Below are 219761 nucleotides of genomic sequence, written 5' to 3'. Positions count from 1 at the left end.
GGTATAGCAAGCTTGATATCACTTAGTTCTTTTTAAATCTAGTATCAAGCAGTAGACTTACTGTACATAGGCTGCTTTGGCAGAATGGACCACTTATTGCTTAGCTAGATGGATTTTTCGTGGCAAAATATATATAATGCAGGACATTGTAACAGCTTATGGCTTATACACCTATTATTCACACTTTGCTGAGTTTAGTGCTGGTATTTATGGTTTTGTCTTTTTAGTGGAGTATGATACTGGTCCAAGTTTTGTGTGCTGTGCAAAACTTATAGGAAGGATAATTTTGCTTATGCATGCAGGGCACATGTATTAATGACGTCAGACACCCAGATGCTACCCTAAAGGATGTCGAGAGGGCCGCCATGACGTAGTTCAGCCATGCTGCGGAGCGGCTTGCTGCGCAACGAACATAATTTTTGCTTATTTTCACTGTCGAATATGATCGTTCTGAAAGTCAGTTTTCTTGGTGCAGATTTTTTGCATTGCCTGTATGAACATTTATTCTACCAGTATTTCGTTCTTTTCTTTTTTTGTGTGTGTGTTTAATGTTACTGTTTGCCACATTCAGTGCCATCATTTTTTATGTATTGTTTCTTGTGCTTAAGTGATTTTTTTCCCCTGAAAGTAATTTCTTTATTGGTGTACACAGCCTGCACTGCCTCCTTAACTCTCTTCTAGTAATGTGCAGTTAAGAGTTAAGAGACCAGAATGAAGAGCGATGTCTTTTCCGATGCTATTCCTTCTTGCACTTCGTCACTTGTCAGAGGGACGGCCCTAGCTCCCACGTTATCAATTGGATCAGCTGGTCGTGAACGGTAGGCGATAAAAAATTGGAGGCTTATCAAGGTTAAGCCCAGTGGATGCGAAGCATGTATCACGTGATGCAGCGATGGTGGCGCCGCCGCCGCGTCGCGCGCGACGGCGCGAACCGATGCGTGGAGGCCTCCGCCATGCGACGTCCGACGGCGCGACATGAGGCCCCATCTGCAGCCGGTGTGACGTCATCACGTGACGTCACATCATGTGATCTCACTTCAGGGCCAATGGTGGCCACCGCCGGGAGGCGACCGACGGCGCGATATGAGGCTCCATCTGCAGCCGGTGTGACGTCATCACGTGACGTCATGTCACGTGACCCCACTTCAGGGTCAATGGTGGCCACCGCCGGGCGTCGCGCGAAGGCCCGAAACCTACGTTAATATGCTTCGCATAATAGTGGCATATAGAGCCGAGCGGAAGGTACCGTTACAAGATCGCGGCCCAGTGCTCAAGAGTCACTCAAGAGCGATGGACTCGTTGACAAATTCACTGCGTGGCACACTCTTATCAACAGTCGATGCGCGCCGTGCATCGACAAGGCACACGTCATGCGTCGACCATGCGACTGCAACGAATATGCGAATGATACTGCTTTCGCTAACGTAGCACGTGGTATCGTTACTTCATCGATAACAAAACCACGACCCCGCCGGAGCCTTAAATGACTGAATGAGAAATAGACGAAATTCGCAGCACAATAGACCTGTGTTTAGATACGCATTTGGAACGTTGACTTCAGTGGTCGTGTTGTACCGTCACTATGGAGCACTATAGTGCATACATAGTATCATAAAATAGAATACTCAAACAGACCGCATCCATACAAAGTAAGACACAAATGATGATGATGCTAATAATAATAATGATAATAATAATAATAATAATAATAATAATAATAATAATAATAATAATAATAATAATAATAATAATAATAATAATAATAATAATAATTTATCGTGACAATGGAACTGCACTGACGTCCGAGTGCTGGTGCAAGGAGAAACAAAAAAGGTAGAAATTTAAAATAACTATGACCAAACATTATGGGATGAAAGCATAATAGTCGTGCAGTATAGACGGGGATAGAGAAATAGGAATATAGGACAAGTAATAAAGATGTGACAAGAAAATAGATAGACAGAAACATGAATTAATAGATAGGAAGGGCAGTATTATACGATGATCACTGTATAAGAGCACTTTGATCTTAGCCAAAAGGCCCAGAAGCGAAAAAGATAATTTATATAGGTAGACGAAAATTGTGACGCATTACTGTCGCCCAAGTGGTCCGCGAGTAGAAGTAGTGATTGCTTGTTGGTTCGTTGCTGACGGGGTCCTCCCAGGTGGGAGGACCCCGTCAGGTGTTACTGCTTTTTGTGCTCTTTTCCTAAGTGTGATCATGCACACTTGAATAAAGTCACTTCAATTCAAAAATTCACTTCAGTTCAACACTTAACAGAGATAAATAGTAAATACAAAGGAATGGAAGAAAAGCAGCCGGCAAGAAAGAAGAAGAAGAAGCAGATGGGTACGGTAGCTAGCTCGTCGTGAGTGTAGCAGGCCTCAGAATAATTTTTTTTGATGGCAACGGAGGGTATCAAGGGTTACCAGCGCATGATATTCGCGACCCTGTTCTTCGGTTACGCCTGCTACGGCTACAACCGCAAGAGCATCACGTTCGTGCTGCCCGCACTGCTCGCCGACGGACTGCGCAAAGAGGAAGCCGGTAACTGCTCCGTCCCTTCCTTCTATTCGCTATACAGAGTCATGCCAAAGCTGCGACACCACCGTTATAGCGAATTTCCGTCCTGTTTTAGCGCACTGGCGGCGCGTCCATTAATATCGAGTGGTGACCTCACTCAACACCACCTAGATAGCGCAAGGCCTTTTCACTCCGATCTATTACGTCATGTTACATGGCCCGACCGCCGTAGAATCTAATGGGGATGCTCGCGAGTCGGCAGCAGTGATTTTGACGTCACCGCTTTCATCACGCCAGCCTTGTCAGTGGAAATTTGGGGCCAGGTAGCGTGACGTCATGGATCGGAGTAAAGAGGCCCTGTGCCAGGTGGTGTTGCCTCACTCCGAACTGCGGTCCATGCACACGTTCTACGAGGTTGTACACCGCAGTGGTCAAACGTGTGCGTGGCGCGCCTCTCTATTCCATCGGCTTCAGCTGCAACCACGTGGTTATCGTACCCGGGGCGTATTATTGTCGTAGTCATCGCGGTAGTGTAGCGAGACGGTTGCGTCGTTTTAAAGATGCACTTTAGAGCAGCAGCTGAGTTATTTATACCGGTAGACTATTCTTCAAAATCCTGATATTCACTCATCTGGCTGAGAAAAGATAGTTATTATTGGATATCATAAACACCAAACTGCCATTTTTCTTGAATTCCGGGCCCAAACCTTATCGCCGTAACGCCAGTGACATCATATATTTTAAAGTATTTTTGTTGTGTTTGGTCCATCTTGGCACGAGTAACGTACGTTCTTGAAGCTTGCTATAGATTTGAGCCCTGTAGATTATTTTAGACTGCAATGTAACCGATCTTTACCGGTAATCAAGTCTAGTAGAGTCGAATAAACGCTGTCAAAGTCCATGTCGTCGTGGCGAGTTTTGGAAACTTGAGTGCGGCGTCGCCCCTCGTCCTTGGTCTTGCGTTTTTTGTGGCTTACCAAGACAGAATTGCAGAAGCGGAAGTTACTAATTATCTCTTTAGTGTCCCTTTTAAGGTGCACTCAGGAAACGCGTTCAACTTGAGCGCTGCTTTTCGAATTCATGTGCACGAAGTACTCTACAAGACCATTAAATTATATTCTGGAGCTCTACGCGCCAAACTTATGATATGATTATGAGGCACGCTGTAGTGGAAGTCTTGATTAACTTCGGCTGCCTGGGGTTCTTTAACGTGCACTCAGCAAGGTACTACAATACGATACGAACCAGTGCAAATACTACAAGTATAACTTGATATTGCAAGAAAAATTTTGCCTGACTGCATCTTGAAGGCACGCATGACGCGCAAGAGGCTTTCACAGATCAGTGTAAACCGCAGGAGTATACCTTGCTGTTCTAAGTTCTCCGGAATTACACCTCTCGGAGGCATATATTACAAGAGGCTTCAGGCAAAGCGCATTCATGAACCACTGCAAGCACTTAAGAATAACTTGCCTTGGCACGTTAGGTTTCGCGTGACTACACGTCTCGGAGGCGCATATGACACGCAATAGGCTTCACACAAGGGATCGTCCCGAACCAGTGCAAACGCTCAGTGTAACTCGCTCTCGCAAAAGTTGAGGTTACCGTGTTCAGAGTGCATGTACAAGCTTTTCAACACTCTTGGTCCTCTTGCTCGCGAGTATATAGAGCGAACGCTGTGACGTCCACGCTGGCAGGCGCGATCCTGAGCAGCCAGAACCTGGCGTACGCCGGCAGCAAGTTCCTGTTCGGCGTGCTGTCGGACCGCGTCAGCTCCCGCCTGATGTTCGCCACCGGCCTGCTGCTGTCGGCCGTGTTCACCATCGTGCTGGCCGCGGTGGCCTCCGTGTCCGCCGAAGTGTTTGCGGTGCTCTGGTTCCTCAACGGATGCGTGCAGGGCTGCGGCTGGCCCTCGCTCATCAAGGTCCTCCAGCAGGTCAGCATTCTTTGATCCGCACTGCGGCAGCGGTGTACTAGCGGCCCCGGAAAGCTTCCGGTATAGCGCATTTTTGACACCCAAGTTTGCCAGGATAAGTGAAGTATTTCGACACGTGTAATCAACTGTAGCCAACTATTCCGAATGTGTTCAATTATAATTAACACGCAGTGTACGTTGAGTTCTCGTATATACAGTTTCTTGGGAGTTTATCTATCACCGTCCTAACTGCGTAGCGAAGTCAGTGCTGGCTGGAGTGTCCTGCATATTTGCAGGCCATTGTAAATTATGTTTTGCTATTTACGCGCTTATCTTAGCGTGATTTTCCAGGGGGTGAAACTGGAAGGTGCTTCTGGGGAAATCTGCTAGTTGGAGGAAGTGGAAGCTTCGCACTCGAAAAAAGAAAAATTAGTCCCGGTCCGCAGACCAAGCCGCCATTGCCGCCCGGCTTCTTTACCGAATGGAGACACCTACGTTCCCCGGAAGTGAACAATTAGAAAGTTAATTAGTGACAATTTCGTTAATTAGCTAACATGGCACTGCGACATGTTGGGAAAGTAATGTCGGCCTATTATAGTAACACAACTGATGGGCTATTGACCGAGGCAACTTCTAATAATTCTGCTCACCCGAAAAAAAAAAAAATCATCATACGCGTCTCGAATAAACTACACTTTCAGAAAAGCTTGCATCCTTTGGGGTTTATCTTGTTTCCGAACAATGATCGCGATCCATCTTGCGTGCCTTCCTTTTTTTTTCTTTTTGACGTTGGAACTGATATTTCCAGGTCACAAGGGCACGCGGTTTATCAGCGTGATACAACATTCTTGACAGTAAGGGAGGGAACGCAAAGTTTTCAAAAATATTGGGCGTAAACCATCGACGATAATTGTCAATGTAAGCGAATAGAACGAACGAACGAAAGAAAGAAAGAAAGAGTGAACGAACGAAAGAAAGAAAGAAAGAGCGAACGAGCGAACGAAAGAAAGAAAGAGCGAACGAACGAACGAAAGAAAGAAAGAAAGAGCGAACGAACGAACGAACGAACGTTTTCCTTGCCGAGTCTGATCATGGACCGTCACACACACATTCGAAAAACCACTGAAACAGCTGAAAGAGCCACTGAAGGTTATTTTATCTTAAAGGAAATGCAAGCAAGACAGATTATTTGTTGTTTGAGAACAGGATATGCCTCAAAGGGTGTAGTTTTTTTTTCGGACTGTATACGTCATGTCACAAACTCTGTGCAGTGCAGCTAAATCTATATGGGTCGCGTCAGCCAACCAGAAAAGAGAATCAGAAGGCTGGATTTTCAAGTGGCCGCCTTTGATCGCCTAAACAATGCTACACCGACTGGATGGAAGCTCCACGGAAGGATTATTAGCGTACAATTAATGGGCGATTGCTCTAGCCCTTGCTCAAAACGCGCAGTTGGCTCTCGTTACTGACTGGCTGACACGAACCCTAGCCTGCGCTGCACTTCACCGAATTGGTCTCACTTTTGTTTCTTGCTGCGTACTCGACCCTGTAGCGTTAAATATGTCCCTTAGCGATAATGTCATTTTTTTTTCCTCGCAGTGGTTTTTACAAGCACAGTTTGGAACCTTGTACGGTGTGCTGTCAGCTTCAGCCAACATTTCGCTGAGTGTAGCCCCGTTCCTGTCTTCGTATCTGATGCTCACTTACAACTGGCGAGTAAGCGTCGGGTTCACGGGTGAGCGTGACATTTGTATTCACAACTGGATGCGGCTGGCCTCCTGTCGCTGCGCGTGTGTATAGGCGCACTTATTTCGACGAATACCGTAGTTTCCCGGCTACAGTTCCCGTCCGGCGTGTGTACACCATGGTATTGAAGTCTTCTTGCGCTCGCGCGGCAGAACCGGCGGGAAATCTGCCGCGCAATGTACAGCTGCATTTTAATGCGAACAGCATTCTTGGCGTTATGAGACCAGTTTTCTTTCCGGCGATCTCTCGAACCAAAAATGTGGGTCGATCCCGAAGGTAGTGCTGTCTAAAAATGTGAATCATTCCCGTGGGTACGTGATGCTTGGTATGTACCTCAGGGTATGGGCCACTTGGCATGTTTCACAGGGTATGTGCCTATCTTCGATGAATTCCTTTGACGCCAACATAAGTCAGCGGGTATGTGTCATTGGGTATGCGCGAACTTCGCGGCGGCGCCGCCAGATGGCGCCGCGTGTCCAGAGAGGAGCCGGCTCGAGTACGAGTTCTATGACGGCGCCGTCACGCGTTTCGACTATTCGCATACTTGGATAGTCATCGTATAGATGAGTTCTGTCCGAATTTCTCGTTCTAACAAGATTGTAGATGGGATCTTTTCCTGTTTCGCTTAGCGCTGCTTTGCCATATCGCTCAGATTTCGCAGCGAGATGGCATTTTTACGATGAGCTGCAATATCTGTGTCGTCGTGACGGAGAAATGCAGCACGAAGCATGCTTACTAAAATTTTTCGCTTTCTCACGACAACTTATGAGTCAATATTTACCCAGACAGGTGCTATAAGACCAAAGCTTCTGACACAGGGTTGTACTTTGGGTCTGCTGGCTGACTTCAATTCGGCAATTAAGGAAGCGTATACTAGTGAAATTTCGCAAATAATCGTGTACTGACGTTCGCCGCTGCTATGAAGCTTTGCCATCAAAAAATCGTCATTTTGATTGATTGATTGATTGATTGATTGATTGATTGATTGATTGATTGATTGATTCATTCATTCGTTCAACAAATCAACCAATGATTGATTCATTCGAATCTCTCAGTTTGCACCGATAAGCTTTGCGCACTCACAGTCGGTGTATACTGTTAATTTTTTTCTTAAAAACATAAACAGGAAAAGTGTCGTAATTTTTGTAACATATTTTTCTCTGTTTTTCTGTTTTCTGTTAGCTTGTTCTTCTTTGATTTCACCGAAACAAGCTGTTCGTTATCTTTCTATAATATTACAAAAAAAGAACTGCAGCTTTCATGAAGTACGAAAGAGTCAAATGTCAGGATGTGGCTGTAACACGTTATACGTGTACAGATAAGTGGGCCATGCAGAATATGTGAGATGTCATGACCACCTGACTAGACATCTGGCGCCACACACCCGGCACTACACGAAGAGACCCAGAATGTAAAAATTATTGTGGATTCCTCCAATGCAGTGTACCTCATAACACATTGCAATCTAAGAACATTAATTAATACCCGTTTCTTTTATTTAATCACTGAAACACACGCTTCAAACTGATCTAATGTTGCTGTTCAGTCTTCCTTTTAGATGCAGTACTCGCGTCCATGCGCTCGTGCTGTCTTTTCGTTTTACGTCTCGAACTGGTCGGGCCGTACCACAAACTCGCAAACCATAATTTTTTCCCTTCAAACTATAATTTCATCTTTCCGGATCACAATGACAACTGGGCACCGGCTGAGTGCGCCATCTCTCGGCCCCGCAGGCGTGATATGCGCTATTATGGGCATCCTGTCTCTGTTCACCATCGTCAACAAGCCAAGCGACGTCGGCCTCACTGTGAACGAAAAAAGCGCGAGATCGAGTCTGAAGGCTCCGGACGCCGCATTACCTGCCGGAAAAGGTGAGACGATATGTACAGTCTTCATCAGTACGAAAGGGAACATCTCGATAATTTTTTTTTTTTCAGACGTCCTTACGGGGCTAAGCACGCATGCCGTTCGTAAAAGCGTTCAGTGATACTAAATGTTCAGCAGGAAAAACTTACTGTTGTGTTTTAAGTTCCTAAATTTGAAACCATGGACCACAAGTGGTTGTCGTTTAAAGGAAAAAATTCGCCGTTCCCTTTCATATTGATGCCGACTGTACGTACCACGATTTTGCTTAGAATAAGTACCCGGCTAAAAACATTCTATTGCGATAGCAATTACACTGACGCTCTATGCGCGTTGGCGCCGCCGTCGCCGCCGTGCTGTTCTGGTATCGACGCGCATGCGCGGGCCGCGAGTCGCTAGGTAAACCGCTGGCGGCGCTTGTCACCCAGCCGGGGATTCTTAGGCGCCTTCAGTGCAGCACTAAACCTCGCTATAGCTTTCACTTTCTCGTCTTCGGGCGAAACGACAACATGCTTCGAATGAAACTGACGCATTCCAACGTGGTTGTAACATATATGCGCTTTAGGGGAGGACACTCGCGAGACGCGATGGACCAGATGAAGTAGATGAAGATGCGTATGGGCTTGACGACGCAAACGTTGCTATAGCAACCGGCGTTTCGCGGCATACCCGAACTGATTGTGTGACGCGCGTAAATAACGTCACCGTGGTGAGGGTGAGGGTCACGTGTTGGGAGGACACTCTTGGCTTGAATCGCCGTTGCGCGGTGCTCATTCCTATCTTTTTCCTTCCACTTACGATTATACCACACATGGACACTAGTATGGACTGTCCATGCGTACATGCGTTGCATCCTCAGTTCCGAATTTCGCGAAAGCTGGCTTCTGAACATTAACGGTATGAATGTGGAGAAGCTTGCTTCGCAGTTACTTATTTGCGCAACCTTGCGTCACCGTGGTTACTGTAAACAATTTGCATTTGATATGGGATTATACATTCAGTTGAACAAAGAGATACATTGGGGAATTTGACAGTCATCATTCGAGACACTTTGCACTGATATTTGATTCAATTCAATTCGGTATACGACTTTATGCACACTTCACCTTCCAGTATGCATTCACGCCAATGCTCAGTTTTACAGGCATAATTCGATCCCTCTATACTGTTGGACCCACGCTCTGTTATTCTGTTATTAGATCCAGTGCGAGAGGCCTTTTCGCCAGTTTTCATCCCGCATTCTCGTAAGCTCCTTGTTATAAATGAGTGGCGTATCTCTCAATCGCGGCTATATATTCTATTCGATACCCAATCCGGTATTCAATCGAATGGGCGATTCTATTGCTAACAGTGCTTGAATCGGAGCGTATAAACGAGCCAGATTGACTCCTTGCGGTTGGGTCAAATTGCTGATGGAATCGAATCATCTGATTGAATTCAGTGATTTGATCCGACATGTGTCTCATCTGGCACTCGGCCGGATTCACAATTTTCAAGAATGCGAAAAAAAAAAAACATAAGACTTGGCGTCCTATCTGAACATACTGCTTGACGAATGTCAACGTTCCCTTCCACGTTGGACAGGTTGCTAGACGCCCGTATTTCCCTCGCAACCACCTCGTCTTCAGCGACCGGTTTCTTCTCCCACCAATCGCAGAGGCCGCGCTGAAAAGCACAACGACCAGGGAGCAGCAGGAAGAGGAACTCACCAGCTCCGCGGCGACCCCCGTGAACCTGCTGAGCAGCCCATTTATATGGCTGCTGTCGGTGTCGTACCTGACCTTGTTCTTCGCTCGCACTGGTGCCGCCGACTGGGGTCAGATCTACATCATCGAGGACCTCAAGCAGACCCAGTTTGCCGGTACGCAGCTCCGCTAGCAGCGCTCCGCGTGTTCAAGAATTCGACGAAAATTTGTCTGATCAGTTAGCGTGTGTTAGACAACAAGCCCGACCGTGCGTGCGTGTTTCCTAATCTACGCCTCAGTGACGGTTGCCTCTGAGTAAGAGAAGAAGATCTCGAAGGCTAGGCTTTATGCGGGCCGCAAGTGCCGGAAGTCATTTCAGAGCCGGAAATGCGTCGCAGCCGCTACGTTTTAGACACCACTAATTTATTGCTGCTCATCTCTCACCATCTGTCCTTTCCTTTTCCTTTCTTGGCTAAGTGCTCCAACGTTAACCAGTAATAAACGTTCTTTCTTGTTTGCTATGTACTTGCTGTAAGTAAACGTAGTCGTTTCAGCGCTAACAACCACTGAGCTTTACCGCTTGAGCAAGTCGCTCGAAATTGTGTGCCCCACGCCTACTCCGTGCATTTCGGAGGCGAGAGTAGGGCGGACCTTGTCGACCGTGAACATGGTGAGGTGTTGCTGAGAAGATGGCAGGGTACGCTGCGAGAGCCTGCTGCTGTCGCACTGAATAAGTTCTCAGCCGAAGAATTCGTTGAAATCGGATCCTTTGCTTGTTTGTTCTGTTTCTGCGTGGTTTCATTTCAGCGCTCATGCGCCCAAGACACATGGCCACATTCGTTAATGATAAAAGGATGCTTCTGTTCTATAGTTGCTTTGTCGCCGCCTTTGCCAAAAAGGGGGAGGGACCATGTGGGCAGTCACGCTGTTGAGTTACGGCTTTTACGCTCGCTAGCTCTTTGATATGTTTTTGTAATGTGAACCAAAGATTGAATGAATGAATGAATGAATGAATGAATGAATGAATGAATGAATGAATGAATGAATGAATGAATGAATGAATGAATGAATGAATGAATGAATGAATGAATGATCTCCTATGTACGAACTCGCAGCCAATTCCTTCATGAGCTGCATCGAAGGTGGCGGTTTCCTGGGTGGCATCCTGGCCGGCTACATAACGGACTGGATGATCGTCTGGCGCACCAACAAGGTCGGTCACCTTTGCGATGTGCGGCTGGCGTGGGAACGATGTGCGGCTGGCGCCCAATGGACAGAAGCAAGAAGGAACGCTTGTGACTGTCACAAGCGTGCTTGTCTCAAATGAGAGTTAACGCGTGAGTGACAGACGCGGGAGCATGTGCCTGCCTATCGCTTGCGACTGTCACCCACTTCCCTCTTGTTTCCGTTCTCCCCTTAGTGGTCTTATTACGCGACAGTGCACCGACCGCAGTCCAAGCTTATATCTAGTTTGTTGCATATATTACGGGCTCTTGACGATTGTAAACTTCCCCACAGTTGTCTTCGTATGTATATCTGGCGTAGTAAGTTCAATGCGCCAATATACATAAGCGAGAAGGATAAAAACAAGAGGGGCTCGATTTTTCGTAATCACGACCATATAATGCCAACAGGCTATGGAGAGGCCTTATATATATAGTTAGAAAGGCGACAATCCTATTTTTTTTTATTCCGACAAGTCAGTGTGATGTCATGGATTTCGTTCTTTCTTTTATTTTTTCTGGTGTTCAGACCGATGTGGCTCGTTAAGAGTTTTCAAAGCTTGCGAACTTCCGCTTTTAGCTCTTATAGAATCCGGTGTAGTGAACTTTTGCTGATAAAAGGTTAACTGCGCTTGAGTAGACGCCGTACATACGACGTGTCTACGAGTTGGTGCGAGGACTTCACGGTGGCGTCGCCACCCGTTTTTCGTTTTTGAAATTCTTTTTCTGGCTTACCAGCCCCCCCCCCCCCCCTCCCCCTTTCGCGTTAAGAGTGACTTTTCGGGAACTGTGGAAGGGTACTTCACTAATGAAGCTCAAACTATTGTTGCTCTTAGTGTCCTTTTAGCAGAAGTCGGAACACTGCGCCTATGTAATGCTGACATACATGCACCACCGAACTAGCCGCAAAAGCATGGCCTCCAAGATCGGCTTCCTAATCTCGGAGGCCATGCGCAAGGAGACGCGTTTTGTTCGTGCAATCGCAGGGTGGAACTTGCGGAGCGAACCCCAGGGTTCCCGTGTCGGTGGCTCTAACGGCTGGCGCTGCGGTGGCCTTTCACGTGTTCAGCTACGGCATCACGGAACACTCGTCGGAGGTATGCGCGCACATTTAGGAACAACAGACCGATTCCGTGACAGGTCTCATTACTCCAGCGCTGCCGCAAAGCATGCCTGTTGTAGCACTTCGACTCCTTAGCGAACTGAAGGGCAACCACAGTAAGAAGCGTGTTGCGTTTACACCATTACAAACCCGCTTGGAGCTCAAGATAAAAAAGCCCAGAGAGGTGAGAATAATGATAAAAAGGATTCTACAATCGGAGTGAGGTTGAGAAGGCTGGTTTTCCCCAACCTCCCTCTAAAATTTACTGGAGAAATCTACAATGACATTGTTGATCACGATGGTGATGGTGGTACTGCCCTTTATATCGGGTCGTCATAGTTGATCGTGTCCAAACCGGCGTCGCCACAAGAAAGACGAAATAAAAATCCCATGGAAATGTCTTTACGTAAACTTCAAGAACGTTCGCATAGTAATCGGTGCAACGCCCCTTGCTGCCACCAAAATTAGGGGCGTCTCTTGGTCACCTCAGCGGCCGCGACCTCCTTGACATCTTTCGTCTTGAACCCAAGAGTAAAACCCCTTAAACTTCGTAAAGTAGTGCCACGCTTTGAAGAATGCCGCCTGCTCCTCGCGCGCTCTGGCTGAGGCCGACGCCGCGTCGCTATTGGCCTAATAGCATCACGTGGGCCCTCGCGCCCTGCTTCAGCGCCATTTTCGCTCGAAAAGCGTCTACGGAGTGGCGAGGAGCTCATGTTGGTGCCTCTGTTTCGCTCGAGCGGTGTAGGCGGCGCCACGGTCGAGGAGGGAGCGTGAGAGAGAGGAGAAACTAGTGAAGGCGGAAGAGGAGAGTGTCGCTACTTTACGAAGCGAAGTTGCTTTACCAAAGAGCGGTAGGCAGCGTCGACGTGCGGGTTGGTGGAGAGATGCCACCGCACTCCAGTACCACGTGACTCAGTGTCTTGTCCGACCTCCCTCACAGGGCCATTCAAACAACGGTACTTTTTCCTTCGGCAAATCATTTTTAACGAAAGCGAAGATTAGTACACCGAGATAATAGCTGGGTAACGAATTATTGACTAAAGTTCGCTTAAACAAGTGTGTATTTACTCCGAATCACATGTTGCGATTTAGTCAGTGTTTAAGTCTTGAGAGAAACATTTAGCTCGGGCCCAACTCCGATGCCGCTTATTCAAATACATGTAAAACGCAGAAACGCTTTTCTGAGATAACTGCTGGGCCGATTTTGCCGAAATTTGTTGCATTTGAGAAAGAATGTTGAATTCTAGTCACTCCTGGAAGCGGAATTCTCATTCACGACCCGAATTATTTAAAAGGAACTTTCAAAAACTGATAACTTCGAAAACAAATGGAAGCACGAAGTTTACAAATTCGTAGCTCTGCACCAAGAAATATCGCAGTTCTGTAAACTGCATCCGTTAGAGCGTCCAAAGCGGACAAACTTGATTTATCAATTTACACCTTACGTGAATTTTTCATATTGTTTGCAAGGGCTTTGCGAAATTCCTACTCGCATATTAGCGGTGTATTTCATAGCCATATAGAATACAACACTTCTGTCCGCTTTAGATGAACTATTAGATACAATTTACAGAATTGTGATATCATTTTCGTTGTTGAGTTACAGAGTTGTAAACTTCATAGTTTCGTTTTCTGGGAATTTGCGATTTTCAACGTTTGTAAAAAAATTGACGGTCTAAATAAAAAATCCTTTTTAGCAACAGTCACTAGATTTTCGCTGTCTCTTTAAACAAACTTAATCAAATTTGATGCAGTGGTTGCCGAGAAAAACGATTTCTGCTTTCCAATGTATTTAGATGGGGGCCCCCGAGCTAAATAAATCTCTTTTTTTATTTTTTACATAGGGGTCGTTTAGCTTATCCTTGTTTTTTTTATGCGAAGCATATTACGAGGGCTCAACCCAGCTCCTCAGGCGCGGCGGTGTCGCCTTGAAACCACGTGACACCGTGACGTCACGACAGAGGAGAAGTGGCTTTGGCTCAACTCTTGCAAGACGGGCTGGGTGGGAATCGAACCAGGGTCTCCGGAGTGTGGGACGGAGACGCTACCACTGAGCCACGAGTACAACGCTTCAAAGCGGTACAAAAGCGCCTCTAGTGAATGCGGTGTTGCCTTAGAAACGCGCTGTTTCTAAGGCGTGCGTCTCTTGCTCAGGCGCACATTTCGTTGCCGCGCCGAACGCTGCTTTGCTCGACGCTCACCGCGTCCAATGCGGGGCGCGTAGTCGCTGCCCTGTAGCCCATTGTCTTACACCCCTTGGCGGGTCGACGGGAACGCTGTCGCGTTCCACTCTTGAAGGCGAAGAAGTAATGCATGAGTTGTTTCTTCGTCTAGCCGAACCAAATATAGCCAAGCAACAGCAGTTCACCAGGCTAAACAGTGGTTCAACAACTAAAATAAAGGCTAGTATGCTTCGCATCCTGGGCTTAACCTTACCTAAGCTACAGCCATTTTTTTCAGATTTAACTGAAAAATCGCTTGTGGTAGATAGCACATTGTTACTCCTTGAACTGGATTACTCGAAGAGGTGGACATTACTTGCACGAGAAATCGAAATTCACAATCGACTAATTAACTACTTTTCGCTAACTAAGTGTATAACGAATTACGTTCGGGTGTGTATATTGCACTTTGCAAATTCTAGCTAGTGAGTTCACGAGACATTTCCACTCGGAATTGATTATTAGGAACGACATCAATTTCCAGACATGCGCTCCCAATAACGCAAATAAATATATTGGAGTTCCGGTTGATTTTATTGTGCGAATAAAAAGCAGCGTGTCTGAACGAAACCAAAATAAAAATGAAAAAAAATATTTTTGGCCGGAACGATAACGTATAACCGAAACGTTACTATTTTGTTTTGGAGTGAAAACGAAATATTTTTTTATCGGTTTTCAGTTCAAGGGCAAAGTCGGCAGTCCGACGTCAGACAACGTCAGCGTTTGCACTTGTCTCAAGGGTCCGATAAACGCGTATCTCAGGCAGGCAGGCAGAGTGCGAGCGACAGCCAGTCGAGCGCTCCTCTAATCTAAGCCAGTGCGTACATGGCGTACGCACTGTATAGTGTGTTTTTGTTTCCTTGTATTTACTTACTTACAAGGCGCGTCGATTGTAACCATTGTCTTTTTTTAGTTTGCTGCAAACCCCTGTATGACAAAGCACTACGCCTGTACTGTTTGTATGTCCACACTCCCGCATGAGCCTTTCAAAGCTTACAGTATTGATAAATAAATAAAATAAATAAATAAAACTCCTGCCGCTCGGCGCTCTATAGCGAAGAAAAACACAGGGCTTGCGCACTAAGAACGTATCGTTTCGTTTGCTACGGATACAACGCTTTGTTACCGAAGTTTCATCGTTCGTTTATGTTCGTTTTAACGGAACAGCGGTCATGCATTACGGCGAGTACACTCGATGGCGAGCTGCTTCTGATATGATGCTGAGTGTTTTGATTCATGGCACTGAGCATGATCTGAGAATTCGAAATTCACTTGTTGAGAAAAATAAATGCTATGTTTTATCGTTACTTTACTTCGAAAATTTTTGCACGCGAACCATAAGCGTTATGAACCGTAACGGATAACGTTTTTTTTTCGTTCAGGAGCAGGGGCCTTATAACGTAAAACTATTCCAATCTGTTTTTAGTCTAATCTCCTGACATCAAATTTACGTAATCACCGACGTAAGCATCGGGCGATAACCCGCAGCGTTGTTTGAAAAGCCCAATCAAACGCGCTCCTCGTTTATAGGAGGTCCCTTTTTTTCTTTCAAAGCGACTAGCGTTGCCTACATTGAGCAGATTTTCTTATAAAATTGGCTGAAAGGCGGCAAGGAGCACGCTGAAGTGGAGAGGGGTTCGATAAGGCCGAGCCAGCACAGTGAAAGTAGACAACCGAATGAAGAGGGTGGTGCCGGCGTCTGCGATTGGTCCGGTTCCCCTTACTTAGCTTCCGGTGGGTGGTCGAAAATCGCGGTGGTGTGCAGCGGAACGTTAATAAAGATGTCGCCAGAACGGGTCCTTAGCAAAGAAGAGTTGGGAAAGTGATGTCGTATGCGTGCCGAAAGGGCTCGATAAGGTTACACTGCCACGGAAAAAAATGTTTATTATGCGCAAATAAATCCATGCTTCCCGGCCGCTCCGAGTAGCTAGTGCCAGAGCAATCGGCGGGCGGCCATTTTCTATTCCTTTCGGAACGGGGCAGTCTCCGGCTGTTCAGAAAAAAAAAATCAGTTTTGTTGGGCATAGTAATGGGTCTTTAACGCGCACACGTCACTTTGACGCTATGAGTTTTCGCGGTTTTGAGACGTCGCCTGACAGACAGGCGAAGTGGGCGCAGCCTGAAAACGTTTGATCAGTGGCAGAGTATTGTGGCGAAAAAGGCGTCGAATCAGAAATAATTGTTTTTTTCTTTCATTCGGTGTAATCATGCATAATAGATGCGCATACATAGTATCGGATGGGGCGTTTTCGCGGTTTTCGTGACGTAGCATGAGACAGGTGAAGTGGGGGTGGACAGAAAATTTTTTGAATCATCACGGCGGACTGATTGCAGAATTGGGGCGCTGTAACGTAAAGCTTTTCAAACCTTCGTATTCCAATTCTGCAATCAGCCCTCCACATTTGCAAACAAATTTTCGAGTCACCACCCACTGCGGGGGGGGGGGGGGGGGGTGGAGGGAGGGGTGCGGAGACTTGGAGACTGACAAAGAAGCTTGAGAACACGTTAAGGACCGCGCAAAGAGCGATGGTATAGACGATATTCTGATTGACATCAAGAGGAAAAATTGGAGCTGGGCAGGTCATGTAATGCGCCGGTTAGATAAGCGTTGGACCATTAGGGTTACATAATGGGTACGAAGAGAAGGGAAACGCAGTCGAGGACGGCAGAAGACTAGGTGGAGTGATGAAATTAGAAAATTCGGGGGCGCCAGTTGGAATCGGTTGGCGCAGGACAGGGGTAATTGGAGATCACAGGGAGAGGCATTCGTCCTGCAGTGGGCATAAAACAGGATGATGATGATGATGATGATGTAGCGTGCACTACTGGGTGCGCGCTAAAGAAACCCATATAGTAAAGAAAATTATGCCGGAGTCTTGCACTAAAGGCGTGCCTCGCAATCAGATGATGGTTCTGGCACGTCAAACCCGGGACTTTAATTTATTTTTTGATGATGATGCATTGCGAGTAACGCCATCCGGCTCAATGTGGCGCCACGGGTGCTCGACCTCTCCCACCATCCCATCTCCCTCCGCGCAGCTGCTGGTCGGCGTCATCGATCTCGCCTTGTGCGGCTGCCCGTACTTTGATAACGATGCATTGCGAGTAACCCTATTCTGCTCAATGTCACCCCACCGGTGATCAACCTTTCCCTCTCCCCCTTTATTCCTTCCCTTCCCCCTCCGCGCAGCTGCTGATCGGCGTCATCGGTCTCGCCTTGTGCGGCTGCCTGTACTTTGATGATGACGCATTGCGAGTAACCCTATTCTGCTCAATGTCACCCCACTGGTGATCAACCTTTCCCTCTCCACCCTTTATTCCTTCCCATCTCCCTCCGTGCAGCTGCTGATCAGCGTCATCGGTCTCGCCCTGGGCGGCTGCCTGTACGGAGCCATGGCCATCTTCGGCGTGGTGGCCTCCGAATGCGTGCCTGCGCACCTGTCGGGCACGTCGCACGCCATCGTGGCCTTCGGCGGAAGCCGTGAGTGACGTGCAGCGTGGGGCAGGGAAACGCGTACCCAGAGAGAAGAAGAAAAAAAGGAAAGAAAAAGAGGGAGAAATAGTAAAACGCGTCGCTGGGCATGTTGGTGCATATTTTCTTTCTTTTTCTTTGCCAGAATTGTGGCGCACAAAATACCAGGGACGACAGCACCCACTTGGACAGCCGCACACCTTCATTTCCGGATGAACACAAGATGTACATGTACAGGTGTACAGGGTGTTTCACGTAACATGAGCCAAGGATTTAAAACAAGTGGTTAACCGCAACTGAATGAAACCAACGAAATATGGTTTGCCGTCCTGTGGCGCTCCTTAGGGTGTTTTTATATTGCGCTTAATTAGGTAACTAAGATCAATTACGCAAAAATTTTAATGTTCACTTTAGGGCCAAACGCGCTTCGTTACGTTGTAGAGGGCATTCCAAAACGACCGATCCAATTTTCGTGGCAACGTACATGCTGCGTGGTGACTTTTTCCGGCGTCTAAAGGAAGCCCGTGAAATATGAAATAAAACCACGTGACTGCGCTCGTGCGCTGTCGTATAACGTTTTTCGTTTCTATTTTACTAATTGATTAATACATTGCACTCGGATGCACGAGCCTGTTCGTATGCTCGGGGCTGCAGCATCGACAAGGCGTAGACAAGCTCTTTCCCGCTCTGCTCGCGAGGTGTTGATCGAAAGCTGCCTGCTCCTCAGAACGTTTGGCCTACCCATTTCGGGGCCGGAGAGAAACTGCTGCGCGCGCGCTCGGCTGCGACGGAGAGCAACGGCGCCACTACTGCAGATTCAGCCAATCGCGCGCCTCTTTCTCTTTTTTCGCGCATGCGCATGGACTTGCGCCGGAGGAGTTTTCGGCGTACAGGCGACAGAATGACGGACGGGCGAATCGGCTAGTCATCTACAGCTCCGCTGTGAAAGACTCACGACCGGCTCTACACTATGTGGCACCGCGAAATTCCATCTTTAATTATGGCTATGATCAGTGCGAGATTAAACCTACTATTGGTTGGGGGGCAAAATAATGCTTTCGCACGAGAATTTGACGCTGCCTTAGCAAGCCGCTTCACTGCTCCGGAATCATGATGTGCCAATGCAGTTTAATGTTCTGTTCCTTTTTCTTTTTTAATGCTTTTTGGCATTGTTTATTCAGTTTGAACGCCATCTTGCCGGCGCGCAGTGGGCGGCGTCATATCGGGTTTCCCGCTCAGCCTGGTAGCCGAGCACTTCAGCTGGTCGGCCGTGTTCCTGCTCCTGGAGATCATCAGCTTCCTCACGGCGTTCGCGCTGTTCGCCGGCATGAACTTTGACTCGAGGGTGAGGGCGCCCGCCGCGAAGAAGGACGTCGCCGTTGCCGTCGCCGTGCCGGTCCCCCCACCCGTGGACGCCGATAAGCCCGACGCTCTGGAACCGGCGGAGAAACAACCGTCCGCACTAGACGAGCCGTCTTAAATTCCGGGAGGAGACTTATTTCGATTTCTTTATCACTCAGTTGTTTCTTCACTTCATAGCGCGCAACCGTAAGACGGAAATTTAGTGTCTCAATGGAAAAATAAATATTTAAATGCGATGAAAAAAAGTAATAATCAGCCTTGATTTGTAAGTGATGAGCCAGTATTAAGTAAGTAATCAGCCTAGACTTCTCAGAAAGTGGTTTCGGTAAAACGCCGTAATTTTTTAAGCCTAGACTTCGTACGAAAGGCGAAGTACCGATTGTGATAGCCAATTAGTAGACAACTATGCTAAGTAAGCATAGTAAAAATTTAAATTAAATTATGGGGTTTAACGTGCCAAAACCAATTTCTGATTATGAGGCACGCCGTAGTGGAGGAGTCCGGAAATTTCGACCACCTGGGGATCTTTAACGTGCACCTAAATCTAAGCACACGGGTGTTTTCGCATTTCGCCCCCATCGAAATGCGGCCGCCGTGGCCGGGATTCGATCCCGCGACCTCGTGCTCAGCAGCCCAACACCATAGCCACTGAGCAACCACGGCGGCTTAGTAATAAGTAAGTAATCAGCCTAGACTTCTCAGAAAGCGGTTTCGGCACGTAAAACGCCATAATTTTCTTAAGCCTAGACTTCGCACAAAAGGCGAAGTACCGATTGTGATAGCCAATTAGTAGACAGCTATGCTAAGTAAGCATGGTAGTCTTATTGGCCGTATTCTGTCGGTTTACACATTTTATCATGGATTCAAACCAACTGGCCCGCCGACGTGAACACATCTCGCGCGATGAGCGCGGAAACTCGCTGTCAAAATGTGAGCAATCGTGGCAGCAGCGGGGACCGAATTGACCTTCGCGCATCTCTCGCTTCAACGCGAACCAAACGTCGAAAGCACAGCGCATACGAAGCTGCCGGCACTACGCGCATGCACTCTGCAAACATAGCAGACCGCTTTTACTGGGCTCGGCCGGGGCCCACCAAAGACCGCTTGACCTGGCCCGAAAGCCCGGGCCTGGTAAATCGATATTTAGTGGACCTGGACTGGGCTCGCGGCTTGAAGCTGACCGGGCCGTGCAGTGCTCTAACCAAGAGTTCAACACAAATCCAAACATTCGAAGTCCTTTATTTGCAATAAAAACATCGTCCAGAATATATACACTTGTCGAGAAGAGGCGTCAATAGATGTATGGCTAACTATCTTAGCCTGCAATGATCTACGCACACGCTAGCAACTTTCGGGCATGTCATGGTTGGCTGCCCAAAGTTCTTGAGGAAAATCCGCTGTTCGCAGCAAGTTCGCGCTACCGTTACGCGCACACATTACACACACATTACAGTTTACACAATACCGAATACACACGGGAGCATTGTTGACATCTTTGCGACACTGCGTTGGGTAGTAAAACACAAATATTGTAATTAGCCAATATGTGCTACTCCAGCTTCTGGCTTCAAGACTCCTACATAGCACAGCAAGTTCGTAAGGCTGCTTGTCTGATGCTTCTTGTGCGTCATACGTTTAACCGCGTGTGTGAAGCCTCTTGTGTTCCATACCCGGAGATTCCAAAGCGCCATTCTCCTATGGAAACGTGTCTGAGGGAAAATGTAACGCCGAAAATGCACGGATCAACCGAGGAATCCTGGGTGATAGTTCTCGGTGACACATGCAGCAGGTGCGCGGCGCTAAGCCCGGGGTGCATGCTGTTCCGAGGCCTTCAAGGGCACCAATTCACGTGCTCTGAAAAATAAAGGGAGAGAATTGTGCAAGCGCACAAAGCAAATTGCGGCGCGGGAATCGCCCGCTAAGCTGTTCCCATCAGAATGACAGTCACACATCCAGTCAGGGATTTCTTCCACACAATCCTGCTTTTATAAAAAACCGGTAGCGAGGGATCCGTGCATGCAATAAGGAATAAAGTAAAAAAAAGATTCAGTGGCGATTCAGTGGTAAATGCGAGAGAAATGAGTCAGCATTATGTTGCACCTCTTTGAGGCCCCGGGCCCATGATTTAAGCAATGTTCACCACATTGCAAACTGTTCAGGAGCTCACTCGACACAGGTCCTGCCTCTTCGAGGAACGAAGAAAAATCACTTTCCAAGCCCTCAGTATAGATGGTTAACCAGCGAAACTGCAACATGCGGCCCCGGTTTTTATTACTGTGTTAATCCCGACAGTTATTAAATGACTGCTTGGTATGCTGCCGGATCCTCGGTACGCAGTTGCTGCTTGCGCTCGTCTGCACGAGCCTGTTCTTGTGCCTGGGCTGCACCGTCAACACGGCGTAGACGAGCTCGTTCCCGGTCCTGCTCGCGGCGTTGCTGATCGGAAGCTGCCTGCTCCTAAGGAGCACGTGTGACGCGTAGCCCACCCATTTCGGAGCCGGAGAGAAAGTGGTGCGTGCGCTCTCGGCTGCGACGGAGAGCGACGACGTCACTACTGGTCCATGACGTCACTTTTCCTGGCCCAACTGCCATAGAATCTGATGGGGATGCTCCCGAGTAGGCAACAGTGATTTTCACGTCACCGCTTTCATCACGCGTCTTGTCAAAGGAAATTTCGAGCCAGATAGCGTGACGTCATGGATCGGAGTAAACAGGCCTTGTGCTATCTAAGTGGTGTTGGCTAATCGCGCGCCCCTTTCCTTTATTTTGTGGCGCATGCGCATGGGGTTGCGCCAGAGGAGTTTTCGGCGTACGGGCGACCGACATATGGATGGACGGATGGACGGACGAATCGGCTAGCCATATACAGCTTCGCTGTAATATATGAGCACATATGCGAGGTAATGTAAAAAAAAGTAGCAGAAATGGTTGCAAATACTGGATAGCTACGGGACCTGGCTATTTCGGGCGGTTGTTGGTGGGGCCTCGCGGATAACAAGCAAATGACATTCGAATATGGAAACTGCCTTGTGTGCTCCTCGTCGTTTAGGACGCTGACATTCCATGCGGTCGACGCCTGCGCTTTGAAGTTGAATGAATTGCAAGGGTGGGCACCCTCAGGACAACTTCGCACTGTGAGAGCAGTGTTAATTGCAACCTTAGCGAAATTTCCCGATAGATCTGTCCGATTTTATGCTTGTTTGGCGACTAAGAGAGTTCGGGAATTTTCGGGAGGATTTTGAGCGAAATTTCAGCGCGATCAAGGAAAGAGGCAGCAATGCGTATTGAACTTTACATAACAGCTCGCAGATCACGGCTCTGGCGTCTTCCACGGAAAAAATACGCAAGCAAAATCAAAACGACGCAGAGTGTCTTAATTTTCCGGCATGACGACGGATTGCACGAAGCGACGCCCGGTGCGACGAGGAGTACGCTTCTGATAGAACATCGGCCGAACAACAGGTATTTGTGGAGAATCTTTCGACGAGGGGGACCTTGTTTTCTACACACATATAGCCCCGTATACAAGTCCTCTCGTCAAAAAAAAAAAGGAAACGCTATCTCCCGGTACATCCTTATAGTTCGACCGTTGTTGAGCGCCACGCATTCGTCTTGTTTAGAATTTGATGGAAAGTTGATGCATGCGACAGTTCCGTCGTCATACCGGATCGGACTGTCGCCAAATCGTGTCATGCGTCTAAAAACGTTTAGGCCGCGTATCTCAGACGTATGTATACACACACACGCACTTACCTCTGGCGACGCGTCACACCATTTGCGCGGGCACGTCCACGTCGCCTCGACACCGTCTCCACGCGGCCACGCCCAGCTCGATCGCGGCGACCACGGTGCCGACCAGGTTGCTCGCGAACAGCGGCACGTCCCGGCCGAGCGCCCCGTACGCGGCCCAGAGACCGCAGGCGGAGAGCGTCCACGCAGCAATCTCCGGCAGCGGGACCGTCCTGATGCGGGCGACCGGCGCCACGTTGCAGGCCACGGTGGCGACGAACGCGAGGTTGCCCAGCCACGCCACGCTCATCGCGGGCGACGCGACCTCCATGGCCACGAGCGTCGCCAGCAGGGCCATGCCGGGCCATTGGTCCCGAGAGTAGAGGCGGTGCACGAACACGTTGACCAGCATGAAGACGAGACCGCAGGTGTTCACCCACATCACGTTGGGGTCGCCGGTGGCTCTCCCGTAGATGACCCAGGCGTGTAGGCAGATGGCGGCCGCGGCCAGGGGCAAGAAGGCGACGCCGAATGTGCTTCCGGATCGCCACACCCGCCAGGACATGGACAGGCTGCCGACGAAGCTGGCCATGGTCACGATGCCCGCGAAGCGACCGACCCATTCTCGAGCTGCGTCTTCCATAGTGGCTGCGCTTGTGGCGAAAGTGCTCGGTGCGACCGATTCCTTTTGCGTTACATTCATTTCATTCTTTCTTAATAAAGGTGTTGGTTGCTTCGTTTGTAAGCCGGCAGCATCAATCGCAGTTCACGACGAGACGCACTACGGCAGTGTATACGTCTCCTATCGTGCACGTGGCATAGGCAAATCAGTGTTGCTCTTGATTATACATAGATATCACAGCGATGCGCAGAGGGCAGTGGCAACCTCTGGGTGTGCACTTTCGCTGCTGAGCAATGCAGCGCCCTACGCGACGTCACGACACGAAATCCTGCACGTCACTGGCTTAGCCAATCAACGTCCTCATAAGGTGATATACGCGCGAAAGCAATCTACGCAGAACGCACACCACGAATGGAAAGTGTTGAAGTCGCGCGCCGCTGGGGCAAGCATGTCTAATTTCAGCACAGGTCAAACGGCATCGTCATGAAACAGACAAAAGTGACACATCGAAGGCTGTCGTGTACTGGCTCACATGCGAAATGAACCTATGAAGATGGATGTCAATACTCATGGGCGCCGCCATATGTGCTCACGTGACAGCTTCCGCCATTGGGCGCCTTCTCATCGGTGTTTTCTCGGTTCTTTACAATGTTCACGCAGCCGCAGGCACGGCTCAGACAGCCGTTATTTCGGCCACCGCGATGGGCTGTGAATGGGTAGACGACACAAAATTTTGGTTAAAGCTGCGGAGGAAGCCTGGAGCGATCATGTCGGCTATTGGCGGTGAGCTCCACCACTGGAAAAGCTGGCGCCACCGTCGGCGTGACGTGGCATTAGAGATCACGTGGGCACAGCGACCGCGTAGGCTGCTTCGGAAGCGCCGAAGCGAGCTGAAAACGAAAGTTTAAGTCCCACCTGCGCCGCGGTTCTGATTAAGTGGTAAGGCTTTACCACCTTGGGTGTCTGCTGGACAACATTTGAAAGTACTATAATAGGTAGTGGCTGCCTTTGGAGGCGTGCAGCATGGTAGGCTACTGCCCGGTGCCGCAGTGCCGGACGTACGCAACGGAGCCCGGTGTCGGCCTTATTCACACGTAGCCGCAGGGCAAGGAGCTGCGTGAAGCTTGGCTGGTGAAATTTAGAACCGGCAGACAGCCATCGGCTACAACTCGGGTATGCAGCAAGCACACACGCGAGGAAGATTTCTGCTATACGGCGCCGGGTCTGCGATGTTCGTTAACAGAAAACGCGCACTGAGACGCTCGCTCGGGTCCACTGCCCGGCTAATGTCAGGACGGTTTGGTCTATGAACTTGTTGATGCTGGATACTGGCAAGTTCACTGGAACGGAAAGGGAGCGGTAAGACGCACATTAAAGAAAGGCATGGCATATGGTCATGTTTGTGTTAAGAATTAATGCACTGAATTACAAAAAAGAAGCAGAGGGAAATCGCACACTGGGAAGACCGATAAACATGCAGTGCGACGCAACTTGAGAAATAATATTGAAATGTCCATGAATTTAGAAGACAAAAAAAGATTGAATAGTCGCGATGGCACATCACAGTCGCCGTAGGCGTCGAAGTATATAACGAAATTATTTTTGAACAGTTCTGATAGCGTCCATGGAACAATGGTTGCTAGTGTACTGTCAGATGGCGGTGGTGGTACAAACTTTATTTAGTGAAGGCCAAAAAAAAATGAAAAGAAAATTAAGATGCCGCCGTTCCGTCAGTGGCCTTCAGGCTGCCGGTCGTAGATGCTCATATGCTGCGGCCTCACGGCACGGCGCGAAAACGCTCTCGCAGCGAAAGCAAAACATTGTGCGGGGACATGCATGCATGCAGACGCGCAGTCGATCGCTGCGAACCCGCGCGATCGCTGGATTGAGGCTCCATTTTGTTATGCCCCATTTGGTGATACAGACAGCCCACTATAAGAACATATTTCACATAGTTTACTTGCAGCATTTACCTACCTTTCACACAAAAAGCCGGTTCAGGAGACTCCATCGCGGCTACCGCGCGTATATATAGGGGCGTTCGCTGTACGTATTCGGTATGGCGATTTTGTCCCGTTTTGAAGGAACGAACTCGTGGCTGAGTGGTAGCGTCTCCGTCTCACACTCCGGAGACCCTGGTTCGATTCCCACCAGCCCATCTTGCAAGATGTTTTTTTATCTATGAAGTGCCTTCTGGGATTTATCGCTCACGGCCAACGACGCGGACACCGACGCCGACGACACCGGGTTTTCTGCGACACAAGCTCCTTAACGCTTTCGCGTTAAAAGTTCCCTCGTTTTGAGAGTACCTATATAAATGTGCAGGACCGCCGCGTGGTGTTTTTATCGGGCGCCGTAAGCGAAACCTATGAGGAGCGCGCCGCGTGATTACGCTAGGGAGGCGCTTCCGACAGATGGCGACTCGGTAACTCCTCGCCCCCAATATGGCCGTGCGAAATGCGGCGTGAGCTTCGATTGCAATAATCGCGCCGGGAAGGTGTTTCCATTCTTGAGAAGTACTGGGAATAAAGGACTCGCGATGGGCTCTACGCTACGTAGCACCGCAAAATGCCAACCTTACGGCGATGATCAGTGCGAGATGAAGCATATGCTGTAGGTTGGCGGTGAAATAACACTTTCGCACAATATAGAATTTGACGCTGTTTTAGCAAGCCGCTTGTCTGCTATAGAAGCACGATATGCCAATGCAGTTTAATATAATGGTCCTTTTTTTTTCTCTAAATGTTCGTTAGGAATATATATTCAGATTGAACGCCATCTTGCCGGCGCGCAGTGGGCGGCGTCAAATCGGTCTTCGAACCCGCTCAGCCTGGTGGCCGAGCACCACAGCTGGTCGGCGGTGTTCCTGCTGCTGGAGATAATCAGCTTCCTCACGGCGTTCGCCGGCATGAGCTTTGACTCGAGATGGGGGCGAAATGCGAAAACACCCGTGTACTTAGATTTAGGTGCACATTAAAGAACCCCAGGTAATCCAAATTGTCGGAGTCCTCCACTACGGCGTGCCTCATAATCAGAAAGTGGTTTATTTGGCACGTCATCATCATCAGCCTGGTTACACCCACTGCAGGGCAAAGGCCTCTCCCATATTTCTCCAACCCCGGTCATGTACTAATTGTGGCCATGCCGTCTCTGCAAACTTCTTAATCTCATCCGCCCACATAACTTTCTGCCGTCCCCTGCAACGCTTCCCTTCCCTTGGAATCCAGTCCGTAACCCTTGATGACCATCGGTTATCATCCCTCCTCATTACATGTCCTGCCCATGCCCATTTCTTTTTCTTGATTTCAACTACGATGTCATCAACTCGCGTTTGCTCCCTCACCCAATCTGCTCTTTTCTTATCCCTTAACGTTACACCTATCATTCTTCGTAAGACCCCATAATTTTTTTTTTAAACTTTGACTCGAGGTATGAGGGCGCCCGCCGCCAAGAAGGAGATCGCCGTCGTCGTCGCCGTGCCGGTTCCCGCACTCGTGGACGCCGACAGGCCCGACACACTGGAACCGACCGAGAAGCAACCGTCCGCACTAGACGAGCCTTCTTAAATTCCGGGAAGGGACTTATGTCGATTTCTTTATCATTCAATTGTTTTTTCACTTCATAGCGCGCAACCGTGAGAGGGGAAATGTAGTGTCTCAATGGAAAAAATAATTATTTAAATGCGACGAAAAAGTAATAATCAGCCTTGATTGGTAAGTACGTAATCAGCCTTGGTTTGTAAGTAATCAGCCTTGATTTTGCTCAAAAGGTGAAGTACCGATTGGGATAGCCAATTAGTAGACAGCTATACGAAGTAAGCGTAGTAGTGTTATCGGCCGTATTCCATCGGTTTAGACATTCTGTCACGAATTCAAACCAACTAGCACGCCAACATGAACACATCTCGCTCGATGAGCGCGGAAACTCGCTGTCAAAATGTGAGGAATCGCGGCAGGAGCAGCGACCCGAATTGACCTTCGTGCATCTCTCGCTTCAACGCGAGGCGAAACGTCGAAAGCACAGCGCATACTAAGCTACTGGCATTATGCGCACTCTGCAAACATCGCAGACCGCTTTTAGTGGGCTCGGCCGGGGCCCACTGAAGATCGCTTGACCTGGCCCGGACCTGGTAAAGCGATATTCAGTGGACCTGGGCTTGCGGCGTGAAGCAGCCCGGGTCCGTGCAGTGCTCTAACCGAGAACTCGACACAAAGGAAACATTCGAAGTCATTTATTTACAATAAAACCATCGCCCAGAATACACACACTTGTCGAGAATAGGCGTCGATAGATGTATGGCTAACTATATTCGCATGCAAGCGTCTACGCACACGCTGGAAACTTTCGGCCATGTCAGGTTGGCTGACCAAAGTTCTTGAGGAAAATCCGCTATTCGCAGCAACTTCGCGCTACCGTAACACACACACACACACAAAAGGCATTTCAGAGAGTTTCAGCTATGTACGGATTACAGTTTACACAATGCCGAAGACACACGGGAGCAAGGAATATACTGTTGACATCTTTGCGACACTGCGTTGTGTAGTAAAACACACAAATATTATTGTAATTAGCCAATATGCTCTACTTCAGCTTCAAGACTCCTGCATAGTACAGCAAGTTCGTGAGGCTGCTTGTCTGATGCTTCTTGTGCGTCATACGTTTAACCGTTTGTGTCAAGACTCTTGTGTGTCATATCCGGAGATTCCAAAGCGCCATTCTCCTATGTAAACGCGTCCGATCGAGGGCAAATGCGACGCTGAAAGTGCACGGTTCAACCGAGGAATCCTGGCTGAAGTATATAGTTCTCGGAGACACATACAGTAGGTGCGTGCTGCAAAGGCCGGGATGCATGCTGTTCTGGCGCCTTCAAGAGCACCAAGTCACGTGCTCTGAAACAGAACAAAAGGATAGAATTCCGCAAGCGCACAAAGCAATTTTCGGCACTGGAATCGCCCGCTATAAGCTATTCGCATCAGGATGACAGTCACACATCCAGTCAGGGTTATCACCAACACAATCCTGCTTTTATCAAAAACCGGTAGCGAGAATAGGATGTAAATTAAGATCTGTCACTGCGACGCGTTTTTCACGTGTTTGCATTACATTGATCCGTGCATGCGCCCAGGAATAAAGTTTTAAAAAAATACATACAGTGTTGATTTAGGGGTAAATGCGAGATAAGTGAGTCGGCGTTTTGTCGCACCTCTTTGAGGCCCCGCATCCATGATTGAAAATTGTTGTTCAGGAGCTCACGCGACAGGTCCTGCCTCTTCGAGGAACGAAGTGTTGTCTTTGACACTTTTAATGCTTTAAATCAGTAAAAATAAAGGAGGAAATCACTTCCCAAGCACTCCGTACAGATGGTTAACCAGCGTAGCTGAAACGTGCGGCCCCGCTGTTTATCACTGGGTTGATCCCGAAGGTTCATTAAACGACAGCTTGGTAGGCTGTCGGATCCTCGGTACGCAGTTGCTGCTTGCGCTCGGTTGCACAAGCCTGCTTTTGTGCCCGAGCTGCAGCGTCGGCACGGTGTAGACGAGCTCGTTCACGGTTCTGCTCGCGGCGTTGCTGATCGTAGGCTGCCTGCTCCTAAGGAGTACGTGTGACGCGTAGCCTGCCCATTTCGGAGCAAGAGAGAAACTGCACTCTCGGCTGCGACGGAGAGCAACGACGTCACTACTGGCGCAGCTAATGCAACACCATCTAAATATAACACAAGGCCTTCTCACTCCGCTCCATGACGTCATGTTTCCCGGCCCGTGAACTATAGAATATAATGGGGATGCTCCAGAGTAGGCCACAGTGATTTTGCCGTCGCCGCTTTCATCACGCCAGTCTTGTCAATGGAAATTTAGGGCCAGATAGCGTGACGTCATGATCAGAGTAAGCAGCTGGCCTTGTGCTATCTAGGTGTACAGGTTTCGGTGTACAGGCGACCTACAGATGAACGGACGGACGAATCGACTAGCCATGTACAGCTTCGCTGTAATATATATGCACATATGCGAGGTATTGTAAAAAAAAGGAGCAGAACTGATTGCAAATACTGGTACCTGCGTGACCTGCCGATTGTTCGACCATTGTTGAGCACCACGCATTTCTCTTGTTTAGATAGTGATGGAAGGTTGATGCATGCGACAGTTACGTTGTTGTACACATCGGAATGGCGCCTAACCGTGTCGTCCGTCTAAGAACGCTTGAACCATGTATCTCGGACGTACACACACACGCACTTACCTCGGGCAACGCGTCACACCACTTGCGCGGGCACGTCCACGTCGCCTCGGCACCGTCTCCACGCGGCCACGCCCAGCTCGATCGCGGCGAACACGGTGCCGACCAGGTTGCTCGCGAACAGCGGCGCGTCCCGGGCGAGCGCCCCGTACGCGGTCCAGAGACCGCAGGCGGTCAGCGTCCAAGCGGCGATCTCCGGCAGCGGGACCGTCCTGATGCGGGCGATCGGCGCCGCGTTGCAGGCCACGGTGGTGACGAACGCGAGGTTGCCCAACCACGTCACGCTCATCATGGGCGACGCGATCTGCATCGCCGCGAGAGTCGCCAGCAGGGCCACGCCGGGCCCTCGGTCCCGGGAGTAGAGGCGGTGCACGAACGCGTTGACCAGCATGAGGACGAGACCGCAGGTGTTCACCCACACCACGTTGGGGTCGCCGATGGCTCTTCCGTAGAGGAGCCAGGCGTGCAGGCAGATGGCGGCCGCGGCCAGGGGCGAGAAGGCGACGCCGACCGTGTTTCCGGATCGCCAGACCCGCCAGGACATCGACAGGCTGCCGACGAAGCTGGCCATGGTCACGATGCCCGCGACGCGACCGACCCATTCTCGAGCTGCATCTTCCATAGTGGCTGCGCTTGTTGTGAAAGCAGTCGGTGCGACTGATTCGTTTGACGTTATATTCATTCCGTTCTCACTTAAGTAAAGATGTTGGTTGCTTCGCTTGTAAGCCGGTAGCACGACGAGACACACTGTGGCAGTGTGTACGTCTCTTATCGGTGCACGTGGCATAGGCAAATCAGTGTTGCTCTTGATTATACATAGATATCGCAGCGATGCGCAGAGGGTATTGGAAACCTCTGGGTGTGCATTTTCGCTGCTGAGTAATGTGGCACCTTACGCCGCGCCTCGACAGGAAATCCTGCACGTCACTGGCTTAGCCAATCAACGTCCTCATAAGGTGATATAAGCGCGAAAGCAATCTACGCAGAACGCACACCACGAATGGAAAGCGTTGAAGTCGCGCGCAGCTGTCGGAAGCATGTCTAATTCTACCACAGGTCAAACGGCATCGTCGTGAAACGAACAAAAAAGAATGCATCGAATGCTGTCATTTACTGGCTCACATGCGCGATGAACCCATGAAAAGGCTGTGAATACTTATGGGCGCCGCCATATATGCTCACGTGACAGCGTCCGCCATTGAGTGCCTTCTGATCGGTGTCTCCTCAGTTTACAATGTTCGCGGCAGCCGCAGGCACGGCTTAGCCGCTATTTCGGCCACCACGATGGGCAGTGAATGGGTAGAGGAGACAAAATTTTCGTTAACGCTGCAGAGGAAGTGCAAGTATACATTTCATTTATTTGCTCTGTCTGCGCCGCAAGCATAACGGATGTGGAAGTTTACCGGCTGAAGGCGACGAATGTATAGCAGCCTGATAGTCTGCATTATACCCTTCATATGCTAGTCTTTACAGCGTTAGACCTGTATGGCTGTTACGGCCGCAAGCCTGTTGTATAGTAGTAAATTGTACGTGCAACAACTTCGTGCGGAAGTAGGCGTGTATGCGCGCGCAGGAAATGCCTGTTTACGGCCGGCTCTGACCGTGGTGGTTGGCTCGGACCGCGTAGTTCTTGTCTCCAGCGCCGGTTCTTGGGCGTTATACTTTCTGATTACTTAAAGCCCAGATCGAAACGTAATCGCGTACAAGTGTGTTCAGAAGTGCAAGTGGCCTACAGCGATCGCCGTCGCCTATGCTGTTCGATTCCCGGCGCAAAAAGAAAACTCGCGGTGCACGCGACTGTGATCCCGAGTTTGACTTCGCTGTTGTGGAAAGTGAAGCTGCTCGAGCATGTCAGTCGCGCTTGCTTTGCATGCTTGTTCGAAGTTGGACATTCCGTGATGTTTTGTGCCAGGGGTGGCTGGCAACGCTGCGTTGTTACGCGCATGCGGTGTTAGCCGGGAAGTCATGTGCCACGGCAATTGCGTATATCGCGCGCTGGCGGTAGAGCTTGTCGTGCTCGCCTTGCGGAAAAGGTGAGCATGACGAACGGTCGTAAGTACAGGTACACACCTTGTGCAGTCGAGGAGTCGGATGAAGCTCGCAAGCAGTTTCATCCCACACCGCATTCAAGTCTGCGTCACCGTTTTCGCCGTTCATGACAGAGCACGTCTTCCCTTCGCTCTTCGGCATTTTACATATCAGTGGTACGGCGCATGCCTGCTTGCTCACGATTCAAAAGGCGTTCAATGGTGGTGGGCCTGTGGCGACACCTAGTGCGCGGTGCATACATAACATCTACTGTGGCGTTGACAAACGTCTGCCCTGAGTCAAAAGGGATCAGGACCACTAACTTACTACTTACTCTCTGTTCGCTCTAAAAGATATACCATCTATACACGATACGAGGCTGTGCATTGAGAAAATGACCAACTGGAAAAAAAAAAGAAAGAGAAAACGTAAGGAAATCCAAGCTTAAACAAACGTGCCTAAGTGTTTTATTATTACTTTTTTTATTTCTGCGATTACACCCTCAATCATATCGGGATAGAGAAACTTCAGGTGTTATCTTTTCTGCTTCTGAGTAAGAAGAGCAATACAGGTATTCGTACCTTAACGCACCAACAGAACAAACACCCAGATAGCGCGCGAATTGCCATGTCTTTACGGTGCACCTTTCATGCCGTGGTGTGTTTGTGTGCGCGCTGCATGCCCAAGAACGGAAACAACTTTTGTGGCATGCTCCAGCAGTTGTCGGAGTTCACGCGTGCCGAGAAATTGAATATGTGCACGATGCATTGAACATGACCGGAGTTCACTTCTGCATCACCATTGCGCCGATCGATGGAGTTACACGCCCGTGGCTTGGTCGCGCCGGCATTAAAATTAAATTATAGGGTTTTACGTGCCAAAACCACTTTCTGATTATGAGGCACGCCGTAGTGGAGGACTTCGAAAACTTCGACCACCTGGGGTTCTTTAACGTGCACCTAAATCTAAGTACACGGATGTTTTCGCCCCCATCGAAATGCGGCCGCCGTGGCCGGGATTCGATCCCGCGACCTCGTGCTCAGCAGCCCAACACCATAGCCACTGAGCAACCACGGCGGGTAAAATTAGAGGGTTTTACGTGCCAAAACCACTATGTGATTACGAGGCACGCCGTAGTGGACGGGACTCCGGAATAATTTCGAACACCTGGGGTTTTCTAACGTGAACCTAAATTTGAGTAGACGGGCCGCTATGGCCGGGATTCGATCTCGCGACCTCGTGCATCCATGGCAGCCCAACACCATAGCCGCTAAACAACGGCCGCGCGGCATTAGTGAAGCAGGAACGATTACTTATGCCTTCAACTTCCATCTCTTGACCAGTGTTGAAAAATTACCAAGCTTATTGAGCTGCTGCCGCTATTCAATATTGTAGGGGACGTATTGGTTAAAGTTGTGTACACGTCGTACTTGTGCTGCGGCTGTGCGGCGCTATATTTTGTATACTTCTGCGCAGTGCCGATGGGAGTCCGTGGTCGCCAACAGAGACAACACGAATTTGCAGCAGACATATTGTGGGAAGCTGGAATACAGACTTTAGCCAACACGCATTGTATGTGCCGACGATTTTTTCGGCGGCGCATATACGATGTCGTCTCCGATTAACTGCTCCGCGTTCACCTGCATGGCTAAGCAGCCGCCGCCCTTTCGTCGCATTGCAGCCACGAAAAACATAGCTGTCAACTGCACACAACTTCTTAAAGGCAGATCGAAACGTGCGCATCGTGCACGTGTCCTTCGAATGAAACGTCCACTCACACGGCGCGCGCGGTACGAAGCCTGCAGGCCATAGGGTTTCATACAGTTATTGTAAGAAACTCTATGCAGCAGGCAACTTGCAAGGCTATGTGAAGGAGACACTGGAGAGATGTACACAACCTCTCGTCGAAATTTTACCCAGCATGTGGCGCCCCCACGCTTGGTGGCGTGACCTACCGCCCCGTTCCAAAGGGGACGCTCTTAACATCCATCCATCCGGCAGTGCTGCTCGGCGGTGCCGTTGTTGTTTGTACTGTAGTGGGCATATACGCTACAAAGTGGAGAGCCCGTCTTGTGCGCTTGCGTAAGTTGCGGTCCTGCAGCGCGTGGCATGCGCCCTGGCGCGCGATGCATAATGACACGAAAAGAAGCCACTAGTAATGCACTTCACTACTAAGACTATGCCTTCACGACAGAAATGAACCACCGTAGAGCTTTTAACAGAGCATTTATTGCACAGCCCAGAGAAAACAACTCTCAACAGGAAATGTCGTTATATAGGGCCATCCAGGCTTGCCCCAAGCGAAGTGTAACGTCGACTAAAGCTTTGTATGTATATATACATTTTTCTTTTGAACTATATATAGGTATTGCACGTGATGATCTGAAATACTGTCTTTTCTTTGCTGCTCGAAGGGCACATTTGCTGTGGCCATATGTCCAAACGCAGCACGCGTATTGCTTGACGGTGTTGCACATTTCGCATTCGCGTAGGCACCCCGCAGTCCTCGCAAAATATCGCAGAGCCATGCTCGGACCGCCAACACTGTTTTGTACCCTGTCTGGGCAGGAGCCTGTTTGGGCCACGCCGCTGGCCGACGTAGACGGCGTCACATCGTAGACAGCGATTCGAGGCTTCCTGCAACACCCTGTCCCGCCCTGAAAGAGCAAAAATGAAAAAAAAAATGTTTTTCGCACACCAAAAGCACGTTGTCTGTGTGTGTATATATATATATATATTGTTTTGCGAAGATGAGGAGCGGGAGGAGGGGTTGAACACGCTTTAAGTCATTGAACAGACATCGAACAGACACCAGAAAACCTGCGAGCCCGGGTGTTCGAAGCTTTTGAGCCAGGTCCAAATTGAATATACAAAGACCCGAGCGCCATTGTAGATGGAGCGCTGATCAAAATGTTGGTCATACTTGGCTGTTGAGGCAATCGGGAATGGTGCAGCCGACCTGTACTCGAGCTTACTTATTGCCTAATCCATTGGGGAAGGAAATCTTTACGGGGTGATCCGAGCTGGCAAGATGGCGAGTTTGGCAACACGGTGTGATTAGACACTGTCCGAAGAATTTAGCACCTCCGAGCCTATCATGGCCGCACACATAGAAGAGAGCCTTAAAATAAGGAGTTGAGTGAGATTGCTGGATTACACTTACGGGAAATGCTTATCGGTCTATCTTTTTGTTTGGGGTGTCTCGGTAAGCTGAACGCAAAGAAAAAAGAGGAAGTAAAGATAAGTGGCGACCCTACCTTGGAGTCTCCGCACAAGGGTCCCAATTCACCAAACGTTCTTATACGCTAAAAGCATTCGTGTCAGCCAATAGTGATGTCGGACATATTATTAGCGAAGGCGACCAGCCAGTGAAAAACAGCACTTACGAACGGAAAGCTTTGTGAATTTGGCCTCGGATCACCGCAATATCATAGACTGTGGCAGCCGTTTGTACAGCGCTATAGTTGATTGTACCTTATATAAAACCGATTACATCACACTTCAATGCAAGCAACGACTGAGCCAGGCAACTTGTGTAAGTGATCACTGAATGAAAACAGAACCTAATATACCCGATAGTGCCACCGAATCACTGACGTCACAATGACGTGTTGATGGGAGCCGCAGTCTGGGCGCCAAATTTAAGTTTGAAAAAAAAAAAACGAAATCTGACCTTCATTTTATACCAATGATCTCTTTTACCGATAATTTTCAAAGGTTTACTTTTAACGCAACAACCTATACCGGCAATTACTGATTAAGTGGTTGTCTGCAGATTTCTTTTAAATTTGTGCTAACCTGAAAACTACAAATAGATTTTGAGGACGCCCTTTTCTTTCTTTCCTTATTTTTTTGCACAAATGTGACTGAGGATTTTTAAGCCCTTTTTACATTCTGTCGTTGTCCGAAAGCTTACGCGAGCGCTTAGGTAAATTAACCGCGTCCCCGGATTCTGGGTCACTCTGACCCCAATTCGCAGTTCCGGACCGTACACGCCCACCGCCTGACCTGATTGGTATGAGTGCAGGTTGCAGCAGCACAGCCGCAAAGCAAAGTAAGATCGATACCTGCTGGGGGGTAGCTTAGAACACGTCGAGCATGGACGAAACCTCTGGTCTCTATGCCAGAGGTCGTTTTCCTACCCGTGTAACAAAATTGCCTCGGCGCTGCTGAACAAAATCTTTTGTTAACTGTTTGCGCATTCTGGTATCACAAACTAATTAACATAACCGTGCGTGTTCACTGACTATAGGGGTATGCGGTGTACGCACGAGCGGCGGCGACCGGGCAGCGCGCCATATTGGTGCACTCCGTATCGGGGAGAAGCAGGAGAAGCACGCGCGACATTTTGGTGCACTCCGTATCGGGGAGAAGCACGCACGCCATCTTGGTGCACTCCGTATGGGGGAGAAGCACGCGCGCCATCTTGGTGCACTCCGTATCGGCGAGAAGCAGGCGAAGCACGCGCGCCATTTTGGTGCACTCCGTATCGGGGAGAAGCAGGCGAAGCACGCGCGACATTTTGGTGCACTCCGTATCGGGGAGAAGCAGGAGAAGCAGGCGCGCCATTTTGGTGCACTCCGTATCGGGGAGAAGCAGGAGAAGCACACGCGCCATTTTGGTGCACTCCGTATCGGGGAGAAGCACGCACGCCATCTTGGTGCACTCCGTATGGGGGAGAAGCACGCGCGCCATCTTGGTGCACTCCGTATCGGCGAGAAGCAGGCGAAGCACGCGCGCCATTTTGGTGCACTCCGTATCGGGGAGAAGCAGGAGAAGCACGTGCGCCATTTTGGTGCACTCCGTATCGGGGAGAAGCACGCACGCCATCTTGGTGCACTCCGTATGGGGGAGAAGCACGCGCGCCATCTTGGTGCACTCCGTATCGGCGAGAAGCAGGCGAAGCACGCGCGCCATTTTGGTGCACTCCGTATCGGGGAGAAGCAGGCGAAGCACGCGCGCCATTTTGGTGCACTCCGTATCGGGGAGAAGCAGGCGCGTACTGCCACAAGTCGAATAAATGGTGTGATGCGCTGTCGTGTGTCGTAGCAGTCGCTCCAAAGCAGTAAATACGGAATATATACGGAAGCACTAAATACAGATGATAATACGGAAGATGTGCGCACACGCGTGCGATAAAAAAAAACATAGGGAACTTTCCAAACAGCGACGACGCGATGGATCTCCCGTAAATCAACACGCGTGGATCAACTCGCTGTGAATCCTTACACATACAGGGTTTCTTTTCGGCATCTTTTTTTTGCATGTAGGTGAATCATCGGTTGTTAGACTATACGCGTGTCAGTCCCGTGCAAGCGGATGGGATCGCGGTCATGCCATTTTCTTTTTTCATTGTTGGTTTTCCAAGCGGGACCGTATATGCATGCACAAATGTAGCATCTTGTTTGCATAAATCGACTCTGATATCACTTCTAGCTTGCGCGTGTCGCTGCAGACTTTTAATTTCTGCATTTCCATGTTGTAGGCCACCCCGACTGAACTCCGTCACAACACACATATAGGGTATATGCGCCTGATGCATCCGCCGTGGAGCGCTCAACAAATATTTGGAATTGGTTAACCTGAACTGGAAAAAAAATGACGCGTAGTCGGAAGGATATATGTAGACAGCAGCACTCGTTTACGCCAGCGCTGACGACATATGTTACGACGATCCCAGTCGAAGTTGCAGTCAAGAGTTCCGACCGGTGGCCTACAGTACGAAAACGTAGTAAAGTGTAGCCCTCGTTCACATGCCGCGTTTCCAGATTGAAGACTATGCAGTCACACGTGCAAGCTAGAAACGATTTTACGTAAACAAGGAGCTACATCTGCAGATACGGCGCCGCTTGGAAAACCACAGCGAAAGATGTGCACGACCACGATCCATACCGCTTGCACGGGACAGGTATATGCATGCATAGCGTAACTACCTACGGTTCGCGTACCTGCTAGGAAGTGCAGAAAACAAACTCTGTGTTTGTAAGTATTCACAGCGAGTTCATCCGTCGCATTGCCACTGTTCACAAAGTTCCCCATTTCTATCGCACATGCGCACCTTGGAAAACGCTAAGAAGAACAAGAAAAGGAAGAATAAAGGCAAATTTCCATCACCTCGCCTTTAGCTTATCTTATTTTACTCTGGAACGGTTGCTGCAACACGCTACTGCGCATCACAGCGTTTATCCGACGCACACTTAAGGCAGTACGCGCGTGCTTCTCCCCGATACGGAGTGCACCAAAATGGCGCGCTGCCCGTGCATGCACGACTGCGGGTTAATTTTGACCAGCTGCGAAGTGATCAGTTTTAACCTACAACCACCCCAGAGGCATGTATGTACAGGGTCGTCCACTCTTAGGGTGGACACGGCTCAGCGTGGCATAGTAGTGTTCCTATTGAGCATATACAGGAACACTATGGCATAGCTCCACGGAGCGCCAGTGTGTCCAGCGCGGCCACGCATCGAAGCGAAGCGGCGCAGGCGCACTGGGTCTTTTAGGGGACGTGCTTCGTGTCGTCATAGTGCGCCGCTCTGTTAGTGAACTAGAATAGTATTCTAGTACACTAGCTCTGGCTTTGCTACGAGTACACGTCACCAAACGCAAGCGATCGAGGTGGCTTCGCGGGGAAGCGCGCTTCCCTCACTGGAGCATTTTCCGGCTGGTTTTGTCTACAGCCTGCGAACAGCTTGCTTAGGCAATGTGCATGAACAGAAACAAGCTTCTCAGCGCATAAACGACTTCGCATTTTTTTTTCTTCTAAGTCATGAGGTTAAAAGAACGAAGCTATTTTTTGCGCGCTCTTTATTAGGCTGGGGTCACGGGTACTGTTTTACTGCCACAGCTGTCGGTGCAGTGCATCCGGAGAAACGCATCAGGCGCACTTTCATGTTTGGGGTGATGACGTGATGAGCCTAGCGCGCCGTTTCGCGCATCTCTTGATAGTGGCCGGCACTACTTGGGTGATTTTACATGAAGTATGACAAAGTAATTTGAGTTGCATCTTTTCATTGGATCTAGAAAGACGTGGCGCGTAAAATTACTGCCAAATCAGTTGCTGTGCCGGAGAGAGCAGTTTTCTACATCACGTAAAGCAATACATACGCAATTACGAGCGGCATTAACACGGCAATAAGAGATTCATGGAGCAGCGGATGTCACTCCTTAGCTACTGTCGAAGTACTCTTTTTTTTGCCCTTCTTAATGGTAGAATCGATGACAGACATTATGAAGCATATATGCACGATTGAACAATCCCTCTCTAACTTTCTGTGAAATTTATGACGGGCGTCGGCCATTTTCTCGTCGTGACCCCGAACATGAAAAGCGCGCCTGATGCGTTCCTCCGGATGCACTGCGCCAACAGCTGTGGCAGTAAAACAGTATATGTCCACAGTCTAATAAAGACCGCGCAAAACTAACTTCGTTCGTTTTACCTCATCACTTAGAAGAAAAAAAAAATGCGAAGTCGTTTATGCGCTGAGAAGCTTGTTTCTTTTCATGCAGATTGCCTAAGCAGGCTGTTCGCAAGCTGTAGGCAAAACCAGCCGGAAAATGCTCCAGTGAGGGAAGCGCGCTTTCCCGCTAAGCCAGCTCGATGACCTGCGTTTGGTGGAGCGATGCCACGTTGAGCCGTGTTCACCCTGTGGTTCACCCTAAATGTGGACGACCCTGCATGTACACGTGTAGTTCGCCGCCTTCATAGAAAGCGTCCATCGCGAGCCCGGGAATCGAACCAGACTTCGCGAGCAGCGGCACACAGCCTTCCGCTGCACCACAACCAGATCCAAAAGCGGGATATTAGACGATAAGCCAGTGCTATAAATGTATGATCACTTGCTTATATAACCGGCGCACAAACTAAGCGAAAAAAAAAACCGTCCTTGTGATATAACCATTCCTCATGAATCGTATACATCGCACTCACCTCGTGTAATATATCACAGACATGTGATATGTGCTATTCCTGCTTGCGCCTCCGCCTGTTCAAAGCGGCCGCGGTCAACTCGGCCACCGCCACCAGGGCCCCGAGCAGGTTGCACGCGCAGAGCGGCACGTCTCCTCCGAGGGCCCCGTACGTCGACCAGAGCCCGCACACTACCAGCGCCCAGGCGGCGAGCTCGGGCAGCGGGCCCGTCCGGATTCGGGAGGCCGGCGCCGCGTTGCAGGCCACCGTGTAGAGGGACGCGACGCGGCCCAGCCACACCACGCTCATCATCGGCGCCGCCAACTGCAGCGCGCCGAGCGCCGCGAGCAACACCCAACCGGGTCCACTGTCCCGCGCGTACGCGCGGTGCACGACGACGTTGACGAGCACCAGGGGCAAGCCGCACGCGTTGACCCACACCACCGCGGGCTCGTCGGCGCCGCGCCCGTAGAGGAGCCAGGAGTGGCAACAGGCCGCGGCCGCGGCCACGGGGGCGAACGCGACGCCCGCCGAGGTGCCCGCTCGCCGGACGCGCCAGGCGAGCGACAGGCCGCCGACGAAGCTGGCCAGGGTCACGACGCCGGCGACGGTGCCGACCCACTCTCGTGTCGCCTCCATGACTCCCACAGCTAAACGCGCGCGTGTGGACGCGACCGCTTATCGACGACGATTTTATCCCGGGACGATGCGGCGCACGGTCCCCGGGAAAGTGCGCGGGGGCCCCCCCGCGCTCCAAGGTCGCGACTCCGAGAAGCCTAGCTGCGCGGCGCGGTCGACGCCGCGGCCGTCCCACGCCCTCGAGCGCAGCTGCAGCGGAGGTGCAGCGACTCCGCGCGTGGTTCCGTGGCTCTGAGGAAGGATTTGCGCGCGGCAGCATGCTTCACGCATCTTTCATCGCGGAAAGGTGCAGAGCTATCAGGGATGAAATTACGACCAGCGGCCCCGAATACCTCTAGCGGGCGATTGCATTTCACCACGGTCTCAACAGTAACTACAGCTACAGCTGCTACTGTAGGAACGCTGCAACGCTGCCGTATCAGCAATTGAAGTGTGAAGCGAATAACGGGTGAAACTGGAGCATCGGGCCACGTGATTCTTTTCCTCCACTGCGTCGTCTGCTCGAAAAACGCGTGCGCCACAGCCGCTCCAATCGACGCGGTTGCAAAGCGAGCTAAAGCTAGGCAAGCGTGCCAACTTTGTCTCCGCTAGTAAAGCTTAAACGAATTCTCCGAGCACACGTTTATTTCTAATGAATTTTTTTTTTAGTAGACGTGCAGTCTTGACGCGCGTTTCTGAGAGCGAGCGCTGATACTACGATGTCTGGTAATTAAATGTGATTGTATGGTGGTGTCTGTGCGAATGTTATGTGCACATACGTGAAACGGTGTTGTTTACCATTGGTCTTTTGGTAGCACTAGAGTGTACTATAGTAACACTAACAGCGCCCCAATCTTGTGTGCCAGCTGTAGGCATGGCCGTAGGGCACTTCGTGATCACAACTTTTAGTGAACCGAAACTCAATAAAAATTGAGCTAGCGCCCTCTTTAAGACGCGAGGAGAAAGAAAGTAACGCAAAAATAAAACTGCTAGAAATGTAGCTTGCCAGATAGTAACCGTTTACACTAATATATAGCGCATAGAAATTGTTACAGATTTAGTACAAAGGCAGTACAGTATGGATTCATAAAGTTGGATCGGTAGAGGACAACAGCCGTACGTAGCCAGGTCGATCCACCGGCGACCATGCCATGCGTCGATCGTGCGCGCGCTCCTTGTTATTCAAAACAACCCCTTGGTTGAAGATAGACAAGCTACCATAAGTTCAAAATTCGTTCATTATCTGGGTCTGTATAAAGCATGGGGTTTGTGGGATGGGTGCCGAGTTATTGCTGCGTCTTGGTGCTGTTGCTGAGCGTAACGGAAGAGGCAAGGCTGAACGTGCCGCGACTTTTGCTTCCGCACCTTGTCGAAGTCGCCTCAAATTACACCCTTCACCTAGTGAATGTGGATGAGCGCAGCTGCTATGAGTGGTATGTGTGCTTGTGCAACACGCATCATCGCAAGCGCTTTCTTTTTTTCTCCAGGGGCGTCGGCCGTGCTGCGCTACGCAGCCTGCTGTGTTATTGGCGAAACACCGGCGTTCTTGGGTAGCGTATTTTTAGAACGTCATTGCGAGCTGGGGGCTTGTGTTCGAACCTAGGCGAAGTGTAGATCGAGCGAGCACGTGGGTGTGTAGGTTCCAAATTGCGGCGCTTTCAATCTTTCAGTGTGTGGGGTATTGCTAGGCGCTTAGGTCGGCACCACTCAATCGTGCTTCCTCTCGCCAACAGTCACTCGTTTTCATTACGCATCCCACACTCGCGTCTGCTCACGTTCGCCGACATTCATTGGAACTCGCTGTCACTAACTTGATACTCGCGTTAATTGGCACTCGCTGTTCCTCATACTCTCGTCCACTCAAATTCACAGGCACTTAACCCGTTCCTACTCGCATCTAGTCACGCCTTTCGTCTCGATTCATGTTACTAGCGCTGACATGAGTAAAATATATCGCAACCAACGAGCCTGTTAACTGCACGCCTTTTGGCACTCACTCGCAACCCACAAAAAGAAGCACAGATTGATGACTAGTATTAATAGCATTCTGTCCTGTTTTGCTTTGTCCTGTGTTGTGTTGTTTAATGCTGTTATTTAACAAGATTTACCGACCAGCCCAGATAAACGCTGTTAATTCCATTCCACGTCTGTGAAAGTGCCTAGCTATTGTGAGTCGCTGTGCTCATGAGTGAATAAGCTGATCTATGGACCCTATAGGCGCCTTGAAAAAACAAAAACGAAGTGAAATATTGTAGTTCGGCTACTTCTTTTACACTGCTTTTTTCACCTTTTGCTAGAGCTGTCTGGTTGGTTGGTTAAGGTGTTTGCTGCGGGTGGGGCAAGCCTGGAAGTTTGGGCCATCAGGTGCACCGACTGCATCTTTTTCTGTATGTTTACCTTGCCACATGTGCCCAGATTGTTAGAAGAGCACACTGTGGTTGATGCTTAGTAACATGAATGATGGAGGAGGAATAAGACTGCAACAGTGGGGAAAAAATGCATTGGCCGCGTTTCTGTGTGCTTTGCTGCAAATTGTGTCTAAGCGCTGCTTCGTCCTTACATGGCATAGATTTAGGTGGTGGCCTCATAGCAATGCTATAGTGGTGTAGTTTTGATTATGTGCTGCGGGATGTTACATTGGCAGACTCAGTATGACAAATTTATGTTCCTAAATGAACATAATTTGAAAACGAGATGAATGGATGAATTTTGTTTAGGAAGAGATGGCTAGGTGGGTTATGATGGTGTGTGTGTGAGGGGGGGGAGGGGGATGAGAAGTGTAATAGTCTCACTAGGGCTGAATGTTTTGCTTAGATGTTGTAAACTTGACTCATTCATTTTATAAACATGGTGACAGAAATTCAACATTCTCAACTTGGCGGATGCTTAACATGCGCAGTCGTCTAGTACAACACATAGCTTCATATGGCTAATCTGCGTTGTTGTTCTTGTGCAGGAAAACTAGATCTTTGATCATTAAGTTCCTTCCATAGTTTTTGCGAATGTTGTGTGACCCCCTGTCTGCAAAACTTGGGCAACCAATGAAAAAGGGGCTTACAAAATCACAATGGTCATCCGACTCCAACTTCCCTCAATATATTTGCTATACTTGCAGCTGCTTGTGCAAGACAGCTAAAGAAATCATAGGTCCATTCGATTCACCTGCACTTTCTGAACTGGTTCAGCAGATGTTGCATTTTTGTTTTTCACCGGTTCAACATAGTGGCTTCTGCATGTTGTGATTTGTTCCATGCAGTGCAAGCTTTGTGCAGGATGAGTTAACAGCATTCTCCTGCACTCATCAGAGAGGTAGTGCAGGGCTCATGCTGGCAGTGCCGTGCAACTCCTTTATCAGGAAGGACTGGCAATGAAGTAGCGGGAACTAGTTCATACACTGCAAGGCGATCTGAAGAGGGGCCTCATATTCTTTCTTTTTTTGGCGATCCCATCGTTTTGGCGGAATACAATTGTGGCGTAGCTTTTTTTCTCACTGACCTGTCAGTAACTTGGAATTTCAGTCAGTGGTGAGTTGATTGGTTGAAGAAGTGATGTCACTTGCTCGATCTGTGGTGGCGCCTTTCGCGACTGGTAAAATAAAGCCACATAGTTTAGAGCTGTGTCTTAGGTGTTGCACATGAACTCGTGGAGGATATGCAAATACATGCTTGCATGCTTCAAAGAAAATAAACTGACCATATTGAGTTTGCCATGCATTTTAAGTGCCAGGCAGATCGCGACATGGGAAAGAGTGTCCAGTGTCTTTGTCTAAACAAGACACAGGGGTTTGGAGGAAATGGCGGGATGAGTTAACATTGGGCATATATTGAGCAGTGGCTCAGTGGGTATGGTGTTCAGCTGCTAAACACAGCCATGTATTTGATTCCCTGCCGGGGTCGCTGCTTTCCAACAGGGGCAAAGATTCTGTATCGGGCTTTTGGTGCCTGTTAAAGGAATCCTGGTGGTAAAAGCGAATGTGAAGAATTTCACAACAGTGTCCCTCATAACCCACTGTGCATTTTCGGTGCATTAAACTTCACAATTTAATTTTTAGTGGCATGAGCATCAAGTGACACTCTTGTTTCTTGTGCAGTACTTCCGGTTTACCTCCTGAGATGACCGGGGAGCAAATTCAAGATAAATTAGAAAAAGAAAGTACAGTACAAAATTCGCGGGTTTCATATATGAGAGCGTAAGCTTATTTACAAGCTAACTTAACAAAGTTTCTGGATTAACAAGAATTAATTAGCAATGAGTGAGACAGATCTCTACAAAAAAAAAATAATGCCTGCACATCTGTGATGTAATACTGACATACACGTTCTGGGATTCCCCCACAAATTAAAAAAAAAGATTAAACTCTAATTTTTGGTTTTCTTACCATGAAATTACCAAATACAGTCTTTCAAATACTTCAGTGTTAACTGATTTACTCTTTCTCTTTAGTGTTCCTTTAAGAACAGTCCACCATTCTTTTTTCCCAGGAAATGGCAGTGCCGTTTCAGTGAGCATTTTGGTGTCACTTTTGTGTGTGCAGGCACTCAAGCCGACCTGAGGTGGCCACCGTGGCCACGCAGGGCAACTGCTCGCAGCATGCGACAGTATCAGCGGTATGGGGCCAGCCTAGGCGACAGACGGCCACAGTGTTGGCACGTGAAATGAGTGAGTAAACCCCACTCTCTCGATGTTGTTCCACCTGCAGGAAGGATCAGTGCAGCAGGATAAACACACACCCACCGCCTTTTTATCCTGCGCGTACAGCTTCTGACAAAAAAAAAAAAAAGCATTTTTCCTTCCTCCACGACAACAAGACAGGTCCACTTTCACAGAACTTTTGCATATGAGCCCTCTGCAATCAGCTGTCACCAAATTGTCATTATCACACCATTTGCTATTAAAGTAGTGGACAGCCAAACTGTAGCTACTCAAGAAACTCTTACCAGAGAGTTTTTAAAATATAGGCCATGCGCCTGTGTGTGTGCATGTGTGGTCATCTAATTATTTGGTTGCTAGCTACTTTATTGGAGTAGTAGGCAGTAGGAAGCACTGTCTGCCGCAAGGTTTTTTTTTGCTGCCTCTTGCTGCCACATGATAGTTTTTGTGCATTAATAATGGTAACAGTGCGAACAAAACACAAAGGGACACAGGATGAGTGCCTTTCACTCTTTCGTCGTTTCGTTCGTGCTGTTACCATTATGGTTGCATACCAACTTGCCTAACTTACCACTTTTTACTTTTTGTGCATGCGCTCAAAAAGTGGGAAAAGTGCACAAAATTGTTTTCTCTTCATAGCACACCTAAATGGAAAAGTTATTTGAGATATATTTGACATGTAATAAATTCATAAATTCATAAATTCTGCCGGAAAATGGGTAAATACAAGAACCATTTGATTTATGCCGTGCGTTGTTGCCACTGTGGTACCATGTACCAAGAGCTATTGCGTTTTGTGCCTTGCCCCCATGGTGGCAAGAAAGAGAACTTACTGCAGCGAAAAAGTTTAATATCTTAGATGCCGTTATTTTCATCGGTGCTTTTGCTTTTTATGCACTATCATGGCATGCACATGGGTATGTAGTGCTCAAAGGGGTCATCTGTTTTCAATTAGCTACCTTGATGCGTATTGTTCACAACATTATTGAAGTTAGCCTGCATGTAGTAATACATTTATAATGGCCATATTTTTGCCTTTTTCATTTCAGTTGCTGGTATTTTGTGCTTTATACTATGGTCAATGCAAATTTCAGGAATAGTGCTACTGTGCTGGGAGCTGAAATACGGGCGCATATTGTAATTTTCTGCTGAAGAGCATGTTTGCTGGATCTCAAACTAAAGCAAAAAAAGAACTACAAAATTTCTGAAAGCTGCCCGATAAGTAGCCAGCCTTTGAATATAATTGAAAAATGTAGCCAAGTTGTGAAATAATCATCTTTACTGTGTCTATATCTTGTGATAATCAATGTTGGCCTCAAATTCAACTTCAGCGGTTTGTTTGAGTGTGTGGACATATATTGCACATTAATAAATTGTGCTGCTAATGCTTTTCTTGGCACCAGAGGCGTAAATATCTGGTATAGTTTATTGCACAGAATTTGTGCTGTAGATAATGACTCTTTATGCAAGACCCAGTGCTGCTGGTAATGTTACGGTGCTTGATGTTGCCCAATTTATCCAGAGACCGGGCCGATTAGCAGACACACCAAAATTCTTGTGGCCAAGGGGCCCCTAAAGTAACAAAATTAGCAGGAAGGAATCAAACCTAGTAACCTTTCTGGCAAGCGTCCATTCTCTTTTGACTTCTTTGCATATGCATGCAGGCACTGGTGAGACGCTGCGCTGCGATGTTATCATCGACCAGGTGGCCTCGCTGAAGATGTTGACCACGACACGAGTGCTGCTGCTTGAGGACTCGCCCGAGCTTCTTGAAGTGCAGGGCTTAACCCACCAAGGTGCTGCCAGTGTGCAAGTCATTTAAAGCGAATAACTTTCTTCGGTTCCTTTGCCTGTTTTTGTGGTGTGTAGACTTTCACTGTTGACACAAAGCTGCAAAAGCAAAGGGTTTGTGCTCTCACGCAATGAAGTAGCGGGGTTAGTTTGTCGGCAAATGCCAATTAGTTAAGCCTCAATCTAACGGAATTGGTAAAATTGGCAGTTTGCTTTGTTGTATTGAAATTTGACCTTTTATGCAAATAAGTACAGTTGCTTATGACTTTATTTTACACGGAAAGGGGCCGCGGAATTTTTCGGATTATTGGACAACAGGAAAAGCAAATTTGAATGAGAAAACAATTTGTTTCGATAAATTTGGGAGAAGACAACGAATGACACGGTTTCATGGCACGTACGACGACAATATCTTCACGTCGGCAGTACGAATTAAGTGAAGCCAGCCATGCTTTCGCATGCACTGCGCCCCCACAGCTGATAGCTTCGCCCGCACTGGGACGGCGCTACCAGGAATAGTGCTGGCAGGGAGGGAGCGAATGATTTGTCTGCCTTTCGCTCCAACGGCTCACTGGAACTCGAGATTATGCAACCTCCAATACTAAATGCGCAGGAACACAGCTTACATGGTGCCATGCTGTCTCAGCCAGGCCACTCTTTGCACAAGCAGCAAATTACTTCTCGAGGGGGGGGGGTGTGACTCTTGATTGCGCTCTTGATTGATTGCTTGATCATGCACGCTTGATTGCGTTACCGTGAGCTTGCTCCCTTTCCCCTCATTCACTTTGCTTGTATGGGAAGTTGTCACTCATGAAGTCACCATCTTTCTTGTTTCATCCTCGCACACTTTCACTCGCACCTAAAGCACACAGTGCGCGGGGCGTGATAGGATCATATCGCACTTGGACTTTATACAGAACATGATGTGGCGCCACTTCGGTAGTATCATTTGGCCATCTGCATCCATAGAATTTTCCGTTTATTGTCTCGGCATTCCTTTGCCGTGGCAGTGAAATTTCGTTATATTGAACTCGTATACAAGCATACTTGGGTACATTGAGATTCTAAATACATGGTGTTCTATGGATGAGAGGTTGTGAAAAGTTAAATACTTCGTTATATCGAGAATTTTGTTATATTGAACTTAGTTACATCGAGATTTAACTGTATTACAGCTGTTTGAGACATACAAGCTGCTACGCTGCAAGTTTGGGACAATGGAAGGTTTAAGTGCTGTGGTTGAGCACTCAGAAAAGGCAGCCCTTCTCTTCTCCTGCCACCCTCTTCCTTTTGTGGAGACTGTGGAAGAGGACTCTAGCAGTGGGAAAGGAGGATGGCAGCCGCCTTCCATGCCGGCACTTACGCTGTTAGAAACACACATATGATGAATCGGCTCATGTGGATAGCCACTGATGCTATGGCTACAAATGTGTTTAAGGGCTCTGTCCTCGACAGTGTTACCCAGTGAACCAACAAACGTTACCTAGATATTCTCACTGTAACAAATAAACACTTATAAGCAAATCATTCCTATAATAATGCAAATAGCTTTCTAAAAGTGTTCAGCTGTTTGCTTTCATTAACAGCCATCATCAATGGTTTCTGAACATTCGTTTTTCTTGGTGTATTGTGGTGACGCTTTCCTTGCTGCTTTGCAGGGGACACCTTCTCCTCCATAGAGGGCATGTCCTTTGACTGGAGCCTGCAGCAGCAAGAACCTGTGCTCAGGTGAGAGCATGACAAGTGGGCATTTGAATGAAAAATAGGGTTTGGATGATAGGACCGAAAGAGCTCATTTCCGAGCTCATTGCTTCTCACACTTAATTCTTTAAGGCTGTACTAGCATCACACTATAAAATGCTAATATTTACCCGTCAAAGGGCATGCATTGGTCCTATTTTCAGTGCTGTTGGGATGTAATGTCCTGCAGGACTTTATTTAACCAACCAGCATAACAGCCAATTCTTCTATGCTAAGCCTGCTAGTAACTGGTTGGTTGCTCATTGACTGTGAGCCAAGCTCAGCCAGCCACTAGTAAAGATTCGTCTGAAAGCATGTGGCTTTCTCATGTAACCTCCAGTTCACTAAAACTGATTAATGGCTGCTTTGACTTGGTGAATTTGAGAATGTACTTGATGATGGTGCCACAGGGATGAGTGAGGCTGAAGTGCGTGCCCTCAAAAACTTGCCAATGGAGGCTTTGGTAACCTCACCCATTTTAAATGTGTCCATGAAGGACTTAAGAGAATTCAGAAGGCAGGAATAGGAAGACAGAAGTAAAAACAAAGCATGACCAAGTAGCCCATAAGGCAGTTTTGCCATAATACACTTCTCATGTGCCCCGCAATGTTCTTTGTGTATCAATGTCCCCATCTCCTGAACAAATGCATGACAGTGGTAGCATGTGCAGACATAACCTCTATATATTTTCATGTCCGCCCATTAGTCCGAAAAGCGCAGGGTGCCAGCTGTTGTGCATAGTGCCACAGTTTGCCGCCAATCAGCAGTGTCAGTGCAGAATAGCTGATGCTATAGCGTGGTGCCCGCTAGAGCTAACTTTTTTTCTGTGCAGCTTCTATCGCTTTACCGAATCTAAGCACCAGTAACATTTGCACTGGCAAGAACAGTGTACTGCAAATTACAAGAAATGAACGAGCATAGGAGGTTGCTCTAGAGGACATTCCCATTACCAACATCACAGATGAAAGTGCCTTTTTGCTTTCTTTATCCTAAGCCTCTACTTTATCCAGCCAAAAAGCTTTGTCAGATTTTAGTAGGCCCCCAGATGTACAAATGGGCCTTTTTTGCACACTCACCATGGCTCACAAATGGTTTAATATCTCCTCTAGAGAGGGCACTGTCAGCCCAGAATAAAAATGCGAGAATGCAAGGAAAGGAGGTTCAACAGCGTGAATGGAGTGATTGCACGAGCACAGAAAACATATGCTGGCCATTGGCATAGGCTGCATTACTAAGTCTGTTGTGCATTCATTCTTTTTAGCCCGCAATTAGTGCTGTGCCCTGTTGAATTCTTTACGACCTTCTGTTCGTTCTGTGCCATATTCAGCGTATCAACTAAGGCAACTTTCTTTCTTAGTTGTTTGTGTTATACCAGCCATATTAGCTCAGTGGATATGGTGTTCTGCTGCTGTGCGCAAGGATATGGGTTTGAATGCCAGCCATGGTACTTGTGTTCTGGTGGAGGCAGGACAGCACGTTAAAGAATCCTAGGGGTTCTAATTTGGTCTGGGCACCTTGCCGTAATGGAATCTCATAGCTGATGCATTGATTTGGGACCATAACTCCCTTACTTTGTTCACTGAATGTGCTTTTGGTGTCAGTTTCGCTTTCATTTCCATTGTCACTACACCCTTTATCCCATACAATGGAATGACCATTGATATTTGGTGAGTGTGGTGTATGCCACAATGTGCATGGTATGTCAAGAATTTCAAGTGTTTGCACAGCCCAGGGGACAAGTCTACTCACAGAATTAAAACAGCAGCTAATTTTCATATATTACTTATTATGACCTCCTTTCCTTTATTTTAGGTCATATTCACTACTCACTTTTTCTGATGCATGCGATTAACTTTGAAATGTTCCATACATCTTGCATTATATATGTCAACTAGTCTACTGCTACCCGCCGTGATTGCTTAGTGGCTATGGTGTTCGGCTGCTGAGCACGAGGTCGCGGGATCGAATCCCAGCCACGACGGCCTTATTTCGATGGGGGCGAAATGTGAGAACACCCCTGTACTTAGATTTAGGTGCATGTTAAAGAACCCCAGGTGGTCCAAATTTCTGGAGTACCCCACTACGGCGTGCCTCATAATCAGAAAGTGGTTTTAGCACGTAAAACCCCATAATTTAACTAGTCTGCTGCTAGGAATCTAAATGCAACTTTATCACACGTGTTCACTACATGTTCAGTCATCTATTGACGGGAATCTTGTAGTGATGAGAGTTTCACTTCATTCAGGTTTGTGCCCGTGTCCGAGTGGCCATACGAACTGCCGAGCCCCGGACTTCTCTTGTGGGAGTCGAGGGGCTACCGTGGCTGGGCGGTGCTGCTGGAGGGCAGGGCAGCGGGCACTGCACGACTGTCAGTGCGCCCCCTGCACACAGCATACAAGCACTTGGCAACCCAAGATCTTGAGCTCCGGGTGGTGGACAGCGTGCAGCTCGACCCCTTGGCTGTGTACCTGCTCCCTGGCTGCCAGGCCTGCTTCCGGCTGCAGCGACTCATGCAGGGGCGCCCACCAAGCCGTCAGTGCCAAAATAGTTTTATGTTATGGCTACGATGAAAAACCAACCACTGCCAGAACTATGAGTTGAGAATGTAACCCTTTACGGTTAAGCCTACTTGGTACAAGAAGTAGGCTTCAAAACATTCAAAACATATAAGTACAGTCGACTCTCGTTATAACGAACCTTGACAATCCAACAAAAAGGGCCCCTTTCATCCAAAGTCCATAATATCCGAAACACCTCACTTATGAAACTTTGGTCATAATGTGTAACAAAGTTATTGCAAAGAGTGAGTGACAAACGTCCAAAGTTAAGAGAGAACGAAAAAAAAGAAGAGTAACAGTTTTACTCAAGAGGCGAAGCATCGATTGCGATAGCAAATTAGTAGACAGTTACGTGAAGTAAGGATAGTAGTTTTATCGGTCCTATTAAGTTGTAAACATTCGCTTAATAACTAAATTAATGAGCACGGTGTCACATGTGCGCAGGTAAACATAAACACATCTCTCTCGATGACCGCGGAAAGTTGCTGTCAAAACGTTAAGAGTGAAGAAGCGCAGTAGCAACAGCGAGCGAATTGACCTTCGTGCTGTCTCTCACGTCACCGTGAACATCGAAAGCACAGCCTATATGAAGCTACCGCCACTGGGTGCACTTTGTCCACATTGCAGATTGCTTCCAAGATATTACGCCCGCGTGGCCACGCCGTAAGCAGCAGCCGCCGGAGTAGAACCCCCCTCCCTCCCCTCCTTCATGTCTCGCACGTGAAAAGAAGACTGAGCGCTTCCGCCTCTCCTTCCTCCCTATCGCGATCGTTGGCTGACCCTATGAAGTCAGTTGTCAGCCCGTGTAGACACGGCAAAAGTCCGTTTTATACGCCAGATTTTGACAAAAATTGTCGATAATTTTGTCTGCTGTAGCCGATAGTCCCTTGTGGTGTGGCCCGTTAAAAACGAACTTCGTTGCATTAATAATATAGATAGAGCAAACTAAAGTTGAAGTATGGTCCGTTAGATCTGAAAGTCTGTTGTACGCGGGTCTGTTGTAATGAGCATAGACTGTATAAAGGTTAAAATTTAGTTATAACGAGTCCCTGACAATGTCTTCATAGAGCCTGATATGCTGATCACTGAAGGTGTAGTGGTGTGTAGAGTCTAGTTAGTGTATACCATGATCACTATTTGTTGTGCAATTGCAGTTTCCTGTTAGTGGTGTACAGTAGAACTAGTTGATATATTTTTCAGGGGACTGCAGAAAAGCTGTAACAGCTGGGAAAACCTAACAATGAGGAAGGGCACGTATCACCACAGTAACATCAGAAACAGCTCTGTACCAACACAATTATTAGATGTCTTGGCGCTCTTACTGTGACCAGGGATGGCGCATGCATGCGTATACCTAAGGGTCACGTACAATGTTCCTTGACAGTGGCGCCTTCCCAATTTTAGTATGCTTCACTGCAATGTTTCGTGAATCCTTCACCGCATAACATAGCTCTGTTGCTATGAAGCTAACTAAAGAGAACCGTCGATTATGCAGTGCAAATGAGACCCTTCCAGGCCCTAAAATAAATGTAACCAGGCGCTTGGCAGATTTGCCGCAATGTGGGATGTTCCCGGTGGGTTTTAGCAGATGCACACTTTTTTCAGGTGCTCTGCCAGCTGCTCTGTGCACATTTTCTCCTGATGCTTTTTGCAGCCCCAGGCTTGTTGCAACATACTTGTCACTTGTTGCAACATATGGGTCGCTTGTTGCAAAGCACCAGCCGCTTGTTACACCATACCGGTTACTTCTTGCAATGTACTGGTCACTGGTAACATGAGAGAGCAAATTTCTTTCTGCACCACTAAATTTATGTGACCACTGTGCTCAAACGCAATGTCAGATGTGGGACCATTACAGAATGATAACATATCAAATGGGAACATAACACCTGGTAGTCAGTGGGATTTAGGTTGGAACAGCAAGAGCGCAGTGTAGCAGCCAGGAAAATGCAACAGCGAGGAATGTATCAATGGGTTTCCACTGTACTGCCGTTTAGTGTGTACTTACGCTGCGTTCCCGCAGGGTACATAGTAAAGAGGTTTGTTCCACTTTATTTAGTGAACTTGCACCCTGAAAGTCGAGAAATACTTAAACCACAACGATACTGACGAGACCAGCCGTCAATTGTCGAATCTGAACTCACAGGCCAAGTTGATCCACTATGTACCTATGCATCACCATACTTTCAAGAGTATAATTACTGGTGCTTGCATATGTTCGAGAAGGTACAACACTATTCACATTGCGCGCAATCTGATTGAACAAGTCTCGTTCGCTAGAATGAGCGATAGCGTTCAAGAAATATTGCATACAGTAGGTGTGTGTTGTAGTGAGTGATAACTGGATAACAGTGGTAATCCAGTGAAAAAGCTACTGACATAAAGACAAAGTAAAAGAATGTGCACATAACATTAGCATAAAAAAAAAAGAATTATGTTTTTTGCAATAAATGTGACATTGAAATGACCTATTTTTGAGTCGATCGTTGCTGTGCCTGCTGTAATAATGAATGGAACATGTGTGCATGTTTGCAGCTGTGGCCCCATCGGACCGATACACCCAACGTATCGAGGACAGCCGGGTAGCACGACTTACAGGTCTGTGCGTGTTGGCCCAAAGACTGGGTCAAACACAGCTGCTGCTGACCAATGCACGTATCCTTCGCTGCTAAAATGCTGCACTCTCTTCTTTGGGAATGAGCTAGAGCACCCTCCTCGGGAATGAGCTAGAGCGGCTCCTGTCGTGGCGTCTGCTGCCGGGGCTGTTGGTCCATGTTGACCCTTGTGCGATTCGGTGCTGCCCGACCGCTCCCTGGACCGACTCGGGTGATTGTCCGCCATAGCTTTCTGCGGTTGATGTTCATTCCGTTGTTGTTGTTGTTGTTTCCACTGCCTCTTTCTAAGAAGATATGGGGTCTTGAATCATTCACGCCACTTTTTGTCTCCCTTTTTGTCTCCTCACAAAAGGTGCCGTTCACGGCACTTTTTGTGAGGTTTTCCTTTCTACACATGAAGCATCTTGGCCCGCACTGATCATCGGTCTCTTAGAAACATATAAATATCATTATAAAAAATATTATGCTGGAATTATTACAATAGAAACAGGAAACAATGCTAAATAGCGGATGGCCGGAGGGCATTGTACATCGCTGCTGCGAAGTGCTGTTGCAAATTAATGCGAAAGGGCGAGTGCTGACATATTTATCTCATCAAGAAAAAAAAAAAGAAAAAGCTGTGGTATATTCGTGTTATAAACCCAAATACACCATGAGGCACGTTCTGAGACCATGAATTTAGAAATAAATCCCGTGTCATACTCGTGTAGATATGGTAACTCTGTGTGGTGCAGATAGTTCTTCGTGTGCCATGCGCAGGGCTGCAGTGATCTCATTTCTGCTTGTTTTTCTTTGAGAAAGATATTTCGTTATTTATTTGAAGTAGCTGGGTCAATTTCCTGCGCCTCAACACTATTATGTTGTCTTGACCGCAGATGTCAGCCTTCGTGTAGTGCAAATTTCCTCTATGTCTAGTAAAAAGGAAATTGCTTGTTAGCGCTGTTTCAAGCAGCTGACAGTTTTATCTGGCAAGTTGTATCTCCTCACCCCTTCCTCCGACCTTCCACAACTTTCTCGGCCAGTCGTGGCTCCTTAACAGCAGCTTCCAGACCTGTCCGTGGATGGCCGTCAGCCGTCTGCTGAGGTGCACGTCGTCAAACCAAGCTACTTGCGTGAGGAAACTTGCTTGTTCCTGTCAAAATGGGCAGTTTTAGAAACAAGAAATAGCATTGATGCCACTGGGGCGTTTGTGTCGTGAAGCCTATTGTTTTTAGCAGCGGGGCCATGATGACTTGGCGACTGTAGCATACTGCTGAGCATGAGGTTGCATGTGTGATTGCAGGCCATCATGGCCGCATTTCAATGAAGACAGAATGTAAAAAAAAAAACCTTGTGTAGTGTTCTTTAGGTAACATAATAAATGATTATGCATGTCGGTGATTCATATTGAAGTGAACAGTGCAAGCAGAGGGTGAATGAGACAAGAAGAAGCGCTGGCTTTCAATAAGATTGTAATGAAATGTGTGAATATATATACAATCTAACACAGCTTGCACATGCGTAGTGGTCAGGCATCACAAGGCACACAGTGGATGAAAAACAAATGATTGCAAAAAGAAATTTATAGCAAAAACTAAGTGCATGTGACATAGAGGAGGCATGAAAGAACCGCATGTCAGAGTAGATGGGCCATAGTATGCATGTAATTAGTAAAGAAATAGTGCAAACAGCCAGTGCGGCTTGGAATGACATTGCACAGTTTAGTGTGTTTAGCATAATAGTGAGCTTAGCAAAATAGCGGGATCATAATGTGCGTGCACAGAACGCGAAACGACCCATAACGCATAGAGTATGCACGCCATTTTTGAGATTTAACGTTACCGGCTCTGTGTAGTTCCCATAAGTAGCTTGGAAACATAGCGGTGGTCCTGGCCGCCCGCTTTGAATGATCATTGGTGTAGAATTCAATTTGCTTGTGCAATTTAGTCTAGAATGCCTTCCGCATAGTAGCAGGCCGCTTTAACGACAAAGTATTATGGATAATTTTGTGAAGTTTTTAGATTGCTTCTCATTTTGAACGCTTCTAAGCCTAACAAGAGAAACTTCTTGGATGGTAGTGCCACCTATCGGTGAGGTTGAGAGCTAGGTGCGACAACACAGGGCCTCCAAGAGGGGTGATCTTGGAGGCCATGGATGGGAGGCTTGTACTGATTTTGTCGTGGATCGGCAGGCATGGAAAGTACAAATGTGGCACGCTCCTGGCTGTCAATGCACTGTTTCTTAGGATTTTTGCATGCATGCACATACAATGCTAGGGGAATAGATAAATATCACTAATGTGCACCATGTATGCAAAAGTTAGCGTAATTGAATAGCATTTCCGAGGGGTAAACAATGCTGTCACTCTATGCCAAAACTCCCTTTCCGCAAAGTTTGTTTGCAGAATGGTAATGCCACTTGCCTCGCTTTTAGGGTAACGTTAAACTAAAACTATTTATTGCCGGACTAGGGGCTGCAATAGATTATGTAGTACAATATGAATGCAGGCTCGCAGCATCATCGCCGTGGCATGTGCATTTGACTCCATTCTTTCTTCAGCATTTGGTTTTTGAAGATACTTCTGAATAGATTCAACAAAATATTCTTGGAAAGCACTAGAAAGTTAGTTTATATCAAAAGCAGTTATAGCTGTACTACTGCCGTGTAGTGCATTGGGTTGCATGTATACTACATGTTTCATTACTGTAAGCTTCTTTGCAAGTTGCATTTCCAAATGCCCCTTCCACTAGGGCCCACCTTAAGGTGAGGCTTACAGTAAACAACTTAACAAAGTGGTTCCTTTTGTATTAGTCTGTCGTGTTTGTGGCGCAAATATTGAACTGTTAGGCATTTCTCTTTAGTTTGGGGTGAACAGGCTTGAAATTAAAACACTGCAGACGGCAACCATTAAAACCACGCAAGCTTGTGTTGCAAGCTGCACCTTGTTGTACTCAATGTTGGGCAACAGTTGGCCCATCCAGGACGTTGCAAGCACCTCTTACCCTCCACACACCTGTACTATACTTTGCAGGCTTCTCTGTGACCCCAGGAGATGCCTGGATGCTTGAGCGTCATGCCTGGTACTGGGTGCAGGTGCAGCTTTTTGATGAGCAGCATCATCAGATCCATGCCAGTGAGGTAGGCTGCCACAACTGGTCCCTGCTGGCTCTACTGTGCCCGATAATCATATCGTAGTTTTGGCACATAAAATGGCAGAACTTAACTTTCTTTTTTTTAGTCTGTAGCTTGACTAGTCTACGGAGGTGTTTTATTTAGAAGGAGCGCCAAGAGGAGATTAATGCTACAAAGTAGGCTGTCTCGCTTTCACGGCAAAGCATTGAAAGAAAAAAGTTAGCCTTGGAACATTGGAAAAACATTTGAACAAACATTAAAACCGATGTAAAGTGTACATCTCTGCTTTGATCTCCTTATTCTCATTTGATGAATGAGAATAAAGAGATCCAAAGGGCCTGATTTTTTTCTTTCTTTTTGGTTGCAGCAATACAAGAGTCAGACAACGAAGCCAGAAAAACCATAGGAAAAATTATGTTTAATGTTCAACCCTTTATTGACGAGTGTTGCCTGCTGGCAACACACGTACCAGAAGAAGTGTTTTTTCTTGCTGAGTTTTGGTATTGAGTACATGGTTTATGGCTGAATGTCTTCAGCCAATGTTGAAGGACAGGCAGCAGGCATTATTTGTTGCTCTAGAGCAGGAACACAGCACAAGGAAGAAGTTTGGCACGCAGCTCGCTTTCTTTCGAGATCATGGCCAGAGGAGACAGACCAGTGCAAGATCTCCGGCTGCAGTGGCGTCACACATGTGACACACAAATTAAATGTGCACCTATGAGTTAGACCTGATGAGAGCTGTCTACAAATTTCAAGTGAAGCTGTAGGTGGCTTGGGGTGAAACCTACTTCCAGTTCTCTGCCTGGTGGCTCCCCCATATTTCAGAAAAAGTTTCTGCAAGACATCTTGATTTTCGTTGATCGTGCTTATTCTCAATGTGTTTTGCATATTCAGGTAGAAATAAAATGTCTGGGGGTATTTATACAGGCCGTCAGTAAAGGTTTAATGGGAATGTGCTATGAACCGGGGTGTCGGAACGAAATGTTTTTCGTTCTGGTTTTAGTTTCGTTCCACTGGGAAACTTCGCATTCAGGTTCAGCACATTTGTGGTGCAGCTTGTTATGTGCCGAGTTGGGCAGGACTGAAAAACTGGCAGCCGGCACTGCGAGGGAAGAACCAGCTCTGCTGCTGGAAAATTGGCCAGATGACAGCACAATTTAAGTGCTGAGTAGCCTACGTGCATATACACTTGTGAATGGCACGATACCAGATGACAAGCTGCTCGTCCTGAATGTGGTGCGGTCGTCACCCAGCAGGGAGTGCTGCAGTTGCATGACAGCTGTGAAAGTGTGCCCAACACCACACAAATGAGGAACGATGATTGGCTGGGGTGCGACAAACAGATGCGAACGCATGTCTGCTCATTCTGTGATGGGACAGACGGGCAACAGGGATTATCTTGCCGATGAATACCGGCTTCCTCCGAAGGGCATTTGTCCTGTCATTCTTGACCTGTCGCCAGTTTCGATTGTAATCACTGAAACATCTTTCTTTTTGCTTTTCTCGCAGGGTCTCAATGTAGATGTGCATTTCTCGCCAGACTATTTCAAGGTGGAAGACTCCACGGAAAACGGCACACTTCACTTCGTGCGCACCCTTCTGTCCGGCCGCACCGTGATTCGGGCAGAGCTGGTGGGTTGCCGGCTACCGGTGAGTTGTGCAGGGCGGAAGAGGAACTTGAACAGGGTGCCTTATTTTCTCTCTGAAATTTTGTAATGCTGCTGGCATACCCACAGAAATTGGTGCTTTGGTTCCAAACTTGAACCTGCTGCTGCTACTCGATAACGATGGCACCCTGCTGCTCACCACGACCCGCCACTGGAGCTCAGTGGCTAGCGCGTTGCATTGTAGAGCTTGAGATCACGACTTCGATCCCAGTCATGGCAGCCACGTTCTGATGAGGGTGGAATTCAAAAATTGCTTGTCTAACATGCACTGGGCGTGTAATAAAAAGCTCTAGTTCCGAATGAATCCAAGGTGTCTCTGCACATTAAAGAATACGAGGTGGTCAAAATTAATCCGGAGCCCTCTTACTATGGTGTCCTTCATAGCTCGTATATTGCTTTGGGATGTTTACCCCTTTCAGGAATTTCGACGTTCATTTACGGTGCCAATCTCATGTTTGATATTTCAGCCATATTCGGCACCACTGGTTGTTAAGAGGTGCTGCCATCTTTATAGAGTCGCCTATAGTCATTTGAAATTGGGTTTCTCCTCACTTCTGCGCTCAACTCGCGCTTGTTTACCTCCAAGTGCTTGATCGCATGGTTGTGCGGGCGTCGTCTGCTACCTTTAAGGCTTGCATGAAGGCGATGGTATGGCTTTTTACTACCGCCAATATTACGTTTCCACTAGCACAATGAATGTTTTCTTCTTTGCCTTGAGTTGCTGTTCCCCTGTCAGTTGCTGTTCGTATATTCCTATACACTGGGGTGTCTGCAGTTGTGATTTTGGTATGGCCACATGCGGTTGTTTATTTCTCCTACTCATTTCTGATAAGTTTCTTCTGGTGAAATGTGTTTTTGTGACAACACCTCAATAGCCATTAATTTTACTAGCCATTCTTCTCAATCTCTTACTGTACAGCATTTGCGTGTGTACTATTGGTGCAAGTAAAGCATTTCTCAGACCAAAATATTGCTTGCAATAAATTTTTGCTGTATTCATAAATTTCCAATCATCTCCCATTACTGAAATTTGAAAAATTGGCCCCAGGGCCACAGTTATCGCGGAAAAAATTCGACCCTCAAAGGGTTAACCTTATAATTCTGACTCCCAGGACGGGTCGCTGTCACCAGCCACGGCATCGGGAGAGCAGTCAGTGTCCATCCAAGACCGGCTGGTAGTACAACCCGACGAAGTTTGGCTGCTCTGGGAGCCCGAGGAGCAGCCAGTGTACACTGTAGAAGCACACGCCTACGAAGGCACCGGAGCTCCCGTGCGATGGCAGCTCGACCAAGAAGCACCAGCATGGGCCACCATCGAGGGTTCCGCTTTGGGACCATCGGCCACAGTGATAACTCGGGGAGGTCCTGGCCAGGTACACCTTGTGGCACGCGACAGCCACTTCACCCCTGCTACTGTGCGGATATTAATCGTCCCTGTCGTCGAGCTGGAGGCCCATGGTGCTCCTGCGCTCGAGGCGGAGCTACCCGCCGGCGACCTGAAGGTGGCCATTGCTATGCATGGTCGTGATCGTGAGTGTGAACTTATTTATTCGTTTATTGTAGAACCTGGTTGGTACGACCCAGTTTTGTACGATTTACAGGCGCTAACGTTTGCCAACCTGAACGCGAGAAAACAACCCAATACAGCTTTGCTTCTTTTTTACCAGTCAGTACCTTTTCAGAAAACAATAGTTCGGCACCGGTTTTGTACATCACCAAATTGCGATCGTATGATACATTTTCCAGCTGCTAGATCCCACGTGAACAAGAAAAGACGTGAGGCACATGTGATCAAGAGCAGTAGGTACCCATCACTGCAGCTTCCCGCAGTACTCATCCAGCTGTGTCACACGGATATGGCGGCATGCACTCAGTTTCCTTGTCCAGTGCCAGCGAATCTCCTCGCGGGTCATTGCATGTCGCATTCACAGCTAGCGCCGCCAACCCTATTACAGTAAGCATCTCCACCTATGTTTTACAGTGCATCTGGCGTAGTGCCGTTGGATGCGTACTGTACGCGATAGGTGATAACTCAAATGCACTACGAAGGTAGCTCTGGTGACATTGTATTCTCTAATGGATTTGTATCACTCTGCTGGCATCATATTCCAGCCTTGCCCACCTGTTCAATTTCATTTTGGTTTCCTGCCACTGTGTTGAAACAATAGGCAAAAAGAAAATGACAACGTACGCCTGGGGGCTGCTCGAGCTCCAATCGGCTTGGCATGTCTGTGTCTCATGCTGCAACGATTTGCGCGATGCTTCGTATTACATAGATGTCAACAACATTTGAGTCTGTGGAATCTTTTTGTCACTTTGGCTTGTACGTTCTCACGGTTAGTACTACATCTTTTCCGGAGGTTTTTTTTTTTCCAAAATGTATGAACGAGGTTTTCTTGCATAGTCTGAGGTTCTTACAATGAACACCTTCTCAATGAAGTGACCTGTTAATGAAGGGTTGATTATGTTCCGGCCGAATTCTCACCCTTCATACACATTGTGCACAGCTGTACAACGAAGACCACTACAACGAATCAACTTAGATAGCTTGATGCCTGATCTGTTGCTTTACAACGAATTCCATGCAGCAGTGTTACCCCTGAGCTGTGCTCTGCTCGGTGGCACTAATGGCAGCGCTAACGATGCACTTGATGAATGTACTGATGTCAGCGGTTGTAAAGTCCTGCTACACTGCTCCAGGAATTGCTCAACTCGCACGTTTCTTGTTGTAACACAGCTGTGGGTGCAACAGCTGATGGCACCGTAGTTATGACGACGTGATGGCGTAATCACAACTGACGACCAATGACATCTTTAAAACATAATTACTACAGTGCAAACAACGAAGATGGAGAGACACGAAATGACAGGACCAAGTGCCGACTGTCAACTGACGTTTCTTTTCTTTATAGGAAGCAAGTGTTTTATAGAAAAGCCAAGTTTCTCATGCATACTTGCCATAAATGCATGCCATCATTCCAATATCTATTTTGATGCAGGTGTGTTTTGTTGTATAGTGAGGTGATGGTGTGTAATTACGGCGAGCCTGCGCAAGAAGTTTGGTGTCTTTATAAAACTCTTTTTGGCATTAAAAAAAATGTCAGTTAATACTCAGTATGAGGAGGAAGGAACAGTCCTGTTGTTTCGTGTCTCCCCCTTGTTTTTGTTTTTTGAATTGTGAAGCAATACCAACTATCCAAATTCAGTTACTCTAAATCTTTAAAGCTATCTAGGGTGAAAGAAGACTCGAGTGCCTATGGAAGCAGCAGTGGTAAAGAGCTTGAAAATGAACCGAGAATTTTTATGGCAAAGGATGCAATAGCAGCATCTGACGATCTTCAGCGTTGACCTTTCATCGCTGCCATAGTCTGCCGTGAAACACGCCATGAACCTCGGTGCACTAAAGTCAGTTGCAGTAGCAAATTTTGTCAAACGTAGCGTGCACAAAAAATTGCAATTTATTTCACTAAATCGCTCTTGAATACATGTTAAATAAACATTTTCTTGTATTTTGACGTGCTAAGTTTGGTCCATTGTGAGTGGTACAATGTGTAATCTTTGCAATGAAGGGACCTGTATAACAACGGATTTTGAAGGTCCAAGCACTTCGGTGTAAAGGCATTTGACTGTATTTGTGTTTAATTTAACATATCTTACAGGCACCATTCAGTGCAATCAATAAGGGAGGCATTACGAAAACAGTATCAGTGAAAATCAAACAACCAAGAAAGCGTATCAGGACAAGGGCAGAACAAACTGCTGACCACATTATTCGCTTTAGCTGTACAAGGCTGTGCCTCATTCACTGACATGGAAGTGGAAGTCTACTCATGCTACCATTGCATCAGTGAGAGGAACAGCATGCTTTTGAATCTGTAATGTGCTAGGCCGTGAATGTATCATAGTTGCATTTAGAATGCGATTTTGTACATGGCACGTAGCCAGTCATGAGCCCCTTTTTTGTGCTCAGAAGAATAGGAGTTGTGGGATGCTTAGAAAAGTTAGAAGAAGGGGAGTGTGAGGAGTTGGTTGGGCCATCTGTGGAATTATGACTCCTATGCTTGACCTAAAGCTCGTGCCAGGCGTTAGGCTTTGTACATGGCACATAGCCTGCTGACTGCACATTGGCATGTTTGGGCAAGTTGAGCTAGAGATAGCTGAGGTCAGAACGAATTAGTGAGGAAGGGAGATGAACAATCACGGGCCTGGCCATGCGGATCACTGCCGACTGTTCTACAGATTTGCAGGTTTAAACATTTAAACTTGCAGACTCGAACATTTCAGCTTGTTAGTTCCTATTTGCAAGTTTGAACAGGACCAGTAACATGTTTGAGAGTACGAAATTGAGCTTGCTGGCTTGTAATTAGCTCGGTGAACAGCGCAGACAGGCAGCACAAAGGTTTGCCTTTTTTGTTCTTTTGTCTGCGATGTTCACCATGCAGCGATGCACTCCTTTAGGCCTGCAGACTGCACGTTGCGCATTGGCTGCATGTTTGAGACCCCTGCCTGCACCAGGCCGTGAAGTAGTAGTGTAAGGTCGGTTGGTCATGACCCTGCTTCCTGTACGACATTGCCCGCGTGACCATTTTCAATGCAGCCGAGAACCAAAAGCTGAGGCTGTTCGACAACTGCAGCCAGGTGCCACTCGCCATTGAAGTTCTGGACAAGGGAGTTCTCAAACCTGTGCCAGGTAGGCTGCCGCTGGCACCCGTGGTTTCATTCGTTTGGTTAGGAGTGAGGCACCAGCTGTTTGCATTGCTTGCATTGCTTCTCTTTGCTCCTCTTTGCTGTGTGCAGTTTTCTTAGTATGCTTAACGGACAATGAAGAAGAATATTAGTAAGTTTCACTTATTCACTAGGCAATTGGTCGCTCTTACCGCGAGAGCGAGCTTGGTAAACCAGAGAAGATTCAAAAACAGAAGAGAGGTGGCAATGCTGCCCTGAATTTATTTTACTGGTTTACCCTAATATCATGGATTTTGGCAGTGTCTAGACAGGTTTGATGTCTTACTGTGCGAACACAGTCTGTGCATATGTCATTATTCTGTACTATAATATACTGCAGAATGCATGCAGAGGTTCCAGCATCAGTGCAAGGTACATGATTAGGCCAACTTGCTTACAGAGGGAAGCTGATCAGGCACAATAATTCAGCAAAAGAAGGTTAGTGAATGTTCTCAAATCGGACAGTCATTGCTTCAAGAGCCTAAAGAAAGCAAAAATGAAGAAACCAAGCGCTAGCTGCAAGGGGTCAAAAAACAAATGCTCCCTGCACCATAGGTGCAAACCCTTTGTCACACCTGTGAAGCCTTGGCTTGCCCATGCAGTATGGGCATCAATATGGATAAAATTGAAGCCATCAAATCTGTTTAATTTTTTCTTGGAACAGTCTATCTTACAGACGTTGCAAGCCAGGAGCAAGGCACATATTTTTTTTTTAATTTTAGATTCCTTTATTTTTCCTCTAGGTACTTTTAGTAAAAATTGCATCTTTTCAATTTGTTTTTTTGGGGCGCTCTCTTGGTAATTGTTTCTGATTTACCTCCACGACTTTTCTTCAACACACAACGGTGCCGGGTGTTTGTCACAGTAGTATTGTAGGAAGTCGTCTCGCCAGATGCTGACTGTTGTGCTCGTTTGGTGGTGCAGACGTGGTGCGAGGAGGTCCACCTGTAGGGCGTGGCTGCACGAGTGTTCGGGTGCAGTGCCAGGCCGCTGGGCACGCGCGCCTGAAACTGAGCTACGGCACATTGCAATCCACCTTGCTGCTTGGCTGCTACGAGCCCCTGCAGGTCAGTATCGGTGGCCTCGAGGCTCTAACACAGTTCATTGCACTGTTGACAATAAAGGATGTGAATTGAAAGAGTGCATCCCAGAAAAGGAAACAGCAGCACCGTAGTGCAGACTTGCAAAAATGGCATTTAGTGCCCTTTGGGTACATCAATTCCAACCGGCAAGATACAGTCGAATCCCATTAATATGACCTCTGTTAATTAGGCTTTTCACTTAATCCGAACCCACTGGAAAGTCCCAGCAACAAAAGCACCCATTGCTACGGAAGGCAAACTTGTTTCGTTTGAATGCATGTCACTTCGGTTAATTCGGCCCCCACCAGCATCGCCTCAGCGAAGCCAGCCACACTTCTCACGTCCAGTTTGCCTCTACGACTGATAGTGTTGCCTGCAGTAGCACGACCCTATCATGAAAAGTGCCAGCAAAAGTGCCTCACAAAACTTGCTGAGTATTCTGGAGTTACAGTCCACCGAGCTGGATTTCGTGCAGTCTCGAGTGCTGTGTGCCATGTCCTTGACCTGGCAGCAGTTTTTGATCTGCCACGTAAGCAGTCGTTTTGACAGGAGCAGCAAAAAGTGCTTCATAAGGGCTCTGAACCTGTCATGAAAGCAGCCATCAATCTTTGACTTCCCCATGTTTTGTTTTAAGCATATGATTTGCTGTCCTCCCATGCAGGCTGTGCACCCAGTGAAGAGTGTTGCAGTTGCCTATGGGTCCTACAAGGAGGTGGCCTTTGAGGGGGGCCCCCGGCCCTGGCCCTTGCTGCCTACAGGCCACCGCGTGCAATGTAAGTGGCTGCAGCTTTTGTCTAACTGCTACACCTCCACACGACTTTAAAAAATCTGCATTTTCCGTGCTGAACAGTGCATAACATGACTACATGAATAGATGCAATCCTTACGTGGACGGTATATGTCGAGCTTTTTCTCGCATCCAGATACTAATGGCTCAGTGCGGGATTTAGCCTAGAATGCTTTCTCAGCTTGTCAACATATGTGGTCCTTTTATCAAGGAAACAAATACTGATCCAATTTGGACAACACGATAGCCATAGTGGCCGACCATCATCCTTCCCCATGGTGAAGGGGTGCATAGAACAGTAATTTGCAGTTCAAGGAAGAATTCTGAAGCCCGAACAAATCTGAAGAAACATGAAGCCAGCAAACTTTTATCTTCACAGAGTGAAAATTTATTTACACTCCACTGTTCCATTGGATGCTCCATTGACCATTGGCACCCCTTTTGGACGCCATTTTATTTCTGTCTGTAAATCACATGCCCTCCCTCCGTACAGTCCATTGCATGGTGGGCATTCTGCATTTCTCAAGTAACTCCCTAGCATTTGCAAACTGGATGGTGACCCATGCCTTGACTAAACACTTCTCTAGTTAATCCTGCTGTGCAAGCAATTCTCCTGAATGCCAAAATCATACGACGGGACCTGTTGCTAATAGCTTAGCACATTAAATACAACTTATCTTTTAAACGATCTTTTGTAATCAAACTGAAAGTGAAGCATCATTTCTGAAAACTTGTGCACTCATGGGTACAGCGTAGCCGTGCTCCATCAAACATATGGGTGATCGCTAATGATTGTGCTCTCATATCACGCAGTGTCACCGAGCGCTGCTGACCCAGTGACCATCATGCGCCTCATGGATCCTTTCCACAAAAACAGTGAGTAATCTTTCTGTGGTGGCATGCGAAAATGGTATTGTGTGAAGGGAAGGGGTGCGCAAATTCTGTTGCGTAAACCCTAGCTGTGTTGCTTAAGGCAAGCAAGTGAACCCATACATTTTAATACCAAAATTGCTACAACAAATGTAGCGCTACTGTGTCTGCATGCAGGGCTGGCATGGTAGTTGAACTAATGTGGTAAGGATGGGGCTGTATGTGGATTTGTCTCAACTTTCTTATTTCTGGCTCCATACATCCCTATGTCATTCTATACAGACCCACCTCACTATAATGAAGTCACATCCAACACTTAAATACCTTTGTTATGTCTGATATTCATTGTGAAAGTAGCATTCTTATAATGAAGTAATTTGCATCCATCTCTGTGTTAAAGAAGTGCAAGCATGATTCTGCAGATTGGCACTGCACAGTAAAGGTGGCTATTTTACTATTGAGAAGAGTGCGATTTACTAATGCAGCTTAACTTAGTAGCAGTTCTTGTGGTTGTTGACCAATGCAGGATGGGTGGATGCAGTATTAGGGTGGTTTCGAGATTGCTGGCTTCTGACGTTTTTCAGTTGAAAAAAAAAATAAGAATATTCAATTTGATGTGCAGGGTCATCCGCTCTTAAGGGAAACACTCGAGCTCAAAGCCACGCTCCGCGGTGCGCCACGTGCGGCTGCCAGAAGAAATACTTGCGCAGGCGCTTTGAGAACCAGAGGCAGCATCTACAGCATGTCGTCTGCTACTCGGCCAGCGTACGCAAGGCTTTGCCTGATACTGGCAATGTAGCTTTGCTTGAATCGCGGTGCCCGAACGCCTGTCTTTTATGTAAACTTTCGTAAAATGCTGAGTGTATTATGGCACGCGGCACAACAAACTTCTTGAATTGGCAAACAAGTACAGTTGAACCTCAATATAACGAAGTCGGTAAAATTGGCAATTTGTTTCGTTATGTAGAAATTCTGTTCTATTGAAATTTGACCTTTTATGCAAATAAGTACGGTTGCTGATCAATTTTTCTTCCACAAAGGGGCTGCAGAATTTTCCGAGTTATCGGGTAATCTAAAGAAAAGCAAACTTGAACGAGAAAATTCATTTTGATAAATTTGGGAGTCAGTGACGGATGATACGGTTTCATGCCACGTATGCCGACGATATGTTCTCGGCGGTACAAATTAAGCGAAGCCAGCCACGCTTTTGCGTGTACTCCGCCCCCGCAGCTGATAACGTCGTCCAGACTGGGACGGTGCTATCAGGAAAAGTACTGGCAGTGGCAAGCAAAGGCTTCATGTGCTTCTCGCTCCAATAGGTCACTGAAACTCGAGACTACATAGCCTCCAATAGCGAACACACTGTAAGACAGCTTACATGGTGCCATGCCATCTTGGCATGGCATTATGCCTTTGCCTTGTGCTTTCAGCATGCATGTACCAGGAGTTCGTCCAGCAGCTGCATGTGGGGCTCCGCAAGCTTGCACGTTCCTCCTACGAGTGGACGACCCTGTACATAACCGCCAGCTGTCTCGAATTTTTGTGAAGTGCGAATTTTTGTTAAGTACGAATTTGTGCTTGTTTGAGGATTTTACAATTTTGCGTTCTTATGGGCAAATCTGTTGGCAAAATGTTTTGCTCCTTTGTCTATGACTATACCCCCCTGGAAGTCTCCTGATGAGGAAAGCACAGCGAAGGGGTGCCTGCTATGAGCAATTCTATGAGCAACAGCAAAATAAAAAAAAAAAGTCGCTGATCTAAAACAATGTGTCAGTTCTCTGCCGATCCAGGTTTGCTGCTGCTTCTGAGCTACGTCTAAAGGTAAATGATTGTTAATAAAGCGCGTATGTATCCCAGAAAATGTGTGCACTCAGAGCAAGCTTTAAAAAAAGTGCATGCCATTCCTCCCTCCTCGTATTGAGTCTGAGCTTCTTTTTTTTTTCTTTTTCTTTGAATTTTAAAGTTCAGTAGGTGGCAGATGTGGATGCACATTCTCATATCTACGAGTCGTTTTGTATAATCAAATTTCAGGTTCACCATGAGTGCCGCACTTTGTTTAGGACTGACTTTTCGCAGGCTACATAAGCAGCACAAAATCCATTGTCACTGCTTAACGCAAAAATAGGATTTTGATCAGCGATGATGAACAGTTTTTGTCCATTATTTCTCAGCACTTTGAAATCTTGTGCTCCGAGCTTTGAGTGTGCAATAAAATAACCACAACCTTCCACTACAGAGTCCTTTTAACCCCAGAGTTTTTTTTTTGTGTGTGTTAAATCCCATAAATGAATATTTTCAGATGAATTCAGCCATCTCTCCAAAATATGTATTAAGATGTAACATGCAACTTACAACATACGTGTAAGATATAACAAGCTATACTTTCAGTACGAACCTTAGATTTGAACATTCTGCTTGTTTTGGGCACCTTTAGGTGAAGGCTCATTTGATTATTTGGGTTATGAGGGTCACCTGCTTAGTGTAGTTATCTGATGTATGGGGCTGGCAAAAGGGAGGTTCTCATGCAAGCATTCTTCTTCCTTCGCAGAAGACCTACACGTCTTTCGGGTGCTGTGTCGGGGACTCGGTGAAACGGTGAGTGGATTACGGCAGGGGAAAGGGAGAATGACAATATGCAGTGCAAACAAAGACAGGAGGAAAATATTGCAAATTCAGGCAGCTCTTTCTTCCAGCTAATCATTGCTCAGACATGAGACAAGGTGTCTAGCACTAAGAATGAAGATGTAGAAAAAAAAAGAAATGCTTGAATTGCTGGGGAACTTGGCATTTCTGGAATTTTCTACCACCGTGCTTGTATCGGCATGTAGTCTGCATTCCTCCTTGAAAACGAACTGCTCTTCCTACGTAAACCTCTGAGTGTATGCCTTTTGTAACATGCTGTATCATAGTTTATTTTGCATATATGTTTTGTTTGCTTTTACAGCATTTTCACTGTGAGTATTCAACAGTTGGCTGTACTTAGTGATTATATTTCGAATAAAACTCAGATTGGAAGTTGATGTTCGTCCAGTCATATGTGTTCTATGTACACATCTTTTAAGCCCCCTTGGATTCCTAAATTGTAGTTTAGATGCAGATTAAGTGTTTTCTAGCTTTTCTTATATGTATATATTGGTTGAAAGTGTCATACTATTGTTATCTTTTTTTATTTATTTACATTTGGCCGTGCTCTATGTTGTTTGTGCTGCATATCACCTCTAAATTGAGAACGGCTTGTGCCCTGGATTTTTGTTTTTTTAATGGTGCAGGACCTGAAGCTCATAGTGGGCAACAATGCGTCGGCCACCTTGCTACGCCCAGCCACCAGCCAGAATTCCATCAGGCAAGAGCTGCTTTGTAGTTTTGCTGTCCATAAGTCATTGTCATATCGCAAACCGCCAAAGTGGCTCAGTGGTTATGGAGGTGGGCTGCTTAGCACAAGGTTGCTGTTTGACTCGTGGCGGCAGATGCAAGAACACTTGTGTACTGTGCTCTACGTGCAGGTTAAAGAACCCCAGAGGGTCAAAATTAATTCATAGCCCTCCACAACATCATCTATCATAGCGTACTGTGCACCTTTTGCATGTTAAGTCCCTCTGTTTAATAAATCATAATAAGTAAATAATCGTCACCTTGAGCTTCCCTGTCATAGCTTGAAATTAGCCACACAAGGCTTTGCAACAATTAATCGGGACACAACAGTCCACACCTGCAGACTCCTAGAATTTTTCGTAATGTTTACGAATTTGGCCGTGTTCTTGATTTTATTTTAAGATTTTATAGAAGAAATTCTGTGTGCAAAGAATCTCGTTTTGAAAGATGGGGTGGCACGCCATTGCAAAACAAATATGCTAGCTATAAACAGATTGCAATGGTACCTCTGCTGCCCTATGCCGAAGCGGTGCTAGCTTTGAGCACGCTTATTCAGACAAGTTCCTGAAGCAGGTGAAATGGGCTGCAGCAAAGTCAATAAGTCACTGTGATCTAAGAAACATTACCTGTCAGCCTCTGCTGTGCCAAGTTATCTTCTGTTTCTGGGCTGCATTTATAGATAAATCATCATTAATAAAGTGGGTATATATCTAACCAAAGGCATGTGTTCAAGACAAAGATTTAAAAAGTACGTGTCATGGACCTCTCCACCCCTTTGTCATGTGCACTTGATATGTATTAATTGTAAAGTTCGCAGGTTGGCAGGTATGACAGTGCAGGTTTACCAGCTGATGCTAGTAAAGCCATGTGGCAGGTTGCAAGAGGGCAATAACAAATTTGATCCATGTATTTGGTTAGATAAGAGAATGTTGTGGGAGAAGTACTAGAAGCTTATTTCTAGAGCACATTACGAAGCCAAAAGATTTGTGGCATTTTTTGTACTGTAAAACCTCGTTAATTTGAATTTCACAGGACCAAAAAAAGAAAGTAAGAATTAGCCAAATATCCTAATTATCGAGAGTATCAAGAACAAACATATGCTTTCTACGTCAACACGCCTTTATTTAGGGAATGAATGAGTAAATCCTGTTTCTATTTTGTTCAAAAGCAGTGCAGAAGCTGCAGTTTATCTCATGGCTGATTGGCTTGCAGGGGCGATGGCCACGCGATTTCCTTCGCAGCACGCCCACAGCAAGCGCCTTCAATTGAGATGCTTTTCACTACAATGCATACATCCAGATTATTTTTTCACCAGTGGGCTGATTGCCAACAGACCGTCCGTTCATCACAATGTAGCCGGTGCTCTTAACCCTCAATAGCTTTGCACTGCGTCAAAACGAAGCTACAATTTGCCGCAACGACTGCAGACGATACCGCAGCTGCTATCGATGCAGTCATGGACTGTGACTACGCAGTTTTGAAGGAACGTGGCCAACATGGTGTTATGTGCGGCGGTAAACACAAGAATAGAGGCTTTAAAGGCACAAATAGGCACGAAGCGTTCTAGCATTGCTGTCATTCAGGTTCAATTTCCGTAGATGACTATGGTGATGTGGACTCTGCTGCTTCGTTTCAGTTAGACGGTAGTGCTGTTTTAGCTCTTTTGCCTCGCACATTTGCAGCACTCGCCAAGCTGCTAGAGTTGTCCAAATTAACCGATGTGCGTCCAAGTGTGTCCGAATTAATGACAGTTTGATTGCATTAAATAATGCATGCGCCTGCTGGGACAGAGGATGAGCCCGAATTATCAATTTTCCGAATTAAGGGAGTCGAATTAACGAGGTTTTTCTGTATGTTCAAAGGTAGGAATAGAGCTTGCAGCCTTGTTTATATTGTAACCCGCCGTGTGATATTGTAACGGACTTACTGCGACAGTATGTAAAAGTTCAGAAACTGGCTTTATAAAATGGGTTTGCTATATACATTTGTCCATTCATCATTCATCATCATTTATTATTCCCTTAAGGGCCCCATGTGGGGTATTACATAAGGGGGGGAGGGCAAAACCACAATACAAACATTGAAGGAATGGTCATGTACAAAGCAAAAAAAGGCAACAACTGAAAAGACACTAAAAAGAACAGGTTTTTGCATAATTAGTTGCAAATATGGGAGGTTAATAACTCTCGAAATTTTGAAGGGTTTCGCTCTACAACAAAGGTTTCCGGGAGCGAGTTCCATTGTTCTATTGCAACGTGAAGGAAGGATTTGTTAAAAGCATTTGTAGAACCATGAAGATGTTGGATACATAAATAATTGAATAGACGATGTGATGAGCGCATGGGTGGAATTAAAAGCGAGGAACGAAGGTCAGGAAAGTTATAGTACAATTTATGGAATAGGCAGAGTTGCAAAATTATACGTCTTGATGCTAAAAGGGGTAGACCAATAGATAACTTCAAGTTAGTAACGCTGATAGTGTCGTCATAATTCGATCAGATAAAATGGGAGGCACGATTTTGAGTAGCTTCTGAAGTGTCAATCAAGTACTTCTGATGCGGATTCGAAATTGTAGATGCATATTCTAATTTGGTACGGATGAAAATTTCACATGCTAGTTTACGAATTGACGGAGGAGACAAGGTTAGGGATCTTTTAATATATAATTAAGGGATCTTGAGTCATTGACTGTTATTTGTAGAATGTGGTTTGACCAATTTAGTTTGTTAGTGATGATAACGCCAAAGTAGCGGTAACTGTCAACTTCAGATAAATTCACAGAGCCCGAAGAGTATAGAAATTTGGATATAGAGCGTTCACGTGATACATGCATTAACTTGCATTTGGAGACATTTAGTTCCATCATCCAGCGTGAGCACCACTTGTCAATAGAATTTAGGTCATTTTGCAGAATGGATTGGTCAGTGTTAGCAGTGACACGATGGTAAATAACGCAGTCATCGGCAAATAGACGTATTGTGGATGATACGTCTGTTCGGAGGTCGTTAATGTATATTAGAAAAAGGAATGGGCTGAGGATCGATCCCTTCATTCCATTTTTCATTCTTTACGATTCACTAGTCCCCTTCCACTGCCTGCTGGGTCATCCGCAACACATGCACATATGCCACCACTCTCTCTGCATAATGTGCTACAAAACCTGGCACAAGTTGCTAGGCACCAACGCTGAGCGACAGTGCAGTGGTTAGGGTGCCCGGCCTCAAGTGAAGGCCCAAGTTACATTTGTTGAACTTTGCGCCGAAACTCAGCGCAAGTATGTCATTGTGACGTCGTTGATTTCAAGATATTTTCTCCTCTTTGAGTTATTGTGGTGCAGTTGTAGTTTTTGCTAAGTTCAGTCAGTGGCTCCTTTAGAATAAAATGCAGCCCTTCTTTACCAGTGAAAATTGAACAGTGCTACCTGAGATGCCATCAAACTTCATGACGTCACGGGGAGCTGGTACGAGAACTTGAAGGTGACGTCGCTACCAGTGTATCGTTGAGAAACATTTTAGATTTACTTAGTTATGTTCAGTTAATTCATTATGCCAAGGTTCAACTGTACAACACTGAACTGGGAAGCAAAGAGTTGGAATTTCTTGAAGGCCAAGTTTGAATTACCTAAGCGATCTCAGAGTGGACCAAAGGTAAGGCAGGTTAGTGAAAATTGTTTTATCTGTCTGAATTAATCACGACTACAGATTATCTGTGCCTGTCATCATGGTCTGGCAATGTGGGAAGTTACCTCATTAAAAGAACAGATTCCCTTTTCTCAGTAGTGGGACTCGTCCTGTATTTTCACGGCGCTGTTTGGGTTGTGCACTTTACAGTTATGTTCCACCCCTGCTTCTATGACTGAGTGCCTGTGGTGTTCTGTTGCTGACCTTCGAGGTTACGAGTTTGGTACCCTGCTGCCATGGTTTCATTTCAAGGGGGGCAAAGTGCACAAAAGCTCATTTTCCTTTTGTATGCATCGAGCCCAGTCAATCGACCATCATCGTGTTTCACTCCTTGAATTGCAACGTCAACTGTAAGGAGCTCAGCCATGTGCTTCCTTGTGCAGGTTTGCATGTTCCGTACCTGCATCTGTGGAACTTCGGCTGAGTTCGTCGGCGTCATGCCCAGAGAACAAGGTAAGTGTGGCTAGAGGTGCGATAACTGGCAGGCGAAGGTTTTGTTACATCTCCGGGGCAGTTGCCTAGAGCTAGTGCATTTATGCAGGCTGCTCACATTTATTGTTATTTTTATGTCTAGCAGTGCTTCATGGGGCATTCCCGTCATACCAAGCAATAGGTGTGCACCAGGGCGGAAGGCAATGACCCCCAGAACAAGGTAGATAGAGAATTTCTGAGGAAGAGAAAAAAAGATGTGGAGATGTATACAAAAATGCTATAAAGAAAAGCATGTGTAACATACCTGGTTAGCTCAAGCAGCCTACTTCACTATTTGTCACTGCCCCGTTTCAAAAGGGATGCCACTAAATCATCATCATCATCATCACCGCCACCACCACCATTTGCCTCGTGGCATCTGGTCTCCCCAGAACTGACTCTGAATACAGGTCATCAGAACAGTGTCGCGCATCAGGGCACCAAGCTGCGAGGGAAATTTTCCCATTCCTTCACTTACATTGCAAGGGAACTGTTTGTTTTCTTCTGTTTCATATTTATATATTAATTTCTTGTTTGTGTGTCCCCGTGTGTGCGGTACATATTTTTTTTGCACTGGTCACAGTCATCTTGCGTGAAGTGAAGATGGCAGTGGACGCAAGCTTGCCATTTTGTGCTTTTTATTTCATGACCCTCTGCATATCTGTGTTGTTATGAAAGTGACCTTGACAGGCATTGCAGAAGCTCTCATTCCAAGGACGAGAAAGCACAGAATGGGTGCCGCTAGCATGTCGCTGCAGGAGGGTGCCTCCTCGTGACATGCTGCTAAAGGAACAGTGTCTTCGTGTCTGCGCGACATACTCTCGCGGTGGCCATTAGACCAGCTAGGGCAACCTGTATGATTTTGAGGAGCCTCCTACAAGTGCGTCCTGGCGTAGTGTGACCATGCACGAGCACAGGGCACCGCTCTTCGGCCTATCATTCAGAAGAGGGGCAAAGCAAGTTACGTGTGCGCCATAGCTGCAAGGCACCACAGACAAGCTCAAGTCCGAGCAGTGCCCATACAAAGGGTCTGGTGGTTGGGAGAAAAATTTGTATGCATCCTGTGCGGTCCCTGAGCGGCCTCTGTTTGCTCGCTTTCCCAGTCATGCCAGTTGCGCATTCATGGCCAGCAGTGTGAAGCGCTGTCTTGCCAACTGGCCAGTGGAAAATCACTGACCGGCCTTTCCAGGGTAGAGCGACAGGTCACTGATAGCTAGGCCGTCGCTCTGTCCCGTCGCAGGTGAAAAAGGGAGAGTAGACAAACCCTCGCACACAGGTGACGGGCCGTGCCCTGATCCCCACAAGGTGTACAAATTTGGTTGATTGAGAACATGGCCTGCGACTAAATAGGTTTATATCAAGCAGGTAACATCTATGCTAATATATAGTAAGCCTGCCCATTCAAAATTTTGCTTCAAGCCCAAATGCAACGTCGGGGAAATTAGGACTGTTCAATATTCTTCTAATGCTCATGTTTTTCTGGCAGGTGCCAAGCATTGGTGGTCCCCTAGAGGTGGAGCTTGTTGTGCGGGATGTTGATGGCCGGCAACTAGCCAACATATCATCTCTGGACGTGCTGTGGGAACTGTCGAACCACACTCTGGCCAAGTTGGCCAACGGCTGGGACGTGACGAGCCACTTGGACAGCTCAGCTGGTTACCGTCATGTTGTCCGGGGTGGGTGCATTCGTGACATCAGGGGAATTCCTCTGGGAGCTTGGGGTGCAAACAGAGCATGGACCTAACATCAATGTAATTTGTATGGCCTACAACATGCGGGCACTGTAACAATTGGTATCTAGAGACTGTACCGAAAGCTAGAAGGGTGCTGTTACTGCTTTGGCCAGTTCGAATGCATCAGAATAGTCATAAGGGCTTGCTTGATATCGCATGAGTGTGTATGGAAGGTTCTATGGGAATTTCAATGAGAATGGTGATCACTTCACCATTATTATTATTATTGTTATTTTCAATGCCAATGCTCTCAAGTGAGAGCATAGCATGAGGGCAATACTAAAAGTCAATACAAAAATAGGGAAGTGCTACAAATAAGTAAATATACAATTAATTCAAGTATAATGAATGTAGAAACAAAGAGGAAGGGGTTACAGTAACAAAAATGCAAGAGTGGTTGCATAAATATAGGCAGTGCATTTTGCACTATTGTAAAATGGAAGAAATAAGGGAAAGAACTCTGTAAAAAGAAGATAAAATAATAAATAAAAGACAAATAAGTAGTAAAATAAAAATAAAAGATAAGCAATAACAGTTCCCCGAAGAGGCAACCAACAATGATTCTGAAGTAGGGGTGGCATAGCATGTGGTTAGGGCAACTTTAGTCCTTTAGTACCTTCAATTGTACTAGTCAATTTAGAAAGTAATTTGGTGTTTGTGTTAGATGGGTGCAAATGATTCCATTCTCGTATAGCTAGTGGAAAAAAAGAATGTTTGAATGTTATATTGTTGTAGGAACATTCAGTTAGTTTGTTTGGATGGTTTTGACGTGTAGTTCAAGCTTTGGAAAACGATATGTATTTGGACGTGTATATTTTAAAGTTGTTATGAAGAAGCTGGAAGAGAAAGTTTAGGTGTGCTCATTAGTTCATTATAACCTGCTTCTTTATGAGGAGTCTCTGACTATGAGAACACAAGAACGTTTGGCAAGTTGCCACTGCTGTTCGTACTGTGGTACTAAAGATCCATGGAGGACTACATTTCTTTTTTCCTGCTTTCTGTTGCATCCTCATCACGTTATACTTACTGATCAGAACAATGTGGCTTACAGTAAAGAAATTTTAGTCCATAATGTTTCGTGCTAGTTAGTCGTGTTGAAAACTTGAACGCTCCTCTTGTCTGGCTGGTTGGCCAGACTTTCAGGTTCTGCAGCCGCAAGGGAAGACTGGATTGCTCACGTTGACGGCAACAGTGCTTGGCTTCAACGCCCAGGTGCTGCAACAGGAAGGCTTGCACCAACACAAGGTGGGTTGTTACAGCGGTCGCCTGCGCTATCATGGTGTTTATAGAGTGCTAATCTGGGCTGGTTGATACGCACTTGGATGCAGACATGGTGCTTTTGAACAGAACAAGAGTGCTTGTGTGCGTCATCTCCTCTTGTTCTGTTCTTGTTCTTCTCGTGTTCTGGGTTCTTCACCCACCCATTGTGTTTTGCATAGTGTAGATGAAAGAGAAGTAGCCTTTTGGTTGCAAAGAAAAGGATTTGTAGGGGACCAAACCTTTATCCTGGGTTGAAATGAGTCCCATCAGCCCTATTGATTTATTTCTATACCTAAGAAGCTAGGGATTCTTGTAGAGATGGTAATAGGGATTTTTGAAGCTGTTGCGAATGATTATGGTACCCCATAGAACAATGGTAGTGCTGAAATGTGTCCATATCAAATAGTTTTCGACGCTAGTGGAACCGTGGGTATGATTGCACTCCAGAGGAGCAGTATTGAGAGGACCCTTTTGCTCAAGCGTTGAATCACTTGCACAGAGTGATGTGTCATGAGAAAGTCGTGGACTTTGCCGTCTGGCCAGGTCCGAGATAGGTCCAATCCTCAACACTGTGTCGGTCTGCTGTTCACGCAGATGCAGACTGTGAGCGGCTCGTTGCAACTAGAGCTGGTGGAAGCTGCCCGCCTGTCGAGCAGCAGCGTGCGGATGCTTGCACACCCATCCCATCAGGTGAGGGATCCCAGCTGTTTTGAAATGGTACTGTGCAGTACTGGTTCTAGTTTTTAGAATACTACTCCAAGGAACACTCGTGGAGAGGTAGAGGAAATGGTGGACCTAAGTGCATTGTATCAGAGGACCTAAGTGAACCTAAGTGAAATAGAGGGCCTACCAAGGGAACTAGTATTGCAACAGTAGAAGATACTACTAGCTGGGTTCATATCCTTGTCACGTAGGAGGACTTGTGCAGCTGTGACTTACCTACTAGGTGCTCAGGCAGCTCTACAAAGTTCATGTAAACCAGCCGAAGGTTTACTATGCAAGTTAGCCGACTCCAATGTGCGTAATGTCTGGTTTCAGTTTCTAGGCCACTTCAGTGATTTTCCGTCCAGTTTATAACCAGTCGTTATATAAAGGCACGAAGTTCCTTAATTCCCTGTTGGGTATATAGACAATTATGACCGGTTAAACCATGCTTCTTGGTTATCATCCTCCAGTCTCTTACAAAGGGAATGGGATTTGAATGCATGCGACACATAACAAGGCATGATTATTGTGGTTAGAGGCCGTTTATCTCCTGAAAATTGCTACAAAGCTGCGAAATGCTAATTTCTCTTATCTTCAAGGCCTTCTGAAACAGTCGTCTTGCTCTTACTATTCAAGGGTTCTTTCTTGGTCTGACCTTTTTTTTTATTATTATTATTCTACCTTTCCAATATTGCATAGGAAGTATTCACTTCACTGGTAAAAGCAAAGCAGTGTGTGTGAAAAAGTTGGGTGATGTCAGCTTTTCTCTTTGCCTCTGCAGGTGAATGTGAGCATACTGGATGGCTCGGGCCACTTTGCACTGGACGGTGCAGACGGCATTCCCGTGGCAGGACTAACAGTATCGCATAGACAGCTGCAGCTGCACGGCTTGAGGGAGGGTCATGTTGAGGTCCACGTGCGTGACCTCTGCCTGCCTCGGGCCCCTGCATTGCCGCTGCACGTGTCGGTCGTGTGGCCCGGCCAACTGAGGCTCGTGCTGTCCTCCCCTCACGTGCAAGTTGGCGCTGAAGTGGAAATCACGGTGCACCTGGAGGACACGGAGGGCAAGCCGTTGTCTGCTTCGCTGGCCCTTGTCGACCAGACCGTGGGCCCTTTGTCCCTGCGGCCCCTGGAGGAGGGCCGCAACTGCCGCCGCTTTGCTGTTCGCGGCAAAGCCCTGGGCAGCGGCACCGTGCAGTTCATGGCCAAGGCCTTCCCTGAACAGCTGGTCAGCGCCCCGGCCACCATCCACGTGTTCGCCCCACTTCGCCTGGAGCCCCGCAATCTGACCCTGCCTGTGGGCTCTGAATTCCAGGTGAAAACCAGGCCACTGGCTGCAAGGCTGGCAGCAGCCATGTCAATTGGTTCAGGCCAGTTCTTGTGGCATAGTTCTCGTGCACTCTTCATGTGGGCTTGCCATGAGCCTAGGGCTCATGCCAACAAAGTCTTAGTATTGGCCACTGTGGTTCCCCATCTCTCTTGGATACTGCAGGACGAAGTTTAAGCAAATTTATGTATTGCCTATCACATGAGTCATGCTGGCTGAACTGCCTTCAGCTCCCATGGGCACAAGTGCCAGAGTTCCCTCTGCAGTCACTGCATTCGGCACTTCCGTGTTGATAGAGCAAACGCAGAAAATGGGAAGACGGACAGTGCACTAACCTAAGCCAAAGGAAGCATTGCCTAAGCACACGTACTGCAGCACGTCGAGGAAGCTACGGCAGCTAGGCTCAAAGTGTGTGCGAGGCGGCCATCTTGAAATGCCGACGGTGATGTGGTAACGCAGATGCAGAGTTGTACTCGATTTTAACGTGCAGGCAATTTTTGGGACCGCTTCATCGGCAAAAAAGTGCGCATTAGGTTCGAGTAAATACGGTAACTCGAATTCAGTGGGCGTCCCTGTGAAACTTGAATTAACCAACTTTTATATCATTATAATGCTGGTGTGGCGGCCGCATTGGCGCTGCACTCAGACAGCAGCATTGGATTTGCCTCTTAAATGCCATGTCAAAGGTAGGAGTGTAAAGTGATGCGAGCTGTGGGTGTGCACATGCGCAGCTGGTCTGGTCTGGAGGCCCCATCAACATGGCCGTCAGGTTTGACCTGGTTGAAGACGTGCCGTGCCTGTCTGTGTCGCCAAGTGGACTGGTGCAGGCACGGGGCCCACCGTGCCAGGGCCGCGTGCAGGCCGTGGCAGTGGCTTCCGGTGGCAGAGACGAGACTCTGGTGCATGTAGTGGCCATCAAGGAGCTGCAACTGCACTGCCCCTTGCGTGAGATCATCCAGGGCACAGAGGTGTGTGTGTGTATTTGTGTGCATACATGGTCATACGAATGGGTGCCCGTGTGATGTTATTATACAGTAGAATCTGGGTGATGCAATCACACCCAATACAAATTTTGGGATGGTACGAATTTTCCAATAATCCTGGCCCAAGTCAATTAGCTTACAATGTGCAAAATTTCTGATGTTGCGAACTGCTTTTTGTACGGTGGCTGCTGATGAGAACAGCGTGTTAAACGGCGGAGCCAGTGAGGAGGTCCCCGCACGCCAGTAGCACCAGACACTAGCTGTTGTCAGGCTGGCAGAAGGGCCATGCTGAGGCGCCGGTCACATTCCTGTTGCTAGGGTAACCGACGTCAGCCCACCTTGACCTCATTGGTGTGCATCCCCTCTCAGGAAGAGGGGAAAAAAATTTGCTTTGTGCGGTATTATGCAACTTGTCGGCCATTTTCACACACCTTGCAACTTCATCATGAAGCCGGGGACCACATGTGACCCTGTTTTACTGTGCCACCAAGATTGGTGGCATTCGCTTCCATGGGTAGCCTTATCTCTGCATTCCACGCCTTCCATCATCTTCGGCGCCCAATGACAATTCAATACTTTTCTAACTTTGCACCGTCAGGTCACGTGATACAAAGTAGTGTCGCCGCTGCAACGAAAACAGAGCCCTTTATCTTGCGCAAATCATGTCCTTATCATCATCGGGCAGCAGCTAGGATGCAGCAACGAAAGAAACTTGAGGTAACCAGGCAGTTATTGAAATGCCAGCCTCGAAACGCACAAAGTGCGCAGCTCACTGCTGCCACAGTGTGCGCGAAACAAGCGCACCAATGATAGTGATTCAAATTCACGTTAGCCAATACGAGCGCTCTCTGCACGCCACATGACTCGCTGTAATGAATCGCGCTAGTTTTCCCTTCTCAGGCTTGCTTTTATTACTTTCATTTCTGCATGGAGAAATACAGCGCTGTAGCTATCTGAATCTCTGATCTGTCATGTTTACGGTAATACGAAGATGGCACTGCCGTCAACAGAAAGCCGCACTTGCACGATGACCTATTTTCTTCCCGATTTCAAAGACAACTCACTAAAAAGGTGAATTAAAAAAATGGCTGTGGCTTAGTTAAGGTTAAGCCCAGGATGCGAAGCATACTAGCCTTTATTTTAGTTGTTGAACCACTGTTTAGCCTGGTGAACTGCTGTTGCTTGGCTATATTTGGTTCGGCTAGACGAAGAAACAACTCATGTATTACTGCTTCGCCTTCAAGAGTGGAACGCGACAGCGTTCCCGTCGACCCGCCAAGGGGTGTAAGACAATGGGCTACAGGGCAGCGACTACGCGCCCCGCATTGGACGCGGTGAGCGTCGAGCAAAGCAGCGTTCGGCGCGGCAACGAAATGTGCGCCTGAGCAAGAGACGCACGCCTTAGAAACAGCTCGTTTCTAAGGCAACACCGCATTCACTAGAGGCGCTTTTGTACCGCTTTGAAGCATCGTACTCGTGGCTCAGTGGTAGCGTCTCCGTCCCACACTCCGGAGACCCTGGTTCGATTCCCACCCAGCCCGTCTTGCAAGAGTTGAGCCAAAGCCACTTCTCCTCTGTCGTGACGTCACGGTGTCACGTGGTTTCATGGCGACACCGCCGCGCCTGAGGAGCTGGGTTGAGCTCTCGTAATATGCTTCGCATAAAAAAAAAAATTCCTCTGCGTATTTGTTTCAAATGTTTCGCTGTGAGGTCATAGGTGTGTGGGAAAATACGCATTTCTTCTAAATATTTTACCATGGGATAAAGGAAAGTCTTAGGATTGCAGGAAAATAAAATGTAAAAATTAGGGAATCTTGAGTGGAAGTTTTGCCATGTCCCACCTTAATTCCCCAATTCCTTTACCTTTTGGGTGATCGAAACTTTTGCACCGTCCCAAGAGATTTGTGTCATCGAGATTCTGCTGTATTAGCTCAAGCCTTGCATGTGTGCCAAGATATGCATCACACCGCATGAATTTTTGGTTCTGACGTTGGTACCATGAGATTGCAATTCTCAGTGCGTAGTCTCTTGTTAGACTGTGTACGTGCAAGCTCTCATTGCAGGAGTGACGTGACGTACATACGCTGCCGTAATTTACGCAACAACTCACTTGGTAAAGCTTTGCGCTTTCTCTGCTCGGCCTTGCTCTAAATGGCACTGTTAGAAGCACAGATTGTTACCACCTTGTCCAATTCCCAATCTTAGCGAGTTTGAAAAGGTGCAACTGAAAAGCATACTGAAGTCAAGGTCGTCGTTCCTGCAGGTGGCTGTGCATGTGGAGGCCTTGGGTGGCCTGGGTCCCGAGGTGGTGTGCCTGTCGGCCGAGCTGACCCGCTCCATGCGCTGGGTGGCTTCAGAGCACGGCCTGGTGTCCCTAGTGGCACCCCTGACAAAAGATGCGCCTCCCGACAGATTGTGCGTGGCCCACGTACGCGCCCTCCTGCCGGGGCATCTGGAGCTGCGCCTTCAGTGGCGAAACCGCACCGCTGCAGTTTTGCCCCTCGAGGTGCGTCTGCAAGCTGCGCCTACAATCCGGTTGGGGTGTTCTTTTCGTAGTTTCCTGCAGCGAAATTTGGCAATTTTCCCAAAGGGTGATGCACTGGCAGTGACAGAGGTTTAGCATTGCATTTAATCTCTTCAAGTGGTGTTTCAACTATACATGGGTATAGCATTTCCTTAGTAGCGTTCCTATATACATGAGTATAGTATGCATGGATATAGTATTTCCTCAGAAGCGTTTTTGTGCCTACGTAGCTCACTCTTTCCCAACCTCATTGGGGGAAGGGATAAGCCACGTGGGCCAAGTAAGCAAAGGTCATTTCTTTTTATACCACTGGTGAAATCTGTTAGTACATTGTCTCTGTCGTGGCAGTGTTGAGCATAGTAATGCCCTTGTTACAGTCTCTACTTATTTGCTCCAGGTCTTCAGACCGTACGCTAGGGATACACTGGTAACACACTGATGCATTAATACAGGATGCATCTTTTGCAGTGCCTACTCATTTGTTCGAGGTCCTCAAGTAATTAATTGATGGACCTCCCCTTTCTGCAGGTGGTCCCACATGCAAAACTTCTAGTGCCAGCTCTGGCCCAGCCTGAGTCTCTGGTTTTGGGTCCTGGAGCCCAGCTGGCCCTCGAAGTGTCTGGGTAAGGGGAATGATATTAGATCAGTTTTGATCACGACACTTCGACTAATTTTCATGGAGTCAGTGGCACGTGCCATCATGTTTACATGCTATTGTGGCTATCGTGTTGTACTGCTCAGAACAGGTAAGGAATTCAGTTCCGTCCACCATGTTCAGAAGTGAATGGAAGGCAAAAATGCTCATGTACCATAAGTTGGGTGCACATTAAAGAGCTCCAGGCGGCTAAAATTAATGTGAAATCCTGCCCAAGTACGTTGTGGCTCGTAATCAGTTCGTGATTTCAGTACGTAAGAGCCCAGAACTTTTTAAGTTGTCAGATAGCGAAACTGATTTGTGCCAGTCTCGTTATGTTTGAATTGTAGCGCTGTTATTGTAATTGTCTTCAGTACGCTGCCCTCAACATTAACAGATCTCACCCGAGGACCATGAACTTGCGCTCACAACGCAAGTGGGTGCTTTGTACTGTGTCTCGGAAACTTGACATTACACAACCGCCAACACTACACGTGCGTGAAGCCACCGTCCATTTCGGTTTGCCGGGGAAGATTACTTCCAAAAACGACACGGCTGGTGGCCCGCACACAGACGTGCGTGGGGAGGAGAAGGCAGACAGGCGCATTCCAGCCCCCCCCCCTCACCCTAGAGCTGTAGTAATGTGCAGTAACGTGATCACATTACTGCACGTTCACTACCTCCCCATTCCTCTTGCACAGAAGAAATCGTCAGCTCTCATGTTTCTCCGAATTGTTTACCAACGCGACAAATGGCGCAGCAGTGTTTCCTGCCTACCGTGTCCTGACATACGTGCCTTGACATCAGTTTTGCCGCTCACTTTTCATGCGGGAGAACGCTTGAAATTTAGTTAAATTGAGGTTCGTTATATCAAGGTTTGACTGTGCCTATGTTATTGATAGCTTGACACATTTTTGTTATGCATTGCTAGGAGACTTCCGAGCATGTGCCGCACCATATTGTTTGCCCAGAATTCGTAAGCATTACTTTTTGTTACAAATTTTTGGGTGTTCAATTCAATATTCCGCATTCTTTTTTTTTTCTTGATTCAATATTATATTTGAAATCTGCTATTTGGTATTCGCACACCCCTGATAATTACTTCTACACATAGATTCAAAACATCAACGATCAGGCTAGAATTTTATGCATCGCAGTATAAGTTACGACTTCTGCGTCTTGAAATAAGATGTTAATACATAAAATCACCGCAAATAAGCACTTTTCCAGCGGTAACGAAAGAGTTAAAATTGACGGCTGTACAGATTTCACTTTCTGCTTTGGTTATGGGACGTTGCAGTCATGCCTGGTAAGACCAACGTTTTTGGTGAGACTGGCTTTGCTGTGGTTGTAGAACATCTACTGAAATAAAAAACGTAGCAGTTGAGCTTATAGCTTACTTCACTGTCTGATAACTTGTTTTATGAGTGAACGGCGGTGGCTAAATTTGTGATCCATTTGACTCGATGATTTTCAGCTTGTGTATGTGGAAAGCAAGTGAAATGCCTATGCACATTGGCTTGCAGGGAGCCATCCTTAGAGCCCAATGGCATGGCTGTGCGATTGGAACGACAACCCCCAGTGCTGCATGCCCTGTTGGCCCCTGGCTCCGCCCTGCTCTCGGTCCGACGGAAGTCCCAGCGGCGCATCTACCTGGTCCAGGTTGGTCAAACAAATTTGGCTTGAATTACGTTTTCAGGGCGAGTTTTAAATCCTGTCCTCATTCAGCACAAGATTTTGCATTGACAAGTCAAGAAAGTCGTTCGAGGCCAAGCAAAGGAAGTTTAGACAAATCCATGTACAGATAGCTGCCATACTGCACAAGTGTCATGGTGTCAACAAGTGCCCGTCATGAAAGCAACAGGGAAAAATTACGTTGGCTGCCACGTCCCGCAACGGCAGAAACGTCAAATGTTCACTCCTTGAGAATATGCCGTGGACAGTACACACGGGCGTCCTCAAACTGCAGGTGGACACTGTGGCGTACGCTCTGGTGCGGCCAGTTGGTGGTGAACCTTGGAGCGCCGTCGATGCGCCCCTGTCTTTGCCCGTTGGTCTGGAGCTTTTGGTGGAGGTGTTGCTTTACAACAGCCTCGGCCAGCGCTTTCACGCGACCAACCTCACCATGGAGGCCCACAGCTCCCGGTGAGTGGCTTCTGTAGGGAAGTTATCGGAGTTGCAATAGCAGAACAAAACTTTTTCAGTTCAATTCCTTCTGGTCTTTGTCATTGGCTAAAGCATTGCAATAAGTTAGAATCACGCGTAACAGCCTGGTTTTTATACCTATACACTTTACAATAAGAAAATAGTACAGGTAACTAAACACAAATACAGTTACCGTTTGATCTTTCGGACTCCCAAAGGGCTGCGAAAATGTCAAATGGGCCACTCTGAAAATATTAATGCAAGCCTGTTACTGCTCTCAGGTGTTTAAATCGCCACAGGCATGTTTAAAATAGGTGTGAAAGCCTGCCAGTGCCCTTATTAGGCGTATCGGCACTTGTGCTGTGACAGGATGAGACTGCTGCACGCATGCATAACTAAAGGAACAATAAATGCAAGTATTAAGTCAATGTGGACTGTTAAAGGCACCCTGTACAATTTCTTGTCGAAGTGGAGAAAGGCATTTGAAGTGAAAATAGGCTATTTCAGAAATACTTTACTGCAAAAGTAGTTAGGTGCGTTTAGCAGAAGTGAAGCTGTTGGCAATCAAGCATGCCCTTCGCAGTGCCTCTGCTCCTTCAATGCCTCGCACTGTGAAGGCTACAGCAGAGTGGGGCGGGCCCACAACGCTCCGCCTTCTAAATGTCACCGTGGCGCGCAGTTCACATTTCATTTTGGATGGTAACATAGGCGGCATGGCTTACGATTTTGGTGCCTATGGTATGCTAAACTTAAGCCCGATGTGGTTGACCTTGGTGAGCTGCAGTGCGCTTAGCCACTGGACTTGTGATGGCACCCCGCGGTGTCCATGTTATCTGGTCTACGTAGCAGACTGCAGCTACCAATAGCAACCATGTATGGGAATCTGCTTTATTACGCAACAAAGTGTCCAGAAGAGAATGAGGAGCAGGCTTCTGTTGAAAAGAGAGTGTTTGAGAGAAAGGTGACTTCGTGCTCCACTTGCGAGCTCCACGTATGGCACAAAACTGCAAAACTTGGCTGGGATGTTCACAGAAGCGTGTGCTACCCACGGACTATGTTATTTCACCAAGCCCTCGGTGTGGTTCAGGCCCCTTTTAATATACCATTCCAGGAACCTCACAGCACATGTTTCATACCAAGAAAGGACTTAATTCAAGAGAAAATCGTATCTGAGGAGCCCGCACAATTTTAGCACAATTCATATCACTTACCCCTGAGCAGGGAGTGGTGACGTTGCATACACATATCACAGCAGTTTACTGCCGTCGGTGAGTAAAATGGCACCCAACAGATTGCGCTACTGTTCCTTTGTTTTTTTTTTTTTTTTTGCACAAAACGCAAACACATGGCTATGGAAAAACCAAGCCAAGACAGTTGGATTCGCTGTTGCAGCATTCAGTCAAGTGGCGTGGACCGGTTAGGCATCCCTCAGCGTAATGTGGACGTGGAATTCTCTGCTACTGTAGTTGAGTTTCGCGAGCCAGCAAAACTAGTGCAGCACTATGCAATAACAAAACTACTGAAACGCGGAAATTCGTGGGGCGTAGAGTCGAGCAAAATTAAAGCATTTCGACCACTCACGTCATTCTCAAGGGTTACATCAATGAGTTCCTTTTGCTAAAGATTAAATAGGACTGGACAAGTAGCATTTTATTCCTTCTTATAATGCCATGCAACACTCTTCTAGCTGCAAGTGGTTGATTACTAGTGATAAAATTATAAGCAGTGTCCACTTTGTTGAGCTAGTAATTGAATGTCCTTGGCGAGTCTCAAAGTGTGTTCTGCACTTACCTCAATTTCTTGACTACTAAAGCTTTGCTTGCGATAATATTGACGTCTTAGGCGTTCTTGAGCATCAATCTATAGCTTTAGCTACTTAGTGCTTGCCTTGAGTGTCTCTTTAAAGAATACATCCTATGTACCATGACATTGGCCCCTTCTCATTCTTGGTTCGCTTCACCGCAAAACAGTGCATATTCTCCACCGCATAACACTGCTCTATTGCTAATATGTGGTGTTTGACCCTTACTGTAATTTCTGCGCTTTTAAGCCATTATCGAGGATGACAAAGATGAAATCGGTGCCCATGCTGACAGAGGTGAATTCTTTCAATGAAGAACATGGCACTGAACTGCAGGAATCTTGGTACCGAACGTCAAAGCAGCTAGGCCCAGCATTGCCGTGATGGCTACAGCTGCCAGCTGATTGGCATGTGAGAGTGCTGCTTAAACGCTGCGAGATAAAATGGCTGCAATGATGGCTTGAAATAGTGCTCTCTCGAAATTGCAGTCACAGTAAAAAGCACGGAAAATCTGGCAGCGAAGGGTTTCAGCATTCTAATATTTCAGATGTCATTAAACACTGGCTCTATGGGGTTTGTGGTGGTGCCGTGAAGGCGTCCAAGTTTTGGGGTGGATCCAAAAAATTGGTCGTTGACTGTAGACACGATTTTACAAAAGGATGGGTGCCACACACACAGCATGCTTTGATATGATATGAGTTCTGATGTGAGTTGCAGCTCACATCGCATGTGGCTGTACCTTGTGGTACCATTGCCTAAAGAACATGCGAAAACAATTTGCCCAAACTACCACCCTTGTTCACTGAATGTCATTTTGTGCACACAGGAGTGACCTTGTGTCGGTGGAGGAGCAGGATGGCGACAATTGTCGCTGGAAGCTGCGCGTGCGTGGTGCTGGCTGGACGCTGGTACACTGGTCAGTCAGTGGCAGCAGCGATGCCGAGGTTCTACTGCCCCTGTCGTCTGTGGCCAAGGACGACCTGGCGTCGCTGCTCGTTGGCGAGCGCTTTTGGCTGCAGGGGCCATTTGCTGCCGGCCACTGGGTCGCCGAGCATGGTCCCCTGCGGATCACATCGGCTGCGCCCGGCTGTGCGCTGGCTCACATGGTGCTGCCTGGTGGACGTGGCTTGGCCCTGTGGACGGGTTCGCCCCAGGGCCAGCTTCGGCGCGCTTTGGAGGCGCAGCCACCCACTAGAGTGCACCTGGAGATTCCCAGCCTTCTGAAGCAGGAGGGCATGCCCCTGCTTCTTCCAACTGGCCAGGAGCGCTTGCTGTTTGTACACTTCAATGGGCGCACCTCCAGCATTCATGGTTGGCTTCTAATTTTGTTATCTAGAACCAATGTTAGCATCTGCTTGTCTATTCTGTGCAGTCCTGCATTGTTTTAAGCTTCTGTTGGAACTATGCTGCCATTCAGTAATGTACCATTTCGAATGCTACATCAGCTTCGGGACATTGCGAGCGTGCTATTCATAGGCATCGTCTATTGAAATAGTGAGCAAGATGTGTGGGGTGTATTTTTCACCGTCTGTATAACTAGTGTACTTATAGATGTCTTTCATAGCCAGCTGACATTCGTTTATTTCAGTGGAAACTTTCCTTGTACACAAGTCGGCATAGTAAGCTGCAAGCAGGCATTTCAGCTGTCCAGCATAGGAATAGATCATTTTACTGTTTTTGGAAAATGTACCACTATGCACAATGCCATTTTGATTTACACTCTTGTCACGTCAAGTGTTGCACGCAGCAGTAGATAAAAGCAAGCAGGAGACTTCTGAGGATCCTGTGTGTGTCGTGTTCAAAAGTTGGTCACATCTAGGCTAGTGCAAACCAATCAGGTGGAGCAAGTTACTTTTGCTGAAGCATAAGGGAACAAGTTAGACTTGGCACCGGCGACTCTTGCAGAAATTATTCTTAAACTAGTAACCCTTGCTGTTGGTTATCTTATAGACTAACTTGGTCTTTTTCGTTCAACGTTAATTCAGAACATCAATGCGCTATGTTTAAAGACGCATGCTCAGGTCTATGGAATGTGCCTTAAGGGCTATTGAAACTTCGTAGTCTTCAAAGATATTTGCGCTGATTTCAAGTATGTAATTACTTTTTGTGTTGGTCAATTAGTTCCTAACATAATTGACATTTCACTTCCATTGTTTAAGGCCACAATGGAAAATAAATGGCACTAAAAAATGGTTTGTAAGGCATGGTTAAATAGAATAAAAAGTATGCAATCAAGTATAGCAAGCGCTTTGAATATAAGACCACAAGATGTGGCAACCAAGTGGCCAGAAATATAGCAAAATAAGTAATCTCCAAAATGAAAAAAAGAAAAGTTTTGCTCGCCATTCTTCATAAAATATACATTGGCTTCGTTCTGAAAAAGAAAAAAAAACTTTATCTGTTTTTGGTGTTGAGGTATCGAGGCCTGAATATTATATGGAGCCCAAAGTTTGTGTTTTGAGATACGTACAAAAAACACATGGCATACAGAACATTCTTGTTATTTGCTCTAGACATATCAGACTTTCAGAACACATCCTATCTTAACGCTGATTACAAATATGCAGTTAAATTTTTTGTTTAGTCAACAAAAAAAGTTGTTACAATTCTCGTGTTAATAATTTGGGATGTGACTTGCAAAAAAGATGTACTGCAACACTATAGCTAAAAGTAAGCAGGTATATGTTCCTTGATGTTCAAGGACTGCAAGCTAACACGTTGATGTTTGTATCTGTACTTCAGCCATAGCATCAGCCAGTTGGAAGGAGCCTCTCAGTGTGCTGCCACACTGAGGGGCCATCGCAAGCTTCATCAGACGGGTGTCTGATTGTTTTACGTTTGTGCTTTTTCCATGCTGCCATCGTCAGCGAGGATGCGAAAAACTGAAAGGCGGAATTTTGAGCTTTTGAACGATACCTGTATGGTGGCACTCAGTGGCGGGAGCTCTGTGTACTCGGGTGTTCTTGCCCGATTTTGGGCTCCTTTTTTGCTTGTCCGTGATGAAAAAATAACTTTTTTGTGAAACTTAGTTTGCATTTTTGGGCAAATCGTTTTGATACGGTGTAGATTAGGCATTATGGACGCTGAAACAAGTAGTTCCCAGGAGTTGACTTTTGTTTGTGCAGTTTTTTGTTTTTGTTTCAAGACCCATGTCCCCCTTTAGCAGTGTCTGAACCTCATGTTGTTAAAACGTAGGGGCTCTTATTCTCATATTATCTCTCTTGGGAGTGTCACTTTCACGGTGCAGTTATTCAATATTTTTTGGGACAAGATGCCCATTACTGCAATGACGTGCCACACTGGGTGTTAACATCATGCAAAATTGAAAGCATCTCTGCAAGTGGCTGAGGATACTGCCTGGGACTGTCTGTCCTGTGCGTAAACAGGGAAACCTATTCCCTGTTGTTCACAGCTATAAGTGGTCGTATGTGACATGCAGCGTACGAGCACAGGAGAAAAATGACATGGCATTTGTCACTCTTCATCTGAGCATCATGAAGCAACTTTTTAATACTACATGCAAAAAATTATATTGCAAATAAGAGGCCAGTACAGTATTTTTACAAACAAGTTCTTCAAAAATTTGCAAGTTTCGTGAAAGGGAACATTGTTACCCACAATTCATTCTTCCGACTAGGATTTATTTTTCTTTGAGCTGTGAGGCTTTCTCTAAAAAGCCCATATAGGTTTTTCTTTGTAGCTTTGTGCTACATTGGAGAAATTTTAAAAAATTTCCTCTCAAGACACAGTATCTCGTGCTCTTGCTTTCATGTCGCCTTGACCTCATTTAGTTAAGCTGACCGTGTTCTGTGAACTCAGGGGAACCTTGCACAACGGTGCTCACTTTGGAGGAGCAGGAAGATTATGATTCACCCTTCACCTGCTGGGTGCGCCATAAGAACGGCACAGATGCTACGCCGGACCTGCTGGAAGTGTCGGCAGGCTTCAGCTTGGCCTATGGTGAGTGTTCCCTTTCTTGAAGGGGAGAGGGGAGGGGAGGGGAAGGTTCTTCTGCGTGCTTCATCAATAAACCTTTCTTATGAAGGTATGTGTCACGAGAGCTCACGTGAGAGTTCTAGACATTGCCCACCAGGTGTCAATGAGCAGACAGACGTCCGGGGTTGTGTAGCAGTCCCTTGAAACCTCTTGAAAATCCTTGGTTATCATAATTTAATTTTTTGAACTTGAGTTTCACTGCGTGCCTAAGAATCCTTGAATTTGATTTTCTGCTGAGCTTGGTGGATGCTGTTTAGACATTATTTGGCCATGATGGTGCCGTAAACAAGAAATCAAACTGCAGTCGCCGACTGATTTTTCGGTCTCCAAAAATTTGGACATGCTTGACTATTTGATCTGACTTTTTAACTTCTCTGGGGCTGACTTTTTCAACATTTTGTTGCCCACTTCCTTGTTTCTTGTCTCTTGTTCTGCTTGTCTGCCCACTGGCACATGCCTATTCTGGAGGGTTGGCCAAGAATGTTCGCATACCTAGTGTCAACATGCCAAGTTGCATATACCCAATGTCACAAGTTGTCTATTCACGTGCATACTTAATGGCCCAGTTACACATACCCGGTTTAAGCTGTCTATTCCAAAATTGTCTGTCCGGGTACATACCCAGTGGCACATATCAAATGCCCCAAGTTGGTGTGAACGAGGTTAGAGAGGGACATCATACTGGAAACTGCGTGAAATTTTCCAAAATGCACTAATCCCATTGAAATGGATGCGCAACAACCAGTGTCATTCATGGCATTGTGTCGACTGGTCTCCTCGTTTACAGGTGGTCACTGGTGCCGGGTGCGGAGTGTCGCAGAACCAGTTGAGCTAGAGCTCCCTCTGCTGGTGGGTGTCAGTCTGCCAGCCAAAGGAGGAGAGTCTGAGCCGGTCCCCCTGTCACTGGTAGCGCCTATCCAGCTCGTTCGCGTGGAAGCCGTTGGAAGCCTAGTTCAACTGGTCTACCTGGCCGGTCCTAGCGTGGCCTCCATGGTCCAGGTATACTCAAGAACATGATTCCTGTACCTACCACATGTTATGCTAGCACACTCCAGCCGCATGCGCATAAGCAAGAATGAGGTCGGTAACACTGCGAAACTGCTGCCCCGTGACGGCAGCAGAAAAGAAAAAAGTCGCACTTTCGCCCGAATGGTGAAGCATTGATTGGGATAGCGAATTGGGGGACAGCTATAAAAAGTGAGGACAGTAATTTTATCAGCTGTATAAACTTGTAAACATAGGCATACTAACTAGAATAGCAAGCATGGCGTCACATGCGCACAAGCAAACGTGAACACATCTCACTCTATGACCGTGGAAACTTGCTGTCAAAACACTGGAGCAAGGAAACTTGGCAGCAGCGAGCGAGTTGAACTTCATGCTGCGTCTCGCATCAGCACGAACTAAGCCGCAAAAACACAGCACGCGGTAGACTTTGTCCCTGTTGCAGACGGCGTTCGAGATACAGAGAGTGTGCCCCCGCCCTCCCCCCAGAACCTTGCACGATGGAAGACTGTGCGCTTCCTTCCCGCTTCCCTCCTTTGCATGCGCGAGATTGGGCCAAGATCGCTAGCTCATCCGCGCACGCTTCCACTCGCATATACAGCATACGACGCGCAGTGACAATTTTATCGTCCTTGCACTTCATACAGAACCTCACAGTGACGGCAGAAATGCGCCTGGAGTGTGCATATAATTGCTATTGCAATAAAAGGCAACTGCAGTGCATGGGTTGCAGCTTTTGTTGTGTTCGAGTAACTGCATGATACTCAATGCATCCTCGAGCCACGCGACACATCACTACATCTACCGAATTTTCCTTAAAGTTTACAAGTTTTGGGCATGCACTACGATTTTAGGAATGTGTGCCTCACTCAAACTTGCTGTGGCCCTCATGATTTCAGAACTTGTTGGTCAGAACCTGGCAGTTCCAGAACCAGTCCGGCCATGGCTGTGGTGATGGATGACAAAGTTCAAGTTGTCATACGAAATCTTTCACCCTCGTACACTTTATGCAGATTCGGCGACCAGACGGCGTTCAGATAGCCCCCCACAAGGCACCTGAGCAGATTGGTGAAACTAGCCACTGGAAGATGACGCTAAGGGCACCCTCGCACACTTCGTGGCTGGCATTGGAAAGTCCAAGCACAGGGCAGAGGTTGCGTGTGCCTTTGGAGAAGTACAGCTTAGGTAGCAAGCTTTTTCTTGTTCTTTTTTTTTCTCTATTTGCAATTTGTCATTGAGTCCAATGGCTGATTCGTGAACTCTACTACTACAGTAAATTCTTGTTCAACTCTCCTCGATTCAGAGAATTGGATAATTCAGACTTGCTCTCTGGTCTCAGCATCATATGCATTTGTTAGTATTCTGCAGTAAAATAAACCGCTTATTTGAATGTACCCATGCCACATCATTGGCTGTAACAATTAAATCTGGTTGCTGGGGGTCTGTGCTGAAAAGTAACACAAAATCCAGAAAGGAAACATAAAAGACTGCAAGCCACTGCACCACGCTGGTGCTTGTGCCGGGCACTCTGCATGGCATGCCTTTGTCACTGTGCGGAGTGTTTTTTTCCCTCCTAATGATTTTACATTTCTTTTTCTTTCGGCGCAAATGCCCAGTAGCCAGATTTAATTGGTATAACCAATAATGCAGCAGAGGAGCATTGTAGTAATTGGTTTGTTTTACCATAGAACACATACAAAAGTGGATGGTGCATTGGCTGTTCATTGTTATATCTGCTGTATTGTTAAAACCGGTGTCGTTGAAAGTGGGTTTGACTGTACAGCAAAACCTCTTTAAACCGTACCCGCTTAAACAGTATTTTTGTTTTTAAAGCAGTAAAGTAAAATCCCCGACTCAGTGGCCATTGAATGTAATGCGTTTTGTATCCGCATAAACTGTACCAGCTTATTGCGTACGTGTCAGTTAACACGTAGTGTTTCCAGTTTTCGTTGTGCAAACACGGCGGTGCGTCATCTGCATTGGGTTGCCCGGCAGATCAACAAGCCTGAGATCGGAACAAGGACCTCCAAGCACCCTGGGCGTTTGTGAGTGAAGCCACATCAACATCAACATCATTTCGGCGCCTTGCCAGAGAGCGTTGTGGCGTCATGCAAGCGAGGACTTGCATCATGCCGAAGCTTGGATAAAAAAGACACTGGGTGCTCAGCATAGAAGAAAAATTAGACATCGTTCGTGCTGTCGAACGTGACACGAAGAAGTCGGCGCTGGTACACGACAGGGATCTGCTGTTAACTACGGTGTGTGGCATTTCGAATGCGAAGAAGTTGCTCGGCAGCGCTGCTGCGACCGCGAAGAGATGTTGGCTGCGAGGTTCGACTTTTCACCATCGTTGCCTCTGTTGTTGCCAAAGTGTGGACTAGCGACAGTGATGAGGACGACATGAAAAGCGACAGCACGGGCGATTCAGGCCCGACAGTGGCAGACGCTGCGCATTACGTCAGCCTCATGAATGCAATCGTCGCGACGAGAACAGCACCTTGCAATGAAAAAGGCACCCCGCAACTTCTGCAGCACTACTGTGTGCGTGCATGGAGAATACGTAATGCGAACAAGGAATCTGCTATGCGAGTGTTTGCCGAGAAGAGGGGCCTGGCTGAAAGGCTGGCACGCAGCTTCAGTAAGTTTGAGGCCGCTGTCGTCGCTCCTAGGCCGCCGCGGTATCAAACGAAAATAACTTTTGTCATACGAAGTGAATAAATACTGCATGTTTTTTTACCCTTTCATGGCACTCACGCTGAGTTCCATGTTCCATTTTTAACAGTTAAGTGTGCGATCTCGTGCTATTTTGCTTAAACAGTACTACGGTTTAGTGCATACTTTTTCCGAGCTCCGCCGGCCAACTACGGTTTAACGAGGTTTCACTATACTGCTCATAAGCAGTTTAGGCAAAGTGAAATTTTGTTGTAATTATACTTGAGTTTTTCCTACCGTATCTGGCGTCCACTCAGTACTCCTCGCTCCCCTGATCTGTGATGGCGAACTCAAGAGTGCTGGGGACCAACGACCAACCAACCATTATTATGAGCTGTGCCAGTGCCAACTTCAAGAAGCTTCTGTGATGCCCCAGTTTTTGCATGGCCTCCGAGACTGCAGCAACCTGCCGTTGCAACAGTGCATTGCCTCCTAATCTCTAAATTCCATGCTTTTTTATGTGCTGCAATGTCGATGATTGTCCTCATACAAGTGGAACACGCTGTGAATGTGCTGAAATGCATAACAGAAAAGGCCAAGTTTGTTCTGCTGAATTGAGGGCGCAACTGGGTGGATACCCAAAAGAGCTCCGAAAAATTGTTGATGTCATCTTAGCATTGATACGATAGTAGGTGCCAAAAACAATAATAGCGAAATGTCATGTTTGTCTTGGACACTGTCCATTAGGCTTGAGAAGCCAATTGGTAAAGCTTGTTATGAGCAGGGCCACGGGGCCCTACTACAGCCACTCCACCCACGTGCCTCTGCCACTTTTTCTAAGTAGTGCTAACCTTTGATATGTACCGCTGTTACCTGATTGGTTGCTTACACCATTTCCTCTTGTGATAGTTCTGCCTCCGATAGTTTTGCTTCTGAGATTTCCAGTTTCTCAATTTTAGCTTTCACTTTGAAAGCAGTGAAAGCAAAAGTAATATCACTGTTGTCTGCTGTTGCACAAGGCAGTGGTTTCACTTCTGCTAAAAACCAGGAACTGGAATGATGAAATTTATTCCTATGCCAGGAGCTGAGGGCAAGAGCGTGGGAGGAATGTAGGTTGGCAGTACATGTAGTAGTTGACCTGTTCGACGGAAACGTGTCTGAGGGGCATTAGGCCTTACAAGGCCCTATGAAAACTGTGACCTCTGTGTAGACCAGATTCTGTGTATAAACTAATGGTACCATCGACTGGTTCATACCGCACCTCAACTCGGTCTGCAGCGATGCCGAGCTTTCTTGAGATTGGAACCAGGGAGAGCCTTCCCCAGACAAGTGTTCAGCTGCTTCCAGAGCAATCCGAGTAGTCACCTGATCGAGATTCTGTTGGATCATAATAGCACTCCCCGCTCGAATGTGGGAACACCCTTGAATGCTCTAAGCTGGAGAGGCGGGTGTTTTTAATAAACAAGTCAAATGTGTTCTGAGCGCCCAGTTTCAACTAGCCCAATGTAGGTCACACTGCAAGAGTGCTGTAGAGCACCAGAAAGCGATCAGTCAAATGTGGCATGAGTAATGACTCTAAATAATGGCTGCAACTTCTTTCTTCAAAACAGGGCACGAGAGTGCATGGAGCAACTGGCTGCAAAACATACTCTTTGTTGTTGCGGCAGCGGCTGGAGGTTTCTACTATGTGTTCTACTATCAGCGCGCCCCTGCCGAGCGCCCGCTGGGCGCTACTGCAGCATCTCCGCCTCCAAATATCATGACAGCTGCTCTCAGGTCACATGACCATCCGCAGCGGTCGCCAAGCGGAGGTGAGTTCTCGTTTTATTCCGCACAGAGCAGGAGTTGAGGGGAGAGTAGGTTTGGGCACAATTTTGCATTGTGGTTACTAGAAGAAAGCCTGGTGGCCACTGGTCTTTCAACCACTGCGAGAATCATGGGTGGTAGTATTTCAAATTTTTCTGTTAGGGCAGCCCAAATAGAAATGAAGGATTTGTTAGCGAAATCGAGGGTCTCACGAAATTCCATCTGGTCGGAATAGATCGCAGTAAGTAGCTCATTCAGTAAGGAATTCATTCAATAACAAAAATATGAGCACTTAGAGATGAGTGTATGCTTCGCCGTTTGCTCTCATTATGGACAAGGCTATTATGGGGGAGGTAAACTGTCTTTTATTTGAATACATTTTACCTTGTCTTAGATCTGTGAATATTTCTTACTTTGTCGGTTTCTGCAATGATCTTCCACTTACTATGCAGAAACCAGGAGGGTAAGAAAAAGCTCACAACCTAGAGTGCATGGCCACAGGGAATGGCATAACACTGGTGCTCTCCACGTTGTGTAAACTAGCCAGATTTTGTCAATGCATTTCACAAAAAAATAAAGAAGCACACAGTGGCTGTGGTAAAAAACATGCTGCTGCTTTCAGGAAAGGCAGTTCTTCACCGGTTTAAATGATTCTGCAATAATGCGCCGGTGCTATATTGGCCATACAGGTTACTGTATCAATGAGCGGCTGCGTGAGCACCGGAATCTGCTTGCAATAGGTACAGGACGAAACCTGCTCGTACATTGCTAGGGGCTTGGCTGCAGCATTGAATTTTCGGATTTGCGGATCGTGGGTAGGGAGCAAAGTAGATTGGAAAGGGAGCTATGCAAAGCTTTCGAGATCAGAAAATTGGGCAGAGACTTGCACGTAAGTGAACCGTCAGTCGAACTTACTCATGAAGAGTTTTAATATTTAAACCAAACACTAAAGATGTGACGGCAAGCACGTGTTCATTGCTGTTCAAGTTTTCAGTTCTCTTGTTTTGTTGTTAGTTTTTTTTTAAATGAATTTTTTCTATGCATGCACGGCAGTAAGCCATAGGATTGTCTACACACTAAAAACTTAGTAGCTTAGTTGTAAGTCCACCTTTGTGCCATCTCCTTCCTTTTACTTGTGCTCCTGTTCTTTCACCTGCTGGAACCATTTTATCGTTACCTGCTTTGGTGTGTGCTCCTTCAGTCTTTGTCTTTTTTTTTGCACTGCAAACTAGTTCATAATGAGCCAATTAGCCTACTCCAAGATTCTTCTAGTTCATTGATCGTGGAGAAGCCATGACACAGTTGTTCTACTATGTTCAGTTTATCATTGTAACTCACATTAGAGCGGACAGTATGGTTAAACATAGAAAAAAAAAACAAAACTGGGCTTTCAGCTTACATTTTAGCCCAAACCGTCAATTTGAAATTGTTTCTTACAAGCCCCTCCCACCGATAGTGATTGTCATTTTGGCATGGCTTGTTACAGTGATCCTAATGCTGGGCCACGGGTTTCAGGGACGCAAAATAACAGGAACAAAATATTTATTCGACCGGTGATGCTTAACGTTTAAAACAACATAACAAGAATAGAAATACAACCTCGCGCATCAACTCACAGTTGAGACAGCCAACAAACTCCTTTGGCAGTACAACGTTCGTGACCCTTGTTCTGCAGCTACCTGTGTCCCCGCGTTGCTTCGTGTCCGCTTCGGTTATCATTAGTCAAGGGTCATCCAGTAACTTCCTGTGGAAACAGTACTTATTGCAAAAACAACAGGTGACGTAATGTGCCAGAAATTCCTACGTCAAAAAGTGCAGGACCACTGCTTTGCTGTCTGCTTCGAAACATTCCGGGACCATGTGCTGGTCATGCCAGGCTCTCCTTACTCCTTCGTACTCTGGCATACAATGGTGGCGCAAGGGCATCACCATTGCATTGTGCTTGCAATTCCTTCGGTCACATAATAAAACAATAAAAACCAGAGAACACCAGCAATAACTATCTCAGGCTGACCACAGAGAGACATGCAAAAGCAAAACCATGCGTGTACCATGCACGTGGTCCACGCAGAACACACTCCATTTTGTCCCCTGTCAGTGTTGTCACACTGCTGTACGGTTCAACTGCAATATAAGGACATGTTCAAATACAAGTTTAATATAGTACCTGATATGCTCACAGCAAAGTGTGAGCAAAGGTTTGTGAAATCATGGCTACTGAGGCAAAACCTGTTTGCATTTTTGACTGACTATATTTACACGAAGATAAGTGAAAACTAACTGCATTAGATGAGCAGAAATCACATTTGAGTACTCACACTTGCATAGTACTACACAATGGATAAACTAAAGTCCTAGTGGTAAAGTTCATCCAAGCGTACACTCTGTGAACATCAACGTACCGGCAGTGAGTCGGTAGATCCTGCTCTGTGATGATGGCAGGGATGAGCGTGGCATAGGTGGACGAAACATGGACAGATGAGAGGTGGATGGCATGGTAGACCTGGCGCAGTCTGGCTCCGGAAAACCAACAGAAGGCGCAGGGCTGCAACTTGTCACGGTCCACGTGCAGCGGACCATGGTCTGTAGAGGAATCGCCAGACAGGTGGCGTCATCAGGCTGGGCTTCAGGACCAGAACATGACGAGCTCTTCGAGGTTGGCACTGCTCGCTTTGTGCGCTGCTCTGCAAGCTTCTCCCAGCACTTCTGTTTCCTTTGCCTCATTGCTCACATATAACGTGGCTTTTGGACCGATTTGTTCTTTCGCTATTTCCGTTCTTCTTTTTATTTCTCTTTACCAGCTACCAGCAGCACTGTTTCCTTGTCTTCGTTGTCGCCTTCGCATCACTTTGCTGACAGATCGCATAGCGCCATGGACACTGGGCACAATATCACTATAATGTGCACAGTATGACACATGGCCAGTTTGCTTGTTGGATGCATGCAGTTTAACATGCATCGCATAATTTAAACTAAATAAATGTTTGGTGTTGGGGCCCTTAGATGTAGGATCATGGTGAGAGGTGCAAATTTCTATTGATGCCAATCTTTTGATGGTCAGTGCGGTGAAACAAGTTAAGTTGTATTTTATCTGCATTTTGCCAACGGTTCCCAAGTCAGAGTGTCTTTAAAAGTAGTCACCCTGTGTATCAGCTGCGAGTACTCATCACCGATGTGTACATTGTGGCAGCACAAAGTAAAATTACAAAAAATGTGTGGCTCGTAAGTATGTGCAATTAATTTACACTTGATCGTGTGTGTCTCCTGCCGTCGTACTTGTTTTGCCCCATAGCAGATACCACCAGGCCAGGAAAACGTTACCGAGTGCATGCACTTTCTTGTCCGTTGTGTGCATTGAGAACATAAGTGTGCTGGTGCCTCTCTGCAGTGCTGCCTTACATCGGCCAGACTGAGCCGGTGCGCCTGTGGAGCAGGCTGGACAGCAGCAACAGCTGGTCCGCACCCCGCACACCGTCGGAACAGCCCAGCACAACCTAGCCAAACTCGCCAAAGTCAGCTTAAGCCTTCAGAGTTTAAGCCAAGGAACTGTGCCGCAAAGGCAGGGATACTAGGGTTCATTTATATTTAATTGTAATTGCAAGTAAGGGCAGCTTATGTGGAGTGGCAGTGTGGCCAGCTGGTGGACTCACTTTGACCAGCCACAATTCCTCAGGAACCAAACGGAGGTTGCGCTTGGTCAACCCAGTTTTGTGACTTTAGCGTTGTGATTACCGTTAGTATTAGTATAACGCAGCTACAGTTGCGTGTCACTAGCAGTTTGGCGAGAGCATTGGTTAGTTACTTTGTCCACTTGCGACAATTCAACTCCAAGACAGCAAATGAAGTTGTCTGGCCTTCAACTTACTGCCATTATTGTTTAAGCATGAATGAAGTGTACGTTTTTGGTTTTGTTGTTTGCAATGTTAATAAATGAGGCAAGGATGCTCATGTGGTAGATTAAAACCTTGAGAAGGTGAGTTTGGTACGGCTATATGCGTGCTGGGCATCACTACATCACTCCCTCAGTGCAAGAGGATTGTTTTCTGTTACGGACATAGATCATTTGTACAGGAACGTCCTTTCTTTCTTTAGGAACGAATCTCCCATTAGTATTCGTACACTTATAGCAGCTTAAATTTGGCATGAAATCCAGCAGACAGTTATTATGGATGTCAACAGTAGGTGCTGGATTAAGCACGTTTAGCCCAAGATGTAGAACAAATGCTGAAGTTGAGCTTGGTTGACGACCCTTTGCATACATCAAGTCGGGCTATGTCAACTTGCACTCAATTTGGCTCATGCAGTAACAATTCTTTCTTTCTTGTTTTTTTTAATGTTGGCTACATTGGCCATAGCACAAGAGGACAAGCTCTTTTGCATATTGATGTCATAAAGGATTCGCACTGCCGCTAATCACATTTATCGGTTATTTTGACATCTTGTCATCTAGGTAAAGTTTATTGTAGGTATGTAACATGGTGCAGTGACTAAGGAACTGTTTTCAAATATGTAGTTTAGCTTGTGTTGTAGCGAGGGAAAATGTGTTAGTGTTCACATTCAGTTAATCATCTTAATATTTGTAGCATTTAGGGTGTTCTTAATATTTAGTTTTTAAGGTGTGACTGTGATGCACTTTCCCAACTTTATTTTTTGTCACCCGTGTGTACCTTTGCTTGTGTGTAACAGTAAAAAAAATTAAATAATAATAATAAGAATAAGCGTCTTTGCAAATGACGTTCACTTTGTACCTGGCAAAGGTTGTGTTGTATGTGTGTTGTTGTCCCTGCTTTCCATTTTTCATTCATAGCAAGAGCTGAATGAGTAAGCAAAGCAACATGAGAAATTCACTAATTTTGTCTGTTACTGGCTTTCTCGTTCTCATTTTTCCGTGAACTATGTTATTCTGAGCGTGACGTCTAGTGCATTAAACCCTACGTTAAGTACTTCTGCAAGTCGTGGTGCTATTTCTTTACAGTGAATTACTGTCCTTGCATATAGATTGGTGCCATTCAGTTTCCTACAGAAATAAGCAGGGACGACTATGGCACTGCTGTGCTATCATGGAAACGAAATGCAGCCCATGGATATGTCCAGTCTCCATGCTTGTGGCTTCATACCTTGTGGCATTATTTATGTTTTATCTTTCTATGTTAGTACCAGTACTAACGTAAGGTGCGGAAGGTTTGATTGCAGCCTCAGTGGCCACGTTGCGATGGTCATGGTTATGGCACTTAATGCGCCAGAATGTAATTCTTAAATTTTAACAAGTGGCAGAAACTTGCAGGTTAGAAAAGACTCTTAAAAAAAAGAAAAAGAAAATGTGCAACAAATAATAGAACAAAAATTGTTAGGCATAACCAGGGTTCTTCAGTACTTTTCATCTGGTCATGAAACTTCCCTGAAAGTTCCATATAGGTACAGAAGGTGCAGAGGTGCTGGCATAAGTAGAAGAACAATCTGCTGTGCCAGTTGGCAAACTGTTTTATAACTGCGCGAAGAAAGACCACAGAGAGAGCACACAAGGACAAGCGCAGACTTGCAACTAATCTTTATTCTGCAATGACCACATATAAATACATCCCAGAAATTCACCACTGCACATGCACGGAAGAAACAAATTCACCAAAAAACTTTGTTCAAGCAACACAAAACCTGACTTCATTCATCAATAAACCTCATCTCATTGTTGTACAGTACAGATGAACTGAGCTGTCACTGAAACAATCTCCTTTCTTATATGATACGCCTCTTATATGATACAGTTCTTTCAGGATTGGCTTACACGGGCATGCCAAGCAGTGGATAAGAAGGTGCCCACTCGCTTTATTCCTAATTGACAATTCATGCTCATGCAAACGTACATTCATGCACCTTCCTGTTGGACCTGCGCAGACTTCGCCACATGATAGAGGAATCTGATAGACTACGCTAACACTGCAATCTATGTAGGATTTGGTGTGCTTTATTCCGCACCCTTGGGACCTATTCATGCTTTTTCCTATTCTCGAGCATAATCCAGTGAGCTTGCCAAGAGCCGGAAATGCTACTTCAACTCCATATCGTTCCACAACCTTTCTTAAATTATGGGAAGTCTTATCAACATAAGGCACAACTTTACGTTTTTTCTCTTTGCATTCCGTTGCAGCTTCATTAATATTGTTTTCCGTTTTAATCTTTTTAAGCACTGCCTCTGCTTCTGCTAAAGTGACATTGCGGGAAACCACCTTGTTCTAACCTTACAATCTGTTTGTCAAAGCTTTCCTATATTTTATGTTGCATGACTTCTTTTAAGGCCTACTTGATATACTGGGTGGCTATAGCCCGCTTCACAGTCTTTGAATGAGCCGAATCTTGGGGCAACAATTTGTTTTGGGACCTTAAGTTTTGGGACCCGGCACACATGATTGTCACAGAAGGTTATAGCATTGTCTAAAAACTGGATATTGTTGCAATTGCTGGGCCAGATGACTTGCTGGTGCTGTTGCCAGATGACTGGGCTACAAATATTTCAGGAGGAAAGGCTCCTCTCCTACATTCATTTCAGCATATTTGTAGAGTGAACATACAGTGGGAACTTCTGGCAAATAATATTATGTGCAATGCGTTTGTGTTTAAATTATACATGGCATTGTTTTATGATTGATGTCGCCCCCCTCCCCCTTAGTAGCCTTCCTTACACAATCTGTTTTGATCGGCTTTTTCTATTCACATTTTGTCTAATTAACTCGGGTATATTTGGTTAGCTAGTTCAGTGTGTTAGTTATTAGTTAGCAAATTAATTATATTTGCTTTGTTATAGTTAGGTTGGTAGAATAATTTTGTTATTTCAGTTAGATACCTGAGGTAATCAGTTGGTTAGCTTTGTTAGGTTAGTTCATTAGTTTTTTTAGTTACCTTACTAGTTTGTTTAGTTGGTGTGTGTTACTTATAGTTATGTAAATAGTTTGTTGGTTGAGTTGGTTGGTTACTGTAGTTTGTTACGTTACTTATTATTGGGTTTAGTAGTGTAGTTAGATTACTTAGTAAGTTCAGTTATTTAGTTAGTTGGATAATTAGTTTAGTAACTTACTGTTTGTTTGCTTAGTTAATAAGTTGGTTAGCTTTGTTTGTTTGAAACGCAAGTTTTCTTATGCACAATTACATAAAAGTGCAACATGAAGTTGCTCTGTAGTTAATTTCAAACGGGCCACGGCGGCCGCATTTCGATAGGGGCGAAATGCGAGGACACCCGTGCACTTAGATTTAGGTGCATCTTAAAGAACCCCAGGTGGACGAAATTTCCGGAGCCCTCCACTACGGCGTGCCTCATAATCAGAAAGTGGTTTTGGCACGTAAAACCGCATAACTAAATTATTAATTATTATTAATCTCTAACGATGGAGTAGTCCAAGTGTGCAGTCGCATGCAAAAGTTTGAGGACCAAAGGTGCCGTGATTTTCTAACATTTTCTTTTTCGCAGCCTGGGAATTCTGGCTGAAATCAGGAGCGCACGCCTACATGCGCATATTTGGCTAATAGTACAATGCATTATTAAACAAATTTCAGGCCGCGAAGCTGCTCTAGAAGACATTTTTATATTTTTCTGATGCTGTGGTCTCCGAACTTGCTCACAACTGTATAACTTGAATTATGAATTAAGCCGCTGTTACGGACGCAGTTGAACCTGGAAATGAAACAGGCCATCGTAGTTGTTTTGAAATTGTTCGCGTTTCTGAACACTGTACAGAAACAGGGCAGCGATTTGCACGTTGCGTCAACAACATTCACACGCCGATACAGGCTGTTGACCATTGCGCAATAGCGCACCTACGCACAGAATGCGTGTGTCATCCATTTGGCATCTGCTCTAGTCACCTTCTACTTGCGCTGAAGTGCATCCACTGCAGTTGCTATATGAAGTTCTCCCAAAGTGTTACGCAGAAGTTTCATGACTAGCTAGAAAGTACTGAAGGTCCGTGGCATTGTAACGTTAGAGACGGCAAGACAGTCTGCGTATTAGAGAGCGAACGTGGCTAGCCGATATACCAGTTGACTTTAAGAGGAAAAAATAAAGCTGAGCAGGCCACGTAACGTGTAGGGCAGGGAACGGGTAGTCTATAATCGAGGGCAAGCTCAGTCAGGGACGGCAGAAAATTGGGCGGTGTGATGAAATTTGGAAACTGTCAAGCATAAGATGGACTAAGCTGGCGTAAGACAGGGGCAATTGCTGGGAGAGAGGCCTTCATTATGCAAAAAAAAGGTGAGGCGTGCAGACAGGACACAAGAGTAGAGAAGTGGACAACACGAACGCCTTGTGTGTCCACTTCTCTCTACTCTTGTGTCCTGTCTGCGCGCCTCACCTCTTTTTTTGCATGATGGATCCTTACCAACTAGCTCAACTTTCTGTCGTTCTAAGAGAGGCCTTCATCATGCAGTGGACATCAAAATAGGCTGGTGATATTTCTAAATTTCTAAGCAACCGTAGTAGAAGCACAGCAATGTAATGTCTCTGCATACATTCAAAATCATTGCAAATTGTTAATGTAACACACTATTTAGCTGAAAGTTATTGGTTTGCAGTTACAAGGTCGTTTGAAGCAGAAAGACAAAGTTCAGGTACATCCATGTACTAACCATCATTAGCATGTTGGCTGAACCACCACGCTTGTAACTCCCGTAGACACTAGCTCCAGAGTTGCCTCTCGTGATTTTTGTGCAATACTAAGGTTTTCTTTGTGGCAGCAACACCACATGCTCGCCTGCCATCTTTGCTTCCCTAGTCACATACATTGAATGTCAGATTTGCTGGAGCTCGTGGCAATGTGTGTGATGTTACATGCAGCTAGACTGAGGAATGGCACAACGGGATGTTGTGTGTGCACGTCAGGTGATCGGCTGTGGTCTGCACTCTTGTGCGGGTAGCAATTGATGCAGTTTCACGTCGCACCACTTGTCGCGGATTGATGGGGTCTCGTATTGTCTCAACATTGTTCAGACGTGTATGCAGAAGCTGTTCCTCGGTGACACCTTGGATAATTATGTTGTCACCAACACGGTTTACGTTAGTCAAAAGCAGCAAAATGCAGCAGTTTGAATATGTGGCACTTTTGAGTAATGAAATTAATATTGTCCTTTTCGATTCAGTCTTCAAATCAGATAGTCACTTTTCACAGGTACGAATATTTTTTTTTATACCTCACAGTGCCAGCTATGCATGATCGAATGTGAAGCTGAAGCAAAAATGAAACATATTTCACCTTGCTACTATGGAGATAACAAACAGAAGTTTCAGTGTGCTGCATCACTCAGAGCCCTACTATTGCAGCTAAACCATAATCATTTGCACCTGGATTTCTCTCTGACATATTTGCTACTAATTGACGGTTTGCAAAAATACTGTTGCGCATGCGCGAACACGGCTGTCACGAGCGCCCTCTACATGGTTAGGTACGAGAAGCAGACGAACAACCAACGCAGCTATAGCGCGCCTTGAGACGTCGGTTTGTGGTGGTTTTGATCGCGGTATTTTCGTGAAAAGGACGGCTCGTTGTGTTGCGTATTGTGCACAAAGTGTTTTACTAGCAAACGGAGCACGAGTTTATTCCGGTTTCCGTCCGAGAAGAGCTATCTGGCGAGGAAAGCAGCATGGATAAGCGACGGCCGGAGATGCCATCACAGCACACAACTTGCTCGCTCCTCGCAGAGCCGGTTCTCATCGCGCTATTATCTGCTACTGAATTGTCATATGCCAGAGCTGCGAAGTTATTTCGGCCTACAAGCTTCGAGACGCCCTTAAACGCATCCGCATTTTGCCGGAATAGGGAAAGTTCAAGATGGACGGGGACGGACAGCGCTTGCGAACGCGCTGTGGTGTCACTCAGTTGTCGCTGACATGTTATTATACTAAATATTATAAAGTGACGTCGAAAGTGCGCCTCATATGACAATCAGCGCCTAGTACTACGCCACTGAAGTGATCGAAACACACCATTCGAGGGCAGCTGGTGTGACCGACGGGCAGCGCGGAGCGACCACCGCGACGGAGTTCGGCTGGTTTGCTCTTTTCTGCCGACGGTGTACAGATAGGCAAATGTGTTTCCTATTTAGCCTTTTAATACTGATGCATGAGGTAAAGAGCTAGCAAAAAACTATGCGTTCACTTCCTAGCAGAAACTTCTTCGTAACCGGCGACACCCACGGCCAGCGAGCGAGGCCTACCGTCTTCATCGATGGCAATTAGTGCGTCGAGAGAACGGCGCGTCGTTTGAGACATTCCCGTATTTGCCGTGCGCGAAAAAAGGACCGTCGTAACAAGTCAAACAGCTCCGTGAAGCATTGCTTTGTTCCAGATGGGCCATATTAGTAGGATAAACTCTCCTAAGCGGAACATCCCACTCGGCGCGCTGACTTTGCCGGCAGCCGCCGAACGCTCGAGCCGGCAGGCCTAGCTCCCGGTTGTCGAAGCAGCAGCCGACGGCGCTTGTAATGAAAACGGAGCGGGCCATAAAGTGTTTATTTTCATGAGTATTTTAGCGTCTGGACGATTAGGTCGCGTTTAAATGAACGCAGAGTTGGTTCTCTATACTCTGTCGGCAGCAAAGAGCAAATAAGGCTAGCCGCCTTGCACGGTGGTCGCTGCGCGCGGCCAGTCTGCGAAACCAAGTGTGGACACTCGGCGACACATCGGCAGCGTGTTTCAACGACGCGCACTCTGGTCTTTGTTGAAGGAGTGTATTTCGCACGCGTCAGTCCCGTGCTGGCATCAGCAGCCCCAAATATATGATATCTTTAACGTAATTGTCATTCAGTGCCGAGCCTCGATGAGCCTGGAGAATAGTGGCAGTTATACAAAGCAGATGTTTCCACACGCGATCAGTTTGTGTGGTACGCTTCGAGAAGTCGGAGGTCTATGACATGCACGAAAACTGGAACGGAGTGAAGGCGTCTTCAATTATTTTTGACGTCATGAACACACGCGGTTGCCGCGGCAGAGGCCAGGCAGCAGCCGAGAAACGAAACCGGCTCTCTAACCACATACTCTCGCACGCAGAGCACTGCAGCTTCGCCTGTTGTGCGCCAGGTGGCGCTCACTATTTTGCAAACCGTCCATTATCCATGCTACAACTGTGTGTGCTCGTGGGATTACATCTGAATACGCTTGATTGCAACATTATTTGATATTATAGTGCTACCATCTGCAGCAACACTTAGTAAAGAAAAAGTGATTTTTTCGCTCCACCATCACTTCAGTCAACATACGTTTCCGTTCTATTCTTCAAGGTAAGCCGATGCTAACTAGCTGACAAGACTGCCTTTTTTTAAACCTTGATTCTGATGATTCACAATCGTGCATGCTTCTAAGGATCTTGCTTATTTGTTTAAAATGCTCCATTCAAACTTTCGATGAAGTGTGCTACATAATAAACAGTATAAAGCCAAATTTGATCATGTAGCAAGTAAGTCGATGAAACATTGCCTTGTATTAATGGTAAAAAAAAGCAATACTTCTTATTCAAAATCAATTTGATTTGATTCGCTGTTGATGCTAGTCGAACTTCAATGTAACGAGGTAAATAAAAAATTTGGTTGGCCGTACTTTATTTGAGTGGGATATTACACTGCTATAAAGAAATCGAAAAATGTGTCATCCAACTTGGTATCACTTAGAGCGAAGCAAATTTTGTTTATGGGTGCCTCAATATATATATATACATATATATATATATATATATATATATATATATATATTGAGGCACCCATAAACAAAATTTGCTTCGCTCTAATTTGCTGCAGCTTCCCTGCAGCGCCGCCACCTGCAGCTAGCGGCTAGCACTAAAGTAACCGAAATTTCGGACGCCGCACGACGATTTTGTAAGCGCGGAAGCTGCTGGCATGCTTCGGAAAAGATGAGGGGATATTTGCTTTGATAGGGCATGTGAAACACCTCGTAGCGCAATCAGCACTACAGATGGAGCGCGCGGAAACCGATTCTTCGTAGATATCGTGCACACGTTCTGTGTAGCGCGCACCTTCTCCGGTTCAAATCTGGCGCTACATTGACAGTATACTTGCTGTCCGCGAAAGGGGGCGCGCAATTTAATATGAACATAAAGAGCGAGTAAAAAGTAAAATGTATTCTGTTCGAAAACACAGCTGTGCATTAAAGTTGTTTTAAAATGAAAGTGTGTAAGCGCGACAAGATTGGAATGCTTTAGCCAAGCGCAGTGCTAGCAGTGAAGGTGGCGCCACAGGCATCGGTCTCTCTTCGCGCTCTTTTCTTGCCGATTTTGAAACTTTAGGCATCGGAGCGGGCACTTGTTCTAGGTGATACGAGTTGTTTATTGCAGAACTTAGGGTCGTGTTTGCAGCAATGGCAACAAGACCGCGTGATTTCGGTTAGGTAAGTGATTTTGATATGATTGAAGGGTTCCTGCTTTGCTGGGAATCGTGCTGCACGATTTGAACGACATTAACGTTTTGTTTCGGATTGTCACGTTTCATATCGCCAATTTTGTTAAGCTTCTTCGTAGCATTTCTTTCTTTTTTTTTAACTAGAACATGGTACTGGAATGGTACTGGAAATTTAACTGGAACATGGTACTGACTTTGAAGCTACGACGGGAGCCTGTTACAGACTCGATGTGCGGTTATGCATGCCCTGTATTATATATAACATGGTCACGTAAATAACACTCGCAGGCTGCGACTTACAGACGAAAAAGTAAGCGAAATCACAAAAATATCGCATGAAAGTCGCCTCAACACCGTTCGTTGACCTTCCGAATTGAGCGGGAAAAAATGCTAATGGCCCCCCATTGAAGTGTGTCCACACCACTATTAGGCTTGAAGGCAATGCAGTAGGCAGCATACTAGTGCAGTCACCGAAGGTAACGGCCGGCCACCTGTAGCTGAGGCCTCTTTTGTACAATGATGGCAGTAGAGCAGAAGTTTTATGATGCCGTCTCAAGGGAAGCCACAAGCGAGTAAAAATCAAAAATTTCATGAAAATTGAACTTTTTATGTCGTTCATGACGGAGGGGGGGGGGCAGTACTGCATGCCATTTTGAATCTAAAAATATGTCTTCACACATTAGTTAAATGAAACTTGCAATTTCAAGGTTAAGCAATTTAGTATACTGAATTACTCGTTTCAGTGTTCCTGTGTGAAATGTAAAAAGCTTGTCTGCAAATTATGCTGAGCTTTAAATTACCGTTTGTATTATTTTGGTTGAATGAGTAATTTTTTTTAAATTTCTTTACCTAAGATACCTTAACCATCAGTTGGCCTTTATTGTGTTTTTACCGAATGGTTTCTGCGCTGAGCTATCCCATGTGACTGTCAAGACAGCTGTGTCGCTTGCAGTGTTGTCACATAGTAGTGTAGTCTTCCGAGCATGGGTATCTTTCTTCTCTATTTTTTTTTAACAACCTGTCTTGATAGTTTGAAAGTTTATTTAACGTAATGAACATATACAATGGCAAAGTACACACTTTTGGGACCTAACAAATGCGACCTCTGAGTCTTCACTCAGAGGTTGCATTCGAAATGCTGTGTAAGCTATCACTGTTCATACGACATTCTACCTTTCTCAATGCAAAAAGAAAACCTTGGATGAACCATTCATAGCTATCATGAAATGTGAGTTTGAAGAAATGTACGGCTAATTTGGCTGCAGGGAGAAAGCAGTGACAATAAACTAGAGACAAGAAACAAGGCCCATTTTGTGTGTTGTATAATGAGCGACCACATTTAAACTGTTTCCTTTACATAAGCCAGTGCAGCTTAAGGCCGTTAACAGCCAATGTGCCATTATTTTGCTGTTATAAATTAAGTAGTTTGTGTTACCTGCATCAGCTGATCAATGTTTTCTGGATTTCAGAGGCGGCTAGGAATGACCCAGCGTGAGCTAATATGTTGTCACACTCAGTCGAAAGAGCGGCAGACTGGCTGACAACACTGATGCTTGAGCATCATTTGTGCCTCAAAGAAAAATGTGATGCATTTTATAACCTTGATTACGTACAATTCTTGCTGTGTTGTAACATGCACGAAATGTAGAACATGCACGAAATGTAGTGTGACTTGGGATGCCAAACAGAAGTCTATTCACGTCACCAGTACTTGATGTGGTGGTCTCATGGTACCAGACACAGCTGACGTACAAACACACACTATGACCCTGCTTCAGAAATAAGTTCATTCAACACTCGATAGAATAACGGGGGGAGGGGGGGGGAGAGTTCTTCTGTGTTTAAAAAAGAAGTGTGCAATGGGAAGGGTCAATTTGACAGCTTTTAGTGACAAGGTCATTTTATCACTGTCAGCTACTGCAATGAGCCAACTATCTTGTGCTTGAGGTGTTTGTAACACTGCACGAATTCACTGGTGGTGTGAATATATAGTCCCCTGCCTCATGTATGAAATGGTGTGGCACTTGGAGTACATTTTAATCTAGTTGTATAAAATGTGATGTAATAATTATTTGTGCTGCTCAAGGAATTCAGGCTCCATGTCATAATTGTGGGGTCGGCAACTACCTATAGAAAGCACAAAAGTGGTGCACAGTGTTTTTGTGTCAATACTGTTCTAATGAATTTCGCGTAGGTGAATGAATTGATTTTAAGAGAGAGTAATAATATTGATGCATTGTTTGTTTTAGACTGTTGATGTCTTGTTTTAGCTCCTGCAGAGTACTTGAAACCATTGAGCCCGCCAATCCCTCTGTAAGCAGCAGGATCTTTCCGTGAGGTAGCCCGAAGGTAGTTCCGCAGCTGTGATCTCATCAGCTAGCTTTCTGCATGGGAATCCTAGTTGTCTGTAGAAGATTGCAACAAAGTACAGCCAAGCCTCGTTATAATGGAACAGGATATAATGAAATAATGGTTATAATGAAATAAGGACAATTTCCCTTGAACTCATCTAAGGGAATTGTATTACAGTACATGCAGTGATTGAATAAACAAGTAGTAATTGATTTAGGAAAGTAGTTCTCGCTCCCCCTTCAACTTTGTTATAGCAAGGTTTTACTGTATTCCAGGGTGGAAATCAAGCCTTTGCAGACAGCAGGAATGGCGACCCTCTTAATCAAAACATGACTCCAGGGCCCACAACAACCTTTTTGTGGTAGGCTAGCCACAGTTCAGTTCTCATTCCAAGTGGTAACTTTTGAAAGCATCACAAATCAGTTGTGTGGTATGGCAAAGGTATAATTTTTGCAGCCATGATTTAGGTCAAATAAGTCTTCTAGAACTTTGGTTACTGGAGCGATATATTCAAGAGGGCTTTGAAATTGCCTCTTTTCTGCCTTTCAAGCTTACAATTCCGTCCCAAGTCTTAGCCTATTCTTTCTCTTCACTGTTTGCTTTATTGGGAAATAGTGTATTGCATTTAGTGATGCTCTAAAAAAAACAAAAAATCTAAGTGATCCCTGTACCCATTTTAAAAACATTCGAATTACCATTTTAACAAGGCATCTTTAAAATTTTTGGTGCATAGATAATTACGATTTCTAAATTCTCTGTGAAAGATAGAGAGAGAGCAAATGATAAAGGCAGGGAGGTCAACCAGGACTGAGCCTGGTTGGCTACCCTACACTGGGGAAATAGAAAAGAGGAGGGAACAATTAAAAGTCCACTGGGGATATTGATCGGTCACTCAGTCTGGATCACAGACATTGACTCAATCCAGTAGCTTTCAAATATCGCAGCAGCGTTTTTGTGGCTTTTTTGTAGCTGTGATATGCGAGGCCATGGTCCCAAGATCTTGTTCAAGGTGAACGGTTTTCTATGTAACTGATTTAGAGCTGTGTAGAGGTCATGCCTTTCGTATTCAAAAGATGTGCAGTGGCACAGTAGATGTTCTATACTCTCCTCAACACCGCAGGCATTGCACTTGGCACTATCAGCCATTCCAATCAAACACATATATGCATTGGTGAATGCGACGCCCAAGTGTAAGCGGAACAGCATTGTTTCCTCTTTTTTCGGATGCCCAGGTAACAGCCGCAGCTGCATAGATCGGTCCAGGGAATGCAATCGATGTCGGGTGAATTCAGATGTGTACCGCTTCTCCAATGTCATACGGTGCGCTAGCTTGCTTAAGTGTTGTGCTTCGTCAGTCCGTGATAAAAGTACAGAAACAAGGGTTGCTTCTTCGTCTGCTTTCCTAGCAGCTTCGTCGGCGAGGTCGTTGCCGGAGCTACCGCAATGGTCTGGCAGCCACTGAAACACGACATTGTGTCTTTTTGCGATCATGTGATGGTGCATTTCTCATATCTCCAACGCGAGTTGTTCGCAGGACCCGTGTTGAAGAGCTGACGAGACATTGTAAGGCCACCTTTGAGTCGCAGATTATTGCCCACCAATTAGACGGTTGGTTAATATAATCAATGGCACCTCGGAGGGCAACAAGTTCCGAACCGGTCGATGTTGTCATGTGAGAAATCTTGTATCGGACGCTTATTGATCGGGATGGTATAACCATTGCGCCGGTGGAGCTGGTCTCAGTGGAAGAGCCATTCGTATATATGTGGACTAAATCCTCTGTAAAGAAGTTGCATTTGCTAAGGAAACCTGTGCTCTTCCGCCATACTGAATCGCATTTGTATTTATGAAATAAACTGCATCTTTTACTGCTCCCTTAAGCATCTATGAGAAATTATGCAAGGTTGTGTGTGTGTGTGTAGAGACAGGAAACAACCTTGCTGCATGCTGTTTTATCTTGCTTAACATGTACTCTTCACACACTTCCACTCAGTTCTGGTGCCATTAGTACTATACGCTACAGTGTAAAGTGCAGTTTACCTGAAGTGATGGTGGTATAGGCTGTATTTGGTCATGGAAATGGTATATGTTGTTTTTGCATATGGATCCATGCATTTTCATTATAGTGCGCATCTACTGGCTCATAAGATGCGCATGCAGTAGAACCTACTCATGGTCTGTGGAAAAAGGGAAATAGAATTGTACATTTGTTGCACTATGTCAGGCACACTTGCTTATTAAGTGCACTGCTATAGCCGCCATGCATAGTATAGTATGCCAATACTGATTCACTAGTATCCCAAGACAATGGTCCTTTCTGACTCGATGTGTAAAACTTTTTATAGGCATGGTACTGGAACATTGAGAATGGCTGAACAAAATGAGTGAACTGCAATGCTTTACGTACACTTAGTGTGTGCTTAGGCTGAACTGCTACACTTGTTCAGTATGTATCTTAAATTCTTAAAAATAAAGGGGCGCAATGTAAAGTCGCTTGTTCTGCTGCACATGCGTAGCGCAGATGTCATAATTTGTATGAAAGCCTCCAATAATGTTTCATTACCAACTTTGGTACACATTAAAGTTGGTTAGTGCTGATCCCATTTGATCACTAGAAATGCACATACTTGCATGAGCTTAGGCGAAAACTGTTGTCTTGCAGTTTACAAGGAGTGGGAGAATAATACATGGAGCACAAATACATTTTGTGAACGTTGGGATATTTCAGTACAAAAAGTGTTTTGTTACGCTGTATTTAATACTTTAAATGATTATTAGTTTGATATTTTTGCAATAATACAGTGGGATGAAATAAGGGCTTGTTATTAAGTTAACTTGGCACAAGAAAGACACTGATCACAGTCACAGTGAAAATTTCACAGTGCTTGTTGCGTTTCTTGCGCTTTTGTGGTGCAAAATAAATGTAAAAACATGTAAAAAGACATGTAAAATAAGAATTCAACCTTCCAGGATTCTAAACATGGTAAGTAGAGCCAACTATGGCACCTGCCAAGCTGGAACAAGCCTGAACATTGAATGTCTACACCGCAGCTACAGCAGTAGTTCCCAAGGTGGCGGCTACTAGCTGTAAGTAGAGGGAGTATTAGCTGAGCTGCCAGCTGGCTTGTAGAGGTCTAGGTCTAGATTACATGTTACAAAAGACAGCTACCTGCTGTTGCCTTAGCTAGATCAAGCTGGAAGGTAGACATCTACTAGCTAGCTGCATGCTTCCGGGCTAAAAAATGTTTTCATTATCATTTGCCGCAGATGATGCATTCTGCCCAGTGTTTTGCGGCATGTGTTTGCGTGTCTGTCTGTTAGAAAACTAATTTTAAATGTTTTGCTGAAAGTACTGTGCGAACGTGCAATATATAGTGAGCTTTATAAAAGTGGAAAGTTGGGTGAGTTGGTATACATTCATAATGGGAACAGCGCAAACAAGACAACGGAGTCCTGTGTCCTTTCTCTCCATCATAGTCTTGTTCGTGCGATTCCCATTATGGATGGTTAGCTTGGTGGTGTAGGTGTGAGCTCCGCCTGTCAGTCTCCATCTCCACGTCGACGCTTGCGTGTCAGAATACGCATTAGCAGTGCATGGTTTGGTTCATGCCTGTTCACGCACACATTCTAATAGGTTAAAAGACAAGCACAACTATGTCGGAATTCTAGAGCGCGTTTCCAAGACTTGCCTACATAGCCCGAAAGTGTGAACAAGCAGCTGCGATTACAAGCTGTGCCTGTGTTGTAGATGTGTGTGTAAACATGCATCTTCGGTTTGCAGCCGAAATGTCTTATTGTCTTGTAATAAAGGTACTTTCATGGCCGATGCAACTTTGTTATAATGAGGTTTGACTGTATTCGATTTGGTCTCAAAAATTATTTTTCGCACACTCCTAGAAAAGGGCATCTATTGCAATGTGAACATATATTAAATCGGGGACCAGTGCGTTGTGCTGCCGTACAGTGTATTGGCACCCTTCTTTGGGAAAGCGGCCTTGCCGCTCAACTGGGGGGGGCCTCCGTCCTCCTTTATTACCCCCTACCATTCTCTTGCGCAGTGCTGTGAAGTTGTCACAATGAGAGACAGTTACGGCACTGCATTTTTCAGTTTCCTTGCTTTAAGATTCGCTTACTACTGTATTGGCCGATGCATAATACTGAAAGTACTTGAGACTTTGTTTAAATTAATTATCAACAGTTCGAACACTGAATTAGTTTTAAAAAGATGACTAGTGATAATCGTAGTGTAAAGAGCTTTGCGGGAAATTTAATGCTTGTCAAATTAGGTTAATGTTTTGTCAAAACTCCTTTGCACAGAATCTTGGACTACTAAGTCGTGAATAAATACCAGATTAGTAATATTGTCGCTTCTATGCGTTCTTTGCCGTTTAAAGTTCTCTGCATAGCAATCGTGCTAATTCGTAGATCTATATGTTACAAAATGGTTCCGGGCACGTTTGAAAGCGAGCGATACCTGTGTCGCCAATGGTCTCACAAAAGTAGGTTTCATAATACCGGTGTCACACGGCCCCTTTCGATGGCGATCAAGCCCGAGTTGGATCGAAATTAACAACCGCAATTGTCTCCCTCGCGCAGCTTGCGCTAAGAAACCAATCGCGATTGAAAGTGCGCCGTGTGACACTCGAAACAAAAATTAAGTAGACGCGCTTTAGGATGTCAAGCCGTCGCTTCGCAGCTCTCATTTACGTAGTTTTGTTGGCGACTAGCCAGCCTGGGCCAGCCCCTTTGATGTGACTAAAGAAAATGCTAACGCTATCGTAAGTTGTAAGTTTCCGTACTGTGCGCTCTCGGTTCAATTTTGTTTGTAGACCTGATAGCTTTGAAGTTTAAGCGACTTGTTCACTTGTGGGTTCGCTTGCCGCTATCATCATCGATTACGCGCTAGTCAAATATGGCGATTCGCAGCAGTCAGCGATGAGAGCAGTGCAAGCGAAGTACGCACTTCGTTATGCAACAGCGTCCTGCCCCGTCCTTTAGTGAGCAGCGTTCGTGTTGACCGTTCGGTGCAGACCGTGAGACTTGAAGCGACCATGCGGTTCAACGAGAAAGAGATGGCAACGCTTGCCGCGGGAGCTGCTGACAAGGAAGGGCGTCTGAACCACCGGAACCTGTCTTTCAGAGAAGGTGCGCCAGTTCGTCGTTTCGTTTTGCTTTGTCGGTGTTTTTGACGCGGTGTCAACTGAATTTAAGGACGCATTTCCTTGGAAGTTCCCCCGTAGCACCATATTCCTCCTCAAGTTGCTGAGGTTGCAACAGCTGATAACAGGCTGTACAGTCGTTTGCTTGTACTGTCATTATCAAAATAAGTCTTTTTGAACTCATTTTAACGAACTGAACAGGTTGGTAGCCAGTACAGAGCCTGCATGTTTCTCTAATGACTGTTAGTGTCCTTGGGTTCTTGTTAAATTGCTTCCAAGCCGCAACTCCCCTCAACAGTCGTGACAGTTTCATTTCATGAACAGACAGTTTGTGAAATTAGCTCGTAGCAGTTTTATTTTGTTTATTTTTTACTTCGCGAGAATGCGTCATGGAATGTCATTAGAATTCACCCCGTCTTTTCTAGCCCTGTGTCATGTCACTGACGTTTAGTGGAGCGTCACGGAGTTGACGGCGGAAGCTGTGGCGAAACTGTTTGACGGATCGCTGCGTGCGGCCTTTTGTTGCTTTTGAAACGCGAGAGCTCTGAATGGTTGCTTTCAAGGCGGTACGTGCAGACGGCGCTTGCGAAGCGTCAATTTCAACCGCGGTCGGTTGCATTTGCTGTTCGAAAGCTGGCAAGTCGGTGCAGTCCGACCTCGACACGAATTGTGTCCGTTACTATCACTGTAGCGCCGGCTGCCTTATCTTTTTTTATTCGGCACGATTCACTGATGCATATTCAGGCCTATAACGTGTTTTCAAGACCCAGCCAAGGCTTTGGCGAACGCCTGTTTAACGCTTTAGTCTTGTTCATGCACAAAGCTTTGGTATGTTGTCTAATGCATAGAGTTTCCTACAAATGTTGTAGTAAGCTCTATGGTGTGTTGATGCGGTTATTAGTGCTGCACAGTCCTGAGTGTAATAAAAGAATTTAAATTACTTCTCCTTTAACATGCTTTCCATACAATTATTTATGATAGGACATCGCAGAACCTGTGAATGTGCAAAATTGTTGCATTTTTACAGTGTGGTATTTAACTTTGGAGCTTTGTGCCCTTTATAACTACATGAAGGGCGAAGACAGATAAGGGGATTGTATGCACCACACAAAATTATTTGCCATGATGTACACTGGATACGGAAAGATGCAGGTACACTAAGTGGGTAGCGTGGAGCATGCTGGCTCAATGACATTCTGAAATCAATGATAAATGAACTCATCATCATCATCAGCCTCTTCTATGTCCAATGCAAGACGAAGGCCTCTCCCTGCGATCTCCAATTACCCCTGTCCTGCGCCAACCGATTCCAACTAGTGCCCACGAATTTCCTAATTTCATCGCATCACCTAGTCTTCTGTCGTCCTTGATTACGTTTCCCTTCTCTTGGTACCCATTCTGTAACCCTTATGGTCCAACGGTTATCTAACCTGCACATTACATGACCTGCCCAGCTCCATTTTTTTCTCTTGACGTCAATTAGAATATCATCTATGCCCGTTTGCTCTCTGATCCAAACCGATCTCTTTCTGTCTCTTAACGTTATGCCTAGTAATCTTCGTTCCATTGCTCTTTGCGTGATCCTTAACTTGTTCTCAGGCTTCTTTGTCAGTCTCCCAGTCTCTGCCCCATATGTCAGCACTGGCAAAATGCACTGATTGTACACCTTCCTTTTCAATAATAATGGTAAACTTCCAGTCAGGAGCTGGCAATATCTGCCGTATGCGATCCAACTGATTTTTATTCTTCTGTGAATTTCCTTCTCATGATCAGGGTTCCCTGTGAATAATTGACCTAGATAAACATACTCCTTCAGACTCTAGAGGCCTACTGGCGATCCTGAACTCTTGTTCCTTTGCCCGGCTATTTATCGTTATCTTTCTCTTCTGCATATTAATCTTCAATCCCACTCTTACGCTCTCTCTGTTAAGGTCCTCAATCATTTGTTGTAACTCGTCTGCATTGTTGCTGAATAGAATGTCATCGGCAAACCGAAGGTTGTTGAGATATTCGCCGTCAATCTTTACTCCTAAGCCTTCCCAGTTTAATAGCTTGAATACTTCTTCCAAGCACGCAGTGAATAGCATTGGAGAGATTGTGTCTCCCTGTCGGACCCCTCTCTTTATAGGTATCTTCCTGCTTTTCTTGTGCAGGATTAAGGTAGCTGTAGAACCTCTGTAGATATTTTCCAAGGTATTTACGTAAGCGTTCTGTACTCCTTGATTAAATGCCTCTATGACTGCTGGTATCTCTACTGAATCAAATGCCTTTTCGTAATCTATGAAAGCCATATAGAGAGGCTGATTGTACTCTGCAGATTTCTAGATTACCTGATTGATGACATGGATGTGATCCATTGTAGAGTATCCCTTCCTGAAACCAGCCTGTTCCCTTGGTTGACTAAAGTCCCGTGTTGCCCTTATTCTATTGGAGATTATTTTGGTAAATATTTTATATAATACTAAGAGTAAGCTAATGGGCCTATAATTTTTTAATTCTTTAACGTCTCCCTTCTTGTGGATTAGTATAATGTTTGCATTCTTCCAACTTTCTAGGACCCTTGCAGTCGATAGACACTTCGTTAAAGAGCCGCCAGTTTTCCAAGCATTATGTCTCGTCCATCTTTGATTAAATCGACTGTTATTCCATCTTCTCCTGCCGCTCTTCCTCGTTTCATGTGTTGCAAAGCCCTTCTGGTCTCATCGCTAGTTATAGGAGTTTCTGTATCCAGTTCATTACTGTTTCTAATTGAGGTATCCTGACTCCTCTGGGTACTGTACAGGTTAGTATAGAATTCTTCCGCTGCTTTTACTATATCTTTGAGATTGCTGATGATATTACCCTGCATATCTTTTAGTGCATACATCTTGCTTTGTCCTATGCAAAGTTTCTTTCTCACTGATTTAAGGCTGCGTTCATTTTTTATGACTTCTTCAGTCTTTCTCACGTTATAGTTTCGAATATCCCGTATTTTTGCCTTGTTGATCAGTTTTGACAGTTTCGCGAATTTTATCCTATCTCTTGAATTGGACACTTTCATTTTCTGTCGTTTCTTTATTAGGTCCTTTGTTACTTGGGAGAGCTTGCCTACTGGTTGCCTTGGTGCCTTGCCTCCCACTTCAATTGCTGCCTCTGAAGTCAACCTAGTTACGATTTCATTTATTATCTCTATGCTATCATCATCTCTCTGTTCTAAGGCTGCATATTTGCTTGCAAGTGCCAGCCTGAATTTGTCTGCTTTTACCTTTACTGCCTCTAGGTTGACCTGTCTCTTCTCGACCAATTTTGCTCTTTCTCTCTTCAAATTGAGGTGAATCCTAGCCCTCACTAACCTATGATCACTTTACTTTACCTATCACTTCTACATCCTGCACTATGCTGGGATCAGTAGAAAGTATGAAGTCAGTTTCATTTCTTGTTTCACCATTAGGGCTTTTCCAGGTCCACTTTCTGTTGCTATGCTTCCTGAAAAAGGTGTTCATTATTAATATTGGTATTGACATTGAAAGGAACTATTGATAGCCTATGACATCGTGCTGGGTTCCTGCTTTTAAGGAATAAATTTGCTTGGCAGAAAATACTTGAAAATAAATTCTAGAGTGTTCTAGAGGTTTATGTTATTCTCTGTAATTAGCAGACATTCCTTTGTTTTGATGCAGAAATTTAATGTCTGTACCCCTTTAAGCTTTATCAGATCAAATGTTTCCTTGTTATCTAGACAAAAAAAAAATGAAGTGTGAATTAGAGAGGGAGTACTTCGAGGCAGATTGTTCTTGCATAAGAAGATTTTGGTTCAGTAGGTTTTAGGTCGCAGGCTTGATTCCAGCCCACTGTATCCATATTTCAATGGGGGCAGAATGAAAAAAAAAAGAAGAAAGCTTCCATTTATTATGTGACATAAGAACTCCATGTGGTCATAATAATCCAGAAGCCTCTACTATAGTGGGTCTCTTCGCCTCCACTTTGCTTTTGGATGGTGAACTGCACCAGCCAACATTTTCTATAAATTCTCTTTGAGCAGCTTTTTGTAATGAACCGTCACATACTCCATTGGTGACTTGCCACATTTGTTCTTTCTGCAGTGTTCAAGGAAAGATGGTTCAAGTTAAAAGGAAATCTACTGTTCTACTTTCGCTTGAACGAATATGGGGGAGTGTTTGAGAAAGAGGTAAGTGGGCTGTTATTTTCTTTTTTTCTATATTGGGTATCATCAGCATGTACTTGTTTTTCATTTGATATTCAAAAAGCTTTGGATGTCTGAGCATCTGGAACTTGCTTTGCCTATATGAAATGCCTGTGAAATGTGTTTCCACAATCTCTCTCTCTCTCTTTCGTGTGTGTGTGTGTGTGCGTGAAATTGCCGACCAAAATCGTCCTAAAGCATTGCACCTCTTTTTGGAGTGGCAGTTCTCTCATGTTTGCGCATATCATGTGTGACTAAGTGGATGTTGGGAAATGGCAGGACATGGGAACATTGACTTTTGATGTGTGTAAGTACACATTTGCAGCATGTGTCGTCGGTATAGACTTCGTAGCAACCTTGCTTGTGGACAAACCCTACCTGCAAAGTTTCGTTTATTAACATTATTGGTTGAGCGAGCTGTTACAATACTAATCAAAGCATAATGTTCATTGAAAGAAAGTAACCTTTTGTTTGTACTATATACGATAAAACTGTGGCTGATAAATTTGTGAGACATGCTACACTATCGTGATCATATCGGTAAAACTTTGCAGGTGAACTTTTTTGACATAGACCTATGCTCAGAGGTAGAGCAAATTTTTGGAATTTAACATGTCTTTCACTGAGGAATTGGCTAGGAGTGCTGTGTGTGGCTCAGGTTCTGATTTTCCTTTTCCAGCCTGTGGGCCTATTTGTCATCGAATGCTGCAAGGTTCAGCACGAGCCAAGCGTCGACTATGCGTTTGCATTTTCCATAGGTGCGTTTGTCCACAGATTAATTCTTTTGTGTTGCAGTTTGAAATGGTGTGTATGTCAGTTAGGGCAGACGCATGCCGAATACACCGAAGGTCACAATATTCACAGAGCGCAAAAAAAAATGAAGTCTTGTATGCTTTCTTAAAAACCTTCTTTACTGCTACCCGCCGTGGTTGCTCAGTGGCTACGGTGTTGGGCTGCTGAGCACGAGGTCGCGAGATCGAATCCTGGCCACGGCAGCCGCATATCGATGGGGGCGAAATGCGAAAAGACCCGTGTGCTTAGATTTAGGTACATGTTAAAGACCCGTAGGTGGTCAAAATTTCCAGAGTCCTCCATTACGGCGTGCCTCATAACCAGAAAGTGGTTTTGGCACGTAAAACCCCAAATATTATTATTATTATTATTCTTTACTGCTGACCTTGGGAGAAAGTTTTGATGGCTTCAAAACCAGCACTTCGGCGCAGCATGAATGCCAGCATGGTTTAAAGGCGTAGAGCTTAAAATGCCTGTGTAATGTTGCCCACATAATGCTTTCTTAGTATTTGTGCACAGACTGCAGCATTTGCAGTTAATCGCTCGTAAAAAGAAGGTGCAGTCATGCTACCACAACCACAGGAACTGTATGTTCTGCGCATATGCAAGGAGTAAAAGCTGCGCAGGCAATTTTACTGTAGGGAACAATGGCACTAAATTGTGCGATTCCTTTTGGTGCAACAGCAATTTTGCAAGTTGTTTGCTATCATGTTAAACATGATCACACTGTTGCTCCTGGCTCAACATACTTCTTTTCGTTACTGTTTTTCACCCTGTTTTTTAATAAGTGTCATAATGCAACGAAATATTGTGTGCTTGTAAGGTTCTTTTTCTTCCTATTCCATTACAGTAATTAGATTTTCTGTAGCATCGAAAGTTTTTCTTCAGTGTTGCCAAAAAGAAGAAAAATGAGGGGATTTTTTGCAGATTTTTTAAATATTACTTTTTCATAAGGAACATAAGAAAACAGCTTAATCTACTTTTTAATTATGACAGAATGCCAAAAGCTAACTGGGATTTTGTTGTAGAAGTCATAAATATTAGAAAAAAGTTTTCAAAGTTGTAATGCTTCTTTTTTCTATGCTTCTGAGAAGTAGGCCCAAGTTTACTAATTATATCACAAGAATATTGCAATTACTGACAGATATTGGCATTCTGCACATCTTAAAGAAGGGTACCGAATTTTGTGGAATAAGTCATGTAGAATCGTAAAAAAAACGTGTACACAAACTTTGACAATTGCTAAAAAATGCAGAAGAAAAAAGCTCCAATTGGAAGTTTTAGGTACATGTATTTGTAGAAAATAAACTGAAATGTATCCATAGAAAATGATGAACTGAAAAAGCAGAGAAATAGTATGCTTCACTTTGAGTTTTCTAGACAAGGAAGCAGCATGTTCAAAGATTTCAAAACAATAAAAAAAAATAACAACTTCTGAAAAAAAAAAATTCTATTTTCAACTCCCATCTGCCTTTAACAAAATGTAGGCACTCAGTTAAACAAGTATGCAAACTAGAAAAATGAGGCCGATGTTTTTATTTTGAGAGAACTGCAGCTAAAGCAAGAAACTTGAAAATTCGTGTGTCAGAGTACATAATTAAGACCAGCTTAATGCTCCTTGAATTTTGCCTTCAGTGTCCTTGGAACCTCTGAATTTTTCTTGAAATTTGAGTTGCAAATTGTGCATGCATTGTCTACTTTTGCTGGTTTTTCGTGATTTACCCACTTGTGTCTCAAACGTAAAATTTTGCACCGAGCCTGCTCTATATCTGAAACTACAACATTGCTTGCGTGAGAAATTGAAGTTCATATTCAACTAATTAAAACTTTTACTAATTAACACATTAATTCATTACTTAATTACACATATTGCAATTTACGAATTGTAACTGGTGAGCTTTCCAGAATGACTTTCATTCATTCTGTGTCATTCATGTGTCATTCTGAAATAGATTTCCAGAATGACACCAGTTTGGAGATATACACCATCAAACTTGCTGTAAAAATGCACTGTTTCTTAGCTTTTTAATAACACCCTATTTTATGCATTGAAGCACAAAAGTAACTGGAATGCCCATGTATTTCTTCTCAAACTTTGGGAAATAAGATCTCGAAACAGGTGTCATCCTATAGAATAATTTCTAATGGGTACATCTTGTAAACTCGCTGGCTACAATTCGTAAATTGCAATATGTGCCATAAAGTAATCAAGTTAATTGGTACATATTTGCTAATTAGTTAAATATGTGTGTCTATTTCTCATGCTAGTGATCTCCACCACTTTGAATAATCCAGCTCTAGAATTAGAACTAGTACTCTATTTGCAACGAGGGATATTAAAAAATTCCAGAAAACTTAAAAACAATCGCGCCATAGAGTATTAGTGAGTTACGAGTGAGCTGACATGAGTATGAATGGGAGTGAGCGCCGGTGAGTTTGAGAGGACGTGAGTGTAAACAGGAGCGAGTCTGTGATTCCAAATGCAAGTTAGTCTGAACCTGAGTGAATGTCAGTGAGTGGGATCGGACGCAAGTGCGAGTAGCTGCCACAAGTGTGAATGAATGGAAGTGGCTGTGGACGCCAGTGAATGTTGGTGAGTGTGATTTGGCGTGAATACAGGTAATAGAGAGGTTGACAGGGAATGCAAGCACACACAAGACTGGGAGTGTTGGAGCCTGCGAAAACATTGGTGAGTGAGTACGAGCGAGTGTCCACTTAATCTGCCGAACTTTGAAGAGGGGTGATGCACCACAGTTTAATGTCTGTGTGGCTGATGATATGACAGTTTGCCTTCAACAGAGTTGCAAATAACTTCGACGTCCTTAAAGTACGGTACAGTACGGCCTGCCTTGAAATGGGACTCTGCTAAGATGAATTTTTTGACAAGGTGAAGGGCTCAGGGGACCTTCTTGTTTTCCACATGATCAGTGCGTATGCGGGAAGTGTAACCGATTTGCATGATGTTCCCTTTTACATTCATATTTAAAGAAATCTGCGGTGCACCAAATATCACAGCTGGCATGTGGTGTTGAACGTTATTGAACTTTGTCGAACCAAACTTTATTACCGATATGTCTACTTGACTAAGAGTCTCTGCTTGCAAGCTACAATGGGTGGCGTCTTTCTCGCACGCAGTTGACTGGATCTCATGGCGAAGAGGCAATCGGCAGACTTGTGATGTGTTGGACGCTCTATATTAGTGCACAGATACTCTAGTAATATCTTAATCTGTAGAGGTTGTGGTTGTCTTTGTTTGTAATTGCTTTCTGCATTCATTTTTAGCATTCTTAGATGATGCGGACCGAAAGCATCTGTTCACGTGCACAACACAGAAGCACTGTGATGAGTGGGTGAGCTGCCTGCAGCAGGCTGGGTGAGCCTCATTGCTTTGCGTTTGTATGACATTGGAAAGAATCAACGGACATCATTTGATGCCTCTTAACTTATGTATGCTGTGGAGTTATGTTGCTCTCGTGTGCATTGAAAACCCCTTCCTAGTGACATCTGAGCAAGGGCTGCATGTGTAATCTCCATAACTCCATTGCAGCAGCATGCCTGTGGTGCACCAGTTACAGATGCATTTAATTGACACAAATGAGTTACATAAGCTGTGGAGTGATGTGTACGTTGCGGGAGATGCAGGAAAGGTTTGGACAATTGAAACGAGAGTAATAGGAAAACAGATGTACCAAGGGTATGAGATCAGAGACAAAATTATATATGAGTGCATTCAAGGTTTTCATCACTGCTGTTTTCTTATGTTGCTGAATTGAACTACTTTCATCCTCAGTAACTCACTCTGGATGGTTTTGGGCGCGCTCAGATCAGTTAGTCCTTTTTGACGTTGGCCATTCAAGCACATTGGCAGGTTTCAGCGAGCCTTTCCTGTTGTATGCCTATTGCTTAGGCTCCTTCCTAGTGAAGTCCTTTACATGTACTAGTCTAGCAGGTCTAGATCTTGAAAACTGTGAGGCCACAGGTTGAGGGTGACATAGTCATGATTCTCAGCCAGCCATGTTCAGTGCACGTGTCATTTCAGCAGGAGGAGTGTCTGTACATATAGCACGTAAATCTTCTGTGCTGCGTTCCTATGCACAAGCCTGACTGTTAACTCTGATGCCTGCAGCTTGGCAATAGCTCTTGTCAAATCCCCATGAATGTCGCCAATGAAGGCCTGCGCATACTGGAAACTCGGCAATTCTGTTGGCATCGGGCCAGTTGTAGTGTTTTTTTCCTTGCCGTGGACACCATATTGCTGTTTGAAACCATAAGATCTATTAATGAAAGCAAAAGATCTTGCTACAATCGGGAAGGTGGCAACCTCCATGTCGATATTGTGAACAGCAAAGGCAGTCAGTCGGATCGCAAATGTTTGCCTCCGGGTGCACCAAAAAAGTCTGAACTACAAGCACCTGTCACTCGCATGGTCAGTTGCTTCTTAGTGGCATGTTATTTAATGGAACATTTGACTGGTTTGCAAGCACTCTTGTGAAGCTTCACGTGTCTTGTCACGATAACAGCCAGTTACTCTGTTAATAAGCATGCTCCTATGTTAACGAAACCTTAATAACACCATTAAAGGATTTTGTCTGTGTAATCTAACTTCAGTGTCATTTTACACGACCTAAATTTTCTGGCAGTGCTCTAGAACAGCCGAATGTGCCACAAGTCTTTTTAGGGCCCATTTAGGCACTGTGACATATTTTCCCTCAGTGTCCTTAGGCATTTGGCAAAATAATTGTGAAATTGTGATGGGTGTCTGCCGAATTGCTATTGTAAATACCTCTCGCTAATTATTTTAGAGACACAAAATCTTATTTTCATATCACCGCCCCATCTTCATTTGTGAATGCTTGCTTTCTAGCTACGAATACCAGAGGGGTCGCCTGCTCTACATGCAGCAGAAGATCTTGGAACTCACAGGACGGGTGAGTTGAAGAGTCTGATCTCTCACACGAGAGGCCTCTGGAAGAAAGTACATCTAACCTAAAGTGGTGCCGCCCCGCGCGGTGTGGTGAATGGTCATTGGGCACTTGTATTGACCAGAGTTGTGGAGTGGTGACTAGGGCATAGACACCCGAAATGGAGTTGGAATGGAACGGGCGCATAGATGTTGACTTTGGGAGAAGCAACCACACTGATAAATTTGCCATTTAGACTGAACTAGACTTTGCCAATATATTGTATTTCGCCTACCAGTGCTTTCAATGTTGCCTTTAGGTGACTACCTCTGCCACGGTAATTGTAAACAACACTGTATTCTGCACATTCTACATTTCTGAAGACATGGAAACCTTTCTGTGTTACAAGAATAAAATGTATTAAAAGACAGCAACTTCTAGATGCCAAGAAAAGTGTTTCTGTTTAGCAAGTGCACTTGACCTGCGACAGGAAGATGGAGGCCAAAAACAATGTCGCAAACAGTTTCATCCTACACAAGTCTACGGTGATTTCGAACGGGCATAATTTTTTTGGCACACTGTCCAGTATCCAGAAAGCGTAATAAGAAGAGCTCAAAGAGGTGTCCTGATCAAAATTGTGCCCGTTAATATGCCCATAGGTGCTAAGATCAGCCTGCAAGACATATCATTGTGTTTTGCTTTTATGCTTGTGTTCAAAGTGATGGAATAATGTAGCTAGATGCATGGAATACATAATGCTGGAAGATTATTTGCTCCTTTGCTCTACGTAAACTTGTTTTGGTTGGAGAACAGCTTTCTGGAAATGGGGAATGTTATTTAGAATGCAAGCCTTGTTTGTGTTGCAGCGTGCGATGTGGCCATGAACTGCTTAAGATGTGTGCAGCTATAGGGAAGCTAACTTCAGTGGTCAAAAGCTGGCAGCTTCGGACTATAGGTGTTTGAAGAATTGGTGCACCGTGGTGTCAGAAATGAGTGTCATGCCTGGCTTATACCTAAATTGAAAAAAAAAAAAACCACATAACCATGTTGAGGCATAATTTCACCTATGAAGGCCTTGATTATCAGACCATTTTTGAAATATAGGTTTGAAGGAGCCTAAAGAGTAAACCCTTACTTTGGCTCATCGCTTCTTTGGATGTAAGGAGGCAGGAGCTTTGAATAGTGGACTGCACCTCAGGCTGTCGCCACAAATTTATATGTTTTAGAGATATTTTGGTTGCAAGAACTGAACATATTTAGGAATCGCATCACATATTTATGGCTTCTAACCCTTGCAACTAACGTGTTTGTTGATGCTATTTGACAAGCAAGACAATGAAATTTATGTAATAATGTTCTACATGTTTCTTTGTCTAGTCCTATTACACTTATCATTCTCTTGAGTACACATCTTGTGTATGTGGTTCTGAAATTAGTTTCCACATGTATGGGTACTGCATTGGCCAGGCATGTGCTCTACCATCCGAGTGATCGTGCAATGCTTCTTTGGAGGGCTGATGATGGTTTTCACAGCACATAGGCAGAGAGACTTTTGCAGAAAGCGAAATTCACAAAGGGATTCTTTTTAAAGAATTTATGCCGATCCAAAGCGCATCTTGGATCCTTTGCGAAGCAAAGCTTACGCGAAGCGATTGCTATAAATTTGCCCATTTCAGAACTGCATCATTTGTGTAAAGAAAACTGGCAAGTGTGCACATTTTCTCATGCACCTGTGCTACTTAATGGGACACATGTGGAAATCATCTCAAAGAGCTAGTTGACGCTGGCAATATAGAAGTGTATGTGTGGTTATTTCCTAATGGTTGCAGCATCTGGCTGCTGTGTCGAAGAACAGAGGTTCGACCCCGCCATTGGGCATGTAATTCAGTTTTCTCTCTCTCTCTCTCTCTTTTTCTTTATGTATGAGCTATTTGGCAAGATGGCAGCACCTAGCCATGGTCGTGAATGTCTGGGCGGGTCTCAATGGACTTCAGAGATAACATGCCACAAACATGTTGCTTATGAGAAAATAATTGCATGTGAATTATTTGTAACATTTTTGCGACTTCAAAAGCATGGTTTTATTATGAGGCATGCAGGCGCAAGTAGTGAAAAAAAAAAGATAGAGAGAAAGTGTTAAATTTACTAAAATTGGAGGAATGAAATGGTTCAGCTCGGTCACTCCGGGAGTGGGAACTCTCGCCACTTCGAGGAGTTAAAAGCAGTGGGATTGACGAGGACTTCCACTTCCCGAATTGTGTGGGAATGGAATGGAAGGCCCCACTCCGCAACTCTGGTATTGACTGCCCAAGTCTATTTGGAATTTGTACCCGTTCAAAAGGTGTTATTTTTAAAGTTTTTGAAGGTCTTTGTGCGCACCAGCTGTGCAACAAAAACAGAAAACTACCATAATTCCTGGTTCTTACACCTACTGTCACCTCCCCAAAGTGGTAGGCATAGATGTGTGCTGGGTCGGTATTAAGCACTAAATGGAGGGGGACGTAAAGTGCACATAATGAAGCTTTGCGACATTGAACGCTCGTAGTTCAGCTCTTAATGAACCTTCTCAAAGCGTATCTTCTGAAGAATGTCCCTCAGGTATTGCCTCACCACCGTGGCTCGAGGTTGAAATGGTGAATGACGTGTCAGTGATCTGAGATGGACCAGTGACAGGTGTGACAAAGTGACGGGTGTGACTAGAAGCACAGAAATCATAAGTATCCCTTTACATGGCAATCTTAGATGCACAAAGAACTCTGGAATTGTAGCCAGAATTTAATTGTTTACCTTACTCATAGGTACAGTATCATAATCATAACCATGCTTTTCTCAGTGACAGGTGCAATGATCACCGAAACTTCGAAATTGTAGACCCCTATCTTGGCAATCTTGGATGCGTTAATAATTTGGGCCTTGCAACTTCTTAAGTGCTTGTTTGCGTTACTCACTTGTTTATAATAACACAATGGCCATGCCTTTTGTTGCCAGGACCCTCTGGCAGACTTCATTAGTCGGCGAAATGGCAATGCTCCGGGGAGCGTACAGGCCATTCAGAAGGCACCTGAAAGCAACAGCAGCACTGCAGGCAAGTTGCTTGCATTCCTTCAAACTTAGTAGCATCTTCATCTGATGCCTTGCAAGCTGCAGCTACGATTGGGGTCTGCATGCTGGTATTGCATTGCGCTTGTTTTCTTCTTGCTTTGCCATTTGATAAAGAGTTGTCTTAAAATGTGTGCTTGTCTTCTTATGCATTGCTCTGTCTTAGTTTTGGCTGCAATAATCGGTCTGATATTTTTATTAGTTTGTTGTTTTTGGTTTGTGAAACGTATGTCCTTTTTAAAAGCGTTCTCATAGTAAAAAAAAAATGGAGTTAGAAATAAACTAGGTTGACCTTAAGTTGTGATGCATCATAATAGCTGATTTGTCATTGTTTCAGTGAGCCACCATGTACTAATTAATGTATCCATGGCACGTTCAACCAAAAATACACATTGTACAAACCATGTTTCTGTGCACTGTGGAAAAATTGCTGTGACACAGTCATTGTGAGCTTGCAGATGTGTAATAATAGATGCTGCAGTGGGTGAAGTTTTTGTTGCCCTAATTAGTTACTATATGATGACATACTAATATTTGTCTATCTTTACTATAGCAATGTTCAGTGTTGCAGTGTTCAGCTGTGCGCTGGTGTAATGACATGGAGAGCTTCTGAATAGTTGTAAGGTGTGCTCTCACATGAACGACTGAGTAATAGCTCATAACAAAGCTGCATTACACCCTGCACTCCAGTATAATTTTAAGATTTGAAATTCGAAGGTTTTGATGCGCATGTTTTTCTGCTCCATGAGTTAAATGCCTCTCCCCCCTCATCATTATGACCGTAAAACTATATGCTGCATGGCATATCGTGGCTATCCTGGCAGCGACAATCTTGGAGTTGCTTATGCAATTATCAAGGCCTCTTCTATGCTTCAACTTGTCTTTTGTGGGCCCCAACATGATTATGTGTGCTGAAATGACTGTTAGAGCCAGTATAGTGATTAGAGTTCTTTAGCTGCAGCTATCGCTTGAACCTATTATAATGCCATGAAGTTGGTACGCAAGCTACATTTGAAAGCCATGTGCATATTTTTTTACTGTGGTCCTTAATTGTGGTAGTTAAAATGCTATGAATGTGATTGTTGGTATTGTGCAGCTAACTGCAAGATAAGTGCAGGTCTTACAAAATAATGAACATAAGCATCATAACCCTGCTTCCCTTGATAAACATGTATATTTACAGTCATTTATAATCACATTGTTTTGTTTCATTTAGTATGATTCAATATGACACATGTTTATAAGCCTATTTGTCCTGAAGGATATTGGTCTTGCAGGTTTCTTTAATAAGATTTTTATTTTCTGGAATGAAAAGTTATGTGGGACTGATAACTGATAAAAAGTTGTTTCCTATTTCAGATGGGAAAAAGAGAACCACAATATGGCACTGATATCATGCCACTAGGTCACAGTACGTTGTGGTCTCTCATTGCCATCATCTTCATTCCCAGCGCTGCATGAGTCACACACGCCAAGTGGAGTATCACTAATCCTGCTTCACCAATCGTTTCAGCCCTTCTTGGGTGAAGTCATGCCCTGTTTATGACTTCTGATGTTGTACATTGCATTTTAAATGTGTATGTGTGTATCTAGATGTTCCACCACTTGTGCCTGCACGTCGCTCAACTGGTCCTTATCCGACCGAGTCTGGGGGGTGCTCTTGCGAGAGTTTACTCGGTGATACTGAAAGTTGTTTGCATGTGATTAGAGCATTGAATGTTTCCAGGTGCTGTATATTAATACCACTTGATTATACTTTATCTTTAATAGCACCGCTACTTTTAAAATTTTTGAACTGTTCGTGAAAGGAGATTTCATAGAAGACGGGTGATATGATGAACAGAACACCTTATCAATTTATCACGTGCCATGGAGCCCGCCTTGTGCACAAGGTGATGATGTGGTCTGGTTGATGCATGTTATTTGTGTTTTTTTTTTCGCCTTCTTTCATCAATTCAATGCAGCGAAACAAATATAGTATAGATAACCTTTGCTAAACACAGCAGTCTGTTCATTGAACACTGTAAGACATGTTTATTCAACACCTTTATTTTAATCATCAGCATCAGTTCATTATCATAGTTACAACAGGAGTTTCCACATTATCTCTTATCCGTGAAGCACAGCTGGTTTGTGTACAAGAAAAAAAGCATTTATCACTGTCATAATAATGCAGCTTTTTGCACACAAGACAAGGACGAAGAAGAGGCTTAGACACTGCACTCATGTGTCTCTTTCTCGGCCTCGTCTTGTGCGCAAAAAGCTGCATTCATGTCCCACCAACATGCCTAAATAGTCACCTTAGTCATATTAATGTAAAAGAGGGAAAAAGCAGCATTTTAGTAGACAGCTGATGATACTTATCCTATTGGTTATGGCATAAGAAGAATAAAATGACAATTGCTCAGGTTGAGTGGAGCCCCCATTGTTCTAGCCTGTCTGTAGTTGTATATCTGGGCTTTTAGATAAAAGCAGTTTATTTTTACTGGTTCTCTTCTTCGTTTTTTCTTTCTTTTTTTTTTGAGCAAGTTGTACAGTAAGACCTTGTTAGTTCGGATTTCACCAGACTGAGAAAAATGTCAAAATTCACCGAATGTCGAATTATTGAAGGTATCAAGAAAACAAGTAAACGCCTACTGCATCAACATGCCTTTGTTTATTGAACGAATCAGCAAATCCTGTTTATATTTTGCACAAAAGCAGTGTGGAAACTGCAATTCTCATCTCGTGACTGATTAGTGCTCGCAGTAGCGAAAACCTCGCGACTTTCTTCACAGCGTGGTCACGGCCTTCATCTGAGACTCTTTTCACTACCATGCGCACATCCCGATTATTTTTTTCGCGACTGTTGCCAGGTAAACGCCCATCGCGATGTAGACGGTGCTCCTCATCCTGAACAGCTTCGCGCCGAGTAAAAACAAAACTACTGTTTGCCGCAACCACCGTGCCGCTATCGACGGGATCATGTATGGCAATGATGCAGTCGTGAAGGCACGCGACCAATGTGGTGCTAAGTGCAGCTGTACATGCAAGAAGAAAGGCTTTAAAAGCTCAAATAAGCACAACGCATTCTGGTGTCACTATCATTGACATTTGATTTCCTCTTATGACTGGTGATGCGAATTCCGCCGCTTCATTTTCGTGAACGCTAACGCTGTTCTTGCTCTTTTGCGTCACTCATTTGCATTGCTCCGCGCTTGCTGAGCTCCAAGAGTTGTCTGAATTAAGTTCGTTAATGTTAATACGTTAGAATTAATGAGTTTCATTACTTTAAATAATCCGGCAGTCCCGGCAGGCGTACTAGAGGACGAGTCCGAATCATCCGATTTTCCAAATTAATGAGGGTCGAATTAACCAGGTGTCGCTGTAATGGTATAGAAAGCAGCCAGTTATACATGGTGTCCTACATAACTTGAGCCAAGAATTTAAAAATAAAAGGTGTGTTGGAAGCGAATTGAGCCTAATGCATGCTATTTACAATAGCGTATAGTAACTCAGACAATTTTTTGCTTTTCCCATAACTCGCTAATTAATTAATTGCCCAACTTTTACATTATTAGCAGAGGACCCGAAGTACGATACGCAGATTTGTAGCGCACCTTCAGAAACCACCAATCGAGTTGTTTCCTTTATTATACGTCTCACGTAGTCCTGTTTTCCGGGTTGCAATGAAAGCCTGCGACTATTAATGCCTATATAGTATATAATAATAAGACTATATAATTATAGTATGCAATCGGTTCAATTCACTTCCGACGTGCCTTTCATATTTAAGTTCTTGGTTCAAGTTATGTGGGACACCTGTATATCAAGTCTGCTGCTTCTACTGTTCTCCTTTGCAAAGCAGAACCCCATTGGCGAGAATTTTTGTGAGAGCATCACAAGTGTCTGCATAGCAGAAGTGGTGGTGCCGATATCTTGCGACCCTCTATAACCAATGCACGCCAAACTTTTGTTGGAATGACTGATCTTTCTAGGGTCTCAGTTGTGCTCTTGGGACAAAAGAACCACAACAAGATAGTCCGAACAATCTAAAGGGCACTTATTGCGCCTTTTAAACACTAATCCCAGCTAGCCAGGTTTGAAACTAATGAAACATGTCGATGGTGCTGACAAATAGACAAATTTTTTTTTATGTTAAACATCCCTATACTCATCCGCTGAGCTTGCTGCTTCAGAAACATAACAAATACCAAAGTAGCTGCACTATCATGGCCCCTTTGTGCTGCATACATTTCTTGCACTTCAGTTCAGGAAGGCTTAAAAACTATCGACAGGTTATGTCCCATCTATGGGTAAATTCATGCTTGCTTGAATGATTGGGGCAAGATGGGAAGGGGGCAAATCCATAGTCTAGCTCATTCATATTATCCTGCACGTTAGGTAACAAAGTAACACCTCTTGCAGCACTCCACTTGCAACCCGAGCCATAGTCACGGTCGCATGATTTTCTTGTGTTGGGGTACAGGCTGCATAGGGATGATTGCTCCATGCCAGGAGGCTGCTTTAAAAGAACATTAAGGAGAAATACATTTTATTATTGAATTGGATTCTCTTAAAACCTCATTTGCATTTTGTTTACATAAACGGTGTCAGGAAAGAAAGTTTCATTCTCAAATTTTGTGCCAGAACTACGGTGGCGATGACTTTAGTGTGACATCGCAACATATACCCTGATATTTGGATTGTTTCTGCTGAGGAAAATGTTCAAAAAGTTACCAGCCATAGCCTGCGCTTGCTTTCGAAGGCAGTTGACATAACTTCAGTGGTGCTTCCACTTTCTTGCTTTCTCGTATATTTTGTGGCTTGTGATGGCTCAGATCATGGTCTCGCTCACTTGTTTGGTACTTGGTAATGTGATATACAAATCCAGGTTATTCAACTCACTATTTCTCCACAGTGTTCCTTTAAGGTGTGTACGGTGCTTACCAATGAGTAGGAAGTCCAGTATGTCCTTGTATTAGGAATGGTTTGGTCCATGTGTGCCCAACAAATGTATTGTCCTTACATTCCACCTGGAATGGCACTTCGAGTACCTGTATCATAAAACTGAACTTGCGTTTTATGTCTCTGCTGCCGAGAATCGCAATGCTCTCCATGCCATTGGTGCGCGAACATATATTTTGTGCCTTTGTTGTCATGTGCCTCATAGAAGCACTTGTGATGAATAATTGTCCAGTGTTCCAAGGGTAGCAGCCCCCCACTACCTCCCCGTTATTGCTGAAACGTTGTGCCGGCCATATAATAAAATAAGGGGGGAGTTTTCTTGACATGACTGACTGCTTTGAACAAAAAGCTGCAGTCAGCTGTAAATGCAGACTCTTGTAATAGTTTGTCTTGGCTTGAGCTTAAAAACCTTATAACAGTAAGCATATGTGATACTGTGTGTTCTCTTCATTGAAGCATTTCCAGCAGCTGCACATTGTGTTGCAGCAAATGTTAGCACAACCTTCTTTTTTTCCTTCTCGGCTTTGTAAGCCTGAAGGACTTCATTAAATCAGGAAAGCTTAGAAAATGGTTGAAAAATTACTGCTGATCTCAATTTTTTTTTTACCAAACAGCTCAACTCTTTCTTTTCACCACTGGGCTCTTTGAGTTTTTTTCTTTAAGTTGTCTTTGATACAAAACCTTGCATCCACCACTGCTTGTAGTCTTAAAGGCCAACTGCACCAAATTTTCACTTTGGCTCAGTTGGTTATATATTGCAGCAACCTTGTCAAAATCTAACCAGGCTACACCTGCACCTGGTGGTTAGCAGATGCGACGCGGTTCTCAGCGCATTGCCTCGCAGATCTTCAACGTGCCACAGGTGCCCCCTAACCTTGCTTCTCAATCTTGTTCTCAATGTTCTGGGTCCTTCAGCGAGAGTTAATGGTGCTCCCCCCCTCCTCCCCCAATTTTAGAATCAAAATTGTCAATTTTTGCAAGTTGTTTGTGCCGTATCCACATGTATTTCAAAAGTTAAATTTTGCACAGCGGCTGCTCTGTGTGCATTACTGAAATTATGCTTTTTACGTGTTCATAAATTGGTTTGCAGTTGGCCTTTAAGTGCAGTGAGTTGATAATATATACATTTAGTAGTACATATGAAATATTATTTGTTGAGAGTTCCATTGTGCTTGCTGTTGTTCACAGGGGTTTTCACTGCTGTATCGTGCAAGTAACCATTGTGCCATAATGTTACAAGTGCCGATCTTTTATATAGGTTTGATAAACATGTAAAACTACATGAAGGAGAAGCCTCTTCTAATCACTGTCTGATGTTGTTAAGCAAGTTGCAGCAAGGAGTTTAGTAGATATTTCTGAACTGAAGTAGGCAGCTGCTGTTAGTGTAGGTGCCATGTTATTTGGGCTGAATGGCCCTAAAGCCTTCAAAATCAGCTGACAGTGGTTGGACATGAATACTGTGGAGAGATCAAATTAAGTTGCAATCGGACACTGTACTTCAGTTACTTTATTTATTGACAATCTTGGCCTGTCACATCAATCTGTGCAATGCGAAAAATGGAATACTCATGGCTTTTAATACAGTATTGTAATGATGCTTTAGGCAATCGTAGATAGGTATATTGAAAGTCATTATTAGCAGATCCAGTAGTATATTATGTCAGCAAAAGCTTGAATGGGCTTTTGCTATGTTTGTTTTGTAAATATCTCACAGATGAAGACACGTTTTGTAGAGTGTATAAGATCCTTGATGTGTTCACCTCAACAGTCCTCGGCAAGGAGTTTCTGAGGCTGGGCACATTCATGAAGGAAATAGTTGGTTCTGATTGATGTTGCCAGATCATTGTATGATGTTTTAAATCTGGCTTTTAACAATGTTACCCCATTGGGACCAATAAATGCACATGAAAGCCTAAGTTGTCTCTTCTTGTTTTGGTTCTTTATGTAGCCAGTTGAAGGAATCGCTAACGTTTGACACTGCTCTTCTGGTGCACCCTAATGGCTACACCCTTGCCATGACTCCTAGTTATGTACGTCTATGGCACATGGTGCTCGTGCAGCAAAACGGGATAGGGCAGCGATCCAGTGGTGCTGCTGTCCGTCTCAGTGATGGCAAGAAAGACTGCGGTCCGTGCTAAGCGATCTCCCCTTATGACACTTTATGCTTAACGCGATTGTGTTGCACTAGCGTTTTCTTGGACAAAATCAATACTCGAGGACCGGCTTTCCAAAACTTTTGGAAGAACAACATGATTCAGAGCGGCAGACAATGAAGGAGCCGGAAGGCAATGCACTTGCTCATTTGTATATACATTTTTGCAAGATCTCCGGGATACAACCGAAGATAATTTAGCGCGGCCTTAGTGATAGACCGGTGGCCTCCGTTGCGTGACCATGCTTCGACCATACGCCTCGGTGCAGTGACTTTGATATGACACCGCTGCGAGAAGCTCAAAAAGTTGAGAGGGCTGGAACGGAGGCTACTGTTGTCGAGCATTCAATGCAGGCAGCATACTGAGTTCACAACTTTAGTGAATAATGATTACAACTGTTCCCTCCAAAAAAAGTGTCTTTCTAAGCAGCAATAATGTGCTTTATTGAACGCTTAGTTAATAGTTTGTTAGCTTTCTATTCAAGTGCAAATAAAGATTCAGGACAAAGATTTTTGCATCACTTGTAGCGTTTCCGCAAGCTATATCAGATGTTACGTTTTCCTGGATTATGCAGTCTTTTTGCTTGCTCAAACATATTGACTGGGTTGTGTATCTGCTTCGCGAGGATCATATCGCAAAGGAAAGGAGAAGCGTTTGTTTTCCTTTCTGTTCCTTCTCACATCCGTGTTTGCACACCTGCCTTTCAATACCGTGCGTCCTTATACGAGTTTGCTTAACTTTCAGTCATTTGAAAATAAGGAGTCCTGAAGCTGTTATTTCGAATAGGCTGTCTTAATTTTGGTGTCACAACCTGGCCACTTGCACATTCACGGGTACAGTTGGAATCGCACTTGTCTAGAGTGGTTCCAGCGTTTTCATTTGCGCCAGTTTGTCGCCATTTTTGCAATGAGAAACAAGCACAGGCCGACGGCACACTGAGAACACGCATGGTCATTCAGCTTGCTGGGTGCATGGGCTACAGGAGAAACATGTTGAACCCAGCAGCTACTTTGATGTAGTAACTAAGAGGAACCAGCGCTAGCTGGGAGGTGCTACAGCAGTTTGAGTGTGCAGCTGAAATGTGCTGACACCATCCGCTAGGGAGGCCACGAAAATTATATTATATTTTGGATGATAAGCTGCACACCTGTGTCAATCTTTGCTTTAGCTCTATGCATCCAAGCAAGCTCTGGCCATACCCATGTCTGTCGGAGAAGCATGTTCGCTCGTGTTCTGGCACACCGGTTCCCAGTTGGGCCAGAATCTTGACACATGTTCCTTGGGATCAGTGAGGAAATCTGCTGATTTGAAATCACAGCATGGGCTGGTGAAGAATGTTTCCACCATTGGCTATAGGCTGTGTGCCCTGGCACTGCTGTTAGGACGTGAAGTTTCAGCACTGGTTGCCCTTAGGGATCCTGGCGCTGTCCACAGCAGCCGGCCTCACGGCCACTCTAGACAAGTGTTTTTCGGTCTGTGCGTGCAATGTTTGCCAATTAAGAAACAGCGAGTACTGCAGTACCATGAACTGACACAGTACAAATAGCTATTCACGGAGTGTGTGCATCGTCCTTGCAGCGTTGCCTTTCTAACGACCATTCTGCGACAACTGTCGGAGCAGAGAAGTCGAGAAATGGCGTGCGAAATATTTGCATGCACTTCTGGCGAAGGGACGTTTCGCTAGCTTTCTGCGCAACACCACTTACAGCCTACGTTGTTGCTAATCTGGCATATATATATATATATATATATATATATATATATATATATATATATATATATATATATATATATATATATCATGTAACGCATCAAAAGCTGCAAGAAGGGCTGTTGCACCTTAAGTTAAATATTCTGACGCGCTTGCCTGTACAAGCCTCCGCTGGGGGCTGTTTTGGGCGCTGTCGAATTCCGCCATGCTCTCCAAGTCGCCATTTTGCCTTCTCTGATTGGCTAACGGTGCTGCTACGGAGACTGAATAGCCCAGAACGTCAACATGCGCAAACTCAATGTACACTTTGCGTTTTCTGCGTGAGAAAGTGCTGTTGCTGGCAGGATTTGCAAGGGACCCCCGTAAATAGGCTCAGTTCAGGGGGCTCACAGCTCATAGCGCTCGCGTCCGGAGGCCGCCGCATTCGCGGCTTTGAGCGAGGCGACCGTCGCTGCCAGCGCTGTAGCCACGGTGTCGACAACGCTGAACAGCGTCAAGAACGACAGGCCCAAGTAGATGCCTATTGTGCCACCAATGGCGGTCACCAGACTGGATAGCTGCACATGGAAAACGAAAGGAAAGGGAAGGAAGGTGCTGTATTTTGCTGATGGGCTCATTTTATATATGTGTACCGCCGCGCGCGTGTGCTCTTTTGCTGTGCAAGTTGTTGCAGGGAGACAGTGCCCCTATGACTCGAACACTATTTTGGAAGCATTAGAGACGGAAAGAACGGTTGTATGGCCAAAAAATCTTCAAAGATTTTAACAAAGGTGGTCGAGGAAGGCAACTCCGTCCGCATTCCATAGTCTAAAACCGCGAAATTATTTGTCGCAAGAGATGCAAGGCAACGTATAGAGCATATGACGCATGCGATATCCATTTACTTAATCAGCCGCGTAAAATTGTTACTGTTAAGCGCGAAAGTTGTTCATCCTTATCAGGGGGCCTCTGGTCCTTTGCGGCCTTCCCCTTGATATGATTATCTCGCACACAAAACGTGTGAGTAGCCGCTGCTCATCTGTCCGATTCCGAGGACGCGTCCTGCAGCAGCCGGGACAGAATTAAAATGCAAGATGCCCGTCCACTGTACGATCAAAGTTCACGGTAGAAATGGCCAGGTGACCTAAATAAGTTTATCCGCAGGCATCCACTAGGGCGTCCCTCATAGGCTTAGTCACTTCGGGAAGTTGAATACGTTAACTTGAACACCACAAACCAAATAAATACATGCAGGTGTACATCGAAGCTAAACGACTACATTCGGGAGCTTTAGTGAGCCTTGCAAAAGCGTCCAGAATGTTCTAACTTCTGGTGGAGCTGAGAACAGGGCCTAACCAAAGTGGCTTTCATGCCACGGGCCAGCCGCAGATGCGGGCACTTTCACCGCAAGACAAAACTCGTGTGAAACTAAACGAGCACAGTCGAAAAAAGGTCAAATGAAACGCGCTAAAAACCACGCACAGGAAAGATACAAACACAAGCACTTCTTAAAGAGGCAGGTGCAAACTAATTTCAGTGGAAGAGATAATGAAAACCATGCGACTTCACAAAACCGTGCGTTTTCTGCAACCTCAAAGTTAGCGCGCCCGATCCTATGCATCCAGAGCTTCCCTCTTTGTGCGCTGCGCTCGCCGGATGGTAGACACAGAAATCGCACTTTCGTCGGAAAGGCTATGCATTGATTGAGATTGCAAATTAGTAGACGGCTATACGAAGTTAGGATAGTAGATTTATCGGCTGTATAAACTATTCGATCACTAAGTAAATGAACAAGCACGGTGTCACGCTCGCACAGGCAAACATGGACACATCTCACTCGATGACTGCAGAAACTCGCTCTCAAAACGTAGGCGCGAAGAAGGGCGGCAGCAGCAGCGAGCGAATTGACTTTTCTGCTGCGTCTCGCTTCAACGCGAACAAAACGTCGAAAGCAAAGCGCATACGAAGCTGCACCAGCATTCGGCGCACTTTGTACATATCACAGATCGCTTTGAAGTGAGGCCCAGGAAACCGCCCACTCTGTCCACATCGGAGATCGCTTTCGAGATGCGCCGCGCCTTCAGGCCGGTCCACACGGAGCGGACTTTCACGGCGAACTGCGTCCGGCCCGAATGAGGCGTGGCGAAACGCCAGCGTACCGCCGCCGTGCTGAACCCACGTGCGGCCAAAAACAGGCACCCGCCGCCGCCACGATTTCAGTGTTGCTAGAAACGGCGGGATTCCATTCCCGGTAAAATGCAGTGAAAAATAGTTTTGTATCTGCAACTGAACCATTATTTATGCAATGGTGGCAACTAAGACGACTTATTATCTACGTTTATACCGATTTGACATTTTTTTATTTCAGTTATCCTTCATCAAAACATGTACTGGAGGACGCAGAGAAATCGCTGAGGCTGGCCACGCTGTGCAATGGCAATCATGATTGTGATCGCGTTCAGCCACACACGTGTAGCGACAACAAGAACAACAGCCAACACCAACTAGATCTATCAACTACACCACCTATCTAGGTGGTGTAGATAGATCCAGTTTGCACTCAAAGTAATAGCGCAAGAAGTCACGAACACACGCATTTGGTAGCCGCAGAAAACGCCCAGCTGCGGTGTGAACGGATCTTACATCGCCGTGCTTCAGCTCAAGTTGGTGCTCTTGAGAAAACGAAAAGCAAAAAAAAGAAAAAGAAGACCTTGCGTGCATTGTGCGCAGGAAAAAAAAGTAGGAAACAAAAAAGGGGAGGGGAAACGTACAGCCTCAAGCAAACCAAAACAATTTATAGAAACGCTTGTTTGTGCCTTTTTGTTTCGCATAACCAATGAGACAATGAATCGGAAGAGCCCACGCTGATGTAAAGAAAAAGCACACGTCAATAATAATTGTGATTATTGTTGGCTTACCTTCAGGATGGCTACGATTCCACAATATTGGCCGCGCCTGGACTGCTGTAATCAGCCGATCATTTTCGCCGTGTTCGCTCCAGGATCCTCGGCTGGCTAGCCGAGTCAAATGCGGCGGCAGGAAGTCGGACGCGGCCGCGCCCTGATTGGTCCGCGCTGACAGCCTTCATTCTTGGAATGCATCATGTAACCGCACAAAAAAACAACGGACAAAGAAGGAACACACAACACAGGCGCGGACAGACAGGCGCGCCTGTCTTGTGTGTTCCTTCTTTGTTCCTTGTTTTTGTGCGGTTACATGATGCATTCCAATAACGACCATCAGCCAGCCCGCTTATCCCTGTTAAATAAGCCTTCATTCGCCGCTTACGGCGAGCGATTGACCGCCTGCGAATATATCCAGCCCGCCTTGATCGACGGCGAACAGCCGCCGGTGGCGGGGCGGACGCAGCGCGCCGCCGTTCGCCAGTTTTTCGCAAGAACATTGCTCCGGGTGGGTCGGGCTTTACGCAGCAGCCGCGGGAGTAGAACGACCCCCGCCCACCCTTCAGGGCCTCGCACGCGACGAAAGACGGCGCGCTTCCTCCTCGCTTTCCTCTTTTGTGCGCGCGAGACGGAGCCGCGATCCTCTGCTGACCCTCGCAAGCTTTGGCTCGCGCATAGAGCATACGGCGCACGGCGACGGTGTTATCGCTCTTCCAATTTATACAGAACATCACGGCGACGGCAATACCGGTGTCGACAGCATAAATGCACCTGGAGTGTATGCAATTGCTATCGTAATAAAAGCCTTGTGCCTACGTCTTGTCTGATGCGTCAACCGAGGGCGCGGCGGTACGCCCTCAGTTAAAACCCCTTAAACTTCGTAAAGTAGTGACACTCTCCTCCTCCGCCTTCACTCCTCCTCGTTTCTCCTCTCTTTCACGCTCCCTCCTCAACCGTGGCGCCGCCTACACTGCTCGAGCGTAGCAACGGCGCCAACATGCGCTCCTCGCCACTCCGTAGACGCTTCTCGAGCAAAAATGGCGCTGATGCACGGCGCGAGGGCCCACGTGATGCTATTAGGCCAATAGCGACGTGGCGTCGGCCTCAGCCAGAGCGCGCGAGGAGGAGGCGGCATTCTTCAAAGCGTGGCACTACTTTACGAAGTTTAAGGGGCTTTACCCTCAGTGCGTGTCGTACTGATCCGCCTTCGGTTGACGCATCAGTTCGACACGCACTGAGGTTCTGGTCCCTAACGCGTTTGATATGGTCCGCTAACGCACTCGATCAGTTCGTTTGCGCGTACAGCACTTTCGTCTCACTGGCGCGAAAATGGCGATCGGCGCGGGCTGGAGAAAACAAAAATATATAAACGCAATAGGTGCTTCGACTTGACACGGATTGGCCAATGGGAAGCGCAGGAGGCTGGGGCGATCGGAAGCGGCGAAGAGGAAACGTTGGGCGAACGCGGGGGCGGAAAGGTGGAAGAATGGCATTACTTTTTGAAATTTAGAAGAAGGGCTTTACTAGAAACTCGTTTCTAGCGTCGTCAAGAACACACCGTAGTTCACGTGGAATCATAGTCATAATCAGAATTTAATGTTATAAGTTGGGTCACATGACGTGACTTCAGCATAATGTGGTGTTTTCATTTAAATAAGCAATCACGTCCATCTCTCAGTGTCTACATGCGCATTTTATGTGTAGGCAAACCATGGTTCACCACTCGCGCAGTATCCGTTGCGTCGTTGTGGTAAAAAATGAAAAGTGAAAAAAGAAGAAAAAGGCATTATAGGCGCTTCCCGGGACGTTCGGCAAAACAAAGTGAAAACCCACGAAAATAATTCTGATGAAAACTGAACACATGTTGAAGACAACTGAAAGTTGGTATTTATACGGCAAATGTGACAAAAGGCGGCAGTGCGTACACAAGAAACAGCAAAGGATCCGTGTAAGTCACAGTTGCTCAAGACAACGTTACAGCGTTGTATACAAGGCTTGCAGTTAGCGCTAAGTGGGAAACTGCCGCCATTAGCCTCAACGCTGTAATGTATCAGTGGACCATTAATTGGAATACTGCCTGCACAGTGGGGAAGTTCCGATTATTCCCAACTGGGGGTGGGCACACACCGGGGAAGTCGTCGTACTCAGGGTTCATCACGCCAAACACCTCTTCTTCGAATTCACTGTCCAGTGCCCGCACATTGTAGAACACGTCCTCTCGATCAGTGAAAGCGATGGCATCCTCGCCTTTACAGGCAAAATGATAATCTGAATGAAAATACCCCTCGTCGGCATAAACTAAAGTCTGGTTCCACGAGGAGTCCAGGATGTCGCACAGTTCTGGCAGCGACAGAATGCCCGCCGTCTTCGTCAGCGGTCCCGGAGGCCCATATCCCAGTGGCTTGATTCTGTACGGCTTGCTGCCGCTTCCGTTCACGCACTTAGCCGGGTCGATCTTGTACGTCAGAGCCACAAATGGATACAGGTGGCAAAAGGCGGGGCGGTCTGTTTGGTTCAGCATTCTCGAGTAGACTCTCATTTCCCGAATGGTGTACGTCGTCACCGTTTTGTCGGTGAGGTCACGCGGGTACTCGTGGTACAACACGATGGTGTGGTAAGCTCGTCTGTGCGCCAGCTTGCTCGTGTTGTACGATGCCCGTGTGTAGGAACCGTATGGAAAGACAAAGCCAAAGGTGCGGTTATTGTGCGGCATGAAAACATCGTTGGTGTGATTGTAGAGCTCCGCCATACTGCGGTTAAGCGAGTCGGGCGCGTTGTTCCACCACATTCGGATGGCGTCGTAGTTGTTGGCTTTCATCCAGGCGAGCGCGTTTTTTTGGAAGGTGGCCTTCTCGTTGTTGGCGTTTTTCAGCAGTTTGAGAAACACCGAGTCCGGGCCCCGAATAACGAGCCACACCTTCAGGTGAGGGTTTTCGACCTTGAAGTTGGCCATGCGGCGCACGGCGTCCCTTGGCGGAAGGTCCACTTCCGGTAGCTCCGGCTGCAGCTGCATCTTGTTGTCGAGAGTGTAGCAGCAGTACATAGCGTAGTGGCAGAACATGTACGGGAAGAGGGCGATTCCGTACGTGCGACGGTGACTGCGAAAGCCCTGCTTGTCGGCCCAGAAGGGACACAGGTACTTGTGCAGATAGGTCCAGATTGGTAGCTTATAGTCTTGGCTGTAGTGCCAGCTGTCCTCTGTCGTTGTGGAGATCGTAGTAGTAGGCTTAGAAGTAGTAGTAGCCTTAGAAGTAGTAGTTTCCTTAGTAGCCTTACTAGTAGCCTTTGAAGAGGGTATCGTGACTTTAGGCGGTGGCGGTGTGCGCCCCGGCAGTTGGCTCGACGAATGACTTGAACGTGACGATGGCCTCTTGAAGTCCGACGACCAAGACGTTGTGCTCCTTTTCATGCCTTGACCGCGATCAGTGGACCGAACAGTAGTCTGCCTAGCGGTTGTACGCCCGCTCGTCGCGGTGGCAGAATTCGGCGTCGCCGGTGGCGACGATTTTTTGACGCCGCCGCCCACTTTCAAGTAGACGGATAGGTCGGTATTTTTACTTGCTTCACTCTCTTCAGAAGCACGGCTGAAGATTTCGCTTAAGAACAGCAGCAGCAGCATGATAAGTAGAATGAGGAGGAAGCAGCTCAGGGCCACCATGATGGTATGGCGCTTGTCATCCTCACTCTGGCTCGCGTCTTTGCTGACCTCGGACAAGGCGCTCATCCCACTCACCTCACTCATCTGGCTCTCTTCCATAGCTGCAGTGTTGCCGACACGAATAAAGAGTTAAACGCCCACAGGAAGTGGCTGCCCGGAGTGCGCCAAGGAGAACCTGACCTGATCGATCGGGGGCACTCGCAGATTGGTAGCTTCTAGCGAAGCGAAAGAGCGCAATCCACTACGGTGGGTATGCGCGTAGTCGGGCGCTCGAAGGGGGCAAGAGCGCGGTAGAACAGTTGCATATTCAAGTAAGGATGGTAACGAAGCATGACGATACCTTGTACAAATGTGAAGTAGAAAACAGCTTTTTGTCGTAACGTCTTGCGTGCACACCGCATGTAAATGCAGTAAAGGCTTGCTGTTCATGCAGTGCGCGTTCTGTTAGACATGTATAGTGAAATACAAAAGAGACAGTGTTAAATGCCTGTTGGCAAATTTGCCTAATTATTAAAGTTGAAATCATACTATTGCCGTCTAATCATTGCGTCATGATTTCATCTCATTTATGATGCAGAAATATCCTAATTAAGATGTCGTAGCTTTAAGGCTAAAATGTGTAGCGAAAGCGAGTGGCTGCAATGACGAACTGGATTACTTATGTGCAAATATGACTTGAACGTCTGCTGAGAGCCATATTTCTGTTTGTGACGTTTTATGTTCGAATGGTCTGTCAGATCATAACGCAATAACACCATAAATTATTCAACGTGACGTGCAGGTAATGCCAGGGCCGTAAATTATGATCAATTTTAACGCCACACGGAAGCGCGCGCCCAACGCCGCAAGTGTCGAAGACAGAGACTGACGTCAGTCGGGTGCACTTTGCTGATAGCAAGGACCTTTCTTCCTTAATTGATAGAAGAGCTGTGACTAATTAACATGGCGCTGGCGCGATTGCTCGCATCCCGCGTTCTCTTCGGTCTTTGTAGTGTTGGTCAGCAGAAGAACGAGACAGATGTCAACCCATATCACACCAGACGCAAGACTCTTTATTCATGCGAGCACCCCTATATATACCCGGGCAACAGTGGTGCCATCTCTGTATGGCTTTGATAGTTCTGCAACTGAGGGCACCTAGTGTCGCCCTACGACACTACAGTCTTCAGCACGTTTCCGCGGCCGCGTCGCACGTGGGGGCCTGCAGGAGGTGCAGCCGTTGTACAGGACGTCGGGCCTGCGGGCCGTCGGACAGTAGCATCGGGAATGACCACACCAAGGCGTCTCTCCCCGGAAACGCTTTCGTACCGTGGCTGATATTTCATGTAAGAGGCGGCGCCTTTATGCCCTCGGCGACGAGGGCATAAAGTTAGTTTGACGATTAGTTTGATGAGAGTTTGTTTGACGAGATTAGTTTGACGATGAGTTTGACTGTTAGTTTGACGACTGCATCGGCTTAGTGTGTTGAGCAGAGCGTAGAGGAACGAGAATTGTGCTCGTTCCCTCAGTTTTCGAAACCGTCGAAGAAGACGCTCCGGATACCGGACTCGTCGCCGTGGCAGCTGCATCAGTCGTCGACGTTCTCGTCCCGGCGGCAGGACTTCTGTTGCGGCTTTCTGCGTGCCGAGACAAGTAGGGTCCGGAACGGCGTCGTGTACTAAAGCTAACAGACTCCAATGGTGGCTTGGCAAGCGTCGTTGGCGTGCTTTCGGTTTCGGAGCTGCCTATTGCACAGAGTCGCCGCATCTCTGTCGGGTCAATTTCGTGCGCGCATCGCCTCTTCTGTTCACACGCAACGAACGGGGCGGACGTGCTGGTGTTCGGAGACGCGCCCTACCGCTTGGCGTACCCACCGAGGCGTCTACCATTAATTGGTAGACGCCTTGCACCGGGCAACCGAAGACAGTCTTCACTGCGCGTAGGTCGCTGCTTAGCCTGTCTATCCTTCCAGTCAGGAAACGCCAATAGTAGTCGGACAATCAGAGCACGGATTATCGATCTCGGCCGATCGCCCTGTTAATGCTCACCAGTGACAAGCTCCTTGCGTTCACGCAAGGGTGCGAGGAGATCTTGCCCGATCGCCAGTTTATTCGTGGTGTAGACTTCAGGTAACTCCAACGCTTTTAAGTGGATGTCGCTGTAGTGAAAATTACTGGGGAATTTGAACCAGACACTTCGACAACTGTAAAGGCGGGAATACTTAGAAGCGCCAAACGTCGACAAAGAGAGGTCTTGCGCCCCGAGGGATGGCAGGTCGAGCCTTGTTGGCAGGTCGCATCAAGTGAACGTTCTCTGGCTGCCGACATCAAGCAGCGGAGTTACCGCTGCTCCGATTCGATCCCGCGCATGTGCACCCAGTGCATGTACTGCGAGGCCAAGAAGGCTAGCCGCCGACGTAGCTAGGATCCAGCCGAACGTTTCCCGGGAGCCTCAACAAGCATCGTGGAGGAGCGACTAGTCGCCCATCGCCTTCTATTAATGTGCATACGGTGTTTGACGCATGGCAATGGAAAGTTCGCCATTAAGGGGCCAACATACACAGCTTCGCTGGTCTTCCACCTTCACAGAGTGGTATGGCAGTAAATTTTTTTCTGTGAATTCAAGCCTTTCATACCCCATTCTTGTTAGAAGAAGAAAAAGTTTATTTGCCACATAAGTACACTGATGTATACAAAGCGGTGGGGATGGCAGGATAAAAGCTGCATAACGGCAGCTTGACTAGTCCCACCAGGTTCCCCGTGAACAACAGGCAGCAACATGGCAAGATATTCGTTTTACATACTTGTGGCAAGGTTAATATATATATTCACAGACACATGTATTCACACACACACAAACACACACACACACGCACGCCACTGTTTTGGACGCTGTCGAATTCCGCCATGCTGTCAAAGTCGCCATCTTGCCTTCTCTGATTGGCTAACGGTGCTGCTACGGAGACTGAATAGCCCAGAACGTCAACATGCGCAAACTCAATATACGCTTGGCGTTCTCTGTGTGAGAAAGTGCTCTTGCTGGAAGGATTTGCAAGGGACCCCGATAAATAGGCTCAGTTCAGCGGACTGACTGCTCATAGCGCCCTCGTCCGGAGGCCGCCGCATTCACGGCTTTGAGCGAGGCGACCGTCTCTGCCAGCGCTGTAGCCACGGTGTCGACTACGCTGAACAGCGTCAAGAACGACAGGCCCAAGTAGATGCCCATTGTGCCACCAATGGCGGTCACCAGACTGGATAGCTGCACATGGAAAACGAAACGAAAGCGAAGGAAGGTGCTATGTTTTGACAGCATGAACCGAGCTATGTGATTATTGTGATACATAATGGATCGGCGCATTGCCTTGATCGTTCTGATAGCAAGCGTTAGCACATGTTTGGAAAAAGCATAAGATTCTTGCCCGGTTTTAGAACGCTGTTAATTCGGTGCACGTCCGCCACACTGTGTAAGAGGCCTGATTGGTGAATGCTGAAGTTGTACGAAATATTCTGCGCCAAACAACAATAACATAACTACATTCTCCCTGATACAGACTAAATAAATTCAGGTATTCACATGTGCATGACGTGCAAGGTAGTGGTACACGCTGAAAGCGACTCGATCGTCAATATTGGTACACATGCAGCACCATATGTGAGATGGAAAGACGCGCGCCGTGAAACTTTTTCGTGGCGTTTGCAGCGACCAACCTCTTTTGTTGTGTGCTTGCAAGTATTGCAAGAGCATTTGTAAAAAAAAGAAGTTTTTGGTAACGGGCGCCTAGAATTATACTGGCTGATGCGGCAATTCCGACTTGACATGTTTTTGCATTAAATGGCAGTCCAGAACGTCTTACAAAAAAAAAATACTGGCAAGCGTAATAGCGCCCTGTAATGTTGTAATGCTCGTTCGTACAAAATAGTTGTGAATTTGGACAGTGTCCCAACTTCTGCTCGGGTTTAGTCTATTGCTCATCGTTAAAGGAAGACAACACAGCAATAACAAAAAGAAAACTGCCTAGTTAAGAAATTTTCTCGCGTCAAAACTGGCAAAAAGAAATTACCTTCAAATTACTGACATTTCAACGATATACAGGCATAGAGAGGCAAGTGGAAAATTCCAGAACTGACTTTCAGTTTAATTTTTTCCGGTACTGATTAACCTTTTTTTTTGTAAAAGTCGCACTTTCGCGCAAAAGACAGAGCATTGACAGCAATAACAAAATATTACGCAACTACACCAAATATAAGGGTCTTAGTTCTGCCGCACAAGTTCTAGCAAAGATTCGCTTACTAATCAACTAGCATTGGCTCGTCCACGCGCAGGCAAACATCATGAACAGATATCACTCGATAAACTCGAAGACTGGTGTCAACGCTGGCGTGAAGAACATCGCAAACAGAGAGTAGACGATGCTTCCTGCTGCTTCTCTCCAACGCGCTTCTGAAACTTGATCTCGCCCTCTTTCAATTCCCCCTTTCCCCTGTGCAGCGCGGTTGAGGTGTCCTCTACAAAGAGACAGCTACTGCGCTGCCCTTCATCCCATATTTTCATCCCCTTCTATAAGAATCTCATCTCTGAAACTTGAGATTACGTGACCTCCAGCATTAGGCGCACTTGATGACAGCGCGCACGAAGCGACCAGCCATCTCGACTCGCCCAAACATTGCACCCGCCGCAGATTACCTACAAGCTAACGGCGTGTGGCTCGCGTATGCCCTCAGCCACGTGAACTGCCAGAGAGGTGGTTCACTACAGCCGGGAATAGGGGAGGAAACGCGGCCTCGCCTGCCCCTCCCCTCCCTAACTCCCTAGTTCGCCTTGCACGCCGTCACGTGATCAAGGGCGCGCATCATCCACCACCCTTCTCGGCTCATCATAGAACGCTTTCTCGCATACCTGCAGCCTGCGGCTGCGATAGGATCTTAGCGCACCTGGATTTTATAAGGAACATCGAAACGGATGACGGTGAAAATTCGACTGTAGTGTCACTGTACTCGCTATCGCAGAAAAAAAAAACGAATACAGTCTTTTGAAAAGATACTTTGACAGCCTAAACTGATTTAGTATTTGACGTAATAGTTCTGCGAGAATGCGAAAGGCGGAGAAAAGTAATTAACAAAGAGAAAGTCAGACATCCACCCGTTCATTGCAATTGCTACAAAGGAAACCTATACGAGTTCCTCGAAAGAAAAGCGTCGCATTTGGAAGAAAAATTCGTCCTGGTGAGGGACCCGTTAGATAGCAACTGCTACGAACGGGTGGATGCCTGATTTCCCCTTTATTGATTTAGTATGATTTAGTATGATTTAGTATGATTTAGCTGTGTCTTACCAGTACTCACCTACGGGGCAGAAACCTGGAGGCTTACGAAAAGGGTTCTACTTAAATTAAGGACGACGCAACGAGCTATGGAAAGAATAATGATGGATGTAACGTTAAGGGATAAGAAAAGAGCAGATGGGTAAGGGAACAAACGCGAGTTAATGATATCTTAGTTGAAATCAAGAAAAATAAATGGGCATGGGCAGGACATGTAATGAGGAGGGAAGATAACCGATGGTCATTAAGGGTTACGGACTAGATTTCAAGGGAAGGGAAGCGTAGCAGGGGGTGGCAGAAAGTTAGGTGGGCGGATGAGATTAAGACGTTTGCAGGGACGGCATGGCCACAATTAGTACATGACCGGGGTTGTTGGAGAAGTATGGGAGAGGCTTTTGCCCTGCAGTGGGCGTAACAAGGCTGATGATGATTATGATTTAGTATTCTTTATTGTGTCCTTAAATCTTTAAAGAGAAGATTTAAGCTATTAAGATATATAGTTTGCTCTTAGTTTCCATAGAAATTAACATCCTCTTTATGGAAATCAGCCGCATGTCGCAATAATCTAGGAAACTCGAGGGAGTGTTTCATCCAAGCTAGAGGGTCATTATCCCCAGAGGTTACTAGAAATACTACGTCGCGTACATAGCGTCATTATAATCATAATCAATGTCGCGTTAAACACTTACGGTAAACTGGGGATAGCGCTGGCGTTTCTCGATTTTCTCGTCGTCTAGGTAGATGATCAGCTTTGCCACCGTCCTGGATGACACACATACAGGCAACAAATTTAGGTTAACAGATAACAGCGAGTGTCAGGTTGAGCATCAAGGTCGCCAGTTTCGAACAGGATTTTTTGTTCCTTCGAGTTTGCTCGGAAAGTTGTGTGCATAATGCAACGAGAAATTAGGAGTCTCTTCGGCAGTGGGCGGAAATCAGATATTCTGGCGTCTTTTACAGCCACCTTTGATTATGCAATCTTTATCATACATCTTGCTTCAGTGCTCCCAAAAAGAGTCGGAAATGGAGCAAGAAGGTCCGCATGTGCGCGTAGGTGGGGTTGGGGGTGTAATTTAAACCCGGCGAAGGAGATTTGGCTCACAGCGTTTGAACCATTAGAACTCGCAGATGATTATGTAAGGCAAAGAATTCGAAGTCTTGCAGTGTTCATAGGTGTAGTGAGGTGCCTTGAACAATATGCGAAAATTTTCTATTACTTTATTTATGATGACATGTGTATGTCTGCGTGCTCACACACACACATGTATACCTGCCGTACGTACATACATATGCGCGCAAATATGTGCACAGACTCCGCTGTAACTGTAGGCGACGTCTACATTTTGGTATTTAAGGTTCTCGAAAATAAAGATTGAAACGGAATTGACCTGTATCTACGTTGAATAGCATCACAAGATAACCGTCGCTTTATGCTACGTAATAAATATGCTTCGTTCCTTCCGGTGTAAGAGTCGTTTATGCCTGCTCACCTGTTTCCGTATTTTCGCCTGGCCTGCAAATGAATGAGGAAAGAGAACATAAGCGACGCGTTAGTACAGGCATAACGGGCGTCGTCCTCAAAACTGCGCTGCCATGATCAATGTTGCTTACATGAGTATCTCTGACGTGGGCAGCATTTTCCGCTGCACTGAAATCTTGTAGCTAAGATTTACCTCCAGTTAACAACACTTCCGAAACCAGCCGATGTCACGCGTATTACATGCAACGGTCGCCGTCTTACTACAGATTTCTTTGTGCAATTGACACGAGGACATAACATATGAGTGCTTTCTAAACGTTGTTTGACTTTGTGTATTAAGACTTCAGTACGTCCATCTGTTTCTTGTCCCTCCCTCCACGGCACATTGCATATGCAAAATAAAACAGCACGTTTTGCATAGGTTTGGTACGTACGGGGGGCCATGCTCGATGAGTCAGCATTTTCTTGTAGACGGCTTCGCTGCAAGTAAACAAAATAAGTGCATAAGGAGATTTTTGTTGTAGTTCCTGCATTGTACAGGGCTGCATGTTATGTGATTTCTTCTCAAGAGTACTTAACTCGTATGCCCTTGAGCAAAATTTTTAGAAAGAAGCTGTGAAGCATGGGACTATTTGTTCATAACCTATTCTCTTTATTCCACAGTAGTAATTTTTTGCAGTCATTTTTCTTTTCAATTATATTGCTTTTATATCAAAGAGCATGAATTCTTAGCCTTGTTCTGATGACAGTGATGATATATATATATATATATATATATATATATATATATATATATATATATATATATATATATATATATATATATATATATATATATATATATATATATATATATATATATATATATACTTTTCCTATATAGTTGGACGGCAGGCATGGAACGTCTCGTGCACCCGATGCTAAGATGGTGGGGAAGACGCTGACAAAAAATAAGGTGCAACCTATTTGCCAGTGCCTCTCCGAATCCATTAACTTACTTTCCTAGAACAGCAATCTCAAACTGGCAATAATTAGTACACGCTCATTATATCAGCACAGTCAACCGATCCTACTACAGTATCGCTGAACTTCCCGATGTGTGAGGAACTCTTTAAATCTGAAGGTCCTCAGAATAAACAGGTTCAACCCAATTTGCTAGTTCATCTATATACCGCTTTTTTTTTCAAACTACGGCCACTGTACCATCTTCTATCTTACGTTTTAGAAGGGCGCGCAACTGGTCTCGGACGTCACGCGGGATACTCCTTATTTTTTCTCGCCATGTTAGCGTACACTGGCACAGCAGGTGGTACTTCAAAAAAAAGTTCGCTTTCATTTACCAGCGTGACATTACCGGACACCAACGCCTCATTTTTATTTACACAGGTCTGGTTTGGCCCCCTTCCTCTCAATGTTATGTTTGGTCGGGACCCAGTGAACTACTACTTTCTAATGTCCTCTGCCTGTTATCAGTATTATTGCAGTGGACCTGAAACCACGAAACATTTTTTTTAGAATGTCGTAGATTTACGATTAGAGTTGGCGATCATCTGGAAAGTCCTCTTTGTCAGCTTAGACTATGCCTTACGCTTCCTCTGCTGCACCCCCTACGGGCGTTGGCACGAGGTTTCTGCAAGAAGAACGTACACGCGATGTCATACTTTAATTTTCTAATAATTTTCTAAATTCTCAGTGTTCTTTTATCACTTCGGAGAATGAAGCTCCTATAACGTGATTATTCATTAATGTATACTATTATATATGTGGGAGGTGGTGCGAAAAGGTAGCCGCCGTAGCCACGGTTTATTTATTAGCCATGGTGCCTGTGGAATCTCACGAGTGGCCGATCGCGCGCCAGCCTGTTCCTGTTCTTGTTCTTGTTCCTGTTCCTGTTCTGTACCCTAGTCAAATGGTGCAACCCACTCTGGGGTATCGTCCATGAATCGGGCCGATCCCCCAGAGTGGGTTGCGCCATTCTGGGGGATCTATACACGCGCTAGATTCAGGTGAGCTGTCGTCTTCTTCACTATCTCTGGAGGCAATAGTCGCGCCGCCGCATATCTATTTAATACCTCCTCTTCAATTTGCATAATTCACTTCTACTTTTTCTTTTTTCGCTTGCTACCGCCCGATTCGTGGCGTATCTCCCGCAGTGGGTTGAGCCATGTAGGCTAGGATCAACCAACCTACCAATCACGCCCGCATTGCCCTTCTCTCCCTTCGGGTACAGTGCATCGCCCTGCGCGCATCCCGCAGACTCCCTATACGGGTGCGCCTCTGACGTCACGATGAGGCCTCGGTGTGACGACACAGACGGTGATTGTTGCGAACGGACACGTTCGCCGTACTTCGCTCATTCGCAGTAATAGGGAAAAGAAAGACGATTAGGAGCAACGTGGACTTTCTCAACAGTTTGCTGTCGGTTTCAGGAAGCACAGTTCTCTTTGCTGAATTCCACAAAGAGTTCAAGGAACCATTCCAGCGTGGTATAGTTATGCGTGTTGAACACCTGAAGCGCCGTGTTTGTCTCCTCCTCTTTCTGGTCCTGTCGTCCAGCGCTGTTTGAATTTTATTGTTACCATGGAACACCAACTCGCCCAATCCGCTGCCCTTCTGCAGAACACCTGAAAACTTTGCTAGCTCATACCGTACGTTATTAGTACTTTTTTTTTGTTGTTGAACAGTGTTTCCTAGTCTATATTACCGCCTTTTCTTCTTTTCTTTCAATTCAGTTTTATAGTATAAGTGAAGTTGTGTGCACGTGAAGAGGCGCAGGTCTTCCGGAAGTGCAAACTCGTCGCCAAGTACAATCAGCAGCAAGGAACTTGAAATCGGGCACTCATTTCTGATTCACAAGGCAGGAAATGAAATATACGTCAGCTGTCCCCCTCCAGCTTTGCGCGATAGCGAGGTTACCTATCTGGCTAATGCTAGTTCTGTGCATGAAAGAGTTTAGAAAATGCAGACTTACTAACACGGCAGAAAACAGGAACACGGCAGCTGGTGCAGGGAGTACAGTCGCTTCACATCAGTCACGCACGCCTCCGACTGGCATTCTGCGCGAGATAGCCAGTGGTTACGTGAGAATAAGAACTTCGACGAGGTAGGGAAGCAAGACCCCAGGTGCAGCCTCTGCCAAAAGTGCACGATCCACTCCGCGCATTCAATATTAGCTGTCGTTCGGCTGTGTGGTGCGGTTCACGTGGCGCTCAGTCCTGACACAGTACGCCTCTGGACTTCAGGGTGCTGTACTTCAGGCTCTTGTAATTAACCTCGCGATCGCAGGTTTTTAACGCAGCTCGTATTCTTTCGACAAAGGGCGTACATAACACGACGAAAGCTCTCACAGCCAACGACGACGGATCCCTCTTCGTTACTATATCCTCTCTCTCTCTCTCTCTCTCTCTCTCTCTCTCTCTCTCTCTCTCTCTCTCTCTCTCTCTCTCTCTATCTATCTATCTATCTATCTATCTATCTATCTATCTATCTATCTATCTATCTATCTATCTATCTATCTATCTATCTATCTATCTATCTATCTATCTATCTATCTATCTATCTATCTATCTCTATCTCTATCTCTCTCTTTTTCTTTCTTTCTTTTTTTTTACACCTCTCCACTGCTGATCGCTGTTCAGATGTCGGCAGCCTGTGCTAGACGGTTACTGCGGTCAGCAGCAACTTCCTGCCCTTCCTTTCCATTTATTATTTAAAAATGACCACAAACGACCAATTACTACCAGCACTACTACTGAACGACTGATCAATAATGCCATAGGTTAAGCCTAGAGTTATGGTTCGGCACGACTGCTGAGTTCCCTCTGATCTCACTGCGCTGTGTGAACCTATTCTCCGCGAGCGAGTGAGTGCATCTCCCAGGAATGCATTTCGCCGATTTGTTATTCAACTTGTGGGTCTTAAGGTTTTCCGCCGTCATCGGCAGGAATATATTTAGGCGTGACACAGCAACATATAATATCACCGCGCCGTCAATAACTAGACGCCAGTGTAACGCGCCAATGATGACAAGGCTGCCTTGACGATGGAGTTTTTTTTTTCCACCCCATCCAGTAGTCAGCCAGCCTTTCTGAGGCATTTTACCCTGGTTTTAGCCGGTTTCTTTCTTTTATTTTTACTCACAAATTAACTAGTGACTCCGAGCGCGACAGATACCACAGCGTTAGAGGAGATTCAGGATGGCGAGATGAGCTAGTGTGTTTGGGTTCATTTTAACAGGTAGCGCAAACAAGGACATGAGGAAGAACACGCGACAACACGGGGCTGTGTGATTCATTGTCGTATGCCTAGACTTGCAATGTAACCCCAGTCTCGCTCCGCGCGAGCCCGTGATCGCTGCAAAGAAGCTGCTCACCGCGACTGCGGTGCCGATCACGTGGTTGCCGCTGTTATTGTGTGTGAATACAGCGGCAGGGGTTCGTGCTTCCCCGCGGAATCGGTAATTAAACCGCGCACTGTCGGGCATCTCGTTGCTGTGTTACGGCAGGCAGCGTTGTCCGCAGAGGTACAGAGATAAACGAAAGCGAGTTGTAGTTGGCTATCCTGTGAGGCGAGAGAGAGCGGTAAATGGATACAGAGAGAAAGAGCAAGGGAAAGCGCGCACAGAGTTCAAGCTTTCCATCAGCTTTTTCAAAATCCCTCACGCAGGGCCGTAGACCTCAGGAAGTGGAGTTTCGCGGATATAGCCCTCTGCGCGTATTGCCTTTGGGAGCACCGACCACCAGAGTTCTTTTCTATTAAGGTTAGTGCGTAATAGTAAAACTTGCAGTGTATAGATTTTTTTCTATTTTATTACGCACCGGTACCTTGTTCGTTACAGTTTGTGTGCATAAGGTTTGTTTCTCAGCTTTTTTCTATAATCTCTCTCTCTCTCTGAACAACGCACAGAAGACTGCATTACTTGCAGAAAATGCGTAACCATAGAACATATATTCGTAGCTTATTCGGTGTTGGTGTTCCAGGAGCGGATACTACAAAATAGAGAGAAAGGCGTCCCGAAAAGACCAAATAAAATTCGTTTTTAATCTGTGGGCAATCCTGTACAATATATCAATTGCCCTTCACAGTATTCGGTAGACTGGAATGAAAGTGTCCACGACATTATTATTCCAGGTTGAATAAAGAGAAAATCAGACATCCACTGATTTTATCTTTATTCTCTCTTTCTCTGATTTTCTCTTTATTCATTGCTTCTCTCCACCTTGCGGGTTTCCGCAGAACTTCTACGTCATTATTCCAGGTTGCACATGCGACGAAACTTCGCTGAGCACGTGACTTGCTTTCGTGGTGCTTACATGGCGCAGTTTGAACGCTTTGAATTTGAGGAGAGAGAAATAGAGAAGCAAGGAAAGGCAGGCAGGTTTACTATATAGCGACGTCCCGTTTGCTACCCTGCACTGGGGAAGAGGAATGAAAAGAGAGAGGGAGGGTAGAGAGAGAGCACTTAGTTGCATGCACGCTTGAAGGCACGTACCTAGTCTCCAAACGGTCGCGACGACCTGTGTATTTCAAATACTGCAGCACCGTTCTGGGTGCTTGCTGCGCCAGCGAGGCGCACGGCCACGGCCCAAGGAGATCGCTTATGAAAACGGTCTTGAGTCCAACCAGTTTTGTGGTGTCCGAGGACGGTGGCGCTGTGCGTCATAACGGGAACAAGGGCGTAGGAGGTGTTCAGTAGTTTATTCGGTCCCGCAGGACTCGCACAAAGGCGTGCCACACGTTCGGAAGGAGTAAGCTTTCGTGATTGCCACCCCGATTCAGAGGTGGCAGAACAATGTTGCATCGAAGAGTGAAGCTCGTGATGGCAGTTGCGGCTTTAAAGAAGGATCCAGTTTATGTGGGTGACGCTTCGAGAAACTAGGAGACGACCAATAAGCGTGCTTGATAGCTCGAGCCAGCACAGAAGCTTCCATTGTAGCGTCGGTTCACGGCAGAGGGATTGGAACAGAGTGGGTTCCCTTCCTGGTCGGACCGGGCAGCGCATATGTTTTAGACCGGGATCGGCGCATATGTTTTAGAATGCACCATCTCCAGGATCGGCCAATTCGCTCAGGAAGACGTCGTCTTTAAAGAGCACAAGAAAATAGCGACGATGAGTCCTACACAGAGTAAACAGCTGTGCAGCTTCTGTGAGATTTTTATAGAAGTGCATATATAGCTGCGTAAAGGAAGGTCTTCCTTTTTCGTTGCCTAAAGCAACGTCACCTAGGCTGGGGTGCTGGTGGCCCCACCCCGTCCAAATCGCCGGACATCTTTAATAAGGTTTTCACTCACTCACTCACTCACTCACTCACTCACTCACTCACTCACTCACTCACTCACTCACTCACTCACTCACTCACTCACTCACTCACTCACTCACTCACTCACTCACTCACTCACTCACTCACTCACTCACTCACTCACTCACTCACTCACTCACTCACTCACTAACAAACCCGCCATCTAACTAAAGCAACGTTAGGTTAATACGCACGGCGTCCGCTGCAACACTGCTTCGCTCCGGAAATGTTGAAGGTTCGCACGCTGGAGTCCATGCATCCGCACCGTTCCACTATGGTCAGCTGCAGGCACGCCGCCAGGCACTTCTGCGTCACGTGCGAGAAATGAATACGTAAAAAAGATAAAAGATACTTAGCAAGTTCTATATGCAAACCGTTAGTAGGTTGCATACATCAAGAGCAGCATTAGCATAGAACGAATCCCTAAAGGCACGCGAGGATATACAATTGCAATCTTTGATCCACCTCGCTGATTGGGGCGCTCTGCTACTGAACACGAGGTCGGACGTTGGAGTCCCAGCTGCACTTAGATAAGGGCGGAATGCAAAAGGAAAGAGTCGACCGAGTGTTTGCGCTAAAGAAGACAAGGCCGACGTGGAACAAGGGTTCAAATTGTTCGATAAATATATGTTGATTCTATCTTTCTATTCTTTCACCTTTTCTCATCTTCTTGTTCATTATTCACTGATTTATTATGTTGTCGCGTCGTATTTGATGCGCCATAACGTCGACCTTATCATCCTCTTAGCGTCGACGTCTGGTTCCTCTTCTTTTTTTAAAGAACTCTTTCAAGCATGTAAATGCCATTAAGGACGTTAGCTCCAGAAGCACGGCCTAAATATTTGGTGCAGTCACCACAAACTTCTGGTGCTCTAAATAAATAAAAAAAGAGTACTAAAGGGTTCCAAAGACGTAAAAGCGCGTCGACACTATGATTCAAAATTTATTTCGTAAATTGCAGGTAGCTTTGTTGCTACCTGCGATTTGTTGCCCCGAAGTGTTGCCAGCGAAGAACAAAACAAATGTCGCCAGCGAAGAACACGCAGCTGCAATAGTTTCAGTGCCATTAGGACTGCCACGCTGCCCTCGCCTACATAAGACATCATTACCCCACCGCTACCCATTTAACATGAACGAACGTAATTTCTTTTAGAAACTATTGCCAGGTATCACCTCTCGCGTGTAGCTGGTCTGGCTGAAGAGTATCTCCTTGTATCCCGGTGGCCAGTCATGGCGGCAGGGCTCCGGGTACGGAGGCTCCAGTCTTTGTATCGTCATCTGCAAAAACAGACACGAACCATGACACCACATTAAATGCACGTGCCTTGTTTGGTATTAGCTCACGGAGCACGTCCAGGGTTCCAGCGCCTCGTTTCTGCGTTCTTTACCCCCTTTGCGAACTCACGAAAAAGAAACGCGATTCTGACGTAACGACTTAAGATTAAAGAGGGAAGCTCCAGAGTTGGCAGGAAATCTTTGACGCAAAAGAGACCAAAAAATGGAGAGGCGCATCTGTGTTTTAGTTTGTACGCATACATGAGCACGCGAGAGAGAGAGAGAGAGAGAGAGAGAGAGTGTGTGTGTGTGTGTGTGTGTGTGTGTGTGTGTGTGTGTGTGTGTGTGTGTGTGTGTGTGTGTGCGTGTGTGTGTGTGTGTGTGTGTGTGTGTGTGTGTGTGTGTGTGTGTGTGTGTGTGTGTGTGTGTGTGTGTGAAATCACGTGCACACGCGCATGCTGAGTTCAGCACACTGTGAATGATGGCTCTGGAAGCGAGCGGTGCGGGAATGTTTGGCGGGTGTGTGTTGTGACACTTCACCGCCCGCAACACAAGCTGGAGGAAGTCTTCCGGAAAGGAAAGCTGGTGATTCCACGCGTAAGGCCCCTGCCACATCTTGCAGTATCGCTAAGGAATTGCCTTTGCAACGCCAATCGTACAAGACTTATGCGTCAAAGACGCTCAAGCTGTATAGTCATCATCGTTATCATCAGTTTATTTTCACTGAAGGGCGACAGCCACTCCTGGCAATGTCCGATTTCAAGCGTGACAACAACAACAACAAAAAAAGCTTCGCCGCAGCAGGCTTCTATTTGCAGTGAAGCACGCTTTACAGGATACGGCGGCTTTCCTTACCTCGGCCGGAATGTTAGCAATGACGATCGGCCTCGCTTACGTAGAGCGTTCGCAAAGGGACTCGGTTATGGTCACGGACTACTGGGAGACACGTCGCATGTTTCTCAAGCGGCACGTGACTGCGGCTAGCTTCGCGATAATTCCCAAATCTTTCAACCACCATCATCGCTTACTCTGGTGCCCCGGACACGCGGGGCCGTGGACAAGGGAACGAACAGGCTAATGCGTAAGCTTAAGGGTGTACCAACCGAGCGACGGCGTCCTCTTCAAGCCCCAACCATTCGCACTATACCTCTCAAAATTCAATCAATTCAAAGACATCCTTGCTCAGCAGCGTGGAGTCCGCAGAAAATACCCGTCGCCTCGCCCACAACTTAGCTGGGAAGAGACTGCCGATTGGCGCAAAATGCAGACTGGGGTATTCCCTCATCGAAATTTGTCAAACGTCGTGTATCCCACTCGCTATAGGGCTAACTGCCCTTGGTGCGGTGACATACTCACCCTAATACATGTGACCTGGGAGTGCACTAAGCGCCCTCATAGGCCAAACAGCAATGACACGAAGAGCAGTGGGAGGCACAGCTCGCCCGTTCCTTTTTGACAGGACAAAAATCCTTAATTAGCCAGGTCTGGCAGGTGGCAGAGGAAAGTGGGGCCCTGGACTGGGATCATCCGACCACACCTCCTTAAAATTTCTCCCTGTCCATTGAAGTTTCTTTATATCAGTAAGTTTATAATTCTGCAATGGGTAGATGTCTTTGAACTAAGGCGCGGTATTACTTCACTTGTGTGTTCTCAGTGTCCAAGGGCATGACGCATATTCTATGTTAAACAGGCTGGCAGCAAATAAAAACTGAGGGGTTTTGAGTGTCAGGCACAAAAATTCACTGAATGTAGCTCGGTTGTCCTTAATGCGAACCAGGATCCAGGTACACCGTCTGGAACTTTTATATTAAAAAAAACAATATTGTCAAAATATTATTTTTTGAATATTGCGCTGAAATCCACCGCCGGTACTACAATACAGTTTGGAAACACAAATTGAATATATGGCATCACGTATTTCAAAGTTTTTATTTTGTATTTGGGCCACGTTGAGTCAGTAGAAGTCCCCAAAACTTGGCGTGTTCAATTTTTGGTATGTTGAATTGGCGCTACCACTGAGAAAATGTGGTATCCGATTCAACGACGTAGCATGTCTTGCTTACGAACTATAAATCGCAGTCAACCGCAGATAACTAATAAAAAGTTTGGGGCGTTGCGCTCGAAAATGGAAGTTCAAGGAGCTTGGTGATTTCATTGTACTTCCTCCGACTGACTCTCCTTTATGTGTTACCGTGTAATGTACAAATAGCGGCAAAATGTATCGATGATACTATATTCCGTCTTATTTTCACCATTTCCCAAAAGTATGGTTGAAGAACGTTCTCAAAAGGAAGCTAAATGAAACGTGAAATTGTAGTTGATTTCTTGTGCCTAACACAGTAAAATGTTTGCTATAAATTGCGTTCTTTTGATGATGGTGGTACTTTATCTTGCTTTCGCATATAGTCTAGTTTCGAAGCAACGAATAATACTTTTTGAGTGCAAAAATAACAATGTATGTATATATATGTATGCGTGTGTGTACACATGTTGTAATGGCATGTGCTATTAAGTACCCCACTCACATTTCTCTTTTTATCTCTCTTTCTCTCTAGGCGCACTTACCTTGGTAAGCTGTAAGTAGGAGGCGAATTCCGGTGGGATATGTACTCCGTTGCGGTTGTAATCCGACTCCACCCCGGGCTCGTGGATCATCACCTTGAAGCCGACTTCTGTCGACAGGGGCAGGTATTCCTCAATCTCAGTGTCCAGTACCATGCGGAGACCTGCACGCACGCAAAGGCAGGTGAAACCATTGTTTATTTATTAATGCGAGAGCATTACATGGCTCATTGTGCGACCCAGTCGTCGTCGTCAGAAAGCCGTGGCATAAAAACAGCACGCAAATTACGTCATCTAACTTAAAAAGAAATGTGGCCACGGTGAGGATACGATCTCTGCCCCAACGCCACTGCTACCACTCCATAGCCGAGCGGGCTAAACAGTGCGTCACCGTTTTTTTTGAGACATGATATTTATTACCGCGAATGAAATGATTTATGTACAGAAACCATTTACCATAATATATATATATATATATATATTTTAATTATGGGGTTTTACGTGCCAAAACCGCTTTCTGATTATGAGGCACGCCGTAGTGGAGGACTCCGGAAAATTCGACCACCTGGGGTTCTTTAACGTGCACCTAAATCTAAGTACACGGGTGTTTTCGCATTTCGCCTCCATCGAAATGCGGCCGCCGTGGCCGGGATTCGATCCCGCGACCTCGTGCTCAGCAGCCTAGCACCATAGCCACTGACCAACCACGGCGGGTTACCATAATTTGAGCACTATAGGTGGTCATAAGCAATCACAGGTCGACTAGCAGTGCATACAAAGAAAACGTCACACAAAGCAACTTCTTCCATCAAGACAAAAACTTGAAAGGATAAATTGAACACGCAATAAAAATTGGGTACCACTCCGGCTGACGTTCCTCTTGATCATAGATGTTTTTTAAGTGTGTAATCTATTGAACGAAATGCGATTTCGAGGAAATTGTTCTTTCTGTATTTCAGTCTTGCATTCGAGTTTTCCATAGCCTATGCAGGCCTATGCGCCCCTGCTGCAAATCTGCCCCACCAACGTCTGTCGTGGTGTTTCGAATCTGCGGTCTTTAGGATTTAGCAAGATTCGGCTCTCAAGCGCCTGGTATAACTAAGACATTATACATATTCGTGACACCTTCTAAACATAAAGAACTCTCAGCGAGAGCTTATGAATTAGGAGGAAAATGAGGAAAGGAGAGGTGACCAGGTGTCAGCCAGGATATTGTGGCTTCTCATACACCTTGTCTCGCACTGGCCTCACGCACTGACCGTTCATGATGTCCTTTCTGTGTTCCGGGGCAAAGTGAAAGCCGTGCCTGAAGTTGAAACAGTAGCAGGTGCCGTAACGTCCAAACGGGACTGCGTAGAGAAGACTGCACACAAGGCAAGACAATAAACGGGAGATTGGAAACGTGAAACCAAGATTATTTCATTCATTCATTCATTCATTCATTCATTCATTCATTCATTTCGAGCACCCGTAAACATCCTCGTGGAAAATTATTATATTTGGGAAGGAGGGGGGGGGGGGGGGGGGGTAGGCATACGCTGGAGATATTATTCCTAGTACAAATACAAAACAAAGAAGGCACGCTGCTCACTGGATGTAAGTGTTACATCAAAACAAAAAAAAAGGTACAGGGTAACATATAAAGATGTATTATTGCAACAGATGATATTGACGATAGCAATATAGCAGCCAAATAAATACCCGTGCAAGTGTTACTTACATCTCAAGCTTAGCCTATGTGATATGCATCACATGGGCTAAGCTTGAATACTGTATGAAACGACTGCGCAGTGACTCGTGCAGTTTAGTAGTGAAATTCAGTTTCAACATACGGTGGTAGATTATTTCAGTCAGTTGCGATTCGAGGTATGAATGAACTGGCGAAATACGATGTGCGAAAAGTGATTCGTTTGGCTTTACGTGCACGACCGCGGCGCACTTTTGTAGGAACAAGAAGTAGTACAATCAGTTGGCTCTTCTTTCGTATAATAAACTTTCTAGTTTATTGAATATGGTGCATTATCGCGTTTTATGGCCGCGATGAACTAACACGTGCATGTCGTAGCAGTGCCTCCTTAGAATGGACTCGAACCTTGGTAAACAAAAAAAGAAACTGCGACAGTCTTGTGCGACCTTGCACAATCACAACCCAATTTTTAGCGAAACTGTTTCTTTCGAGCAGTTCGAACATAGCCAGTTGCTGTAACTCAATCGCATACTTGAAAACGTTACCAGTACGCGCTGTCTGTTTCGTTTGAAACCTTGCCCGCATATAACGCTGTCCAGCACTTGCTGGTGAAATGTACAAAGTTAGCAGTTCATCCACACACAGTTTACTTCGCCAGAACAGTGGCGATGTTTATGTTCAAGACAGAAATATAAAATTTTCACCCCATAGTACACTTGAAATTCCGCTTATTTTAACTCAGTTTGAATTTGGTGCCTTGTGCCGTTGTTTCATGGCTCTGTGGAACGTCGCGGAAAAAGGGCAGCGTGCCGCTCTGGAACGCTCGCATGCGTAATTTTCTACATAGACTGCGAGTAACCTACACAGAAGAAACAGTTATCGTTAGTCAATCACAACGTGATTCTTACTTCAAGGAAATATTAACACCGTGCTTCGCATAGTTAACCGAGGACACCAGGGAAACGCAACTGCATGCCTAGGACAACGCATAATATTCTACGCATATAATATACGCATAGTAATGACAAGCATTCATTGATTATTTTCAAAGCACGTAAATAAACTCCACACTTCAAACTTTCATTACACGTATCCCGTACAGTCCCCCCCGTCCCCTAATTTCCTGGAATTGTATATTCTCTGCCGTTTTCTTCGTCATCTTGGGCAAGCAGATAACTTTTTGAAGCGTTTCATATAACCCCTCTAAACGGGCCGAAAAATGAGGGCTCATCAATTTTCGCTGAAACCTCAATTGACACGCAAACTTAAAATTCAAAATTTTACCTGCATGTTGCCGCTATAATTAGCCAGATTTTGTCAAAATACAAACTTCTCGAGTTGTGAATTCTTTTCAGAAAACCGTGAAAAGTGGCATATAACGCTTTTGAGCGCTGTTTTGTTCAGATTAGCAGCACGCTGAAGAAAATTATCATCATTCTGGGAACTTTACTGATAAATAAACGTGGACTTCCTGTAGAGTGGTCACTTGTACTCTGTATTTCGGCGGAGAATTGAGGGGCGCGACTGACCAGCGCTCGTGGGATCGAACGCCGGCATTTCGATGAGGGCGCGAAATGCGAAAAGAACCGTGTACTTAGATTTAGGTGCACGTTAGAGAACACCGGGTCGTCCAAACTAATCCGGAGTCCCCCCCACAACGGCGTGTCTCATAATCATATCGTGGTTTTGGCAGGTAAAAAACCCCAAACTTTGAGCAGCGCACCTTTTTTTCCGACAGTTGAGCGACCCGAAGGTGCACTCGAGGAACAAGCGTTTCCGTTGGTGTCCCATCCGCTTGCCCAACGCAAGGTTTCGCCGCTGTATTCGCATCACCCATTGCGTGAAGTTCTCCGCTTCCTTCAGTACCTCCTCGCTCATCTGCAAATTACGAAGAAGGTGGAATAACAAGATAATAAGTTTGGCAGAAGTCATCTACGATGATTGCCTAAGCTACGGTATCGCCATCATTGTTTGAAGCGTGTGGCTAAAATGAGAGCAAAAAAGTCGCTAAATTTCCGCTAAATTTTCTTGAAGATCCGCTAAAACTGTCGCTAAAACATTTGAGTAAATTTTGCGTAACGTAGGCATTTTTTTAGAACGCTATAATATGCGCTAGCATGGCGTAAATCATTTACCGAAACGTCTCATGTTTGTGTTCTGCCCGTATGAGCGGAATTAAGCAGGGAATTTATCAGTGTATTGTGGGCTTTTGCTTTAATCTTATACATACGTAACAACGGGCAATGACAGCTGAATTTCGGCGTTTACCCTGCGATTGGGAGTTTCTAGATGCAGCGCGATGCGAAAGAACACAAGCAATTTGATTTTCCTAGCACGCAAAGGCACTTGGTCCACATCATCCCCGAAAAATTTCTAGTTATCCACGTTCCCGAAAGGATAGCAAAGGACAGCAAAATTCTGCAAAACGCAGAAGGCCATATGTTGGCACGGCGATGACAATTACATGACTCTTATGCAAGTGAAATACTATGCTTATACGCCCTTTGGTCTATCTGAAGGCTCTTCACATTACTGGTTTGTCTAGAAAAATTATGGTAAGGAAGCAGTGTGTAAAGGTTTGAATTAACGAGCCGAGCCGCTCCTATATATGCGCCTTTCTCCAATTGATCTATCTTATTGCTCACTTGCGGCGTTCTAAATCTCACAGTAGAGTCGCAGTAAAGCGCAACGACGAAATGCTTACCCACACGTTTTCCATAGGCCTTCCGTTGCAGAGCCGTTCCTTCCAGTATGCAGTGCCCTCTTGAGCTTCCAGGTCCGAGTCGTTGCCACACAGCACGGACCTCCGCATCTGGTTCATGTTGCAGACGGTAATGGCCGGCAGCGGCAGCTCACCGTCCTCTATCTCCGACAGCTCAATGTCTATTGCAACGTGTCGCTCCAGAAACTCGGTCACGCTCCTGCGTGGGAGGGAGGAGCAGGGGGTGGGGGTCGAGTGGACAAACATCTTGGCGTGTAAACGTGTGTGCAACATACGGCACATAATGATGTCGACCATAACAGCTGACAGATATTATAAGGATGAAGAGATGGCAGAAAATGTTGCGAGACGTGAAAAATGAGACAAAATCGTAGCACTGGCAAGAAAATTCGTCGATATCGGCGCAAACGGACTGTGAGCTTAACGTGATCTAGTGTAGTGCCGTAAACGCGACACAAGACGAAGTTACCTCACTGACGTGTCGCCTCTATCACGCTACGGTACGTCATGTTTAGTCAATACTGACTAAACCAGGTATCTGTTCTGCTAAGCTAGTGAACCAGTCGTTTTAGGCAGAGAATAGATCTTATCGGATTTATTCCATGTTGTTTTGGCTTGATGTCATTTGTGCCAATTGAGGGCGGACTGGCTTCGATTTAGTAATTCTAACATCTTATTCCCAGATGTGTTTCCTTTTTCACTGAAGGAAAACATTTGAGTGGCACTTTAGGGTATCGCGCCGTTCGGTTAGAACATCCAAAATTAGTTTCGCGTTGTTTGCTACCTCTGGGTCAAAGTTTTAGGATTGTTGCGATAAAACTGGAGCGTACGTCCTGTGCGAGAGAACGTCTTCATATCGACACGTTTTCTCACTGTACGTCAAACTCGGAAGGAGGCTTGTCTCGCATGTTATAGCAACCTGTAACGCACTCGGTGTACCAGATATGACAACCTGCATACGTGTTCGCCACGCGAAAAGGCGTAGCCAGAGAAAAGACAAGACGAATGCCCTCTCAAACTTCGTATTAGCACTCGTCTTGGGTTGTCTTTGCCTACGTCACTTCACGCTGCCGCGAAGTGTGTTATTATTATCATAATCATCATCATCACCATAATCATCATCATCATAATGATCAGCCTTTTTTATGTCCACTGCAGGACGAAGGCCTCTCCCTGCGATCTCCAGTTACCCTTGTCCTGCGCCAATCGATTCCAAGTAGCGCCCCAGAATTTCCTCATTTCATCGCCCCACTCTTCTGCCATCCTCGACTGCGATTCCCTTCTATTGGCACCCATTCCGTAATCCTAACGCTCCACCGGTTATCTAATTTACGCATTACATGACCTGCCCAGCTCCACCTTTTTTCTCCTAATGTCAATTAGAGTATCGGCTATCCCCGTTTGCTCTCTGATCCAAACCGCTCTCTTTCTGTCTCTAAATGTTATGCCTAGCATTCTTAGTTCTATCGCTCTTTGCGCGGTCCTTAACTTGTTATCAAGCTTCTTTATTAATTTTCAACCCCACCCTTACACTCTCTCCGTTAAGGCCCTCAATCATTTGTTGTAACTCGTACCCAGTGTTACTCAACAAGACAATGTCATCGGCAAACCGAAGGTTGCCTAGATGTTCGCCGTTGTTCCTTGATACTAAGCCTTCCCCGTTAATAGCCTGAATACTTCCTCTAAGCATGCAGTGAATAGCATCGTGGAGATTATGTCTCCTTACCTTACGCTTTTCTTGACAGGTAACTTTCTACTTTTCTTGTGGAGAACCAAAGTAGCTGTGGAATCTCTATAGATAATTTCCAAGATATTTGATTAGGCGTCCTGTACTCCTCGTGTTCAAGGCGTTCTCAAAGCTAGAGAGGGCGACTCCCTGCCAAATTTTTGTTTGACAAACGCGCAAGACGTCATAATCTGTTTTTTTAGCTCACTTATGAATTTCGTTCCGATTCAGGATATCAGAATCGGTATAACTGAGAAGACAATCAGCTATACTTCGCTAAAAAGGAAGAGCCTATTGTCAACATATATATCCTCCACTTCTTTGAAACTTAGTCAAGAATGAATATCTGTCTTTTTTTTCCCCTCATGTATCCACTACCATTTCAACATCACACACACTCATAGTTGAGGCAAACAATATAATAAACGCCACGTTCTCCTCTCTCTCTCTTTTGGTTTCTCAGTGGCTATGGTGTTAGGCTGCTGAGCACGAGGTCGCGGGATCAAATCCCGGCCACGGCGGCCGCATTTCGATGGGGGCGAAATGCGAAAACACCCGTGTACTTAGATTTAGGTGCACGTTATAGAACCCCAGGTGGTCAAAATTTCCGGAGACCCCACTACGGCGCGCCTCATAATCAGAAAGTGGTTTTGGCACGTAAAACCCCATATATTATTACTCTCTCTCTCTCTTTCTCTCTCTTTCTTTTTTTAAACAGGTGATAATTGTGGGGTCGGAGATACAGAGTGCGCGAATGAACTGAAATCCCAGAAGCAGCCGGACCACATACCTCACGATGTCCCAGCACGTAAGCGCCGCGAAAACCGCGAGCGTCAGGACCCAACATGCGCGTCGGCCGGAGGTTACTCGGGGACAGAAGACCACTTTCATGCCAGGAATATGGGACTTGTACAGAAGCTCCTTGAAATGCGAGCGCATGGTCGCGCCTACGGGGACTTTTGCGCGAGCTTCGTGTCCCGGATCTGCCTGAGGCCTCGCACCAGGTCTCGTCCGTGACTTCGTCGGGCTTGTCACATTTGAGACCTCGGAGGAAGCTTCGAAACTGCATGTAAGGTTCATCGTCATCACCGTCATGATAAACTTATTATGTCAAGCGCAGGACGACTGCCTCTCCCAGTGACCCCCAATCTCGCGCCACCTGTACTCCGTCGTATTTCTGCAAACCTTTCAATTTCATCGCACCACTCAATTTTCCGCCGTTCTCGACTTCGATTCCCTTCCCTTGACACCCAATCTGTGACCCTAATATACAACAGGTTATATAACCTACGCTTCAATGGCCTGTCAAGGTCTATTTCTTCCCCCTTAATGTGAACTACGATATCGACTATTGCCGTTTTTTTCTCTAATACACACCGCTGTCTTCGTGTCTTTCAACATTACGCTCGACATTTTTCATTCCATTGCATGGTACGCGGTCCTTCTTCTCAAGCTTCTTTCTTTCTTATCGAAGTTTCAGGCCCACATGTTAGCACAGGTACGATGCAGTGACTGTGCACTTTTCTTTGCGAAGATAGTGGTAAGGTGCCCGTCGTGACTCGGCAATGTCTGCCGTATGCGCTTCAACCAATTTTCATTTTTCTGTAAATTTCCTTCTCGTGATAGGGATGAAATTCGACGCGTCTCGATACTACAAGAGGTCGCACTTCTCAGGGGACACACACAGGAATGCTAAACAAGGAGGAGGTTCTGTACACGGCGACATCTTTCTGTGGCAGCGCAGCCAAAGCTACGGAGCCGAAGAGCAATTTTTTATGCGCATCTTCATATTGTCCGCGAATGCAAACAAGTGGAAATTACGTAGCGTAAAACAAATCGTATCAGTTATTATATCTAATTTTTTGTTCAAGATTTTTTTCATACAAAATAAAAAGCTTGCTTAGGAAATCGATTTCCGTTACTTGCTGTTCTTAGTTTTGGCTTTCTAGTGGCCGTGTCTGGTTTCCTGGTCCTGTAAACCGTTGCAGCAAAACGTTAGAACAACCTGACTTTGTAACAATAGCAGAAGCTCCGCTCGTACAAGTGCATGCACGCAGCTTTGTCTGTGCTGCCACAGAAAGTTGTCGTGCATAGGGAAGATGGAGATTGTGAAGTAATCAGCAACGATTGAACAATGGAACGCTCAGGCTGTAGCCAACGTTTCGACAAAGGGAGTTATCTTTCTCGGGGCGAAGGCAAGTCCCCTGCCCTGACGTACTCAAGTTACCTGCCATAACGAAGGCAATTCCCCTGCCTTGACTAAGGCAAGTCTTTTGTGTTGATGCTGACGAACTCAAATTACCTGCCCTTAGACAAGTCCCCCGGCCTAAGGCAACTTCCTTGCCCTGACGAACGCAAGTTACCTGCTGTAACGAAGGAAAGTTCCCGTCCAAGACTAAGAGGATTCCCCTTCTCGAAATGATTGCTCCAGCCTGAGTCTTTCCCGTAACGTGCTTTGTTAAGCACAAAGGAACACTGACACGTAAGCACGAAACGTAACAGACCCCGTGAAATAGCTACACGTGTTTGCTGCGGTTAAGACATGTCATACCAGCTACTTTTAAAACTAGGCTATTTCAGAAGTGCGTATAGATACTGAAAGAAGTTGGAGGGTGATTCATACTGTACTTCATATCTATGAAAGACGACGTCTCTCTGAGCGAGTGGGGGTTGAGAAGGGGGCTTCGTGAACCGTAGAATTTATTCTGAGCCCCCTCCTCCCCTCCAGCGTCTCAAGCGACAACGTCCGTGTCATTCACCAAAGGCGTAGCACCTCAACGACAGCGTCTCGAAATGTTAGCTGTCAAGAAGGGAAGAATGCGAGAGCACACTCCTTAACACCGGTAACGATACCATAAGGTACGGGCTCAAGATTCGGGAATGGCACACCCTTTTAGACTACACTGTCTCCCGGATCGGCCCACGAAAGCAGCTAGAAACCTACCCGATACGGAAAAGTGGGTCCAACTTGATCCGCATTGCTGTGCACATAACGGTAACTACTGCGGGGCTTTCACAGACTAGGTGGCGGTGGTAACGTTAATGTTTCTCAGCACTTTTTTAGATGAAGCGACTTCGAGTACAGGCGGTGCATGTAAAGGCCATTAAGTCACAGGGAACTGGCGCAGAAATAACTATTCGGCCTCGGCTTACCCTCTATCGTTCTTGCGTCGTTCTTTTTTTTTTCTTATACGAATTTTCCGCTCATGGTAAGGCACACCTGTTTCGCATAAACGAAAAGTATCATCCGCACCGACTGTAGCACGAAGCTACAAAGCTCCTTCTAAGGTCGTGTAGACGACAATTTGTTTTTTGCTTTTCTGTAAACCTTCCAACACATTCCGGGCTTCCGCAGAACGAATTTATCGGTTTAGTATTTCAGAAGCGCGATCTAACAAATGAGACAATTCGTGGCATTTCTCCGCATTGCCTATACTCCGTCTCAAAACCTTTGTGCAGTGCGGTGAAGCCAATCTGCAGAGAGACTTGGTTGCGCGTTTCAAATAAGAAAGGAAGGCTCTCCCGTTGCATGCCAATAATCCTTAGGTAATGCTTTCATGCAGTCGACATCGTGCAGATGATGATCAGCGTCGGGCACAGGAAGAACCCGTTTTCTTCTTTTTTCTTTTTTTTTTGTTCCCTCTACTGGCTCGCATACGCGTGCCCACCCCCCAACTTTTGCTTCACGGCACGGCGTTGATGAGATGGAGTAAAAGTGTGAAGACGCGGTTGATCCAACTGCTCGTGTGCAAGTTGATCATACGGAGAAGTTGGCGCTCCCTCCACCTGGTTCGCGTGCGGGTACAGCAATTCCCTCGAGAACCCCGTTCGCTTTTCATTAGACCCGCAGCCAAAGGCGCGAACGACTTCACAAGAAAACGTGACAGCATCTCCAAAGCTTACGTAAGAGCACGTTTCTTACGCGTAACCTGCAATCAAAGAAACGGATAAGTCCCACCTTGTCATGCTGGGCATGTCGCTTGTCGTATCTTACCGTCCACTGCGGCACAAGCCGTGGCGAAGTCTTTCGCCCGCACAATCGAAACGAAAAAAAAAATAGTTTGGTTGGAAAAGAGTGAGCGCCATTTTCAACGATATTACTTTTCTTGTCTGAAGTAAAAAGAAAGGCAAGACAGCTTGACACGCGATTCGACCGTCCTGCTGGAAATCAAATTGCGAGTTCTGCCTTAGAAGTTAGCGACACGCCACGAAGTAGTCGTTGCCGTGTTATCACTGCATCTTCTTGTGGTTCATACTTACCCTTTTTTTTTATGACATACCTTTTCTCAAAGGCATGCTTTTATTGAAGACGTCCGATGAAGGCTGCAGGGGGATGTGCAAGATAAGTAAATGTGTCCAAGGCTTGGTACCTCATCTCCATCTGATTGTCGTTATTTACACTTTTTTATATAAAGAAAAAAGTTTTTTTTTTTATTCGTGGACCGGAGTGTCTCGAGGCGATTATTTTGATCACCCGGATCTACGCTTGGACCTTACCGTGACTAACTTGCCGGACTCTTTCTCGTTACAAAACGACAAACTAGGTCGCAGGCGTGTCTCCAGCTGCGCGTTCTATAAACCAGGTTGGTTCTATAAACCAGTTTCGTAGAAAGCATCCTACCAAGGGGCGCGACGCCATCTTTAACTATATTTCACCACCAGCCTAAACGACCTATCGCGTAGTGACCTGATCACGATGAACGCTTATGCGCGTGCGTACGTGGATACGGCGCATGCTGTGAATTGTTTTCCTCTTTCCTCTGTTCGAGGCTGAGCTCGAGGTGGTGGGTTCCATACAGGGCGCAGAGGTCGCATATATACGAGGGCGAAGTGTAGAAACTTAGACTTAGTTGCTTGTCAAAGAACCCCAGCTGGTAAATAATAATAATAATAATAATAATAATAATAATAATAATAATAATAATAATAATAATAATAATAATAATCCGGAGTCCCCAACCGCGGCTTGCCTCATAATCATATCATGGTTTTGGCTCGTAAAACCCAAGAATTAAATATTTGTTTTCTTTTCTTCTGGTCATATTTTTAGTCCTCTTTCTCTCTCTTCCCCCGGGCGGTTCGAGGTAGTCAACCGGGCTTATCTATCTATCTATCTATCTATCTATCTATCTATCTATCTATCTATCTATCTATCTATCTATCTATCTATCTATCTATCTATCTATCTATCTATCTGTCTGTCTGTCTGTCTGTCTGTCTGTCTGTCTGTCTGTCCGTCCGTCCGTCCGTCCGTCCGTCCGTCCGTCCGTCCGTCCGTCCGTCCGTCCGTCCGTCCGTCCGTCCGTCCGTCCGTCCGTCCGTCCGTCCGTCCGTCTGTCTGTCTGTCTGTCTGTCTGTCTGTCTGTCTGTCTGTCTGTCTGTCTGTCTGTCTGTCTCTCTGTCTGTCTGTCTATCTATCTATCTATCTATCTATCTATCTATCTATCTATCTATCTATCTATCTATCTATCTATCTATCTATCTATCTATCTATCTATCTATCTATCTACATTGTACTTCATGGTATCTTTTCTAAAGGTGAATTTTGATTGGAGCTACATTCTCGAAATTCATATGACAATCGAAAAAGCAGACCATAAGAGCTTCTTTTTCTTTTTTTCTTTTTTAGTGTGGTATGAGGAGGCAACGTCTTATATTAGATGCAAATACGTTGCGTCTCGCAATCTTTACGGGCGAAATGGTCACTCTATTTGTTGGGCGAAATATTAAAAAAAAAGTTTTACCTTCACGTGCTCATTATTAAGTCATGTTATATATTTCTCCGTCGACGAAATGCAAGAGGGTTGCGCAAAATATTAATTTACTAGTCTAGCTTGATTTATTGTTGCCCTCCAGTGATTCGTTGGTGTCGCAAGGTCACCTGACCGCCCCCGGCCTGCGTCGTTGCGAGCGCAAAGCAGTGCTGGGATGCAAATGTGCTCAGTTTATCACACGATTTCTAGCTTGGCTGAAACTAGAAGAGGAATCGCGTCTGTCACGCGATTCGGGCGTTTTGCCGCAAATCAATTCGAGGACATGACTTTCAAATTAGGGACACGCCCGCTGAAACAGCTGCCGGCGCTTAATCACTGCAGTTCGTTCTTCCTTACCCTTTTTGTCACATGAAGAAACTTTTTTTTTCTTTGTCTCAAAGGTAGTTTTGAGAGAGATAAAATGAGAGTAGGAAGGGGAATGGAGGGAGTACACTGTCTAGTTTTACTAGACACGTTTTTTTTTTCTCATTTCTACTTTGTCCGTGTGCGGTTTGGGGTTACAACAACGAATTGCTTGTGCACTTGCTTTTTTGTAATGCCCAACTAAGAGCAGTAGTCGCTGCTGAGAAAGTTCCAGCTGCTTATCATTTTCCGAACGCCGCTCATAGAATTCTTATTTCCAAAAGGTCAAAGCTTAAGGTCGATACAAAATCCGCCAGAGACTGTCCTGTCCTAGTGACAAACTATCTTTGGCTATGAATGGAAAGCTACAGACTAGAGTTCCATACAGCTACTGGAGAGAACTGTGGCGGTAGTGTCTTCGGGAGCTGCAACCAGGACCAGCATGGAAATGATGGGCAGTACATGAATTTGCCTAAACCTCGTCCTTGTGTCCTTAAATGGCATCGTGACATTGCGAAGTGATCATTCTTTAAGGAAGTACTCCGTTATAGATAATTAAACAAAGGTTACTAAAGTGGTCAGAAAGTAGGATTACAACACAGGGTCTCTCTAGCGCAGAGCCCAATATTAAAATCAATTATGCCACGCGTGCATGGGCAAGCAGAACCACAGCAATTAGCAGCGATTACGCGTGCTTGCAGAATCTCGTTATCTTCTGCTTTAAAAAAACAGTGTGAATTTCTTTGTAATACGATCCTATTTAGGCCCAGATAGAGGGGAAGTAAACGAAGCCACAAGAACGTTCGAATCCACAAGCACGAAGATCAGACAAATCCGTGTACTACCCATCATTCCCATGGTGGCTAAACGATCGCAGCGCCTGAGTTTCCTGTAGTAATTGTTGTAGGAAACTCTATGGCTACAGGTGTTGTGCCATAGGAATCCGGAGGCGAACGGAGAACAGTAGCAAAACAGTTTATTGCAACATCGCGCAGCAAGAACCGAAGTGCAAACGAATGTGTCCAGAGGACAAACATACCAACCTTACAAGCAATCGCGATCGCAATTACAATCATCCGTAAACTTGGCTGCCTCACACCTTCATCGATGATATGTGTCTCACAGCGGGTTCTGTTTTCAATTTATCGCTGTGTTTGGGTATGCGTTTGGTGTTTGCACAAAGCATCGTGATGCGTGGACAATGCATGTATTCCTTTTTCCGATATTATTACTGTTTCTTTCTCTGTCAGCCAATTTGCAAAAAAAGCTAGTAAATGTAAATTAACTCTCCCAAATACCCAAACCGGTGTCGCAATATAAATATAAAATTAATTAATTAATTAATTAATTATCTCTTTCGTGTCCCTGTAAGCTCCACAGCCTGATCGCTACAGGCAGTCGCTTTTCAAGGCCAATCGTTGCTCAGGAGAACCTGAATTCGAGTTTGCATGCGTGCTTGAAATGCCGCGAACTTGCTTCCGGATCTCCTTCCTGCGTGACTCACTCGATTCCGAGCCTAAAGCTTTATCGGTTCCGGTCTCCAAGCATCGATTTCGCTGCGACACGCGTTTTTCACTCGTAGGTGCGAACGTGCCTTTTGTGAGTCACACTGGCGTCTCCACGCCCGCAGTCATTGTGTTCCCAACAACAAATCCCGACTCCCGTTTCTTTCCCCGCACCGGAAACCAAGACAAAACGAAACATATACCCACACAGAAGCGACGCAGGGTCCCGAAGCACTTCAACGTGGCTCGATAATTTCGTGCAGTATTTGAGGGAAGCAGGCGGTGGCATTGCGGGGTGACGAGTTCACGAAGTTCATGTCTCGCATGCAACAACGGTATATGTCACGTTCTTATATTTGTATGTTACATACTGCACGTTGTGTATACGTTACGTGCATAATAGCATCCTGTTTATAAGAACGTCAAGGGAGTGCACGTGTGTAAAACTCCAACACGTCAGGAGGCACGATGTAGGCGGCGCTGAATTTAATCCTTGTAGAATAATTCGTGTCGATAAAACAAATTGTCCATAGATAAACATTGATTTCTGCATCCTCCAGAATTTTTATTAATGCTGCTTTTGCTTCTCTGCGCATTGAAATAAATTTTCTCAATCATAGCCCCCCCCCGTTTATAGGCTCAATTAATTTACTTCGCCTACCTGTACAATATATTCTTGACTGTATGACCGTATAAATACATTCTCTCGACAAAAGTATTTGGCAAGTGTTATTTTGCTGTGCCTGTTCTTGTGGATATACTTAAAAAGTCAGAGCTTCGCCCGAAAGTCGAAGCATCGATTGAGACAGCAATTTAGCAGACAGCGATACGAAGTAAGGCTAGCGCTCTTATCGGCCACATCAACTTGTAAACTTTCGCTCGCCAACTAAAGTAACAAGCACGGTGTCAGCGCGCGCAGCGAACATGAATACGTCACGCTCGATGAACGCGGACACTTGCTGTCAATACGCTGATGTGAGGAAACGCGGCAGGAGCAGCGAGCGCAGTGACCTTCGTGCTGTCTATCGCTTCAGCGCAAACTGAGCGCCTGCAACACACAACGCGCACAAAGCTACGAGTCGTCGACGCTCCTAGACTCTGCCCCCAACGCAGATCGCTTTCAAGATAGGGCCGGGCGAGCGAGCGCAGCTGCCACATGCGCATGCGCAGACCACCGCCCCTTTCCTCTCTCCCCTCCCGGTGCCTCGTGACGTTAGATGCTTCGCGCGCGACGGAAGACGGCGCGCTTCCTCCCCGCTTTCCTCACTCTCGCGCGGGCGAGATTGAGCCTAAAGCCCCTTGATGTTTGAAAGTAGCGACACTCTCCTCCTCACGGCGCTTTCCTCCTCGATTCTCCGCGCCCGCCGGCTGCGCACGGCACGCTATTCCTCCTTGGCTACCGCGGACGGGCCGCAGGATTCTATGGAGGCGTGTTATTTTGGGCCACTTGCGCGCCCCAGTGGGGTTGAAAATTTTGAGAAATGCTAACAGCAGCATCGATAATGCTAGAGGCAACATTTATGACGAGGTTGGTTTTTTCCTAAAGCCGTATGAACGGAGTATACCGATGTAAAAGGAGCTTTTGAGGCGAGTTCTATACTCCAGACAATTTTTCCGCCGCATGATGAGATGCTTTATTTCGTGCGTCTGATATAGTATTGCTTGTGACACATCCCTTTGTGTGTGGCTTATTAAGCGAAAGCCTTAGACCTCTATCAAGGTCCCGTTGTGGGCTACAGAAAATATCACGTGACCGAAGGAAGGCGGGAAGCGAACCAAAGCATGTGCAGCCGCGCATAGGAGATGATTAATGATTAGCAAAGTAATGATTGATTAGGATTGGATTAAGATGAATTCGGGTGTATTAAGGAGGGTTAAGGTGGATTAAAGTTGATGAAAGTGGATTACGGTGCATAAAGGAGGACAAGGTTGGATTAAGTTCGATGAAGGTGGGTTAGGGTGGATGAATGTGTTGAGGTGCATTAAGGACGATTATAGTGGATTAGGGTGCATTAAAGTGCATGAAGAAGGATGAGGATGGATTAGAAGGATTAAGGTGCATTAAGGAGGATTATGGTGGGCTAAAGTGAATTAAAGTGAATGAAGGAGGATAAGGGTGGACTAAAGTAGATGAAGGTGGATTAAGGTGAATTAAGGATGATTATAGCGGATTAGGGTGGATTAAAGTGGATGAGGAAGTAGTAGCGTTGGTTAAGGAGGATTAAAGTGCATTAAGGAGAGTTAGAGCAGATTAAGGTCGATGACGTTGGATTAGGGTTCATTAAGGCGGACTCTCGTGGATTATGGTGGATTAAAGTGAATGAAGGAGGATTAAGGTCGATGAATGTGGATTCGGTGGATTAATGTGCATTAGGGGGATTATGGTAGACTAATCGGGCTTAATACTCAATGAACCCTTATTCACCTTAGTCCACCCTAATCCACCTTAATGCTCCTTCATCCACCTTAATCCAGCTTAATACTCCCAATCCACCTTAATACAACCTAATCAATCTACATCGGCCCTAATGCACCTTACCTACCATATACGTTCTTAATCATCCTTTATCAACCCCGATCCATTAAAATCCGTCTTAATCCTCCATCATCCACCTTAATCCTGCTTAATAGTCCCAATCTACCTTAATACACCCTAATCCACCTCTATCAAACCTAATCCAGCTCTATGGTCCCTCATCCACCTTAATCGGTCTTAATTCTCCTTTAGCAACCATAATTCACCTTAATCCACATTAATCGGCCTTAATCCTCCTCCACCCACCTTAATCCTTATTCATGCATCTTAATCCTTCTTAAGGCACTCTAATACACCTTAATCTTCTTTAATACACGTTAATCATTAATCCTCCCTAGTCCATTTTATGTCAATCACTAATGATTCATTAATTAACTTGGGCAATCATTCTCTTATGCAGGCGCGGACATGATTTGGGTCACCTCTGGCCTACCTTGCGTCACGTGATACCTCCAGTTTACAAGGCGACCTTGAAACATAGATCTCAAGGCTTTCGCCTTATAACTTGAAAAAAACTCAATGTTGACTAGCTAACGCTCATCACCTGCAATAACACGGGTATACTTGCCACTAATTTTTTCAGGGCGCAAAGAATCTATAAGGCTGCACTTCCGAGTGAATAACAACTGTTCGCGACGTGTGAGGGGAATATTAAGCATACTAAGGACAACCGCAACATAAACGCTGGTGAGCGTTTATGAGCGTGGTGAGCGTGGTGGGCGTGGTGAGCGCAAGAATGAAAAAAAAATGCAGCATTACGGGATGCTTTGCTACGAGCTATAAGAAAGACGCCTCAGCTCGCAAACAACGCTGTTCTTTGTCGGAACAAAGTTCTTTCGGCCATTGTCATGCAGCCACTGCTTCCTGCGCAAGCCGTCACGCTTTCCTTGTGGTATCATAAAAACGGCATAACCATCTTCAGGCTTCTTGCTGCAGTTATATGCGCAACAGCCCGGCATAGCGCTAGCACATATAGCAGGAAACACGGCGTACAACGTTCGCTACGCCGAGCTAAAGCGCCGAGCCAGCCGTGCTGAGGAGGAAAATGGCGCGAACGAAAAAGAAAAACACAAGCAAAACTCAAGATCCGCGCGTTTCCAAGGGCAACGGCAGGGAGACCAATCGTCGTGCAGAAAAACGGGGGCAAAATTGGTTACCGCGGGGGGAACGCACAAGGGGCGAGGAGGAGGCGAGGAGGTCGCGCGGCGGCGGCAGAGTTCAAAGAGTGTCGCTACTTTCAAATCATCAAGGGACTTTAATTGAGCCACGATCGTCGCGCCCCCTCCCCTCCCGTCACCTGCTTCCACTCGCACATAAAGCATACGGTGCGCGGTGGCGATGCTGTCGCACATGGACTTTATACGGAACCTCACAGCGACGGCAGAAATGCGCCTGCAGTGTCCATATAATTGCTATCGCGATAAATCGTTTTCATGCGTGAAATTATTATCGGTTATAGGGGACAGAAAGTAATATATTAAGAGTCTCACGGGTTGTCTCGTGCCGTTTTATAGACCTTGAACTATGACATTTCTACACTTTCTATGAACTGACCAAATAATTTGTGAGGATGCGTCTCAACAGAACCACGTACCACCGTGAAAGAGAAAGTGCTCTGCGATTACGAGACCAGATCACGAAGTTAACAAATTAGGCTGTAGGAACCACATCAAATTACATGCAATTGTGGACGATTTTTTTTTACTCGATAGACGGAGATGGTGGCACATAAACACGGTGTCAGCTATACCTTCCCTTTTGAGCAGGTGTTAACGTACAATTTTGTTCAATTATGCCCATGGTGTTGCAGAAAAACGAGAATAAGAACACTTAATGCGCACCCAACGACGTTACCACACAACAGTCAAAACGACACACTGCACGGCGAACGGCATCCTCAGATGGTATGGTATGGTATGAAAAACTATTCGATCGACTCCTCAGATGTGCAATAAAATTTCAGATATTAACATGTCACACTAACTCTCTATAATAGCGTGCACACTCAAAACGAATTCCTTAACCAGTTTAATTTGACGACAGTATTTTGACAACCAACACTTTGTGAACTGTAGTTCACGAATGGTGGGAATGGTATTTAGAATTTTTGGGGTCAAACACGCACCGTTTCGATATCCGATAGTAAGAACGAAAGTCATGTCATTTGCTGCAAGTTGGAACAGCGTATCTTTTGTTCGAAATGTACAGCGTTTATTTCCGGTGAACCTGCAGCGACGGGTTACATACTGTCAGCGTGGCGGTGCAGTACTCGTAAAACGCCAACGAACCGGGAACCAAGCAAAGCCGTGACGTCTTCAACCCCTTCGCGAGAGCGCCGTTTCGTTAGGTGATGGCCAGCCAGCCAGCGACGGGCCACTCGGCCGCTTTCATCGTCGTGTGAGTCAGCATTGTTAGCTTCTCTTTTTTACTTAGCCCGGTCCCTGTCACTCGCCATTAAGTCTGATAGCGCGATTGCTCGGAAAGTCGACGGCGCCGGCGTAAGTTTGGTGGTCGGCCGAACATATTCTTTTCTACATAGGCCGAATCTGGCAAAGAACGTAATCCGGAGGGACGGGGGTCATAAAACCGTGGAACGAACGCGAACGAATGCGAGAAGTGCGCCATTTTGCCTCGACGCGAGCTCGGTTCCCTGAACGTGTGGGTCCCAGGAACGGCTTCCTTTTCAGTAAGTGTCTCGGGGTTTCTGGCGAAGTGGTGAGAGAGAATAGCGTGTACGTGTGTGCAGAGTGCGTTACGGACGCTCAGGATAGTGCGCGCTGCCGAATTGCACGAAGGAGCATCCCAGAGTTCTGCACGAAGAGGCGTTGAGGGACCACCGGCGTCGATATAATTGCGTGATGGAGGTGAAGTAGAACGCACGTTAGTTTTGCAGTGAGCTATGCTGTTTAATCCTAACATACTACTCTTGATTTACTGGTGGCTTATTAATTCAGAAGCGGGACGGCCTTGCTGCGTAGCCTATTGCCAATTTGGGCGATGGTGTTGAAAAAGCAGGCGGGCTTCTGCTGTACGCTGCTGTTACTATGGGCGAGGTCTGGAAATGTAAATGCAGCATGCGTAAAGCCTTGCCTGAATAGCGTCCTCATGTGTTTGCAGTGGGCGTTTAGTGATTTTGTCTTTAGGTGAAACTGCTTCTGTACAACCGCACCAACCTTAATAACGAAGAACTGCTGGGCCAGTTCTTGCGTAATTGTTGAGAGGAATTACCGCTGAAAAATAGGCACAGGTAAAGTGCTCGTGTTCGGCCCCCTTGCTATACGTTCGTTTTTTTTTTCATTTTTGGTGCTGTAATTCCTCTCAAGATTTGTACCACCTTTAGAATGTTAACACTTTTATTATTACTTTCGTTTCATTGTCGCTGTATATATGTATGTGTTTGTGGAATATGTTATGTTGACTGTTCTGCTGTGACTATATGTGATAATGCATCTGCACGATGTATGTACCACCCGCTGACTGGAAACTGCGTTATTAGACGAAAGTATCATTTGTATTTTTGAGAATTTTTCCTACGGAACTGTAAAGTCATTTAACTAGTATATTGTATGTACCATGTGTTTCTCACGTCATAGTGTTACTGTGTAAACGTTGTTTGACAAGGCCTGGTGCTTCTATGAAAAGGTTATGTGATATGTAATCCTGCACCCTATATGTTGTTAGCTAGACCCTTTCAAGAACTAAGGATTAGCCGGTGCCTTACATCTCCTTATATCATATCAATAAAAAAAACGTCGTGAAGGAACTGCGCTTGGGCGGTTGTTTATTCTTGTTCATTACGACAGCGATGTTCTCAGAAACGGCCGACTTGAGTTTTGTCACCCGCCGTGGTTGCTCAGTGGCTATGGTGTTAGGCTGCTGAGCACTAGGTCGCGGGATCGAATCCCGGCCACGGCGGCCGCATTTCGATGGCGGCGAAATGCGAAAACACCCGTGTACTTAGATTTAGGTGCACGTTAAAGAACCCCAGGTGGCCGAAATTTCCGGAGTCCTCCACTACGGCGTGCCTCATAATCAGAAAGTGGTTTTGGCACGTAAAAACCCCATAATTTTTTTTTGAGTCTTGTCCGGAGCGAGTCCATAAGTCAGACTTAGATTCGTTTTCTTGTTTCTTTTATATTTGGATCCATACAAAGTACACATGGACAGAAGTTTCTATAAAACTTACTTTCTTTGGTCTATCGTGGTATTACGGTGAAAAGATTAAAGTTATACGTACACAGGCTTTCTTCTGATGTCGTGTGCTAAAACGCCTATAAACTTTTCTTTGACTGTCCAGACACATTTCTGCTGCAGTATAGACTTGCCCATTAGCCCATGCGAAATTTGCAGACTCTCTGCCGACGACAATCGTTAAGGAATCTATTTCTGTGAGTGTGTAAATATTAGCAACGCAATCTTTGCAATGAAGCGTGTTCGTTTCAGAATCACCATTTTCCTATTTTTGTAATTTTGTACATGCTGCCTTTCCCGACGCAATAGTCTGTATCAATAAGCATTCTTTTTTTATGGTTCCTCGTAACCCAAGTATTTGTTATTTTGACTTGCAGTGCCGACTTTTTATACACTCACTCCTGCCTGGACTGCCAAGAGGCATTTGGCAGTATGTAATAAATAAATAAATAAATAAATAAATAAATAAATAAATAAATAAATAAATAAATAAATAAATATATTTCCAAAATGCCGCGTCTAGACAGTCAGCAGACAACAGTCGACAAAAAATAAATCCCCGTAGAATTCTCGGGTTGACCTCTTTGTAGGCGGTAGCTTTTTAAGTGTCCCTCAGGATATGTTTGGCGGTAAACACATGCTCTCGGTGTTTAAATTAAAGTAAATTATGAGGTTTTACGTACCAAAACCGCGATCTGATTATGAGGCACGCCGTAGTGGGCCACTCCGGAAATTTTGACCACCTGGGGCTCCTTAACGTGCACCTAGATCTAAGTGACACCCGTGTAGATCTAGATCTACACGGGTGTTTTCGCATTTCGCCCCCATCGAAATGTGGCCGCCGTGGCCGGGATTCGATCCCGCGACCTCGTGCTAAGCAGCGCAACGCCATAGCCGCTAAGCCACCGCGGGGGGTACCGGGTGTTTCAGCGAACACTTTAAAAACTGTTTAAGGGTTGCCTGCGGCAGATAGTACAATTCTAATTCATGAATTGGTTTACTCGAAGAGGAGGGCATTACTTGCAAAAAAATGAAGTGCGTATTTGATTAATTAACAACGATTCACTAATTATGCTTTTAACTAATTCTCTTATGGCCCATATTGCAATCTACAATTTCTAGTCGTGGAGTTCGCAAGGCGGATGCACTTGGAACGAATTCTCAGGATGACGTCACTTTCGAGATAATAATTCCTGAAATTTGCGGAGAAATGCGTTGGCGCTGCAGTTACTTTTGCGCTTCAAGGCATGAAACGACGTTATGTTAATAAATTAACTGAAACGCCAATGCATATCTCCGCAAAGTTCGGGAATTAACATCTCGAAAGGATGAATTCTCAGGCTGACACCAGCGGGTATTCGCGAACGCTGCCAAATTTAAAATCCGCGCAATTCTAATGTGATGAAATTTCAAAAGTACAATGCGCATCGGCTTCCGACCGTTACTGTAGAGATTCGCCGCAGCGTCGTCACCTTGCTTCGGTTAAAACCTAATTTCGAAAAAGCAAGTTCAACGTTCTCCCTGCAACGTACTTGTTTCGCTTTACGCGAACGCGATGAACCCTCGTTGCTCGGTGGTTAAAGGTCTTCCTGCCTGCTCACAGCTTGGCGAATCTAGTCGCTGATTAGCCGACGGTTGTGCATCTAGCCTTAACAACGCTGCATGCATCTTGTGACGTGGCATGTGAGCTGGACGAGCGAGCTTATTCACGCTCTATATGTGATCGACCCATTAGGACCTACGCGACTTCCATTTTCGTCTGCTCTTTCTTGTTTTCTGCGTGTTTTTTTTCTTTCTTTTCTTCTTTTTTTCGCCTAACTCGATTTTGTGTAGAGTCATGCTTCATGGCTCGACGGGCACTGAATTTTTAATGGCGGTCATCGCACGCTTTCGCTTGCTTCTTTCGTGGGTGTATGGGGAGGGGTAGTAATGGCAGTATGAGAAAGAAGCATCCCCGTAGCGAGGAGGGGAAAAAAATCACGCGACTCTGTGGGGGCTAATAACGCCATGCGTGGAGGAACTAACCGAAAACAAAGCGTAGCCATGGTTCACCCTTTCTTTGTGAGCACAATTTGTTTTAGTTTGTCGTTGCATTGCCTCACGTAGTAAGTGCTTCGCCCTTTCGCGTTTACTTTTTCTTATTTTTTTGTGATGCAGAGTGAACGGATGACTTCGGCGGATGGTACAGCGACAGTGGTGTCGTCTGCCGTTCGACGGTCGTCTGCTCGAACCACACCGCCGGCTGGAACTGAAGCATCGCTTCAGAGGAAGCCCACGTTTTGCAAGGTTAGTAATTCGCCCTTTATGAGCTTGTGAAATCTTTGTGTTTCTAGTAGCCTATCGCGCACATTTAGAAAAATGATCGCTAACGTTAGAGGCAGCGAGGTTCCTCACGCGATGCGCTCGGACAACGAATTTTGAAACGCGGCTCTGTGATTAGATCGCTGAAAGCAACGATTATGAGCAATAGCTTTGAACGCGGTGACGATGTCTCGCTTTTCAGAAGGCTGTAGTACCTGCGATGAATATTGCTCTTACTGAAGAAGTTCACGTTTTCGTTTTTAGAACGAAGCCTTCTTTGTCTGCCGTCCCGGGTTTGCTATGTCTGCTGCTGCTGGGCGGATCGGTTGGTGGGTGTCTCGGTGGATATATTTGTGGATACATATACGAAAGTGTTTTTGTTGCACGATTGTCCGGTACCGAACACAGCGCAAGCTGCCATCAGATATAATGCAAACCGACGCAGTCCGGTGTGGCAGGTGGTGTACGTAAGTACGGGCCATATCTCCAATACAAACACGCCGCCGTATAGTGATTTCATCGCGTTCGTTTCGTTGTGATCATTCTTACTTCGTGTGAGGCCGTCGTCATCATTCCGCTGTCTTCACTCTGTCGTCACTGTATCGTCATTTCGTCTCACGCCGCCGTCGTAACGATACCGTCAAGTGTCATTCCGTCACCCGCGGCGGTAGATCAGTTGCTATGGCGTTGTGCTGCTGAGCTCCAGCTGAGCTCGTTCGGTCCCGCATTTTGGCGGGAGTGAAATACAAATACGCTCGTGTAGATTTAGTTGCACGCTAGATAGATAACCCCAGGTGGTCAAAATTAGTAACGGAATCCCCCCCACTATGGCGTGCCTGATATCGAATCGTGGTTTTTGCACGTACAAACGCAGGATTAATTTTTTTTGTCATCATTCCATCGTTGTCATCACGCCACCGTAATTATGCCGTCGACGTCATAAATCCGTCATCCCATCGTGGTCGTGCCGTCGTCGATATATGCTGTCGTAATTCCAGGTTCGTCATCCCCTGGTCGTCGAGCCTTCATCGTCATGTAGTCGTCATCACTCCAGCTCCGTGTCATCTCGTTGTTGTTATTCCTTCTTCGTAATTCAATAGTTGTCACGGGGTTATCGTACGTTGGTAGTCATTTCAGTGTCGTCACAGCGTCGCCGTCTTGAAGTCGTAGTTTTATTGTCGTAATTTGTCGTCATTTGTCGTCTGTACCCACCAAGTGTCTTTGATACTGAAATAAATTGATTGATTGATTGATTGATTGATTGATTGATTGATTGATTGATTGATTGATCTATTCGTCATACCGTTGTCTTCCCGTCGTCGTTCGATCGTCGTATGCGTGGGATCCGCATGTTCGAGCGCCACAAGGTTAGGTCCAGTGAAATGTTTTCCAGTGAACATGCGTACCCTACGCTCTTCTTTAATTGCGTGATAATTTGCTGGAAGTGTTCGATAAGGAAGTCTCAGTTTCGTCCGAAAGGCGAGGAATCGATTGCGATAGCAAATTAGTGGACAGCTATACAAAGTAAGGTTAGTAGTTTTATCGGCCGCATAAACTTGTAAACATAGGCATACTAACTAAATTAACGAGCATGGTGTCACGCGCGCAGTGAGGAAACGCGGCAGCAGCGGCGAGCGAATTGACCTTCGTGCAGCCGCTCGCATCAACGCGAACTAAGCCGCGAAAAAACAGTGCAGCGCGGACTCTGTGCCCATCGCAGACAACTTTCATGATACAGGTACTCGGGCAGCCCGGTCTACAATGCGCCCCCCCCTTCCCTACCCTCCCCCTGAAGCCTTGTGCGACGGAAGGCGGCGCGCTTCCTCCCCGCTTCCGTCCTTCCTGTGCGCGAGATTTAGCCGCGGTCGCCGACTCACTCTCGCACGCTTTCGCTCGCACATACAGCAGGTGGTGCGCGGCGACGATTTTATCACCCTTGGACTTTATACGGAACATCACGCCGACGGCGACGGCATAAATGCGCTTGGAGTGTCCATATATTTGCTGTCGCAATAAAAAATGCCTTTGGCTGGGAGCACAATTATAATCTTTGTAGTGTTTCATTCTCAGAGGCGGTCATTATTTGCACAATAAATCAAAACGCATTATTAACCAGTTACCAAATATTCGTTAATGGTTTTCAATAAATACTTTGCGGTACATTGCAAATTACAAAATGTAGCAGGTGAGTTTGCAAGTCATATCCACTTGGAATGAATTCCCAGGATGGTACCAGTTGCGAGATATGCGTCGTCAAACTTTCTGTAAAAGTGCGCTATTGCTCTATACTTACTTTTCTGACGAAAACGCAGTTTCATGCATTGAAGCGCAGAAGTAACCGCAACGCCATTGTATTTTGTCGCACACTTTGGGAAATGATACGTCGAAACTGGTGTCGTCCTGACAATTCGTTCCAGGTGAACACGCCTTGCGAAATCACCGTCTCCAATTCGTAAATCGCAAAATATGTCTCATAAAGTGATTGGCCCAAAACGTAATTAGTAATATTTTGTAATTTACCTTATGCATTTTGACTTCTCGCGCAATTTATGTCCACCTTTTGAATTAGTGCAACTTGAGGGCTTGGATTGCGCGATGTGCCACAACTGACTGCTGAAAATTCCGTGCAGTAGAAAAAAGAACACCTAGTATGCGACCGAGAAGCGGGGAACAGAACGAAATAGCAGCGGCCGTTTTGCCTTGTACCTCTTGCCTACCGATGCTGTCCGGCTATCAAAACATTTGTTCGGTGGCAGAGCCAAAGTGCTTCATATTTATGATCGCAACTCTGGCCGGGGCTAATATCTGTCAGTCGTAGTCAATATGTAATATCTGTCACTTCCAGGCAATATTTTCCTTGGGCTTCCGAGGGCTTATGTTGAAAGGAGCATAGTAAAAATCAAGAAGCGATGAATTTTTACCTGTCCAATTTGTCTTCGTTCGCCCATGTTCTCTTTGGCAGATCGCTATTTGTTATCTCGATGTATTTTTCTTTCTTTCCCAGCATATGTAATAAAACTTATCAGCCTTTTTACGTTTACTGGGGTTCGGTAATTCATTATCTAGTGATACGAAAGTGAGAACGAACATTCCGCCTTAATTTATTGAAAGCGTAAATGTTTTTCCAGCTTTCACAAATAAAAAAAGAACAAAAGAAAACATAGCAAGGCTGTTCGTCGCACTGGTTGGGAAGAATGAATGAAGAAATAGCAATGGCGGGCTATCCATCGGAATATATGGGTACAGAAACAGCAACAACAAATAGGGGCAACCAATAGCGGCCCCAGCAAGGTATCACGACTTCCATTTCGGCGTCTCGACCTGGACAGGTCTATCTTACTTGCCATCTTAGCGGGGCAGGGCTTTCTACTGGCGGTTCATCGACGGCTTTGACTCTGTGACCATCGACGCACATGCGCCACAACAGATCGAAGCGGCAAACGCAGGATGTACAACACATCAATCGCCGACCGCATAGAGAAGGAATGACTAAGGAAAAAAAAACTACAGACAAAATGCGATCCCGCGAAAAATCGTTGCCCTTCTGCGGGTCGCGTAGGGGGAGACTCTAACCCTGTCAATGAATTCTCTCGGCGGCGCGATTCTAAACGCCTCGGTAGCACGCGACCAATCGCTATCGACCGGCCGGGGTCGGCCGACCAACTGCAGCCCGTCGCGGCGATGACGTCACTGCCGGAAGGCTCGCGCACCAATCACAACCGTCTGCTCGCGTGCAGACGGCACGCTCTGAGCTGCTGCGCGCAGAAAATCGACTCGGCGAGATGTTTTCTGCGTCGGCCGAAGCTGCAGAGAACTCGTGATCGAGGAACGTGTGGTTAGCTTCGGATTGACTTCTCGGGTGACTACGGACTCGGTAGAGTCACCGCGTGGCTCGTTTCTCGCTTTGTACTTCACTTTTTTTTCACATTGGGAACGGATACTTGTGATTGTTCGGATTCAAATGTTCGCTGCCAGTTTTTCTGGGAATTCGACGAAGGAAACGGCGGGGGAAAGGCGTCTGCGTTGAAGCGTAAGTGAGAAATCGAAAAATGGTGTGACCATATATTGCTTAGAAACGAGCGTTTCGTTAGATCCGTTTGTCGTTCGGGTGTCTGTAAAGAAGGGAATCTACGCTCGCGCTATTGGTATAAGCCGTAAATTCAATTACAGCTGTGAACCGAAGCGGCTGTTGCACAGTTTCTCGCGTGACACGGCGCGCTGGCGGCTTCGCGTTTGGGATGTGAATATTGCATGCAGAAAATGCCACGGCTTGTTTTGTTCGAACTGCAGGCATTATACGGCATGTTTGAAAGGTGAACGCATCTAGCAGGCTAAATCGCAGAATGTTGCCAAAGAGCTGGAAATACGTAGTAATGATGTGCGAAGTCTTCCATAGGAACAAAATGTGTTAGTTCCCCCGAACATAGGTGCTCAAGCGTTGCTTCCCATTGTGTTTGTGACCGATTTCGGCACAATCTCTGTTCAACCCAGCATCAATAGAATCAATGTGAAGCGAAACTTTGGTGAAGTGGTAAATAAAGGTATACAACTAATTGGCATGCGTTCAACTGCGGTTGCTTTCATACTACGCAACGTGTAATAACATGCATCGTTTAGTTTGTTTATCCGCCACAAAGATGACAATTTTATTCTCGTGCAACTTTTGTGTTTATGCGCTACATTGCTTACGAGCTACGCCGAAACCGCAAAGCCAAGTTAGACGAATGTTCAGTGAGAAGTATGCGTAGCAGTGTCACGCGAGCACGAATGTTATATTTGATGCTTGTCGAAGGCAGGGGGGCTCTAACGCAAAGCTATTCCGAGCCGTTTCTATTCCATTTATGCTTAGCCCTCCACGAATGGCCAAAAATTTTGGAGCTATGCCGACTTCGCCTGTCTATACCGCGACGTCACGAAAACTGCAGAAATTCCCCGTCTAATATGACGTGTCCATGCTGATCATCATCATCAGCTTGGTTACGCCCACTGCATGACAAAGGCCTCTCCCATACTTCTCTAACTACCCCGGTCATGTACTAATTGTGGCCATGTTGTCCCTGCAAACTTCTTAATCTCATCCGCCCACCTAACTTTCTGCCGCCCCCTGCTACGCTTTGCTTCCCTTGGAATCCAGTCCGTAACTCTTAATGACCATCGGTTATCTTCCCTCCCCATTACATGTCCTGCTCATGCCCATTTCTTTTTCTTGATTTCAACTAAGATGTCATTAACTCGCGTTTGTTCCCTCACCCAATCTGCTTTTTTCCCATCCCTTAACGTTACACCCATCATTCTTCTTTCCATAGCTCGTTGCGTCGTCATCAATTTATGTAGAACCGTTTTCGTAAGCCTCCAGGTTCCTGCCCCGTACGTGAGTACTGGTAAGACACAGCTGTTATACACTTTTTCTCTTGAGGGATAATGGCAACCTGCTGTTCATGATCTGAGAATGCCTGCCAAACGCACCCCAGCCCATTCTTATTCTTCTGATTATTTCCGACTCATGATCCGGATCCGCGGTCACTACCTGCCCTAAGTATATGTATTCCCTTACCACTTCCAGAGCCTCGCTACCTATTGTAAATTGCTGTTCTCTTCCGAGACTGTCAAACATTACTTTAGTTTTCTGCAATTTAATTTTCAGACCCATTCTTCTGCTTTGCCTCTCCAGGTCAGTGAGCATGCATTGCAATTGGTCCCCTGAGTTACTAAGCAAGGCAATATCAGTGAATCGCAAGTTACTAAGGTATTCTCCGTTAACTCTTATCCCCAATTCTTCCCAATCCAGGTCTCTGAATACATCCTGTAAACACGCTGTGAATAGCATTGGAGAGATCGTATCTCCTTGCCTGACGCCTTTCTTTATTGGGATTTTGTTGCTTTCTTTATGGAGGACTACGGTGGTTGTGGAGCCACTATAGATATCTTTCAGTATGTTTACATACGGCTCGTCTACACCCTGATTCCGCAATGACTCCATGACTGCTGAGGTTTCGACTGAATCAAATGCTTTCTCGTAATCAATGAAAGCTATATATAAGGGTTGGTTATATTCCGCACATTTCTCTATCACCTGATTGATAGTGTGAATATGGTCTATTGTTGAGTAGCCTTAACGGAATCCTGCCTGGTCCTTTGGTTCACGGAAGTCTAAGATATTCCTGATTCTACTTGCAATTACCTTAGCAAAGACTTTGTAGGCAACGGAGACAGTAAGCTGATCGGTCTATAATTTTTCAAGTCCTTGGCGTCCCCTTTCTTATGGATTATGATTATGTTAGCGTTCTTCCAAGATTCCGGTACGCTCGAAGTCATGAGGCATTGCGTATACAGGGCGGCCAGTTTTTCTAGAACAATCTGCCCACCATCCTTCAACAAATCTGCTGTTACCTGATTCTTCCCAGCTGCCTTCCCCCTTTGCATAGCTCCCAAGGCTTTTTTTACTTCTCGCGTTACTTGTGGGATTTCTAATTCCTCTATATAGACTATTATCTCTTCCATTATCGTCGTGGGTGCCACTGGTACTGTATAAGTCTGTATAGAACTCCTCAGCCACTTGAACGATCTCATTCATATCAGTAATGGTGCTGCCGGCTTTTTGTCTTAACGCATACATCTGATTCTTGCCTATTCCTAGTTTCTTCTTCACTGCTTTTAGGCTTCCTCCGTTCCTGAGAGCATGTTCAATTCTATCCATATTATACTTCCTTGTGTCAGCTGTCTTACGCTTGTTGATTAACTTGGAAAGTTCTGCCAGTTCTATTCTAGCTGTGGGGTTAGAGGCTTTCATATATTGGCGTTTCTTGATCAGATTTTTCATCTCCTGCGATAGCTTACTGGTACCCTGTCTAACGGAGTTACCACCGACTTCTATTGCAGACTCCTTAATGATGCCCATAAGATTGTCGTTCATTGCTTCAACACTAAGGTCCTCTTCCTGTGTTAAAGCTGAAGACCTGTTCTGTAGCTTGATACGGAATTCCTCTATTTTCCCTCTTACCGCTAACTCATTGATCGGCTTCTTATGCACCAGTTTCTTCCGTTCCCTCCTCAAGTCTAGGCTAATTCGAGTTCTTACCATCCTATGGTCACTGCAGCGCACCTTGCCGAGCACGTCCACATCTTGTATGATGCCAGGATTAGCGCAGCGTATAAAGTCTATTTCATTTATAGTCTCGCCATTCGGGCTCCTCCATGTCCACTTTCGGCTATCCCGCTTGCGGAAGAAGGTATTCAATGTCCGCAAATTATCCCGTTCCACAAACTCTACTAACTCTCCCGTACTATTCCTAGCCGGAGATAGAAGATAGAAGATGGGTAGCCGCCGATCGCTCCAGCACTGGCTACTCGGACCTGCCGGCGAGAGTGGAATTTGTTGCGTATAATATAAATTTTTGCGTAGCAGTATAAGGTTGTCAAACCCTCTCGACACATATAAGATATCGCTGAGCACTAGTTTTAGCGCCATTTCTAACTCCCCGTCGCATGTCGCCGAGATTTTCGACCAGCCACCGCAGGCTGAGCAAGGGGAAGCGGACCAATCGCAGACACCGGCACCACTTTCCTCCCCAGATTACCTATTTTCACAGCGCTATCTCGGCCCCGTCAAAACCTTCTCCACTTCTGCGTGCTCTCGCCTCTTGTCAGCCAATTAGATTTAAAAAAAATGTTAAGGAGAACAATGCTATTCGCATTGAAAGCAAACAAAAGTGACCTCCCATATAACCGATGAAAGCGTTTAATTGGGCATTTCAAACAACGCTGCGGTTCACGGCCCTATACTTAGGTCGGAAGTTACCTAAATTTGACGTATGTAGATTGGGGAGGAGGGGTTGGGTTGGGGGGGGGGCACTGAAAGTAGAATGGAATAGTTTTACGTCATACGGTCCCAGAGTGGCGATTACGAATGTATGCGCAGAGAAATACTACCTTCAAGGATTCTGTGCCTTTTGTGTCATTGTGGCCAATACCCATTCTAGATGACTGGTTAAGGATGGGCAAACACCCAGTGTCACGTACCGAGCGTGAACAGTCCAGATTTTTAAACTGCGCCATCTGCGGGATGAGCCCACATTTTTTGGTGGCATAGCTAGATTGCCAGAAAAGAAAATTTTGTCTGCGTATGATAAGAGTGATATTCGCATTCAACTGTTGTACAATAGGCGTACAGGCTGAGCAGACGCACTCGCCAACTTCCCTCTAAACTTCACTGGCAAAAAAAAATTCATTGTTCCAGCCATCCGCCTCAATGTTGCCTCGAATTCAAGTACAGCGTAAAAGTGGCGAGAACTACCGTGTGATCATGACGCTCACAGTTCCGTGACGCATGCGCTCATGACGTCATGCTCTTCTTACTGAAGTCGGTTAGTGCTCGAGGCACGTTACTCAATAAAAATTATGAGAGTATCTATCACCAGTTTTTATCGTACTCGTACTCAAAACGCTTCACAAAATGCAACGGTCTGCTTAGGTTTGTGGGGCATTGCGTGGTGGAGGCACCTAAAAAATAATCTATGAACTGGAACTTCAGTGTCGTTCATTCTTTTTATTTTCTTTTAAGAGAAGAGAAACGTGAGGGTAGGTTTTTCAGGGACCGGCTATCTCGAAGTTTGAAACACTACTCAGTAAAAAAGAAACAAAGAGAAAAGAACATTAAAATAGCGATAAACTACACGCCACTATAACACAGGTCACAAGCGCGCAATCAGCGTTCCTCAAGCACTGAGTACTTGAAGAACGCTCAAGTACTCTTTTATTGGCTTAATCACAAAAGTACACTCACCATAATCCTGAGCTATATAAGTGCTGCGGAGCTTCAGTGTAGCGCATGTTTTTTTTTTAATGTTATCGTGTTTAACAAGGCACCAATTAAATTGAACGAGATATGACATGCAAGAGATCACAAACCTTTCAAATTTTTACAACCTAAAGAAAAATGGTTAGCTTGATTAGAAAGCATAGCATATACAAGTTCTCGTTTGGAATTATTGCAAACCGAAGATGCGAGAAATCGTAATGCAGCGCAGTCATATCGGGATGTGACACGATACCACATGATAACAGGACATATCGTGATTTCGCGCGCTAACACTTGATATCGATGCGATGTCGTAGTGCTGAACTGTGCGGTCAACAGCCCTAAAGAGACCCACGTTGCGTCCTGTATGCCCCAGTTACCTTGTATACAGATTTGAGAACTGGCTCGCCTCGGTTTGCGCTATCTCATCAACTATTTACGACTCCGAGCGTGTCTTCCTTTTCTAGATACACTGTGCGCTTACATAAAACTGCATAACCGTTGCCAGGCCAAAGAGTTTGAATGATGATCCGCTGTAAAACGCTTGTCCCTCCGGGGTGGGTATTACCAGGATGAGTCGCGATCACGTAAAACCGTTTACAACGTTCGGGCCGGAGAGCGCTGTATTGATTACGATGCTTAACAGAGCGCGACTGAATGCGCCCTGGCCAATTACAGCTCGAGCGTAAAACATGTCCTCATTTTGACATATCTTTTTCACCATCTCCGCTTTATTTTATTTTTTTGTTGCGCACTTCGCAGCGCTAACTTCAAAGCATACACAAAATATAAAAATAAGGGAACATATTCCTACTCACTAGTTCGTTTGATTACTGCATCGGAGTATTTGCCTTCGTTGCTTTTATCTATTAGCACGTGGGAATAGTTTGTGGTTCCGAACCAACTGAGAAAGGAGATTTGTTTGAAAATGATGTTTTCTAGTCATTTACTAACAATTTTTGTCTGTTTCTATAGAGTTTATACAGATGTTTCGTTCGTTTGTTTGTGTGTGTGTGTGTGTGTGTGTGTGTGTGTATGTGTGTGTGTGTGTGTGTGTGTGTGTGTGTGCGTGTGTGTGTGAGCGAGCGAGTGCGTGAGTGCGTGAATGAGTGAGTGAGTGAGTGAGTGAGAGTGAGTGAGTGAGTGAGTGAGTGAGTGAGTGAGTGAGTGAGTGAGTGAGTGAGTGAGTGAGTGAGTGAGCGAGTGAGTGAGCGAGTGAGCGAGCGAGTGCGTGAGTGAGTGAGTGAGTGAGTGAGTGAGTGAGTGAGTGAGTGAGTGAGTGAGTGAGTGAGTGAGTGAGTGAGTGAGTGAGTGAGTGAGTGAGTGAGTGAGTGAGTGAGTGAGCAGTACAGATTCTCTATACGCTGCTTGTGGTCTTACGGGCTTACACGTGTTGTTGACTAATACATAGTCTAGCGGTATTGTCAAATCCAAGGAATGTGGTCAACAGTCGTTGAACAAAAATGTCGTGGGACATAAAGGTTCAGTTGTTTGTTTGATTTATTTATTTATTTATTTATTTATTTATTTATTTATTTATTTATTTATTTATTTATTTATTGACAATTAGACTTGTCAGGGTGGCATCCCTAGTTCGACCATTGTTAATCACTCTATCTTCATGTGAACCTATATTCCTTGTAAGACTGTATACCATGTCGCCCACGTTACTTGAATGAACGCTAAAGACAATTCTGAATGAATTTAGAAGGATAATATATTTTTGTAAAACTGTATTTTCATTTAATCGGGTGGTAAATTGTCCGGTATTACTGGTTAAAATTAGGCCTAATTGGCTCACGTGGGCAGCTGACCGACCATGATCACTTTGGCCACTCTTTTTCCACCCATTCCCATATATGCAACATAGACCAAAGCGCCCAGCCTTTCCACTTAGGATGTAATCAATTCATTGTTACGCTTTCTTGAATTTCACGCACGAAGCTTAGCGTTGGTACGTCAGTGTGACGTCACGGACTTCAAAAAGTGTTTTCTGCTATTGAAGGCCGGCTCTCGAGCAGGGAAAGTTATCCGAACTCGCCACGTTGAGTCGTAGTTTTCTTCAGAATGCAGTGTAGCCCTTCTTTTACTGGTAAACTGTACACTAGAACTGAGCAGACGCTGTCAGCATCTATGACGTCACGGAATGCCGGTGCATGTTGTTCAGGGCAGCGTCGCGACCAGTGTTTCGCTATCACGCGCACGGTGCTCTTAAACATTTCCTTGAAACGCACATGCATATCCGAACTTCGGCTGTGACTAACGCACATGAAACAGCGGGCCAGATATGTGCGCACTGGCGCTTATATAACCGTCATCTCGATTACGCTTACGTGTCTGAGTTTACTTATTCACGCTTTCGAGAACTCCTAGTCGAAATGAAACGTTTTCGCTGCATATTGAAAGGCGTGTCAGGTTGAGAGAATTACCTTTTAGAATGTTTCGTGCCATAACCAGAATCCTATTATGAGGCGCGGCGCAATGGGCAGGGAGGGGGGGTGGCTCCGGATTAATTTAAACTTTTTAGTAAAGCAATCAACGGGGCTAGTTGGTGGACGCTCTACTTGCACTCAATGCCCTTGCACCTGATTCCCGGTACACGAACTTTTTTTTTTGCATTTCGACTCCTTATAAATGCGGTCCTTGTGGACGGAGTCGAACCTGCGACCTCGAATGCTCAGCTGTGCGATGCCGTAGCATCTGGGCTACTGCAGCTGGTCTACGGTGATCTAAGGTGATAATCCCTAAGCTAGCGACATGAGGCGGCAATGGAAGGATATGTTCTGCGAGGATAGCGTCATTAACCGCTATTCGCGGTCAAAAGATATATGAGGCGGGAGAGAGAGAGAAACTAATGAGAGAACAGCTGCAAATTGACTCGGAGGGTGCAGACTGCAATGGAGTGATCCCGAGTAACAAGATAATCTCTATGTTTACGAGATATCAAGAAGAAGAAGGCCCTTTCCGCACTTCGTTATATAGCTTGATAGGTTAAGACCGGTGCCAGGAGGTCAGTGGCCCTCCCGCACGCGATGGGCGTATCGCGGACTCTGACGGGTCTGCGCTATCAGCATTCGCTACTGCACCACCCCGGAGCGCACGCAGCATGTAGTGTAACAAAGCCTAACCGCTTTGTGTCACGGGATGGGGTGGATCCTCGCGGAGGCCCGTCATTATATTCGTGACTCGCTCGTTTAGATGTTGTACGCTGATACGATGACGGTGTCTGGGAAGCGGGATGGCCAAGCGCTCTAATAAGGTCGTACGATCACAGAGCCCGTTTAACAGAGTGTATCGCGATAATTAACGTAGTTCTTGCTGGATTCACCTTACTGTTTTGTCCTTCGTGACAAGGGCACGACCACAATAACGACGCAATCGGCTATTCTTTCATTGTCACGTGACCTTCTAGCGCAACCCTTTTGTAGCGACATCTGTTACGGGCTGTTCCCCGGCTCGCATTTACGAGCAAAGCTTAAGGTAACCGGTATAAATTGCTCGACATCGTGTAACCTGATTTGAATAAATAAAGAGGGAGGGAGGGAGGGAGGGAGGGAGGGAGGGAGGGAGGGAGGGAGGGAGGGAGGGAGATGTTTGACCATGTCTGGCACGCTACACCAGAAGCGGGCTTCTTCACACGACGACCAATAATGAGGGAAAGCCGAAACTGACGAGTACGTTTAGCGGGAGTCGCGGTCACACATGCGCGCAGGGACGTCTTTTAAAGCGCATCGAGCGTACCAAATATATTATTATCTACGACTGAAAAACATCAAAAGGAAGAGTAACAGCTCTACCCCGAGTGCGAAGCAGTGATAGTGATTCGAAATGCAATACTAAATAGCCCCAATCTTTGACGTTGAAAAGTCATAATGATGAAATCGCGCAACTATGGAGACACATCGTTGTTAAGCTTCCTCTTGCACTTCTCTTGTCTCCTGCGATGTCGCGACGGTGTTTTCACCTCTTGTTTCCTGTTGAAGTATCAAGCACCTGAGCGCGTCTTTGGCGGTGCTTATGCGATTTGCAGTTGGTATACGTACAGTAGCGAGCAATAGTCTGAAGACCACATGTGCTACCAAATAAGCCGTTGTCTTCACAGCCTAGGTATGAAGGCTGAAATCAAATGGTTAAACCTACGTACGCCTGGTATACCAATGTGGCGTATTAAAACAATTTCACTTTGCACGGACTGTGCCTGAAGAAATGTATTATTGTTATTATTTTGTTTTTGTTTCGGATACCATGACCTCTAGACTTTCGTTCTCAACTGTAGATAGGTGCAAATACTCTAGTCTTTGGGTGCAATGCACTTTCTTTTCCGACTCCACTTAAAATGCGTGACTTGTTTTCTTGATACTTTCTTCTTTATAATTGCCACGAGTACGTGGCGATGATGATAGGGATGATGATAATGATGATGGCTCTTTTCATGTGGAGTATTGACAGACACAATGAGAATTGGAAAAAAAAAAGACAGAACAGCTACATCTGTTTAAAATAAACGCAAATGAATAGATAATTACCAGATCAATGGCAGTCTTAGTGTGCAGCAAGAATAGCGTTGGTTGAGAGCGGATCGCTAAGCACGGCCAAGGATTTTAGATGCACTCTTTAGGTTACGCCAGGAAAAAAATTATCCTGGAGCTTTTCTGGCCCAAATCACAATCTGATTAGGAGTCATGCCGTAGCGGGGCCTTCGAAATAATTGTGACACACCTGAGGTTCTTTAACCTTAATCTACGTGCACGAGAGTTCCTGCATTTCGCCCCCATCGAAATGCGACTGCCGCGGTCGAACCCGCGACCTCATGCTTAGCAGCGTGACGCCATAGCCACTGGGCCACCGTGAAGGGCAGCTAAAACTGGAGCCTTCACAGGGTATAGCACGTGTCTACATATGCTTCCGTGAGGACTGATAAACTTTGAGAAGGCTCCGCGCCTGCGTCCAAAGCGCCTGACGGCTCTACGAATGCTCACTGCGTATTTGTAAATTAATTAGTGGTTTTGAGCTTTTGCCACACACAATTTAAGGCCCTCGCCAGAACGTATGCACAAGGAATACTCGTTTCCGGCGTACTTATTTGCTGATAAGCTTTCCTTTACTATCCTGTTGCAATCGCTTAAGACGGCATCCCGCATCATCCTGTTTCTCGAGCACGGACGAGCAAAATTAACAGCTTATGGTGCCACGTGCACGTGTGGCACGTGCACGTGGCATGTCACGTGCACTTGCCACACGTGACATGTCACACGCGACTTGTTCGCACGTGGCAGCAAACCAAACGTAAGCAGGAGAGGACGGAAAAGGTTTGCACTATAAATGCTCTTACCAGCCTGACGCTGTAAAAACAAAAAAATGGCTGTGGCTTAGGTAAGGTTAAGCCCAGGATGCGAAGCATACTAGCCTTTATTTTAGTTGTTGAACCACTGTTTAGCCTGGTGAACTGCTGTTGCTTGGCTATATTTGGTTCGGCTAGACGAAGAAACAACTCATGCATTACTTCTTCGCCTTCAAGAGTGGAACGCGACAGCGTTCCCGTCGACCCGCCAAGGGGTGTAAGACAATGGGCTACAGGGCAGCGACTACGCGCCCCGCATTGGACGCGGTGAGCGTCGAGCAAAGCAGCGTTCGGCGCGGCAACGAAATGTGCGCCTGAGCAAGAGACGCACGCCTTAGAAACAGCGCGTTTCTAAGGCAACACCGCATTCACTAGAGGCGCTTTTGTACCGCTTTGAAGCGTTGTACTCGTGGCTCAGTGGTAGCGTCTCCGTCTCACACTCCGGAGACCCTGGTTCGATTCCCACCCAGCCCGTCTTGCAAGAGTTGAGCCAAAGCCACTTCTCCTCTGTCGTGACGTCACGGTGTCACGTGATTTCATGGTCACCGCCGCGCCTGAGGAGCTGGGTTGAGCCCTCGTAATATGCTTCGCATAAAAAAGTCGGCGCCTCTTGTGTTCTGCATGACTGCGGTGGCATTCTAACGGCGCCAGATGGAGGCAGCGTTCGTGGCGCGGCACGGCCTTATCACCCGCGGCGCGCAACGGCCGTGTCATGCGTTGTCGTTACATGCGAAGTTCAACCAAGCGAGGCGAGCGGCGAGAGCGCGTCGCAGGTCACGGAGCGCCCGACACACACCGCTACCGACCGCTTGGATGCAGCGCGCCGTAAGGCCGACGGTGGCGTCGCTAATGGAGACAACTATGAATTGCTCTCGTGCGCTAACCACTCATATGTTTGGGCTAGAAAGCCGCACCGAGGTGACGAGCTATCGCTGTTAGGTTTCTTTTTTTCTTTTTTCGCGCGGCTAAGACTGAAGGCTTACAAGCTATAAGTTTGCTTATAGCTTGTAACAACCCCCCCTCCCGCCCCCTGCCCGTTCTCAAAAGAAATTCCAAAGCTTGCCGAATAATCGCAGCATGCTGTTCCTACTCTAAAACGCAGTGCTCCTACTGATGAGGTACCAGTTGCAGATGAGCGAGTCATATCCGTACTACGGTTGCTGTTGGCGTTTCCGTGGGCTCTTTGAGAAGTCAGCGCACTGTGCGGGGGCTTAAAGTGCGATGCATGCACACGATACACCGAAGGCAGTGCTGGCCTCCCTCGAGTAAGGGTAAGGCTCTACGAGCTAGCTTCATTTCGCATGCAGAACATTCCAGCCACAAAAAGCGTGCTCGCCAAATCTGAGCACAGAGAGAATGGCGCGCCGGAAACGCTTGTATGCAGCGCGTTGGGTGCGCGTTAAAGAACCCCAGCTGGTCGATATCAACTGGCAGCGCCTCTGCAGCTGCGTATGTCGTAACAACTGCATTACTTGACGACATAGAAGGGGCGATGAGGGACACTGCATTAGATTGTACTCGTAAAGTATTGTTTCAAAACGCTATTTTCGTTCACCTGACAGAGAAACTAAACAAAATTGTCACTGAACGTAGATATTTTCTGAAGTTGACCGCTAAAATCTCAGGGAAGCCAGGTTAATGTGACGTCGCCAACATTGGGCGAAATAGGGAGGCGTTAGCCTGGAGCCAACATTCTGTCAGTGGACTTGTCCTCAATATATTGCAGGGGCCCTGCTAATGATGACAAGTCCACTTTTCTATATGTTGGCTCCAGGCTGGTGCTGCTTCGTCCGCCAACTCTTGATCACTTCAAATCTACATCTTCCTGCGAACCGGTTGTTTAGCGTGACGTCATGAACTCAAATATATTTTCTTGCATTTGGGATCTTCTTTAGGCGTAGAAAGCGTTTTCACAACTTGCCCCGGTTGACTATTGGGTCTTTTTAAAGTTAAATGTAGTCCTTACTTTAGCGTTAAACAGTTAACATGCTCCCATGCAGACGTTCTCAAGAACAATGACGTCATTGCGGGTTGGCGCAGGAACATCACGGTGGCCTTGCCACCGATCTTTACGTCTTCTACAGCTTACTAAGTCTCATCTCTCGGCAATAGTGGCCGTCATGCTATTGCAGGAATGCAATTCCCTAAATCAGCTTATCCTCACATTCATCTTTAGTGTCCTTTCAAACGTCTCGTCGACCAGTCAGATCCCCCACGCGTAACAGTCCAGAGAGGACTTCTGAGGCTATGACAGAACGGTGTTTACCCTTTCTTTCTTTCTTTCCAGACTGCAACCGAAAAAGAATATACAAGGAGGCTCCGTAACCACGTGGTCCAAGGGACATGCGGTGAGCGAGCGTCGGCCGGAGGTCGCATGTGCCGCAGATGCGCCAGGGCTTCCCTCTCCAGTGGACGCTGGCCCTGGTGCTACACGTCCTGACCGGCGCCCTCCTCCCGCAAGTCGTCTGGGCTGACGAGAGTGAGTCGCACAACCCAAGAAGAGCCCCCCCCCCCCCCCCACTCACCTTCTTTGTGCGATAGGCGTTCGACACAGACTTATTTACTATACAGTAAAACCGAGTTATAACTAAGTTGAAGAGGGAGCCAGAATTACTTCGTTATATCCGTTATTTAGTGTACTACGCTATGGATCTTCATGGGGACTTCAATGAGAATTTCACTTACTTCGTTATAACCATTATTTTGTTATATCCCGTTTCGTTATAACGAGGTTTTACTGAATACTGTGCACGCCGCATTACTGCCGCGGTACTTTTTTTCTTTTCTAGTGCGATAACACTATAGGCAGACCTCATATACTTTCTAGGTATCTGTCTGGCGATAAATGTTGGCCGCTACCTAAGGCAGGGAAATCTAACCCAGCGTCTCAGAGCGCTAGCTTATGGCTTGATGGTTAGATCATTGAGCTGGTAGTGTACTGGAAGACAGAGGTTCAATCCCACCATTCGTCACGTATTTCTTTATAGCATTCAGAATCAGTTTATTTTTTTTTTCCGCATTGACGTGGTTACATATAAAAGTATACAAGGGACTTTGTAAGCAGACTTCGCCTGCTTTAGAGGTATTCACCTACTTTGGAGGTATATAGAAGAACACTCGAAGTGTGTTTGGCGATTTCGCCACAGTGTGCACTTAATCGCAAAAGAGATACGAGGTATAGAAACGTCACTTTGATAAGTGCGTATATATAACCTGGCGCCCAAATTGCCTCGTCAAACAGGTCCACTACGAATAGGCAGTGAGACCGATTGCAAAATTAGACCGTAAGTCTCCCACTAGCGTTAACATAAGTTAGGGATGTAAGCTTTACAATGCGTGAATGAATGTAGCTTATGTATTTTGTTACGCCAATCCTGTGTATACCCTAGTGCCCACACAGAACCTGCAGCACGCACAAGACGTTTTACTTACCACACTCGCTAAGTGCCCACACTCACTCTGCAGCATCCACAAGACGTTTTACGTACCACACTCACTAACGACTGCGTCCTAACCCCCCCCCCCCTCGCCCCCCAAATAAAGAAAGGCTTCTTTTCTGCCCCGTTTTCGTCTTCCCCGGTCAAGGGCGGTCAACCGGAGGTACCCCTCCTTTGGTCAATCTTTTGCCTGTCTTTTTCTTGTCCTCTTTCGGCAAAAAAAGGTGTTGTCGGTCTTGTGGCGTGAGCTACCTCCACAAGTCACGGGACATCGGTTCGTGATATGCCGACGGCTTTAAGTTCAATTGGATGGGCAGCCGGAGAAGAGGCGCAACGGGACCTTGTCAAGGAGAGAAAGATTAATGCCTCTCTCGGCCGGGTGTTCTGTTCGCGTGGCGTGGGTAGCCACCCTATAGCGTGGACGATGAGTGGCGTTGAAACCGACCGTGACGCCGAACGAAGTCACGTGATACCATACACTACGACTGCGTGCTCAGAACACTGACGGCTTTGACTTGCTCGCGCGGTGCGTTGGTGGCTCGGATGGCGTGCCATGCCACCATCGCGCGTTGAAGTCTCGGCTGACTCGCCGTGGGCGTGACGCACTGTTTTGAAAGAAGAAAAAAAAATAGGCCGAGGCGCCTCCTGTTCTGTGCGCTTTAGACAGCGGTAGTCACAACCGGAGTCGGGACTCTCGTCCTTCCGTCGACTTTCTTAATCGAGCGCCATTCGAGGAGATGCAATGGCTGGGAGTAGTGACTATTACGGTCGGGTAGTGTTTACGTGACCATTGGTACGCTGGTGTGAACGTTGGAATGCCTTGCCAGGCGAGTTTCGTTCGTAGTTACTGATCGATTATTTTTTCTCTGCAATTCGTGCGTGATGTTATCCTCACTCTTACAATAGTCCCAACGGGGCTGCAGCATCTAAAAAAATGAAAAAAAACAGAGCTTAAGGTCATTGGACAAGGAAGATAGGACGCTCTGTGTCGTCGCCGTTGTCCGTTTGTTAAAAACACAACTTTTGACATTTTGTTAATTACTCAATCATGCATTTAGATTTCGTGTGCACTTATATTGTCCGCCTCTTCAAGAGTAACCCAGCTCGAAGACTAAATTATGCCATCTGCCACAAGTGATTTTTTTCTTAATTCTGTATGTCACGTAAGAAAAATAAACACCCTGCATTGTTCAGTAATATTGCACGTTCCCCTGTAATATCATTATCGTCACCTGCAACGTTCCTGTTGCCAGTCACGCGCGATGCAGTGCCACCCGGCCGTAGAGTTAATTGCCCCGTGCGTCGTGTTTCCACCCGCACGTTTGCGACGCGCAGAGTGCTCGAGCCTCGGCTTCGGCGGCGGCGCCTGGCTCAACCCGTGCGGCTACTGCGTGGGCGGCAACACGGGCCTGGAGCGCACGCACGGCCGCGACTGCCGGGGCGCCTGCGGCGGCACGGCGCGCAGGGACTGCAACGGGGTGTGCGCCGGCGGCGCCTACGTCGAGCCATGCTCCGGCCAGTGCGTCTGTGAGTAGAACGACGATGCTCCGTCCGTCCCCGCTCGCTCAAGTGCTGGAGAACCGGAAGCCCTTCGCGCAGTGGAAGATTATTGTTGTTGCAGTGCTTCTCGTTTAGAACGCAGCTGTTTGGCGCCCGTACCTGGGTTTCGCGTCGCCGTCGCGCCTCGCCGTTGTCCCTCGCCGTAACCAGCTCCGCAGTCGGAGCCAGCGCGCTGCTCTAGCTGCGCGCGCTCCAGGAGCCATCTCGCGCGCACGGCGCGAGCCTTGCTCTCTTCCCTCCTCCTCTAATTCGACCCCTGTGCGGCGGCAATCAGCGCCGGCTCGGTGGCGGCTGATCTCGATGATGTGCTGCTGCCCAAGCCGGAACACAGTTACCGCCGTTCGCCACTGCATGTATTTGTAATGCGTTCTTTTAAGCGAAACTTCTTTTTGCCTACCGCCTCCCCCCGTGATTTGGCGTGTGGTCGTCGTCGGCTGCCTCGCCGACTAAGAAATTATCAGACATGTTTTTGGTGCAAGTTAAAACACACACAAAACGAAGACAAAACGGGTGGCATGTGTCTTCCTTTTGTGTGTGTTCTAACTTGCGGCAAAAAACATGTCTTTTAGCAGGCACTAACTAGGACAATAAGCAGTTCTGCTGTGAGAAAGTATCGCTGCTCTAGCCACCGTGCTGGCGCCGTCGAGGTTACGACCGCTTTCGCGAGGTTTCGCCTCATTCGGCACCGGACGCCCCCATGTGTACGGCCGCAAGCGTTTGGAAGCGCTGTAGCCGAGCTCGCGTTCTTCGCGCATTCCTAAGAACGCTTTCGACTGTCTACTTCAAGGCGTCCGGTGGCTGTCGCGCGAAATCTCGCGAAGGTGACAGTACCGGCCAGCTTGACCGAGAATATACCGCCCCTGCACAAAACTTACCTTTTGCTCAACAAAGTACGCATGCCCCGCGGCAGATTATACTGTGATTCGCTGTTTTGTGTTGCCGGCTTACCGAAGCTTCTGAAATTACAGACTTTTAGCGTGCCCGCTATTCCGGCAAACCGGGGCGGTTTGGGCGGATTGCCGGATGGTCGGGAGCATAAACGTGAGCGGCCAGATTGGTGGCGCCAGCTGGTGGTGCAGAGCTCAACCACCTAAACACAGAGCCAATCACTATATTCTTCTTAGCTGTAGTGCAAGTTTTCGACAGCGGCGTAATTGTGAACACAATTGAACACAACCAGCAGCGAAGCAGAATAAAGTAGGTTACTACAATTTTAGCTCTGTGTTTGTCTGATTGAGCTCTACAGCGCCAGGCGGCTGCACCGCTCCGGCCTCTCACGTTTACGCCCCCGACCATCCGGTAATCCGCCCAAACCGCCCCGGTTTGCCGGAATAGCTGACACGCTAAAGGTCTCTATTAGCGTGATAAAAAACTATACCAATACCCAATAAGAGGCGAATGCGCGTAGCCATACAATTCACACGCTTTGCGGGTGTTATTTAAGCTTGCAGCGCAGGGTTGATAAGCGCTGTTTCAACATTTATACGACACGTTTTAAATCACAATCATATTATTAAGCACTTAGTTCATTCAATCTTGGGTAATAAACATAGTAACAAAATGCACAGGAACAAGTCCGAAAGCTCTAGGCTGTAAGGGTACCTTCTGTACTAAGAAAGAGAAAGGGTGATAAACTTTGTTTCTTTATGACTCTTTGTCTGAATCGTCACTAAAGCTAAAGAAGCAAACATGCTTAAGCAAATGCAGCAAACAGATCAGAGTAACGAGCACTAACACAACGCAGAAAAGAGTACAGTAAAGTAACGTAATTTTATTTAGAACTATAGATTGTAAACGAAAAAAAACACACACACGCACAAATCACATTAAAGGACACTTTAGTAAAATATAATTACAAAGAAAGAAAAAATAAAATAAACCCTTTTAGGAGTGCCTATATGAAAAACGATCTTGTGTTACAGAAGGACAGGGCTTAGAAGAAAGAAATGAATTTTCCTAATTAATTCTAATTTTAGCTAGAGGAAGTTATTCGCTTATGCAAACCAAGTTTCATTCTTATCAAGTAGTTTTGTGTTAGAAATGTCTAAAGGAACGTTTGAGTAAAGTGATTTGTAAACAGTGATTGATTTACTTAAATTAAATAACGCAATTTTTTAAAGAAACGTGATGCTTTTGCAAGAGGGACGATGCGCTGTATCTGAGTGAACTGAAAAGCAATAATGCGGACGGCCTGGTGTTGAACGTAGCGAAGCTGAGCCAGATGAGTGGAACAAGTACATATCTGCCGAATTTCCCGTAAATTTCACACATTTGAACTCGTTTTACGATATCACGAATTTGGTGTCAAACTTCACGAAAAATAAATTTTGTGGCAAAAAAAAATTGCTCGTCGATCTTCGCACCATCCGTTGGAAGCTTTCTAATGGCGAAATGATGCAAGACGGGTACCTAATTGGGAGCAAATTCACTCAGGTAAGTTGGAGAGGCAGGCAAAACATTCAACAGGTGAAAAAGTCATTGTGAACTGAAAGCAACGTTTTGTTTGCCGGACTTTGCTGCTCTAAGTCTGCCACTGCTTGTAAGTTCTAGGCAATTGCCTGAAAAAAAAAAGGGGGGGGGGGCTTTCGGACCCACCCTTTCTCCCTCGGTGTCGTGCCCGCAGAATTTACGAGTTTACAATGTAATATTTGCGTCAGCGTGTACAAGTGCGCTCACCATACGGCTTAAGAGTATACAGACACTATAGTCCGGCTGTGTCCACTTCTGCGCCACTAACACGTTCCCTTTGTCCGTTGTTGTCGTTCGGCCACCGCGCTGCCAGACGGCAAGCACAGCAAGGTGTACGCGGCCGACAAGGAGCTGCTGGCCCAGCACCGGGACTGTCGTGGCATCTGCCTGGCGAGCCAGGTGTCGAGCTCGGCCCGGCCCACGTCGCCGTCGTACACCAGAGACTCGTGCGGCGTTTGCGTTCGCGGTCCGGTCGCCAAGGACGCCAGCGCCTACAAGGACTGTCTCGGAGTGTGTCGCATACCAGGTACCGTGCATCAACCGCTTCCTCCCCCCCCCCTCCTCAACCGCTTCGCCCCTCTCTCTCTTCTTTCCAACATCATTGCTTAGGGTTATGTTTGTTTGTTTGCTTGCTTGCTCGTTTGTTTTGTGGCGCAAAAGCGACTTAGGCTACGCTGCGCCAGCCAGAGTACACCATAGAAATGACTAATTAAATGATGTAAGCAATCATACTAACATCACTACAGTTTCTTTAAATAAGCACATTCTTTCGAGATATCGACGATGTTAGCCTACAAAACAAGTGCGTTCTCACGTGAAATTAAGCTGGGTTACAACGGTATTATTCGTCTGTACAACTCGTGAAAATATGTTTTTTTCGCGCGGCATGTAATTAAAATGTTACGTTATCGTAAGTGGTTCTTGACGTTCGATGCACGTAGGTTGTTGCTGCATCCTCGTTAAATAGTTGCGCGTTACGTGGCTGCATTCTATGCGCAGACGCCGTTCGCGCCCTAAATGCCTTAGATGCGTTAGGTCTGCCTCAGATTTGCCTTTTAGATGCGTTCGGGCTTAACTTGACACAAGAAGCGCAATTTCAGATCGACAGCTTCCTCTGTGTGTCATTGTTCGTCGTGTGACATCGTCACCATTGACAAGTCACCATTCCGTCGTGTGACATCGTCACCATGCCGTCGTGTGACATCGTCACCATTGACAAGTCACCATTCCGTTGTGTGACATCGTCACCGTTGACAAGTCACCATTCCGTTGTGCGACATCTTCATCATTCCGTCTTGTGACATCGTCCCTTTGACATCGTCACCATGTCGTCGTGGGACATCGTCAGCATTGACAAGTCACCATTCCGTTGTGTGACATCGTCACCGTTGACAAGTCACCATTCCGTTGTGTGACATCTTCATCATTCCGTCTTGTGACATCGTCCCTTTGACATCGTCACCATGTCGTCGTGGGACATCGTCATCATTGACAAGTCACCATTCCGTTGTGTGACATTTCCACCATTCCGTCATGTGACATCGTCCCTATTGCCATCGTCACCACGTCGTCGTGTGACATCGTCACCATACCGTCATAAGACATCGTCATCATTGACAAGTCACTATTCCGTTGTGTGACATTTCCACCATTCCGTCGTGTGACATCGTCCCTATTACCATCGTCACCACGTCGTCGTGTGACATCGTCCCCATACCGTCATAAGACATCGTCACCATTGACAAGTCACCATTCTGTTGTGTGACATCGTCACCATTTCGTCGTAGACACCGTCGCTCCTCATGGCGCCGCCAGAGCGGTCGTCATGTCGGCGCAGTCGCCGTTGTCAGCGTTCGTCCTGCCGACGTTGCCGTTGTTGTCATGCCCGTTACTGTTGTTCTATTAGTCGCACCAGAGAGATAGACAGAAAGGTTATAAGGGAATTGCAGGGAGATTAACCAAGTCGCATCCATTTTGGGCTGCCCTTCGCTGGGGAAAAGGGGCTGAAAGATGAGCAAGAAGAGAGAAGTTCACACTTTGCACTGGTACACCCACTATCAGGTGTTCATCGCTGAGTCACTCACGCCTGGTGATATAAGCACCCGAGTCCTCTTGCAGCACAAGGAAGCTGAAGCGGTTTTAGAATTTGGAAGATTTACAGTGGTTTGCAAAGCTACCAGTGAACTTCAATTCCTGAAGTTACTATCTAAAGTTGTCTGGAAGAATAATGTTGTTTACTACCCTCTCAAATGTGTGTGTAGCAGCGCCGCAATCGGCCGTTTGAATTTTCGTTGACGCCCCCCCCCCCACCCACTTACTCGCATGCCGAGCGCGTAGCGGCGAGAAACTGAGCGCAAGGATGACGTCAACGCAGGGGTCACGTGAGCGCTCTATTGGAAATGCGCGCCTCGCCGATACCACGATGATGTCACAATCGTGTTTGGCATTTAACCTCCACGCTGTATGTCTCGCAGGCGCTGCTGCTCTTTTCTTCTTGTTTTCGCTAAATTGAAATGACTTGCGCTGACTTGTGGCCTGTTAAACCATGATTTTTGCATTCAGTGGGGGGAGGCTATAATAATTGGCTGAAAGCTTACTTCCTCTGAAAAGTGCTTCAGCTTACCTTTAACTTTCTTTATGTTGCCCTCCACAAGTTCTTCCTTCTTCTATTTTTCTTTGCATACATTCCGAAGAATTGAATCGACACGCTCGTGCCTAGAGAAATCACCACGGTAGGCCAACGTTACCACGACGACGGCATTCAGGCGAAATAGGATATAAAACAAATAATAAGGAGCATTATAGCGGCGGAAAGGCGGAAATTAAAATTCTAGGGTAATAATAAACACACCTACACAAGGAACCAGGGCTGTCAAAGTCCATGCGCATACGCGAAAACCGTGGTTCTTTAAACCGTGGTCGATCCGTCACGCATCGCGGCACGCTCAATAGATATTCTTTTTTTTTTCTTTTTCATAATGGTCTCCCGGGCAACATTTCGCATTCTCAGCGTATACGCTGAAGAAATATTAAAAATAAAAAAAGAATATTTTAAAGGAAAACCTCGATTGCAGTCGGGGCCGGGATTCGTCCGTTCCCCTCTCTCTTTCGCAGTATTTTACTAGGCGCCAGGAAAAGCAGGCCTGAGCCGTCCACTACAACTTCGTGTTTTCAACATCGCGACCGACTCCCGTCAGCAAACAATGCGAGCGACTTTCAAGGCGCATTGCGAGCGAAAAAAAAAATAGGCGCTAAAGAAAAAAACCACGCCCATTACACGAGTCCGTTTCTAAGACACAGGGGTGCTTTTGATGCCGTATTCGATTATTTTCACGCTATCGAACATCGGCCATGATAGCTTGATTTTTTTCTTTTTTCATATCGCTACTATACGTCTTCCAACTTTTATTGTTATTGGGAACGCTCAGTGAAACTCTTTTATTGAGTGCAAAGTATTCCTCTTTTGGGCCGACTGTATTCAGTAATTTTATTCCTTGCAAAGCTCGTTATAGAAATTCTGATGCGTTTCTACTGCTTTTCGAGTGTCCTCAGCTGCAGGAGTGTTTGGGGGTGTAATCGATTTCCTGCAATGTACAAAACCTTGCATGAGGTTACACGTTGCACAGGATGAAGTTTGTATGCATCATCATTAGTTGTATAGCGTCTAAGTAAACGCTTAACTAAAGTTTATCTTCCCATAGATTCTAATTGCAGCTACGCACTTTTCTTGTCTTTCCTATTGCTATTGCATTTATTTTAAGTCCTTTCCGATCAGCATTGTTCAATGAAACTTTTTTATTGAGAGGACAAAAAATTCAATTTCGAAAAATTCAATTTCTTACAGAATTCGTTACAAAAAAAATTTTGTTGGGCTTCTGTTGAGCTTCCGTTGCAGTGAATGAAGCTCTTTTATAGAATTGCAATTGAATGTGATGCGTTATTTTTGTAAAGCATGAACTAATTACTTGATCTGTCCCCTTTCCACGGTGCTTCCTTTGTTCACGTTTTCATGTCGTTCAGGTCGCGACCGCGTAGTGTTTTCCCTTGTAATACTTATGTGCCAGTTTTTGGATGCTGTATATGTTGCGTAATCTCCCTGCGTGATGATGAGGTGAGGGCCCGAAATACCAGACCGTACTTGCAGCCAGTCGTTGAGACACTATTCGTGAGCTTGTGACTTTCGTTTCCGCGCGTAGGTTTGTTATTTTCCTCACTGAAGCTTCTCTCTTCGAAATATTTTATTAAGTGTCGATTCATCTGGCCCGACCATTCAGTCACGCAGTGTTCTTTCTCTTCAGTCATTGGATTTCCACGTCTGCTTATTTTCTTTTCGCAATATTTGTAATACGTTTATTCGTACCGCCCTTGTTCTTGGTGCATACCCCTCAGTGTAGAAATACTTACTCTGGAACTCTATGCCTCAGTGGATACGTGTCATATTTCAGAAGCAACAACTGCACAATGGCGTTGCAATCGACGGTGAGCTTCGATCAGCTGTCTAGCTGAGGCCGTCTATAACCGAATCAGAGTTGCACGCCCATATAATTTCGCTAAGACAGCACGAATGCAAAGTATTAGTGACTCACGTTCATATTGATCGTGTATGGGTCTTCGGTTATATATTTATGCGGTTCCTTGCTTCGCCGTGATATCCGTCATGCTCCCCAATCTATGGCCAAGCGACTTCAGTGGGCGCCTTACAAAATTTGTATGGCGACCCGGTGTCGAGGAGAATGCAGGCAGGCGACTTGAAATCTCGAACTAAGGGACATGAAATTATTTGGATCGAGGCCCTAGCGTCCCACTGAATGCTGTCACTTAGGTTGTTGTTGTTGTTGTTGTTGGTGTTGTTTGACTTCTTTTATTTACTGAAAAAAATTTACGAGATGGGCCTCTTGGGTGCGGACTGTCAAAAAATCATAGCAGCACTATTTAAAAAAAATTAAAGGAATGACAAACGATAGCAAACAAAGCACTACAATACTCAACTGTCTCAAGCACACAGTGAATGTCACAAAGGTTTTGGCACTGGAAGCTTGATCTTGTATTTCACCGCCGTGGTTGCTTTGTGGCTATGGTGTTGGGCTGCTAAGCACGAGGTAGCAGGATCGAATCCCGGCCATGGCGGCCGCATTTCGATGGGGGCGAAATGCGAAAACACCCGTGTACTTAGATTTAGGTGCACGTTAAAGAACCCCAGGTGGTCCAAATTTCAGGAGTCCCCCACTACGGCGTGCCTCATAATCAGAAAGTGGTTTTGGCACGTAAAACCCCATAATTGTTATTATATTGGTCTTGTATTTCAGGCAGTCACTCATCACATAGGGCGGAGCCTACAAAACACTTCAATAGACTCGCTATTTATGTGCAGCTGGCTACGATGCCTGACTTGTGCGAGGGAAGTGTTCTCTCGCTGAGGTGACACTTCGGCGTTGTTGTATTGCAAGCTTATATTACCACATTTTTCTCGCAGAGCACTTGCAACTTCCCTCTTTTTTGTTTCGCTTATGACGTTCTTAAGGTATGTCTCGAGAGAAGGCCACAGTCACGTGCGGCAGCTGCGTCGGTGCAACGGAACCGTATCCAAGGCCGACGTGTTGGACAGCTGTGGCAACTGCAAGACGGCGAAGACGCCTTGCCTCTGCGACGGGTGAGTGAATGGCGTTTTTGAGACGCTGCATGCGTCGTCATACCTTAACCGCTTTACTGTCGTCCTCGTTGCCGACATGTCGCTGCAATCGCGTTCGCGTCACACACGGGATTCCTCAGCTTGCATAGGCAAGTTGCCCCACCTGTTGGCGCTTGCGGAACCACCAAACAATGCCGGGTAGCCGGCAATACCTGCAGAATGCTTCGTGTAAAGTCGATTTCCACACTGCGTGCAATCTTCATCTTTATTTTTTTTAAGGTAAGCGTTCTTTAAACAAACCCTCCTGGGTTTTCCTGACGGTGGCTGCTACCGTGTCGCCGAACAAGCGCGTTACTTCCGTCGCCTACCACGTGCTTGCGTGACCAGAGTTCGCGCGGTAGCGTGTGCGCGTGAGCCGGTTTCCATTAAACCATGCACGCGCGAATGAAAACGGGAAGAAAAAAAATAATGATGAACGTTACCCCCCCCCCCCCCCCCTGTCTTTCGCGTTGTACGTCTCTGGACATACATCCCTGTCCTCACCACTGCATCGTCGACGAACTTCACCATCGTGCTCGTGACATCGCTGCGTCGTCGGCGACACACTGCGTACGCTCGCATGAAACGATGTTTGCATTTCGGCGTATACTGTGAACGGTACGTGTCGCACATGAGCGCAAACATTGCATGAGGTGACGCGTTGCATAGGTGATAATTTAAGTGAACGCTTCACGAATGATTTCGTTTCTAGAGACTCCAAGCTGTGTGTTAGAGCTGCGTATTGTTTTTTTTTTCAGGAAGGGTGAAAAAGACGAGTGTGGCGTGTGCAACGGTAAGGGCACGACGTGCTTCGTTCTCAAAGCCGTGCGACCGTCCGCCGTACCTGCTGACGTGGACGTACAGGTACGGCGGTCATTGTTCTTTGTCGTCATTAGTGTTGTTGTGCATTGCTGCCACAATTCAAAGATCGTGACTTCCTTCCGTTCTCGTACGGAAGTGTCAGCCGTCGGTACGCCCATGCTGCAGCTCAGACGCTTGATGTGGGCGAGTTGGTTTTGCATACTTGATACGCCTTGTGCGTCGTACATGTTGTTCTTTTAGTCCGCGTCTTCGTAGCGCTCTTTTCATCAAGTCATGCAGCTCAGACGACTGGTTTCCAAAAAAAAGAAGAAGAAGAAAGAATTGTTGCAGAATTCAACCCTGATGGCTCTCTGTGAGAATGCGATAACACTAACGTAACACGGTTAATAAGTTTGTACATGTTTATCGGGACTACATCTACGAAGTTTGGGGCGATCTTGGTGTTTCGTGCATTATGCACTGTCTGTGACAACGAGTAGGGTAATGTGCACACTAAGGCACGATGCATATATTCCGCATTTCAAATTTCTTTTTATCTTTCTTGCGGGTACACGATCAATCACACCACCGCCCTTTACGGTTGTGTTCGATTCATTCACGGTGTTGAACATCCTAAAGTGACACTGGAACTATGGCAGACGCGATAGATAAGACGAAGGGAAGTACCTTGCTATTTGCGGCTCGAGCTGGTTGCCTAAAGAAGAAAGCATATCGGAGCAAATATTCGCAATTAGATGATACATGTGTATGCTGCGGCGAAAAATCCGGAGACCACTAAGCACGTCCTAACGGAATGCGAAAGTATCCACACAGCGAGACCAATACATAGCGTGCAGCTTCTAGAAGCGCTTGGATTTAAGGTAGACGGAAGTATCAACCAGTCAGTAGTCAAGATAAGCAAGATATGTTTAGAGTATTGGGGGGGGGGGGGGGGGAGAAAATGCAGGGAAGAGACTGATACGACCGGATCCATTAGAGACATAGCGGTACAAGGTAGATATAGAAGATTAAAGAGACGTATACAAATATGCTAGAATGAAAAGCATTGATAGCATACCCGAGTAATTCAAGCAGGCTGGGTGACGATTTGTCCTTGCCGCGTTTCAAAGGGATGCCAATAAATAAATAAATAAATAAATAAATAAATAATTTGCGCCCCTCCCCGATAAACAGGTATGTTGGAAGACGGTAATAGGTTTACGAAGTCTAAAACTCTCGGGGAGTTTTGCGGTTTCATTATTGCGGTGGTTGTGAGGCGCTCAAGTTTTCTACGCCATACATCGATTGCTTCGACAATATGTCCGGTGGCATTAACACGCTTCTTTCATAAGATCTCCAAATTCACTTTATGGGTCAGTGAATGAGATCGATCGAACCTCGTCGCGTCTTTGTATACAGCCAGAGCGCATTTGACAAAATATGAAAAAAAAAAGCCTGCCGCAGAAGCAGCAAATCTAGCCGGCCATCGCATGGCTGTTTCAGTGAATGCACTTAGAGTAGTGCCAAGAGTCTCTTAAGTTTACGAGATAACATGATTTGACAAGCCACCAGCAAGACCATCGTCGATCGATTAAGGTAAGTAGCAGGGGCATCGCGCAGGGAGCCTTAAAAGCGTTTTCATGGTACACGGAAAAAAAGCCCCGCCTTTTTTCCCCCGGACCAGAGCCACAACTCAGCGAAATGCTAAGTCCTTGCCTTCGATCACCGGCGAGATTCCGTCCAACTCGCATACGTGTAGACGAGCCATTAGTCGCCGCCGGCAGCTCGGTGAAGTTTGCGGTCAATGAGCTCGTGACTGTCACGTGATCACGTCTATATACACTTCTCTGCGTCGGGTCGACTGGAAGTAAAGTTCGCGGGGCCACCAGTGCATCGATTCACATGGACGCTGGCCTGCTGGGCTCGTTTTGGCTCCTGCTTCGTCTGCGCGGGAAGCCGATAAGGAGAGCTTGTCGCCGAACTCGCATGTCACGTTGCTGAGGTTCGAAATTAGGTCGCCCTCCTTTGATTTACGACGTCCTCCTGGCCACCGGGACTTCGCAGTTCGCAGGGATACGACGCCGTATCGAGGGTATATGAATTATTTCTGTTCGGCGCTTATACGGTCGATGAAGCTTGCTAAGCAGGACGGGCCGTGTAACTTTTGTTTGTCTTTTGTTAAGGGAAAGGTAGAACTCGTTTTGAAATAGTGGGAACTTGGTTTCGTGACTTGTTACTGTTGTTTTCGAGCAGTGGAAGTCACCCACTAAGAAGGATCAGCAAAACAAAAGCAAAAAAAGAAAGAAAGAAAGCAGGTCGTGTTGACATAATATTAAAGTGAATATTATGTTATAAATCTAATTCGCACTTTAGGTAATAATGAATATGGGAGCGAGTAGTTTCCCGTGAAACGTAAAAAAAAAGATTACGGATATTTATAATAATCTGAAGAGAATTAAGGAATTTAAGGGAGTAATGTTTTCACAAATGAAGCGAGCGACTGTTTTGAAATTTTCAACGTGATATACTTTTTGGTGTCCTACCCGCCACATGGGGGCTCAGTGGTTATGGTGTTCTGCGACCTTTCTGTCGACATCTGTGACGTCACGGTGAGGAGCTGTTGCGGAAACATCACAGTGGCGTCGCCACCTGTCGTGTTTCTGTGTCTTGAGGCTAACCACCTGTCACGGTGGCCTGTCTAGCTATTTACTATGTCATTTACTAATATATCTTGCAATCATTAAGATACTTCTTCTTCTACTAATACAACGTAACTAAGTGCACTCACTCGTATCCCTTTAAGTGCGCTGGATAGTGTCATCGTAAAAAAATATGAAATGGATCATTTTTACCTAAACAGTAACAAGTGTTTGCTGGAAGGAAGATATTCATAGAAAGCGTCACCAATCACCTTACACCATAGATTAACACATGGTGAAATTAACAATTAACAGATTAATTAACAATAACGGATTAACAATGAAATGAATTTTTTCTGTCGTTGTTACCCTATCCGCCTGTCTTGTTCACGCACGTCGAAGTCAGTCGTGCTTGTCTTCTTCAGGTCACGCTAGAGGGCGCTTTCAGTGGCGAGTCACGTGACGTCCTGTGCGTGTTCCGGCGGCGCGAGGCGACCCCAACAGAATCCGGCGAGCCGCCCCCGCCAATCACGGCCGCTGGGCGCGGTAACGGCACCGTGTTCGTCTGTCAGCCCAGGGCATTCCCTCAAGGTACGGAGACACCACGCAGTACACTTAGGCGTTGACCAAATCCTGTAGAGCTTACTGAGTTTGCCTGTTTCCGTTTCCTTTTTATAGGCTGTGTTCGTGTCATCGCCGTTTCTTTCTCTCGTATTTCGTCTCCTCTGTTCTTTACCTTTCTTTATATCCACATCCTTATAGCCTTTTAAGGATGTACAGTATCTTACAGTGCACAATATTTTTTTCTCTTTTTTTTCAGTTTCTTTTTTCTTGTTCACTTTTCACTCTAACCATCGAAACTATCATGTGAAACTCGTTGCTTGTATTGGTCAATACACAAGGCTCCACTAAAGTATCTCTCTCCTTTCATGCGCCTCACCCCCGTTGGAAGCTCAGCTTATGCTACTTTTGTCTTATATACTGGTGCTTGTCACGTCATGTTTGTTATCGCTATTGATCCAAGGAAACTCTTAGCCTTAAAGCATGAACCATAAATGGCAGGTATAGTAGACAAACTTGCCTAGACTTTGTCTTTGGCTCCAAATGACCTTCTGGAAGCCGATGTTTTTCGCCGCAGATATGTTGCATTCCGATTATTATTCTGTATTTCTCTGAGTCGGCCGAGCTGGTGTGTGTATTTTGGTAAATTGGCGCGAGGGACGCTTACACGGGAGACGCCACCTTTACGATTACGGCTTCGTCACCGCTTGCTGCTGTATAAAGCCAGCGAATGTGGATTTTTAGGCGATCGCTTACGTGATCGCAATATCCAGTATATGCATAATGTACTCAGGCACCTGACCAATGTGCCTTTTACGTAGAGCACGTTCGCGTATGGATACAGGGATATAACTTGATCATAATCATCATCATTACTGGTCTATCTTTATGTCCGCTATAAGACGAAGGACTGTCCCGGCGAGAGAGAGAGAAGTGGTTCTTGAGGGGAAGGAGAGAAGGCTAGCGCTATTTTCTGCAACCCATGCGGGAGCACAGCTCAGCGCCAGCAGGGTGGAGGGGATGGGGTTAACAGAGAGAGAGAGGGTAGGAGGGAGAAAGGTAGAGGGTCGTAGAGATGGAAGCGAAGTAGTGGCTGATCAGGAAGCCCGAGGAGGTGGGATGGCCTAACGGCCATCCGTCTTTGTAGAAGTATTTTATAGTCTCGCCGAGAGCCCCGACGAGTCGAGGTACTCGACGACACTTAGGAAGGCTGGTAGCTGATTACGACAGGGGGAGAGGATATCTTCCTGTCGTGAACACGGGAGCCCCAGGCGGTGGAACTCTTGCAGAAGTCAACCGCGGTGCTGTTACCCTTGTTAGATATGGAGCTGTTTCCTGCGCCTACTTCGAGTTCCCCCGGACCACATCGAATCGCAGCACATTCCAGAGGAGCGCACGAGCCAACAAGTTCTTTAGCCGCCGGTGGAGCCATGCCGCCGGGAGAAGGGGCCCTCGGACAATGGAGCCCAATTGTCCCCCTTCTTCGCCTTTGAAGAAGGCATTTGCTACCACAGCGGGGCCGTACCACCGGGAGTAGGTGAGCCCTCGGACAATGGAGCCCAGCGTCCGCCTTTGAAGAGCTTCTCCGCCTTTGAAGAGCGCATTGCAAGTCAGAAGGCAAGACCGCAGGGAGCCGCCTGATGTGGCACCGCGGCACGGGCGCCAACCATTGGCCGAAAATGGCGTCCTCTGAGAGGACTCTCCCATTGGCCGAACACGACGCGACTTCCAGTCCTCGAGGGGTTTATAAGGAGCATTCCAAAGATTCCAGAGCATTCCCTGATTGACCTCTCTCGAACTCCTTGCCGCGGGCCGCAGCGTCCGAGTTGCTGCCGGCCCGTAATGACTGTACGACTGTTACTTGACTCTCACCTCTCTGTATATAATGTAAAATAAACCCTCCCAAGTTTCTTTTCTTCCCGAAGTCCGTCCTTCAACCCATACACCCTTCACTTGCGCCAGCTGACCCTCCCTCCCCCTTCTATGCCCGCAAACTTGCTGATTTCATCACGCCACCTAATTCTTTGCCGTCCACCATTGTGCTTCCGTTCCCTCGGCGCTCATTCTGCAACTGTAATAGACCACCGGTTATCTGTTCTACGCATTAATGGCCTGCACAACTCTTTATTTCCTACTGTCAACTAGAATATCGGCTTACAACCTTTGCTCTGTAATCCAGATCACTGGATTCGTATTTCTTGATGTCACGCTTAACGCACCGCAGCTTAGCTGTTCACCCCCCTTCACCTCCCCCCTCTCGGCCTCGCGTAGCCATCTTTTACGTTTTTTTGCCTTGCGAACATTTCCTTTAGTGCGTTATTGTCTTTCGCACAATTTCACCACAGCGTATCCATAATGTATTCCAACGGCCGTATATGACAAATTACAATTCCAGGAACCTACGTGGTGACGGCGCGACTTTCACGGATCGGCAAAGAGGTCAACAGCTCAGACACGATCCTCACAGCATTCAACAATGAAGGCAAGTCTGTTTGAACAAGAAAGGGGGGTGGAGAGGATCAAGGCGCAGTGTTGTACAAGTCAGCACTGCCAATCATGCAAACATAAAATACTTTTTTTTTTTCTTGCACGCTGGATTCTCTACGCATGGTTTGTTGCATGTATGTTGTATGGGCATTAATTCACGGTTTCCTTCGCACCGAGTTAATCAGATTCACTGTGCAATTCTTTCTCACTATTTCTGCCAAACATTCGCTGTAAACATTTTGTTATTCTCGCTGTCTAAGTATGCTTTTCACCATCTGCCAGTGCTCTTGCCAGACAACTTAAAACACCACAGTAACGCAAGACGCCTTGTTTCTTACATCCAGAGTTATCAGGTCTCAACGTAAAAAAATAAATGCTCATGAAATCTAAAAAAGAAAAATATACGACCAATCTTGACTACTTGTCAGAAAAGTAACCAAGAAAGTAGCCAAATAAACGGTGGGGCTGCATTTTCGGTTTTAGTAACTTATCTCTTGTAATGCTATTAACGAAAATATGGTTTTGAAGTGATCCTTTATAAGCCTACACTAATTCAGTAATTACTTCAATTGGGTCCGCCATAATGAATAACCACCACAAGCCCAGTGGAACCAGAGCTAACCGGCCGTTCAACGCCGACTGCTTCTTGTACGCCCAGTGTCCTTTGAAAAGATGGAGCCCGCCAGTGCCCCCTACCGCCAGGAGGAGAACAAGGGCGATTTTCTCACGCTCACCTTCTCTGGCGGAGACGTCCCGAAGTTTCCGTTGTACTGCATCCTCGTTCCATCAGGTGAATGCTCCCCTCTGCAGGCGACAGTGCGAGCTAACGTCGAGGTGGTGTCTGCACGTCCGTAACTTGTGCCTTTGTAAACAGCGTCGTCGGTCCGGCAATTTAGTGGCCAGTCACTTTCAAACACTGTAGTGTGAAGAGAAAGAAAGAGAGAGCATACAGAGGGCGCAAGTAGCGACTATGTCGGTTATTGCATTTCTTTCTCCTTGTTAGTTTCTCTGTCGTGTTTTATTTATTTATTTATTACAAATACTTTCAGAGCCCGAGGGCATTACAGAAAGGAGTGGGTAATACATATACAAGTGTGCAATAATTCAATTTATGAAAATACAAGTTAACAAAATAAGTAACTTTCAATGGCACTTCTGAACTTAGTGTCGATGATGTCAGCGATGGATGCAGGAAGGTGGTTCCATTCTGCACTGGTTTTTGGAATGAAAGAATAATTATATAAGTTGGTTCGGCAAAATGGCACACCAACCTTGAACTTGTGGTCCACACGCGAGGATATGTGCGTCGGTTGAAGAATAAGACAGCTTTTTAACACTTCATTTTGATGATAGATTTTGGGAAAGAGGCAGAGACGAAGAAATTTGCGACGTAAAGACAGATCAGGCAGGTTTAGTGTGTTCTTCATAGTGGATACAGAAGCGTAGCGGGAATAATTTCGTGATGAACTTGTGAAAATTGACTTCTCCACTTTTGTCTCCGTCCGTCCGTCTTTGCGTTTGTGCGTGCGTGTGCGCTTGCACGTACGCGTGCGTGTTTGGGGTGGGGGGGCGAATGTATTTTGGTTAGTGGATTCTCTGCTTAAACAAACTTCTTGGGACGGTAAATCATGCTGTAGACGCGTTTTGATAGCGGACTACAGTTTGGTAGGCGCATGCCTCTTCTGGGCGTGCATAGTGTTCTCTGAAATGAACTAGTCATGAAAGTAGAAAGTCGCGTCGTCTTTCTTGTGGCTGTTTTGAGCTGCTGGTTTCTTTAACTGGGAAATGCGAGTTCGGATGATTGTGGCTGCAACGGATGGAGCCGGTAAATTCGCGACCGGGATTCACTTGGGGCCGAATTCACAGAGCTTTTCGTTCGTAAGTGCTGTTTTTCATTGGCCGATCGCCTTCGCTAATAGTATGTCCTAAATCACTATTGGCTGGCGCGAACGGTTCTAGCGTAAGAATCTGGTGACGCTGGTGGCGCCATCAAAAGGTAGTCGTGCGTAAAACTGCAACTAGCTTTTCTTGGAACATTGAAGGGCGACTTTGCAGTAGCATAGTGAGAGTTTGACGATTTCGGTGGTCGTAAGGCGTTACTTCACGGAATGTGTGGCCTCTCCCGTTGCAGA

At 46.1% G+C, this 219761-nt stretch overlaps 8 protein-coding genes across 11 annotated transcripts in view; 4 read left to right on the top strand and 4 right to left on the bottom strand.

Moving 5' to 3' along the window:
* Positions 1-2342: 2342 nt before the first annotated feature.
* Positions 2343-20259, top strand: LOC135912723 (glucose-6-phosphate exchanger SLC37A4-like). 3 transcript variants are annotated; one of them, XM_065445244.1, is made up of 9 exons: positions 2343-2548; positions 4222-4460; positions 6039-6174; positions 7919-8056; positions 9706-9909; positions 10849-10946; positions 11943-12053; positions 17623-17761; positions 18961-20259. In XM_065445244.1, the coding sequence occupies exons 1-9, from the start codon at positions 2404-2406 to the stop codon at positions 19230-19232; spliced, it is 1482 nt and encodes a 493-aa protein (XP_065301316.1). In that variant the 5' UTR covers positions 2343-2403; the 3' UTR covers positions 19233-20259. The 3 variants fall into 3 exon arrangements, with proteins under 3 accessions (XP_065301316.1, XP_065301318.1, XP_065301317.1); XM_065445246.1 differs by lacking the exon at positions 7919-8056; XM_065445245.1 differs by lacking the exon at positions 11943-12053.
* Positions 20260-20335: 76 nt separating this feature from the next.
* Positions 20336-23871, bottom strand: LOC135912726 (uncharacterized). The gene is made up of 2 exons (XM_065445249.2): positions 22868-23871; positions 20336-20968 (listed from the first exon to the last, which is right to left on the bottom strand). Exon 1 carries the CDS (start codon positions 23544-23546, stop codon positions 22881-22883), a length of 666 nt encoding a protein of 221 aa, XP_065301321.1. The 5' UTR covers positions 23547-23871; the 3' UTR covers positions 20336-20968; positions 22868-22880.
* On the bottom strand, positions 20336-30436 carry LOC135912725 (uncharacterized). The gene is made up of 3 exons (XM_065445248.1): positions 29706-30436; positions 28333-28357; positions 20336-20943 (listed from the first exon to the last, which is right to left on the bottom strand). The coding sequence occupies exon 1, from the start codon at positions 30382-30384 to the stop codon at positions 29719-29721; it is 666 nt and encodes a 221-aa protein (XP_065301320.1). The 5' UTR covers positions 30385-30436; the 3' UTR covers positions 20336-20943; positions 28333-28357; positions 29706-29718.
* Positions 30437-33937: 3501 nt separating this feature from the next.
* LOC135912704 (uncharacterized) lies at positions 33938-40777 on the bottom strand. Its single transcript, XM_065445220.2, has 2 exons — positions 39658-40777; positions 33938-34387 (listed from the first exon to the last, which is right to left on the bottom strand). Exon 1 carries the CDS (start codon positions 40273-40275, stop codon positions 39691-39693), a length of 585 nt encoding a protein of 194 aa, XP_065301292.1. The 5' UTR covers positions 40276-40777; the 3' UTR covers positions 33938-34387; positions 39658-39690.
* A 598-nt stretch (positions 40778-41375) lies between these two features.
* Positions 41376-99892, top strand: LOC135912727 (nuclear pore membrane glycoprotein 210-like). The gene is made up of 32 exons (XM_065445250.2): positions 41376-41687; positions 44789-44913; positions 46569-46700; positions 48354-48423; positions 50681-50967; positions 53529-53648; positions 54658-54720; positions 56619-56725; positions 58229-58369; positions 59499-59916; positions 62984-63076; positions 64036-64178; positions 64855-64966; positions 65794-65856; positions 68399-68445; positions 69120-69193; positions 73286-73355; positions 74860-75049; positions 76242-76351; positions 76961-77056; positions 77853-78386; positions 79130-79366; positions 81645-81887; positions 82434-82528; positions 84066-84201; positions 84509-84684; positions 87312-87796; positions 90305-90445; positions 91269-91480; positions 92500-92671; positions 95749-95949; positions 99333-99892. Exons 1-32 carry the CDS (start codon positions 41515-41517, stop codon positions 99440-99442), a joined length of 5376 nt encoding a protein of 1791 aa, XP_065301322.1. The 5' UTR covers positions 41376-41514; the 3' UTR covers positions 99443-99892.
* An 8293-nt stretch (positions 99893-108185) lies between these two features.
* Positions 108186-135683, top strand: LOC135912728 (pleckstrin homology domain-containing family J member 1-like). 2 transcript variants are annotated; one of them, XM_065445251.2, is made up of 9 exons: positions 108186-108323; positions 110962-111047; positions 115717-115831; positions 119928-120013; positions 120708-120786; positions 124103-124193; positions 125685-125748; positions 128710-128806; positions 130180-135683. In XM_065445251.2, the coding sequence occupies exons 3-9, from the start codon at positions 115738-115740 to the stop codon at positions 130209-130211; spliced, it is 543 nt and encodes a 180-aa protein (XP_065301323.1). In that variant the 5' UTR covers positions 108186-108323; positions 110962-111047; positions 115717-115737; the 3' UTR covers positions 130212-135683. The 2 variants fall into 2 exon arrangements, with proteins under 2 accessions (XP_065301323.1, XP_070381766.1); XM_070525665.1 differs by lacking the exons at positions 108186-108323; positions 110962-111047 and having other exon boundaries at positions 115574-115831.
* Positions 135684-158357: 22674 nt separating this feature from the next.
* LOC139049541 (amiloride-sensitive sodium channel subunit alpha-like) lies at positions 158358-162352 on the bottom strand. The gene is made up of 3 exons (XM_070525084.1): positions 162345-162352; positions 161089-161249; positions 158358-158526 (listed from the first exon to the last, which is right to left on the bottom strand). The coding sequence occupies exons 1-3, from the start codon at positions 162349-162351 to the stop codon at positions 158398-158400; spliced, it is 297 nt and encodes a 98-aa protein (XP_070381185.1). The 5' UTR covers position 162352; the 3' UTR covers positions 158358-158397.
* A 17506-nt stretch (positions 162353-179858) lies between these two features.
* LOC135912729 (uncharacterized) overlaps positions 179859-219761 on the top strand; it is a 70573-nt gene continuing 30670 nt past the window's right edge. The window contains exons 1-12 of the mRNA XM_070525637.1: positions 179859-180063; positions 183726-183854; positions 200295-200486; positions 202780-202971; positions 205787-205999; positions 210780-210891; positions 210995-211123; positions 211900-212005; positions 215007-215172; positions 217538-217624; positions 218288-218419; position 219761. The exon at position 219761 is cut by the window's right edge and continues 203 nt beyond it. Of these exons, the coding sequence (XP_070381738.1) occupies positions 200393-200486; positions 202780-202971; positions 205787-205999; positions 210780-210891; positions 210995-211123; positions 211900-212005; positions 215007-215172; positions 217538-217624; positions 218288-218419; position 219761 (1232 nt within the window). The 5' untranslated portion in view covers positions 179859-180063; positions 183726-183854; positions 200295-200392. The remainder of the gene's footprint in view (positions 180064-183725; positions 183855-200294; positions 200487-202779; positions 202972-205786; positions 206000-210779; positions 210892-210994; positions 211124-211899; positions 212006-215006; positions 215173-217537; positions 217625-218287; positions 218420-219760) is intronic.

This window comes from Dermacentor albipictus, chromosome 9, assembly GCF_038994185.2.
Source record: "Dermacentor albipictus isolate Rhodes 1998 colony chromosome 9, USDA_Dalb.pri_finalv2, whole genome shotgun sequence".
Classification (NCBI taxonomy): Eukaryota; Metazoa; Arthropoda; class Arachnida; order Ixodida; family Ixodidae; genus Dermacentor; species Dermacentor albipictus.
The sequence above is the reverse complement of the archived record's forward strand: the minus strand, read 5'-3'. Positions and strand labels throughout refer to the sequence as shown.

Coding starts and splice junctions, on each gene's coding strand:
- LOC135912723 (XM_065445244.1), top strand. CDS start 2,404: ATGGCAACGGAGGGTATCAAGGGTTACCAGCGCATGATATTCGCGACC. Junction 8,057..9,705: donor CGCATTACCTGCCGGAAAAG/GTGAGACGATAT, acceptor CACCAATCGCAG/AGGCCGCGCTGAAAAGCACA. Junction 10,947..11,942: donor TCGTCTGGCGCACCAACAAG/GTCGGTCACCTT, acceptor GTGCAATCGCAG/GGTGGAACTTGCGGAGCGAA.
- LOC135912726 (XM_065445249.2), bottom strand. CDS start 23,546: ATGAATGTAACGCAAAAGGAATCGGTCGCACCGAGCACTTTCGCCACA.
- LOC135912725 (XM_065445248.1), bottom strand. CDS start 30,384: ATGAATATAACGTCAAACGAATCAGTCGCACCGACTGCTTTCACAACA.
- LOC135912704 (XM_065445220.2), bottom strand. CDS start 40,275: ATGGAGGCGACACGAGAGTGGGTCGGCACCGTCGCCGGCGTCGTGACC.
- LOC135912727 (XM_065445250.2), top strand. CDS start 41,515: ATGGGGTTTGTGGGATGGGTGCCGAGTTATTGCTGCGTCTTGGTGCTG. Junction 41,688..44,788: donor GAGCGCAGCTGCTATGAGTG/GTATGTGTGCTT, acceptor TTGTGTGTGCAG/GCACTCAAGCCGACCTGAGG. Junction 81,888..82,433: donor CTGCAGTTTTGCCCCTCGAG/GTGCGTCTGCAA, acceptor CCCTTTCTGCAG/GTGGTCCCACATGCAAAACT.
- LOC135912728 (XM_065445251.2), top strand. CDS start 115,738: ATGCGGTTCAACGAGAAAGAGATGGCAACGCTTGCCGCGGGAGCTGCT. Junction 120,014..120,707: donor GGGGAGTGTTTGAGAAAGAG/GTAAGTGGGCTG, acceptor TTCCTTTTCCAG/CCTGTGGGCCTATTTGTCAT. Junction 120,787..124,102: donor TGCGTTTGCATTTTCCATAG/GTGCGTTTGTCC, acceptor ATTCATTTTTAG/CATTCTTAGATGATGCGGAC.
- LOC139049541 (XM_070525084.1), bottom strand. Junction 158,527..161,088: donor CCTACTTACAGCTTACCAAG/GTAAGTGCGCCT, acceptor CTGTTTTTGCAG/ATGACGATACAAAGACTGGA.